General features: G+C 43.6%; 2 protein-coding genes across 2 annotated transcripts in view; both read left to right on the top strand.

Annotated features, from left to right (window-relative positions):
- DAZL (deleted in azoospermia like) overlaps window positions 1-15,641 on the top strand; it is a gene marked incomplete at both ends in the record, with an annotated part of 17,021 nt that extends 1,380 nt beyond the window's left edge. Inside the window, 10 exons of the mRNA XM_080807903.1 lie at window positions 6,071-6,217; window positions 6,488-6,579; window positions 7,330-7,381; window positions 7,806-7,869; window positions 7,960-8,099; window positions 9,500-9,571; window positions 10,331-10,381; window positions 11,603-11,716; window positions 12,801-12,899; window positions 15,588-15,641. Of these exons, the coding sequence (XP_080664029.1) occupies window positions 6,071-6,217; window positions 6,488-6,579; window positions 7,330-7,381; window positions 7,806-7,869; window positions 7,960-8,099; window positions 9,500-9,571; window positions 10,331-10,381; window positions 11,603-11,716; window positions 12,801-12,899; window positions 15,588-15,641 (885 nt within the window). The remainder of the gene's footprint in view (window positions 1-6,070; window positions 6,218-6,487; window positions 6,580-7,329; window positions 7,382-7,805; window positions 7,870-7,959; window positions 8,100-9,499; window positions 9,572-10,330; window positions 10,382-11,602; window positions 11,717-12,800; window positions 12,900-15,587) is intronic.
- Window positions 15,642-80,841: 65,200 nt separating this feature from the next.
- Window positions 80,842-277,099, top strand: RFTN1 (raftlin, lipid raft linker 1). The gene is made up of 10 exons (XM_080807866.1): window positions 80,842-81,152; window positions 99,520-99,672; window positions 158,590-158,776; window positions 188,164-188,272; window positions 218,113-218,452; window positions 226,990-227,193; window positions 239,020-239,135; window positions 266,949-267,052; window positions 269,425-269,506; window positions 275,737-277,099. The coding sequence occupies exons 2-10, from the start codon at window positions 99,528-99,530 to the stop codon at window positions 276,130-276,132; spliced, it is 1,683 nt and encodes a 560-aa protein (XP_080663992.1). The 5' UTR covers window positions 80,842-81,152; window positions 99,520-99,527; the 3' UTR covers window positions 276,133-277,099.
- Window positions 277,100-288,358: the final 11,259 nt, after the last annotated feature.

The raw sequence follows: 288,358 nt of genomic DNA, 5'->3' as shown, positions 1-288,358 counted from the left end.
GCAGTTGACAAGTTTTGTGCTTAGAAAGGACCCTTTTTCCCTCCAGATAAACCCAAGAATTTCGACATAACGTACCTACAGTAATACTACTTCTTTGGGTGTATGTTTATGTTGAGTTTGGGTAAATGTAGAGTTGATTCACCGCAAGATGCTACACTTTTAACCAGCCTTACCTCACAGATGTATTATACACTGTGTGGATTTATAGTATGATCGTTGGTCTCCAATTTTCGAGCTACAGGGAGGAAATTTATGTAGTTTATATTCCTATATAGAAGTACTAAAATGAAAATGTATAATTATACGTATAATTCTGTAGTGATTATTTGTATTACGTTGTTATCCATGTTACTAATTACTTAATAACCACTGAGTTACTATAAAAAAAATTCCAGTATTTTTTTCACTATATTTTTAGAGGAAAAGTGGGAGATGCTAATAGCTTTTTTTTTTTTTCTGATTATAACAGTAGCATATTAACTCATTTGAAAGTAATCAGTGTAAGAAAATATTGTCCCAACACCTCTAACCACTAGTCAGGTTTTGCTGTATGAATGCCCTTCCAGATTGTTTTTATGCATGTATTGCATTCAGATAGGTGAACTTTAATTTCTAGAATTTATACCATGTCACATAATACTTTTATTTTATATCCTCTATTCTTCACCTAATATAGTGGACCTTATTTCAAAGATAAAATGATTTCAAATATGTAATGTTAAGACTATAAGATTATATCATTTATTTTTATCAAATTCCCTTATAATGAATACTTTTTCTGTTTAAAAAACAATACTGTAGTAAGTATATTTGTGCAAACATTTTGGCGTGCCTATTCCATTAGTTCCTTGAAATTAATTGCCAGGAGTGGAAACAACTGGCTGAAAGGCTGATGCCCATTTTAAAACAATTTTAAATTATAGTATGTCCTTCCAAGTTACTCTTAATGGAACTAGGTCCCAATGTGTGTTCCCACTGTATGTAGAGTGATCTCTTCTTCACACACTTTCCAATGAGAGTTGTTATAGTTTTTTAATTGCCAAAGTAATAGCTGGAAAATATGTTTTAAGGTGTTTTTTTTCTTTTAGATAAGTTGAAGTCATTTTAGTTTTCAAAATTTCTTTCTCATAAATTCTTAATGCACCTATTTGGATGTTTATCTTTTTTAAAGGATTTTTAAGAACTCTTATTAATTCTTTGTAATTTACAGTGGTGGTACAGAGTTGCCTTTATTTCCAAATTATAGTGGAAGTGGCGGATTCATTTTAAGTCCCATGTTAGCTTAAAATTGCATCAACGGAGAAGATTCTTCCCTCTTATTTAGGTTTTTAAAAATTAAAAAATGAAAAAAAAATTAAAAATGAATGCTGTAGTTTTTAAAATGTTTTTTCATTGGTGAGTTACAGTAGTAGCTTTCCTAAGAGTGAACCATCCTTGAATTTTCAATATTAGAGATTGAGGTGGACCATTTTGATAAGGTTTTGTTATTGAGGTGTTAGTTTTATAAAATGGTTTGAGTAATTCTCTTTTCCTGTCTTTTCTCTGGAATTTTTTTTTCAGTTAAAGTGACTGATATTTTTTAAAGTTTATTTATTTAAGTGATCTCTGTACCCAAGGAGCTGAAACTTACAACCCTGAGATCAAGGGTCAGACACTCTACCAACTAGGCACCCTTGAATTTTCTTTCTCCTACCCTCTGTCTTCTGTCTACCATTGTTCCTGTCTTGGTGCCCTGCACATGCACAAATAGTCGGTTTCTTTACAGTCTGAAAAAACTTCCAGTGAAACTGAGCTAAGAATCAAGTATTCTTTCCTTTCTTTAAATTGTTTTTTAAAATTGACATTTTTCTGGAAAGTTGACTATTTCATCAAGATTTCCAAATTTACTTCCAGAGAGTTTTTACATAGCATTATCTTACAATCTGTGGTTATAGCACCTTTTTCAAGAAAAATGTATATTTATGCTTTCTTGCATGTTTTCTTGCTGGTTTGATTTATTGTTTGGATTTCCCCCCCAGGAGTTCACTCTTAGATTAACTTAGGAGGTCTAATTCTTATTTTCATTTCCTATTGCCTTTTAGCTTTTCTCTTTATTAGATGGTACTTTTACGGATAGAATTTTGATGACTACAAATTAGACCTTTTTTTGTAGTCAGTTTTAGATTTCATTTTGCTTGCATGTAGATATAATAGTTGAATGAAATAATGTTAGCTGACAGCCCAGGAGGTTTAGTAATGATACAGCTTTTTTCCGGCTTTTAGTTAACTTTGGCATTTTGGTATCCAAGTAGAACAGTGAATATATTACTGTAAATAGCAGTGATGAGTATTGTGTATATGATGGCCTCCAAGTTCTGCCCTATTTAATATCCTAGCATTACTCATCTCAAAACCCACCAACTCACTTGAAGATATAATTAAGAAAAATAATTACTTATTATGTTAAATTTGCTTTAAATTTATTTTCTGTATATTATTGATGGTTAAGGTGAATACTTTTAACACCAAACTTTTTGCTTTAGCCTAAGCATTTATTTGTGGAGTGTTTTTAGCAATAGTTTAAAAGTATTAAAAGTTGTTTATTGGTTGTGGATGTTGTATATATAAATTGTATATTAATTGTATGTATAAGTTATAATTATGTATAAATATACACACGGTAGAAATTTAAAAATTCCTTAAAAATCAGTCTTGGTAAAAATGGAATACTTTGCTTACTTTGTTAGCTTTGAGTGCCCCCTGCTGGCTGAGGACTAAGACAGGCTAGTGCCTTAAGATGTTAAAACACTAGTAAAATGATTTGATGAATATTACATTTAATTTCTCAGTTAACCAAACTGAATTTGAATAAAGCAGTCCCAAACCAAACGTCCTATAATATACAATGGACTTCCCCCCCAAATTATTGTTTAGTGTCTCAAATATCCATTTTACTTCTATAAATAGAATATGAGAATCAGAACTTTGCTTTTCAATTCTGTACACACTATCACAGAGTTTCTCAGCCATGACTCTATTCACATTTTGGGACAGGTAATTTCTTGCTGTGGGAAGCTGCTTTTGCATTATAGGTTGTTTACTGTATTCTTGGCCTCTACTACCAGATATAAGGAGTACCCCTTAGCTGTAACAATCAAAAATGTCCCTGGACCACAAAATCTCCCCTAGTTGAGAAATAATACATTATCATAACTGTGTATAATCTGGCACAGATTTCTGGCCTGATACTATACGCCTCCAAATTAAAATATATTAATCCATTGTCGTTCATGGATAGATAATACTAAATAGTTTGTCAAATAGAAAGCTATCCAAAGTTCATCCACAGATGGAGGGGAAATTGAGGAGAAAAGAAAGTCTATAAAAATTTCAGAACCACTGTTTTATTTGTTTTGACTTCCGAAGGGGCTAACTGAAAAGGATTGGTAAGTTGTTTATAGTGGAGGGAAATCTAGTTAAGTTTCAATGGTTCAAGACATGTGGCTTATGTAATACAGTCCCACGTAGAAAAAACTAAAAACAAAAAATGAAAAAACTTTAGCAACAGGTTTTTATACTACTACATTGTCATGAAATATTACTATAGTAGAGTTACAGGAAAGAATTAGGAAGTACCCAAATAGAAACACATAAAAGTACTCAGTAAGTACAGTTGACTCTTGAATAATATAGGGGTTAGGAATACTGACTCACCCTCCCTCCACACAAACTCAAAATTGGCATGTAAATTTTGACTCCCCAAAACTTAATTACTAGTAGCCTACTGTTGATTGGAAGCCTTACTGATAACACAAACCATTGATAAACACAATTTGCATGTTATATGGATTATATTCTATATTTTTACAATAAAATAAGCTAGAGAAAAATATTTAGAAAATTATAAGGAAGAGAAAAATGGATTTACAGTACTGTACTGTTTTTTAATCTGTGACTAAATGAGCTTGACATTCAAATCCATGTTTTCAAGGGTTAATTGTATGTGCACAGATTAATAGAGAAAAACCCAAACACATTTGGTGATGGGACAGTTCAGATTTCATCTCTAAGTAGTATAACAATTTGTAGAATCTTAAATTTATCAGTAACTTCAGAAATCTAACAAAATAAGAATTCTAATTCAAAAAAATACTCTAGTATTGTTACTAATTTCTGTAAAAATCACTGTGCTCCCCTTTTAAAAAATATGTATCCATTTTTTTTACTTTGTTTTTCTCCATAAGAGGAAATATAATAGGTTTCTCTCTTTTGTAGTCTTTTGTATTTCCCTCTTAAAATCAGTAGGCACTTCATAAATGAACTTCAAATAAGTGGATATACCATAAACTAGTTCCTTGAAGTTCCAGTTGAAATTCGTTGTTAATTAATAAAACATCACAAAATAAGTAAATAGTAAAACTAGGAGAGAAACTTTTTATCCTCTTGAAAATAAATTCAAATAACAGGACACTAACTTATATTGGCATACCACATTACACTTTACAAAATGAATTTGTAGATGTTATCTTACTTCCATCTCAAAGCAGTTTTCCCAGATATAAACAGCTGCCAAAAAAGTGGCTTATAACTTGGTAAGGCAAATGAACCTTGATCCCCTGACTAAATCAATTTTTGTTTCACTATGCTATACTACTTTTCCAACATATATATTACCAGTAAATTTTGCTTCAGAAAAATTTATATTAATATTAGTATGGAAAGACTAAAGACAGAGGTCTGAATTAGAATCCAGAAAAATAATGAGTTTCATGTGTAGGTCTCTTTAACTGAAAATAAAGATAGTATCATTTTTTCTATTAGCCCACTGTGAAAATTAGAATTATCAGTGGGACTTAACTTGGTATTATTGAAGAAGAAAAATGTTATTTCAAAAGATGCTTTGAAAACCCTAGTAATAGAGGAAAAAATTGTAAGCCTTTTTCAGCAGGAGCTATGATATGTGAGCAAATAATGTTTTCATTTCTAAAGTAAATGCATACTAACACATGGAGTAGTTAATTATAAAATCCATGTTAATTTTGGTGACTAGAAAGAGGAGGGAAAACAAATCAGTTTAAATCTTTGATGTGTATTTTTTTTTTTTTAAGATTTTATTTGTTTATTTGACAGAAAGAGATCACAAGTAGGCAGAGAGGCAGGCAGAGAGACAGAGGGGGAAGCAGGCTCCCTGTGGAGCAGAGAGCCTGATTTGGGGCTCGATCCCAGGACCCTGGGATCATGACCTGAGCCGAAGGCAGAGGCTTTAACCCACTGAGCCACCGAGGTGACCCTTTGATGTGTACTTTTGATGTAGATTTTTGAAAAGTTCCTTTATATTTTTCAAAGATTTCCCGTGTTTTTTAATAAGGCGCTTAGTAAAGGGAAAGTTTGTTTACTGGCATACAACAGGATGACTTTAAGAGCTATTTTTACAAATCTGAACTTTCCAGTTCACAAACTCAGTATAAAGTCAGTATTCTACTCTATGTAAGAGATGATGAGCAACACGGGTTTTAAGAGGGTCCTATAGGGGCACCTGGGGGGCTCAGTGCGTTAAAGCCTCTGTCTTCGGCTCAGGTCATGATCCCAGGGTCCTGGGATCGAGCCCCACGTCAGGCTCTCTGCTCGGCGATGAGCCTGCTTCCCCCTCTCTCTCTGCCTACTTGTGATCTCTGTCAAATAAATAAAAAATCTTTAAAAAAAGTTAAAAAGAGAGGGTTCTATATTCTTTTGTTAAAATTTCATGCTAATTTAGTTTAGTTTAGTTTACTTCAGTTTAGTTTTAGAGTGGGGTGGGGTTCAGGAGAAGGAGAGGGAGAGAGAATCTTAAGCAGACTTCGCACCCAGCAAGGAGCCGACATGGGGTTGGATCTCATGACTGTGAGATCATGATCTTAACTGATGAAGCAACACAGGTGCCCTTAGTCTGATTATTTTTAATCCTAAACCTAAACTGAGCTGTATTGCTGGTGAATTTACTGTGAAAGTAATTTTTATGAAAATATTTTGTATTTTAAATACAAAGATTTTATTTCATATATATGGTTTTTGCCTGGATGTCTAATGATGATATCTGCTTTCCAAATTACAGTCTGCTGCAAATCCTGAGACTCCAAACGCAACCATCTCCAGAGAGGCCAGCACTCAGTCCTCATCAGCTACAACCAGCCAAGGCTATGTTTTACCAGAAGGCAAAATCATGCCAAACACCGTTTTTGTTGGTGGAATTGATGTTAGGGTATTGTATATTTCATTTATTTAAAAAAAATATTTAGTGAATAAGGGGGTTGGGGTCCTGTTGTAAACATAGGGTTTTTTTGGAATTTCTTTCAGGTTTGGAATTGGTTTTATGTTTAACGTAGAGACTAAAACTATCATTGACAAAGATCTACAGGTGGTTTGGGGATACTTGGGGGAGATATTTCCACATCTTCAAATCTTCTTTATAGTATACTTAAAAACTTTGAATGTTGAGTTTTTACTCTTGAAGTCAAATTCTTCTCTATAGATGGATGAAACCGAAATTAGAAGTTTCTTTGCTAGATATGGTTCAGTAAAAGAAGTGAAGATAATCACGGATCGTACTGGTGTGTCCAAAGGGTAAGTACAACATGTTCAGTGTGAAAATAAAAAATTAGAAAAATTCAAAATTTGTGTTCTTACACTTGTATAAATCTGTTGCTTTGTTCCTTTCTTTCATATAAAGGGTAAGTTTGTTGTCAGCTCTTCTATTTGTCATTTTCACAGTGTTTATAAGTAAATATTTTCCATCATTTATTTTATTTAAGTGGATTAATCAGTTTTATCCAAGAGCTATTTTCTTTTCTCTTTTTTATTTTTTAAAGATTTTTATTTATTTATTTGACAGAGAGATCACAAGTAGGCAGAGAGGCAGGCAGAAGAGAGAGGAGGAAGCAGGCTCCCTGCTGAGCAAAGAGCCCAATGCAGGACTTGATCCTAGGACCCTGGGATCATGACCTCAGCCAAAGGCAGAGGCTTTAACCCACTGAGCCACCCAGGTGCCCCACAAGAGTTATTTTCTTCATGTATTAAACAATATTTTAAATTTTAACCATCTTGCCTTAGATAATAAATTCAGGTTCATAGATAGGAATTTTCTGTTAACAAATGATGTCTTACACTACATTAATCTTTACACATTTTGACATAGATCGGGGAAGAAAACAAAAAACAGTAATAGACGATTGATCATGTACATCTAACAAATATTTATCTCAGCACATTCTTCATTTTTTATCATTATCATTTCTTTCAATCATTTCATGGAATATTAGAAGTTTTGTACTATTATGCTGGTGATTTTTACACATTATTTATCTGTGTTTTTAGCTATGGATTTGTTTCATTTTATAATGATGTGGATGTGCAGAAGATAGTAGAAGTAAGTAATCTTATCCAAAATCTCTTAATTAGCTTAAGGATGCAATGCTTAGTGTTGTTTGAGTCCTGAATATGTATAGCCTTGTATAAAATATAGAAATAACTTCCTGTTTGAAATCCAAACCTGGAGTAATCTTATGTAACTTGTCAGACCTGTTTATTTGTAATTGGACATCTGGCTTCATGAACTAGAGACAGGAAAGGTTTCAGACAGAGTGTAAAATTTTTTGATCAGATTCCAAGACTCTTTTCAACACTTGAGTGGTGAGATGTTAAGGTAGTTTCATGCTGATAAATTTTGATTGAGTATGTTGTTAGTATTGATCTTCTCTGAGGGTATAGATTTTAGAAGACCTGGGGTGTTTACCAAAGTCTTGAAAGTAGAGACTTTGAAAATTGATTTTAGCTTTGTTGTTTATTTTCAGTCACAGATAAATTTCCATGGTAAAAAGCTGAAACTGGGACCTGCAATCAGGAAACAAAATTTATGTAAGTAAAGAGGAGAGTTATTCTTTTTGACATGTATAACTTTTCAGAAAACTAAAAGTGGACTTTATTTTCATTTTATTCTTTAAAAAGGTGCTTATCATGTGCAGCCTCGTCCTTTGGTTTTTAATCCTCCTCCTCCACCACAGTTTCAGAGTGTATGGAGTAATCCAAACACTGAAACTTATATGCAGCCTCCAACCATGATGAATCCTATAACTCAGTATGTTCAGGTAAGAATTACCTATATTCTTCCTTTATTTTTTAATGGTTTTGGAGATTTCATTTATGGGGCCACCTTAAAAATAAGCCAGTCTCACATTTTACTCTCTGAAATGAGAAATGGTGGAATTTCCATAATAAGTGATATTACTCTCTGAATACTTTGAGTGATGGGAAGGAAATCTGTTACTTTTGTTAGAAATCTTTTGTTCTTAGTTTTGTTTCTTATACCAAGCTAAAATCCGCTGCTATATAGTTTGTAAACCTTTATCTAAGAACTGACCTCTGTAGCTACAAAAACATACTCATCTGTTTTTCCCTGCCATGTGGTAACTCCTAAAATATTTGAAGGCAGCTTTTCTTACATGTTTGCCTGGTTTATTCTCTAAGTTTGGCAGTTCTAGTTATTCTTTATTTGCAGTGATTTTCAGATGCCTTCTCATACAGATTCCTGGCTTCTGGATGTGTTCTGGTTCTAGAATGGGGAAAGGTTTCTAAAGACAACTGTATTTGTAAATTCTGTGAGTTTCTGGTATATAATTTGTTTGGTCCTGGTTTCTTTAATGTTTGTAATGGGCTTTGGAATACATATTATCTCCTATTGATGATGAGTAACAGTGGTTTTTTTTCTTTATTTCTTCAGTTTAAAAAACTTTTATTTGCAGGGAAAGAGAAATAGTAGTGAAGTAGTTCTGTAGTGTCTCTCATTTGTTTACATTTTCCACCTGTCTGAAATGTAGGGTATATATTTGTTATTTTTCTTGCTCTAAACATGGTTAGAAGAAAACCCCTACTTGTTCCTAATACTTACTGTGAAGTATTACTTATTTGGGTCTATTCATGTATATATTACATAGACGATTTCAATCAGTAAATATTGAAGGGTGTAAGACACTCTATTAGGGTTTTTTTTCCCCTTCAGTTTTAGGTTAAGTATGGTCTTTACCTTTTAGAAATGAAATACAGAGCCATTGAGTATGTAGGAGGACTACACATTGGCTACACATTACCCAAAAGGAATACAAAATTTCTTGAAAATGTTTTAACAAAGAAATAACAGGTGTATTAATATAACTTTAACATGGAAGTCTATTCTAACAGAAACTTTATCACCAGTGTAAGAAAGACACTTCTTAGTGGAGGTAAATATACATACAAGTAAGATAAACATAGATGGGTAAAGTCAGTCATTTCCCTCAGTTATCTCTTCCTCCTCCCCAACCAAAAGACTTAACATTTGACAAAGAATTTTTCTTCATGAAGCCAATCACTCCAATAGAATTCTGCATTTGTCTATAGAAAAATAAGATTTCTTTGTTTTCATACTTGGGTTGTATTGGGAATAATACTTCTTTTAAATTTTTAATAATTTTGTTTGTTAATGCAGTCTTTCTATAAACTTTATTCTCAGGCCTATCCTCCTTATCCAAGTTCACCTGTTCAGGTCATCACTGGATATCAGCTGCCTGTATATAATTATCAGGTAATTTAAGAGGGAACAACATGATTTACTTTGGAATACTATTGAGACCATTATTCATATAAGTTTCTGTAACAGTTTGTCTAGTTGAGTATGCTTAAAATAAGGTAAAAAGTTAGAATTAGTCTAGAATTAGGACCTCTAGTTATTTACAAAACATGGAATGTATTTTAACAGGAATATACTTAGCACAAAGTTTTCTCTTGTATTGTCTTAGAATATTTGCTGTCCTCTTCTGTATTTCAATATACATTCTTCCATCCTTGTTGTCAAATAGCTGAAATGTCCTGACTGACTTTTACAAGTTCTTCTAGTGGGATTGGTCAAAATAAAATGATTACTTAATTCTTAGAGTATTGGATTTCAATTATATTTGGTAGTGTTTATTTTAGCTGACTACTACAAGGGAGTAGGTCTCTGAATTTCTACCATAGATACGGCCATATCTGTGACCCATGACCATTATCTATGGTCATAAATTCAAAGCTTTTTTTTTTTATTTTTTTCTGAAAGCCAACACAGAAAATTGAAAAAAACTTAGAGTTTATATATGAAAGTACAAACCCTCAGGTATTAGAAACATAAAGTACTTTTTTCTTCCATTATGTTTCTGTTACTACAAGTTTAAGAATCCAGCTTGATAAATACCTCAACATTGTCTATCTTTCACATTCGTGAAAATTTATAGGAATGGTTAACTAACTGTTACTGCCTCTCTCTCTCTCTCTCTCTTTCTCTCTCTCTCTCTTTTTTTTTTTTAAGATGCCACCACAGTGGCCTGCTGGAGAACAAAGGAGTTATGTTATACCCCCGGTAAGGTGAATTAGCCAAACATATACTTTCTTTAATTTTGTATTATTTATTTACTTATTTATTTTTGGAGAGGGAGAGAGAGTGGAGGGGAAGAGGGAGAAGGATAGAGAAATTTAAGCAGGCTCTACGCCCAGTGCAGAGCCAGATGTGGGCCTCAATCTCACAACCCCGGGATCATGACCTGAGCCAAAATGAAGAATCAGACACTTAATGGACTGAGGCACACAGCCACCCCTTTCTTTTCTTTATTTTAAAATCTTTTCTTATTTTAAGTGTTAAATGTTTCTTGGCCTTTTGCCATCTCATGTATGCCTGGGCATAATTATTTTTTTTTTTTTTAAGATTTTATTTGTTTTTTTGACAGACAGAGATCACAGGTAGACAGAGAGGCAGGCAGAGAGAAGGAAGCAGGCTCCCTGCTGAGCAGAGAGCCCGATATGGGGCTCGATCCCAGGACCCTGGGATCATGACCTGAGCCGAAGGCAGAGGCTTTAACCCACTGAGCCACCCAGGTGCCCATGGGCATACTTATTTTTAAATTCCCTATCACATGTGTTTTTTATTGATCTCTCGTCAACGCCAAGTATATTCTTCCATGCAAGAAACTGCTTTTTGTTTCTCAGATTGTAATTACATTAAGACAATGGCTGCTCTGCATACAACAGGTGCTAAATTGTATATAATCCAAGGAAGATAGTATTAATACCTATGCTAATTCCAATTCAATGAATTTAGAATTAGTATTGAAACTGTCTCTAGTTTTCTACCCGTAAAAACATCTGTTGAAGAAAAGCATATATTTCACTGTTAATACTGTTATATGAGAAATAAAAGAGGCTGTTAGCTCTGAAACACTTGAGCCTTTACCTTTTTTTTTTTTCCCCCGAGCCTTTGCCTTTTATCAGAATTGGACCTTTGAATAATATAACATGAGTTAAAATTCTCAGGCACTGGTAAATTCTCATTCTATTACTACATGTTGGAGTGTCTTTTTCTTAGAGCCCTTCTAATCTAATTTTGTTGAAGCTTAGAAGACTTTTCAAATAAAAGACTATCTTAGTGCATTTCAGCTATTCAATTTAAAAGTTTCTGAAATAATAAAAAAATGACAACACAGCCCACATTTAAATGCTAAATATAAGCTCACCTAATTTGAAGAATAAATTGTTTAGAAACGTATCTAATGTACATCTCTTTAATTATACTTTTATTGTAATTTAGGCTTACACTGCTGTTAACTACCACTGTAATGAAGTTGATCCAGGAGCTGAAGTTTTGCAAAGTGAATGTTCAGTTCATGAAGCGACTCCATCCTCAGGAAATGGCCCACAAAAGGCAAACATCTAATTTTGTTTATTGATATTTATATTTTTCACAATTATTTTTTGAAGTTTTAATAATGGCCCTTTGAGATGTAAGCATCTTTTTTCAAATTTAAGTATGGAAGCCAAAAATTACAGAGCTTAAGTAACTGACTAATAATTTGGCAGTTTTTATAAAAGTAGATGAAATTTCAGGTACCTCCAAGCTTTCAGTGTTTACACATAGTTTCTGATATAGTAGATCTTTTCTCTCTTATATTTTCATAGTTTTTAAAATCATACTTAAATAACTATTAGCGTAATTGGTAGAATGCAGAAAACAGGTAGTTTTCCTCAAGAATCCTCTCTTCAAAAGAGAGATTAGTATGAATTATACCTACCTTTTCCCCCATTTAAACATTTACTTAGCTGAATAGTAATATATAATTATTTATTGTATTCTCTCCATAACATTATATATGGTAGCAGCTCTCAAGAGTGGTGGAGTCACTGGTTATAATTGAAATACTGAAATAGGTGGAGTTGCTTCTTTTTTAATCATTAGAACAAACTACTAACAGTGCTCTCATCAGTGCTCCTATGTTTCTCTTGAGTGGGTGGGAATGTGGAAGTAGTTGATGTGATAGGAATGTATATAATAACATTGAAGGTTTCCCATTGGATTGTGTGAAATTTGTCCTTGTGTTCCTCAATGGAAGAAGATGTTGAGAACTACTCAACTATAGAGTAAAAAAAAATGCCTTGATTTGAGTGATGAATAGTTAAAATTATCAGGTTTTATCCTGGATGTTTTTTCTTGGAATGTTGAAGTTCACTGTTTCTTACCTATCAGGAAAAATTAAAGAGCCTTGAGCAAATGTCTGAGGGTTTTACTAAATTGAGCTTTACAACTAGTACTCTTAAGATTCTAAAAATTTTTTTATTTGATAAAAAGTTACATATTGACATGAATTACATGAAAATGTAGTATATTATGAATTACATAGTATTTTATAGATTACATAAGAATTCTTCAGAAAGAAGCACATGTATTCATTCAGCTTTCTTTAAAAAGCTTGTTAAAGTGAGTAAAATACTGAAAATACGTCTCTTTTCAGAAATCTGTGGACAGAAGCATACAGACTGTGGTATCTTGTCTATTTAACCCCGAGAACAGACTGAGAAACTCTCTTGTTACTCAGGATGACTACTTCAAGGTATGAAAGAATACTATACAGGATAAAAAGCATATCTGTCAGCTATGAAGCATCTTTTTTTCTGTGGTATATATGTTTTGAGATTACAAAGAGCATTTAATTGAACTCTTGGATTTGACTGTAACTCAGAAAACCTCTGTGAGTGAGTTTTACCTGGCTATTTTATGCTGCTCAAACCTTGATATAGTGTAGTTTGTCCTTAGGGAAGAAACCTTAAGCAGAAGTTTATAATTGAAAAGGTTGTGAAAGAAGAGAGTTGAAAGAGAATATTGGCTTGACCAAATGGAAAAAGAGGAAATTTTAGATACACAAAGCAGAACATACCTCGGAGATACCTCAGGTTCAATTTCATACTGGTGCAGTGGGATAAATATGGAATAAAGTAAGTCAAATGAATTTTTTTGTTTCTCAGTACATATAAAAGTTATGTTCATACTGTACTGTGGTCTATGAAGTGTGCAATAGCACTATATCTAGAAAAAAGTATATATATCTTAATTAAAATATAGTTTATTGCTTTAAAAAATGCTGTCATCTGAGCTTTCAGTGAGTCAGAATCACTGACCCTAGATCACCATAACAAATAACAATAATAATAACGTGTGACATATTAAGAGAATTACTAAAATGTAACACACAAAGCGAACAAATGCTGTGGGAAAAATGGTGCCAGTAGACTTTCAGTTCACTCTAATGGGGGAGGAATATTGTGCAAAAGAAAGTTTTTTTTTTATAACAGGTTTATTGAGATATAGTATACTACCATACAGTAAACCCATTTAAAACAATTCCATTTTTTAGTGTATTCACAAAATTGTGCAGTCATGACCACAATCAGTTTTAGAATATTTTAATCTCCTCTTAAGCCATTAGCAGTCACTCTTTATTTTCCCCCAGTTCCTCTACCCTTAGGGAGTCACTAACGTGCTTTTTTTTTTTGGTAAAGATTTTCCTATTCTGGACATTTCATATAAATAGAATAATGCAATATGTGACATTTTGTGACTGGCTTCCTTCGCTTAGCATAATGCTTTTAAGGGTCATCAATGTTATAGTGTATATCAGTACTTCATCTCTTTTTATTTATGGATATACCACCCTTTGTGTATTTATTACTTAAGAGACAACTTGGGTTGTTTCCACTTTCTAACTCTGATGAAAAATGCTGTGAACATTCATGGACAAGTTATTCTGTGGACTTATACTTTTATTTCTCTTAGGTATATACCTGGGAATGAAATTGCTGACTAATAGTAACTATGTTTAACCTTTTGAGAAATTGCTAGAATTTTTCCGAAATGACTTACACCATTTTATATTCAAAGGGAAGTTTTTAACTATTGTTTTCTGTCTTAAAACGAGGAAAGGAGAATAGTTTTTTTTCTGCCTATGAATGGGCATAGGATGAAACTTAAAGCCTTTTTAAAGGATATACTAAGGACTTCCTACTTAATACAGAAGAAGAGCAGAGCCATAGCAGGATTAAGTTCTTGTCATCTTCACAATAGGAAGTAAAACACATTGATTTAAAATTTTGACATTTGTTCTCATTTCATTATACACAGACGGTATAATTTAAAAGGAAAGAACTAGGATTGTATGGCAGCCTACCTTGCCCAAAGTTCTGAAGGTTAAATAGGTAGTACTTAAATGATTTGTTGGCAAAGCAGAAAGTACTCTTTAAACTTGAGTTTTCACCTGGTATTAGGCAAAAACCTTACTTTGAATCTTCAGTTTTCTGTTCTTCTGCACTAGGAGTCAAAAGTTGGTAATCTAAAGTTGTCTGATATCTAGACCTCTTTTGATTGGCTAAATGTTGTTGTTGTTTTAATTGAATTTGAATGTCAAGGCAAGGTATATACTTTTGATGTTGTCTTTAAAATCTTTGCATCCTTCCTGACCTCTGAAGATAACTTGAGTTTGTGACCACTTTTCTGGGCTTTAACCTAAATAGGATATTATCCTGTTGACAGATTGCAGAATTTCCAGAAGCCACTCTTCTTTATATGACAACTGAATTTAATCTTAGGAAAAGGGCACAGTTAAGCTCTTAGAGGAAAGAAAATATCATTGTGTTAGTACTAGTTCATTCAGCTCCATTCCTTTTTATAAGGCCTTACTTCTAATATTTGCACATCTGCAGGCAACATAAAATGAAAGGAAATTTTATGTATATTTATTTATTTATCTCTTCATTTCCTGAAGAATGATATATCTTGATCACAGGTTAAGGGTATGCCTTTAAATATAGCAAAATTTTTGTTTTTTAATCTAAAAGCATAGCATTTCAGTTCGAAGTGGAGTGCCGTACTCAAGCTGTGATTTCTACCAGATGCACTCTGTTAGTAAAAACTTTTAAAAAATTACGTATGTTTTCCACCAGCTGTCTTTGGTGACATCACTGCCAAATCATTAAGAATCTTAATAAAATGACATTGACTCCCAAGTCCTCTGTTTCTGAGTTTACTGAGATTTCTTTTTAAATTGTTGAATAAAACTAGGTCATTGGTATATTTGTTGTCTTAAAGTTCAAGAAAGCTTCCCAGAAAGGATTGTTTTTCTCTTGTTATTTATAGTTTTTTTAAAACCCAGAATAAATGCTTTAAGTATTTTGCAACTATCTTAGGTCATAGTGATAATACAAAATTTCCAATGAAGTAAAAAAAGGACTGTTTCTGTTTTTTCTAGGATAAAAGAGTACATCACTTTAGAAGAAGTCGAGCAGTGCTTAAATCTGTTTGATCCTCTCTGCTAACTTTCTAGTCTCATGGGAAGTTGCTGGTTCTAAATATTAAGAAGAGACTGAAAGTTTTCACTATTATAGAAATTTAATTCTGAATTTTGATAACTCACACTCAGACTTTCTTATGTAAGTTGTGGTAGATTGCCTAGTTTTATTTTACATTGAAACTGTTCATTAGATGTTTATTTAGAAACTGGTTCTGTGTTCAATATATAGTTGAAAGTAAAAAATAATTGATACTGAAAGGAATAACTTTATCTGTAAGGATTTTTTTTAATTGAAACTGACATTTTAAGAGTTTAAAAGCAATTGCTGATTTTCAGAAAATTAGAAAACCTATTTTGAAAGGTCAGAATTTTGATAGTTTGAATTCAAGCATTTCACTTCTCCAACAAGTACTTGTGAACAGTACAATATTTACAGTATTGTTCTTTACATTTATGATTTATCTCGAAATTTACCACAAAAATAGAGTTTTTAAAACTGTATTTTTAATCAGTGGAACTCAATATATAGTTAGCTTTATTGAAGTCTTCCTTGTCTAAACCCAGTAAAAGAGAGTCTAAACAAACAGTCCAATCAGTGGGTCTTAAGTTTATTAGTTCGAAGTACTTGTTTTTTATCTAGAATCCATACATAGATATCTTATTTGATTGGGATGCTAATTAGGATAACTAAAATTCTGGGCATAATTTTTTTAAAAATCCAAAACAAACAAAACTTTACTAGGTACATAAGCTGCTTCTCAGTGAGTTACCATTCTCCTTTTTTCTTTAATTTTTTTTTCCTTGAAATGCTAAACTCAATGGCTGTATCTTAAATTGTGCAAAATACTGCTATTAAAGAATGCTGAAACTTTTTTTATGTCACTTAGAAGGTTAATCAGTATCTGAAAGGAATTGTTTTTATAAAAAACATTGAAATATTAGTTATTTGTTAAAGAGCAAATAGATTTTATTTTTGCCTGTTAACCTATTACAGTTTCCTTTTTAAAGTAAAATATGTTTAAAAGAGTCAAAGTGGTTGTGTTTCAAAACCACTAAAGTTTTAAGTGTATCTCTAGAATATACAAGGACAGAGATAACAATCATTTCTAGATTAGCTAGTCTCCTTGTTAGTAATTGTAAATTGTGACAGCTAGAGCACGAGAGCCTCTTTGCTGCCCCTACAGTCTTGATTTTCCAGTCTGTAGCACCATTCTTCCAGGAGGTTTGCTCCTTGAACAGAAGATGTAAAGAAGAGAAGTAGCAACTTGAACAGTTTGAGGGCTAAGCCTTGAAAAGGTGGCAACAGGACAAAATCTTTCTAAGGAAAACACTGTATCAGCATCATTTGACCTGCCATGAAAATGAGTTTAAAGTGGCTTCCTGGCCTTTCTTTCATTGGTCCCTTCACTAAAAACATGGAGACTCCATTTAGCCCTAACGTAAGGCAACTACTGTGGGCCATATCATCAGTCTTCATTGTTGCCTTATAATCCCTAATAATTTTTACTCTGAATCTGAAGGGAAGTGTCTTTTAACTTAAGGATCCCTGAGAGGGCTTTCTTATGCCTCAGAATTTGAAAGTGCCCTGAAATTTGTCCTTTAAAAAATTCTCTGTACTTTTTTGGGGGTGTGCTATAACATTCTTACATGTATCATTCTGTGATTAAATTTCCAGGTTACTCTAAATGATATCTAAATTTGAAAGAGCCAATTCTAATTATCCCAATGTGACCTTAAGAAAAGTAAGAGAATAAACTCTATTTTTCTGCTTTTTTGTTGGACTGAAGTATTTAAAAGAGTAAGGTAGAAATAAGAGACAAGAAGTCCTGAACCTTTCAAAATAGAAAATTAATTTTAAACTTATAAGTATGTTCCTATTACCTATTGTTGAAACTGTTTTTGCATAAATGAATAAACAGAAATAAAGAAACTTTTTTTTCCCAAAAGCATTTCAGCCTACTTTTTCATGTCATATCAGCTAAAGAGATAGTGGGGAGTTGGGTGGGTAGTGATGTGAAAAGGTTTAGATCCTTAAAATTCAAAAGTTGTAAATATTGTTCAATTTATTAATCTGATAGAGTTACTTTATGAAAGCAAATTTTGATACATTGCATTTTATTGCTCTCTCTTATGAAATTAAGAGATAGGTTTTTGTGAGAAAATAATCCCTCTTAGGTTAAGTTGGAAATGGTTAATGGGTTCCAGTGCCATGAATTAACAGAGCAGTGCCTAGTGAGAATGCTGGTAAGTCACATGTAACTATAGTTTCATGACCAAGGTCCCTCTCATTTTGGACTCTATATAAATATGTTGTCTACTGCATACTTCGGACCTCACCTCTATGACCCTTATTTGGAAGTATTGCAGTTGTCTATGATAGAGCTTACATTTTTCATATTGTATGTACTTCATATGAGGATGTATCCAAAAGATCATTACTCAAGCTCCAGTATTCAGAGTTCTATAAATTAAGGCCAGAAGAGAGGAAATTCTCCCCTTTGGACACTCTTACACTACCTTTCGTAACTGACTCATTACTAGAAAAATAGATACTAAGCTTTTCTAAGAAAAAAAGAGTGCCTTCTGAACCACAAAAGATTAAGTTTTGATATTTAAAGTATAATTTGTTGAAGAATAGTAATCCTGAAATGTACATGTGTATGTATGTATATACACATACATATATACTGACCGTTTCTCAGAATATTTGATTAGCCCTGACTAAGCTAAATAAAAGTATATAACATTTTGAGACCGTAAAGCTAGACTACATATGTCTTAAAACAAACAGTTGTTTTAAACCTGCTTGATATTTTTTTTTTATGATTTTGTTTATTTGACAGAGTAGGTAGAGAGGCAGGCGGGGGTGGGGGGGGAGCAGGCTCTCTGCTAAGCAGAGAGCCTGATGTGGGGCTGGATCCCAGGACCCTGAAATCATGACCTGAGCTGAAGGCAGAGGCTTAACCCACTGAGCCACCCAGATACCCTGAAACCTGCTTGATATTTTAAACATACTTGCAAGTTGAGGATTACCTCAAAATTCTCAACACAAAACCAAGTCTTTGGGATTGAAAAAGAAATTTCATATAGCATCTTTTTTTGGTAAAATGTTGCAAATTATGACAAAAACCAAGTGATGTCAAAAAGGTTGGTCAGCCCTGTAAGAAATACATTGTGTGCTTTTCCCCTCCTAAGAACATGTAACCTTAGTATTGTTTAAAATAACTAATATTGATTACTTTAACTGCAAGGTATTTGTTGACTTTCAAAAATAAATACTCCACAGCAGTTCCTTGTATTCATAAAGCTCTCTATCCACTTTCCTAAAATTCTCTTGGTTGTCTTTAAAGGTAAACTCATAAAAACGGGCTGCCACATTGCTTAATCGTCTTGCCTGCTTTCATGACTGTTGTTTGAGGGTAATAAGGAGCAGTAGCGATAAGGCAGCATGCCACTCTGCTTTTGCAAAGATGGCAATAGAGAGGGTGGGGGACCATAAGGAGGAGAAAAGCGGCAGTATTTTCCATTGACCAAGTCTTGCAAATAGGCCCAGCTGTTGAGTAGGATCATTTGGAATCCCTGAAACACTTCCAGATGAGGATTGCTCCTGTACATACATTGATAACTGTATAATCTAGCTCTTCCCGACATTACATGTAATACGTCTCTCTGTGTGTAACTGAATCTTCTTGAGCAATTCCTCACCACCCATCATCAAAGACTCTGAGTTTTCCATCTGTAGACAGTACATTTGGTAGTAGAAAACAATAAACATAAGAAGTTCAAACTATAAACATGCGTTTTTGAATGCTCATGCAAAATATTCAATCTGTAGCAAAGAAATGATAGGTAATTCTGCTTTGCATTTAGAGTTAAAAACATCTGTCTAATATGGCTGTAGCTGTGGGCCAATCCCAAGGAAATGCAAAAAATTGTCTCTTGATACAGAAGTTGAAACTAGCACTGTACAATTAAGCTCTACGGTAGCTATATTTTATGTTTTTAACTGGTCTGAAGCTGAAACTTTCCCACTTAGTCTCTAGTTCATTTCCCCAAGGCACATGGAGGCTTTGTATCTTATGTGTACCTCCATTAAGGCTGCATGCCAGGAATATGCCTTTTCCCACATAAAATTCCCAGATACCAGTTGAGTAGGTCTTTAACAATAGAACAAATGCTTGCATAACTGGGATATTGGGGTCATGAAAGCTCTTTATAAATTTGAAGCAATCGTAACATTTCACACAGTTCAGAAAGTTGGAGGTTTTATAATCCTTAATCAGTACTTTATTACAGAAAACAGGTCTAGCAAAAGTACATGAAGGTTCTAATCTCATATATTGTCTTTCCCCAGAATAAAATGAATAGAAACATACTCTGTTCTGGCTCAATCTTGGGTGGAACTATTTATTGTAGAAGAAAGGCAGGTCAAGTCAACTGATCTTTACTGGTATAGCCAGATCAACTGTTTACAGTTGGGCCGGTCCCCTCTGTCCTTGCACACTTGTTAAAAATGTTTAATATTATCAATCTACCACCATCCCCTGCAGAATAAATGGCTAGACTAGTAGGAATGGAGAGAAATCATTTAAAATACAGAGGCCATTTTCTCTTTGTTTTTTCCTAAGCTTATCCCCTACCTAGTGTTTAGTTGCTTCACAGTGTGAGTAAAATCTGAACACTGCTTTAAGTAATACACCTGCTAAATGAGAAAAGTTTTAACTGCATTTTTTTCTTCTGAACATAGTTTGGTTACTGTTCATCATTTTGGTTTTGGTGGTATGTCAGTCTTCAACAAAATAAAAACCTATACACTCACTTTCCAAAATTATATCTATAATTAGATCAACTTTATATTTGATGGGGTAAGTTTCCTCAATGATAGCAATCAGGAAAGTCAAAGAACATCAGAAACATCATCTGGGATGCTTCTCAGAGATTCAGATTCCTGGGTCTTAATCTCAGATGCTTTTATTCTGTAGGCCTGGGCTCAGAAATCTGTATTTTTACCATATCCCTCAGGGGATTCTGATCTCTGCAATACTCACTTTGAGGAATACTGCCCCAGATGAAGATCTCTCAGTATGTCATCTCAGGCTACCTCTAACTTTTAGATAGATTTGGAGATCAACTCTGTTAGGTCCATTTTGACTCATTCACAAATTATTTTGTTGGCATAATTCATCTTTTCCTGCCAAGCCAACAGGTTCAGGAATGTCTATTGTCCATACACAAGGGAGACTCACAAAAAGGCTGGAAAGTGGATCAAAAGAGGTCTGAAAGTCAAGACATGTAGCCAAAAATGAATGTTAAGACAGAAGAGGGAGTGACTGCAGAAGAAAAGCTGGATTCTCGGGCCAAGTGCTGGTATGCCAAGGGTATGGAACTAGGCTCAGCTGGGAAGGGACAGAGTGCACATTAAGGAGGCAGAGATAATGTACTTGCCTCCTGGAGAGAGGAAATCTACCTTTGGCCCACTTGGAAAATTTCAGTATACTACCCATGGATTTTAGAGGAGCATGGTCTGTTCATTGCTCATTTTCCAACCTTGGAATTAGTATCTCTCATCCTTAGCAAGAATATTGATAACGAATATTGTTTTCTGTTTTGTTTTTTAGATGATAGAAGCATTCATACTTTTTTCCTCAATTATTTTTTATTCCCATTTTTAAAAATTTATTCAAATTCAATTAACGTAGTGTATTATTAGTTTCAAAGGTAGAATTCAGTGATTCATCAGTCTCTTAAAACAATCAGTGCTCATTACATTACATGCACTTATTAATGTCCATCACCCAGTTACCCCATCCCCACAACCACCTCCCCTCCAGTAACCCTGTTTGTTTCCTATGATTAAGAGTCTCTTATGGTTTGTCTCCCTGATTTTGTCTTGATTTATTTTTCCCTCCCTTCCCCTATGCTCCTCTATTTTGTTTCTTAAGTTCCACATATGAGTGAAATCATGTAATTGTCTTTCTCTGATTGCCTTATTTTGCTTGGCATAATACCCACTAGTTCCATAAATGTCATTGGAAATGGCAAGATTTCATTTTTTGATGGCCAAGTAATACCTCTTTGTATATATATACACCACATCTTCTTTATCCATTCATCTGTCAATGGTCATCTGGGCTCTTTCCATAGTTCGGCTATTGTGGACACTGCTGCTATAAACATTGGGGTGCACATGCCCCTTCAGATCACTACATTTGTATCTTTGGGGTAAATACCCAGTAGTGTCATTGCTGGGTTGTAGAGTAGCTCTATTTTCAACCTTCTGAGGAAACGTTGTACTGTTTTTCAAAGTGATTGCACCAGCTTGCATTCCCATCAATAGTGTAAGAGGTTTCCCCTTTGTCCACATCCTCGCCAACATCTGTCATTTCCTGACTTGTTAATTTTAGCTATCAACCTCACTGTTGTGAGATGGTATCTCATTGTGGTTTTGATTTATATTTCCCTGATGCTGAGAGATGTTGAGCATTTTTTCATGTGTCCATTGACCATTTAGATGTTTTTGGAGAAATGTCTGTTCATATCTTCTGCCTATTTCTTGATTGGGTTGTTTGTTCCTTGGGTGTTGAGTTTGTAAGTTCTTCATAGATTTTGGATACTGCCCTTTATCTGATACATCATGTGCAAATATCTTCTCCCATTCTGTCAGTTGTCTTTTGGTTTTGTGAACTCTTTCCTTTGCTGTGCAAAAGGTTTTCATCTTAATGATGTCCCAATGGTTCATTTTTACCTTTGTTTCCCTTGCCTTTCAGACAATGTCTAGCAAGAAGTTTCTGCAGCCGAGGTCAAAGAGGTTGCTGCCTGTGTTCTCATCTAGGACTTTGATGGATTCCTGTCTCACATTTAGGTCTTTCATCCATTTTGAGTTTATTTTTGTGTATAGTGTAAGAAAATGGTCCAGTTTCATTCTTCTGTATGTGGCCATCCCAATTTTCCCAACCCCATTTGTTGAAGAGACTGTCTTTTTTCCATTGGACATTCTTTCCTGCTTTGTTGAAGATTAGTTGACCATAGAGTTGAGGGTCCATTTCTGGGTTCTCTATTCTTTTTTTTTTTTTTAATTTTTTATTTCTTTTCAGTGTAACAGTATTCATTGTTTTTTCACCACACCCAGTGGGTTCTCTATTCTGTTCCGTTGATCTGTGTGTCTGTTTTTGTGCCAGTACCGTACTGTTTTGATGATTACAGCTTTGTAATAGAGCTTGAAGTCTGGAATTGTGATGCCCCAGGTTGGGTTTTCTTTTTCAACATTCCTTTGGCTTTTCTGGTTCCATACAAATTTTAGGATTTTTTTGTTCCAGCTCTGTGAAAAAAGTTGATGATATTTTGATAGGGATGGCATTGAATGTATAGATTGTTCTAGGTAGCATAGACATTTTAACAATATTTGTTATTCCAATCCATGAGCATGGAACATTTTTCTTTTTCTTTGTGTCTTCCACAATTTCTTTCATGAGTGTTCTTTAGTTTTCTGAGTATAGATCCTTTGCCCCCTTAGTTGGGTTTATCCCTAGGTATATCTTATGGTTTAGGGTGCAATTGTAAATGGGATCAACTCCTTAATTTCGCTTTCCTCTCATTGTTAGCAGAAATCCAACTGGTTTCTGTGCATTGATTTTATTTCCTGCCACATTGCTGAATTCCTGAATGAGCTTTAGCAATTTGGGGGTGGAGTCTTTTGGGTTTTCCACATAGAGTATCATGTCACCTGCAAAGAGTGAGAGTTTGACTTCTTTGCCGATTCTGATACCTTTTAATTTCTTTTTGTTGTCTGATTGCTGAGGCTAGTACTATGTTGAACAATAGTGTTAAGAGTGGACATCCCTGTTGTATGCCTGACCTTAGGGGAAAAACTTTTCAGTTTTTCCTCATTAAGAATGATATTCACTGTGGGCTTTTTATACGTGACTTTTATGATATTGAGGTATGTTCCCTCTATCCCTACATTGTGAAGAGTTTTAATCAAGAAAGTATGCTATTCCTTCTTAAGTAGAATGATTTTTCTGCATCTGTTGAGAGGATCATTCAGTTCTCATCCTTTCTTTTATTAATGCAGTGTATCACATTGATTGATTTGCAGATGTTGAACCACCCTTGCAGCCCAGGAATAAATCTCACTTGGTTGTGGTGAATAATCCTTTTAATGTACTTTTGGATATTATTGGCTAAAATCTTGGTGAGAATTTTCACATCCATGTTCTTCAGAGATATTGGTCTGTAATTCTCCTTTTTGGTGGGGTCTTTGTCTGGTTTTAGGATTAAGGTAATGCTGGCCTTATAAAATGAGTTTGGAAGTTTTCATCCCATTTCTATTTTTTGGAACAGTTTCAGAAGACTAGGTATTAATTCTTTTTTCAATGTTTGGTAGAATTCCCCTGGGAAGCCATCTGGCCCTGGGCTCTTGTTTGTTGGGAGATTTTTGACTACTACGCTAATTTCCTTGCTGGTTATGGGTCTGTTCAGGTTTTCTTTTTCTTCCTGGCTCTATTTTGGTAGTTTATAAATTTCTAGGAATGCATCTATTTCTTCCAGGTTGCCTTATTTGTTGGCATATAGTTCCTCATAATAAGTTCTTGTGATAGTTTGTATTTCTTTGGTATTAGTTGTGATCTCTCCTTTTTCATTCATGATTTTATTTATTTGGGTCCTTTCTCTTTTCTTTTTGATAAGTCTGGCTAAGGGTTTATCATTCTTACTAATTCTTTCAAAGAACCAGCTCCTAGTTTCATTGATCTGTTCTACTGTTCATTTGATTTCTACTTCATTGATTTCTGCTCTAATCTTTATTATTTCTGTTCTTCTGGTTTTTGGCTATATTTGCTATTCTTTCTCCAGGTCCCTTAAGTATAAGGTTAGGTTGTGTATTTGAGACCTTTCTTGTTTCTTGAGAAAGGCTTATATTGCTATATACTTCCCTCTTAGGACTGCTTTTGCTGCATCCCAAAGGTTTTGAGCAGTTGTGTTTTCATGTTTGTTTGTTTCCATGATTTTTTAAAATTCTTCTTTAATTTCCTGGTTGACCCATTCATTCTTTAGTAGCAACCTCCATGTATTTGAGTTCTTTCCAAATTTCCTCTTGTGACTGAATTCAAATTTCAAAGCATTGTGGTCTGAAAATATGCAGGGAATGATCCCAATTTTCTGGTACTGGTTGAAACCTGATCTATGACCCAATGTGTGATCTATTCTGGAGAGTGTTCCATGTGCACTAGAGAAGAATGTATATTCTGTTGCTTTAGGATGGACTGCTCTGAATATGTCTGTGAAGTTCATCTGGTCCAGTGTGTCATTCAAAGCACTGTTTTCTTTGTTGATCTTTTGCCTAGATGATCTGTCCATTGCTAGGACATTGCTAGTAGGATGTTAAAGTGCCCTACTCTTATTGTGTTATTATCAATGTGTTTCTTTAATTTTGTTATTAATCAGTTTTTATAATTGGCTGCTCCCATGTTAAGGGCATAAATATTTACAATTGTTAGATCTTCTTGTTGGATAGACCCTTTAATTATGATATAGTGTCCTTCCTCATCTCTTATTACAGCCTTTTCTTTAAAATTTAATTTGTCTGATACAAGGTTTGCCCCACCTCAGCTTTCTTTTGATATCCATTAACATAATAAATGGTTCTCCATTCCCTCCCTATCACTTTCAATCTGCAGGTGTCTTTGGATCTAAAATGAGTCTCTTGTAGACTGCATACCAATGGGTCTTGCTTTTTTTTTTAAGATTTTATTTATTTATTTGACAGAGTTCATAAGTAGGCAGAGAGGCAGGCGGGGGGGGGGGGGGAAGCAGGCTCCCTGCTGAGCAGAGACCCCTCCCCCACCACCACCATGTGGGGCTAGATCCCAGGACCCTGAAACCATGACCTGAGCTGAAGGCAGAGGCTTAACCCACTGAGCCACCCAGGCGCCCCTGCGTCTTGCTTTTTTATCCAATCCGATAACCTGTGTCTCTTGATGGGGGCATTTAGTCCATTTATATTCAGAAATCACTATTGAAATATATAAATTTAGTACAATTGTATTATCCATAAAGTCACCAGTCCTGTATATTGTCTCTGTTCCTTTCTGGTCTGTGTTACTTTTGGGCTCTCTCTTCACTTAAAGGATCCCCTTTAATATTTCTTGCAGGACTGGTTTGGTGATCACAAATTCTTCTAGTTTTTGTTTATTTTGGAAGCCCTTTATCTCTCCTATTCTAAATGACTACCTTGCTGGATAAAATATTCTTGGTTGCATATTTTTCTCTCACTTGGCACCCTGAATATATCATGCCAGTCCTTTCTGGCCTGCCAGGTTTCTATGCATAGGTCTCTTGCCAGTTTAATGTTTCTACCCTTGTAGGTTAAGTACTTCCTTTCCCAAGCTGCTTTCAGGATTTTCTCTGAAATTTGCAAGCTTCACTGTTATATATTGAGGTATTGACTTATTTTTATTGACTTTGAGGGGGTTCTCTATGCCTCCTGGACTAGATAGAATGTCCATTCCCTTCCCCAGATAAGGAAAGTTCTCAGCTATAATTTGTTCAAATATACCTTCTCTCTCCCCCCCCCCCCACTTTCTGGGACCCCAATTATTCTAATATTGCTTCACTTTATGTTATCACATATCTCCTGAATTCTCCCCTTGTGATCCAGTGATTGTTTATTTCTCTTTTTCTCAGCTTCCTATTCTCCATCATTTGGTCTTCTATATCATTAATTCTGTCTTCTGCCTCATTTGCTTAGCAGTTAGAGCCTCCATTTTTTATTGCATCTTATTAATAGCCTTTTTTATTTTGACCTGATTAGACTTTAGTTCTTTTATTTCTCCAGAAAGGGATTCTCTAGTCTGTCTTATGCTTTTTTTCAAGCCCAGCTGGTATCTTTATAATTGTTATTCTGAACTCTAGTTCCAACATCTTACTTATTATATCTATACTGAGTGGGTCCCTAGCAGTCAGTAGTTCCTCTTGTTCCCTTTTTTAATTGAGTTTTTCCATCTTGTCATTCTGTCCAGAGAAGAATAGTTGAATGAGAGAACAAAATTCTAAAATAGCAACAATGACCCCAGAGAAATAAATACTAAACAAATCATAAGAAACCAAAACCAAAGGAAAAAAAAGGGAGAGAATATAATCATACAGATGAGCAGAACTCTGCAATACACTATATCCTGGGTGTATTTTGGTCTGTTTGTTAGAAGAAACAAGATCCCAAAATTGTAAAGAAAGAAAAACTTCTATATATACAAAAATGAAATTAAATACAATGAAAGGATAGAATATGGGTGTAAAAATTAAAATTAAGACAGACTTTTAAAAAAGAGTTGATAAAATAAGAAATTAGTTGAAAAGGAAAAATAAAAGAAAAAAATTAAAATTGAAAGACTAATGAATCATGAGAAAAAAAAAACAATTCTATATATTATTTTCCCCTAGCACTGGAATTTTGCAGTTCTCATTGATTGGTAAACTTGGTCTTGGCTGGATGTTCTTGCTCATCTTCTGGGGGAGGTGCCTGTTGAATGAATTCTCAAAAGTCTTTGCCCAAGGTGGAACTGCACCGGCCCTTGCCAGGGGCCAGGCTGAGTAATCTGCTTTGGTTTGCTCTCTGTGGCTTTTGTTCCCTCAAGGCTTTCCATGCAGCTGTAGAGGATGAGAATGAAAATGGCAGCGTCTCCCTCTCCGACTCCCAAGCTGATAGTTCACACCCGCCCCACTCATCACACCCTTAGGAAAAAGCAGTCAGTCACTCCTCTCTCCCTGGTCTACATTTGCACTCTGCTCATCCGGCCTGTGACCCAACATTTCTATCTCAAACACGTGACCCCGCTTTCAGTCTCCAAACCCTGCAGACTCCTGTAGTGTGCTCCTGTGCCGCTCCTCCTGGGGGTAGGAATGGAGGTCTTGCCATAATTCTGCTGCTTCCTGGGCCCCTGCTCAGAGAGTGGTTGCCCAGCAGTGCCACGGTTTATGGTTATAGCAACCCTGACCTGAGAGGCCACTCTGGGGCTCACTGATTGCTGCCGGCTTCCCCGTTCTGATGCCTGGGAGCTCTGCCACACTCAAGCACCCCCGGTCTTTTGTGACTCCAGGGATCCAGAGACCACACTGCTCCAGTGAGGGTTCTGCCCCCTTTTCACTGTCCAAGTGCCTTTCAGGCCAGGACATCTCTCACTGGAGCCAACTTCTAAAAGTTCCAATTTTGTGCTCCACTGCTCTCTCACTTGCTGGGAGCTGACTGATGGAGACTCCCTCCCCCTATGGTCTATCTTCCTGTAGATCACCTAGGCCTAGGATTCACTTCTCCGCACCTCCTACCTTGCAGAAAGTGGTCACTTTTCTCTTGTAGAGTTACAGCTATTCTTTTCTTAACATCTCAGTTGAGTTTTGCAGGTATTCAGAATGATTTGATAGCTATCTAGCTAAATTCCAGGGAGCAGGTAAACTAGGGTCCCTTACTCCTCCACCATCTTCCTCCTGCCACAAATAAATTTTATTAATGAAATGCTTAAAAAAATCAAGTTCCAGAGATAATCTAGGGCATATTAAGATTCATATGTATGTGTGTGTGTGTGTTAAAAAAAATTTCACCTGATTTGGAACTCCTGGGTGGCTCAGTTGGTTAAAAATCTGCCTTCAGCTCAAGTCATGATCCCAGAGTTCTGGGATCAAGCCCTGCAGCAGGCTTCCTGCTTGATGGAGAGTTGCCTCTCCCTCTCCATCTGTTTCTCCACTCCCGCCCCCATTCACGCTTTTCTCACTCTCTCTCAAATAAATAAATCTTTTTCAAAATTACATGTAATTCATATAAAAGTATAAAATAAATATACCTTTGTTTAAAACAATTTTTTAAATAACTGTATGTTGAAAAAGGAATAATATAAATACCCAAACTGGCTTAAGGAAGAGAACATTCCGTTAATTTAGACAATGTCTTCTCCAACCACACCTTCTTTCTCCTTGACAAGAGGTAACCACTAAATTGAATTTTGGTTTAAACCACTAAACAATTTGTTGTTTCTTTTTATGTGTTTTTGTGTATGTGTGTGTGTTTAAGGCTTTACTTTTTAAAAATGACTATTTAAAGACTTTTTTTTAAGAGCAGTTTTAGGTTCACAGCAGAGCTGAGAGGAAGATACAAAGGTTTCCTATCACCCTTTGGCTCCCCACACACATAACCTCCTCCATTCACATCCCCCAACAGAGCAGTTGCAATTGATGCATCTTCATTAACACATTATAGTTACCTAAAGTCCATAGTTTTCTTTAGGGTTTACTTTTGGTGTTATACTTTCAATGGGCTTGGACAAAATGTATAATGATGGGGTTCCAGCATTATAGTACTATACAGAGTATTTTCACTGTTCTTTAAATCCTCTGTGATCCACCTATATATGCCTCAAACCCCACTGTTACCTTTAACTCCGGAACCACTCATTTTTTGGTATCTCCATAGTTTCACCCTTCCCACAATTTCTTAAAGTTGAAAAAATACAGTATGTAGCCTTTTCAGATTGACTTCTTTCACTAGTAAAACACATTTAAGTTTCCTCTATGTCTTTTTATGGCTGTCTGGCACATTTCTTTTTAGCACTGAATGGTATTTAATGTACCACAATTTGTCCATTCATCTACTGAAGGACGTTTGGTTGCTTCCGAGTTTTGGTAATTATGAATAAAGCTGCTAGAAACATCCACATGCAAGTTTTTGGATGAACAGAAGATTTTGATTCATTTGCATCAATGCCACAGAGTGCAGTTGCTGGACCATATAGTATGTTTCATTTTGTAAAAATAAGCCAAACTGTCTTTCAAAGTGGCTGTACTATTTTACATTCCCACCAGCAATGAAGGAAAGTTCCTGCTGTTCTGCATCCTTGCCAGAATTTTATGTTGTCAATATTCCAGATTTTGGCCATTCTAATAGGTATGTATCTTGTTTTTTGGGGGTTGCATTTCCCTAATGACATGGAATCTTTCTTATATGTTTGTTTGTCATCTTTATATCTTCTTTGGAGCGGTGTCCATTAGGTTTTTGGCCCATTTTTAATTGTTTTATTTTTCTTTATTGAGTTTTTAGAGTTCTTTGTATATTTTGGGTAACAGTTGTTTATCAGATTTGTAATGATATTGAACATCTTTTTATGTGCTTGTTGGCCATTTTTATTTCTTATTTGTAGAAATGTCTATTTGGTTCTCTGCCCATTTTTGGTTTGTTTGTTTTTTTTAAAAGAATTTATTTATACTTGTCAGAGAAAGAAAGAGAACACAAGTAGGGGAACTGCAGGCAGAGGGAAAAGTAGGCTCCCCACCAAGCAAAGAGCCCATTGAGAGACTCCATCCCAGGACCCTGAGATCATGACCTGAGCCAAAGGCAAATGCCCAACCAAATGACCCACCCAGGAGTCCCCTTTCCCCCTTTTTTAATTTGGTTGTTTGTCATTTTACTTTTGAGTCATTAGAAATATCTTTCTTCATCCCTCTCTCTCTTAATATATTCAGATAGATAGATAGATGATAGATCCATCTACAGATGTATTCACACAAATACCCATGTATATTTTCCTGGATACTAGACTCTGTTATCAGAGATAATTTACAAATATTTTTCCCCATTCTGTAGGTTGGATTTTCACTTTCTTGGTAATGTCCTTTGATACACAAAAGTTTTAATTTTTTTTTAAAGATTTTATTTATTTATTTGACAGAGGTCACAAGTAGGCAGAGAGGCAGGGAGAGGGGGAGGTAGGCTCCCCACCAAGCAGAGAGCCCAAAATGTGGGGCTTGATCCCAGGACACTGAGATCAGGACCTGAGCTGAAGGCAGAGGCTTAACCCACTGAGCCACCCAGGTGCCCCCAAAAGTTTTAGTTTTGATGAAATCTAATTTATCAATAATTTGTTACTGCTTTCTGTGCTTCTGTTATATCTAAGAATCCATTGCTAGTTTCAAAGTCATGAAGATTTATCCCTGCATGTTCTTGTTATGACACTATAAGCCCTAGAATTTCATAAATTTCCATAAATGGAATCAGGCAGCCTAGATTTTTTCACTCAGTATAATGTTTATGAGACTCTTCATATTGTTACATGTTTTAGTAGTTTTTTTTTACTGCCAATTAGTATTCCATTTGATGAAGGTACCACATTTTGTTTCTCCCTTCACCTATTGATGGCCATCTGGGCTGTTTCCAGTTATGAACTGTTATGAGTAATGTTTCTGTGAACATTCATGTAAAAGTTTTTGTGTGGAAAATATGTTTTCACTTCTCTTGGGTAAATACCTAGAGTAGAATTTCTGGGTCATATGCTAAGTGTCTGCTTCACTTTACAAGAAACTTCCAAACTGGTACCCAAAGTAGTTGTGTTATTTTGCATTTTCATTAGCAATGTAGGAGTGTTCAGTTGCTCTACATTTTTACCACAACATGCTAGGTGTTGTCAGTCTTTTTAATTTTAACCATTCTATGGGAGAGCAGTTTTTATAAGCTCCCCAAGATTATCTGTGCCTTTCTGTATATAGTACACCAATTAAAAGTTGAGGGGGGAAAAAAAGACTTCCTACGTGATTATAATGTGCAGCCATGGTTGAGAACTGTTGAGTTCTCCAGACAAATGAGTTCCAAATACTTAAGTAATGACAGGTATTTGTGCTTCTGTGTTCATGGTTTATTTGTTTTCACTCACCCACTCATTTCCTCAAAAAGAGCTGCACTGACTCAGTTTTACTAAGTGTTGGGAATATAGAGATACTATGGTAACTTTGCCCTCAAGAAACTCAGTGTAAAGGGTTTTTTTTTCCTTTCTCTTGAGAAAACCAAATTTCACATGCATGACCAGTATTTCAGACAGTTTTTTTGTTCGTTAGTTTATTTTGTTTTCTACTGATCCATCTTGGAATTTTGAAGTCCTGGCCCAAGTTCAGTCCTGATGAGGGAGAGAAAAGGTAATGGGATCCTTCATGGTGTTTGAAATGTTGCTTTTTTAGTTTTGTACTTTCCCTTCCCTGATTCCTATGTCTCATACTTCCTTTAGTATAATTCAACTTTGGGCACAATGTCTTTAAATGAGTTAGGTGTAGGGAGTTATAAAAATAAAGATAAAATGGACATATTTTACCCCTGGTATTTACACTCTGGTGCCTGAGCACCGTAGAGCCCATGGCCGGGTTTTGATCTTCGTATTTTATCTCTCCCTTGTTTATTTTTTTGATGTAGACATTCTTCAATAAACAGGATATTGTAATAAAAATAAGACAAACTGGCAAAACATAAATCCTCACCAGAAGCCTCATAAAGAAATATAGTAGATGGGTGAAAATAATTTGGCCTATAAGCCAAACAAAACTCACGTGTAAAATTGTGTCATTAAATAGTGAAATATTTTCTCATTTGTTGTTAAATTTACACTATAAAAAGACTTTGGAATGGTACAACAATGCCCACCTCTTTGGAACTCTCAGAAAAAGATATAAAACCTAAGGTAGAGGTCAGTGTGAAGGTTTTTAAAACTGGCTGCCACTTAGTTGGAAAACAAATTCTGCCCAGAACAACTGGGGCCCTAGTGACTCCAGAGACCACAGAAATCTTATAGGAAAGTGGCTAATGAAAAAAGTCTGACAAGAAGTAGAAAGCTATTAGTGAAGCTCTGGTCTAGAGAAATCTCATCAGCAAAATGGATGAATTAAAAAAAAAATGGATGAATTTTCATCAAGAAAATATTTTCTAGAGCAATCTCAAGCCAGCTTAATTGCTTGATTGATATTCTTTACAATGCAGTGAAACCATTCTCAATATTTGCTATATTTATTTTTATTTCCTTGAATATTTTTACTGCAATTATTTTTCTATTTTCATTTTTTAACACAAATTGGATTAATTGATCAGTTTTCCCCAGCTTTATTGAAGATATGATTGACAAATGAAAATTATATCTCTTTAGGTTGTACAATGTGATTTTTAAGGTGTACAACTGATGATTTAATTAATATACATATACACAGTAAAACAATTACCACAATCCAATTAATTAATATATTCATTCCCTCACATACTATTTTGTGTATGGTCAGAACACTTAAGATCTATTCTCTTAACATATATATGCTAAGACATAATATATAATTTAAACATATTATTATTTATATTATTATATAATATTATATATGGGCTCAGTCATTAAACATCTGCCTTTGGCTCATGATCCCGGAGTCCTGGGATTGAGCCCCACGTCTGGCTTCCTGCTCGGCTGGAGACCTGCTTATCCCCCTCCCATTGCCCCTGCTTGTGTTCCTTCTCTCGCTGTGTCTCTTTCTGTCAAATAAATAAAATCTTAAAATAATAATTATAATAGTATATATAATAGTATATATTATATGTTAATATATAATTATATAAATATGTGTATTATTACATATATGTATAATATGTAATGTATAATATATTACCTATTAATATACAATCATGTATTATTACATATAATATATATTTGTACAATATATAATTATATAGAAATATATAATATATAATATAAACATATATGTTTATCCATATATATACATATATAGATATACTGACTTCATTTTCTTTGAGATATATTTCATTTTCTTTGATTATATACCCAAAAGTGGGATTGCTGGACCAAATGGTAGTTACTTTTAATTTTTTTTTAAAAGATTTTATTTATTTATTTGTCAGAGAGAGAGAGCACAGCAGAGGGAGCAGTAAGCTGAGAAGAAGCAGGCTCCCTGCTGAGCAAGAAACCCGATAATGGGACTTGATCCAAGCACCCTGGATCCTGAGCTGAAGGCAGATGCTTAACCAACTGAGCCACCCAGGTGGCCCCTCCTTTTTAAATTTTTTGAGGAATGTTCATATTATTGTCCGTATGACTGCACTAATTTTTATTTTCACCAACACTGTATAAGGGTTCCCTTTTCTCCACACCCTCACCAACAGTTGTGATCTCTTATCTTTTTTATGCTGGCCATTCTAATAGGCGTGAGGAGATACACATTTGTGGTTTTGATATGCAATTCCCTGATTATTAGTGATATTGAGCATCTTTTCTTTTCTTTTTCTTTAAGATTTTACTTATTTATTTGACAGACAGAGATCACAAGCAGGTAGAGAGAGAGGAGGAAGCAGGCTCACCGCCGAGCAGAGAGACCGAAGTGGGGCTCGATCCCAGGACCCTGGGATCATGACCTGAGCCAAAGGCAGAGGCTTTAACCCACTGAGCCACCCAGGTGCCCCTTGAGCATCTTTTCCTATACTTGTTTTTGTTTGTCTTCTTTTTGAGAAATGTCTATTTAGGGTCTCTGGATGGTGGTTATTAGTATTATTGCTATTGGTTTATTTGGATTCCTTATGTATTTTGGATGTTAACCTGTCATCAAATATATGGAAAAATGGATGTGGCTCAAGAAATTGATTTAGGAATTTGTCCTTTTATTGGACATGTGTCCCAAGATGTACATATGACTTCTTTCATCAACAAAAATTGGCAACAAGCTTAATGTGTAACAGTAGAAGAGTAATTCAATTACGACATTTTTACACTGTGTGTGTGTGTGTGTGTTTTTGTTTTTTTTTTTTTGACAGACAAAGATCACAAGTAGGCAGAGGCAGGCAGAGAGAGAGGGAGGAAGCAGGCTCCCTGCTGAGCAGAGAGCCCGATGTGGGGCTCGATCCCAGGTCCCTGAGACCATGACCTGAACCGAAGGCAGAGGCTTTAACCCACTGAGCCACCCAGGCGCCCCTTTACACTGTTTTAGTAGTCACAAAGCAAGGGTTGGCAAACGCTTCTATCAAAGAACAAATAGTAAATATTGAAGGCTTTGTGGGCCATATGGTTTCTGTTACAGTACTCAACTCTGCCATTGTAGCATGAAAGCAGTCGTAGACAATGTATGAAGGAGTGGGCATGGCTGTGTTCCAGTAAAACTTTATTAAAAAATGGAATTTGTTTATAGACCTTAATTTATAGACCCATGGTTTAAAGAAATGATATAGATTTGCACTTATTGACATGTAGAGTTTATCATCATAAACTATTGGGTAAAAAAAAACATTTTGGCGTAAGTGATGGTACTTATGTAAAATGAAGGTGTATATGTGTATATATGCATAAGTGGAGAAGTGTCTAGAAGGACGTTCAGCAAAAATTAATGGAGGTATTATCTCTAGGTTGAAGGGTTTGGGATGATTTTTTTCTTTAAATTTTTGAATATTGTTATTAGAAAAATATTTTCATTTAATAACTTCTGTCCTTTGTCAAAGTAATTTCATGGCTGTTTTTAGAATCATCACATAGAGCTATGAAGTCTGCACATTGCAGAGTTTCAGAAGATGCCATTGACACAGCATGATGGAGGCTCTCCCCCGGAGCTGTGTAATGAGGGGGCCCTCATCTCTATTCCCATCTCTGGGCAGCTTTGTCCAATTGATTCAACAAACATTTCTTTCACATCTCTTGTGCCAGACATTGTTCTGTATGCTACAGAAATACCAGCAAAACAGACAAAAATTTCTGCCCTTCTAGAACTTACATTCTAGCAGAGACATGAAGAGTAGAGAGTGAAGTATCTAGTACATTAGAGAGTGGTAATAGAGCTGATTGATAGGAGGATCCAGAATGCTAAAGCAGAGAAGGGATTTCCATTATAAGGAGGATGGTCATTAACACAGAAAGCTGCAATTGAGCAAAGACTTGAAAGGGGTCAAAGAGGAAGCCATGTTGATAACTTGGGTAACAGTGTTCTAGATCTAGGGGCCAGCCAATACAAATAAAGACCCTGACGGAAAAGCATGCCTGGTGATTTTGAGGAACAGCAAGAAGGTGAGTGTGGGAGGTAGAATGAGGGAGGGAGTGAACAGGAGGAGATGAGGACAGATTGGTAACAGGTAGCCAGATCACATAAGCCCCTGCAGGTCAGAGCCACTGATGTATTTTTGAGCATGGCAGTGACCCAATATGACTGACACATTTAAAGGGCCACTCTGGATGCTGGGCTGAGAACAGGCTGTGGAGTACCAGGAGCCCTTGACACAGTGGTTTGTAATTTCCCTTTTTCCCCTGTCTCTCATTGGCCTGTAGAATTCCGAAAGTCAGGGGGTGCTTTGTTGTTTTCCTCTGTTCCTAGCACAGTTTTGGCAGAAGGAATAGCTAGAACAAAGGTACTGAGGCCTTTTTACTGAACGAAAAATGCAGGCAGAGTAAATACTACTCCTGTTTTACAGAAGAGAGAAGTTAGAAATTACAAAGGTTTCAGGGACAGCCCAGGCTCAAAACAATGTCAGCACCACAACCAAGGCCTTTCAACTCTAAGGCCAGAGTTCTTTCAGTCCTGGGACAAAAGACAGATATTACCTACAAGATAAGGTGGAGATGAATGAAGAGAGGTGGTTTGAGTTTATTCTGTGGACTTTTATGACAGGCCAATGCATTTTGGCTTCCTGTAGTGAGAAGGATTATAGCTATACCATATTTTTAAAAAGATGTATATGAACATGTCAGGAGATCTACTACACACTGCTGCTTGGAAAAGGCAGATTGAAAAAATAGCATTAGAGTATGATTCCCATGTATTTAATACATGAATCCATTGGTGGGAGGATGTCCGCCAATGTCAGTGATGTTTACTGCTTGATGGTAGGATTTCAGAGAGCTTAACATTTTCTTCTTTCTTCTTTTCTGGATTGTTTGAATTTCCTACAATAAGAGGACAAGAACAGAAGAAATAAAATACAAAGTGATGTGAAAAACGTAACATTCAGCTAACATTTATATGCACTTTGCAGTTTCACACCACCTGTAGTTGCCCTATTTCTTTGTAAATTCTTCTAGGGCAGGAACTGTGTTTTATTCGTTGTTATAGGCCCAGCATGCAAAGCTTGGCACAAATAGGTGTTCAGTAGGGCTTGTGGAATGAATGCAAATTGCCTTTGTGAACTGTAGTTTTTATGATCTTCAATAGACACTTAGGGGGTCCCAGGAATGACATGAACAAAGGTTCAAGCTGAGGGGAGTTTTATCTCTCTCCTGATTGGTGTTGCCATGGTACTCAGGAGACCAGGAATCCTTGTACAAAAGTTTTAAAAAGCTCAAATGGTAAATTTACAGATTTGTGATGCTTAGTCCCAAGTCCTACCTTAGCACTACAAAAATTGGGCTTTTCAGTGGAAGAGGCTTAATAAAGAATCAGTGGTGGTGTCAGCCTTTACTCTGATAATATTTCAATCTAGTCTTTGGGTTTTAATGACAGTTGTCATTACTCTTGAGTTATGTCATTCCCAGGAAAGCCTTCCTTTACAATTAATAGCTCAGGGTTCATTTGCTGACAGTCAATTGCCTGATTATCTAAACTCCTCAAAAGTGCTGGGTTTTGCTTCCTGAATCATCTGTTTGGTTTTTAATCATTGTATAAAGATAATTAGAAGTGAATGGCATTTAGGCTATTTGTTTAAAATTAGTAGCATTAAAAATATTTGATTCCTGTTTTTTACTACTTATATTACTTATTGTTTACGTAATTTAGAAAAAAAATATGTTATGTTATTCACCACAGAGTACATCATTAGTTTTTGATGTAATGTTCCATGATTCATTATTTGTGTGTAACACTCAGTGCTCCATACAATACATGCCCTTCTCAGTACCCATCACTGGGCTAACCCAGCCTCTCCCCTCTAAAACCCTCAGTTTGTTTCCCAGAGTCCATAGTCTCTCTTGGTTCATCTCCCCCTCTGATTTCCACCCTTCATTTTTCCCTTCCTTCTCCTAATGTCCTCCATGCTATTTCTTATGTTCCATGAATAAGTGAAACCATATGATAATTGACTTTCTCTGCTTGACTTATTTACTCAGCATAATCTCCTCTAGTTCCATCCAGGTTGATGCAAATGTTGGGTATTCATCCTTTCTGATGGAGGCATCATACTCCATAGTGTATATGGACCACATCTTCTTTATCCATTCGTCTATTGAAGGGCATCTCGGCTCTTTCCACAGTTTGGCTATTGTGGACATTGCTGCTATGAACTTTGGGGTGCATATGGCCCTTCTTTTCACTACATCTGTATCTTTGGGGTAAATACCCAGTAGTGCAATTGCTGGGTCATAGGGCAGCTCTATTTTTAATTGTTTGAGGGACCTCCACGCTGTTTCCTAAAGTGGCTGCACCAACTTGCATTCCCACCAACAGTGTAAGAGGGTTCCCCTTTCTCTACAACCTCTCCAACACTTGTTTTTTGCCTTGTCAATTTTTGCCATTCTAACTGGTATAAGGTGGTATCTCAATGTGGTTTTGATTTGAATTCCCCTGGTGGCTAATGATGATGAACATTTTTTCATGTGTCTGTTAACCATTTGTATGTCCCCTTTTGAGAAGTGTCTGTTCGTCTTCTGCCCACTTTTTGACTTGATTATTTGTTTTTTGGGTGTTGAGTTTGAGAAGTTCTTTATAGATTTTTAATATCAGCCTTTTATCTGTGTGTCATTTGTAAATATCTTCTCCTACTCTGTGGGTTGTCTATTTGTTTTGTTAACTGTTTTCCTTTGCTGTGCAGAAGCTTTTTATCTTGATGAAGTCCTCCCAAAAGTTCATTTTTGCTTTTGTTTCCCTTACCTTCAGAGACGTCTCTTCATAGAAGTTGCTGTGGCCGATGTTGAAGAGGTTACTGCCTATGTTCTTCTCTAGGACTTTGGTGGATTCGTGTCTCACATTGAGGTCTTTCATCCATTTTGAGTTTATCTTTTTTTTTTTTAATTTATCTATTTATTTGACAGAGAGAGAGATCACAAGCAGGCAGAGAGGCAGGCAGAGAGAGCGGAGGAAGCGGGCTCCCCAATGAGCAGAGAGCTCGATGCGGGGCTCTATCCCAGGATCCTGGGATCATGACCTGAGCCAAAGGCAGAGGCTTTAACCCACTGAGCCACCCAGGCGCCCCTTGAGTTTATCTTTTTGTATGGTGTAAGAGAATGGTTGAGTTTCATTCTTCTGTATAAACTGTCCAATTTTCCCAGCACCATTTATTGAAGACATTGTCTTTTTTCCATTGGATGTTTTTCCTGTTTGTTGAAGATTATTTGACCAAAGAGTTGAGGGTCCATATCTGGGCTCTCTATTCTGTTCCATTGATCTATGTGTCTGTTTTTGCGCCAGTACCATGCTGTCTTGCTGATCACAGTTTTGTAATATAACTTGAAATCAGGTAACATGATGCCGCCAGCTTTGTTTTTCTTTTTCAACATTTCCTTGGCAGTTCAGGGTCTTTTCTGGTTCCATACAAATTTTAGGACTTTGAAAAATGCCGTTGGTATTTTGATTGGGATGGCTTTGAAAGTATAGATTGCTCTGGGCAGCACCGACATTTTAACAATATTTATTCTTCCAATCCATGAGCATGGGATGTTTTTCCATCTTTTTGTGTCTTCTTCAATTTCTTTCGTAAGTGTTCAGTGGTTCCCTAGAGTATATAGATCCTTTACCTCTTTGGTTAGGTTTGTTCCAAGGTAGCTTATGGTTTTTGGTGCTATTGTAAATGGAATCAATTCTCTAATTTCTCTTTCTACAGTTACATTGTTAGTGTAGAAGAAAGCAACTGATTTTTGTGCATTGATTTTGTATCCTGCCACATTTCTGAATTGGCTATATGAGTTCTAGTAATTTAGGGGTGTAGTCTTTTGGGTTTTCCACATAAAGAATCATGTCATCTGCGAAGAGAGAGAGTTTGACTTCTTCTTTGCCAATTTGAATACCTTTTATTTCTTTTTGTTGTCTGATTGCTGTTGCTAGGACTTCTACTATTATGTTGAACAGTAGTGGTAAGATTGGGCATCACTGTGTTCCTGATCTTAGGAGAAAGGGTCTTAGCTTTTCCCCATTGAGCATGGTATTTGCTGTGGATTTTTTATAGATGGATTTTATGAAACTGAGGAATATTCCTTCTTTTCCTATACCCTGAAGAGTTTTAATCAAGAAAGGATACTGTATTTTGTCAAATGCATTTTCTGCATCAATTGAGAGGACCATGTGTTTCTTCTCTCTCCTCTTATTAATGTGCTCTATCACATTGATTTGTGAATGTTGAACCACCCTTGCATCTGAGGGATAAATCCCACATGGCTGTGATGGATAATTCTTTTAATGTGCTGTTGGATCCTGTTAGCTAGGATCTTGTTGAGAATTTTGGTGTCCATATCCATCAGGGATATTGGTCTAAAAATCTCCTTTTTAATGGAGTCGTTGTCTGGTTTTGTGATCAAGGTAATGCTGGCCTCATAGAATGAGTCTGGAAGTTTTCCTTCTGTTTCTGTTTTTTGAAACAGCTTCAGGAGTGTTTACGTAAGTTTTAACATAACAAGGAAGTCATCACCCAGTGTCCTGTCACCCCATCACATAAACTTTTTGTTTTCCGAAGTATTTTTCCAGTTCTTGACTAAAATGCACGCATAATCAAAGAGTGAGGCACAATTTCTCAGTCTTCTTACTTAGCATTAAACAGTAAACATTTTCACAATAATTTTTTAAATAGCTGCATAGTCGGGGCGCCTGGGTGGCTCAGTCAGTTAAGCATCTGACTCTTGACTTCAGCTCAGGTCCTGATCTCAGGATCATGAGATCAAGCCTCACATCTTGTCTCGAGTCTATTTGTCCTTCTCTCTCTGCTTCTCTCTCTCTCTTGCTCTCAAATAAATAAATACAATCTTTAAAAAAGTGAAATATCTGCAGATTATTCTAATTTGTAGATCTATACTGTACAAAACCATTGCACAAATTAGCAAACATTTTAATTGGTGCCCATTTTTCACTGACATTTAATTGGGTTGAACAAGCAAATTTTGCCCATTTGACTTTATTTTCCAACTACAGGCAAAATCTTAACAGACGTTTCCTTCTATCAGACTATTATTGAATTAATCTGAACTTATTTCTTTTTTTAATAGTATTTTGAGGGATAATTGACATAAAATAAATACATATTTAGAGTACAGTTTGATAAAGTTTGATATATGCATTTACCTATGAAACCATTATCATAATCAACATAGTGAGCATATCCATCACCCCCAAAATTTCCTTTTGTGCCTAAGTAATCCCTCCCTCCTATCCTTCCCTCTCCACTATCTCCCCAGGGAACTGTTGATCTGTTCCTTGTCATATAGACTAGTTTACATTTTCCAGAGGTTCATATTAATGGAATAATACAGTATGTACTCTTTTTTTCCCTGGCTTCTTTCATTCCACATAATTGCTTTGGCATTCATCCATATTTTTGTATGTTCCCTTTTATTGTTGAATAGTATTTCATTGTGTGAATATATTGAAATTCCTTCATCTGCTTACCTGGACATTTGAGTTGTTTCAAGTTTGAGGCTTTTATCAACAAATACATGTTCTTTGGAATAGTTCTGTATAAGCTTTTGTATATGTTTTCATTTTTTGTCGGTAAATACCTAGGAGTGCAATGGCTGAATCATATGGTAGATGTATATTTGACTCTTTAAGTAACTGCCAACTATTTTCCATTTTGCATTCCCACCAGCTAGTAGGAGAGTTTCAATTCCACTACATCCTTGCAGACACGTGGTATGGTTAGTCTTTTTAACTTAGCTTTTTAAATACATGTGTAGTGATTTTAATTTGCATTTCCCTAATGACTGATTTTGAACATCTTTTCATGTGTTTATTGCCATTTATATATTTTCTTTGTGAAAGTTCTGTTTAAATCTTTTGCCCATTTTTTATGGATTTATTCCTTTTCTTGTCATTGAATTTTGAGAGTTCTTTATTCTGGATGCAAGTCTTATCAGATACATTCTGTGCAAATATCTTCACCAAGTCTCTAGCTTGTTTTCTCATTTTCTTAATAGTGTCATCTGAAGAACAGAAGTTCTAAATTTTGATGAAATCCAACTTTTTAATTTGTCCTTTTATGAATCATGTTTTTGGTGTTATATCTAAGAAGACTTGCCTAACCCAAATCCATAAAGATTTTCTCTTGTTTTCTCCTAGAATTTTTATAGTTTCAGAATTTACATTTAGGTTCATGACCCATTTTCACTTCATTTCTATAAATGTCATGAAGTATTTTATTATTATTGTTATTGTTGTTATTATGTATGAGTATCTAGTTATTCTAGCACCATTTGTTGAAAAGACCATCCCTTCTCTATTGATTGTATTTGCACCTTGAGAAAAAAAAATTAATGTCCCTAATGTAGGACTCTTTCTGGACTGTCTGTTCTGTTTGGTTGATCTTTTTTGTCAATACTTGCTGTCAATACCACACTATTTTTATTACTTTAGCTTTGTAGTAGGTCTTAAAATGAGGTAGTGTTAACCCTCTTAGTTCTTTTCCCAAATTATTTTGTCTAGGGTTTTCCATATTAATTTAGGCTTCCATATTAATCTTAGAATCAGATTGTCAATTTCTAGAAAAATTTCTGCTGAGATTTTGGTTGAGATTGCCATGAATCTATAATTAATTTGGAGATAATTAACATCTTAACAATATTGAGTCTTTATAAATAAGTTATCTCTCTCCAATTATTTAGGTCTTTAATTTTTCTCAGCAATATCTTATGGTTTATAGTGTACAGATTTTTCACATATTTTGTCAGATTTAGCCCTATTTCATATTTTTGATGCTATTTTAAATGCTGTTTTTAAAATTGAAATTTTGATTGTTTACTGATTATTTGCTTACTGAAAGACACTTGATATTTATGTTGATCTTTTATCTTACAACCTTAGCTAAAATCAATTATTCTCCTAACTTTTTGTGGATTCCATTGGGTTTTCTACATAAATGATCATGTCAGCTATGTATAAAGGTAGTTTTACTTCTTTTCTACATTGAATGACTTTAATTTCTTTTTCTTGTCTGATTGCCTGCTCCAGAACCTCAAAGCAATGCTAAGTACAATACAATACTTATTTTGTCCCTGATCTTAGGGAGAAAGCATTTAGTCTTTACCATTAAGTATGATGTCAGGTATAGGGTTTGTGGTTTTTTTTTTAATTTACTTATTTGAGAGAGAGCTGGGGGTAGGGGCAGAGGAAGAGGGAGAAAGAAACTCAAGCAGACTCCCTGCTGTGTGCAAAGCCCAATGTGGGGCTCTATCTCATGACCCTGAGATCAGACCAACAGTCAGTTGCTTAACTGACTACGCCACCCAGGTGCCCAGGTATAGGTTTTTTAATAGATGCCCTTTATCATTTTGAGGAAATTCCTTCCTATACTTAGTTTTCTAGGAGTTTTTATTAGTAATAGGTACTAGATTATCACCAAATGCTTCTTCTGCATTTGTTGAGATGATCATATGGTTTTTCTACACCACGACCCACTTTCTGATATAGATGCCCTCCTCTACCACCCTTGGACTCTGATACCCTGTTCCAGGACACCAGGACAACCTTCTACGGGGATACCTTCTCACCTTGCTTCAGCTCTGAACCCACATTCTGGGCCACATTCCCCCAATATGGAGGCCAACCTCACTCTGCTTGGGCTTTAAAACCCCATGTCATGCTGCTTCACTGAATGAGCACCTCTTCACCCGTCAGCTTCTTGTAGGCCGAACCCATGCATGGACATCCTCCTCACGCTGCTGAAGCCCTGACCCCGTGCCAAGGCAGCATTTCTGTGTGGAGTGTGTGGACATCCTCCTTTCCTTGCTTGGGTCCTGTCACCTGCTCTAAGCTACTAGGCTACCTAGGCTTGCCCTCCTTGTACTCTCAGCCGCTGATGCAGTTGCCTATATGACTCTATTCCAGCTAATCATTTTAGCAGAATCGTATGTTAAGGGGAAGGAAGACAAGAGGAAAGAATATTTGTATTTTTAGCAAGTTCCCCAAATGATTTTTATGATTATGTTACAGTTGATCAATAGACCTCACTTGGATAAAAACTGGATGAGAACAATGGAACCCAAGTACTTTGATATTAAAAATAATTGGGGAATATAATTTAGAATGTGCACTGACACCTACATGGGAAAATAGCTCACTGTTTCCTTTAAAAATTTTACCAGTAAGAAAAATAGGCTATATGAGATTAAGAGATCATCTCCAATGTCAGTAAAGCAAAGGATTATGTAAAAGTGCTGTAGTTAATAACAGTTTCTTGAAAAATCCATAGATGAACTTTATATGGATAATGATAAGGAGTGACAGTGCTGAAATATGTTCTGTGCTTTTATTAGGAGTATCTACAAAGTCACATGGCAAAAGTAGTCAATACAGGAAGGTCTGAAAGATAAAATCTACCATCAGCCCAAAGGAAACTGATCGTCCATCTCTTCTTCAAGGCTCTCCTCATTAGGGCACCTGCTCCCCTCCGTATCTTCCTCTTTCCCAAACTGTGTATGAGATAGTCCATTCATCCTAGCAACCTTGTCTTTTTGGCACCCTCTTCCCATACTCCTGGTTTGTTCTCCCAGAATTCCCATTTTCACTTTCATCTCTCCCCTTTCTCTCATTATTCCAGCAGCTCACAGGGGTGATGACCAGGTACAGCTTGGAAGGTGGACAGGGAGGCAGCTGGCGAATGCTCACATGTTGCTGATTTCTGCCTGCTACAGTTCAGTACTGACTACTAACATATCTGGGGATTCAGGCATTTGCCTGTGCAGATCACAGTTGCGGAAGAAATACTATAAGTGTTTCCATAGCTTTGTAATTGTACCATATTTCACCTTGATCAAGTTTATATGTCACTTCGATATTAGTAGGTCCCCCCGAGGTTCACTGTGTTTGATGTCATCGATAGCCAGTATAACTAAATACTTGTGAAATTCCTCGCTTACTGCTTGTTTGTTTCACACATTAGAATGTTCGCTCCTTAAGGATAGGGACTGTGGCTATGCTGTTCACCAGCCGTATCTCCATCTTTCCTGCACAGCCAATCCATTAACAAATGCTGTGAGCCCTGCTCCAGCACCTACCCCAGTCTGTCTACATTTTGCTGCTCTATCACTGTGCTAATCCAGGCCCCTCCATCTCCAGCCTGAATTTCACTACAGCCTTCAAGGCCGGTCCTGTTGTCACTGTGTCCAATATATAGTCTATCCTCCACATGGTAGAAGACTGTTCTTTGACAGATGGATAGAATAGATAGCAAATCATGTTTCTGCTGTGCTCAAAAGCCCCCTGCAACTCCTCACTGTTGGAATCTGACCTCTGGTTCCAGTGGTAGATGGGAATAATCAGCCCTTGGAAAGAAAGGACCCTGATTTGTAGTTCGTCAGGGTTAGTGGTGTAAATAATCTCATCATGGCCCATTTCAAGCTTTTTTCTTTCCTTCCTCCTTTCTTTCCTCCCTCCCTCATTCCCTTTTTGTCTTTCCCTCCTTCCTTCATCTCTTTTCTTATTCTCTGCCTCCTCCAGAATGTACATGCCATGACAGGAAGGTCCATGTTTGTCTTAGTCATTGCTTAGAGGTGCCAGATACATAACAGATACTCAATAAATATTTGTTGAATGAACGATTGATTAAATAAATGGGTGCTCCATTCTTAATGCAGTATTTCCAGCATTTAAGAATTGTTCATGGGTGGATGGCCTAGTTTTCAAATAACCAAATAATGTCCAGCGCTTTCACATTCACCCTGTACTACCTCACACAACATCTCATATGACCCAGGCACCATCCTGAGAAGAAGCCAGGGAAGGTGTTTGTCTCCCCACTTTACAAATGAGGAAATGAAGACTCAGAGAGGTAGAGGTGTCCCCCTCCAAGTCACACCACAAGTCACAGTGTCTGCAGGGTCTGACTCCCTGTCTTCTTCCTCTTCCCCATAGCTGCCAGTGACTGGTTCTTGGGAGGGGCTCAACAGGGAAGCTTGATGCTTTGGAAAGAGTTGTCCCAAGAAACAGGAGAGAAAGGGGGGGAGAAGAGCAGGAAGAGGCAACTGATAACAGGGCAGACCTACTTAGGCCACCATCAGCTGTTATCTTTCAACTCAGGGTCAGTACAATGGGAATTTCAGACCCACATCCCATTCCTGTCACTAGATTCATACTGCCCCCTCCCCCAGGAAGGTCGGGCTGGGCTCACTCCTAGCCTCCCTGTCTTCCTACGCTACTGTAGAACTGCAGCAGAGCTTCCAAGCTGGAGACCTACAGGCTGAATTCTGTTTCCAGGTGTGGCTTATTTAGCGCCTATACAGTTTTTAAAATTGAGCCCATTTACAAAGCAGGAGATTCCACATGAGTAAGTGGGTGTTTTTTGTTTGTTTGTTTGTTTGTTTTTGTTGAAAATAGGAAACTGGCCATTATTGATGGGGCTGACAGTGGCCTTCCCCTGAGACCAGACAAGTGTTTTTCCAGTTCACCACAGTCCCCACAATTTCCTATCACCTCTCCAACCTGGAGGAGAGCTACCAACTGCCATTTATTTTCATGCTTGTACTGTTGTTTTCCTTATTGTTGAGAAACATATTTCTGAACTTAACTCTCTACCAAAGGGAGGAAAACAAAATACATAGGGCCTCGTGATGTTATTACATAATGACTGACAGTCCTGAGTCCCTGAGCCTTGGATTACATCCCACTTTCAAGTACACCTTCTCTGAATCCTCTCCACAATCCCACAAAGAAGCCTTCGAGAACCTCTATTTAGGTGAGGATCCTGGAGTCCAGACTGACTGAGGGGTTTGCACAAGGTTTCATAACTAAGCAGAAGCAGACCTAGAACTTGAAGACAGCATCTCACTGGGCATGGAAATCCACATAAATTGGATTCACAGCTCCACACTTTGCCTTGTGTGTTCACCATAAAGCAGTGTGGGCCCCTTGAAACAGCCCTTGTGTAAGCTGCCACGTACCCATTAGGTGGCGCCCTAAGCCAACAAAGCTTTCCAGAACAATGCCTTTGTGGAAATTGGTTTTCTTCCATTATTACAGGATTTTAAGTCAGAACGGTTTATCCTTTCTTTTTCTCTTTCTTTTAAAATAATGGCCTTTCAACACATACACAATATAGTGTGGATTTTGTGCCAGGCATAAAATGAAATTTGCCTTAATCCATCACCTAGGGAGAAAGTATTTGTGTCACAATTGACATCTGTTAAATTTTAAATGAAGTAAGCAAGCAGTAAGAAGGTCTGAAATACAGTCATTGTTCAAGAAGTCATGCAGACACTGATCAGCTGCTCTGTACAATTAGGAATAAAACAAGCACCTTTTCATCCCCAACAAGCACTGCTGAAAGCCTCAGTGAGGAAAAAGGCAGAGGATGGCTGGACTTGCCCTCCGTGAAGTTAACACTTCCATTTCAAGTTCAGGCAAATTGGCTAGGCACAGCAGGGATAGTTACTCTGACAGTTCCATTGTCCTGGCCTGGGCTCTGCCCAGAGGGCTGAATGGAAGGAAGTGTAGGCCTCCCCCTCCTTACCTGCTACTTTTTTTGCAAAGTATAAGGCAGTGTGAAGAGCTTCATCCACATTGGCCAGATCCGTTTTAATCATCTGCATATTATTATGGTGAATCTATTCTTATATTAAAATACATTTGTTCTTTTGTATTTCATACTAGCAAGGAATTTGGAACCAATCTCTCCAGTGCTAGCCCAAGCCATCCACTATTCAAGCTCTATTATTAAAAAGAGAATGACAGCAGATACAATTCTGATATGCAACTTAAATATCAGTTAATTTATTCCTTACAAAGATGTACTAAGATTATCAAATGAGAAAGTGAAGACTTGCCTATAAAATAAAATACCATAATTGTGGGTTGGGGTATTTTGCATGTTGGATTATTTTGATAAATGGGAGGATGGGCAGAAAGCCTTTCAACTTCAACCCTTTGTTTCATCTTTTCCCTGATTCTTATAATCAGGTTAGTGTCTATGGCACTAACAATTAGTGCTTCCTGAATAGCCACACACGTTTCCCAGGCCTCCCTATGGCTGAGTGAAGCCACCTGGATGAGTTCTGACAAGTGGGAACGTGACTGGAAAGGGATGGGTGTGAGGCACTTAGGAACAGCGTGGCTTTCATCTTCTCTTCCCCTGCCTTGAAGTCCTGGAGGCCACATGATCCAAATGGTGCTCCTTCAAGATGGCAGTGAGACTGTAGGAAGCCAAACCCCTTCACTGACCTGCACTGGACATGCTACAAAAGTGAGAAATGCAAATTTGCCATGTTAAGCCATTGAGATTCGGCCTAACTTGTATTGCAGCAGATCCTATCCCATTCAAGAAGGCAGGACTTCTACCTTAGCTCATTGGAGGCAGGCCACCATACAAGCTGACAATATTTCCTTTGATTATATGAGGTTTTCTGTTAACAAAGAAGGAGGAGGTGATCATTATTGGGTTGATGACTATTTTTGGCGATGATTATCCTTTACCTTTCTGAGGCTGAAGGTCAGTGACATCCCAGTGGGCTGATGATTCCTCACCCTTGATTTCTTCTAAGGCCTCTCTCTGATTCCTTTTAGGTCATTGATGGAATGCATGCATGAGAATTTGAACTTCTGTGGCACAACTATTTGCAAAACCCTGTTTGCCAACTTCTCTCCTTATATTGCTCTCTATAGATCATGGGGGCTTGTCTCTTTAGGCTGTTCATACTAATTACAGATTTTTTTGCACTAAAAAAAAGAAAACACTCATAAAATCCTAGCTTCCCTCTGCAAAAATTCCCCAGAGTAGGAGTTAATTTCACATGCTTACCAAATTTTAAATCCAAAAGCAAAACCAATTTACCATTATGCTACGACTGAAACTAAACCAAGTTCTCGGCTTTGGGGACACATACTGGTGTCCTTGGTAGCATGTCGTGGCAGAGGTTTAAGTTAGGAATCTCTCTGATATGTTTATGTTTCCTTGAACTCTTAAAGCTAAAAAGAAATGAGCAAAGCTTTCTTTCACAGGAGACCTCTCTGAATAGCCAAAGTGAAGTAGTCCTCAGACAAATCACTTTACTCCATGTCCATACAATGGATGCGCTGCCTTGAACATCTGTGAATTTGCCTTGCCTTTCATTTTTCTGAACCTTGTACCTGAGCCAATTTTAATGTATTTCTGATAATGAAAACAAAACAAATACACTTAACCTTCAAAAAAGGAAAGTGGATACAATCACTTCAGAGTTTGAAATAAAGGTCTGTAAACATCTGGTCACCCGAATCTACATGATGATTCTTCTGCAATCACTAGATGAGTAAAGCTCACTCTTCCCATTTATTCTGGAGCTTATGTGAGGTGATTGTGATTTAAAAAGAGCAAACTCAAGTCATAAAGTCTTGTGGTAGTTTTAATTTCTCATCAAAGAAGGGTAGCAAATTTCCCATCATAGAAGGATTCAAGTACAGGGGTAGATCACCTTCTGTCCAAGATTCCTGAATTAGTAGAAGTTGAAGGTAAAGAATTTATTTAAGCTCTCTTCCAAAAGATTCTAGGGTTAGTCAGGAAAAACTATATTCATATGGTGCTTTATAAATTGTAAAACCCTTAGACACGTATTTTTCTCATTAATCTTCACAACAACCCTGTCAGGTGGGTGAAATTTACTACTTTCATATTATAGATAAAGAAACTGAGATTCAGATAGAGCTTAAGGGATTTCTCCAGGGTCATATATAGAGAAGATGGAAGGTCTTAGAACTTCTGAGTCAAAGATATTTCCACACTCAGGACAAGGGGCAAGTATGAGGCCTGGCCCATCTCTCTGTGGCTGAGGTGATGTCAGGGAAACCACACTGCTAAGAACACAAGAAAGGTTCCTCTGGACCTTCCCTTTTCTCCTGTCCTGAAAGCTGGTTCTTGGCAAAGCTTGTGTCTTCAGGGTCCCTTTTGTACCCTTTCTTTGTTGGTATAGATCTGAGCTGTCCTGTCTCCTCAAAAGTGAAACTCGTGAAGCCTATGGCTAAAACTTGCTTCGTGTTGCAGCTGATTCCCAGAGTTTTTCCTCTTTAAAAGGACCGTAGGCAAAGGCACCCCAAACAAGGGTGCTCTCAGGCCCTTGGCTTCGGCATGGGAGAACGGGGTATTTCTGTCCTGGGGTCTTTTCAGCCATGCCTCACTGGCTACTCCACCTAGTGTGAATTGTATGAGAGCACAAAGGACAATACTGCTGCTTGGTGGGGGAAAGAATGCTGGTGGAGGGGACAGGATGTCCCGTTTCAGTTCCCCCACAGCCCCCAGGCTCTGGCGTAGATGGGAGGACAAATCCCCTTGTGTAAGGGCCTGGGAACGGAGCTTTCTTCCACACACTTCTTCCTATCAGATTCTGCCCTATTCTGGTAATTCAATGGGAAATGAATCCACCCAGGAGTCTGGGCTGGCCCCCGAAAGGAAGGTAAATATAACAAAGAGAAAGTCATTGCCAATTTTAGAGACCATGTGTTAACAGGAATAAACAGGAATACAGCTGAGTGGGAAAATGGGCGTTTCACTGTGGGTTGTATCTAAACAGGCAATAGTCAAGCCAGAAGTGTGCTTTGTATCTTTTTTCATTTGGGTTGGCCAGTGAGGGTGAGTGAGAGGGAATAAAGCATAACGGATTGCTCCAAATATAATCTCTCTAGACTTTTAAAAAAACATTCAGTCTTGCTACTCCTAATGTAACCGGAGGTAGTTACAATTTGTGTCTGGAAGATTTTTTTCTCTCTGCCCGAATGTCCTTGACCACCATAGTATGAGCTTTGGGCCTTTTGGCGACACATTTTCTGACTCTGAGGGCCTGAGGAAACTGACTTCCAGAGAGAGAGGTTCAGTGACTTACCCAGGGTTGCACAGTTTGGAAATGTGAAGTCAGGACTCACAGTCTCCTGACTCCCTGTCCTGTGTCTCTCTGAACACCTGCATAAGACCCGCAGCAGAATGGTATGATGATACTCATTTTTGTCATTATTTTGATCCCAAAGGCTTTCTCCCAAACTACAGTGGAGGCATCTGCTGTCTCAGAGGAGGGACGTTAAGGCCTAAAAAGTAGAAGCAAATGTTTTCTGTTTCCCACACGAAGGTGGTAGAGGGGCAGGAGCTTAAAAACCTGAGATCTAAGGAATTAAGGTCCTAAGTTTATGCCAGAAACAATAGATTTGAAAGGACAAACGAGATTGCAAGAGCCGGTTCTTATCACTCCAAAGAGTGGAGAAGAGAGGAGAGGCTTAGGGAAAAGGAGAATTTGGATGTTAGTAAGTCTCACTGAGAAAGGGGACTATGCCTTGCTCCCATCACCATATTTCACATGCACCCAAGGCGGGGGGGGGGGCGGGGGGAGGGCGCATCTCTGAGAGGGATGCAGCCTCAGAGAGCCCTTGGAAATGGGGCAAGGACAGAGAAGAGATCTTCATGGACAAGTGCCAGAACGCACAGGACAGCAAGGATGGTTCAGGGGCATGAAGAGTGGGCAGCGATCAGGGGGGCCAGATGGCCCAACTCCATCACCACAGAAGCCCCCTAGAAGGTAAATGCAAACCTGGGAACGATGGAGCTAAGTTACACTTTGAACCATACACTTTTGCTATGTTTGTTGTTTAGAAATGATCAAACAGCAGCAATTTCACATGGTTCAGCATCACGTCTTAGGAAACCCAGAACTGCAGGCAATTTCAGTTCTATCTTCCAGCAGAACAGAGGTTTGAAATGGAAATCAAATTCAGTGCAATCAAACAAAGACACTTGTACTTACCCCCTGCCTGAAGGCTGCAGGCTGTGCTCTCTACACAGCATTGCCGCACACCCGGCAATTCTTGAGCCGCCCAGTGGTTCAGATCAGAGCCAGTAGGCTCCAAGACAGTCGGCAGCCATGACAGTGGATTGCCCTCCCATGCCCTACCCTTTCAGACTCATGCAGGTCCCGAGTCTGGAGAGAGCATGCCTGGAAGCAGGAAAGCCTCGTTCCTTTCTTACTGTTCAGTCCAGTGTAGCATCTCATCTACGTCACAGGAACACAGGAATGTAGGAGCCTGAGAATCATTACCTTTACTCTTTAAGTGGGTTGAGTTTTGCTTTGGCGCCTTCTCACTGGGGTAAGACAAGCAGGGGTGGGGAAGCTTGGTTCCCTCTGGTTTAGGCATTGTGGCAGGGAAGTTGCTAGTAAACCCATTAGCCCCCGTTCCTCCTGCATGACCCTGGGTAACCTGTCAAGATAGGAGTCTGGGAAGAGCTAAGGAAGCGATTACCAGAAAGGGCAAAAGGTGTTGCTCCTCCAGAAGAAGCCACATCTAGGAACAGTGCAATGACAATATAGTTTATAGTGGTCCTTGAATTGTGTGCCAAGGCAGCCTGAGGAGCCTCAGTGAACACAGAAAAACACTACAGGGTATTTGAAATTTTTGAGGGAAACTCATTAACTTCTGTCAAATATTAAATAAAGCTACTAGCCCAAGATAGCTCACAGTTTCAACATTAGATCATGACATCATGTCTTTGTAAAGCTGGGTTTCAGATGTTGTTATGATAAAAAGCATGCTGTATGCATAAATGAGTGTAAAGTAAGAAATGGCAATGGTGGTATCCAATAAGTCCAAGGTCTGAGAAGTTGTGCAGTGCCCAACAGGCAAACACATCCCATTATCAAGAAATTGTGGTTCTTTAAAAACAAAATGAAAACACCATCTCTTCTTTCAATCTGTATGTGTTGTTTTTTAAATAGTTACTAAGTTCATAAGAATGAGTATACTTCTTAAAAATTCAGGTATAATTAACATACAGTGTTATAGCAGTTCCATGCATACAATATAATGATTCCATTTTTTTTAAAGGTTTTATTTATTTGTCAGAGAGAGAGAGCACACAATCAGGGGGAGTGGCAGGCAGAACAAGGAGCCTGATGTGGAACCCAGGACCCTGGGATCATGACCTGAGCCAAAGGCAGACACTTAACCAACGGAGCCACCCAGGTGTCCCTAATGATTCTGTTCTACACGTTACTCAGTGCTCACCATAATAAATATGAATGTGTATATATACATATATCACATCTTCTTTATCCATTCATCTGTGGATGGACACGGGTTACTACCATATTCTATATCTTGGCTGTTATAAACAATGTTGCAATAAACATAAGAGTACATTTATCTTTTCAAATTAGTGTTTTCATTTCCTTTGGGTGAATACCCGGTAGTGGAATTACTGGATCATATGGTAATTCTATTTTTTAACTTTTTGAGGAACCTCCATACTGTTTTCCACAGTAGCTACACCAGTATACATTCCCACGAGCAGTGCACAAGGGTTCCCTTTTCTCCACATCCTCGCCTGAGTAATGCTTGGAATTGTTGAATCATTATATTGTATGCTTGAAACTAGTATAACACTGTATGTTGATTATACTTCAATTAAATTTTTTAAATAAAAAATATTTATTAGGTTGTTAAGACATAACTATTAAATTATTTGGACCTGATTAATTAATAAACAAATTTTCTAGGCATTTTTTTTGACCCATAGGTTCTGTGAAAATTTACTGAGATGCTAAGGGAGCTGTGAACCAAGAAAATTTGGGAATCTATTCTAGAGGATGGGCAGGCTAAAATGAACTTGGGTCCCTGGATGAGCTGCCCTGAAATGCCAGCGTCCTAGCAGGTTATGTGGGAGAGAAACAAACTTCTGTTCTTTTTGAGCTACTGTAGTTGGGGACTCTTTGTTACAACAGCTTGGCCTTTTCCTTGCCAATACAGCAGCCCTCAGTAAACATTTGTTGATGAATTAGGTTTGGCATTGATCTCCTCCATTATTTCAGATTTTGAGTTTGCTTTTGGAACAGTAATCAAATAAGGGGTGGTTCTGAAAAAATAAAAACGTAACAACCAGAGGCCATGGACTATAAGGATAAACATCGGTCACTTACTAGTTGCTTGACCTGGGGTAAGTTATTTGAGTGTCAGTTTCCTTGTCTATAAAATGAAAATAATTTATCTACCTGGCATACGTTATGGTGGTGGAGAGTGGATAAGGTAATAATCATGAAAATATTTTGGGAAGTATTGCATATATATGTAGTCTTCATGATTGAAATATTTATGAAAATATTAATGCTGTCAGGGATCGTCTCAAAAGGGGTTTGTTGGTAGGAACAAAAGCCTGAAGTAGGGCAGAGTCTGAATAATAAAGTTGCTTGTTTGCTTATTTATTTATTTCTTTATTTATTTGAGAGAGGGAGAGAGAGCACAAGCAGGGGGGAAAGGGACAAGCAAAGGAGGAGAAGGAGAAGCAGGCTCTCTCTTGAGCAGGGAGCCGGGGGCTTGTTGGTAGGAATGAAAGCCTGAAGTAAGGCAGAGCCTGAAAAATCAAGTTTCTTTCTTTCTTTGTTATTTATTTATTTACTTATGATTTTATTTATTTATTTATTTATCTGAGGGAGCGAGAGAGAGCACAAGCAGGGAGGAGAGGGACAAGCAGGGGACACAGGGAGAAGCAGGCTCCCTCTTGAGCAGGGAGCCGGACATGGGGCTCTCATGACCTGAGCTGAAGGCAGACACTTAACTGAGCCACCCATGTGCCCCAGGTTTCTCCCTTTATTAAAAAGTCAAATTTTGTTTGTTCAAAAGCAGTTCAGAAACACATTTACACACTACAATTTAGAGGCTAAGTTTTACCAAGTAAAGAATACCCTTGAAAGTCAAATTCCAGGCCCAGGAGCTTACCTACTTAAGTGGTTTGATTACCAATAAATTCATTGGGTTCCAAAGTATTTAATTCTCTCTTAAGCAGTTAAACAATCTTCCTTTCATTAATTAGAAACGTTTTTTCATCAGGGCACCTGGGTGGCTCAGCATCAGACTCTTAATTTCAGCTCAGATCATGATCTCAAAGTCCTGGGATTTAGCCCCACCCCCCACCCCTATTCAGGTTCTGAGCTCAGCGAGGTGGGGGAGGGTCTGCTGGAGATTTTCTCTCTCTCCCTCCATCCCCCCCCCATGTGCGCGCTCTCTCTCTCAAATACATAAATCAATCTTTAAAAAAAAAAAACTTTTTTGTCTTTATCAAAGTCAATGCCACCATTAAACTCCTTTCCACCCCTGTATGAGTTCCCATCGTATCAGATTTCTAGGATCTGAATTAATAACTGTTTTAGATAAGTTAACCAAATCCAAAGAACACAGTAAAGAACAGTTTAAGAGGTGGCCTTGGAATAGACAGGAGGACATTAGTCATTTAAAGGTTGTCTGGCATCTCCTCCCCTTTGTGATTATCCCTTCTTGGATTTTCCATCATGTGGGGCCCTGAGAAGTAGGAACACAGTCAGGGGATAAAGGCTTGGCCACTCGGGCTCAGCTTCCAGCTCTGAGACCTGGAAACCATGGTTCATCTCAGGCTGAGGAGGTGGTGGCACCAGGTAGTTCCTGGGACAAAGTCCTTTTGAGAATCCCCTTGGTTCTGGGACTATAGCCTACCATCAAGTCATAAGTCCCAGGTATCCTTCCAGTTAACTCCCCTCTTTGTCTAAGAGAGCAGGAATCAGTTTTCATTATTTGTAACCAGATAGTTTAATATGATGCCTTCTGAACAGCTTTTCATTCACACTTTCTTGAGCTAATCTATAGTGTTATTGCTACAAAGTGTTTAACAAGAAAGATATCAGAGTGCTTTTAGAAGCAAGAAAATTCATTCCTGTCTCCATCTAGAATTCCTGAGTTGAAGACTTAAGATATATTTGGAAAAAATCTGTGTTCTTTTAAAATGTAGCCATGTCCATAATTGATGTATTATGCCTTTTTTCATCTGTGTGTGGCTAAAGAAATTATAAAGAAAAGTTTCTGTTCCCAAAGGAGAACTCCTCTATGGAAAATGGGTTGTTGTTTTTGTGTGTGTTTTTTTTTTAAGCCACAATCATGCTTCTGAGAATGTTTATCTCACTTTACCAAACATCATACGGTCCAACCTCATGGGCATTCTTTATTCTGACATGTATAACTCTGAATAAGGATACCATCCATCTTGGGAGAAAAAAAATAAAGAGATTATTTCTTTCCTAAATATGCTTACTGTTCAATTTAAAGGGTATCTGTGGTAGAGAAGGGAAAGAATGGGTTTTTCTCAAAACTTTCAAGAGGCTAGTTATTCAACATGTCTATTTTTAAACTTTACCATCTAAAATCATTAAGCCTTTAGGTTTATGGGTGTTGATTTTCTTGACTCTGGAAGTAAATCCAAAGAAAATGATGCAACACCAATGGGTATATTTTACCTGTAATATTTGCTCTGAAGAAGGGATTCTAATTAGGAATGCCGTTCTGTCTTTTTGTGTGTGGAATTATTTAGCTTAGCTTAAAGAGAGTGTGTGCAACCCGGGGGGGAGGGGCAGAAACAGAGGGAGAGAGAGAATCTCCAGAAGACTCCCCGCTGAGCAGGGACTCTGATGTGGTGCTCATTCTCACAACCCTGAGATCATGACCTGAGCAGAAACCAATGAGCAGATGCTTAACTGACTGAGCCATCCATGTACCCCAGCTCCTTAATTTTTGATGCAGCTTTTTCCGTGCTGATCATACTGTTCAGTCAACTCTGAGTTATCTACTTCCTTCCAACTCTCTTACCGCCATGTTGGTCCAGGTCGCCATGGTCTCCTGGCTATATGAACACAACCTTGTATCTACCCTTGTTGCCTCCAGTCTCACTCCTGAGCCCCATTCTCCAGTTCATTTTCAATAGCTGGAGAACTATGCTGAAAACATAAATCTGGTCACTTAATCCTCTGTCAAATATCATTTGGTGTCTTTTCATTGTTCTTAGGATGAAAACCAAATTCCTTAACAGGCTGAGAAGTCCAACATTATCACTTTATTTTTAACATTTAAAAAAAAAAACAAAAACCTGAAAGATGAAAGAGTCTGGTAGTTCATTATTTTGGACAAATTTACCAGAGCTATATTTTGAAACTCATAACTTACAAGGGCCTCATCTTTCAGTAACTCATTATCAGTAAATGATCTGTCAAATTTCATACTTTTGACAAAAGAAAAACACTGAAAGAGTGAAGCAACAGAAATGTCTGGTTTAATGGAAAGAAGATGTTGAAACCAAGCAAAAATGCTCAAACTGGCAAAAATTAGAGCCAAGAAAGAATGGGAGAAAAAAACGAAGGCCATCCCTCAGGCAGTGCCTGGGCCACGCCCACATCCAGACTGGAATGAACGAGCCCAAAATTTGAAAAATGTGTGGGCAAAATGTAACTTTGACCTATCATCACTTTTTTTTAAAGGAAAGAGATACATATGTGTGTATCAGTGGGAAATAAAAACAAAATGATATTATTTTAGAATAAAATTGTTCAGGCCACAATAGCTTCCTCAGAGGGCAGTCGGCCATGCATCATAAAAACAACTGATGTCAGAGAGAGATCTTTAATATTGGAAACAAATAATAGCTCTATTATAGCCTGTGACTTCAGATGAATTTGCCATTGGGTTGACTTCCTCCAGAGACCAAGTCTGCCTATCAGAAAGGACTCATGCAGAAACATCAGTTTATTTTTTAATTCCCCTAGCAGGAAGTGATGGATCAAACATGCAGAGACCAACTGCTTGCTCTAGGGTGACGTTCAGGAGACCTGTAAAATGGGATGGCTGCACGTGTAAGTTCTCCAGCCTGTGCTGGGGATGCATTCTTTACAGAGCCTGGCATTTTCATTCTCTGGAGGAAAGTTTGGAGACTTCCATATTACCCACGTCTCATGTGCCACAGTATGTTCTATGTTATCTTGTATATTTTCACAATGTAGCTTATAGTTGTTCCCATTTTACAGATGGAAAGATGGAGTCTTACAAAGAGAATAGCCATGCTGTTTCCTCCTTGCTCTCAGAAATCTTTCTCCCTTTTTCTGGTGCCAGCATCCTGGTTTTCTTTGGGGGACATGCCTTTCCAGTCTTGGTGAGGGTTTGGGGGGAGGCTTCCACTCATGGTAACCTACTCTCTTCTAGATAATTCTGTGCTTTTCCCAAAGAATCTCAATCTTGGTGAAGTACCACTGGGTGGAAAGTCATTGAAGCTTTCCTAAAGTATCTGCTGCCATCTTCTGTCCTTCCTAAGGCCTGGTTCTTCAGCTTTCATTCTGGTACATATTTTCTTACCTGAGTTGTCCAGGGTCAATTTCTGTAGTTCATAATCAGATAGCTCGGACGGAAACAAGAGTCAGTAGCTTGCCTGCAGATGTTCCCACTGCTCTTTCCTTCACTCTTTCCACTTCCTCTCTCCCTGCCACCCTGGTTATGACTGCCACACGCTGGGTGCTTGGTGCCCGTGGGACCTGACCCTTTTCTCCACATAAGGAGAGTGAAGGGAGTGGGGTGTGTTGTGCTCCTGGGTCACAGCATCTCCAGTTCAAGGCTCTGGGTTTTTGTTTCTCTGTATAGCCTCACTACCTATGAGCTGAGCTCTGTCTCAGTGTGATTTGAAGGTGGTCCAGAGACCTCTTAAGTATCCGTTCTCTGGACTGCTTCTGTGTCTGAAACTCTACCCAGAGAATCACCAACTGTGGGAGTTTTTCTCAAAATTCTTGATGGATAGCATTAAGCTAGGAGTTTAATACTTTTTTAAAAAGATTTTATTTATTTTTTAGAGCGAGAGAGAGAGAGAGAGCCCAGGCAGGCAGAGTGGCAGGCAGAGGCAGAGGGAGAAGCAGTCTCTCTGTGGAGCAAGGAGTCTGAGGCAGAACTCGATTCCAGGACACTGGGATCATGACCTTCGCCAAAGGCAGTCTCTTAAGCGACTGAGCCACCCAGGCATCCCTAGGAGTTTAATTCTTGTATGATAGTAGTTGTGTGTACTAATCTAATGCTTATATGTTTTAATGAAATATTATTTATCACAATAGTACTTATATACATTTGAAAAGCAGTGGCATAACCCTGTGGGAGACACAGAAGAGATTAAGTGCATGGACAGTAAGGTATTTGAGGATCTCCCTGCAAAAACTCTGTGTGCCCTCTTCACACCCAAAAGCCTCACAGCCTACAGGTGGGGAATCACTGCATTAATCCATGCGGCATTTGTTATCACATTAGGAGGTTTCATTCATTCATTCATTCATTCATTCATTCATTCCATGGAGAATAGCACCCGGAGAGAGAAGTTGTGCTGGAATCTCGCCTGCTACCCAGAACCATAGAAGATGTGTGTTCTGCAGGCAGCTTTAAGAGGATATTTAACTTAGGGAATGGCTTTAAAGACAAATTTTGCTGCCTTATGGTTTTCTTGAGGTTTTTTGAGCCAACTCTTTTTAAGAATGAACATTGGAGGGGCACCAGGGTGGCTCAGTGGGTTAAGCCTCTGCCTTCGGCTCAGGTCATAGTCTCAGGGTCCTGGGATTGAGCTCCACATTGGGCTCTCTGCTCAGCGGGGAGCCTGCTTTCCCCTCTCTCTCTGCCTGCCTCTCTGCCTGCTTGTGATCCCTCTATGTCAAATAAATTAAAAAAAAAAAAAAAAAAAGAATGAGCTGTGGAAATGGTACAGACAAGTCCCGATGTTAGGAACACCAAATCTCTTACTAAAACTTCCTTGTGCTTGAAAACTTAGGCCCACGGCTGGGGGGTGGCCAGCCAAATACTGCCTGTCTGGTTTTCCAGCTGAGTCTAAGGGGCAGTTGATTGTGTGAGGGATTGTGTGGGCAGAGGTGAGCATAGGGTGGGGAGCCTAGTCTACAAGGAGAAAGAGGGTGTTTGTTTAATCTTGTTTGGGGAGAAAGGCTTAAAATGGAAGAAGGGATAGGCCTCACAATGGAAGAAAGGAAGAAACAGAAAAAGAGGCAATTAGGGTCTGACTCTATCCCAGCTTCAGGAGCTAAGAATAAAAACTGCCATTTATTAATCATTTGGTCTGTGTCAGACACTGTGTGTCCTCTTCCTTAGTCCTCCCAGCAATTTTGTCATAGATACTATTACTATTATCTCCAACCTAAAGAAGAAGAAACTGAGGTTTGGGGTGTTAAGTAACTTTCTCAGAGTCAGATACCTAGATCTGTGGCTCTTGGTAACCTGGCCTTAGTCCCACAAGTGATCTGAAGCATCTCTGGGGCTGGACTTTAACGAAACTGAGACATGCTGCTGCTCTCTGTGGACACACAGTATGGCTCCAGTGAGCAAAACCTGAAGGGGATTTTTTTTGGCACTTCACCATTATCAACCTAGGGAGTTGGAGAATCAGCCAGTTCCAATGATGGGACATAATTCTCCTCCAGGAACTAGAGTGTACCCCAGCTGTGCAAACTTGAGGTTCAGTCTCTTCATCTATAAAACAGAGATGGCAGTACCTCCTATATCAGGCTTAGATTCAACTAGAATGACAGAAAACACAGACTAACAGTAGCTTAACAAGAGAAGTGTATTTTTCTCGCACATAAACAAACTCTGGCGATGTAAAGTCCAGAACTTGTAGCGTGGCTCTGCCATTGTCAAATACCCAGGCTTTCTACATTTTTGTTCTGCCATTCATACCACATTTCTTCTACCTCATTGTCCTAAATAGCTGCTGTAGCTCCAGCCATTGCATCTGCTTCTACTCATCTGGAGGGAAGAAGGGGCAAAAACAGGTACACCTCCCTTTAAGGTCACCCCCATTCTGGAAGTTGCATGTTCCCCTTCTCTTCACATCCCAGTGGTCAGAATACATGCCAAACCTAGCTGCAAAGGAAGCTGAAAAATGTCTTTATTCTGCCAGGCCAAATACTCAGCTAAACATCTTCCACTACTAAGGAAGAAGGCGAGAATAGTTACTGCAGTTGCTGGAAGATGAAATGAGTTCAATGCATGTAAGTGATCCAGCAGGTCTTCCTTGCCCCCTAGGGTAGACTAGATAAACAGTAGTAGTAAACCTGTCCTTCCTTTGCGAGTTTCCTGGCAAACATTCCAATTTGGTCATATTTGCTTTTATACATGGATAAAAAGCTGATCAAACATGTATCTTTAGGAGCTCCTTTTTTCTAGAATTTTGTAATAGGAAAGGGTTTTGTTTTTAACGTATCAGTACTTTTTTCAAAGTTCCTTCCTGGGGGCGCCTGGGTGGCTCTGTGAGTTAAGCCTCTGCCTTCTGCTCAGGTCATGATCCCAGGGTCCTGGGATCGAGCCCTGCATTGGGCTCCCTGCTCAGCGGGAGCTTGATTCCCCCCCTCTCTCTGCCTGCCTCTCTGCCTACTTGTGATCTTTCCATCAAATAAATAAATAAATAAATAAAATCTTAAAAAAAAAACCCCAACCAACTTTTTCTTCTTACATTATAAAAAAAAAATAATAAAGTTCCTTCCTATTCCTGAAGATTTCTTAATAAAGCAATGGTCTTTCTATTGTTGTAGTCCTTGGCTCTTCACTTTCCCTTATTGTAGTTAAAGCCTGAAGGCAAATAATAATGATGTCATCTTGGGGCACCTGGGTGGCTCAGTGGGTTAAAGCCTCTGCCTTTGGCTCAGGTCATGATCCCAGGGTCCTGGGATCGAGCCCCACATCGGGGTCCCCACTCAGCAGGGAGCCTGCTCCCCCCCCCGCCTATTTGTGATCTCTGTCTGTCAAATAAATAAATAAAATCTTTAAAAAAATGATGTCATCTTATAATAAAATGGCATAAATGAAAAAACCAAAAACATCGTAATCATCTTTGCTTGGCTTTGAGATCACTGCTGATGCTCACGCCACTTTCTAAAAGACAGCATGGGGTCTACCAAGTGCAAGCTGTGAGAGCTTGGACAAGTCAGGTCCCTGCTCTAAACCTCAGTTCGCTCATCTGGAACCCAGGGCTGTGAGAATGAAGCGGAATGATTGATGGAAGCCAAAGTCTCAACAGATGGCTTGGCACAATCTAAGTCCACCACAAAGGGGAGCTCGTATTTTTTTTTTTTTTTTCTATCCAGAGGACTCCCAGGCTTAGCTGGAGATTTTTTTTTTTTTAATTTAGGTTTCCAGTTCATAATATTTTAGCTTTTGTTACAATAAAAAAATACATACTTAACGAGATTGTTCATAGCAGATCTATTCATAATAGCTGCAAACTGAAAACAGCCCAGCCTATCAACAAAAGAGTCAATAAACAAACTCTGGTCTATTCATACAAAGGCACACTGCTCAGCAATAAAAAGAATGAGCTACTAATACACAATCTGACAAGGACGAATCTCAAAACCATTACGCTGAGCCAAAAGAAGCCAGACACAAATGAGTATATAATGTATGATTCCACCTATTTGTGGCAAAATTCATCTAAGGTAGAAAAGAACTACAGAATAGTGGTTGCTTCTGAGGGGGAGTTCAGGCCATGAATGAGAAAAGATTTGAGGAAACTTCCTGGAGGGCTGATAGTGTTGAGTATCTTGATAGAGGTTTAGAGTACATTTGTGTAGAACTCATCTAATGGCACATTTAAATTTTGTGCATTGCCTTGAGTGAAGAAACCTCAGAAGCAAAGAAGAAGATGCCAGGGGCGCCTGGGTGGCTCAGTGGGTTAAAGCCTCTGCCTTCGGCTCAGGTCATGATCTTAGGTCCTGGGATCGAGCCCTGCATCGGGCTCTCTGCTCGGCGGGGAGCCTGCTTCCTCCTCTCTCTCTGCCTGCCTCTCTGCCTGCTTGTGATCTCTCTCTCTGTCAAATAAATAAATAAAATCTTTAAAAAAAGAGAGAGAGAGAGAGAAAGATGCCAACAAATATTGGGCCCTAGGATGATAGGCCAAAGGGTCTGGGGTGAGGTATACTTTTGTCTGCAAACTGGAGATGCATTGAAAAAAGGGCAGCCTCCCTGTAGGCTAAATGGAGAGAACTGGACTCTGCAACATAGGGCGGTGGACACCAAGAGAGAGGAGCAGAGATCCTTGCACTGGTAGAAAGCAAGAGGGAGAGTTGGAAAGGGTGCATGGGCAAGAGAGTGTGTGGGGCCTTCTAGTGGGACAGGGGACAGGGCCGGGGCAGTGGCTCTGGTCCACGCTCACTGCTGACACTGGTTCTTTTTAAACTTTTTTTCCCCACTGGTTATTAATGTTTCATTTATTTATTTATTTCTCTCTTTTTTAAAATTTAAATTCAATTAGCCAGGGTATAGTACATCATTTTTTAAAAATATTAACATATAATGTATTATTTGCCCCAGGGGTACAGGTCTGTGAATCATCAGTCTTACACAATTCACAGTACTCACCATAGCACATACCCTCCCCAATGGCCATAACCCAGCCACCCCATCTCTCCGCTCCTCTCCCCTCCAGCAACCCTGTTTGTTTCCTGTGATTAAGAGTCTCTTATGGCTTGTCTCCCTCCCCTTTTCACATCTTGTTTCATTTTTCCCACCCTTCCCCCAACAACTCCCCACCCTGCCTCTCAAATTACTCATATCAGAGATCATATGATAATTGTCTTTCTCTGATTGACTTATTTAACTTAGCATAATACCCTCTAGCTCCATCCATGCCATTGCAAATGGCAAGATTTCAGGGTTTTGATGGCTGCATAGTATTCCATTGCATATATATACCACATCTTCTTTAACCATTCATTTGTTGATGGACATCTAGGCTCTTTCCGTACTTTGGCTATTGTGGACACTGCTGCTATAAACATTTGGGTGCACGTGCCCCTTTCAATCACTACATTTGTATCTTTAGGGTAAATACCCAGTAGTGCTATTCCTGGTTCTTAAAGGAGGCTTTGGGCTGGTGTGAGCCAGAGAGGGGGGAGTCATTTTTGCTACCTCTTACCCTGCATTTGTTCCACCCCTGGGAGGTATCCATGCTGCCCCCTGAGTCTCCCCCACTTTGCCATCTTCTTCCCCTTGCCACCATCACTCCTCCCAGTACAAGCCCTCCTCTCTCTCCAGGGGACATCTGCATTGTCAGTTACCTGGATGACCAGTATCCCTACTTCCACACGGACCCCCAACCCTTCCTCCACTGTGGGCAGAGCAGTCTCCTCAAAAGGCACCTATTGCATGGAGCCCTGGGTGTCCTGCATAAACAATCAATCTTGGAACACTGAAAAAATAAAATAAAATTTAAAAAAAAAAAAAAAAAGGAAATCTAATCCTGTCAATCCGATCAAAACCTCCAGGGAGTGAAAGGAAAGCTTCCGGTGTTCTGCGTGTCCCACCCACTGCTCCGCCCCCTCAGCTACGCCCCAATGCTTGGTGTTATTTCTACCCTGTGGGTCATTTGCGGAAATCCTCACGCCCCACGATTTTAGGAGGGGGGTCTTTGGGCGGGACTTAAGTCCTAAGGGTGGAGCCTTCGTGAATAGGATCCAGGGTCTTCCAAAGGAGCCCTGACAGAGCTCCTTCCCCTCTTCCCACAGGTGAGGACACAGCACGGCTGCACCATTTCTGAACCAGGAAGAGGGTCCCAACCTGCCACCACACGCAATCTGCTGAAGCCATGATCTTGGAGTTCCAGCCTCCAGAACCGTGAGAAAGAAATGGCTGTTGTTTGTAGGCCCCCCAGTCTCTGTTAGTGTGTTACGGCAGCTAGAACTAAGACACCCCCCAGCACTCCACCTGCCTGGCTTCCCTTACTCTACCCTGGCTGTGTCTCCGCCTCCTTCCTGCCATCTCCCACCGGCTGCACTGCGGGGGCTCATGCTGTTCTCTCTTCACCCACTTAACGTCTATTTCTCTTGCAGTTCGCAAACCAGCAGGAACACCTTCTCTGAGCTCCCGGATGAGGTCCTAGTCCCCCTATTTTCAGCTGGCATTATTCCAAAGGCCTCTGCCTGGGAGCACTTCTTATGGCGGTTTACTCTGCATCATCTGGTGGGATTCTGTTCTCATGTCTGCGGGTTCCAGCAGGCTCACTCCGGTCCCTGGTGCGGTAGCTGGCTAAGGGTAGATACCACTGAATGTTAACTGAAGGAAGGAGAAAGAGGGAGGTGGGTGTGGTGTCCACGAGGACACAGCCGGCCGACGTTCGAGCGCCAGCAGCAGAGGTGACCAAGTGCCCTGTCGCTGTGCCCTGAGCTGCGGCTCCACGTTGGCACGGACACCGCACTGGGCGCAGGTGGCGCCCAAAAGGCAGGCTGAGTGCCACAGACCCCTGAGCAGGTCCTGTTCCTGGGCAGTTTTTGCCCGTCTTCCACAGGACAGGAAAGCAGCACCCACAACACCTTGCACTCAGGGGAAGCAAAGTCCCAGACACCCAGCAAATACACATGAGAAGTAGGAGAGGCAGTGTTTTCCAGATTGTGGGTTGTGATTCACTACTGGGTCAACTGAGTGGGTCTCAACCACCTTTTTTTTTTTTTTAAAAAAAAAAAAAGGAAACTGAACCAAACAGAATAGATCAGAACGAGGTATAGACTTCAGGAAATATCACAGAAAGAAGGAGTCAGTTTTGTGTCTTGAATGTTTTGTTTCAGTTTTTTCATATAATTGAGTTTGTACCAGGCTGTGGGGTGAAATATATTTCCCTATATTCCATGGGTCATGGTCAAAATTGTTTGGGAAACTCTGGTCCGCAGGATCATCTGGTTAAGTATTTCCCCAAGACACATTTATCAACCAGAAATTTCCTTTCAAAAGGGATTTCCTAGTCAAATATGGTAGAGTTAACTCAGAGCAAACCACTGAAGAGAAAAGCTCTATAGATCTCAGCTGGCTTGGAAATGCACAGGAGTCAAGGTTGTTAAAGACTGTCTGCATCTTCAAATCTCTTGAGTGGTTTGAGCACTGACTGCTTCCTCCCTCTATTTTTAATCACCTTGAAACACCTGTGACTCTCTCCCTAGATACTACTAGGAGAGACCCTGACCCCCCCCCCCCAGTGGATTCTTTACTCCACTGTCCTTGTTGGCATGACTGTGGGTCTGGGGAGGTGGCTGACCCATCACCTTGACATCTAACCTCCCACTCAAGCAATGATTTTGTATGCACCTTTTTCATACACTCAGAGACCCACTCCATAGAATGTGGATGACATTGGCTTTTTCCCATTATTCTCCAGTAGTCCTCCTGATTGCATGTGCACTCTCTCTCCTGCTCCTTCTATGCCAAGTGCATTTATTTGCAAGACAACAGCCTGTCACTGAGTTAACTGGGGTCAAGAAGAGAGGGAAGTTAAGTATAGGGACTGAGCTTATGACCTGGCCTCATTCTTTACGTTTGGTGATGTGGAGTGAAATAATCAGGTACTCCACAATGAATGAAAGTTAAGTCCTATCAGCCCAATAGAACGCAGCTATTCTCCTATAACTGGGAGGAAGTTAGTCTGACTTAGAGGACAGTCTGGGAGTCAGGATGTCTCAGTTCTAGACTGTGTCCTCGCTGTAGGACTTGGGCACATTTCTGGGCCTTATGGGTAAAGTCAGGTGTCAGTCTAAGTGCTCACATTGACACAGAATAATAGAAATGAAAAGGGCCTCAGAAGTTTTCGTTTATGTCTTTGAGTGAACAGCTGAAGAAACTCCAAGCCCAGAGAGGCCAAGTAACTTTTACTAATCCACACAGCTCTTACATAGCACAGCACAGATAGGAACTCAGATGTCTCGCTCCTATTTCAGCCCATTGCCTTCTGGCCAGTCTGTCATCCTTCTCTTTTCTTTTTTCTTTTTTTTTTAAGATTTTACTTATTTATTTGACAGAGAGATCACAAGTAGGCAGAGAGGCAGGCAGAGAGAGAGGGGGAAGCAGGCTCCCTGCCAAGCAGAGAGCCTGATACGGGGCTCGATCCTAGGACCCTGGGACTACGACCTGAGCCGAAGGCAGAGGCTTTAACCCACCGAGCCACCCAGGCGCCCCACCAGTCTGTCATCCTAAGGTCCCTTCTATAGCAGTGTTTTCCAGTGGTAAAGTAATCATCGTAGAGGGGCAGATGGCAAACACTGCTCATCTTAGAGGTCTTTAAATGGGCTCTAAAAAAGGACAGGGAACAATTACAGAAATTGTCATTGTTTAACAGCAGCATTTGCATATTATGACATTTCTAAGCGCTTTAAAAAATCTTATTAGCTCAACATAAATACATGAAGCGTTTCCCCATTTCCCCTTGGCAAACCTTTTCCTTAATTCCAAGTAAATGGCATTTGCATTATTGGGTGTTTGTGCAACCTCTTAATTAATCAAGACTCTCAGGTGCAGTGGCTAGAAATGCAGCTAAACCAATTTGAACAAAAAGGGGAATTTTGGCTCATGTGAGTGGACGTTCATCTACAATTAGGTTCAGAGACCTACATAAGATTGTACTTAACTTCTTTCTCCTTTGTTCTCACAAGCTTTTTAAACTCTGCATATCTCTGGTGGTTGTACCCCCATTTTCTCCTAAAGATAAACTTTCTGCACATAGGAAAGATGTTTGCCAACAGCCCATTTCCAGCACTCCCACTAAAACTTGAGGATTCTTTTTTCTCTAACTCTAAATAAAAAATCCTAGGGAATAACTGGTTAGTCCGGCTAAGGCCACATAAGCACCTATAGACCAATCACTGAAAGCCGGTGATTGGGTTACTATGAGTGGCTGGGCCTAGATCATGTGCCTACACACCTATGGTCAGGACATCCTTCCGGATCAACAGTTTCCCTAGGATCTGATGACTAAGTCTGGGGAGAAGCACTTCCCATACTCAAATATAGAGCCCAATATGAAGGCTTAGCTGACTTGGAAAGCTGAGATGGGCTATGAGAGGTAAGTGGTCCGCCTAAATTCCAGGCATGAAGACATTGCTTGGGACAAATATTTATTGGTTCACACCATGTTCATAGCTATATATTTACAAAGATAATGCAACATGCACCATGGATCTAACTCCATGGCTGATCTCCCATTCTCAATCCTTTACCCTAATTTTTAACTGGAGATGGCCAAGTTACATAATTCTGACCAGTAAAACATAAGTTCATGTTTTCTCTTGGTTCTTGGGAAAGCATCTGCTTCCCAGATATAGGTGCTGCCTCTTCCCTCTCCTTTCTGATGGAAGATGGATGTGATATCTGGAGTTTCAGCAGGCATCCTGCAACTATGAGGGAAGGGCCAAAAGAATTGTGAGCTGCAAACCAGGGCCCAGAAGCTATTGTGTTGAAACTTTTTGTTATGTAAGAAAAATAATTCCTGTCTTTTTAAATCATTAAAGTCAGGTTGTCTGATACTTGTAGCAAAAATATTCCTGATACAATACATAAATAATATTCATATGTTGCTATAAATAAAATCTTAAAATTGATAGAGTATGGTACAGGTTTCTGTTTCTCAGAGTTTTTGGTTATCTGTCCTTTCAGACTTTGGGGGAGATAAAGAAGACACAGTTCTTTCACCCAGAGGAAGCTTACAATTAAATAGAGCTTAAAATTTAGGCCAGTGTTGAACAAAGAATTCCTTCTCATGTTTAATTCCCCAATGATGTAATTAAGCCCATTTGCTTTTTATTTCATCCTCAGTAGAGCTCAAGAATGGCTAGTTACCATCTTTTTAAATAAGGAAGATGACTTAATTAAAAATACTCTTCCATCCCTGTGCAGTGTATGTATGTGTGTGCGTGTGTGTGCACATGCATTTTTCAATTTATTTTTCCTGGTTAATTAATACCAATTTCTTTGACTTTCTTCATAGATTTTATTTTTTCAAACCTCTAATCTTTATGTGATATTTGATCAAACAAAATGTACAATTTGAGTTGTTAAAAACCTGTGTGGTCACCAAGGATCTCCCATTGAACTGGAGAATAAAATTGTAATGACTTTTTGGCCTCCTGCTTTTGAGTCCCTCCAGCTCCAAAGGTGGAGCCACATAGCCTCTTTCCTGGGTGATTAGATCTTCATGTGTGTACTCTGGCCCCAAATTCTGGAACCCAGATTGTCCCTGGACAGAGGAATCAGATACAGGCTAGGCTCAGGGACACCTGACTCTGAATGGTTTCTGGGCCTGTCATGATAATTTTAGCCTTGCTATCCTAGTTCACCAGTGACCGGATACCTCACATGGTCTTTAATTTCCTTTGCTAGGGGTATTTTCTCTGGTCTTAAACCTCTTCTTCTGGTAACTCTTCCCTGATTTTCCCAGTGACATTGCCCCTCCTTTACTTCCAATCTGTGCTGTTCTAGTGGAACTGACTACGTCTTCAGCCCCTACGATGAGCATGTGACTCAGGCCTGGCCAATCACAGACTCAATCACATCACTTTGGCCACAGTGATTGGTTCAGAGATGGCCATGTGAACAAGTCAGGCTACTCAAAGCCAGTGACACTCAATGATGGGACTTTTGTAAGAATGATTGGGCATGGAAAGCTCTTTCCTTACAGGGGTTGCTGAGCAGGAAGAATATGAGCCTAGCTTTACTGGCAGCCATCACTCCACTAAAAGGAAACAAGCTTCCTAATAGAGCCCACAAAAAGGGAGGGAGAAAGAGAGAGAGAGAGAGAGAGAAGGGAGGGAGTCACTATGTGACCTTGAGGTTAGCTCATAAGAGGTGGTGGAGCTTTTGAATTTTGGAGTCATTTGTTGTTCAACAATAGAATCTGGAATATGATCTAAGACATCAATCTTAGATTGATTAAGACTGAGACTAAGGAGTCTCTGTCCAAATGGGTTATAGGCCCTGATCCTCCCTGGTCCTCTTTGGCAGCCCAAACAAACCAAGTTGTGGCAACGTCTGTCGGTAGTCTTACTGGAAAATCCATTTGGAAAAGCTGTGGCTTTCCAGGTTTCCATCATCTGACAATGGGACAACCCTGGCATTTGTGGGTGATCATTGTCATTCCCCCGACACCCAGGGGGTTGATATATCAGGAACAGATGACGCTTTACTTGTTGTGTGGTCAGGCAGAGGAATCGGGCTGTATTTTCCCTCCTGAATACATTTTACTTGTAAAATTAATAACAATTTCTGGGAAATTCCCAAATGTCAGGATTTAAAAATCCTGAAGCAGTTGTTAATTGTGTCTTGGTTTTGTTTAAGTAAAAATGCTAATGAAAGTTTCTTTTGAGTATCATAATGAGAAACAAAAACAGGAACTTGAAGGTGAGGTAAGGTAATGGTTCTCAAAAAGTAGCAAGAGTACTTTTTGTCACTGTCCCACTTGTGGGCCAAAGGCCCCTCCCTCCAAATGATTTGAAGAGCGATGTGTTTTACTGTGCAAGTCCCACAAAGAGTGCACGTGTGTGTGTGTTTGTGTGTGTGTGTTTAAGAGCTTAGAGGTGTGTTTCTTACATATTTCAGACCACATTTTTAGAACATGAAAATGAGCATCTGAAAAATATAAAAAAAGATACATTCACAAAATGTGTGCCTACCTAGACAAAGCACCACCTGATATCTTTGGCTTAGTTTTGTTTTGTAGTAGGGACAAGTAGAAAAGGCAGGAGGGAGATGAGGAAACTGTTTTGGGGGAATTTTATTTCAGGTTGATAACTTTATTTTTAAAGCAATCTGTATGCCACCGAAATTTCAAGGTTTATGTTGGTTGCTTATTTGCTGATTTATGTCCGTAGAACCAGGCACTCAGCAGTGGGAAGTCAAAGGGAGATCAAGAAATCTGGCTGGTTAGAAGGCCCTTTTTTTTTTTTTTAAAAAGATTTTATTTATTTATTTGACAGACAGAGATCACAAGTAGGCAGAGAGGCAGACAGAGAGAGAGGAAGGGAAGCAGGCCTTCCCGCCAAGCAGAGAACCTGATGCAGGGCTCGATCCCAGGACCCTGAAATCATGACCCGAGCCGAAGGCAGAGGCTTTAACCCATTGAGCCACACAGGCACCCCAAGAAGGTCCTGTTTAAACAAACTATTTCCGATTCTTTTCTTACATTCTTTTGTTTCTGACTAGTCTGGTTAGCTGTGGCTGCATAACAAGGAACCCCAAAACCTAATGGCTTAAAACAAAAACCATTTTGTTATTTCTCAGGATTTTTTGTGAATCGGGATTTGGGAAAGTCTAGGCTGGGTGGTTCTGGTTTGGGCCTCTCATCAGTTTAAGTCACTGTGGGACTGGAGTGGCCTGGGCTGGCTGGGCCTCTCTTTCTGTCATCTGTAGTCTTCATGTGGTTCTCTCCATGTGGTCTCTACGTGGGCTGGTTTGGGCTTCCTCAAACCATGGTGGCCTCAAAGCAGTTGGACTGCTTGCTTGGTAGCTGTCTTATCTTCTATCCACAGAAGTCATACAGCTTTATTTACACCTCATTCCATCGCTTACAAGTGTGTGGCAGACTGCTCAGATTAAGGAGAGGAAAATTATACTCCACCTTTCGATGGGGGATTGGCAAGTCTCTGGAAGAGCATGTGGGGTGGGAGACATTGTTGCAGGCCATCTTTGGAAAACACCATTAGCCACACTGCCCAAACCTGGTTCCTCAGTGTTCCCACTGATTCTATTAACTACCCAAAAGCCTTGTCTTAATTTTCTTTATACCTTAAAGTAACTACAGCCCATCTTTGCTACAAGAACCCTGTATGCTACAAGAACCCTGGTGGGCCCACTCTCAGTTATTTCAAATGAACTTTACCTATATACTCTTGGTTAGACCTTTAACTGAGATTAGAGAAAGGACAAGAGTGGAGGTGGCTTTTGGAATCCCTCTTCAAGATAATCAGATCAGGATAATGATGCCATTAAGAGGAAAGGAGAAATAAGACTTGTCTTATTATGTCTTAACCACTGAGGTCCTGTCCTGCATGACCTAGCTAGCTGATTTTTGGGTTTTTTTCGAAAAGGGATAATGTTTCTAAAATATTAATAATTCCTTAATAATAATGTTAGCAAAGATGCTTGGTACTAACGCCTGGAGAACAAGGCAGATGCTTGAGTTTGGCCTATTGCCATCCAGCTGTTGCTTAGCTGAGGCCACACGCCAAAAGCAAGATTCTGGCCTCTTAAAAAGCCTCTCCAGCTCTTTCCTCACACCACCAGGGGCCAGGGCTGTCAGCCTGACTCTTGATACTTGGGCCTGGAAACAGTAGGCCTGAGAGAAAAGGCCTCAGTCGTGATTGACGGAGAGCTCTCTTCCAAAACTCCCATTTCAGCTGAGTAGAGAGACCGGCAGACAACAGGAGGGAGGAAAGTGGGCCTGCTGCCACTGACATTTAAACCCTTGAAATGTGTTTCAAAAGGAATGAGGAGAACAGAATGAGTTAGGAGGAGGGAAGAGCGGGCTTTGCAAGAAATATCAATCCAACATAGATGCATAAGCTCCTGGTCTGGATGTTGCTATGGTCTGAATGTTTGTATCCCCTCAAAATTCATCTGTTGAAATCCTAAGCCCCAAGGTGATGGTAGTAAGAGGGGAGGCCTTTGGGGGATGATTAGGTCATTTGGATGGAGCCCTCATGAATTGGATTACTGCCCTTATGAAAGAGGCCCCAGAGAGCTCTCTTGCTCTTGCCACCTTGTAAGGCTGTATTGAGAAAATGGTCATCTAGAAAGTGGGGTCTCACCAGACACTGAGTGTGAGCTTAAGGGTCCATGATCTTGGACTTCTCAGCCTTCAGAACTGTAAGAAATAAATATTTTTTGTTTATATGCCATCTACTCTATGGTATTTAGTTACAGCATCCTGAACAGACTAAGACAAATGGTATTCAGCTGTTTATTCATTCCTTTGTTTGTTGATTCATTCATTCATATTAATTTATAAGCCAGGGCATTCTAGGAAATGGAGAAACGACTAGATCAGGACCCTCATGCAGTTGGGGAAATAGGAGAGGAGTAAAGGGCTACACCTCAGCCCATACAGTTAACTCTCAGTTAACAAAACCTTTTGCAAGGAGGCTCCTTTATACAAAATCATATTTGGAAAGGGGGGAAAAAAAGGCAGGTATCTTGAGAAGCTGTGCTCATACCGTAGAGCCTCAACCACATGTTAGCAGTTAGGGAGGAAATGACTCTTAACTGTTCAGATTTCCTTCTATGCAGTGAGGGAAGAGTGAGAGGAGGCCATTTTTTTTTTTTTTTTTTTTTTGGATAGACAGAGATCACAAGTAGGCAGAGAGGCAGCTAGAGAGAAAGGAGAAAGCAGGCTCTCCACGGAGCAGAGAGCCCGATGCGGGGCTCGATCCCAGGACCCTGGCATCATGACCTGAGCCAAAGGCAGAGGCTTTAACCCACTGAGCCACCCAGGCGCCCCTGAGAGGAGGCCATTTTTATGTTTGTTTGCTAATCATGTCAGCCTTCAACTGTCTAGTCTCCTCCCCTCCTATCACACACATTATCTCATATTAGCATAGCAGGTACTCAGATGTGCTAAAAATAAAACTTACCTTATGTTCCTTTTTTTCTTTTGGAAATATTTTATTTATTTATTTATTTATTTGAGAGAGAGAGAAAGAGAACATGTGCAGCACGAGAGAGAGAGGATGGGAGGGGCAGAGCATGAAGCCTGATGCGGGGCTCGATCTCACAATCCTGAGACCATGACCTGAGCTGAAACCAAGAGTCTGACACATAACTGACTGAGCCACCCAGGCACCTGACTACTGAGATCTTTGAGGGATTATTTACAGTCCTTTACCACTTCTGTGCTTCCTTCAGGTGCCCAGGAGATGTTCTCGTTCTCCCACAGTATGGTAGGGGCCAGGGAACCTGGTGGCTTTCTCAGATCCATCTGCCCAGATGTACAATGCTGGGTACCAGCCTGAGCCCCACCTGGGGCAGGGGCCATGAGTCCCTTCTGTATTTGGACTCTCCCTAACACACCTCAGGTTTTTATTATACCACCCACCGTTATTATTCACTTTTACATCCAACATTCAGTTTTAGAATTTCCATTCTGTTCTTTCCTTTTCATAGTCTGTATTTCTCTGTTGAGATTCCCTATTTGTTCCTTCGTCACAAACATTTTCCTTTACATTCTTGAGAATCGTGATAATAGCTGCTTTAACATCTTAATCTTACTTCAACACCTGGCTTATCTTGAGGTCAGTCTCCGCTGACTCATTTTTCTCTTGGATATGGGTTACTTTTCCCTGCTTCTTAACACCTATAATTTGGGACGGCATTGTGGACCTTTGTGAATGATACATTGTCAAGACTCTGGATTCTGCCATGTGACTCGCAATAACACTGATTTTTAAAACACCTTAGCAGGCAGTTAACTTGGCTGGACTGGCATTCCAGCCTTGGTCTCTCTTGCAGTGGATGCCACCTGGAGTCTAACTCACGGATCAGCCAGAGGTGAACACAGAGTTAATGTAGTTCAGTGCTCCCCATCTGCAGCTCACTCACTTGTAGGGTTCTGTCCCCTCGTTCCCCGGCTGCTGTGATCTCTTCTGATTCCTTAGCTGGTGCGACTGGAGGCTTCCGTTTGAGTTTGGGCTGCCCTGCGGGGTGCTAACTGGGGCCTAGCCTGGGTGAAAAAGCCATTAAAAAAAAAGGGAAAACCACCCATGGAGGTTTCCATTTTTCAAGTGTTGCCTCTCTTCTAGTTTCTACCTATTTTTAGTTGCCTTTCATTGCCTTCAGAGAGTCGTCTTTTGATTTTTGTCTGGAGTTTGTTTGTAGAGAATTGGCTCCATATAAGCTACTTCACTGTGCCCACTTTTTCTTTTTGCATACACTGGAGGGGCCGGATATTGGGTCTCTTTTTCTGTGGGACTTACAAAGTCCACTCACTCCTGCACCTTCCTGGCTGCCGTATCGGGTGATCATATGTACTCGGGAGGTTGGAGAGATCTTTTTCTGCCTCTTTAAGATTTTAAAAAAAAAATTTAACTCTCTTTGAACAACAGAAACTTAAAAGCTTTTGAGACCTCTAAGACTTTTCTTTGTCTCTCTGCTGAAATAACCATTTCCTGAGCTATCGCTGCCACACAGTTTAGCTGGTTCCCCAATCAAAGACAAGGGGTGAGCTGACAGGATATATTGGGACTGGAGAGACCATCAGTATTTCAAAAAACCTATTCCTCCCTACCAGGCATCACACCCATGTTGAGTGATTACTTAGTTGTGGTTTAGAACGAACTAGATTGAAGGTATCTCATATTTAAATCAATAGTTTTAAGTAGTTAAGCCTTCTTATTTTGTTCATTGATTCATTCAAGCATGTTTTACTCATTAAAAAAAAAACCATTTAGCGAATGCCTATTATTTGTCAGGCCCTGTGCTAAGTACTAATTATGGACTGAAAAGTTGTGCTTATTAAAGAAATTTCAGGTGTCAGCAAACATTAGGAGGGAGGCAGAAGCAGGCTCAAAGCTATGCTGGTTATGTGATTTTAAAATGGCTGGGGACAGAGAGGAAAGCCCAAGAATTTGGAGTAAAAAAACTCAAGTTTAAGCCCAGTTCACCATTTATTAACTGCATCCCTTTGGGGAAGTCTCTCAGTTTCTCCATGGCCTTATTTCTTTTACAATTAACAGCTCAATGTTGTTAAAGTGAAAGCTTTCTAAGAATAGGAACAGTGCCAGTATATTCCCTGCTGTGTCCCTGTTCGAGCATAGTGTTGGCACATAGTATGTTCTCAATAAATAGGTTAACATTAAATGAGTGAGTAAATAATAGCTTGTTTTTAAAAATGTATATTTATTTATTTAACAGAAAGAGATCACAAGCAGGGGGAGCAGCAGAGGGAGAGGGAGAAGCAGGCTCCCCACTAAGCAGGGAGCCCGATGTGGGCCTTGATCCAGGACCCTGGAACCTTGACCTGAGCCAAAGGCAGGCACTTAGCAAGCCAGGCGTCCCAATAATAGCTCTTACTGCTTTTTGGACCATGGACTTTAACTGGACATCTTTAGAATTACTAAGATTCCAAGTTAATGTGGGAAATAGTCCTCTAATTGGACCCCACTCCTTTAATCTTCTAGCTACCAGATATGCTTGTGATGCCTTCCAGAACATCCAATGGATTCTAACAGGTAATATCAATCAGCAGAAGCAAGCTTACACTGCAGAAAGAAACAACTTGTAGCCCCACATTGGGAGGGGGTGGTCCTTGCTCAGTGGGGAGCCTGCTTCTCCCTCCTCCTCTCCCTGCTACTCTGCCTGCTTGTGCTCTCTGTCTGACAAATTAATTAATTAATTAATTTTTTAAAAAGAAGGAAAGAACAACTTGTAGTCTCAGTGACTCAAAACAAATCATTTCCTCTTCATGTTATATAATCCTTACAGGTTAGATGCATGGCTTAGCTTCCCACAAGCATTCGTGGGTCAAATGTTGCCAGTGGCCTTGCTAGAGAGAAGAGAGAGCTCTGGAGGGTCTCGTCTTGGCAAGTCATTGTCACAGAAGTGATACACATCACTTCTGCTCACAATTCATGGGCAAGAACTAGTCCTATAAGCCCTCCTAATCCATCACCAGGAGCTAGGAAGATCACTTCTACTATGGGACCAGGAGAGGACCAGAAATATTTAGGGAACAGCAATGATGATCAGTACAGTCCTGCCGTGTAAGGAGGATCTCGAGCTGGTCCACTTAGGTCCATCTAAGTACAGGCATCACAGAAATAGGTAGGAGCATCTTTCATACTCAGGTCTTCGCACTGTCCCTGAGTGTATGAAGAGCCCTACTCTCCATCTCAAGGGCTAAATGGCATCTTAGGCTATTAAATGAGGTTTGAACTCAAGGAATAGGAGTTAGTCCTCCTGGTTGACCCAGAGGTCATGCTCTGTCTGCTGTTTATGGGAGTTCATTGCCAAATGTAGAGAGAAGGATGAACAGCATTTTTTCTTCCTCTGCTGAAGATCTGTAGTGATCCTGGACAAGTTCCAAGGGTTGTTGTCTAGTTGTCTACAGGGTTTCCAAGTGTTATTCTGGATGATTCTGCCTTGAATGGAGGGAAGTGGGCTTCTGAATTCTGACTGTAGTCAGTCTCCAAGTCCTACCAATTGCTCCCTATTGACATACCCCTTCTGTTTCTCTCAGCTCACCTTGCTCTCATTTGGCAGCTTTGGTCTATATTTGGAAGGGGTGTGTGTGTGTGTGTGTGTGTGTGTGTGTGTATGGGATAGGGACATGGGGTGGCTAAGGAAAGAAAGATGTGATAGGGGACAATGGTTCTACTTGAGTTCATATTTTTCCACATCTTTTTTTTTTAAGATTTTATTTATTTATTTGACAGACAGAGATCAAAAGTAGGCAGAGAGGCAGGCAGAGAGAGAGAAAGGAGGAAGCAGGCTCCCCACGGAGCCTAAAGCCTGATGTGGGGCTCGATCCCAGGACCCTGGGATCGTGACCTGAGCCGAAGGCAGAGGTTTTAACCCACTGAGCCACCCAGGCACCCCATCCACATCTTTTTAATTTTATATCTGGACCTTGACTTTCAAAACCCCAAAGCCAAGAATTTTACTTTTTTCCTCTTATATTGCCATGATAGCCATGATAACTCTCTCTTGTGGCACACTGTGTCTTCTCTAGTCTAAACTGATGCAAAGAGCATTGGTACAGCATCACAAGAAATACAGTGGGAGAGGGGAAGGAATGATGGTAGGGGGGAAATCACATAAATGTATCAAAATCTTATTCCACCATTTACTTAACGATTTACTTCCACAATCTTCTTTTTTTAATCTGTAGAATGTATAAGCTTCTATGTATTCATATATATGTATGTATGTATGAGATATATATATATATATTTTTTTCATTCATTCTCTGGTAATAAACCTTGTTCGCAAATGCAAGTCAGTAGAGCTGTCCCAAGAATGGGATAACCAGTGAAGGGCTATTGGTGTGGATAGCTTTTGGTAAAGCCAGAGGGTTCCTCAGGCTGCATGAGGGGAACAAGGCTGCAAATAGCAGCATGCTTCACAAAATATTCCTGAAATTCAGTCTCACAGCTCTTTGCTCCAGAGAGCAAATTCTCTCTCAGCCACAGGAGGGCCCCTGTTCCCCTGAACTGCTTGTTGGACAGACGGGGAATTCAGAGGAAAAATGAGGAGTGGATTCAGGAGCCAAATAACAGTAACGATATCGATATCTATATCTATATCTTTATCTATTTATAGTGTGACAGTGTGAATGGAACATTTGGCAATCATACATTTCCTCAAACTGGTGACGCCTGTGGTGGCATTTGCAGAGTAGTCTAACCACACTGTGGACCAAAGTCCTTAGCCTTGGCCAATCAGTGCACACATACACAACATCCTAACAAGTTCCCTGTCCCCACCCCAGTTCATACCCCCACACAGCTGGGGGCATCCCAGGGCATGTTTGGAGCCTGGCACAAGTGTGCCCTGCTCCATGGTGACCAGGGACACCACAGACTTGCAAGAGGTACATCTGTGAAGGCTTTGCCTGTCCTCATGGACGAAGGGCTGGGAGTTCTTCCAAAACTGCTGGCTCGGGGGCACAGAATCTGGCCTCTGCCACCATGCCTCCTCATAGAAGCCAGTGTCACCCTACATGGGGCCGGCTTCTGGCCTCCATTTAGTGTGGAGCAGCTGACCAAACTGTGACCTCACTGTGGCAGCAAACCCACTTAAAATATTAACCGTGATGATAAAGATGAATAATTCCTATACCCCCAGGGCACGTATGAGTTTACTTATCTTTCCCATCACCCCTGAAATGCTGCTGTTTAGTTGTCCTGTACAAGATCTGGCTTTCAAAGCCCTGTGAAAACACAGGACAATAGCTCTTCAGGTCCTGAGGCTTTTGATGGGTCTGCTTTCTGCATAAGTTGTTCTTGCTCTTTACAGAATAATGGGGGCCTGAGTTATTTTGAGCCGAGTTGGGGGGTGCCGAGGGTGGTGAAATTATGAGGTGGGGGTTGGGGGTGGGGAGAAGGAGGGCACTAAGAGAGGTTTAGTTGGGCTTCTCCTTCCTTCCAAGCGTCAGTGTAGCTAAGGTGCAAAATAGCTCTGGCTGCCAGTTACCCATGGCCTAATCCTCTCCAGAGTGGGGCGACGCTGCTGAGGCCAGGAGAGAGAAATGCTCCAGTGGGGGGTTCCTTTAACTGAGCTTTTGCAAGAATTGTACAGTCTGGCCACGGCTGCTGCTTACGCTTGCCTGGGCTGGCTTAACTCCTCTCGTTTCCACGGGGGGTGTGGGGAGAACCAGCTTCCCCATTAACTTGGGCCCTGCATTTTATCGACTGCAAACACTCAGGATCCCAGTTCTGGGGCCATCTGTGACCTGTCGTGCTATAATAGCTTGGTTTTCCCCGTGTTCAGCTCCCTCCCTGAGTACTTAGTGTTAAATCATAGGGGGAGGAAGTGTGAGCAGAGGAAAAACAGCACTATTACATGACCCCCGATGAGACCGCTGTGATAGAATTAAAAGCTGCCGCCCTAGGACATTCTAACAGATGACATTGTGAGGTTGCCAAGGTAACCCACCAGGATATAGTTCCAGCATCTTTGGGGTTGACGCTGGGTAGGCGAGGTCAGTCAGAGGTGAGTCCCAGCTGTCCAGGGTCTATCCCCTGGCTGGCCAGTCCATAGCAGCCAAGTGGAAAATCGAGGTTGACCTCTACACAGCACAAACAAACCCAACATTGACTCCTCATTGGGTATTCCAGGTGAAAAAGAATGAGAATATTTCAGATAATTGTTCAATGGAGGTTACCCAGAGCCTTGAAAGATATGGAGGTTAATGACTCATCCATTCATTCCACAAATGTTTATTGAACACCTACTATGTATCAGGTAGGAAGTGTCAGAATACCTAGGGGGAAGGTTGAGAATTCTAGAAAACTCTAAAAAATGGCAGATCCAAGTAGGGAAAAAAAGACATTTACACATTGTTAATACTCAGGAAAATGTTGAGTGGAAGAAAATGAAAATAATCAGAATAACTTATTGACCCCAATGATCAGGTGTTTAAAAAATGTGCAAAAATTTATAGAGTGAAAATGATTTGCTTAAATGAAATCAACCTCTTCCCCCAACCACAACCAGGTTATGCTGCATTTTCTCTCTTTTCTCTTTATCTTCATTTAAATACTCCATGTTTACTTGTGCATTTCTGGCTAACACCTATAAAAGTTACTTTTTTTCTCTGTGAGGTAAGGATTAGAAAGGATCAGAAAGACTTCAGATGGGCCCTGACTTGCAAAACTCAGGGCCTTGGCAGATAAATGACATAAAGATCCATTCCTCCTTTTGGCCTCAGAGGTGAGTGTTCAAAACCAGGGTGGTGCCAGCCATACACTTTTGTTTGCGCCTGGACCTGGGCTGTCACCTGGTCTTATTATTTTCTCTCAGAGGGCAAGCCAAGGAGAGAGAGCTGGGGAGACTTTTACTGGTGGTGGTGAGTGATGCCGGCAAGTGGTAAGCTGGAAAGGGAAAGGAACAAAACACAAACAAGAATGGTGTTGGGTGCAGGAGGGAGGAACACATAATGGATGGCCTTGGAAAAAGAAAATCAGGAAGAAAATCTCTGAGAGGCTGTGTGAAACAGGAATTCCTGAAGACAAAATAGCTCTTCTGTAACCCCTGGGGGGTGGTTATTAGTACCAGAAGGACCTCATTAAAAAACCCCTGGGGCCCAAAACCAGCCCACTACTCTCTGGGCTCCAATGCCTAAGGCCCCCTCTTTGCCCAACCAGAAGATGTAGATAATTAATTAGATTATGTCAGCTGTCTTGTTGTGGTCCTCTTATAATATTAATAATAACGATGATAATAGCTAAGTTATAGAGTGCTTCCTAAGCAAACCCCAGGAGGAAGTGCTATTTAACAATTGAGGGAACAGGCCCAGAGCAGTTAAAGCACTTACCCAGATCACACAGGGAGTAAGTATAGAGGCCAGGCCAACCCCAACTGGCTTTAGGATTCCTGCTTTTAACCCTTACATTGTAATTTTGTCTTGTTTAAAAAGTTCTGAGAAAAAAATACTTTTTAATGGGCTCTCTGTCTCATGTTTTCACTTTACCAAGTCAGCCCTGCCTTGGTGCTTTATTTATGTAATTGTCCCCTTGGGCAACCTTAAGTTGCAGTCCAAGATGGTTCCCCGGATCTCAAACCTTCTGGCCACCTGAAGTAGGTGGAATGGGGCGTGGCAAGGAGACGGTGGCATTACCCCTCTCATTAGTCACTGACTCAATAAATAACTTAGATGGGGTGGGGGACACCTGTGGAATGGGGAGGAGGAATTGTCCACTCTCAATTATCCTCCCACACCCTTGGTGGCAGTCACCATTCAGCACCCCAGCTAGGTGCCCTACGTGCCCTCCCGCCATACACAACCGTGGTTAGGAGGGGTCGAGAGGATGGATCACTGAACCTCCGACCTGTGCGCGGAGGGGCAGCGAAGGTCGCCCGCGGGGTGCGGCGCGTGCGGCGCGCAGGTGGCCCGCCGCGTGGAGAAAGCGGCGCGGGGCTTCGAGGGGGTGCAGGGCGCCCAGGGGCGCGGGGCGGGCTCGCTGCTCCCGAGGTGGCTGTCAGGGGCCGGCGGCTCCCCCGAAGATGCAGCGCAGCATATTTTGCACATGAGTTCAGAGGAAGAGGAAGTGTAGCCGGCGGACGCGCGGCGGCGGCGGGGGCGCGTCGGGGCTGGAGCCGGAGCGCGCCAGGCTCAGGGCGCAGCGAGCGGGAGCGCGGCGGCCGCGGGCTCCGCGGAGGGACGGACGCACAGATCGCTGGAGGGACGGACACCCGAGCGCGCCGCGCCGCCGCTTCCCGCCCCCACCCACTGGCGCCCACGCCTTCCCCGCGCCGCCTGCGCTGTATGGCACAAACTTTCCTCCCGGGACGGAACACGCTGTCTCGGGGAGCCCGCGCCAGCGCCTTTTCCTCAGCCAGTTCCGAACGGTAGGTGAGCGCGCGGCAGGACTTGGGGTGTAGGCGGGCACAGGCCCTGCCATCTGGCCCCGCGGACCCGGACCGCGGCGGACTGGAGGAGCCCCGCGTGGCGCCTCCTTGCAGGTTGCCGCGGTTGCCAGAGGGCCACCGCCCCCGCCCCCCACAACCGCATCCCCCTGCGGGGGTTGGATAGGGTCGGCGCCGATCCACAGCACACAGCGGTCTTGGCCAACTTTTGGGTGGGGGGCGGAATAAATCGTCCCTGGCACGCTATGGGGAGAGGCACCTAGAGCAGTTTGTCAGGGGTCGTGGGCTCTGCAGGCTCGCGGCGTCAAAGAGAGAAGCAGAGGGGAAGCTTTGAGGCTACAGGTGGGTCTGGGACACAACTGCAGGGGGTCCTTGGCAAAGATCAGACAGGAGGTGGACACGAAGTGCAGGTTCAGGATGGCGCGAGGCTGGGTGGGATGGTGAGTTGGGAGATGGCTCTAGCTGCCCTTCTGCGTGCGTCCGGGGAGGTGGGTTTGTCGGTGGCGCAGGGGTGCTGGATAGGTGGGAGCAGACCTACCGCACGTCCTAAGGAAGCGCCACAGCTACCGGAGGCAAAGAGACTCTGGGCGCGGGGAGTCTCCGGCACTGAAAAGGGCATCTCTCCTTCCGTAAGGGGATTTCTTTACTTGTCCTAACCCACTTTCCCAGGCTCAAGGGACGCCAGGGTAGGTCTTGGGCCAAGGCGGGGTGGTGGCGGTGTACATTTCAGAAAACCCGATTGTCAGGCACGCAACACTCCTCCGCCTCCCCGGACCAGGGCCTGTGCCCTTGACCCAGGATATCGCGGTCTTGGCTTCGAGAACCACGTGGAAGCCAAAAGTGCTAGACCCAGGCGCGCTCCCTGCTGCCTCCGGTTTGATCATGCTTAGCTGCCCCGTGTGGTTGTGGGTGGTCCCCGGGGACACTGGGTGGTGGCAGTGAATTTGTTGGGGGACTTAAACAAAATGTATGTATGTGTATATTTTAAGTCTCGCACAAAAGCCAAATTTGAGTGCCTGCCCTGGGTTTCAGGCAACAGTCCTTTCTTGTAATTGGTACAGCTGTTTTCAGATGCTGGGCGCACAGTCAGGCCAGGCGTCTTCCAGCCCCTGCCATCGTGTGTCATCTCAGGATAAGTGAGGCCCTGCCAGGAAGGAAGGCGGGCTTAATGTGAGCCACCTCTGGGCCTGTGGGTAGGGCACGCTATGCACCCCACGTGTCCCTGGCTGCCGGGATTCCAATTTGTACCTCCGAGCAGCTGAATTCCCAATGAAATTCAAGTGACCCCAGATGTCACCAAACCCCACAGAGGGTTAAGCAACAAACTGTTTGGGGCTCTTTGGTGCGTGCGTGTGTGCTAACCTCAATGAAATCACTTTAACCTCAGACTGACTCTGCATCCTCTTTTGCCTTCAGCAGGGTTTCTGGTCCTGAGAACTGGGACTTCATCCTCTATATATCAAGTTCCTGGGTTGGTCTTTCTTTCTTAGTCTTTTGGCTTAATGGACGCCGGGCAAATGGAAGTGGAGTGTTGTGCAGTTAGCTAATAGATTGGTGCAGGAATTGAAAGAGAACAAATTAGGAATGAGTTCTTTTTCTCCCTCTTGAGCAGGAATTTTTGGCTTCCATTCAAATAATTGCTTTGTCTGTAGGGAAACAGGCAGAAAATCTTTGGCATGAGTGATGGGAGTTCCTGTAAAGCTACTTGTGTTCTTCCAATCTTCACTTTTCTGCAGAATTGAAACTATGGGTCCATGGTTTGGTGGGCGTGGGTGTCTTGCCAAATTTCTAACTTGGGGGGAGCGGTCAAGGAGAGGGTATTATGACTCTTTCCCTACCTATCTCATTTTTAAAAATATAAAAATGTTGCAAGAATAGGGGCGCCTGGGTGGCTCCGTCATTAGGCATCTGCCTTCGGCTTGGGTCATGATCCCGGGGTCCTGGGATCAAGCCCTGCACCAGGCTCCCTGTTCAGTGGGAAGCCTGCTTCTCCCTCTCCCACTGCCCCCTGCTTGTGTTCCCTCTCTCGCTGTGTCTCTCTCTGTCAAATAAATAATAATAATAAAAAACTTAAAAAAAAAAACAGTTGCAAGAACAGTAACCATTCAAATGCCCATATCTAGAGAGTAATTTAGCAGTACTGGCTTTATTACGCATCTGCCGATCTATTCATCCCTCTGTCCATCTTAAGTCCCAACTTAAGTCCATCCATGAGTAAATCTCAACTTATTGTTTTATGCACTTTAAAGTAAATTATAGACATTGACACAGGTCACTCCTTAATGTTTCAGTGCACATTTTATTATTCAGAGTTCAATATATGTTCATGATTGTCTTAAGGTAAAATACATATGCATAGAGTAAAATGCACAAATCTTCAGAGTAATATTTGCATAATGTTTTGATAGATGTGTACACCTGTGTAACCCTAGTTGCGATCAAGATAGGGAATATTACCGCCACCTCAGAAAGTTCCTCATCCCCATTTCCAGTCTGTCCCTGCCTCCTTTCAGTGGCAGTGACTGCTGATTATTTTTTACTGTTAGTTTAGTCTGTTCTTGAATTCCTGTAAATGGTGTTCTATAGTATCATGTAAAGCTTCTTCCATTCACCATATTTTTGAGATTCATCCATGTTGTATCTATCAGTATTTTGGTTTTTTTTTTAATTGCTGAATTTTATATTCCAGGACATGTCCATACCACAGTTTGTTAATATATTCCTCCCATTGATGGACACGTGAGTTAGTCCCAGTGTTGGGGAGGTATTGTAAATGAAGCTGCTATGAATATTTGTGTACAAGTCTTCCTAGGGACATATGTTCTCATTTCTCATGGGTAAATGCCTAGAAATAGAATCATTAGGTCACAGAAGGGGTATATGTGAACCTTGTAAGAAGCTGCTGGGTCTTTCCCCAACACGGTTGTACTATTTTTGTGGCCCTACCAGCAAAGAATACAAGTAAGAGATTCCAGATACGACAACTCTGTTTTCCTGTCCCAAAGTCAAGGGCATGGCTTGACCAGTGTTTCGGGGCTAGCGGGGTACAGCAATTGGATACCTGAGACAGTCCAAAGCAAAGTCCAAAGTTGCTTTTTTATAGGTGGAAGAGTTGTGAGAAATCTCTAACTCTGCCAGTAAGTGAGTTCGCACTTAAATTATTACAGATGATCAGACAAATATTTTACTTGTTGAGATCTTCAGAGAAGGGAATTCCATAGGGGAATGTACCCTTGGTTGTGAAAGAAGATTGATTGAGTACTTTCTATATAAAGGAAAAATAACTCCCAAACCCACAGAATTCCACCACACTTCTGCTAGCTTCTCCTGGGGGATTTCTGACGTATTGGTCTAGTTGATGTGAACTTGGTGGAGGAGATTCCCGTTGGATTTCACCGGCTTGCGCAGCTGGCTGCTGAAAGTGGGTTGTGTTTGCTTTGTGAGGCAGATCAGATTTGGTTTTTTGAAGGCTCAGAAACCAGCTCTGCTGTTAAAGTGATTTAGCCTGTCAGTGAGAAACATGACCTGTCGATGTGCTCTCGTGGTCCTGGCTGAGAAAACGGGCCAGGTCCCCTCAGGTCCCCTTACCCTTTGGTCCTGTTCCGTGGACCAGCAGCTGAACCTGGCCTTGGATAATTCAGGAAACAGGAATGGAGCCTCCCAGATTGCGTGGGACCCTAGAATGAAATATTTGCATCTGGCCAAAGTGTCTCAGTGGGGTCAGATGACAGGTGGCACAGAGTCTCGAGTCTTTGCACTGTGTTTGGAAACTGTTGTGATCTGACAGCCTAGGACAGTGCCTGCCACAGAGTAGGGGCACAGTAAGTCTCGGCTGGATGATTCTGGTGACTCGTTGTACCTGACTGGGTGATTGCGCATCTGGGGGTTGACCGTGAGTGCCGAGATGTCCCCAAGATGTATTTCACGGGTATTTCACCGTAGCCTTGGAAACAGGTTCAAAGTGTTTCGGCCGAGGAAAACCTGCCGACTGTCCTCTTCTGTTTTAGTAGCACTGTTCTTATTTTATTGCAGATTTCACTATTGTTATTAACAAAATAATAATTATAGCTACCACTTTCCCAGTGTTTACCCTTGGCCTGGCACTGTTAGGCACTCTACATGCATTCTTTGAATTTAATCCTCAGGAGAAGCGAGTACTGCTCTTATCTGCACTTTAGCCTTGAGGAAACTGAAGCTTAGCGAGGTTAAGTAATTTGCCTTAAGTTCACTTTTTCATGTTTCCTAGACATAGGGAAGAGACCGTGACGTTCTGGTTTCGCAAATGAGACTACGTCTACAAGCACAGATTTCCAAATACATGAAGCCATGGGGTGACAGACACGAAAACTGGAGAGGCACAACTGCACGGCAAGAAATGACACCCCTGAATCACTTTCTTCCGTCTAAGTTTTCTGAGTTTGGGGTAGCCAGGGCCTGTATTGAGATACCAAGTATTTTGGTGATAATTTAAAACACTATTGGTTCGCTGTGATTTTAGTTTCATTGGAGGAAAAGAAAAACGTTGCCAGCTGTTAAGTGTCCTAGCTGAGCAGTCCCGCCCCTTGGCCACCACCTACACATGGCCATGTACATTTCAATGTAAAATGAATTAAAATGAAAGAAATAAAAATTTCAGCTCCTTAGTCCCATTACCCACACGTGGTTATTGGCCCGGGCCTTGGATACTGCAGAGGTGGGGTATTTTCATCATGGCTGAAAGTCCTGTTTGCCCTATAGTAAGTGTCTCTCTCTTTTCCTTCAGCGAAGAATGGGCAACACACTTGGCTAAGGCTTAGGCTCTTTTTTCACTGACAAAGGGAAACATTTAGCCAGACATTTCTTTTATGTTTACCTTTTAAAGGTTTTGCGTGTGTGTGTGATCTTTCCTCCCATTCACATTCAGTTTTTAACATAAATTTAAGTTTCCCTTTGCTCCTGGGCCCCCAAAGGGGCTTTCGTTATTATCGTTGCATATTTTACCAGAATGGTTTCTGTGAAAAGATTGGTACAGCAGGCAAGTGATGGCCACTGCTTGAGCCCTGTTAATTCCTTGCTCTCCAAATAAGAATTCGGTTGAGCTTTTAAATATGCATTTGTGTGACTTACTCCCCACCTGGGCTGAATTGAGGAAGAAGAATCGGCTCTCAGCGGGGCCAGAACCAAAGAGCTAGAAAATCAGGTCACATTCTATGCCTGATGGCTACCTGCCAAGACAGAGATGGAGGAGACACTATTTGGGGTATCGAGGGCTTTGCTTTGGAGTTTTCTTGGGTCTGACTGCCCTTGTGTGTGGGGAGTGCAGGAGGGGGCCAAGCAGCTTCCATGTCCTGGTTGCAAAGGACTAGGCGGGGTGGGTCGTATGCTGCCCCGGCTTGCCCCTCTTCTGTGCTTCAAAGGAGAAGGGACTTCAGGCCTCAGGTGTTATGGGGCACCAGCACCAACCAGTGGTGCAAAGTCCATGTCAGCTGTGTTTTGCCCAGCTCGTCTGATACTGAGCAACCCTTTCCTTCTTTCTTTTTAAAGATTTTATTTATTTATTTGAGAGAGAGAGAGAAAAAAAAAATGAGTGGGGGGGAGGGGCAGAAAGGAAGGGAGAAACTGATTCCAGCCGAGCAGGGAGCCCTATGCAGGGCTCGATCCCAGGACCGTGGAATCATGACCTGAGCCGAAGGCAGACACTTAACCACCTGAGCCACCCAGGTGCCCAGACCAACTGTGAAGTGACTTTATGAAACTGTATTGGATGTTTCCACATTTTTTCAATCAGGAAGCCAGCTGTTCTTTCAATGACAACTTTCTCAAAATGTCCCATTTTGTTGTTCTATAGTCAGGCCCCCTTGACTGTCAACATTTATTTCTTGCAGAGGATTATCAGCTTCCATTCATGTGTACATGACTGTGTGTGTGTGTGTGTGTGTGTGTGTGTGTGTGTGTATGTGTGTGTTTTGAAATTTCCTACTTTGTATTTCACCCCGAGGAACTACTTTCTGAGGAACCCTTCAGGTTTTATGGAATAGCTCCCAAATTCCCACGTTTGAAGAAATCATTGTAATAGACCTCATTCATAAAGTTGAATAAGAAGAGAGTTGGTTAATCACAAACTCTGGCGAATGGAATGTGACTGAATCATGTATTGCCAAATTTTGGAAATATAAAGCACAAGAAATCAGATTGTTCATTTAAACACTTCTGTAACTTAGAGAGGGTTTTGGACCTTTTTCCACTGTCTTGGGATCCCATATAAGCACCGTTTGCAGACGGGTAGAATTATGGCCATAGGCAGGTCAAAAGAAGTCTTTAAAGTGGATAACAAGTAATACTGGTAGTATTTCTTTTTTTTTTTTTCAAAGATTTTATTTATTATTTATTTGACAGAGAGAGATCCCAGTAGACAGAGGCAGGCAGAGGCAGAGAGAGATCCCAGTAGACAGAGGCAGGCAGAGGCAGAGAGAGAGAGTGGGAAGCAGGCTCCCTGCCGAGCCGAGAGCCCGATGCGGGACTCGATCCCAGGACTCTGAGATCATGACCTGAGCCGAAGGCAGCGGCTCAACCCACTGAGCCACCCAGGCGCCCTAATACTGGTAGTATTTCTAATAATATTAACCTTTATACTACTTATTCTATGTATCAGAGCTCTTCTAAGCCCAGTTCAGTATTAACTTACTTAATCCTCACCCTCCCAGTGGATTTTGGGGGTATCCCCATATTATAATTGGGAAACCTGAGGTTGAACAGCTTCCTCGAGGTCACACAGTTAGAAAGTAGAGACACGGGGATTTGAACCTAGGTAGTCTGGCTCCAGAACCCATGCAGCCAACCCTTGTGCTATGCTCTTAAGAAGGTAGATTTCCCAGATACTCCAGAATGTCCATCCTTTACCAGATAATAAATGTCTGTCCTAGTCCTGTAGGATGTTGATTTAGTAGGTATTTATCGTGGATCTAGGGGCGTCTGGGTGGCTCAGTCAGTTGAGCATCCGACTCTGGCTTCTGACTCAGGTCATGATCTCAGGGTCATGAGATCGAGCCCCACATCAGAGTTCATGCTCAGTGTGGAGTCTGCTTCAGATTCTCCCTCTCTCTCTACCCCTCCCACTGCTCATGCACACTCCCTCTCTCAATAAATAAATAAATAAATAAATAATTGTGCATCTATTGGGGTGGGGCGTTGGGATAGCTGCTGTTGGAGATGAAGAAGACATGATTGCTACCTTTAGGAAGTTAGTTGTCACATGAGCAGGTGAGGCAATACCAAAAGCTCCAGAGCTCTCTCTGGAGCTCAGGACTGGTCTCTGCAACTGCCCACCCCACATGTCTACCCAATGGAGTTAACACATCTAAAATAAGCTCCCGTCTTCCTCCCATAGCCTTCCAGCTTGGAAGGGGGCCACTCTAGGCTTCCAGTTGCTCAGGTCACAAACCCTAGATGTGTCTTGGATGCCCTCTTTTTCTCACGCCAAACTACCAATAAATTTCATGAAAATATACTTTTAAAATATATCCAGAACTTGCCCATTGCTCATAACCCGTTATTATTTGGTCTCCCCATTTCCACAGTCAGTCATGGCCAGAATGTTCATGTCTGCCCTTGGCTTGAAACCCTTAGGGCTCCCATCTCAGAGTAAAGCCAGAGTCCTTACCACCATCTGCACAGCCCACACAACCTGCCTCACCATGCCACTCTGATTTTATGTGCCCCCTGCAGCTACTCCCTTTTTCCCCCAGGCAGGTCCTGCAAACTTGCACTTGCTGCCACCTTGACCAGTACACCATCCCCCTCATCCCGTGTTCTTTTTGACATTACCTTCTGGGTGAGACTTCCCTGATCAGCTTGTTTTTAAGTATTGCCTCGTCTTCCCTTGTGCTTGTTCTCCCTCCTCCCTGCCTTTTCTTTATTTCTTTAAAATTGAATTTCCTGTATTATTTTTATTTGTGTATTGTCTGTTTATCTGTTCCTGAAGGTAAGATCCTTCAGGGAAGGGTTGTTCCTTTTTTGTTGTTGTTGTTATTGTTGTTGGTCTTTTGCATCACTTTGGTATCCTTAGCATTTACAATAGTGCTTTGCATGCAGTAGGTGCTTAATAAAGGTGAGTGTGGTGGGTGATTTTGTTTCAACCTGACTAGGCTAGGGTACTCAGTTTTTGGTGAGACAGGTCTAGGTGTTGCTGTGGGTTATTTTTCTTTTTTTAGCATGATTACCATTTAAATCAAGAGACTTCGAGTAAAGCAGATTACTCTCCATAATGTGGGTGGGCCTCACCCAATCAGTTGAAGGACTTAAGAGAAAACACTGAGGTCTCCCAAAGAAGAAGGAATCCTGCCTCCAGACTGACTTAGGACTTAAGACTGTAACATCAGCGCTTCTCTAGGTCTCCGACCTGTTGGCTTGCGCTGCAGATTTCTGACTTGCCAGCTCCCACAGTCACATGAGTCAGTTTCTTAAAATAAGTCTGCCCTGCCTTCTCTCTATATAGATATCTACCCAAACACTATCCTCTTGGTTCTGTTTCTCTGGAAACCCTAATACAGAGGGTTGAGATGGAAGGGAAAGTGTCAGGTTGGGGTTGCACTGGGGGTAAAGGAATGGTGTCTGGAGAGTGCTCAGTGTGTACAAAAGGGAGCACTGGCTTCCTACAGCCTGACACCAGGGTACATGAAGAGGAACAGCCAGAGACCGGGGAGGAAGTGGGTTGGGGGTGAAGTTGAGGTGAAGGACTCCAAACTGGGTGGTGTCTGTTTCTTATGCTCTTTGAGCCACTTGTGTGGCACAGAATGGTTAATGTGGAATTAGCTTGTGCTAAGAATTAGTGGGCAAGAGACCAAGGGAAGCCAGATGCAGGAAGGCCTTTGAGGTCCTAAGAGGGTGGGCTGGCATGGACAATGAAGTGGTGGACATAAGGGCCTCCATGAGCACCCAACACCAGGCCAGCTCTAGTGGCGACGACAGTGGCAGGAGCAGGCTGATGCCTGGTGTTTTGAGCCTGGATGTTGCAAGGACAGGGGTACTACCCTCAGAAGCAAGGAACATGGGAGGAAGAACAGGCCTTGATGGGCCAGGCATTGAGTTCTCTTTGGAGCATATGCATCATGAATTTCAGGAAAGTTCTGGGTGAAGATGCTGAAAAGGGTCCTTGGGGCATATTCACCTGGAGTTCACCAGACTGGGAAGGAGACTGGAAGGTTTTTGCCCAGAGCCGGTAAAGCAGGGCCCATGAGGAGATATGAGGGCTATGGGGGAAACTATAGTATTTATGTAACTTTCTTGAGTATACTCAACAATACCACATATTGGAGGTTCCCAAACTCCTTTTCAAAGGCACCCCAAGGCGCCACAGCAAACTCATGAGAACGGAGCAGAAGGGTGTTTTTTCCTTTTTACATTTCTGAGGGGAACAGTGGTACTTGATGGGTTAGACAACACATTGCCTGCCGTCTTGGGGTAGTTCGCAGTACCAACGTTAGACAGCTCCGCCTTCCTTTTGATGACGTCATACTTCTGTGCCGCGCCTTTTGGGTGGTTGCTAAGAAACCACGAACAGGAAATGAAAGTGGTGGTGTCCAGTGTGATTCCAAGGTTTGAGAAGTTGTGCGGTGCCCAAGAGATGCACACAGCCCGCTAGTGCTTGTGACTCAGGAATGAAAGAAAAAGGTTTATTCTTTCAATTTTTATGCACCTTTTTTCCCCAAAAGGCTAATAAGTTGCTTGGACAGAAATAATTATTATGTTGTTTACACTGAGCTACTTAATAAGTGGAACTATAAGTCTTGCTTTTAGCCCAGGGGTGCCCTGACGCTAAAGGCGCCAGGAAGTAGAACGTCTCAAACCTCTATCATGTATTTTTGTGGGTGTCACAGGTAGATTGTGGAAGAATAAAAGCAAGGATAGAAGGGGGGAAAAAGGAAGGGCACGGGGGCTGCATCTAAAAAGTCTCTTTTCTTCAAAAATAAAAGATGTGAAGCAAATAAAGTAAAATGTAAGCATTTGTTAAATCTTGGTGGTGGGTACATAGATATCTCATTTTCTGTCCTCATCTGTATGTGTGAAGTGGCTTATACTGAAAATGATTTTGTTTTAAGATTTCATTTATTTATTTTAGAGAGAGAGAATGAGAACATGAATGGAGGGGTGGGGAGCAGTGAGGCAGGGAGAGAATCTCCAGCAGACTCCGTGCTCAGCACAGAGCCTAACTCGGGACCCAATTTCCTGACCCCGAGATCATGACCTGATCTGAAACCACGAGTCGGACGCTCAACCAACTGAGTCACCCAGGTGCCCCTATACTGAGAATGATTTTAAGAGAGAGAAGGAGGGTGGGGATAGAAATTTAGGGGTGCACCTGTTGTTAGGGTCCGTGATCAAAGGAACGAGACTGATGCAAAGCAAAAGTCAAGCAAAGCTTTATTTTGCGCCAAGCATCGAAAATCAAACCGACTGGTAGGGGCCGTCTCTTATATAGAGACGATGACAACCACCCCGACAAGGCCCCTCTGGACGAGGCCGCTCCCCAGACGAGGCTGCTCCCGACCACGAAGAGGCGATGACGACTACGAGGACGACTACGAGAACGAGTCGAGGCCGCTCACCGACGATGTCGCTCCCTGGACAGGGCCGCTCTCCGGAATGATACTGCTCCAGCGAGGCCGCTGCCGGCGGGGCAGCCCCGCCGCCCGGAGCCGCGGCCCCACCGCCCGGAGCCATGGCCCCGACGCTGCCCCGCGGCCAACAGCCTCGCTGCCAGGAGCCGCCGCCCCGCCGCCAGCAGCCTAGCGGCCTTTGTCGGGAACAGCCTCGCCGCCCCGAGCTGCCCCAAGCCGCGGCCCCGATGCCAGCGGCCTCGTTGGAGCGGCCTCCGCCAGAGCGGCGTCCTTCTGGGGAGCGACCTTGTCCCGAGCAGCTCTGTCCGGGGAGCGGCCTCGTCCGAGTGGCATCATAGGGAGCAGAGTCTGTGTCGTCGGGGTTGTTGTCCTCGTTGTTGTTGCCTCTTCCTCCTCGAGAGTGGCCTCCTCCGGAGCAGCCTCGTTGGAAGCGACCTTGTCGGCGTTGTCGTTGTCCTTGCCTCTTGTTCCTTTGATCACGGACCCTAACTGCCTCTTTGTAAGAGACGGCCCCTACCGGTCGGTTTGGTTTCTGATGCTGGCGGGAAATAAAGCTTTGCTTGTGGCTTTGCATCAGTCTTGTTCCTTTGATCACGGACCCTAACACCTGTGTTTGGAAGGACAGCAGGGAGGTGGGAAGAGGGCATCTGAGGTACAAAGAAGTTCAAGAGATGGGGTGGGGTATCAAGGGGGTCAGTAGGGCCATGTTCTAGACTGGGGATTTAAGAAGGATCTGAGACTATACAGAGTTCAGAGTGGGGAAAGCTGAGCTTGCTCCTAAATTATTGCTTTGCAACCCTGGCTGTCAGTTAGACTTACCTGGGGTTTTCAAAAATTCTGGTGATCAGGCCCTACCCCCAAATGCCTGGGCATCAGGATCTTTAAGTAGCTCTCCAGATGATTCCAATATGCAACCAAGGTTGAGGACCAGTGCTACGGACGGCCCAGGGTTTCTCATACTTCACCGCTGCTCAAACTATAGTGAATCACTTGTCATTAAAATGTAGTTTCTGGTTCAGCAGGCTCGGGAGGGCCTGGGATTCTGGATTTCTCACAGGCTCCCAGGAATTCCGGTGCTGCTGGTCTGAGAACCACACTTTGAGCAGCAGATTCTTCTGAAAGGGAGCTGTGTTTGATTAAGGGTGTTTGTCATGGGGACTGTGGGAAGGCAGAGAGGTGGTCTGGATCAGACCCCGACTGAGATGTGGGAGGAGGGGATAGTAAGCAAGTGTTTTCCTTTGGAAATGTAAATACCCCTTGTATTCCTTATCTTTTGCTGTATAACAAATTACTCTGGATCTTAGCAGCCAGGAATGACAGTAAACATTTATTATCTCACAGAGTTTCTGTGGGTTAGAAATCCAGAAGCAGCTTAGCTGGGTGGTTCTGACCTGGGGTGCCTCAAGAGGTTGTGGTCAAGATGCTGGCTGAGCTGGAGGCCATTCTGCAGATGATGGATCTGGTTTCATATGGGTGTTGAGCTAACCAGCAGTGTTGGCTGTTGGGTGGAGGCCTCAGTTCCGTGTCCTGGGATTTCTCTACAGGGTTAATAGACTCTTCATACTGTGGCAGCTGGCTGTCCCCAGAGTGAGGGATCCAGGAGACAGTAATGTAGAACGCACAATGCTGCTGTAATCCAGCCTTGGAAATCACACTCATCATTTCTGCAGTGCCCTCCTGGCCCCACAGGTCAGCCCTAGTCACTGTGGGTGGGGACCACCTGTGAATGCTGCGAGGATTACTGAGGGTCGTCTTAGGGGCTGGCTATATTACCTCTTATTGTTTTCAATGAAGGAATAATGTATGTGCAGCACAGAAAACTTGAGAAAACCATGAAGAGAGTGTCACCCATAATCTCATGACCTGGAGGAAATTTCTGGGAACACTGTGGTCTATGTCTTGCCAGATACAAAGAGAACGTATGTGTATGTATATGTATATACACATACACGTATATATATATGTATACACATACATATATATGCACACACATAAAATGCATATGTAATATATAATAATATATGTGTGTGTATATATATGCACTCACTTAGAAAAAGTAGCACCATACAGATAATACTGTTTCATATAGATTGTTCTTTATCCTTGGCATTGATTCAGGAATACTTTAAACTGGAAAATTTTTCAGGGTGCCTGGGTGGCTCACTGGGTTAAGCGTCTGCCTTCGGCTCAGGTCATAATCCCACGGTCCTGGGATTGAGCCCCACGTCGGGCTCCCTGCTTGGCAGGAAGCTCTCCCACTCCCTCTACTTGTGTTCCTTCTCTAGCTGTGTCTTTGTCAAACAAATTTAAAAAATCTTTAAAAAAAAACAGGTAAATTTTTCTTATTGAACTATAGTTGTTGTACAATGTTATATTAGTTTCTGGTACAACACAGTGATTAGACAGTTCTAGGCATGACTCAGTGCTCACCACAATAAGTGTAGTGTCACCATGCAATGTTATTACAACATTACTGCCTATACTCTGGACTGTACTTTTCATCTCTTTGCCTTTCTTATTTTATAACTGGGAGTGTGTATCTCTTAATCCCCTTCGCCTACTTTGCCCAGTCCATCAGTGGGTAAATTGTAGTTATCCTCGGGTTTCTGTCTTAGACTATGTTTGTAGGATATCAAGATTTGATACCATTTGAATTCTCAAGCTTTCATTTACATTTCTGGGTTGAGAGAGATGTTCCTATCATGCAAAAACGTCTTCATCTGGATCATCAGTTCTTACTTTGGGTGACTGAGTGATGTAATAAACACGCTCGAGGCTTCAAACACAGGATTTGAATGAAGAAATAAAAAATGAGTTTGCCAGCTGATCCGGCATCATTGCCTATAATTGCCCCATCTCTGGTTGCTTGTCATGAGCTGTTGGCAATTGTTAAAATTAGCTTTACAGTCTGCCATGGATTAGTAGCAAGTGTGGTAAATGAGGACTCACTCTTAATGAAACTAATTTTGTATTTGGAAATATAACTACATTTATTACTCCCATTATTTAAATGCACGTATGATAGTTGAGAGTAAAAATGAACCTTTAAACTGCAGTTTTAGAAACGCTAGCTGAAAAATAATCTTTTAAGGAGGTGATCCTTTTTCGAATGGTTTTCCAGTGTCTTACGAGCATCTTGGGAAGCATTTCAGAAACAAATCAGAAATACTTAAAATTAAAATGTAAGGATTTAAAAATTGACAGTGACACAGGGCATCATGTCGCATTGCTGATTAGCTTCTTCTGGAACCAGGTCTGTGGCAACGTGCTGTCTATTTCATATTCCTGTCTATTTCAAATCTGGGGATTTTCTCTGAACATCTCGGGTGCTGTCCAGACTTCCAGAACAGCCCGCCCCACGGCACCGCATGCATCTGTTCACTGTCTTTCTCCTCCTTTCACCTCCAATCTCCTTGAGAGCAGGGCCTGGTCTTCCCATTTTTATCTTTCCTAATCGGGGGCCTGATTTAAAGCAGACCTTAGTGAATGTGGGCTGAATGAATGCATGCATGTATGCATGAATTTGGAGACGTTCCCTCTAGTGTGGAGCTCACAGTTTCTGCATGAAGTGCGGCCATGTAGCAAAGATACACCTCACGATGGGTTTGATTTGGAGAACTGATTTTCCAGAACATCACCATCTGAGGGCCCTCTGCTTTCTGGTCATTTGCAATCTCTCATGTCGTTTCCTTGCAGCCAGGGTCTCAACCTCCCGTGATTACCTTATTTTCCTCCATAATCAGCATCCAGTTCCTCATTACTTTTAGCCGATTTCTGCTAGAGAACTGTACGTTTATTTTGGCTCTCTCCCTACTGTCTCGCCACAGGAAAGGGGAAAGACCTCCTCTTTTTGCTTTACGTTTGAAGAATTCTTGGAAGATTTTTCTTTGTCCCTCTATGTTAGAGAGACCCATACACATGGGTGCAGGGATGTATTCTGGGATGACAGAGGTAGAAACAGAAAAGCCTGCCATATGACTGTCAAACAGGTAATCAAAGCTAATCCAGCGATCCACTCACACATCAAATGAGTAACTTGATTTACATTAGGTATCAATGTGGGGTGACTGTAGGAATATGGAAGGTCAGAGCTGTGGGAGTTGGAGTAACGGGAGAATCTCATCACACACAAGTGATTTTTAGCATGTGCCCTTTACAGAAACAGACAAGGAAATCAGAATAAGCAAGGAATAGCAGGGTTCTCATGATTCCACCCAGGGAGCTGATGGTCTAGAGTGAGCAGGAGGTAGAGGGGCTAATCAGTCAGTCTTTCGAAGGGTCTCACCTTCCGCCATGCCTCTCCTGCGGTCAGCATCTGGCCACCGTGAATGTGGAAAGAGAAGCCTTATTCATTAACAGGACCCCTGCACTTACCACCAACCCAGCAATCCTACTCCTAGGTGTTACCCTAGAGAAATGAAACTTATGTCCTCATAAAAGCCTCTGTGAGTGTTTATAGACACTTTATTCATAATCAACTGGAACAACCAAAGTGTCCTTCGGAGGCTGGATGGCTAAACCAGGCCCCTAAATGTAGGCAATCTCAACTGGTGTTCTCCTGAGGAGGCAGCGGGCCATGGCCATTTTGAACAAACTTGGTGAATAAGTTACCTATTGAATGATGAATCACCCTAAAACTTAAAGGCTTGGTGTATTTTGCTCAGGGATCTGCAGTTTTGGCAGGGTTTGGTGAAAACAGCTTGTCTCTGCCTTACATGGTGTCAGTGTCTTGACTGAGGCAAAGGCTCAGTTTCCAAGATGGCTCATCAGCAAGATGGCTGGCAAGTTGGTGCTGGCTATAGGTTCCTCTCCACATGGGCCTCCCTTTAGGGCTGCTTGGGCTTCCTCTTGGCATGGTGGCTGGGAACCAAGAACAGGCATCCCAAGGATCAAGAAGTAGGTGCCTCCAGTTTCTTGAGGCACAGGTCCAGAAGCTGGCACTGTTATTCCGCTGTATTGTATTGGTCAGGCAACCATGGTGCCCAGATTCGAGCTGGTGATGTAGACCCCACCTTTCAATGGCAGGAGTGTCAAAGGATTTGGGGGCCATATTTAAAAACCATTATCCTTACCATTTACCTTCTGCCCTACTAGAGACCTTAACTCCTGAGGGAGATGTGTTTCCACTGAGGTAGATGCTCCCTGAATGCCGTGCCCTCTACTCTTCCCTCTACCTCCCACCTTTCACTGCTCTCAGAGGCCCATACCCATCCCTTGCCCCAAGCTCCTTGTGGGATTCTAGCATGAGCATGGGAACCTCACATAGTAAACAGTAATGTTAGGCGCTCTTCTGTCTTATTTTTCCCACTTTTGTAAGCTAGATCTTTCTTGTTTGAGCATAGTTGGGACTGTGATAGCTATTTTTAGGATATGAAAATCTTTACTATTTTGACAGTGGAGGGGGTTGGTAGAAGAACACAGGAAGGAACTAGAAGGAACACAGGTGTGCCGGGAGTGAATAAAGTGGGACCCTCACCACAAAAGAGTAGGAAGAACTAATTCACACTAAGGTTTTATTGACTTGCAATTGCTTCATATGTCAGCCTTCCCAGAGAGAGTCATGTTATAAAAGCAGTTGCTTAACCAGTGTTGCATGTATTCCAAAGAAACGAATCCCTAAGTTTGAGACCTTGAGGATTCACCCACACTGCTGTTTTGCTGCAAGCTGGAACTGTTTATCTTTTCTGTGTCAGATCACATGCATTATTTACCCAGAACCTTGTCGTGCCCTGTGAGACAAGCACAGTGCCCTTCGGGGTGAACCTGGGCAGAGATCTCAAGTTTGGGACAATCTGACTGAAACCTTAAACTCCAAGTTGAAAATCGGGAGAATTTTTCTGATGCTTCTTGGAACACCATCCCCCACCTCCTTCTACCTCCTTAACTTTTTCGAGTCTTTTTGCTCATCCTGGTAATCCTCTCCTCTTTTTTCTTGATTGTCAGGGAACCTGTCCTTTATAGAAAATAATAAATTATACTAAAATGTTAGTGGTTACCATAAGCTTAGTTTGTTGCCCTTCCCATAGAGATATCTGTGGTTTCAAAGGAGATCCTGAGGGGCAGTGATTCTGATTTCAAAGAAATGAATCTCTAATGCTAGAATTGACCTAATAGGATAACAAGAATGGGAGCACTTTTGAGGGAGATGTTTCTTTTTTTGAGGGCCCCAAACACTCAGTCTCTCTTAGAGAGGTAGGTGTGTAAGTGACTTACTTGGTGAGCCTCTGGGTTATTTCCAGTTCTGTTCGGGTGGTAACAGTGTTCGTCTTGCTAGGTCACCTGTTCCCCAGTACACAGGAGCCTTCCTGTCCACTTCTCTTCTGCAGATGCCACTTGGCTTGCTTTTTAGTAGTTAAATATGCAGCCTCTGTATATATCAGCTGTTCTATCTGCAGAACTACAGAGTATTTTACAAGTAATCAGTTCATGCAGATTGCACATAAATCACGTCTGCCCTGGCCCTTTGGACACTAATGTTCCCTTATTAAGGCATAAGTAAGCCTTCCTGTTCTCATCCATCCTTCCAGACTTTTTTTAATTACTGAAAAGTATAGCCTGGTTGTCACGATACCACTCTCTTCCACTGCTCCCTTCCCCCTACACACTCATTGCTTTTCTGAGGTTCGTTTTGTTTTTCTGGAACTTGCCAGTTTGCCCTAGGAAGCTAGGTACCTTGTGAATGGATTAAGCAAAAGGAAATTCTTATCTCTAAAAGGAAACAGTCACCACGTTTCTGTTTGTGATATTCTTGGCCAGTTCATATTTTTGTGAAATATGTTCTGATGGCAGCTCTGGTACCCCAGAGAAGGGGGGAAGTACTGGTCATGCTCTGTGCACAAAAGGAAAATATCTTCTGCTGAAGTCTGGGGAGTGGATAAAAAGTCGTTTCATGGATGTCAATCTGCCTAAATAAACAGAGAACCCTCCTTGTTTTTAATCTCTCGAAAGGCTGGGAGCTGAGCCCACCCTAACATGCACATTATCCTAACATTTCTCCATTTTTCTTTCAAAACGTCGCCACAGATCTTCGCTCTAATACACGTGGATTTCTGCTTCCAATTTCTCTGGCCCTGCTATTAGTGTGCAAGCCAGTCTTCATTTTGGTCTAAAATGACTCTCTAAGAGCATGGAAGCATACTATTATTTCCTGTGGTTTGGTCTAAAAAGAATAAAAGGGGGACTTTTAGACGAGGCCCATAAAAATACCACCGTCTACTTTTAGAGATGTTTTATGAATATAAATTCCTGTCTAAATAATTACTGTCGGAGTTTGGAAATTGTGCCAACAACTTATTATTCTCTCTTAGCAACCACAGCAAAAGTGACACGTCTCTTGTTTTGTTTTTTCTTTTCAGATGGGCTGACACTATAATGTACCATATTGCTTTTAAGATCTCATTTTTTAATCATGTGTACAGATTAGACTGGAACTGAGGCGCTCTGTGGTATTATTTTCCCCAGCTAGGGGAAAAAAGATAGAAAGCACGTATGGTTTTGGTGTCATTATAGAAGTGCTGGACGGCTGGTAAGGGTGTCCTGTCCTCCCAGAAGGAGAAGCCAGCCTGGGCCCTGAGTGCAGCTCCTCTGTGCTGGGGTCAGACGCTGAATTATACTCTGGGTTCCATAGAGGCTGAGGTCCTCCATGTAGTCTTCAGGGAAATATGGGGTCTTTTATACTGTGGTGTTTAAAAACAAAATCTCAGGGGGGAAAAAAAAATCACTCTCCTTGTCCTTTTTTTGGTTTCTGCTGGCAGCTGCTGAAATGGGTTGCGGATTGAACAAGTTAGAGAAACGGGATGACAAACGGCCTGGAAATATCTACTCGACTTTGAAGAGGCCTCAGGTGGAAACCAAGATAGATGTGTCCTACGAATACCGCTTCCTGGAGTTCACGACCTTGAGTGCTGGTGAGTACAGGCGGCCCTAGCTCCCAGTGGCTGGAGAGCTCAGACCCAGCCCCATGCCAGAGGTCCCCTCCCACCCTGGCACAGGGATGGTGGGGTGGAGGAGATGAGCGGGGTTGGGGGGCAGCTATGGGGAACTGGAAAATTGGGCCTTTGAAAAGGTACTGCTTACAGAAATCCAGATTTTTATGTGGAACTTTTCACTTTTTAAAAGATAGTAACTAATTTATATTGTAACAAGTTAAAAGCAGGTGTGAGTCAACTCATACAGACATTGCAGGAGGGCCGCGTTTAGCCCACAGGCCAACTTGTTTGCAGACTCTGTATGGTAGCCAGCTGTGTGCAAAAGGAAAATTTACCTTATCCCCTGTTAATGTGCTTGTCCACCCAAATTTACCTGCCTGTTGTCTGGCATCTTTCAAGAGTGCTTGTTCATCCAGGCTTGGCTTCGCCTTGTCCGAGCTGCAGGGTGTCTGGGTCACCCCACTAACAGTGTCACAGTGGCCCTGGGGTGACTGGCAAGCGATAGTGTTTTCAACCAGAGCATTTGATGAGCACAACTGTGGCACGATGTTGGGCTGATGCTGTGGGGGGATCGTGCAGTCTGTCCTGGTTTCCTGAAGCCTCTTACCTAGTGCGAGAGAAGACTCGCACTCATGAAAAAAACAAAACAACAAAAAACCTCAACAAACTATAATTTTAAGTAATTGTAAGCATCTGCGTTCGGCTCACGTCATGATCCCAGCGTCCTGGGATCGAGTCCCGTGTGAGACTCCTTGTTGGGCAGGAAGGCTGCTTCTCCCTCTCCCACTCCCCCTGCTTGTGCTCTCTCTCTCTCTCCTCTCAAATAAATAAAACCTTAAAATAAAATGTGTCTTCAGAAGAGGAAAGATCATTCTTTTGGTGTAGGAGGCAGTTCCTAAAAGTTGCACACAAACAGGAGTGCTAACTAACTCAAACATCTTGCCACTTTCTCCCTGGGCTGCTGGGCATATTTCAAGCTTCTATTAGCAGAGAAGAGAATTCGTGGGAAAAGCCCTCATATTTGGGGGTTTGAGTCTGGCTCTGCTGTGGAGTGTCTGGGCTTTGGTCAGATGAGAACATGAATACCCGCCTCGCAGGGCTGCTGTGGAGACCAGAGGAGGACGGGCCTGAGAAGCTCTTAGCACAGCACAGGCACATAGTGGAGCAGCTAGTGTTTCGTCTGCTCCTGTTCCTGCCACAACCACCTCTGCGCCTAGCCTCCCGCCGCCTCTTGAGCCCTGAGAGACATGGCCGACTGGGGGTCTCCGCAGGGACTTTCTTTCTACCCCTGTGGGTCACACACACTGAGCCCTGCGTCTTTCTCATCAGATGGGCTTCTTGCCAGTGCCCTGGGTAAATCATGTCACCACCATCCTCTCAAACAAACTTGGCACCTTAGTCATCGGTGACCATGCCTTGTCCTTACCCACAATTTCCATTGTGTCACCCAAGCCTGTTGAAACTGCTTCTGAAAAGGCCTGTAACGTAGCTGATGTAACAGAAGCAAATCTGTACACAAAATCGTTGGGAGCATTTGGTCACCCATTATTTGTCTGGTGAACATTTGAGTGCCTGCAGCGGTTCAGGCCTTATAGAATGACGAAGGAGAAAACCAAAGCATGTGTAGGAGAAGAGGATGTAAGGAAATAGGACCACACGTTATGTATTGATTGTTAGGAAGCTGAGAATATGGGGGGATTCTTTTTTTCACACATATATATTTTTTGCATCCTTTATTATTAAGAAGAGTATGTTTTACTCACAGAGACCTTCATGAAGCTGTGCCCTCCTCTGTGTACGCATTTCTCTGTCACTGACACCGGAGTTATCTCCCTCACCTCCTGATTTGTTTGCTGCCTTGCTGCGCTGTGCTTTCTTTGATTGAATTACCTTTTGTTTTCTGATTATGAAATGAACATACCTCTATTATAAAAAAGTTAGGAAAATGTCGGACAAATCCCAACTGATCTCTTTCTTCTACCCTTGTCCCCTGGAGATCATGTCAGTCTTCCACTTGCCCTGCTGTAGGCTCCCCTTCCTGTTCTCCAACCCCATGCCCCGGATGTTTGTCCTCTGTGTTCTGCCATTCCAGCCTTCTTGTTTCTTGAACCCTCCAGGCCTCCTCAGGGCCTTTGCACTACTTGTCCCTCTGCCTGGGAGTCCTCCCAGATACACCCTTGGCTCAAACCCTTAACTCCCTCTTTTCTTTGAAACAAAACCTTCCTTGACCACCTATTTAAAATTTCTACTTACCCCCTGACTCTCCATCCCTTTGCACTCTTGATTTTCTCCATGACACTTCCTATCATCTAACATGCTGTATACTCCACTTACTGTTCTTTGTTGCCATATTTGTGGTCTACCTTCTTTCATTAGATGGTAGAATCCCTCTAACAAGTTCAAGGTTGTGTCTGTTTTACCCTCTGCTGTACCCTCAATAGTTAGAACAGTGCCTGGCACATAGTGGATAATCAAAAAATATTTGTTGAATGAATACTTAATGTGTATTTTTGTGCCCTGCTTTTTTGCAGCTTAACATTGTGCAGTGAGGCAGTACCCTGTCATTCCATATGTTCTCAAAATATGATTTAATGGCTATATATGATTTAATCACTCAGCATACCATAATTTATTTAACAGTCTTCTTTTATTGGACATTTAAGTTATTTCGGGCTTTGGGCTATTATAAATAATGCTGTGATAAGCAGCGCTGTCCATAAATCTTTGTGTGCATTTTTGATTATTTCCTCAGGAATTACTGAGTTGAAAGATATGAATGTCAGGACTCTTGATAAATTGCCAGATGGCCCTCTAGATTTGTGTAAAACACAAATCTGATCCTGCTGAATCCTTCAGCTCAAGTTCCCTTGGCGCCCTGGAGAGCCCTCCTGGTGCTCAGGGCTTTCCCCAGCTCAGCCTTGCCCTTTGTGGACCCTCCCCTACTCCTGCCTTGGAGGAGGGGGCTGTGTCCCCCACCCTCAACCCAGCTTCCACTCCTACACAGGGCCCGCCCCACCCCTCAGTGCTTGCCAGAGTCCCACCCACCGGAAACCGTTCTTTCCCGACATCCATCCCATTGCCATTACTCTCTTCTGCGTGCCTCCCGTTTGTCAATACCATCCTCACGACAATTTTATTACATCATACATTAAACAGATTTGTGTTTCCTCGAGGGCAAAGATCAAGCCTTGCTCATCTTTCTGTGCATCTTTCTTGTTCACACTTTTTAGCTGAGAAGAGCGTGTCCTAAGTAACTGGGTTTGAGTAAACCAAAGTAAGTGACACATAGGCTGACTCGCTTCCCTGGCAGCCCATCAAATTCTTTTCCAGAAGTTCTAATGGGATCACTTGCAATTGCTCCAGAATGGAGCCAGCACTGGTTGAGAACCTACTATGTGCTCAGTCTTGTGATGGCTCATTATGTCTTCCCAACTTTTTCAACTTTATCGAAATATAATTTAAGCATATTACACTGCATGTATTTAAAATGTTCAAACCCAGGAAACTATGACCTCATCAAGATGCAAAACATTTCCGTCCCCCACAGAGTTTCTTCATGCTCCTTTGTAATCCCTCCTTTTTTTTGCATCCCTCTTTCCCCAGACAACCAATGATACACTTTCCATCGCTGATTTTATTTTCTAGGATTTTCTGTAAGTGGACTCATGTTGTACATACTCTTTTTGGTGTGTCTTTTTCTTTTTTCTTTTTTTTTTTTAAGATTTTATTTATTTATTTGACATACAGAGATCACAAGTAGACAGAAAGGCAGGCAGAGAGAGAGAGGGAAGCAGGCTCCCTGCTGAGCAGAGAGCCTGATGTGGGAATCGGTCCCAGGACCCTGAGACCATGACCTGAGCCGAAGGCCGCAGCCCAACCCACTGAGCCACCCGGGCGCCCTGGTGTGTCTTTTTCTACTTGGCTTACTTATTTTGAAATTCATTGTGGGTTTTTTTTTTATAAGATTTTATTTATTTGTTTGATAGGCAGATCACAAGTAGGCAGAAAGGCAGGCAGAGAGAGAAAAGGGAAGAAGCAGGCTCCCTGCTGATCAGAGAGCCTGATGCGGGGCTCGATCCAGGACCCTGAGATCATGACCTGAGCCAAAGGCAGAGGCTTTAACCCACTGAGCCACCCAGGCACCCCTCATTTGTGTTTTTTTTAATTTTTAAAGATTATTTATTTATTTATTTGAGAGAGAGAGAGAGAACGCACACACAAGTGGGGAGGAGGGGCAGAGGGAGAAGGGAAAGCAGACTCCTCGCAGAGCAGGGATCCCGATGCGTGGCTCAATCCCAGGACCCCAGGATCATGACCTAAGCTGAAAGCAGTTGTTTAACTGACTGACCCACCCAGATGCCCCATCTGTATTGTTTTGTCTATAGTAGTTCATTCTTATTTTATGACTGATAGCATTCTCTTGTGTGGATATAACACAGTTTGTTTATCCATTCACTTGTTAGAGAACATTTGGGTCACTTCTGTTTGGTTTATTACAAATTAACATTCATCTTTGTGGGGCTTCTTATGTCATTTTATTCTCACAGAAACCCAGCGAGGTATATGGGTTCACACATTCCTTTTCTGCAGATGGGTAACCAACACTCGGAGAAGTTAAGTAACTTTTTTTTTTTTTTTAAAGATTTTATTTATTTACTTGTCAGAGAGAGAGAGAGAGAGTGCGCACAGGCAGACAGAGTGGCAGAGGGAGAAGCAGGCTCCCTGCAGAGCAAGGAGCCCGATGTGGGACTCGATCCCCGGACGCTGGGATCATGACCTGAGCCGAGGGCAGCCGCTTAACCAACTGAGCCACCCAGGCGTCCCAAGTAACTTTTTTGAAGATGCAGTGCTAGGAAGTGATGGGGGTGAAATATGAACTTTGACCTCTTGGGCCCCAGAGCTCTTGTGCCTCATAAATGGCAAGGCAGTAGACAAATAGGCTTTACCACCAAATAGAATGTTCTCGTTAGAAAACTTGTGTTATGATGTTGAGGGCCATAAGGCTATTCCTCTTCCATGCAGTTTTGGTGCCATGGAAGATTTTTAAGTAGCACTTGATCAGTTTCATTCTCATGGAGAAAATGCTCATTTAACTAATAAATTATAAGTCGGAGAAAGGGTGTAGGCCCCTCCTACCCAGTGGCTTAGGCAGGAAGGGGACATGTGCACTTTTGTAAAAGTGAAAATCAGAATTCACACTGTTCCATTTGTCCCTTACTTAGAGCTCAGTGCTACTAGGGATGATACTGGAACCCTCAACCTCGTTTGTTGGGCTGACTGAGGTGAAAAGCAGCGGGATTCTCAAAGTGAAGCACAGAAGCTATCAAAAATCTCAATTCTGAGTGATTTGATTGGGTCTTAAATTTTCAGTGAAGTCTGGTCACCAAGGGATGAACCTGCCCTTTAGTGGGTTTCATCAGAGATAGAGGCCCATAATGTACCACAGTTTCTTCTTGGCAAAATGGTGCCTCGTTATCCCTTTCATACATATGTTTTTCCAGCTTCTCTGCGCCAGGCTCCTCTCATGCCACTTGAAAGCTACCTGTGTCAGCTCCATGAGAATCAGTTGTGTTTTATATGTGTTTGGTGCTGAGGACAGTTGGCACAGGAGTGACCTGAATAAGGAGGTTAGTGTCCAGGGCTTGATTTTGCTCAAAACATCTGATCCTATGCTGTCCTGTATAGGAGCCACCAGCCACGTGTCTGTTTAAATGTAATAATTAAAATGAAATAAAATTAAAAATTCGACTCCTCTGCCACTCTAGCCACATTTCAAGTGCTTAACAACCAGTATAACAGGCAGCCCCCATATTGGACAGTGTAGGTAGAAACCATGGCCACCATCATTGTAAGTTCTGTGGGGCCGTGCTTCTCTAGTCTGTTTTCGAGGGAGGGTAATTTGGTTTCAGGTCTGAATCTGCATCTCTGATTCAGATAAGTGGGCCATTTTATTATGAAATTTTGCCCATGGGTCCAGTAGGGACCATAAGGTGACAATTCATTGATTCCACAGACACTGAATATTGACCAGAGGCCAGACGTTTGTGTCCTGAGGACATATGGGTGAACCAGACAGGAGGTATTCCCAGTTGCCTTCATTAGCTCTGTTGCCGTTACAAAATACTCCGGACTGGGCAGCTTAAACCACAGAAATTTATTTTCTTACAGTTCTGGAGTCTGAAAGACTGAGATCAAAGGGCCAGCATGGTTGGCTCTAGTGAGAGTCGTCTTCCTGGCTTATAGATGGCCACCTTCTTGTGATATCCTCACATGGCCGAGAGAGAAGGACAAAGAGTGAGCTCTCTCATGTCCCTTCTTCTTCTTCTTCTTTTTTTTAAAGATTTTATTTATTTTATTTGACAGAGAGAGAGAGCATATAAGCAGGCAGAGTGGCAGGCAGAGAGAGAGGAAGAAGCAGGCTCTGTGGTGAGCAGAGAGCCTGACACGGGGCTCCATCCCAGAACCCTGGGATTGAGACCTGAGCTGGAGACAGACGCTTAACCGACTGAGCCACCCAGGTGCCCCGTCAAGTCTCTTCTTATAAGGGCATGAATCATATCAGATTAAAGCCCCATTCGTATGCCCTCACTCAACCTTAGTTACTTACAACAGACAGTCACATTGGGGTTGGACTTTTGAAAGGGACACATTCAGCCCATAGCATCAGTCTAACCCAGTAGTCTAGATTGGTTCACATCCCTTACAGATGAAGAACCAGGAGATTATAGGACTTGATGCTACCGTGATGGTGATAGAAGGGCCACAGTAGCCCCCAGTCTTGTTGGAAGTGTGTGTGTGTTGAGGAAGACTTGAGATCTATAGGCGTATTTGGATTTAGCCGGGTAGAAGATTGAGAGTGGAAGAGGATGGTCTTTTCAGGACAACCTATGGGAAGGTCAGAACCTGAAGACAACATTGCATATATGGGAAGCTGTAGGCAGTTCAGTTAGGTTGGAGTGTGACCTTTGGGAGAAGTAAGTGGAGGCCAGATGACTGAAGATCTTAGGTCTTGGAATGAAAAGTCTAGCTTTCTCAGGAATGCTGAAGGTTTTTAAGGTGGGAAGAGGGTGGGTAACATGATCAAATTCACATTCTGGAAAGCTTGTTCTGGGTTTACAATGAAGGAGAAAGAAAGGGGTAAAACTGGAGAAGGAGAAACCATTTGGAAGCCGTTGCAGTCATCAGACAAGGGATGAAAGTGGCCTCTGTTGAGAGAGTGGCAGGGGGACAAAAGGAGTGGGTGGGGAGTCAGGAGAGATTAGGAGGTGGTCCCGGGGACTGGCTGGCCAGTAAGGGAAAGTAGGGACTGGAGGTGTGGGTGGTGTGCTCAGTACCTACCCACTGGATGCTCAGATTCACTTTAAAGAATTTTCAAATGACACATTCACTCCAACATCCAAGTAGCACTGGGAGTCAGAAGGAAAGCATGATTTTCTCCTCCCCCTCCTTCCCCCTCCTTCTTTTTTTTTTTCAGAAGAGATAATTGCCTTGATATGCAGTAAGTGGTACCAGAACCCAGTGTTTTACACAGGATTTACTCTTTTCACACAGGATTTTTCTACTGCTCATGAAAGAGCGCCCAGTGCCTACCTGTCAGATGCACTGAATGGTGTCTCAGTGTATTAGTTCACATACATGTATTAAGGTACAACTTCTGAGCCATGAAATACACCCATAGTGTGTGGTTTGATGAGTTTTAATAAATGTAACCACCCATGTAACCATCACCACACTTCAGATAGAGAACTTTCCTGTCACCCCAGAAAATTCCCTCATGCCTCCCCTTAGCCCATGCTCCAGACAACTGCTGATCTGTATTCTGTCACCATAAATTAGTTTGCCTCTTTTAGAACAACATAGGAATGGGATCATACAGTGTATCATCTTTTGTGTCTGACTTCTTTGTGATTTGTCTGGCTGTCATATGTATTAAGAGCTCATTCCCTTTTGTTTCTGAATAATATTCCATTGTTTAGCTGTGCCACGATTGGTTTAATTGAACATTTGGGCTGTTTCCAGTTTGGGGCTATTATCAAAAAACCTGCTATGAACATTTGTGAGCAAGTCTTGTGCGGACATATGTTTTCATCTCAGTTGGGTAAATAAGTAGGAGTGGAATTGCTGGATTGTTTGGTAAATGTATGTTTACCTTTGTAGGGAACTGCCAACTGTTTTCCAAAATAGTTGCACCATTGAACATTTCCAACAACAATGCGAGAGAATTAGGAACTTCATTTTTTACGTGGCATAGTAAGACCTACTGTTTATTCAGCACCAAGTGGTGTATTTGTCAATTTTATTTTTTTCTAAAGAAATTTTTTTAAAGATTTTATTTATTTATTTGACAGAGAGAGATCACAAGTAGGCAGAGGCAGGCAGAGAGAGAGGGGGAAGCAGGCTCCCTGCTGAGCAGAGAGCCCGATGCGGGGCTCGATCCAGGACCCTGAGATCATGACCTGAGCCGAAGACAGAGGCTTTAACCCACTGAGCCACCCAGGCACCCCGTATTCATCGATTTTAAAAACTAACAACAATCTCAGGGGCTAGGTAGTTACCTTCATGGTGTAGAGTTGCAAATGCAGATCTTGAGTTTCAAGACCCACTTGCTCTCGGCCAGCAGCATGATGGATGTTTGGAGCCGTCGCTCTGGGCTCTCATGGTTCCTGGATTTCTTGTGCACTGGCTGGACTGGAGCGAGGTTGAAGGGCTTCAACATGAGAAAGTTGCAAAGATCCTCCTCTCCATTGCCTGTCTTCTTCAGGCTCATGTTCTGTTTCTCCTCCTAAATTCTTGTAAATAAAGCATTCCCGTGACATGCATTACAATTTCTAGGATAAGTTCACATTGCCACATTTTAAAAATTCCCGACTCTGTGGTTTTCCTGTCCAAGAGGTCTTAAAGAGCTGAACTTTGGGATTCTTGCTTCAACATTGTGCTGACCAGGCTCATGCTTGGATTTTGCCTGCCAGCATTTTGGCCTTAAGCTCTGTATATATATTTGGGGTGGTCACGATCATGTCACAGGATGAAATTCATGATTCTAAACATGCAGCTTGCGCACTGAGTCATTTTAGGGTCTGGTTTTTATTTAACTTCCAGTCTGGGGTAACCTTAGCCCTCTCGGCAACTACAGAAGCAGCTAACAATCTTTGTCTGTTTTAGGTTGTCCTTTTCATCTTGCTCCACAATCAGGAAAAAGACTAATCTAAAAGGATGGATCATAATTTACATTAAGGCCTAGAAATTAACAGATTCAAGTGTGTGAGGCCTATTGGGTGCCTAATGGCTAGTTATAATTCCTGGCACTGGTAGCCTGTCAGATTTCATGGGTCATGAAGGGAGGTGATAAGCAAGGTCGAAGATAACTATCCAAAAATAATGTTAACCTTCAGAGAAAGACTGAGAGCCTTTAGGATATATCATTTCCTTAAAGTCACCTCCAGCTTGGGGGTGAATCAGAATCACCCAGAGGGCCTTCAAAACCCAGAAGTCCAGGCCCCAACCCTAGAGTTGCTGGTCCATTAGGTCTGGGGCAAGGCCAGAGAACCTGCATTTGTAACAAGTTCCCAGAGGGTGCTGGAGTCCACGTTTGGAGAACCTCCAAAGACCAGGTGGAGTACAGATTTCTTTTATCTGAGTGGGGATGGCAGAATAAAAAAGGTATGATTTTTAAGCATAAAATAAAGTCAATAAATCCTTCCCTACCTCACTGTATATTATGACCTTCTCGTAACTTATTTCCTTTAAGTAGCTTATAATCTATTTGGAAGGACAGGCCGTACTCATTAAGACAAAAAGTAGTACCGGTGGATACAATGATTCTCAAACTTTGTTTAAAAAATTCTCATGCCCACCCTAACCCCTGCCCCCAAACCAATTCAGTCTGTCTTGGGGAAGGGACGGAGATGTCAGTACTTTCAGAAACTACGGGCGATGCCAGTGCACAGCTGTGGTTGAGAATGAGTGAGTGGGCATTTGTAAAGTGCTAGGTGGTTGGTCTAAGTGTGGGCACCCCAGCTGGTTACCTCCAGGTGGGTCACACGTATTGAGATTTTGTTTTCCGTCAGCCTTGGGACTGTTTGAATCTCCTGCAGGTTGCCTCCAGGTCCCCAATGTCTGGTTTCTTTCCCCAGAGTGCTGAGCGATTGTGTGACCTGATATAGGTTGGGAAGCTCTGGAATGAATAGTTCCAGACTTTAGCAGTTCTCAAAGTTTTTTGAGAACTTTAAGGTTCTCAAACTTTAGCAACACCAGAATCACCTGGTGGGCTTGCGGGGACATGGGTGGCTCAGCCCCTACCCCTAGAATTTGTCATTCTGAAGTTCTGGGTTGGGGCCCAAGATTGTGCATTTCTAGCAATTTCCCAGGTTATGCTTCTGCTTGCTGTTGCTGCTACGGGGACCACGCTGAAATCCACTGGTTTAGGCCATGCACAGTGAATTCCCCCGAGCTGCAAAAAACCTCCTTCTTTTCTGAGTTCTCTCTGTCTGAGTTGTAACTGAAACCCACTGTCCCCAGTGGATATGCCACCTCCCCAGAGCACCCCAAAACCTTAAATGGTTATCCATCAGAAAAGCCAGAGCTTCTCAGATTGGCTCCCTTTTATCAATTCTTACCCTCATCTCCTAACAGCCATTCCATGAACCTACTCGCTGTTCCTGAAATGGACCCACACAGTCCTGCCTCTCTGTCTCTACGAGTACTGCCGTCCGCATGGAGCGATCCCGCCCTCCACCACACTCCAAGTCTGGGTCCTCTCTCTCCTTCAAGATCCAGGGAAAGCTTTCCCTCCTTCAGGCTGTCTTCCCTGAAAGCCCAGCCCCGGAGGCCGGCCAGCCACTGTGGAGGGGGACGCTAGAGAACACAAGAGGGAAGGGTGGATGCGGGGATGACAGGCTGCATCTATGGGAATGAGTGTTAGCGAGGCGGTTGCTGGGCACTGCTGAAGGAAGAGGAGTGAGAGGTGGGTTTAGGGAACAGTTTCTTGCTGGCCAATGGGTTTGAAGTCAGTGGTCTGGGATCTGCAGGCAGTCCCTTCTTGGCTCAGAGGCCTGGCTAGTGAACCCTTCCAGGTCATCAAGGGCTGGAGGGCATAGCCTGGCTTGCCACAGAACTGTGGCTCTGGCCAGTACACCGGCCATATTGGGGGCTCAGTTATATCCCCAATATCTAGATAGACCTTTATTTTCAGTTACATAGCTCATCACACTTAGTTCTAACCATGCCACCTTAGAAGGTCTGTAGGCTGTGGTTGGGCCCCACCAGTCACATGGGTCAGCCTCTTCCTGGGCTGACCAGAACCAGAAAGGTTCTGGAAGACTTTGCCTTAATAAGGCCACCACCACCTCTGTTCTCTGCACCCCTTTTCTGTTCCTTTGCCTTGCCCTTGCCAGCCCAATCAGGCCCCGTACGAATGAGCTAGAGTTGAAAACCTAGAACAGGAGTGAATGGATAAGCTCAAGTCTGGGATGGATCAGGGAGTGGGCTAGGAGTGACACTTGGCTGCGGGGGGCCTACAGGTGTGGGTCCTCCTCTGTAGGGAAGCCTAACACAGGAAGGTATTGAAAGCAAGGAAAAGATTAGGGGGGATGGGGTGGTTATTTGCATTACAGGAGGATTCTTGGTTTAAAGTGGGTTTCGTCATGGGGTTCCTTTAGATGGAGCCTCAAGTGCCCTGAAGTGTTTGTTTTGCCATCCTTAATGAGGTATTTATTACCTCTCTCTAAATATGATACCTGCAGCTTTAGAGCATAACCAATTCATTTATAATATTTGCAGCCCTTCAGCAGAACTGAACATAAAGTCATTGAGGTAGATGGCATTTTTTCTTTTTCTGGTAAAACAAACAAAGCAATCAACCTTGAAGCAAAATGTCAGAAGCCGTAAAGGAGGGGAGGAGGATGGATAGAAGGAAGGCCCAAAGCAGCCCTTGATGTTACAGCATAAGGCAGGAAATCCCCTGGCCTGAATTGGGGATAATGGCTCTTCGCATCCTGTAAACCTTAAGCTCATCCCTAAGGGAGAGTCTTCCTGCTGCAACCCTGAATCTTAATGGCAGAAACGCTCTTCCATGCCTGTGCCCTCTTTTGGCTCACCGAGGATCCTCTGCAGATGATAAGACTGTGAAAGGAGCAATGGGCCTGGATGTGATTGGTATCATCATCAGCAGCAGCATCATCATCATTATTATTACTGGTAACAATAGCAATAGTAAGAACAGCTAATGAGCTAAACACTGTGCTCTGTCCAAATGAATCTTCACAGGATCCTGATTTTACGGAGGAAAAAACGGGGCTCAGAGAGGTTACCCAAGATGCTGATGGTCACACAGCAAATGCATGATAGGGCTAGACTCAGAACTCAGACTTGCCTTCTTCAAATCCTTTGCACGTAAGCAGTGTTGGCTGTATCCCAGGTCTCTCTGGTACAGATTTGAGGTCTGGTGGACTCTAACATGTCATTCGAAGGCCCCACTGTGCTGGCCCTCCCTTCGACTGAGCCCTGCTCTAGGGAGAACTCACCTATGTGTTTTGGTGAATGAGGTAATGGGGATGAAAATAGCAACTGCGTGTTATGCTCAAACTTGTCCTATCGATGGGGGAGGCTCCATCACAGGGAGATCGAGCAGGTCACACCCTGAGCTTCCGTCTTCTGATTCCATGTGGCCTGTGGGTCTTGCTGCCACCGACGACCCTCAGGGTCTGGGGCTCGGAAGCCATGTGAAGATCACACTGTCCATCATGGATTGGGAACCACTTTCTTATTTGCCAAGATCACGAATGTGGTTAATAACCCGCTAAAGTACAGTGTTGGCTTCCATTTGTTGCTGGTTTTCAAATAGGGCTGTTTGACCTCTAGCTCAGATTTGGAAGGCCGGGTCTAAACTCGGGTACGTGTGGATGGCTGCCACTTAGTCCCGGTTTTGTCACTGTGCCAAGCCCAGAGGTTATCCTGTGCTGAATATAGACTCCTCCTTTGCTGAAAATAGTATGTGCAGTAGGGTAGGGAAACATTTTTCTTTCCTAGAAAATCGCTCCTTGCTGCTCTAGGTAGCATCGACTTCTGTGAAACCATCTGTTCCTCCCAGTATAATTTCCAGGCTATTAGATTAAACAGTTTCTCCTGACCCACTTTCGGCTTCTGGTTCCTTTCACCGTTCATTAATAAATTGTGTAGCAGAGTTTTCGTGGAGAACGTGTGTGTTTATTTATTTAATTTAAGTTTGGGCAACAGCCAGTGTTGGGGGTCGTAAACTTATTTCATTTCCTACCCGTGTTTCATTTTTGTTTCAGTTTCTGTAATTGCTAAGAGTTGGTTGGGTTTTTTTGTTTTGTTTTTAAGACTCATGAAAGGAAGTCAGTGGCATGAGTTATGAGTTGAGGTTCTGGTTGGGGAGGTGTGCTAAAAACAGACCCTGTTTTTTATACAGAAGATGCAGAGTGGTAAGGAAATCGGTTCCCATAAAACATGTCTGACTGCAGATAAATACACTTTTACAGAGTTTGTGGGGATTTTTAAAGATAAATGAGATAATATGCGTGACATGGCTTTAAGCTTTTCCGAGCAAAGTGACTCTATATATCTTCTCTGTTGTTGTTGCTTTTGATAATGCAAGCAAGTCTATTAGTATTAATGTTATTGTTAAATATTCACTAATGGAGGTAATAAGATTAGATTTAAGAGGAAGGAAGGCATTCTTTGCATTCCTTTCTTAATGTAAAAATTCTTCTGCTCTTTCCCCCACCCCGCTACTCCAAAGCCAGACCAAGAAACAACCCTCAGTGTTGTGTGAGAACAGGCTCAGGTGTGTGTGTGTGTGTCTGTGGGTCTGTGTGCAAGCAGTAAATTTCAGCGACTTAAGGCTGCCTTCAGTAAAATGACATTTCTTGGTGAGGACTGTTATCTGTCAAAGCAAAACCAAATTATTTTTCTGCGGAATTCATAAAAGCAGTGCTGTTGTAGTGGGAATAATTTTTACCTAATTTGGTTAAAATGGAACAGAAAACAAGTTAATGTTCTATGTATTCTACTAATTATTGTCACTAGCGATATTGCTTCAAAGAATTTTTATAAAGAGGCTTTCTCGAACACTTTGACCAGATTTCACTGATGCTTCAAAGAAAGGAAGCTTGTTGAAATTTTGTCTTGGAAATTTTTTCAAAAGCAGTTCTGGTGTGAAAAGGCAGAGGATTCTGGCTTTAAGTTGCATGTCACTGTCATTATATCTAGAAAGTCATTTCCTCAGTTCTGTGTTTTTACAGGTTAGATCTTCTGATAAATGAAAACTATGTAGGTGATGGGTACCTGCTATGCTTACCAGTTAGCTGAGATGTTTTCCCATTCTATTGCATGAACATACTTTTCAGGTGCATACACAGAATTTATTAGGAGGAGGATACATTAGTTTGGCAGCCTTCTTCTCCAAAAAAGGGAGGGGATTATTTTAGTGGGGCATCCCAGGGGTATATTCAGAGTTGCTTAGTAAGCATGAACTCGGCATGGCACAGGGTAGAACGAATGTTGCTTCAGATCCAAGACTGATAATATGTTCCTAAGGGGGCTGGCATACTTGGTCTGATGGACTTTCCTTAACGGAAAAAGCAGTCTTGTCTGACGGGCTTATTAGATAAAATTAATTCATTGGATATTTACTGATTACCTGGTCTTTGTCAGGCAGGGTCCCTCTATGTAGGAACCGGGGTCTAAAACATTCCATCCAGTTCTGCATTATTAATGTCCTAGCCCAGTGTCTGTTTTCTGCTATCTGGAAACTAGTCCAGTGTGGGCACAGCCTTAATAGGGTCTGTGTGCAGTCTTGGAAAAGCATCTGCCTTAACTTCCCATGATTTATCTTGGACTCGGTAGGCACTGCATGGCTGGAGATTTGTCTGCTGTTTGGTGGGCACGGGAAGGCCCTGGAAATCAGACCGGAAGTCTGATCCCTGGGCCCACTGACTGCAGCTCGGAAAACCCCTGCATTAGTGCCTCCATCGAGCCAGCTTTGTGGGGGTGAGGGACTTGTCTGGGCTGCTCATGCCCACAGCTGAGCTTTTGGGGACTTAGTAGATGCATCCAGAATGTGCTGGGCTGCAGTCTGTCCTGGCTTTCTTGGCGACCAATGGTCTGCTTGGCCAGGGTGAGGTAATCTTGTGGAGGAAAAGTTCTTGCTGCTTCTTCCAACAGCCTGGGCCAAGTTAATGCCAGGACCAGGACTAGGAACAAGGAGAAGGGAATTGAGGGTTTTCAGGATTGCCTTGCTTTATCCCCCAAACTCGTGGCCCATCTGCTCCTTTTCTTACCACTGTTTCTTGTGAATTTGGAAACTGTAAATTAAAACAAAAACTTATTTTTATTTCTACTTGGCAATACTTACTATGGACTTATAAATGGATTAGACCAAAATAACTAAAATCCAAGAAAGAACCGTCTTTTCTCCTAATACCATTTACTTTCTTTGCTACAAAGTGAGATGTCAGATGTGGCTTAAGGCAGGTGAAGGGGCCAGTGCCCCAGAGAGGTGAAGGAACCAAGGTTTTGTTGTTCAAATTGGAAGGAATATGAGTTGAGAGCCAAGTTAACTGAGGTAAAAACAACTTTAAACTCAACTTTTATGCTTATTATTGTTAACAACTTTATGCTTATTGTTATTATTAATATGCCATGATATTAAGCAGCATGGTAGGCATCCTCTGAGATGGCCGCCAGTGACCCTCTGGATGTTCACGCCTTTGTGTAATCCCCTTCCCTTGAGTGTGGAAGGACCTAGTGACTTGTTTCTCGTGAGTACGATATTGTGAAAGTAATGGGATGTCAATTCCGAGATTAGATTGCAAAAAGAGGGTGGTTTCTGTCTTGGACTCTCTCTTGCTCTCTCTTTCTCACTCCCTCTGAGTGAAGCCAGATGCCGTGTTGTTAGCCCAGTGGAGAGACCCACATAGTGAAGAACTTAGGGAGGCCAACTAGTAATAGCCAGTGAGAAACTGGTCCCTTGTCAAGCAGCGCTGGAGAACCTGGGTCCCGCCAACATGGGTGTGTGCAAGCTTGGATGTAGGTCCTACCCCTAGTGGAGACTGGAGATCCCTTCAACCTTGGATGATGCCCTGATGTCCCCTCATGGTAAGCCTTGAGCCAGAGACCCCCAGCGAAACTGCACCTGGATTCCTGACTCACAGAAACTGTGAGGTAATAAATGTTTGTGTTTTAAGCCACTAAATCTGTGGGTAATTTGTTCCAGATTGTTATATAACTCATACAGGCAGTTTATGGTAAAAGCTCCATTCCTCCAGGATAGACAGCATTGTGGATTGGTTGAGGGCACAGACTCTTGCACTAGACTTCAAATTCTGGTTCTAGCCACTTGTTAGCTGTGTGACTTTGGGAAAGTCACTTAACCGCTCTGTGCCTCAGTTTCCCCATCTGTAAATAGGAAATGTAGCTTTGGCTTTCAGACTCTATAGTCCAGGAAAACTAACTTAAGGGAGGTAGAAATGGGTTTTGATTGACAGAATCCACAGTTTCTGCCACAGTGAGTAGAAAGAAGGGTCAATGTTGGTGGCTTTGATGCTCTCACGCCTCTTAGACTCCCAGATCAGGTGGCTCCCGTTTAGCTGAGGGCAGTTTTCCAGAGGAAGAGGCAGCCAACACACAGCTGGAGGTTGGGGGCACAGGTCCCTTAGTCTGGAAGCAAATTATTACTGTTAATTTTTCCATCTTTGCCCTTTCTTTGATGCCCTGAGCCATGTCTGTAGCATCTCTCTGATTTCATGCCACAGGTCCTGTTGAACAGAGCATCTCCCTTCTCAAGACTAAATTATATGTTTCAGAAAAGCCTTCTGCTTCGACCACAGTTATTCATCAGCTTGGATGTAAATTGCTAAGCCTGCCTTCCAATTGTGAAAGTCAAGATTTGTGACATTTAAACGTATTGATGAGATGTAAATGCTCTGTGGATACCCATCCACAAAGCCCTAGTACTTAGATAAATAAATGACCAAGAAGAAGCTGGAAGAGATGGGCATCCAAAAGCCTCTCTTAGATTTGAGAATTGTTCTTTACTGGATGCCAGCGTCTGGTCACCCCTGTCAGTAGTAATGATGTTCGGCTCTTCCCAAATGTCCCCAGTTCACTTTGGGCTGGTTACTTGAAGATGCAACTAGATAATTTTTCCTTTTTCTTTTTTTTTTTTCTTTCTCTTTCTTTCTTCCATTTTTCCCCTCCCTTCCTCCCTCCCTCCCTTCCTATGTCCCTTCCTTCCTTTCTTTCACTAGGTCCCTCTAATCTGGACACATACTCTAAAAATTAGCATCAAATTTTTGTCTGGGGAAAGAAAAAAATGCATATAAATGATACTAGTTCTCCTCGATTTGAGTTTCTTGTGTCTTCTTGCTGTTTTCACTTTGCTCTCTAGCAGGAAAATAAAATTGCATTCGATTGACATACTCTCCTGGTGGGAACCCAAGATATATTACACCCTTTCTGTGTGTTCCTAGTTGTGATGAAATGGTAGAGAATCTCTGGCAACCTTGAATAAGATAGACATCAGCGATTTATCCAGAATCAGGAAGGAATATAATAATTTACTCATTTTTTCCCCATTAAAAACACTGTAAGAGTTGAGGCAGCTGATGCCTGGTGAACAAGAATGTGCTTTAATGGAGACCTATTAATAATTTACCTTAATAGTGTAATAGTTGCTGTTTTTGTGACCAAAAATTTGTTTCAACCCCTGCTTTATGGATGAAAAGCAGGATCAATTAATATTGAGTGATGATAGCCTCCCTGCAGAGAGAAAATGGGAAATCTTGGTGTCGTCATCCGCCTTGTGACAAGAAATAGCTTTTCTTAATTGTATGGAACAGAGAAACCCACGGGGATGTAATTCATTTCTCTCCAGCTTACAATGTAAATTGAAAGTAAAGAAAAATAACCACATGCCAGACTGGGGATGTGAACTCAACCACTGAGTTATGTCTCACATGTAGAATTTGCTGGAAACAAGTGGACAGCTCTCTGCCCAAGATGGAGGGCATCCTTCCACAATGGCATTGCTCAGGTACCTCTGATGTCACGTGGCTAGAGGATTTCTCTCTGATGGCGTTATGGAGCTTCTCTGCCTGGAAAGCTCTGCTCCCACATCTTCTCCTGGTTCATTCCTTCTCCTCATCTTGTCTCTGCTTACATGCCACCTTTTCAGAGAGACCTTCTCTTAAGACCCTGCCTAAAAAAGGGTCCCCTTGCTCCATTCACTTTCAACCTTCACTCCTTGCTTGACTGTCTTCATGGAACTTGTCATGATTGGAATCTCTTTTATTGTTTTGATGTTATTTAGGGTGTCCCCCAACCATAACGTGAGTTCCAAGAGGGCATGACTTTGCCTTGTTCATTGCTAAGCCTTAATGCTAAGGGTTAATGCTAAGACATGCTTGTTGCATGTCTGAATGAATGATTAATGAGTGTAAAAACTCTGTAATGCAAAAGAATTGAAAAATTCTTGGACGTGAAAAGAAAATTCTTGGACATGCACACCAGCCTTCTTAAAAGGTGTGTTGACTTCAGGTGGATGACACAGTCTGAATTGATCCTCTGAATGTGATTTGGTGCCATTATCCTTATATATTTGTGCCAATGGCCAGAAGTCCCCAAATGTAACCATTCCATGGCCATAATTCTTCCATGACATGCTCTCGGAGGAACCTGTGCATCTTCACAACATTGATCACAATTCCTTATTTGTTCAGTGTCTTCTCCCTTGCTGAATTTTAAACACTTTGAGGATAGAAGCTGTTTCTATCTCATTAACAGCTCTATCCTCAGCTTCTACCATTGAACTTCATGGCGGTGCTTCTGGGAGTTATGAAAGGTGCTAGATGTTGGAACCAGCTATTGCCACATGGAAGAAGTGCCACAAAGAGAAGGAGGCCCCTTCTCCCCTCTCCTCCATCTAATGTCCATCTGGAGCCCCCAGTGGGAGAACTTAATAGGAACCTAAAAGAGAAGGAGGAATGCCATTCTCAGAGTACTGACTCACAATACAGATCAGGGTCTAGAAGGGTGGATGGACCTGAGTGACAGTAACTAAATGATCAGCCCAGTCTACCCCTTCAGATTCCCAGCATCTAAACATCTTTCTGCACGTTTTTAACTCAACATGACAACACAACAGCCTTGTTTTTGCCTAACAAGATGTGATCTGCTCTTTGTACAGTGCTCTTACTCTTTCCCCAAGAAGAGGAGACACAAAGTTCCAAGTGGTACAGTGTCCTTCTCTGGATAACATGAGTTATTTTTCTAGTTCAGTCTGTAGGATACAGGGTTTATATGGGATTGCTGGAGCTGGAAGAGGTTGCAGTGTTGCTCAGCTGTGGATGGCTTGACTGTTGGGACTTAGCTTTTGCTCTCAGCCAACACCTCACCTGGTTGGAACTCATCACCTAGTGGAATAATCTAGATATCTAAATACTTAGTGGCTCCCAACCCCTGTTGCCTTAGTTTTCCATTAATATTTGCTCTTGGACATGGAAGTATCAAGAGGCACACCAGAGACTGCCCTGGGTTCCATTTTATGGCAACAATCCGATTTCCCCATGGAAAGCAGGATCACTCACCCCAGCTAGTACAGTAACCACCTTCTTATAGCCTTTTGGTTCTGTGGCATTCATGATCCAGAACGGCCAAAGGGCTCTCTCACCTCCCAGCTCAGTGAAACTATTGCTATGTTGTCCGGTAGAAGTATTCCTTCCTTGAGAACCAAGACCTCCAAACCAGCAGATACAAGAGTTGTATGGTCTGGAGATAAAAAATATCTATTAGGAAGAAGACCTATTCCTTCTCCCACCTCTTGATTGCTAGAACTGTGTATTCTGTCTGTGGTAGAACCTTCTCCTGAAAGAGTGAGCTCCAGCTTGTTAGGACGTTGTCTCCCACCTGACTCCACAGGGAATGTTGGATTGGTGATAATTGGTGATTTTTTTTTCAAATAATATACAGATTTTTCCAAACATGGTATTGGCTAAGACTACTTCAGCTCTGCATTTCATGGTGAATCAGTGGTTTCAAAATTGCATTGGATGGAAACCAATTTTTTTGGTCTCCTCTCCTTGAGTGCTTTACAGTAGCCACCAGATGCCTGAATGTGTCCAGTCCATTGTTCCCAGTATCACTCTTCACCATGGCTGGCTTCCTGGGGGTATGATGGCATCTTACCCATAGCCCCAGGATTAGCCTAGCCTGTGTGTCTTGGAGGGAGGAGGGAGAATAGCAGCTTCAACTAGTTAGTCCACCACTATTTATCAATCCATCCCCTTGCCCATCAGGGACTAGCACTGGTTGAGTGATTAAAAGCATGAGCTTTGGTGGGGCATAGATCTGGGGTGAGGCCTGCAGACATGGTGGGAGACCTATTTCATTCATTTTGTGACCTTGAGTAAGTTACTTAGCATCTCTGGGTCTCAGTTTCTTTTTATTTTTTTATTTAAAAATTTATTTGACAGACAGAGATCACAAGTAGGCAGAGAGGCAGGCAGAGAGAGAGGAGGAAGCAGGCTCCCTGCCGAGCAGAGAGCCCGATTCAGGGCTCGATCCCAGGACCCTGAGATCATGACCTAAGCCAAAGGAAGAGGCTTTAACCCACTGAGCCACCCAGGTGCCTCTCTTTTTATTTTTTATTTTTTTATTTTTTCAGTGTTCCAAGATTCATTGTTTATGCACCACATCCAGTGCTCCATGCAATACATGCCCTCCTTAATACCCACCACCAGGCTCAGTTTCTTATCTGTAAAATGGCAGTGTATTCCCTGGGTTGTTGGAATTAAATGAAATCATCAGATATGGCATTGGGTAGGCCCATAGATAAGACTTGGTAAATGGTAGCTGTTTTAATGATATCAAGTGCAAAGAAGAGTCAAGTTAGATGTATATCCATGAGGGCCTGACAGGATTTACTGCCTAAAACGGGAATGATTCTTTGAACCTTCATGCCCTCACCTGCAAAATGAAGTTGTGTGTCCTAATTGATCTTTCTGCAAGGTCCCACCCACTGCGAGGATGTTGACAAACAGTGGTTCACTGCCCTGAGTGGCTAACTGTGAGATAGAATGGTGTGGAATGTGGCACAGTCCGGGCTATGAGAACCATGGGCATTAGTTGAGGAAAGGGCAGTGTTTACAAGGGTGAGGGCCCAGGGCAACCCGGGATGAGGATGAGGCGGGATAGAGAAAAGTGGGGAGACTTGAGGAAAAGCTCCCCCTCAGAGGTAGAAGCTGGCTGTGTTGGGGAAAATAGTAGTGCTTCAAATTAACAGAGGGCTTGTGAAAGAATGCAGCATGCTTTTGTGGCTCTTATTTAATCGTTTCGATAATAAGGAACTCTGAGTCTTACAGGGTTTATCTATAGGTAGGATAAGAAGACGATCAATCTGTGGAAATTTGGTGCCTTATAGCACCCCCAGTGGCCTGGTGTCATGCCATCTTTCCCAGTTTTGGAGCTGAGGTAGGTTTCTCTGGCTTACAGAGTTGAATGGGCTGCCCTAAAGGAATAGGCATGGTAATTGCATTGAGAAAATATTGTGTGTGTGTGTGTGTGTGTGTGTGTGCACTTGCACATGATAGGAACTGGGTGTTAGCAATGAGGGCATTAATGGCCAACAGTGATTTCCTAGCAGCACTTAGAAGAGAGAGGAACCTCTGAGGTCACCCCACCCAGGTGTGGAAACTGAGGCCATTGACAGAGAAAGAGCTTGCCCAGGACCAGTCAACCTGGTGGCGCCAGCCCCTGGAAGAGTCCAGATTTTTTGGCAACTCCTAGTCTCACCATGGCCTCGAATTGGCCACGTTTCTCACTTTTTCATCATTTAACATTGTGTTAATCAGTTCAGCCTCAGATGTCCCCTCCTGTGTAATTAGGGGACCGACTAAAGGTCTGTGAAGGTCATTATGTGTTGAGACAAAGTCTGCTTCTTTCAAACAGGAAATTGTGTTCTCTTGAAATTGGAAACAGAATAGAATGGTCTCTGCCTTGCTGAGGTTCCACATCTTAGTCTGGCTGGGTGTTCCTTGTAATTCCACAATACTCCAGATGAACCCTCAGGGATGCCTCCTGGCCAGTCCTCCTGTGTACATCTGTCAGAAGCTGTAACCTCTGGGCTTTTCCATGGTCTCCCTTCTCTTTCTGGCCTCAGTTGTTTGACTGGGTTCTTGTTCTGAAACATTTTTTAAGGTTCTAATTTCTTCTCCTCACTAAATGAGGCCCGGGACCTGGGGTCATGACTCAGGTTTGTAGCTACCTTTGTAGATGATCTTTGTTGCTTTTATATATCCAGTGTTTAATGAATTCCTTTATCTCATTTCTCAAATCCTGTCCTCAGTCACAGGAAGGAGGAGGGCTGTTTGGGGAAAGACACATCTCTCTCTAAGGGGCTCCACATCCCAATGCCTTTTTTTGTTTGTTTGTTTAAAGGCAAAGTCCCAAATTTCATAAAGTTTTAACATTTCTTATGTCATTCAGGGGAAAGAAATGTGACTTTGACTCCTCAAATTCTAGGCAGTGTTTTTGTTTGTTTTGTTTTTTGCTTTTTTGGGTTTTTAATGGCTTAAATTCCTTCATGCTGTGTAAGTTGGGGAGATGAAAAGGGACAGAGAAGAAAGACAGTAAATACAAGAAGCATAAGCAGGAAGTGCTTGGTCCTCTCATCCCCACACTACATCCCATAGCTGCAGAAACCCTTGTATAGAGATGTTGTTGGTGGATATGTGTCCAGTGAATTCTGAGGCTCTGTGGGGGGCCAATGAAAATGACTGAAAAGAAAAAAAAATAAGACATTCATATGAATTTCTCAGGGTCCCCTTTAAAAAAGAATGGTGCCTTTCTAAACCATATCTTAAGACATTTCAAATTCAAAGGAATAAAAAAAGTTTGAAAATAACACTCTGACTTTTAAAAAATGTTTTGGTCAAATTTGTGAGATGGCAGTTATGCTTTGTATGTGCTTTGTTCATGTTATAAGACTTTAGGAATGTGGAATAACCAGCTGACACTGCATTTGTGCCTAACAAGAGATCTTTGATGAGGAAGTGACTTAAAATAGAGGGACGGGTCTGAACTCTACTCCCAGTTCTGTAATTGGCCAGCGGAGCGATACAGGTCCAGCTACCTCCCCTCCCTCACCGCCTGTTTATTCAGAACTTGACTGTGTCCCAAGTCACTGCATAGGCCTTGAATGTGAATTCTCACACCAATCCTGTGAGGCAGGTACTGTTATTATCACCATTTTCCGGCAGGAAACCGAGGTGCAAAGCATCTTGGTAACTCATTGAAGGAGGCACTGGCTTTTGTGTCATGAAGCTGGGGATTTGCATCCAGGCTGTCTGACACCTAAGCCCACAATAGTGCCTTATATACATACTGTCCCCTCCCTCTGCATAAAATAGGCTATGGCATGTGACTTAATTTTGTTTTTTTAAATGATTTATGTTATGTGGGTGTCATAGGCCTTGATTTATAATTACACATTATTATTAGACTATGATTTATTTAAAACAAGGTTTTCATCAAAAATTTAGTTCTTGAATATAACTTGTTCATAGAGGCAAGGTGATGCATATTAAAAGTGTGCTTTGTTGTGTGTTTTGTGGGACTAGATAAGAAAAGTAGGAAGCACCTATATTTTTATTTTGTAGGTGTAACAATGTAAAACTTTCCAAAGTACTTTTTGCTCACCTCACCATATTTTAGCCTTAAATAACTCTGTGAGGTAGGTTAGACAGATATTGAGTGTAGTTATAAAAGTCACTTAAAAATCCTTGTCTGTCGGTTCTTGCTTCCAAGTCAACTTGGGATTGGTCTTCATTGATTGTCATTTTTCTTGAGAATGAGTCACATTTTAGATCACATTTTGGAACAATATTTGGATGATATCCTGGACATTGTGACTGTCATGTTGCGGAGACTCTGGATTCTGTTATATTCCTTTGGTTAGTGTTGATTTTTACTTGATTGTATAAGCAGGTAGTTCACTTGATTTGACTCTAATTGCAAACAACATCTCTTGGGTAGCTCAATCTCAGCCTGACAGGTTGGAGGGTACTTCATGCAGGAGTGGTTCAGGAGTCAGCCAGAGATATGGATAGAGTTTAGAGACAGCATTTGAGGCAACTCATCTCTGGCTATTTCCTTTCTGAGACTCCCCTCTCATTTTACAGTAGCTGAAGTTACCCTGGATTCTGTTTCTCCAAGCCAGTAAGACTGTGAGTTTCTGTCTGAGTTTTAGCTTCCTCTGTGGTACGCACTAGGACTTGCTCTTAGCCAGAGACCATACATAAACTTACTCAGTTTAGAAGCTTTCCTCTTAGTGATGACTCCCCTCCAGTGTCTGCTTGCCTTGACTCTCTCTCCAGTGCCCTCAGGTAGTTTTGTTTAGGCTTTTGTTCAGAGCCTCTAGTTGTCATCTGCAGGACACTCCATCTGATAGGAGCCTCCTCAGCCATACAGAAGTAGGGCTGGAGAGACAAATATTAACATCCCTATTTTATAGATGGACAAATGGAAGTACCAACGGACCACATCTCTTGAGTTTGTTAGTAATGACTGAATATAAGTCTCTGGGTCTGTTGCCTGGTCCTCTTTTTTGCTTTCTGTCCCTTCCTATCTACCTCTCTGCTCACGTGGCTTGGTTTAGTAGTTGAACAAAGGAGATTTCTTTTCCATGTCAATGCCATTGACAATCTACCTGAGGTTCTCCCGCTGACACGGATAAACTGATCATTACTGGAGGGCAGGCGCTGGTGTGCAGTGGGGAGGGCATGTTTTAGAGTCTCTGATAGATCACGGTTCAGATTTCACTCTGTTTCTTGCTAGCCCCATGATCTTGAGCAAATTACTTAACCTTTCTTTGCCCACAGCTACACGGGGTCATTGTCAGGGTGAAATGAGATAAAATATCTGGAGTGCCTGGGACAGAGCAGACCTTCAGGAAATGTCTTTGTGTCAACAGAAAGAGTCCTTGGGGGTGTGTTTTCTGTGACTCATTGTCCTATCTTTTTATGGAGCTGGCCTTGGCTCTGTGTCCAGTCAGTGTTAATGTGGGAGGAGGGAAAAGAATAAGTTTCATGTTCAAGGTGAGCAAGCATCTGCCAGACCCAAGGTCTTCCTCCCTGGAAGTCCTGGAGGGGCTTCTGACTCAGATGTCTGTCCTGAGCCACAGGCCTTCTCCCTGTTTCCCTCCGAGGACCCTGTTCTGCCATTCTCCTAGAGCTTCACCGCTCCAGTTCTCTTGGCTCCTGGGCCAGGTTTTTGTTGAAGACTGTGGATCTGACTTTGCGGTGCCTCTTAGTGTTGGCTCATGTTCTCCATTCCTATGACCCGTGTTTGCTCAGTGTCCCGGCTTTGTCTTGCCTGGATCAATGTAATAGCCTTGCTGCTGGCTGCCAATGGCAACTCTTGCTCTTGTGAACTGCTTAATAATAATAATGCTACCACTGTGGAATACTTAATAGTCACAACCACCACAGGCAGCTCATGTGGTGATTACCATATGCCAGGCATTGCTCAAAACCCTTCACTTACACTAACTCCCTTAATCCTTGTAATACTTGATGAAGTTTGTGTTATGATCATACCCATTTTACAGATAAGCACACTGCTGGAAGGAGGCACCTGGGTGGCTCAGTCAGTTAAGCAGCAGCCTTCCACTCAGGTCATGATGCTGGGGATCCTGGGATCGAGCCCAGCGTTTGACTCCTCGCGAGCCTGCTTCTCCCTCTGCCCCTCTCCCTGCTCTTGTTCTCTCTTAATAAAATCTTAAAAAAAAAAAAAATAAAGAAAGAACGCTCCTGGGGAGTAGCACAGCCAAGATTTTAACTTAGGTGCCTAGCTCCAGAGGCTTGAGCACTTCAATAAGCAGCTAGATTTTTTTTTTTTTTCTTTAACATGTAACCAGGTGGGTACCTGTTGGGTAGGGACACAGTTGTTCTTCTGTTTATTTGGACCTGGAGTAGGTGAAGGACCCAAAGATCGTCAGTGGCCTGCTGCCAAAGGAAACTCCACCTTAGTGGCCTGCTGTCGGATGTGGTTCAGGCAGGCTGAGTGATGGCAGAATGGACCGGCCTTTTGCCAGCGTAGAGATGGCTGCATGCCTGCCTTCATGGCTCAGCCACAGGAAGGAGAAGCGAACGTACCCTTTTCTGGCTGTGTCTAATTATGTGGCATTTTCTGTCTCGGTTATAAAGATTTAATTGCTGCATTGTACTGGGGCATCGGGGCCTCTTAGAAGTCATCTTTTATGATTGGTGATAATTGGCCCAGCTTGAATTGGCTTCAGCTAGTTGCAATTTCCTTACCAATTTTAATCTGAGATCTGGTTTTAGCCTTATCCTTTTTTCTGAGTCGAGTTTGTTTTGTTTTTATTTTTTCAACTCTGAATGCTAGGTTGCATGTTCAGCCTTTTTCTTTACGCTATCACTCTACTTGGGCTGACTTATGTATCAGGCATCTAATCTAAAGATAGTGAAGACATAGAAAGAAACCTCTGGGAGGGTTTTGGTGGCTTGGTAGAGAAAACACCACAAAAGAGGGAACCCTGCCCCTCATTTTGTCAGTGCTGTTAGGATCTGAGGCTGGATCTCAGGGTGGGGCACATTCAACAGCCGCGGGGTGTAGACAGACAGCATCTAATGGAGCCCTGCTTATCTACAAGAAACTCCAGACAGAACACACTCCATAAAAAATTAACAACGGCGAGGATTTGGAAAATCCTAAAGATAAGTTTCCAAATGAAAAAGATAAAAAGCTTGTCGTCTGAAAGGGAATGAGGTATGAGCCACATAAATTAAGCTGACAGAATTTCTAGAAAGCAAAAAGTGTGCTGAGGCATCGCCAACTGTGGAATATAAATATATCTCACCCCGTTATCGTTCCGGGGTCTGTAGTCTCCATATTGATGTTTCTGTGCTTTGAGTAAGCACTTCCTGAATGCTCCAGGCTTTGAGTCTAGCGGGCTTGATTTATGAAGAAAAGAGGACGATAATGAATGGGAAGGGTTTACTAGAAATTAACTGAGGGTTGGTGAGAGGGAGCCAGCTTCTCCCCGCCGCCTTCCATGCTGGGTATTGCTGACCCGTGGGTGCAGTGGGGTGAGGGACCATGTGCTTTACACCTTCCTTCCCATGTGGGTTCACTCCCAGCTCGGACTGCCAAGGCTGCTTGCTGTGAGTGGCTCTCAGCCGTTTCTTCCTTCCTTCCTTCAGGGAAGGAACTTTGTTTCCCTTCGCTTTCATCTCCTGAATTGATGCTCATGAACTGCGGGTAGGTGTTTGAATCTCTAGCGTCCCTTCCATGTCTTTGGGAACTCATCTTTGTGCTCTTCCCCGCTCACCCTTAAGTCCGGGCATTCTCAGAGGTCACGCCTTGCCCCTCTTCTCTTACAGAAGCTCATCCTGGGGTAGGCATGCACCTGGTGTGCTGAGGGACAGCACGCAGTGAGTGTGTCTGGTCCAGGTAGAGAAGGGGAGAGTGGTCAGAGGTCGTGAGACCGGTCCTGTGCGTAGGGCCCGTAGCTGTGTGGCTTTCCCTCCTGGAGCGTGTGAGTGGAGGCTGGCCGTGTTCTGGGGGGCCGAGCTTGTGAGCTGCATGGCCACTGTGTAAGTGAGGCGTTACTCACATTTTGCTGTTTGTATCCCCAGGCTGAAAGCTCAAGGTGCTGTAATTTCTTCTCGTCTCCCCTCCTGCTATTTCCAGTACCGTCATACCCACTTGATTCTTTTTTCCATCATCTTTCTATTCTTCCCTTGGTCACATCCCTCCCGTGGACACTGGCCTAGGCTTTTAGTGCAGGAGTAGACTGCAGTGGTGACTCCTCTCAAGTGAAATTCTCACCCCTGCTCCTTCTTTTGTGCATCTCAACACAACACTTATTCTTCTCCGCACCAAGGTAAGAATTGGCCTTGGGGTCTGTCATTTTGTTTCCCCCTCTTTGTTGCTCCTCCCTTTAATCAGAGTGCCCTCTCTTTGTCCTTCCTGCTTTTCTCTGTAGCCTAATTACTGTCTTGACCTGCGTTAGATAGCTCACTGTCTAGAAAGAACGAGACACATATTGTTTCAGTTATCTTTTGCTGTGTGAAACATTGCCCTGAAGTTGGTGACCTAATGCCTTATTTCTTACGAGTCTGTGGGTTGACTGGGCACAGTAGGGCAGCTTGTCAGCTCATGTGCTATGACCTACGGTCACTTAGTATAGCTGCTTCAGCCAGAGCTTGGCTGGAAGATCCAAGATGGCTCTGTTCACTTCTTGGGCAGATAATGGTGGTTGTTGACTGGGGCATCTGATGCATCTCTCCCTGGTCTTGTTCTTCTCATGTGTCTTTCTCATTCAGGAGTTTGGCCTGAGCTGGATCCCAAGAGGGTGGAAGTGGAAGCTGCCGTGCTTCCAGGCCCAGGCCTGGAAATGGCACAGTGCCCTTCAGCCCCATGCTGTAGATCAAGGCAGGTCACAAGGCCACCCTAGATTCAGTGGGAAGGGAAGTTGACCTTCCCTCTTGATGGAAGTGGCATGCACACACAGACACGGGAGAAACTGGGGGCAGCCAGTTTTGTAAACAAATATGCCGATAAGCTGGCTTACAGTATTGGTGACTGTAGCAAGAACAGAGGTATGCTTTCATTCATTCAGCCTGGGTTTACCGAATACTTACTGTGTCCTTGGAGGACTTATTAGGCAAATGAGGCTAAGGCCCTTTCTTGAGCTTCCTCCAGAAAAGTGAAATGTGCTAGAAATGAATCTACCTGCAGGAGGCCACAAGAATCGCTGCTCTGAGCCCTTCCCTCTCCTGGGTGACATTTCTCTGCTGACTAGCCAGCTGTAACTTTTTTAAAAACATGGTTACTAATCATTTGTAATCATTTATATTTTTTAAAATAGATCCCCCTTTTTTTTTTTTGTCTTTAGCTTGTTTTCTATTGGGATGCTTGTGTTTTTCTTTACCAATTTTTAAAGCTTTTTAAAAAATATATTGAGGATTTTTAACTTCTTAGTCTCATAACATTTAATATTTAAGATACCCATTTGAAATAGTGTATGGTACGGTGGTTAGATTTCACATATGTCTGTTGTGTTAATTCTTCAACTACCTCTTATGTCCCTTGGGCTCAGAGACTCATTTTTATGTTTGATAGTCTTGTGTTTTACAGGTGCTCATGGTAAGCCCTGAAATGCCTTCCCTGTTTGCAGCTGAGAGAAGTGAGCGTGGGTGTCTGTACTCCTTTACCTCAGCATAGCCCTTGCTTTGTAGAGCTGCAAGCCTTGTTTGGCAGACAAGGGATATGTTTCTGAAACCCTCAGCTCACAAGGTGGAAGAAACTCCTGCTGTAAAAAGTGGTGGTTTCTGAGGGTACTTGGTGTTTTACTTGAAAATCAGGCTTCAAAGAAAATGAGAGAATGACTGGTTTCCTGGAAACTGCCTCCTCTTGGTGGTTTTATCAATGAGCAGAAAGAATCCTCTGCACTCCTTATGGACTTCATGAACCACCAGTTGGGAAATTTGGAATAGACAATGCAGGAGATCTCTTCGAGCTTCATAAGGCAGTAACTTTTGCAATATTCACATATGGTATCATCAGTAAATAACAATAGAGATTTTATAGACATCCCAACTTTAAAATAAAATATTCTAACTTCTTTCATGTCAGATTCTGAAATAGAAATGTGGTCCTCAAGCAAAACTTGATTCCTTTGTAGTTGGGGCGGTGGGATGATGCATTTTGGAGGCATTCTTCATTGTAAGAGCAGAACAGACAAAGCAGAGTGTTAGCTGGAAAATGAGTTTGAGGGGAGACATGGGTTTGGGGGGAACCAAATATGCTGTGTCCGGGGTCTTGGACTCAAAAACAGGGTGTTGGGGACCACTGAAGAATTCACAGCATGAGTGGCACAGAACGATGAACATTTAAGTGGCTCACTCATGGAAATGTGAGCTCAATTCTGCTTTTGCCTTTCTGTCTCCAAAAAAGTCTGAACACTGAGAGGATCAACTTTGGGATCCTCTCAGGGAGGCCTTGAGAGCCTTTCCTTCCTCCAAAGTTTGCTTTCCTCTGCTCTGAGGGGAGTTTGTGTTTCTTTTTTTAAAGTCATGATTCCCTTACTTTTATAAATTAGTCTTTCTCCTCTCTCTTCCACATTGCTTTGCCCTCTTCAGCCATAAGTCCATTTTTTTTTTTCTGAAAAAACGGGGCTTCATAGTTGGCAAGATGTAGACATGCCTTGCACAGGTTTCTGCATAAGATGTCATGAAAAGAGTAGCTGCCCTAATAGGTTGTGTGTGTGTGTGTGTGTGTTAATGTTGGTGATCTTATGATTCTGAAACTCTTAACATCCATAATTGACATGGTGTGCTAAGTTGCACCCCTCATCAGATTGTACAATTTTGTGAAAAAGAAGCAATTTGCCAAGCATAGTGTCAAGCAGAGGAGGAGAGGAAAGATGGCCTTTCAAGTCCTTGTTAAGCGTGGAACTGTATCAGAATTTCTTGTTTTCTTGTTTTGTTTAATATAGTGTGTGTGCGTGTGTGTGTGTGTGTGTGTGTGTCTAAGCTGCCATCCTCTATTGGGGACATTTCTTCCTCCAGCTCAGGGACTGCCATGATGAACGCTTGTAACAATCAAATGGATAAAAATTGAACATATTCTTCAGGATTCTTTTCATTGTTCTGCCTTACATGTTCATTCTCTGAACAATGACAAAAATGCTTATGAAATGTTAAGACTTTCTTTCCTCCAAGTGGCATCCTTGAATCCTTGCCTTCCCCTCTTTGTTTGTTCCAGCAGATTTCCAAGGTGACTGCCGAAACTCCCCAAATGCTCCAAAGATAGAAGAGCCCTTAATTGTGTTTGCTAGGACTCCTTGTTTTTCTGGACTGAGCCTGTCTAGTTCAGACTCATCTCCCTCTCCATGTTGTATTAATCTTAAAAAATGATTATAATAAATCTTGGGAGGGAAAGCAAATTAGAATAGTGGGAAGGTGGCTAGGGTAAACATTGGGGGACCTTAGATACTCTTCTGTCTCAAGTTAACTGGCAGGTCACTGGCAGTGTCTGAGCCTCCTCTCTCAATATATAGAGCTTCCTCTATATAAAACAGGCACTGACAAACTTTTTCAGTAAAGGGAAAGATAGTAAATATTTGGGGTTTGGGGGCACTGTGGTCTCTCTAGAACTACTGCGCTCCACCAGTGTCATGCAAAAGCAGCCTCAGACAATAGGTAAATGAATGCCTGTGGCCGTGATCCCATAAAAATTTACCTAAAGAGGCAATGGGCTAGACTTGGCTTGCACACCATAGTTTGCCATCCCCTAGTCTAAAAGATTGAAGCAGTAAATACTGCCTTGTTCTTTCCCCCAGAGGCTTATAAGAGGGAAAGAATATATTGTGGTGAAAGTACTCTGAAAAATATAAAGGAGGGATTTCTGCTTCTGGGTAAGATTGAGCAGTTTGAGGCATACAAATGATCCCAAGAAGAACAAAAAAAGTCATATAAAATACACATATACAAACACACTTGCAAATCATTCTGTTCAAAAGCACTGAGGGGTGTTGGGGCACCTGGATGGTGCAGTCAGTTAAGTGTCTGACTCTTGGTTTTGGCTCTTGTTGTGATCTCAGGGTCCTGAGATCGAGCCCCACGTGGAGCTCCATGCTCAACACGTAGTCTGCTTAAGGTTCTTTCTCCCTCTTGCTCTGTCCTTCCTGCTTGTGCTCTCTCTCTCTCAAATAAATAAAATACTTTTTTTTTTTTTTAAGCCCCTGAATGGTATTGAAACAATGAGGACAGGGTGGGGGCTTCAGGAAGAAGATGAGGAGAAGGTGAGCCTATGGCTATGCGGCAGCTGTTTTCCTAAAGGCATTTCTGGTTCGGCGTGCTGGCAAGGGACTGGAAATCCAGGCTTTGCCTGGCTGGAGAGAGAAACCAGCAGAGATTTTGGTAGCCTCATTGGACTGGAGTGGAGAGACAAAATTGCCTAGTCGGTTAAGTTTCCTCCTCAAGACAGTTGCTGAATCCTGAAACTGTATGGACTAGGGGGTTCAAAGGTCGATCAGAAAGCAACCCAACCCCCCCCCCCCGTCATTCCCCCCTCCCCCAACTCTCAGATGGTAGAAAAGCTGTTCAGCAGTCCTGGTGCTTGGGAAGATAAAGATGAGCATTCAAGACCTGCTTTGGGAGGTGGGAAGACGTGGGAGCAGAGTTGAAAGCCTTGGCAGGCCACGTCCTGGGAACAGGAGTGACCCAGGGGACGTTTAGTCCTATCTCAGTCCCTCACTGCTTGAGGTTCAGCCTCATCTTCCACCCCAGCTCCATCTGCCCGCAGAAGGCAGAGCCCTCTCTTAAAGAAAGCAACTTCATCAGAAGTCCCTTCATTTGTTTTATATGTGGGATCTAGTATCCATGAAAGATGATTAGGCATGCCAGTGTCACCCAGAAAAACAAGAGAGAAACAGATAATATAAATAGACGCACAGGTGGTCCAGAATTTACTGATTAGAGTTTGTAAAAAAAAAAAAATTAAAAACAGTGATTAATATGTTCAAGAAATTTTCTGAGCAGGGAAAATAGATGAAAAGATGGAAAATTTCAACAGAGGATTGGCATCTGTAAAGACTCAAATGGGCATTCTGTTAGTGGGAAAAGTAGGAAATAACTCAGTAGAGGGATTTAACAGAACATCCTACATAGCAGAAGACAAAGCAAAGTGTATTGGAAAGAAGGTTAATGGGATTATTCAGACTGAAGTGCGGAGAGGAAAAAGTGGAACGTACAGAACATAAGAGAAAGGGATACAGTGAGGAGTCAATGATATGTGTAATTGGGTTCTCAGAAGAAGACAGGGAGAGGATGGGACAGAAGCAATATTTGAAGCAAATATGGCTAAAAATGTCCCCCTAATGTATGAGAGATACCCACCCACAGATTCAAGATGTGAGAATACAATGAATAAACATAGGGCGCTGAATGGATTAGGATGTCATGGAAAAACAAACGATTCACTGACATTCTCAATTACTATTACTAGTGGATAAGACCCGTATACAGGCCCCAGACTTAGTGCATTTACTTCCCTGTCCTCCAACCAAACCTGTTTACCGGGTGTCTCCTGAATTTTCCCACTTCTCTACTTCTGTCAAACAAAAGAAAAAAACAAAAAACAACAACAACAACAACAAAAACCCTCAAACCTGTGTTATTTAGAGTATAACAAATTTTAATCCGGTAGATAATGGAGAGAATTTGATTTAAAATCCTTATAGAAGAAGCTGATGTGAATTAGCTATTGTGCGTTTTGATATTTGCTGATGGTGGAGGCGTTCTGGAAGGAAAAATTATTCTGGACTCACAGGCCAAATCTATACCATCTGAGTGAATTGAGGTAATTGCTCAGATTATATAGACCCTGCCTGCCAGATAATTGAGGTAAATGGGGTTATTAATTTGAAGTAGCTAGGTAATTGGGTCTGCCTCCCTTTGATAATGTAAACATGTTCACATTGTGTAATTCTGTAATTGCTTGAAAGGACTCTATTCTTTCTCTTGAAGCACCTGCTATTGTCTGTAGCTTGGCCATTGGGTTATAGTGTATTAGATTATTACAGACAAACCCCAGTACTTAGCCTGGGTTTCCTAGTGAAAAATACATACAGGTGTGTGTGTGTGTGTGTGTGTGTGTGTGTGTATAAAACTAAAAATGGGAATATAGGGAGTCTTTTAAAATTTAATTATTTTTGATAATTCATGAAAGAGTTTCACAGAAATATGTGCCTCCAAGGTAAATCACCTCAGAGTCTTTTTGAGGAGATGGTCTCCCCTTTATAAGACACTGTTTTCATTGAACCCTACTATAATGTCTATATGTGAATCTTACAAGAAAGTCATTATAGTAGAGTTTATTCCTCATCAAAAATGGTCATAGGACAGTCTGGTTCAGTTCATTAGCTGAATGTTGCCTATGCCACAGCATAGGCTGTGGTTTAGCTTTTGGGTCATGGACATTTGACTAGATCCATCATAGGCTTGCATGGGCCCATGTTGTCCCTGCCCCTGGGCTGCCTGAAGGTCCTCGATGGGCCTTTCCAGCTCGTTTTCCAAATGACTGAGTAGTGTGTTCTGAGACTTCTCTGGTTTATCCTGGGGCCAAGCCAGTGTTGTCTGTCATTTTGATTGAGAAGTCTGGCCATTCGAGAGTAGGGGGCCTTACAAAAGGTAAGAAATTATGGAGTGAGTGGGTGGGAGGGAGTGGACCATGTCATAGCTGGAGAGGCCACACGTCTCAAATGTTCTGAAACCTTCTGGCTCTAAAATATTCTTTCTGGTTTTAGACCTTACATCCTGAATTTTGGCTTGGAAATTGAGGTTCAAGCAATGTCTGCTCGTATGTCTCTCACATTCGTTATTTGTATAACAGGCCTTTGATATGATACTTTTACCCTAGCCAAAAAAGGAGAAAAGTGGGAAGAATATTCCAGTTAAAAAAATATATTCCCTACCCAACCTCTGAGTAAAATGTGAGGTTTTGATCTTGGCCAGTGATGTTGGTGGCTGACATCACCGATCCGCTTATTCTATTTCCTACTTCGCTTGGCTTGCTCAGATGTGGTCCGAAGAGGATGAGGACCGTTCAGACAAAAGTGGGATCAGCAAATTCAGATGAACTGCCCACCTGTGGCTCCTGAAGTCTTCCCTCTGGGCCGTGAGTTTATTTATAAACCTAATGGGCCTTGGGGGAAGAAAAAAATGAGGAAAGGAGAAATTTGTTCCTAAAATGAAAACCAAATATGGTTAAAAAGAAAAAAAAAACCTCCTGTGTGCAGTTTATCCCACCAGCCTCCAATAAAAGTACACATATCAAAACAACACACAGTAGATAAAAACCACATTGGAAAAAGATAAATTGAGACAATTCTGGTGTTCTCCAGGGCCAGAAGAATCCACATAATTTATTCTCTCTGCAGTGCATATTTTACATACCATATTATCTGATTTTGTATAATACTCATGTGTGATATCTTGATCATCTCTGAAACTCACAAATATTCAGACCAGTGCTGTGTCCACCTACAGTGTCGAAATGAACCCATCACTTGGAAAGTTCACGCTCTCAAAAACATCTTGGCTGTGGTTATCTGAGAAGAAAAAAATCACATTTAATTTTCTGAGTTTTCTATTTTAGGCTGCAAATGTCAGACAACTTAAAGTTACAGAATGATAAGCCTCTCTCCAAACCTATTATCTATAAATCTTAGAGCTTGCTTTTCTCTAGTATTTAAACAAATGGCCAACATTTCTATAGTAATATGCTCACTCTTCATTCTTTTTCTCTACCATGATGATATTGACAAAGTCATTACAGAGATAAAGGCCAGCTACTCAGACAAGGGAATTCTGAACAGGGACTAGAATTATTAAGAAAAATTTTGGAGAATTTTGAGTGTAGATTTAAGTTTGATTTTTAATTTTCAGTCTTTTGACATACTGGTAAAATGGACCTCAGTCTTTCACATGGGTAAGGGACTCTTCCTGTGAGAGTTTAGATGTCTGAAATACTTTGTGGACATTACTTAGTCTTTTCTGCTTCCATGAAGACTAATTTCATTCAGTTGAAGTCCTGGTTGGTTACTTTAGAGAATTCGTGGAGCTGAGCATTGCATTTTCAATTGATCTTCAGATTTCTGTATTTCCAACGTGCTAGGAAAAAAAGTGGAAAAACCCACTATACCTTTCCATAAAATAAGAGTAGCTATGGCATAAGACACTCTCCAGAGGAAACTGAAATTTATAGAAAGTAGCCATAGTTTTGAGAATTATTTCGGCGTCTTTGTGCTTTGTGTTTGTATGCATCCGAGTTTTTAGTTACTGGAACTTGACATCTAAATAAGAGGCTGTTACTGTGATATGTAAATAGAACGTATGGGTCGAAATGCTTGTCATTATGGAGGTTGGAAGGACAATTTACGATGTACAAAGACAGAAAACCTCACTAAATATCTGTATTGCAGAGCCGGTGCAAGAAGAAAGCTATAGGTAGATGGGCTTCTTGTGGATGAACAGAATCAATAACAAGTGAAAGGAAAAATTCACTTCACTGGTAGGGAAAATGTTTTCCAGATGTCAGCGAGGACAGTACTTTCTTCCTCCCCTGTGCCTCCACTTGGGCAAAGAATGCAACTACCTGGGGCCCCAACACCCTGGGCAGACTGGGCTTTAATCATATAGCAGGTTACATGCTATATTGAACTATTTCCATGCCTGCCCCCACTAGACTGGGTAAGCCCCCATTGGCCGGACACCTTGTTGGGCTGCCTTTTTTTTTTTTTTTTCCATCCTGGCATCTGGTATAAGCCTGGCCTTTGGCAGGTGCTTAATAAATGTCTAATGAATTAAGGCTTATTGATTAAAAAAAATCTTTTTATAAGAATTATTTATATTTATATTATAATAATCACATTTATTTATATACCATAAATATTTATATATTACAATTATGTAGTCATCTTATTTATTCCCCATCCCACTATGAGATTAGTAGATCAATTTTTATTTCAGGCAGCATTCACCATGTTCCATCAGAAGGAATGAAACAGAACAGTAAGATTTTATTTTTAATTCACAGAATTAAATAATGGTATTTTTTTTTTTGGTAAATTTATGGAGCTTATACTTCTGAACTTTGAGCTTAAGACTGTCTTGAGACTTTTGAGGCACCTCGTATATTCTTAAGGTATAATACTAACTGGTATTTATTGGGCATTTACTACGTCTTAGGCATCTAATCCTTTTGCTTTCTATAAAGCTTCTGTCAGGTAAATGCCGTTCTTGGCCCTTTTTATGCTTGGGGAAACAGAGGCGCAGAGAGATTTAAATAACTCACCCAAGGTCATTCACCAAGTGGCCAAGCCACTTGGTGAATTTGAGCCCAGGGAGTCTCTCTCCTCAGTGTGCTTTCCTGATCCCTGAGGAACACTTTGAGCTTCTTGGGAGTGGCTGACCTGCCCGCAGTGTTTATTGAAGGCACTGAATTTACCGAGACAGGCCGGTCCCTTGGAAGAGGCATCTTCTAGCCCTGTGTGGAAGCAGTAAGTCATCTGGGCTGGTAGAGGCCATCAAACAAATGTGGTGGACTGTAAAAGATTAAAGAGCCAGTTTTCCTGTCATTCTCCCAGAAAGTTTCACACATACTTGTTGAAGTTCTTACAGAGCGGACATCTGCCATTTTGTAAACTTTTTATTGACTCATAATACACATAGAGTATTTTGTTTTTACGAGGGAAGTGGTGCTTGAAACAGTCCTAACATCTCTGTGTCAGCCAGACGTGAGTCTAGCAGTTCTCAGAGTGCGGTCTGGGAACCCCTGGGGAGCTCCTAAGGGGCAAAACTCTTTCCAAATTAACGCTAAGGTCTTTATTCGCCTTATTCACTCATTCTCTCACAGGCGCACAGGGGAGTTTTCCAGAGGCTACGTGGTGTATGATGACATCATCACCACTTAATGTGTGCTTGGATAGTCTTGTTTTAAAAATGCCTTAGTTTTAGGGGCATCTGGGTGGCTCAGTAGGTTAAGCCTCTGCCTTCAGCTCAGGTCATAATCTCAGGGTCCTGGGATCGGCTCTTTGCTCAGCAGGGAGCCTGCCTCCCCCTCCCCCTCTGCCTGCCTCTCTGCCTGCTTGTGATCTCTGTGTCAAATAAATAAATAAAACCTTTTTTTAAAAAAATGCCTTTGTTTTAAGTTTTCTGATATAAAAAAATATCAACAGATATTACTCATGCAAACAAAAGATCTTAGGGAATCCTCAAGAATTTTTAAGAGTGAAAAAGCCATGCTGAGACCCTTTTTCTCAGAGTTTCTTCAATTGACAGTGTTTACTATTTTTGGTAATAAATTTATTCCGAATATACTTGAGTTTGTAATCCCTTTCCAATGTGTAAGAGGTTAGGTAAGATGAAATTTGCCTTAGAAAGAGAAACCATTCTTCTCTTTGAGCTGCCCCGCATCTTTTAGGGTACTCTCAAAGCCAAAGCCGGAGCAATGTATTTCCTAAAAGAAAAGGTTTCCTTTCTCCCATGGTTCTCCAAAGATTGTGTCTTCATTCTAAGTTGCAGAGCATAATTTGAGAAAGAACAGTCCCAGTTACTGTACTTGCTAATAAGTCAGCCTGCTGAGCTCCAGAATCCATTCTTTTCTGTGTGATCAAAACCAAGCTGCATTTCTCCTTCCTGACAGTTCATCCCCTCCGCTTCGAGGTTTGAAGAATTAGCTGCTCGTAGATTAAGTGCTCTTAATCAGTTCATCTTACATTACAATGTAAAGTTTCTCTTGTGTTCGGCAGAGAACTTGATTTTCATTTGATATCTGCGATCACGGACTAGTAAGTGCATTCCCAGGAAATTTCATGAAGAGCAATAGTAATGCAGAGCTGGGGTGGAGGTAGTGGGGGATGTGGAGCTAATTGATTAGTTTAGAATCTTCTAATTTCCATGAGGAATGGAGGAGCCCAATTTGTACTTCTCCTTGGCATGTGATTCTCACAGATTGTCTGATGTTTCATTATCATCTTGACAGAACAGCTGATGTATAATTCTGTTGAGTAGTATATCCGTTGTGTTTTTGCCATGTGCATTTATTACTTCATGATTAGATTATTTTGTCTCTATTAGTTGATTATCTGAGAGCCCGAGGAGGGAGCTCAGAGGAACGTACATCCCTGGGTCCTGAATTTTCAGTGCTTCTGGTCCTTTGAACACAGTGGACGCCTCCTCCCCCAATGATAATATACTGTAATATACTGGGCTTTGGGGACCATAAATGACTGGTGTTAATATCTTCTCCTAATAAAACTTTTGTGCAGAGTGTTCTCTTATTCAGCATTTCCCTAATCCTTACCCAGGACCAGCTTCCTTGCTTTCTGTCTGTCAACACCAGTTCTTCGCCTGGTTCCAGGGTTAATTTGCACGCTTGTCATCCTGGGGGTTTTTGTTTTCCTGCCCCCAACCTCTTTATGGAGCCTCTTAATGGATTTGAGAACTGCGGAGAGGAACGTGAGAATTTTCACATACACACACAAAGCTCAGGCGAACAAATCATGTTCCTTTGCCAGATAAGCCTCTTTGGTGTCCCCCAGCCCCTAAAAATAACATCAGTCCTCCAAGTGATAGTGAAAGAAAATCACCACAAAGCAGGCTCCTCGCCCAAACGAGCACCACCTAGACAGATGGGGATGCGTGTGTGCGGCTGTTTCTGCAGCTGTTCACTGGTCCCCGGTGCCCACGTACGTGAGCGAGGAGGCCTCGAGGGCCTCGAGGTCCTGTCTGGTCCCCAGACAGAGGCTGGGGCTGGAGCGGGGAGGCCTTGCTGGACGCCAGTCTTCATCTTCTTCAGAGGAGCTGGGGATTGTGCTGGGAAGCTACACTGTGTAGAGGAGGAGACCGGTTTGCTATCTTATCCTTCCCAGCAACTGGGTGTGTATTTGCTGTCCTTTTTTTTTTTTTTTAAATCTTTTATTCATTTGCAAGGTAGTTACTGAAGTCTGGTAATCAACTAGGCAAAGAGGAGGCTAGTTGTGAGGAGAAGAAAGGGAGCAAGACAAAGTCCTTGCCTGCCCAGAAGAGACACACTAGTAAACTGTTACATTAGCAAAAAAGTGCTAGATGGTGCCTTGAGATATGGAGAGAGGCCTTTGGGCAGGCTGGAGAAGCCTCTACTAGAAAGAGTTGTGGAGGATGAGGAGGGATTTTCTAAGCAGACGGGGAATGGGCAGGAGAGGAGGAAGGTGAGGTTGGGATCTTGTATTCCCCCATTCCTGCCATCATGCAGGCATTACTAAGCAACTGTGAACTCTTCCCTGGTGGGCTCAACCTGGGCCTAACAGGCTTTTCCAGAACATGGCTCCCAACAGCCTTTCCTGCAATCCACCTCAGACTTGAGTGAGCAAAAGTAGTAAACAACTCTGTTTGTTGCCCAGCAGATCTGAGCTATGGATCTGAGATGTAGCCTGGGGATAGGCATTCTAAGAGGGCCTGCTCTTCCCCGCCTCCCAGGTGACTGATGCAGATGTCTTCAGTGACAGTGGGGGAAAAAGTTTTCTGGCTGTTGATTTCTTGATTTACATAAGAACATTCCTGCAATATTATTTTAGTTTGTATTTAAAGCGATTTTAAATTCTAGGCTCTGATAATGATAGGCTTTTTACCTACAAAGCATGGCCAGTGGGATTTTTAAAAAATTGTGTAGGGATTGAGACAATTCTTTGTGGGGTTGCCTTGTGCCTTGTAGACATGTCACTTACCTGGCCTTCATCTGCTGTAGTGACCTCCGAGTCATTGTAGTAACTTATAGTGTCCCGTTGAATCTCTGGAATGTTTCCTAAGAGGGCAGTACCATCCCCTGTGGGAAACACTGGGCAGATGAGGGGTCCTGGGATTTTGGCAGGGGTTAGTGGGGTAGCCTTGTGTTGTAGCCAGACCGCTGGGCTGCTGGTGTAGGAGCATGTAGCTTGAGGTGGGCGTGGTGATTGGGAAGCCATAGGAGACTGCCTGAGGCTGAGAGCATGGCTATGGAAAGGGGGGAGGCTTAGAAAGTAAAGTTCAATGGATTCAACAAGATGTAGCAGCCAATTGGGTATAGAGAAGAATGAGAGGGAGAGGGAGGTGCTCGTTGTTATCCAGGGTCCTGGTTTGTACTGCTCTTGGATGTGATGCTATGGACCATGATGAGATGCAGGAGGCAGGGCAAGTGTTGGAAAGATGGGGTTTTGTTCCAAGCATGTTGGGTTCTGACTGCCTGTGGGATGTGCAGATGGAGATTTTTCTGAACCAGCTGCAGTGTGGGTCTGGAGCTCAGGAGATGGAGGCTTAGGAGAGTTGGGTACATGGAATTGTCTGGAAGGAAATGGTGGTGGGGTCATGGAATGAATGGGATGTAGTTCAGGCATGGAATTCCTCCTGGACTAGTTAGGAGAGGGAAACACGGAGGTGTGGGCAGTGCTGGCCCTGCTGATGCTGGAGACCAGGCCTCTGTGTTGTGATTCTCCCCAGCAGTGCCCAAAAATGTGGGTCCAGGATGGGAGAAGACTCAGTTCCCCATCTTGTAAAACGAGGGTCCCCTCCAGCTCTAAAGTCCCAACAGTGTGTTTACTGAATTGCCAAGAAACAATATATTGGGCATGAACGCAAGGAATCTACAGTCTAAATTTGAATAGAATGGGGGAGGGTAAGATATCTCAGTAGCTTCAGAGGAGGGAGGTGGTCCTGGATATTTAGTTCACTGTCTTATGGGGCTGTGGACCCTGCTCAGACACTCTGTTTCTGTACCTCAGCACGTATACATAACTGGCTTACCAGGACCGTTCCAGAGGCTAAGCCACGACCAGCCATCATGGTCTGAAACCTGGTTCAAAGCATTCATATTAGGGGTCAGTGACATCACTTTTAACTATAGAGGGAGCTTGCTTTCTTTCTTTCTTGGTCATTTTTTTTTTCTATTTTTAATTTTTTTTTCCAAGGGAGTTTGCAATATAAAGATCAATGTCAATGTAAAAGCTTTCTAAATACACCATATAGCTCAGACGCCTGAAAAGTTTTGGAAGTGTGGACCAAGTACAACTTGAGAACTTTTATATGAGTTCTCCCGCATCCACGGTTTCACTTCCCGGGTTTCCGGTTGCCCGTGGTCAGCTGCGGTCCAGAAGCAGATGACCTGCCTTCTGACTTCTCATCAGAAGGTCAGTGGTAACTTAACATTACGTCACGGCACCTGCATCACGCATCTTGCTTCATCTCATCATGCAGGCCTTCTCTCGTCTCTCATCACCACAGGAAGAAGAAGAGTGGGTACAGTAAGATAAGATATTTTGAGAGAGAGACCGACCCCATTCATGTAACTTTTACTATAGCATGTTGTTATAATTGTTCTATTCTATTCTTATTGTTGTTTGTCTCTTACTGTGGCTGACTTATACATTAAACTTCATTGTAGGTGTGTATGTAGAGGAAAAAACATAGTACGTGCGGTTTCACACATCCACGGAGGGTCTCAGACCATATCCCCCGCAGACAAGGTGCCACTACTACAGTGAAAGAAAAACGAAATTGCAATATACATAACAGATTAAGGACTAATACCCATCTTATAGAAGACTGTACTACGAATCGCTAAGAAAATGATAAGCTGTGCTATGAAAAAATGGGTAGCAGGGAATCTTAGCTGAAGATTAAGAAATATACAATTATATATGTATGTATTATATATAAAAATATTCCCAACTCAAGACTAATTACAGAAATTCAGAATAAAGCAACAGTATCATTTTCACCTTCTGGATTAGTACTGTGGGGAAATACACGGTCTCACTCCACAGATCAGTAAGACAGTTGTAGGGCAATTTGGCAATCGCTATTAAATCACGTGCCTTTGAAGATGTCTCAATGTGGGATTTTAGAAGAGCATTAAAAATGATTACCATTAGGAGAACAGAGGTGAAGGGGGAAACTTTGTCACTTCCCCCAGGGGAAGTGCACTCCACATGTTGTTCATACTGGCCACAGAGGTCCGCCACGACATCCTGTTAATCTGGCTGTGACTTGTCCTCTGCCTCCCACCTCTGCACTGTGGGCCAGCAGTCCAGCGACATGGAGAAGGTTGGTACCTGTTATTTGCGTTTGCCCAGCTGAACTACAACAGCCCCCACTTTATCAATGTCTTTGAAGATCACTGTTAAAACTTCAGTTTGAAAATTGGATTTGCTGTTAAGCATTTGCTCTGTTTATTTTCTTGTGTCCTACCCTGAAACGAAGCAGGTCTGGTTCCGGATGGTTATCTATAATCACGATGCAGTGATCCTTAGTTTTCTTCTCTTCCCGTTATAAACGTGTGACTCGCATTCATGCTGTACTTCTTTTTCCAGTCAAGAATACACTACCAAATTTACTGAAGAAATAAACATGGCATTTTTGAGAAAGGTTTTGTCCACCTGCCTGTGATCAGCCTTTCAAGGAAAGCACTGATGCAGCAGCTGATTCCTGATGGTGCTTGAGCAAACCACGGAGCCTAAAAAGGAACACCTATGAGGCACACAGTTGTGCAGAAACAAGGAGTCTTATGTTGTGGTCCTGCTGCATTTGTTATAGTTTTGTGGGATGGTAAAAAGAGCACTGGATCGTGAGTCCAGGGGTCTTTTATAGTCCTGATTCTGCGGCTAGCTGTATGTTCATAGCTAATTGTTTCATCCCTGTGGACATCACTTTACAATCCATGAAAATGAGTGGGCTGGGTTAGGTAGTTAGAAAGAGTTCATAGTTAAGGGCATAGGTTCTGAGTGATTGAATTTGAGGCTTGGGTTCATGAGTTACCAGCTGTGCAGCCTGAGGAATGTACTCAACCTCTCTGATCCAGAGTTTCCTTATCCTTAAAACGAAGGTCATAGAGAGGTGGTTGGAGTATTAAATGAGGATGCCTGTAAAGCACCTAAAACAATGTCTTGTGTATGGCATATGTCTAGTGGATGCTGGCTATCATCGTCATCATTGCTGTTACTTCTTTCTTCTTTTTTTTTTTTTTTTTTAGATTTTATTAATTTATTTGACAGAGAGAGAGAGAGAAAGATCACAAGCAGGCAGACAGGCAAGCAGAGGCGGGGGGGGGGGGAAGCAGGCTCCCCGCCGAGCAGAGAGCCCGATGCGAGGCTCGATCCCAGGACCCTGAGATTATGACCTGAGCCGAAGGCAGAGGCTTTAACCCACTGAGCCACCCAGGGGCCCCCATTGCTGTTATTTCTAAGGACACTACTCTTATCATCATCTCTAAGGACTTTTTCAGCTGTAAAGCACTTTGAAACCATGATTCTCAGAAAAGCGATTCAAAAGCAGTATCTAATCTCTCAAAGACTAAGTGGAAAGAGGAGGCTAGTTGGGGGGAACAGGCAGTATAGTGGTCAGGAGGCAGTTGCCCCATCTGCAGCTTGCTTCTAGGTGCGTTCCTCCACACCCAGGTGTCGCCCCCCGCCCCCCCCCCCGCCCCCGCCCCCGAGGCTGCCACCCGCTTGCGGCCGGGGCCAGGGTAGGGAGGCAGACACTGTTCCTGCAGCCTCCCCTTTTCTGCGGTAGCTGAGGACAGAATTTTAGGGCTTTTTTTCCATTTTATTTATTTATTTATAATATTTATTTGACAGAGAGCACAAGCAGGGGGAGCGGCAGAATGAGACAGAGAAGCAGGCTCCCCGCGGAGCAAGGAGCCTGATGCGGAACTCGATCCCAGGACTCTGGGATCTGGGATCTGGGATCACGATCTGAGCAGAAGACAGGCTCTCAAGGGACTGAGCCACCCAGGCGCCTCCTCACTCTTTCATTTTAAAAGTTACACCTACAGTGCTTCCAAGTGGAGCTGCAGGCAGAGCAGGCAGGGTCGGGGGCCGGGAGTGAGGGGTGGCGGTAGAATTTAGGATCGGAGTCCTTGTTGGTGGCTGTTAGGAGAGGAATTTAGGATGCATAGATGAGGAAACAAAGGGAAGAGACTGCAGTGACCTCTAGGTTTATGCCTCCTTCAAGAAATATTGTTTTTCTTTGCACATTTAACTTCACAAATCTGGGATGGATTCAAAACAGACACGGGGAGTGGTCAGAACAGGGGTGACATATTTCTGTCCCGTCTCCTGCCGGATGCCTTCCTCTTTACCATCCCTTTGTCGTCTTCCTTTTCTGGGCACCCTTTGTGTTCAAGGCTCTGACTGGGTCTCCTGCCATAGTTCCACCTCTTTTCTCAAATCAGCTCCTTTATTCTTTTATTCCTTTTGGGCCATGGTTAATGTGCCTCAGTAGGGCCTTCTGCTGTCCTTCTCCTGCTGGTTCCTGGTTACTCTTACAGATGGTGCCATTTTCTGGAACTGGCACTGTAGGCTTCCCCAGTCCCATTGCAGCCGTGCCCCACCCATTCCTCCTCGCGTTCTGTGGTATGGAAGTCTGTGGTAGCGTCTGGTGCAAATCTGGTGCTTTCCTTGTTTTTTTTTCTGAGTCCTGTTGCTCTAGACCATTGGGGGTCCATGTTCAGAAACCAATAGAAGTTCAGACCAGCATTTAAAAGAACATTGCAGAAAAAATTGCAGGCCTGTGTTTAGGCTGAGAAATCATAGCCCTGGGTAAAAACTAAAGAATATTGATGTACAGCTTCAGTGGTTTCAGACATAGGATCCATTTACAGACATGGAGACCTGTCACGCTTGGTAACAAGTATGGAGATGCTTAGGGTTATTAATAATAATAATATGGACGATAATGATTTTAGCAGCTCCCATAAACAAAAGAGCTCCAGGTCTCAGGTCCAGTTCTAGTGCGTTATGCGCATTATCTCACTTACTCCTCATGCCAGCCTAATGTGATGGATACTACTCTTATCCGACACAGACACAATCGAGGCCCATTAGGGTTTATAACTCACCTGAAGTCCTACAGCTAGGAAGGGGTGGCAGTGAGATTTAAACCCAGATAATTTGGTGGGGGGATGGGCAACATGGGTGAGGTGGAGAGGGAGATCCAGGCTTCCAGGTATGGAATGAACAAGTCACGGGGATGAAAGGTACAGCACAGGGAATGTAGTCAGTTGTATTAATAGCATCGCATGGTGACAGATGACAGCTCCGCTGGCGGTGAGCACAGCATAACAGAGAAGAGTTGTCGAATCACTATGTTGTACGCCTGAAACTAATGTAACATTGTGTGCCAACTCTACTTCAATTTTAAAAAATAATAATAAAAGAGAAAGTAAACCCAAGTGGTTTGGCTCCAGAGCGGGAGCCTTGACCAGCACAGGGTCTGTCTCTCTGCCTTAGCCAGATTTGATACATCACCATCTTTCTACCCTATAATTCAATGCCAGATTTCTGTTCTCTGTTTACCTAGTAGGATCTGCACCATTTAGAAATAAGACAAACTATACTGCAGTTGTAAAAAAGTAATAATAATACTCACTTCTTACACGATGTGAGGATTCCTAATGTCATGAAGCCACCCATCCTATCCCCAAAGAAACCAGGTAAGGAAACCCAGGAAGGGAGACAGCTCTGTTAAGTCCAGTCATGAAGACCTCACACATGAGTTTATTAAGGGCGTGAGGGAAAATTTGTATCTCTCGGATATAACATGAATCATCTAGAAGATCCAGTACAAAGCACTTCCAGGCACTCAGCAAAACAGGCTGGAGGGCTCACTATCTCCTGATATTTCTGATATGAATTATCTCAGCCAGGATGCTGGCCAGCTGGGAGCCCCTGGCACTCATTTCCAGATTTACCAGAGCAGTGATTCCCAGCTTGAGAGCTCCCCGCCGCCCCAGCTTGGGATATGGGGGGAGAGGTGTTACTCAGGAGGGTGTATGACCTGCTGATGGAGTAACAACAGAAAAATGGTGAGAACCTGCTTGCTCCAGAGAGGTAATCACTTTAGAAGCCGGCGTGACTGTGTTACTAGAGATTCTCGAAGAGCGGGTATTCAAGGGTCTCAGGGACTAAAATATCAAACGCGAAGGCAGCACAAGGTTTTGCTTTCTTCCACCAATTTGAACTGGCGACAGCTAGTAAAAAGAGATTTAATATACATGACGCAACATTACCCATCCGATCCCACACTATAAATATTTTTGCAGCTTTTCCCCATTCCTTGGTGTTACAGCTTTATTTTGGGAAAAGAAGTGACCTTATTCATAACTGTAGTTAAAGGATGTTTAGTAAGGAATTAAACTGACACCTTAATAAAGGCAGAGAAGTGATCACATGTTTTGGGCTAAAATTAAAGGAGTCTAGTTTAAAAAAAAGATTCTAGAATGGATCTGCCCAATAGAAATATAAGGTGAACCATGGGTTGATTTAAGGTGTTCTAATAAGAATTTTAAATTAAAAAATTAAAATAGGTAAATTCATTAGTAATTAATAGGTAAATTAATTTTAATACAATTTATTTAACTCAGTATATTCCAAATGTCATTTCAACATGTGATCAATAAATTTTTATCAAGATATTTTACATTCTTTTTTTTTTCCATATGAAGTCTTTGAAGTTGTGTGTGGTTTACACCGAAAGCACATCTCGCATTCACACTAACCACATCTTGAGTGCTCAGGAGTGATGCGTGAAAGGAGGAAAGAAACAAGGGGGGGGGGGAAGAAATGTTAGCAAAAACCTGAAGATGCCTTATATAAACTCATAGATGCCTCTGACACCCTCTTTGGCAGTCTCAAAGGCCACACTTCCTGGTGGTCCTTTTCCATAAATTCACACTGACAAGTCAGGAAAATCCTTTCTCCTGCCTGGTTAAAATCTGTCTTTCCCTTTTTGTGCCAACTGTTGCAGATAGATGACATTTTTCTGGATGTAAATAAAAAATTCTGCTCCCTCCTCCATTTCTTCTCTGTTATTCCGGAGAACCTCCCTTGGCCATTTGCTTTCACCTAACCCTTCCACCTAATTTCACTCTCCAGCTTTTCTCCTCCTCCGTTGGAATCCATGAGAAGGCAGCTGAGAGGGACACACAGGCATGCAGAGACCCTAGACACTATTTGGGACTCCATTTTTATAGTGGGAATCAAAATACCTCTTAAAATTGGCCTCCTCAGGCATCAGAGATCCCCATCTCTTCCACGGGCAAAAAATAAACCAGAGTGCTGATGACAATTTTGCATGCAAATTGGTTAGCGGAGCCCGGGGCTGCTCAACTTGTGTGTATGATTTTCTATTTCCGTGCACCAAATTGGGAGTTTGCGCATGAACGCAGTAATTGTTCATGCAAAGCTGAAAATGCAGGTGTGGAAGCCTTTTTTAGAGTAAGGGAACTGTCTGGCCTGAGTTCTCATTTGACTCAGTTTTGTTGCATCTTTTGCAATGTCATGTAGTTAAGAGTGTTATTTATTAAAATGCATTTCCAAGATATGGAACTTTTTGTAAGCCTTATGAATGTTTTTGTATGTCTCCACTATGGCGAGGAAAAGGAGAGTCCGCCAAGGTGAACTTGCTATTGTGTCTGGGGATAGTGCCTTTGAACCAGCAAGTGGATTTCCTTTGTGGGCAGGAGATGTGCTAAGCTCCCAGATGGTGGAATTTATTCTTGTCATAAGATCTTGAAACTATTCTTGCACATGGTGAATTTTTGTGCTTTCCAGCAGTTTCTGTAGTGCATTATTTTATTATTTCATATATTTTTATATTATTGTGTTCACAAATTTAAAAAAATTCTCCTAAGCCAAGACTTTATTGATATACCAATGTGAAACTCTATTATAGACTTGAGACCTTTGTGATAATAAATCAAGGTAAAAAGAAACCAAAGTTTTCTCTTGTGGCTTGAGTTAATGATAGACTGAAGTGTGCTCATGACTTTGGGGCACCATCCGTTCAGGAAAAAACATTTTTTTTTTCCATTTTATGTTGTTTGGGGTTAGGATTCCCAGTCACCTCTTATCTATAACCACGGTCTTTTGTCTTGTCACTATTTGGCCATCTCTGCAAGGTGACAGTTTTACATTCTTCCTTTGCTTTTGTTGTCATATCCCCATATGGTTTTTCCTTCAGGTCGGAGGTATGGATCCAACTCATGTTTAAAATTGCTACTTAATAGTCTGTAGTAGGGATGAGCCATGGCAGAGTCATGGCCATTCCACCATTGAGGGATTTCATTGTGTGCATGTAGGGAAGGAATGAAAATGCCACTTGGCTGCTTCAGACTTGAAAAATGCGCCATGTCCCTTCTTGTTCTGAAAGGGCTGACTGCCTGGCTGGCTCTAATGGGGTTGGCCCACGTGGGCGGTGGGGAGAACATGTGTGGGAATAGGGGACCACGCGGTCTCCAGGGTCAGGATGTGTTTGCTGGCTCGTATACTGCCCATTTTAGGCACTCCTTTGGTTCCTTTAGCTTCTTTGCTTTCAGCACACCTGAATAAGAACATATCAGGGCAATCATGCTTCTTAGTTGATTCTCCACAGCAACTTGTAAAGGTGCATTATTTTTTGACATGCCTTCTCTGAGAACTTGGCCGCAGTGACATTATTTTTTCCAGTACTGATTACTTTTATACAAAGTCTTCAGACGTTATCCTAGAAATCCATATAGGGTCCCATTTACATTCTAAACAGTTTCATTTCCATACTGTTTGTACATATTCATTAGTGGCTGGTCTGGGATGCAATCAGTTTATTGTACTCTCAGAATCAAAGAGAACTACATGGAGTGTCAGCTCTCATGATGATATCATGCTCAATTAGGAAAATGGCATAAAATACGGACAACGAGCTTCCCTTCTGACTTGTGCTAAGCTCTCCTTGGGTTTGGTGTGGCCCAGTTTGAATAGAAATTCTGAAGACTTTTGGTGATCCTTTGCATCTTCTCTTCACTAGAAAAAATATTTTTAAGTACATGAAATATTTTATTAATACTCTGAGTTCAGTTTCTAGCCCGTTGCTTTTAATATTTGAATACCCCACCGTGAAATCCAAGCAGCGTGAGGCCTGTGTCGCTGGAAGAGCTCTCTTGATGAATCTTCGCCTGGGTCTTCTCTGACAAAGTGGACCAGTGAGATGAGCAGTAATGCCATCTTTTGGGTTTGAATAATGGGTACAATCAATGGGAATTATTCAGCACTCTCCTTCCAACTTCTAGACACTGAATTTTTGGGGGATGTGATGTTGTGTGTGTGTAATTCAGTGACTGCGGGTGAGCCTTTGAAATGACAAGCAAACCAATAACAACTTGACTCCCCCCTCCCTCCGCCCTTCACTGTACACATGCGCACACGCGCACACACGTGCACACACCTGTTATCACAGCCTCTGATAGTCTGATGCTTCATAGTCATTTGTAGTCTTGTGGCATGCATTGAAGAACTCATTTGATGAGACATCTGTTGCTTTACCAGTTACTCCGTGATTGACCTGTAGAATCCTAGATTTTATATTAAGCTTAAAGTAGAATTTTAAGTTTTCCTGAGATTTTCCCCTTGAGTTATCGATGACTTAGATATGGTGTTGAGAACTGTGTTTTATGAAACCTGATTGGTGGCTGCCAAAGGCCACAGGGAGAGGAAAATGGGGAGAACTTGCTTAACAGAAATGGGGTTTCCTTTTGGGCTGAGGAAAATGTCTTAGAAATACAGAGAGGTGATGGTCGTATGACATTACGAATGTACTAAATGCCACTGAATTGTTCACTTTAAAATGATTGATCTTATGTGGATTTCACTTCAATTAAAAAAAAAAAGAATAAGTAGTGTTTTAATGGTGTGGTCTTCTGGACCTGGATAGGCTTTATATTAGTTTTAAAAACATGAATTTATTTGATAAGACGGTGACAGAAATCTGAATTCGGAAAGCCTCAAAATGAGAGTTTTAACTTATTCTGCAGCTTTAGAAATGACACAGACAGAAGACATTGGGCTGCAAACACTATTTTAAAAATGGAATTCCTATTCCTTACGTATATAATAAAAAACCCACATTGAAAAATGATTGATTTTAGCATTTCGCTAAATTAAAGCCACTGCAGAGCCCAGGCAGACTGATGTTATAGAAATAGCGGCCTTCAAGGAACTTTAAAAAGAGAGAGAGAAAGAGAGATTTGGTTGAACAGTGTCATTATCAGCTTTACCTGTGAGGGAAATTACCCGAGGGGGATGGTGTCGTTCTCTCAGGTTTCGCTCCCTGGTATTGACAGATCCATTAGCAGATGTAATTAGAAAAGCAGAGTTGGACTTTGAATAATTAGGTTAAAGTCACACATGATGGCTGAGCCAAATCACAGAAGCTGTTGCCGTTCAGCCTTCCGTTGCCTGCTGTAGGGTGGAGAGAAGTGTGCGGGAGCCGAACACCGCTGGTTTCCTTCTTGTCTGGGAACCTGGCGCTTTCCCAGCAAGAAAGTTTCAAGGGAGCAAAGCCGTCACTTTGGGTCTTCTGCGGATGTCTGAAGGACTTTGTTTCCAGGGAATAAGTGGGGCACAGAATGTTTTTGCTAAACAAACATAGTCATAGCAAAAACAAAATCTACTTCATCCCAGGAGTGTTAAGAAATGTGTGGTTTTGTGGCTGAGGTTTCTTTCCCCTTGTTTGCATTCCTTTTTTTTTTTTTTAAACCCCTGGAATAATGGTTTATTTATTTATATGAAGTTATTTTCTGAAAGGAAAACAAAACGCTTATTCCAAAAGATCTCTGGACTCTCATGCCACCCCAAATACCTTTCCAGCAGTACTTTCTATATTTTGATTTTTTAGAAATCAAAAGCCTGTTATTGGTAATTGAATGAGGAAAAAAATATTTCGAAGGGATTCATACTGTAGTTATATGGCTCTAAACTTTCTGTTCATCTCTACATGAGCATAGAGGAGAGAAGAATTAGGAAATAGGGGGCGGTGTCGAATATGTACAGGTGTAGCCTTGAAGGCTGACATGAATTGTGATGATCTGGGAATGAATGGAATCACAAGCTCTTCAGTACATGATCGAGGTTCACACCGTTCCTTGACAGTGTGAGGATCAGGGACAGGAAGGAGTAGGGAAGCATCCATCCCCCTACATTTATCAAATGCCCCATCCAGACTCTGCAACCTACCAGGTCTTGGCTTTGGGCCATATGGGCTTGAAAATCAAATGGGAATTACTTGCCAAATCTAAAGATTAGCAGAGTTTCTATGAGGACCAAGACAATGGAGTTCTTTAAGGTAAGAATTAGAAGTTCTGGCACCATTGGGCCTATGTTCCCATTGGCAGTAACCAGGCTGGAAGGACACAATGCCGCCCCCTTGGTGAGATGGGGCTTTGGTAGTCATTATTCTTCCCATAGCTCTGTCTCTCATTTGCTTTATCCGTCCGGCTCCTGGCGGGCCCCAGTCCCTGGCCTTGTGCTCTGCCCCAGAACCTCTATCAGGTCATGAGATAAGAACCAGTTCCTGCCCAGGCTGCTGGGAGAGGCCAGCTGGAGAACTGGGCTTTGCACAGCAGTAGGTCCAAATCCCTGTGTCGGTGAAGATACACCTCCCTGAGTGGGAGCACAGGGAGCATCCAGCCTAGTCCCTGGGCTTGAAGACTGATTCCTGTCGATAAAGACTTGGGAACTTGACGGATTGGAAAACGTGATCTTCAGACAGACACTGGGCCCTAACGGTGGCATTGCCTCAGATTGGAGTACCATTGGCCAAGACAGCATCATCAGTGTCCCTCGTCTTCAGAATATGAAGGTTCATATTTAGAAATTTTAACGAGATGAGGTGACTTCTGTAGTTCAGTCCTGGAGAGGACTCCTGATAAAACCCCAGGAAGTCAAAGGAACTTCAGATAACTCACACTGTTGTCCTTGTAGCTCTCCACTGGGAAGAGAGGAACCCATTGTCCCCAGGGATGCTTCTTAAAATACCCCTTTCCTCTCCCAGGACTGCGCAGGCATCTCTTCCCTAGAATGCCCCTGTAAAGCTCCCCACACTCCCAGGGACAGTCAGAGCAGACAACATTCTTTCCTAGTGCCTGTGATGGGCAGAAGGCTGGGACCCTCACAAACAACAGTGATTTTTATTCTACCCTCCTAGCAACAAACTGTTTTCGTGCCTCCCTCTCTCTCCATCTTTCCACCCACCCGCACCTGTGGTTTGTCCTTATTCTCATTTTTGCCTCTAGTTTAGAGGAACTCTTTGAGTTCGCTTTGTAAAGCATTTATTATATTATCTGATATCTTTTTTTTTTTATTTAGAAACTGGGTGTTACTCTTCAAATTGAATAATGAAATCATTGCATTTTAAAGCTGGAAGCTCCCTTCAGAATTGCTGATCCAGGGGCTTTGTTTTATAAACAATGGACCCGAGAGATGGGGTGGGAGTTACATGACTCGCCCAAGGTTACATAATTTGTAAACGAAGTCAGGCAAATCTTACAAAACAAAAATAGTAGAGAGGTTATCCTGGTGGGTGGGGTGAGATTTAGAGCAAGAGGCTACAATTGGTATGTCCATCCAAACAGATAAGTCATTCCTTCCTTTATTTTTCCAGGAATAATACTGGAGAATTGGTCAGTTTATAAGAACTAGGGTTTTTCTGAAGGTGAAGGTTCAAACAGAAACAAGAAATTAAGGCCCTTAATCATATTTACAACAAGAGCTTTTTTTTTTTATTGCAACGAGATTGTTGAGATTCATTTTTATTTGTTTTTTAACCATGAAGCTAAAACTTACTTTGCCAGCATGCATACCAAAAATTAAAGCCATAAAATTTCTGAGTTTTGACAAGAGATACATCTTGAGATTTTAAGATAAAAATTTTAAAGGTATGATGTTTTATTCAGGGAGCATTTAACTAGAAAGTGGTTGATTGACCCCTGTTTTGGGGGCACTGATCTGTAAGCCTGGAGGGTAGGGGGAGTGGGTGGAAACGGGGAATGATTTAGTGGCCCAGCACCACGGTGTCATCACCAGCCCCAGCTCACCGGTGTCCCCATCCACCACTGCGACCACCACTGACCATGATCTTTTGGAGCTTCGTCAATTCCACGTGCAACGTCCCATTTGACTCTTAGAGCTGCTGTATGATGTTAGTAGGCCCATTTTAAACAAGGAAACTGGGTTTTCACGTGCCCAGGATTAACACCAGTGAGGAATATAGCTAAAATCCCAGATCTTCTCAAAGCACCAACTGCTTTTACTTTTTTATTACAGCACGATGCATAAGGGGGAACAAATCTATAAATGATCAGCATCACAGGAAAGGCTTATTTTATTATAGCGATAAGAGTTTTGAGATACTTGAAACATTTACAAAACACTGCACTGTGGAGACTGGCTGAGTGGGTGGTCTCATATTGGTTGACTCATACACACTTTCATCAAAGTGGAGGGCTGCCTAGTATTTTTAGGTTTGATTGACATTGTGAAATTACCTTCCAAAAAGGGCTCACCCACCTACCAAAAGTCTGTTCAGTTTTGCGAATGAAACAGCCAGCATCGATGCCATACACAGGGACTCTCGTTTGGTTCAGCCACTTTGTGATCTAAACCTGCCCCTGTTCCCTTGGCACAACCCACATGTGGACTGGCTCCTGTCAGTTGCAGGGCCCAGGCATGAGAGTGCAAGAGATACTGGGCCAGAGCCAGCACTAGGGTGAGGCAGGTAAAGCAACATTTTTTAAAAGGACGAGATCACGGGGCGCCTGGGTGGCTCAGTCATAAAACATCGGCCTTTGGCTCAGGTCATGGTCCCAGGGTCCTGGGATGGAGTCCCGCATTGGGCTTCCTGCTTAGTGGGGAGTTTACTTCTCTCTCTCTCTCTACCCCTGCCTGCCCCCTGCTTATGTTCTCTCTCTTTCTGTCTCTCTCACTCACTCAAATGAATAAATAAAATCTTAAAAAAAGATGAGATTAGTAAACTGCTGTACTAAGCCATATTGGAGCTTAAGGAGAAAGGAAAAATCAGTAAGACTGATCCCATCTTTATTAAAAGTTTTGATATTTTGTTCATGATGGACTTTGGACGAATTCTCCTTTTTTAACATATTGCATTACACTATTATTTATCTTGCTGAGTTTTTGGTGCTCCTTAATTTCTGCTCCTGGGGCAGTGTCTCCCCACAGGGTGTTGCACCCTAATCTCCATCCTGCGTGGAGTCTAGGGGTGCTCAGTGGGGGCATAGTCCTGCCTTGTTGTAAACTGGAGAAGAAGACTGTGCAGCCCCCACAGTGGGCCTGGGGCTATCAGGGCAGGGAATTCCAGGCTTGATTGTGTGAGGTTGGGCTGTGGGTGAGAGGTGGGTGCAGGTCCTTAGGTCTCTGGTTTCCTTGCCCTAGGAGGGGAGAGGAGAGGAGAGGAGAGTGCCTGGACAAGGGCCAAAGGAACCTTCTGGAGAGGAGTTCTCAGCCTCAGAGTCTCCTGGAGGGCTTGTGAAGGTGTAGGTCACTGAGATTCTGATTCCGCAGGTCTGAGGTGGGGTCCCAGAGTTCACATTTCTAATGAGTTCCTCCACGCTGCTGCTGCTGGTGGACCAAAGAGCATAATTGGCTGACCCCTGCTCTAAAGCAAGGGGTCCAGGATAGGGGTCCCCTTACCTGGGTACAAGGGGGTACTTGGAGGGTTTCTGTGCACGGGAATTTGGAGGGGCTGAGCATTCTTTACCAGACTTGTCTTTAGATTTTTTTTGTCTAGCAGCATATCCAGAATGTACCCTTCAAGGGGAAAGACTGCATACTTTCCTGGCCAATCTGCTATTTGTCACTGTTATTAATGGAGATTTCCCCAGGATTCTGGAGACTGTTGCTATAGATTTCTTTTTTCCTGTAAATTTCTTGCATGATATATGGAAATGAGAGCTATAGTAGCTGATGTTAGGTAGTATTCTTAAGTAGCCCTAGATATTTTTTTTTAGTTTGTGTTTTATTTTTTTAAAGACGTAATTAATTAATTAGAGAGAAAGAGAGTACAAGCAGAGGGAGGAGTACAGGGAGAAACAGGCTCCCCGCTGAGCAGAGAGCCCTCTGTGGGACTCCATTCCACGACTATGGGATCAATACCTGAGTCGAAGGCAGATGCTTAACCAACTGAGCCACCCAGATGCCCCTATTTATTTTTAAGATTTAACTAATTAATTAATTAATTTGAGAAAGAGAGTAGCATGCATGCGCAAGGGTGCTAGCAGGGGGCGGAACAGAGGGAGGGGGCAAGCTGTCTCTACTGAGCTGGCCCCACGCAGGGCTTAATCTCAGGACCCTGAAATCATGACATGAGCCGAAATCAAGAGTCTGATGCTTAACCGACTGAGTCACCCAGGTGCCTCGAGTTTGTGTTTTAAAATAAAACATTATTTTAAAAAATACATAAAACACTTTGAAACAATGTTTTTACATATAAATAAGAAACAAAATGTCTCATAAACCCTCACCCAGTGACCCCTGTGGATGGTAACAGTACTGGAAGTACAAAATAAGTGCCACCTTTCCATCCTGCTCTGTATGCTCCATCCCTCTCCAATAGTCATGGTTTTGTGATTTCTTTCAGAAAAAAATTTATTCTTGAAGAGATTATCTATCTTTCTGATTATTCGTACACAAGACTATCATAAACACTGTTAGACACCTTGTCTTTTAACTTAGTAATTTATCTTGGTTGCATTTCCATGAGCACATAACAGATTTATCTTAATCTTGTTAAATGGCCCATAGAATTCATCACTGGGGTATCCCAGTGTTTAGCCAGCTAGCCCTCCAGTGAAGAACAATTCGGTTCCAGGGTTTTGCTGTATGAACAGCCCTGTAATGAGTATCTTTGTCCATATATCTTGAAAAACATCTATGAGTCCAGCAATAGGCCTGATACCCAGTGGTAGGGTCGTTGGACAATGGGTGTGTGTACTTTAGGTATGAAGGCAAACACCGTATTGCCTTCCAGAGAAGCTCACCCCATCGGCCGTGAAGAGCATGCCTGTTTCCCCAACATTCTTGCCCACAATGGGTATCATAGAAGTAAAAAGAAAACAAAATATGTTATTCCAATAGTAAAAATAAATAGGAATAAAATTGATAAGTGTACAATCTCCATGTGAAGAAAACTTTAATATGCACCTGAGGGACTCCAAAGAAATCTGAAATAAAAATTATACCTTCTACTTGGACAGGAACTTGTGGCATGATGAAAATAGCTATTCTCCCTCAGTTAAGCTATAATATGACATGATTCAATAATATCAATAAAATTATTTTTTGGAAGGAGGTTTTGATGAACCTGTTTTAAAGACCATTTGGAAAAAAAAATAAGAATAGACAGGAAGATTTAGAAACTAAACAGGAAGATTAGGAAGTTTCAGGAAATAGCCTGACCAGATATTAAAACATAACATTAAAATTATTAATACAGATTAGTGGATCACAATCATAAACTTATATATATTCAGGAATATAATATGATAAAGGTGGCATCTCAGAGTAATGAGGAAAGGGGTGGAATGTTGAATTCATATTGCGTAGATTCCAAATTGGATCAAAGACTCATATCCAAAAAATGACATATGTAATCACAGGAGAATTGTTTTATAATCCTAGATCTCTCTGCTATGACACAACACTCAGAAAACAAGATTTTCAAATGTTTTCAAAACATTGAAAACAAGATTGAGAAGTTCAGCTTCATATAAAAAGAAATTCTTCATGACAAAACCCACCTTAGGTAAAGTCAAAAGACAATGAATTGGGGGAAGATATTGTAATTAGTATGACAAATAACTAAATTTCCTAATATATAAAGAATTTCTACAAACCAATAGAAGAAAGGACCAATAACCCAATAGAAAACTAGGCAAAGATTATGAACAGTTAATAGAAAAGGTGACACAGATAGTATGTAAACATGAAATGTTCAGTAAGAAAAAATAGAAGTTACCTAGTAAGAGAAATATAAATCACCCCCACAGGGATCAATTTTTCACTATGAGATTAGCCAGGACATGGAAAAAGGAAGACCTGTACACATCACTGATGGGAGGTAAATCCTTGCTACTCTGTAGAAGAAATCGGACCATATCTGAAAAAAATTACAGTGTGTTATTTGTTTGTTTGTTTGTTTGTTTTGCCCAGCAAATTCCTAGGTATGGAATTCCTAGGTATGATGTACTGCATGTGCACCCATGTGAAATTAGCTATGAGTGATATTTTCCATGAGCATTACTTATAAAAGCAAGAGTTTGAATAAACTATGGTCCATCATATGGTGGAAGACTGCGTCTGTCAGAAGAATGAGAAAAAGCTCTGCGCACTGCTACTGAACAGTTTCTAAGAAAAGTATACTGTCAATTGATGAAAATGAGCAAAAAGCCATATGTGTAGCACTGTGCTACCATTTTTTTTTAAGATTTTATTTATTTATTTGTGAGAGAGAGCATGAGAGGGGAGAAGATCAGAGGGAGAAGCAGACTCCCCATGGAGATGGGAGCCCTATGCGGAACTCTATCCTGGGACTCCGGGATCATGACCTGAGCCGAAGGCAGTCGCTTAACCAACTGAGCCACCCAGGCGCCCCTATGCTACCATCTGTATAAAAAGGGAGGGAGATATGTAGACATTTTTACTTGTATATGAATTCAGCAGTTGTTAACGTGTGTACAAAAAGCAGGTAATACTGATTTCCTCTGGGAGAAAGTCTAAAGGGGGATAGGGCTGGGATGTATACTTCAAATTGGGTATTTGCTTCCACCTTTTGATCTTTGATTCTTGTCTCTCCTTCTCAAAAAAGATTTTAAATCCAAATCTTAAAATAATTCAGTAGGTGAGAAATATGTTTTGTGTAGTTTGAATGTGGAGTTAATTTGAGTGTTTTTTCAGATATTGGTTAGCTTTTTGTGTTTTTTTAGGCAATTGCCTCTTCGTATATTTTGGCTTTCTCTCTCTCTTCCTTGCTTTCCCTTCCCTTCCCTTCCCTTCCACTTTCTCTTTCCTTCTCTCTCTCTCTTTCAGTGATTTCTTTGCAGATTAAGGAAGTTATCTCTTTGTCTAAAGTGTCATAGAAAATGTGTTCCAGTTTGTCCTCTGATGTTGTCAATGCTGTTTTTTGCCACCTGGGAATTTTATATTTGCATGCAGTTGTCATTTTTCCTCCTCCTCCTCCTCCTTTTCTTTTTTTATTTTAAGGGGGTGGAAATGACTTTTCCAATGTGATCTCTGAGAAGATTGACTCTAGATTTAAAATATCCAATTAGCAACACCTTTGGATGAGTTGGAAAATAATCTGTTTTTTTAAGTTCTCTTTGACGACAGTAGTTAGGGCAGGAGTAAACCCATTCTTAGTAAGAAGTGACCTGGAGGTCTGCAAGGGCAAGGGGAGAGGGACTTGGGGGAGGGCGAGCCCTTTTGTTATGTCCCTAATAAGCCTCTCCTCTCTGCACCCCCAGCTGAGCTCCCGAGGTCTTCAGCGGTGAGGCTGGCCTCCTTGCACGACCTGCCCGCCCAGCTTCTGGAGCTGTACCAGCAGGGTTTCTCGCTAGTGGCCCTGCACCCCTTCGTGCAGCCCACCCACGAGCGGGAGAAGACACCCCTCGAGCACATCTTCAGGGCCATCCTGATCAAGAAAACTGACAGGTAAGTCCTCTGAGGTGAACCTTAGCTTCGCATTACGAGGTGGCTGATGTGTGTTGAATGGAGAAGGGGAAGTGAGAAGGGGTGGTGGGGGGGAGTAGAGAATATATTTGAATTTCCCTGGTGTCCCCAGGGCCTCTGCCCTCTGACAGGTAAGGCAAAGTGAGAGACAATCAGACAGAAGTTTCACAGTGTCCTGTGAACTGCCCACACGCACATGGCATGAGTAGAGAGTTCCATATTATATCCTGACCCTTCTTTAATTTTTTGGATTACACTCAATTAGAAAGATGCCTCTTCTGAGGAGGTGTGCTCCCAGAATATACAGCTGGTGAAGTATCATACTGTTAATCTGAAATGCATGGCTACAAAACACACTATTTTTTTGAAGGCTATATACAAACTTATTATCTTCCTCCAAACTCCAGAAATACTCGGATATTTTAAACTTACCGTATGTTCCGTCAGTCACTTGGGAGGAGAAACAAAACCCACTTTATTCAAGTGCTGTGATTGAATTGTCTTCATTTTAATTTCCAAGGCTTCGAGGGTCTTTTCAATATGGTTTGTCCACTTGAATGCTTTTTCTTATATTTTTTTCGTCTAATTAGGAAAAGAGAGGTGGAAATTGGTTTCTCAAAAAGAGCAGTATTAATTTTAAGTGATTTAAAAAAAAAAACAAAAGTGGGATAGTAAGCACGGTATGTTTTTGTGTTTTATTTTGAAATAAAGTCTGGCAAAAGAAATCATCAGATCTGTCCTTCGGCCAACCCTCCTGGGAGGAATGACAACGTGTGCTGTAGTTTAAAAAGAGAGAGTGCAGAATGACTGCTTCTTTTTCTCTCTCTTTAAAAGTTACTTTGTGGGGCGCCTGGGTGGCTCAATGGGTTAAAGCCTCTGCCTTCGGCTCAGGTCATGATCTCAGGGTCCTGGGATCGAGTCCCACATCGGGCTCTCTGCTCCGCAGGGAGCCTGCTTCTCCTCTCTCTCTGCCTAGTTCTGATTTCTCTCTGTCAAATATATTAAAAAAATAAAATAAAATAAAATAAAAGTTATTTTGTCTGGTAGACAGACATCTGGCCCGTGAGCTCACAGGGACAGCTGTGAGGCGGAGGGCTGGTGATTAAGACAGGCCCCTCCTTCCTGGCCAGTAGCGTTTCTTTCTTCATGGCTGATCAAGCTCTGCACTCTCAGTCAGAGTCAGCCTGGGTTGGAATTTGAAGTGAAAGATGGCGGACACCTTTGCTAACGTTCTACATTACCATGGTTTTTGTAGTGAAACTTTTCTCAAACCTTTTTTTTTTTTGAATATTCATTTTTTTTTAAGATTTTATTTATTTATTTGACAGAGATCACAAGTAGGCAGAGAGGCAGGCAGAGGGAGAGAGAGAGGAGGAAGCAGGCTCCCCGCTTAGCAGAGAGCCCGATGCGGGACTCGATCCCAGGACCCTGGGACCACGACCTGAGCCGAAGGCAGAGGCTTTAACCCACTGAGCCACCCAGGCACCCCTTGAATATTCATTCTTTATGTGGATTTGTTATATCCAAGTCAGTCACCAGAGGAAATCACTGTGGACCCACAGTGGTTTCAGGTTCCACCAAGACACAGGGTTTGCGTGATTATCAGGGGTCACTCATGTGGCGTGCTCACCATATGCCAGGCTTTACAGGTATCGTTTCGTTCTCATAAGCAGCCTTTGAAAGAGGTACTCTTTTTTATTTCCATTTTAAAGGTAAGGAAGCTGAGGCCCAGATGTTGACTTATTTGTCAAGGTCACACAAATGACAGCAAGCAGAGCTCTGATTGGTCCCGGGCAGGGACCAGGCAGACTCCCATCTGAATCCCAATGTGAAGTACTTGCTGTGTTCTTGTCCCCTGTGATTCTGTGGACAACCCCCTTATGAAAAAAGCGGGGAAGAGATCTTTGATTTTTAGATGAGGTAATAATTTCATTATTTCCGCTTTCCTCCATATTACCACTCAATAATCTCAAGCAAGTCAGAATTTCAGAAAAGAAACAAAATAAAACCATCCTGCCATGTACCTTCCAGGTCACACGAGGCATTCACTGAGCATCGGTGTTTCCGCCCCTTTCATCATTCCATTGGACTGGATGCTTAGAGGGGAGGATCCACTTTGGTCAGGTCCCAAGAGTATCCCTCAGTATAATTCTGCTGCAGGTGATGTGAGGATGGCATTTGGCGTGAAGTCAGCACATCATACGTGAATTTGACTGTAAATGTGAAGATGCACTTTTTTTGTTTTTGCTATGGAGTGGCACCTTTCAAACTTTGATGTACCCCTATGCATCTCCTGGGGACATTCTTCAAGGGCGGTTTGACTCAGCAGGTCTGCGGTTGGGCCTGGGACTCTGCATTTCCAGCACATTCCTAGATGATAGCAATGCTGCTGGTCCATGAATCATACTTAGAACAGCAAGGGTAAGAGGACCTGACTAATTCTTGTCCAGCTCCATGGCCTGACACTCACCAACACTACTTGGGGATTGCCTCGGCCCTGCTAGGGAGAGTTCTGAGCACCGGAAAAATTGAGAAAGAGCAGAGGGCTCCTAGGCTGCGCTGGGCTGTGAGGGAGTGCTGTAGGGTCAGGGGCACATTAGTAGATTTTTCTGGTACTAAATGATTTGCAAGGCCTGAGCTAAGTCTCAATGATATGATCAGATGAAGTGGGTGAGAAAGCTCCTCTTAAGGATTAAGAACCATCACTTTTGGGAATAGTCCATAACCAGACAGCAGCAGAGCTGAAGTTTTATATACATGCACACGCACACACACACACACACACACACACACACACACACACATATATTTTTGTCCCCACTTCCTCTGAGGACCATCCCTGAGTTAACGAACTTACTTTCCAGGAAAGGAAAATGGGTCAAGTCATTAAGAAGAATGAGACATGAGTGTGCAGGAGGGTTTTCAAAAAAGAGAAGATGGCATTCTCCTTGGGTTTAAGTTCACTCTAGTCTACAGTGCCTGGGGTCTACCTACTGCTGGATGGCTTTAGGGAACATTCCAGGTTCTTAATAAGTAGATTCAGAGAAAGAAATTCTTTGGATAATTTTGTGCCAGATCTTTGAAGATGCTCTCACTCCACCCAGTTGTGTTTTTTTTTTTTTTAAAGGAAATTGCTAAAGCTTTTTGATTTGTCATGATCATGAGAATGGTAGTTTAGCATTCTCATGGCAAAAATGACCAAGAGATTTTCCCTCACTTCCATTTCCCATTAGTATTGGGTGGGAGGAGGGGCAGTAGGAAGCAGAGTGATTATATAGTATCATTTTAAGGGACAGGCATTTTCTCCCCTGGAAAACTTAATAACCATATTTTTGCATCCTGAGGAAAAGAACCCACACTATTAAGAATAAATAAACAAAAACAACAGAGGTTTTTTTTGTATCAATGGAGAGTTTATGTGATAGAAACGAAAGAAGGGAAATATGTGATTAATTTTTAATAAAGACTGTTAAAATGATATTTTTCACAAAGTCTGCCAAAGTTCTGATAGCTGTAGATGCTGTTAAATGAAATGATTTAGCTCTCAAAGAGGAAGTAAATGCCTGGTTAATATTTTCTAACTGAACCATTCCGGAAGAGCTATCGGTAAACTTTTTAGAGTACTATCAGTCCAAATCAAGTTCATTAGAATTACCGTGGGATGACAACTTGAAACCTGGGTATGAACCTTAATATGTTTGAAAGGTGAACATAAAGTTTTTAGCAAATAACTGGGCTTTGGGATCTGTAGCAGGACCAGGAAAAAGAACGGAACCGTACAGGCTTACATTCACTCCGTCATTCATTCCTTTGCAAACACTTACTGAACTCTACTCTTTGTAAGGCATTTTGCTAGAAGCTCTACGTGGTGGGGAGGTGGAGGGTGCAAGGTTCGACTGGACAATGGAGCTTGCCTTCTAGATACCTGTGATTTCACTGAGAACATAAGGCACGTACCTGATGCCATGGGAAAAGGAGAAGTCACCTCCTCCTGGAAAAGAAACAAAGGAAATGTTTCTGGAGGAAGGGGCTTTTAGCTTGGTCCTGATTTCACTGGGGACAAAAATAGGAGTAATGTACATGAGGCAGGAAGAGTTTATTAGGTCTTCTAATGCAGTGTCTCCTGGTGGAGTTTGGATCATTTGAGAGCATCAATGACAGTCGGACTGGATTATTAATGAGTCACCCCAGAAGCTCAGTGCAATAACATTCCTTTGGGCCCTGTACCATTTTGGCGAACTTTACTTAAATCCATGAAAGATTACCTGATCCTCCTTCTTGAAAAATCTGGTAAAGGCCATTTCATTTTAAGATGTCAGTCCCACCCACATTCCTCAGTACAAATTGTTCTTGACCCTAGGTGTGTTGAATTTACTTGAAAACTGACAGAGGAATGAATAGCTGAATTTGAAATATTTAATGAATAAGTAGAAAGAGAGTTTATACTACTTTCCCGAAATGCTTTCTTTAGAACACTTAGTGATTTTTAACAGACACTATAGTTAATGTAGTTCCACTCACTCTGAAGTCCAAGTACAGTCAAGTATCCTTCATTTTGGGGGGGCAGTTTTCCTTAGAATGAGTTGCCAAAGATCTCAAAACTTGATGGCTGAGAGAAGTCACTCATTAACATGTCACTTCTGCTTTTTCATGCATGTGGATTTAATTCTAGGCCGTCTTATGGTGGTAGGCATGACCACAACTCACACTGGGCCGCTCCGTTTTCCAGCTGCTGCTTTGTCATTGTTCACACATAGAGCCAGTTCAGGGTGTCTATGATGTGTTTTTCGTCACTAATGGGTGAAGCCATTTGGGTCTAGGTCCCCTGGGATATCGCCTTATATAATACAGGGGACCACAACATCTGTGAACCCTGTGGACATACATCAGGTGCCCTTGGGCCTCGGGTGGGGAGGTGGGGCACACAGATGAGCTACTGCTAATGCAAGGGGTGGGACGTGGAAACCCTTGTGGATGGTGGAAAATGCATGTAATGAAAACTGCCCTTGAAAATCTCTTTACTTGCCCATGAAATGTAATACCGGAGCATTTCTCTACCTGCCCGATGCATGTTTTCCTTCAGGATGAGATCAGCTGGGTGTTTCCAGCAATGAACCCCATGGGGAAGTAAGCTGGTTCGGTTTAGAACTAGTGTTCCTTAGAATCACATCTGAGGGGGTGAGGCGCTGCACTGGGAGAGGCATTGGTGAGAACAGAGGTGGAGGGAACGGGATCTCCACGCTTCCCGTCTCCCATCCATTCTGGGACACATCTGCCTGTTGATTAGAACAACTGGCTCCATTTTAAGGGATGAACAGTCCTCTCATTCACTGAGATTTGTCTAAGATAAACATGTGGTGTAGCTTCACTACGCAAAGATGACTCCAAAGAGATCTCAGCTCTCAAGAAACTCCTCTATCTGGGTTGGAGGTGGGGGGCAGTTGTCAATTATATATGATACAAGTGATGTGAACGCCAGCTAAATCTGTAGGTCTGGGTTCTCAACTCTCATCCAGAATTTGTTAATGGGAGTGCTTTAGATAAAGAAGCAGTCTCCATGACCCCCTTCTGCTCTGGGTCTAGAATGATGGTGGATTTGAACAGGGAAACGAGAGGTGAGGAGGGTCTCCCAGGCAAGGCGACTGGCCCAGGGGAGCCCAGAGCCGTGATAAGCAGACCATGGATGGTGTGGGATGACTGGGGCACAAGTCAGAGGGAAGCAGGGAGAAGAGGCATGAGGCATGTGGATTGGGAGGCCTCTGACAAGCTGGGCTAGAAGTTTGAATTTTAGAGGTCAGTGGGGAGCCATTGCAAAATTTTTGTTTTGTTTTGGAGGAACAACCCTTAGAAGTGCCAAGTTTTCAAAGCAAAAGAGGGGAAGCTAAGAGGGAAAGACAGTGGAGGCTGAGAAAACAGTCAGTGAGGGAGGGAGCCAGTGGGTAACTCAGGTAGGCTGCGGGGGAAAGGAAGGCAGAGTTGGATGGGAGATGTGTCTGATGGGGGGAGACAGGGGATTGAACATTTAGCCACAAAGGGACAGGGTGAAGGAAAAGGAAGAGTCAAAACACGAGGCACGTTTGACTCCGAGTGGCTGTGTCTTGGTGGGGTTTCCCAGAAGCAGATCCTGCAAGGATCATCAGGGAGGTGTTCCCAGGAAGCCTCAGTTAGGAGTGGGGACTCGGGACAGGGAAGGGAGGAAGCCATCAAGGGTACAGTGTCAGTCTCGGCCTGATTCTGCAGGAAGTGGTGAGCCCACCGTGAGGCCGGGAACTGGCTTTCCTCTCCCAGCACCCAGCAGCCATTTGCCACGAGCTACCTCAGACAATTCCCCGGTCTAGGACACATCCCGGCAAGGCATTCCAACAGTCAGGGAAGATCGTGAAGCATGCAGAACCTAGGGGGATGCACAGAGCCAGGACGGGTTTGGAGGGGACCTGGGTGGAGCACGGGCAGCGGCCACCACAGAAGGAATGTGAATGACATCAGTCTGGTTGCATGGTGTTTGCGGGCAGTCGCTGGGGGACGAGGTCCAGTGGCAGGTGTCTGCCGGGAAGTCAGGAGCCAGGAGAGAAGCCTGAGGCTGTGGGGGGCTGTGGGAATCCATGGTGAGCCCATGAGGACAGGCCTGCTTCTGTGTTGCTGCCTGAGCCCAGCCTGTTGTGGTCCTTGTTCTCTCTACCAGATGCCTCTAGTAATTCTTAGAAGAGACGCAGTGGCTTGCGGAAAGCTGTGCTAAGTGAGCTGCTCAGTTCCAAATTGACCATATGCTTGGAGTCGGAGAAGTTTTTCCTCTCAGACCCATCAGCAGGCTGTACTCCCAAGTACTTACGAGCAACACAGATTGCAGGATGAGTCAGCTTTGGCCGCCCAGTGTCAAGTGATGCAGTGAGAGACGATACTTTTGGCTTTGGGCTGTTTTATTTCCAGGAAAGCAAATATCAGAAAATGCCCAGCCTTTCCCCCTTATTCCCTTTTTGGGGCTGGGAATCTGAAATCCTGAAGACTGCCTTTTTTTTTTTTTTTTTTTTTTTAAGATAGGGCTTACACTCTCGGATGTCTCGAGGGCCCAGGACCTTGGGTGGGGGCTCGTGGGTGTCAGAGAACTGGTACCTCACCCTGCCCTGTTGTTGCCAGGTGTCACCAGACCTTGTACCTTTGTTCAAGAACAGCCAGAAATCTGGATTTTTATATGAAAACTTCTCTCTCTTTAAATGTGGCCTCACTTTTTTCAAAATACAGACGGCTTTGTTGCCCTTTTCAGATCCTGTGTGTTTTACAAAATGAAGGTTTGTGGCAATCCTGTGTCAAGCAAGTCTATCAATGTCATTTTTCCGAAAGCCGCTCACCTCGTGTCTGTCTCTGTGCCACATTTTGATATTGCAATATTTCAAACGTTTTCGTTATTATTATATTTGTTATTATAGACTGTGGTCAGTGATCTTTGATGTTACTATTGTAATTGTTATGGGGCCCCATGGAACACACTCATATGAGGCAATGAATTTAATAGATAAAAGTGTGTTCTGGCTACCCCACCAACCAGCCATTTCCCCTACTCTCTTCCTTTCTTTGGGTCCCCCTATTCCTGGAAGTACAGCAGTATTGAAATCAGGCCCATTGATTACCCTGCAATGGCTTCTAGGTGTTCATGTGAAAGGAAGAATCGCATGTCTTTCACTTTAAATCAAAAACTAGAAGTGATTAAACTTAGTGGGGAAGCCATGTTGAAAGCCAACATAAGCTGGAAACCAGGCCTCTTGCACCACACAGTTAGCCAAGTTGTGAACACAAAGGAAAGTTCTTGAAGGAAATTAGAAGTGCTGCCCCAGTGAACACATGAATGATAAGAAAGTGAAACAGACTCATTGCTGATATGGAGAAAGTTTCAGTGGTTTGGAGAGAAGATCAAACCGGCCACAATCTTCTCTTAAGCCGAAGCCTAGTCCAGAGCAAGGCCCTGACTCTTTTCAATGCTGTGAAGGTTGAGAGGTGGGGAAGCTGTTGAGGACAAGTTTGCAGCCAGCAGAAGTGTGTTCATGAGGTTTAAGGGAAGCAGCCATCTCCATAACATCAAAGTGCAAGGGGAAGCAGCCGGTGCTGATGTAGAGGCTGCAGCAGGAGATCCAGAAGATCGAGCTAAGATAACTAGTAAAGGTGTCTACACTAAACAGATATTCAATGTAGACAAAACAACCTTCTATTGGAAGAAGGTGCTAACTAAGACTTTCACAGCTAGAGAGAAGTCATTGCCTGGCTTCCAAGCTTCAAAGAACAGACTGACTCTCTTGGTAGGAGGTAATGTAGCTGATGACTTTAAGTTGAGGCCAGTGCTCATTGACCATTCTGAAAATCCCAGGGCCCTTAAGAATCACGCTAGATCTACTTTGCCTGCTTTATACATGGGGCAACAAAGACAGCACATCTATAACATGGTTTACCAAATGTTGAGACCTACTGCTCAGGAAAAGAAGATTCCTTTCCAGGTATTACTGCTCATTGACAAAGCACCTGGTCATCCACGAGTTCTGATAGAGGTGTACAATGAGATTAATGTTGTTTTTGTGCCTGCTAACACAACATCCATTGTGCAGCCCATGGATCAAAGAGTAGTTTCGACTTTATATTTAAGAAATACATTTCCTAAGGCTCTAGCTGCCAGAAACAGCGGTTCCCCTGATGGATCTGGGCAAAGCCAATTGAAAACATCCTGGAAAGGATTCATCATTCTAGATGCCATTAAGAACATTTGTACTTCAAGGAAACAGGTCAAAATATCAACATCAGCAGGAGTTTAGAATGATTTCAGCCCTCATGGATGACTTTGAGAGGTTCAAGATTTCAGTGAGGGAGGTCACTGCAGATGTGGTGGAAATTCAAGAGAATTAGAATTAGAAGCAGAGGCTGAAGATGGAAGTGGACTGCTGCAATCTCACGATAAGACTAACACATGAGGATGGATGAGCAAAGGAAGCTGATCTCTTGAGATGGAAATTACCAGCGGTGAAGATACTGGGGAGACTGTTCAAATGACAACAAAAGATTGAGAATATCACATAAACTTAGTTGAGAAAGCTCAAGTTGAGAAAGTTGATAAAGGGTTTGAGAGGACGGACTCCAATTTGAAAGAAGTTCTTCTGTGGGTGAAATGCTATCAAACAGCATCACACGTTGCAGAGAAACCATTTGTGAAAGGCCAAGTCAATGGATATGGCAGATTTCATTGTTGTCCGATTTTAAGAAACTGCCCCAGCCACCCAGCCTTCAGCAACCACCACCCTGATCAGTCAGTTGCCATCGACATCGAGGCAAGACCCTCCACCAGCAAAAAGATTAGGACTAACTAAAAGCTCAGATGATGGTTAGCATTTTCTAGCAATAAGTACTTTTAATTAAGGTATGTACTTTGTGTTTTTAGACATAATGACATTGCACACTTAATGGACTATAATTTAGTGTAAACAAAACTTTGCTCTACAATGGGAAACCAAAGAATGCATTGCACTAGCTTTATTGTACTATTTGCTTTATTGCAGTGGTCTGAAACCAAATCTGCAGTATCTCCAGGGCAGGCCTGTAACATTGTGGAGCCCTAACCCACCCCACTGGCTGCCATCTTGCCATCTTTAAGATTTCTGTATGTTGCTTATTTTGGTGGAGTTAATCGTTCTCCCTTTGAGCTGTCTATTCGCCTTTCACCCACAGCAATCATTAGACTTCTCAGACTATCTTGTAATTATTTATATATGTCTTCCCACCCTTTCTCCTCCTTGCTAAATATTCTTCCAATGTTGGATTCCCATTACTTACTTAGAGTGCCAGGTGGTGAGTAGGTGTTGCTCAATAGAATTTTCCTGAATTGATTGGAATAAAACTATACCCTGGAATTTTGCTACCATCACTCCTTAAAAAGGTCATAAATTCACTGCAAAATGGATCTGTCTTTGGTTTACATATTTACCAGTACCAAAAGTGTATCTTGATAATGCAGCCACACAATATGGACCCCAGGGAATGGAACACACACACACACACACACACACACACACACAAACAGGATCCTTTCATTGTCCAAATAAAAGTAATTTGCCACAGGGGTATATATACATTATTTTTTACTCTTTTTTTTTTTTTCCTTTTAAAAAACATCCAAAGGATGGCCTTCAAAGGAAAGAAAATCTTTGTGGACTTAAGTGGAGTACAAATGCATTACATTGCCTTTTATTTATTTATTTATTTTTTTTTTTTTTGCCTTTTATTTCTTTACAGTCCACAAGATAACATGAGCATTTTCTTTGGCATTTGAAAAGGGCAGAATTGGGAAAGGACAAAATTATACTGGAACTGAAAAGAAAGTTCTCTTAAAAATTATAATCGAAAGTGTCCTCTTTAAGTGGCCTTGTGTCTCTTCATGTCTAATTTCTACCAATTACTTTGGCTCTTGGGAGAATTACAGGGTTTCTAGAAAGAGGTTTCATAATTAAACGAAATACACAGGGGGTGGTCGCCTACGGGGGTGTGCCCTAGAAAATGCTCCCACACGAGGCTGGGGTTCAGCCCTGGAGCGTGCTGATTGTTGGAATCACACGTGGGGAAGAAAAGTAACACTGGGCGTAGCAGTGATTGACATGTGTTACGGTGGTGGAGAGAAACCACAGCAGCTGGTTTATTCCCAGACAGCGGAAATTGAGGAAGGTGAATTCGAAGTTCTTTCTTAAATGAGAGCAGGGAATATGAAGGTGTCTGTTTCGCATGGGGGTCGTTATTTTAGATTCAGTCATAAACAGGGCCCCCACTCTGGGCTCGCAGCTGCCCCTCATTGTTGGCGTGGTATCAGCCTTCATCAGTTTTCTCAAGCTTCCCGAGGAGGTGTTTGGAGGACTTGATTAGCTCTCCTGGGCTGCCACTGTACCCCCCAAGGAGCTGTCCAGCATCACCGAGGACTACCTTAATTTATTCCTTCTATTTCCCATCTCACACTGGAGTGACACCCTTTTCTGGTGTGTTGAAGTATCAGGATTCACTGTTAATTATTGTGTTTGCACTTTCCAATCTAATATGCTGGTGTAAAGCCACATTCTCTTGGGGGAAGAGAATTTTTTTCACTCCACACCCGTAATGGCTTGCCTAGTTACTCTTATTCTCCACCTCCAAAGTGTCGGCCTTTGTCCCAGTGGAGAGAGCCAGAGAGACAGACATGCGTCGTTCCCTGAAAGCTCATCCCCCGCCGCCCCCCCCACCCCGTTTTATAGCTGTCCTTGATGCCTATGTCTTTCCCCATGTTTTATTTTTTATTTATTTATTTTTGTCTCCTCTGAGAGAGAGAGAGTATTAGCATACTAGTGATTTCCAGTCTTTCCCCAATAGCTTAGAATGGCAGAGAATAGCGAGCAGGTACCAAAACGCAGCAGCACAAGGCACGACATTTTTTTGAAATTTCCTGTTGATCTTATGCAAATACCACAGGACCATGAAATGTCTGTATTTGTTTAAAATAAATAAGGGCCCCTTCCTCCCACAGTCCACGCAATCTTTCAGTAACAATGGAGGATTTATTCTTTGGCATTACAGGTGGGCTGTAGGGATTCCTGCCACTATTTTGAGGGCCTTGTGCACACAGTGTAGGTAATTTAGTTGCAAATACTTTTACTGAAGTGTTAGATTTTTGTATTTATATGCCTATTGCATATTAAATTTAGGAACTCAGATTGCCTTACTTTAAATATTCCTGGCAGTCTTTTTTGTCTTTTCTCTTCTTTGTCAATCAGACTTAAATTAGATCGTGTGTGTTTTTCAAGCTGAGAAAGGCTTGGGCATTACCAGTGTTGGGTACTGGAAAAGACTAGTACTAACTTAATCTTATAGGTTTCGCTATGAATGCAGCAGCAGGGGACAAATAACTTTCAGATCCATATAAATACATTATCAGTGATTTCAGTGTTCTTAGGAATTTGATATAATGATTATCTTTATGTCTGTCTAACTGTCTTCTATAATTTTTAAGTGGCTGAAAGATGGAACCATTTTACAAAGAGGTAAATGCCATAAATACGATTTAGTGGAGTACATCATTTCATTTGCCTCCCATTCATCAACCACGAGTTGGAACTGAAAAATGGCTCCAAAGGCTTTAAAAACCAAATTAGTAACTTGTATTCATACAACACCTGTTTCTGAGGATCTGAGAGCACTTTTGCTTCACTCCTATGTGTTAAGTCTTGTAATTTATTCTCACTGTGTCCTCATGATGGTTGTTTTTGTTGTTAATAATTGTTGAAAACATTATCATGTGTTCGGTGGAGGTTTTAGACTTAATTCTGTTTTGAAGTTGAAAGGTACCATTTTCTTGCCTTATCCCCCACCTCCCATTTCATACCGCAGGAAATCTAGCCTGAAGAACTTATTAATGGAGCACCTGAGTGGCTCAGTTGGTTAAGCATCTGCCTTTGGCTCAGGTCATGATCCCCCAGGGTCCTGGGATCAAGCCCTATGTCAGGCTCCTTGCTCATTGGGGAATCTGCTTCTCCCTCCATTCCTCCCCCTGCTCACGCTCTCTCTCTCAAATAAATAAATGAAATCTTTTTTTAAAAAAAAGAAGATAATTATTAATGACTCCTTTAGTATTGAAGTGTGGGATGGGTGAGTGGGACTGTGTGGTGGATATGGGGCTTAAGTTCTATCTTGAGGCTCATGGCACAGAAATATACCATCTTTTAGCTCAGAAGCCCTGGAATTACAGAAGGGCCTTCAGAGAATTCCCAGATCCTCTGGGCTTTGCAGGGTCTTCAGTCCCCTCTGCTAGGTTCTGGAACCAGAGGTGTAGTTATCCCCAAACATGTTTCAGGGCACTTTGACACTGCAAAGCATTTGGAGCACCCCAGTTGGCTCCTTTTTGGAGGCTGGCTGGGTCTTGTCAGTTTCTGCACTAAAAAGTTCTATTCTAATGGTTCTGAGGTGCTTAGTGCATTATTTTTCCTCTGTTACCTAAAACAACACCCCCCGCAAAAAAACCTAAAATGTATTTATTAGGTGTCTTGTGTCTTCTAAGGTAGTAGCTTTTGTTAGAATGAAATGAGCACAGTCCCTGCTCGAGGGGGTTTATAACATACCCAACTTGTTGAAGTTTTTATTTTCAGACTTCTATAAAGTCCCCAAAATGGCTCTGGGAAGCAACCTGGATCTTAATAGGAACAAAAAGCCCACTTTTCTTGTGAAGAATATTTAAATGTTTTCAGGCATTTCATAATAGGATTCATTAATTATGGCACCAGCCGTAACAGCTCCCATCTATTTGTGGCTGTGTCTGGCAAGCGTCCCCACTCAATGCTTCATGATGTACATTATCCTTACTCCTGAAAGCAAGACAAAAAAGATGAGACCCAGAATGGTCACTTACCCAGAGTCATGCTTTTGCTAATTGGAGAAGCCAGGATTTACATCAGGATCTGTCTACTACTAACACTGTTCCTTTCTCATTTTTTAACCATTAGGGTTAGGGGTAAGAGTAGCGTAGGAGTTCTCTGCCTATATAGTGTCTCAACCCTTGCCAGTTTGGGATATCAGGCAGCCACTCCAGTGTGCTACCCACCAGGTGCCAGTAAGCAAACAGCACCGCCGCTGCCCCTGGCCCTACAGTTAATGACAGTTACAGTGTCTCTAGATAACTACCAATGTCCCCTGACAGGCAAAACTCCCAGTTGATTGGGCTAGTGTTAGGGTGTGCAGTAGGGATCCACCTTTATTTTCTTCCAAATAGCTGTCTTTATCAACAGCATTTATTGCATTCACCTGATTTTTATCATGGAATGAAATGGCACCTGTATCATCATTTGGATTTCTGTATATGCCCTAGTTTGTGCCCAGTTTTTTATTTTTTATTTATTTATAAATAAATAAATTTTTATTTTATATTTATTTTTATTATTTATTATTATTATTTTTTATTATTCCTGTGATCACGTTATTGATTTTGTGCTATCCCACGCTATTTTGATTATAATAAGTTTGTTGCATATATTAATATCTATTAAGGCACTGTTCTTTGTTTTCAAGATCTTAACAACTTTTGCGGGTTGCTTTTTCCATATAGACTACAAAGTTATTTTCTCCAATTCCCAGTAAATTCTGTTGAAATTGTAATTACATTACATGATCATTTGAAGAGAGTTTCCACCATGTGTTTTCAAGAACATAGAGTTTGTTGGAAGTAAAGTTTTATTTTAGAAGATTTGTAATCATTCTGAAACTTCTATGCATTTATCTAAGCCAGTATTACCAAAGTGAGGTACATACCCATGTTGAAATAGTACTGAGCTTCTGTGTATATTTATTTATTTATTTATTTATTTATATATTTATTTATGTTGACAAATTAGAAGAGAAATTGCGCGTTACTAATATTGAGCATTCAGATTGAAGGTGGTGCCCTGGCTGGGTGCAGAGGTCAGGGGTCACCTGTCTACACGAAACAGGAGGGCTCCTGAGAGACTGGGTTCTGAGGAAGGCTTTCATTTGAAAACTCAGTGAAGTGGATTTGTGGATTATTTCTAGTAGTTTAACCCTCACGAAATATACACATGACTTAAAAACTTCCTGTAAGGTGGTTGAGGATTGAGGAAAATACCAGTAACAAGGACATAAAATCCTTCTGTCTTTGTCTCTTTCTTCCCTCTCTCTTTCCCTGTCTGTCTCTTCCTCACACACACACTCAGACTCACACACAGAAAAATGACCATACTGACTCATCTCTCACTGTTTGTTGGAGCGTTACTAGTGAGATTTAAAAAAAAAAACAAACAACAAAACAAAACAAAAAATGCAATGCCTACCTATTCAGATCTGAGAGAGGATAGCCAAAGATATTTGGACACATCAAGAAGCCATTTTGAAATGTGGGTTAACTTCCACTGTTGTTAACAATGAATCTCATTTCAAGTGTATATTAAGTCTTGAAATATTAACTATTCATAATATGAACTTACTGTAATTATAATTTTAAAATATCGCTTATTTCAGTTGCTTCTCATCTTTTTAAAATTTGTTTTGTATGTGTTTTATATGACAAAAATATAAGATGTTGATACGGTGGTAGTCAGGAGTTTTTACGGACCTAGTAGGCGATCAAAAAATTTGGAGACGACTGATTCATGAAACTTCTGGGTCCCTTGGATGGTTCCTGAAGCAGTTAGAGTTTTGCTACTCAAAGTGTAGTCTGTGCACCAGCAGCACTGGCGTCACCTGGAAGCTCCTTGGAAATGCAGATTACCAGGCCCCACCCAGATCTGCTGAATCGGAATCTTCATTTTAACCAGATCCCCGATGATCTGTTTTCACAACCTGTTTTCACATTAAAGTGTGAGAAGAACGTTAAGCTGTCCTTTCCTATTAGCCACGTGTAGCAATGTAAATGTAAATTCATTTAAGTTAAAATTAAAAATTCAGTTTCTCATGGGCACTAGCCACATTTTATATTCTTGGTAGCAACGTTATGGCTAGTGGCTACCGTATTGGACAGTACAGATAGAGAACATCTCCATCATATAATTCAGTTCAAGGGTGTAGGTAGGTAGATCGAGAAAAGAAGGAAACAATGAATGAACTTTAGTTTGGAACATGTGCATTGAATGTAAGCAGAGAAGGGACTTCCTGTCACTCAACTGGACAGGGACTGTGAGAGAGTCCTAGAGAGCATTCATCTGGGGTGCAATTACTTACTCTTAGTTTTGTTCACAGATAATGTGACTTCTGATGTATTATCAGGCAGACCTGCTTTTTATTCGGTGTTAGGTTTGTGATAAAATATTATTTGTGCATTAATACTAATATTAGTCCTTTCAGCATCTTTCAGGGTAAGTTAGGAACCTTACAGGATCCCAGAGAAAGCAGGACCCTGCCCCAGATCCCATTCCTTGGGGTTTTTCTCTTTTCTGTAGTCCAGCCTGGTGGGCATTGAAATTCTTTGACGCTGTGTTATACAGGGACCAGGGGTAAAGCCTGTTTGTTTTCCCATCGCTTTTAAGATTAACGGTGAAATCTTTGGGGTTGCACAGTCCCTGACGGTTTATCTACCAGACAGCTGGCTCTGACTGTAAACAGTGAGACAGGATGTGGCAAGATTTCTCTAGAATAAACAGCAGTACTGCAGTACTGGGTAGTGAGATGCCCACAATGACTTGCACGCACTTGGCAGAGCGCAGCTTCCTAAGAGGGTGTGTGGTTAGGGTATCATTTGCACAGTTCCCCAACCCACATCATTTCCCGAATGTTCCTGGTGATACCAAACCCTTATCAACAGAAGTGGTGAATGTCTGTTGGTGAAAGAGGAAGAGAAAATCAGAAGAAAAGGCGGTGACCCATCTATGAGTTCATTCTTCTTCTTTCTACTTCTTACTTCAGAACTCCCCTGAAAAATTGTAGAGTTAGGTCCTTTATTTAATAATTTGCTAGGATTTGTATACTCGGATTTTTTTCCCCCTCAGCATTTCTTAAGCTTCACTAATAGGGGATGTTTTTGACTCCAGCAGCTTTTTTTTTTTTTTTTTTTTTTTGTAGATTTGATTTATTTTGCAAGGGGAAGGAGTCATAAAATGATTGGAAGTCTTTTCCCCATTGTTCTGAGAGCATCTTTGGGGAGCAGCATTTACTCCCCTCCCCATCCTACCCCAACTCCCACCAGTTGCAGAGATGGGAAGTACCTAAACTCTCTCTCCCATCCGTCCACTCCCTCCACAAAACCTTAGCTCATTACTGCTCTCCAAAGACATTCTTTGCCTCTTCTTCCATCCTACACAATGCCACGTGCTTCATCTTCCTGCAGTCTGTATTTTAGTGTCTTCTCTTATCTAAGACCATCCATGACTCCCCTTTCCCTCAGAATGAAGTCCCATCCTGCAGGGGCACACCCCACCCTTTCTTTCTGACCACGGTTCTCACTTCTCTCCTGCCCACTGTCAACACATCACAGGTCCATCCTAATAGCGGATTCATCCAAATGTTCGCCGGGCTCTTGTGTACTGGTCCTGCCGGTTCTGATAGCCGGACCTCACCTTTTACCAAACTTGACCTGTTTATTATTTCCATCCTGTAACTCATGGTTTTTTCCGTCTATATCCTTACTAATCTCTGTTCTCAGTGCCTGGAATAGCCTTTTATCCGTTGTCCCATGACTAATTTCCATTCAGCTTTAGGCTCAGCTGACACACTTCTTGCTTTTTAAAAGATTTCCTGATCCCTGACACTGAAAGTAACTGAACTCCCATAAGGCTTCTCTTTTTATAGGGTTTTCATACAGTAGATAGCACTTGGATAGTTAGATGGCCATCCTGATGGAGGATCTAACAGAGTACCTGACATGTATGTGGTCAGTGGTCAAGAAGGTGCTGAACAGATGAATGAAGACATAGACGTTTTTATTGTCATGAGTTTTACATTAGTTAATGAAACTAGAAAATGCCTTTTTTTTTCTTTGATTGACAAAACTTCAGATCTGTAGTTCATATTCCTCTCTCCTACTACTTAGAAAAAAAAAAGCTATTCTGATACTTCTACTTGAATTTGGTATTGCCTTGGGGGAAATATCTTAAAAATCCTTCCTGTTTCCCAGACATAGAGAATTTGTTTCTGTCAACTGACATTCAGTATTTTTTTCTTTTCTGTTTGGAAAAGTGCCTAGTAATCTAAGTTGGAGTTTACCACCATTTCTTTCTGATTATTCCTAAGCGAAGCAAAAATAGTTCTATTGATGAACTGCACATCCTCTCCTTTCTTTTCACAACTCAAGTTCAAACTGGGCCTGGTGTCCTGGGAAAGAGGAGATGTTGTTTAAACTCATGGTCTTTGAAGTTGTCGAAGGGGTTTATGAGTTGAAGTGAGATCTGTTACATGTTTATTATTTAAAAGTAGTGTGTATGTAGTATTTATTCACATGTTTATTTTTTAAAAGTATCATTTATAGTAGTTTTTTGAAAGGCATTTATTTTTTAGTAGACTGATTTCAGATCTGCTAGTGAAACCAAAATGGGTTTTTAATTAACTACTTGGCAGTTTGTCAGTATAATTTGAGGGTTAACCCTCTTGCCCGTGTTAATTTTGAATATTTAAAGTACTCTTAGACAGTAGGGTCTTTGCTAGCAAACATGTTCTTTCAAAGGCTTAGCCCAGGGTTATGTCCCAGCCACTGAGGAACTGGCACTAGCCATGATCGTGGGTTATCCGGGAGCACAGAGGGGAAGAATTTGCTGAGTCATTACAAGGCATGAACTATCTGGGTTGAGTTTATGGGTTGGCTATTCTGATTGTAATTCAGTTAGATAATCTGCTCAGTCTTATCTCTTCCCTGAGATCCAGCCTTCTGTGACTCACATGGGAGCTGCTGCTCCTTCTTTCTTTTTTTTTTTTTAAACATATAATGTATTATTAGTTTCAGGGGTACAGTTCTGTGATTCATCAGTCTTACTCAGTCCACATGGGAGCTTTGTGTATGTAGCTGAGAGGCCAGAAACTGGTGGCTGGGAGGTCAAATTAAATCCCAAGAGGTTGGCCAACATAGCAAAAAACATTGTCTAGAGCCACGATTTTGACAGTTATGGCTGACATAAACACACAATTTAATGAATTCTTTAAAAAAAAGACTAAAAGTTTTGGCCATCCTGGCCTGGAATCGCTAGCGATGGCTGGGATGTAAACTGCCCAGGTTACCAAGGTTTCCACTATTGCCACTATCTCCCCAACACTGTAGTGATGTGGCATCTCCTATTGAACGTCACTCCTACACTGTGACTTTTCTCATGATGGAGGCAGGTTTTCTCCCAACTGCATTGCTTTCAGGAATGGCATTGCAAGAGGGCATCTGATAGGATTCTGTGTTCGAATGAAAAGCAGAGAGAGCCTATTTCTCCGCGAACATGAAGCCCATTCCTGTATCTCTTGTATGAGAACAGAGTGTCTAGATTATGTATTTTGGTCAAAAAATATCCTCTTCCACTCACTGCCTGTGGGTCTTGGAGTTTGCATCCCTGGTGTGATCTTCTGACCCTCTGGCCCCCTGGGGAGTGACTGTATAACCCTTGGCAGACAGGATTGTTGTAATGAGCCCAGCTCTGATTTACACTGTTTTTATGATAGTTCATTTTTGTGTGTGAGTAATGAGGAATGAGGTCACCACGACACAGAATAGGTGGTCTTCTCTTATGATCTTAAACAACTCCGACATCTGTGGCCAGTTACGCTGACATCTGAGGTACTTCAGCCTAGGGGCTCTTTGCTCTCCTGCCCTACAATTAAGAGAGGTTTGTGCACAAATGCTCAGTGTCTAAATCTGCTTTTATGTGTTTGTTGTACAAGCATTTTTTTTTTTTAAGTAGGCCCCATGCCCAGCTCTAAGCCCAACGCAGAGCTTGAACTCACAACAAGATCAAGAACTTGATCTTGAGATCAAGACCTGAGCTGAGATCAGGAGGCAAATGCTCAATTGAGTGAGCCACCCAGGCACCCCTGCAAGCATTCATTTAAAATTTTCTATTCAGTTTTGGCCCACATTCCACTTTATAAGAAGTCAAATAAGTAAGGGCTGTTTGGGATGATGAGAAAGTTTTGGAAATAGTGGGGACTGTTGTCTGGCCTTACGAATGTGCTTAATGACATTGAATGAACACTTAAAAATGGTCAAAATGGGCATCCTTGTCGTGTTCCTGATCTCAATGGGAAGGCTGCAAGCTTTTTCCCATTGAGGATGATATTTGCTGTGGGTTTTTCATAGATAGATTTGATGAAGTTCAGGAATGTTCCCTCTATCCCTATACTTTGAAGCGTTTTAATCAGGAACGGATGCTGGATTTTGTCAAAAGCTTTTTCTGCATCAATTGAGAGGATCATGTGGTTCTTCTCTCTTCTCTTATTGATTTGTTCTATCACATTGATTGATTTGCGAATGTTGAACCATCCTTGTAACCCAGGGATGAATCCCACCTGGTCATGGTGGATAATCTTTTTAATGTGCTGTTGGATCCTGTTTGCTAGGATCTTGTTGAGAATCTTAGCATCCATATTCATCAGTGATATTGGTCTGAAATTCTCCTTTTTGGTAGGGTCTTTGCCTGGTTTGGGGATCAGGGTAATGCTGGCTTCATAAAAAGAGTCTGGAAGTTTTCCTTCTGCTTCAATTTTTTGAAACAGCTTCAGGAGAATAGGTGTTATTTCTTCTTTGAAAGTTTGATAGAATTCCCCAGGGAATCCATCAGGTCCTGGGCTCTTGTTTTTTGGGAGGTTTTTGATCACTGCTTCAATCTCGTTACTAGATATCGGTCTATTCAGGTTGTCAATTTCTTCCTGGTTCAATTTTGGGAGTTTATAGTTTTCCAGGAATGCATCCATTTCATCTAGGTTGCTTAGCTTATTGGCATATAACTGTTGATAATAACTTCTGATGATTGTTTCTACTTCTGATGATTGTGATCTCTCCCTTTTCATTCATAATTTTATTAATTTGGGCTTTCTCTCTTTTCTTTTGGATTAGTGTGGCCAATGGTTTATCGATCTTATTGATTCTTTCAAAAAACCAGCTTCTAGTTTCATTGATACGTTCTACTGTATCTCTGGTTTCTACCTCATTGATCTCTGCTCTAATCTTGATTATTTCCCTTCTTACATGTGGAGTTGGTTTGATTTGTTGTTGATTCTCTAGTTCTTTAAGGTGTAGAGACAGCTGGTGTATTCTGGATTTTTCAATTTTTTTGAGGGAGGCTTGGATGGCTATGAATTTCCCCCTTAGGACCGCCTTTGCTGTATCCCATAGGTTTTGGAGTGAAGTGTCTTCATTCTCATTGGTTTCCATAAATTGTTTAAGTTCTTCTTTGATCTCCTGGTTGATCCAAGCATTCTTAAGCAAGGTGGTCTTTAGCTTCCAGGTATTTGAGTTCCTTCTGAACTTTTCCTTGTGATTGAGCTCCAGTTTCAAAGCATTGTGATCTGAGAATATGCAGGGAATAATCTCAGTCTTTTGGTATCGGTTGAGCCCTGATTTGTGACCCAGTATGTGGTCTATTCTGGAGAAGGTTCCATGTGCACTTGAGAAGAATGAGTATCCACTCTTGTTCAACATAGTATTAGAAGTCCTAGCAACAGCAATCAGACAACAAAGAGAAATAAAAGGTATCCAAATTGGCAAGGAAGAAGTCAAACTCTCTCTCTTCGCAGATGACATGATTCTTTATATGGAAAACCCGAAAGACTCCACCCCCAAACTACTAGAACTCATACAGCAATTCAGTAATGTAGCAGGATACAAAGTCAATGTCCAGAAATCAGTGGCTTTCTTATACACTAACAATGAAAATACAGAAAGGCAAATTAGAGAATCGATTCCATTTACTATAGCACCAAAAACCATAAGATACCTCGGAATAAACCTAACCAAAGAGGTTAAAGATCTGTACTCGAGGAACTACAGAACACTCCTAAAAGAAATTGAAGAAGACACAAAAAGATGGAAGACCATTCCATGCTCTTGGATCGGAAGAATAAACATCGTTAAAATGTCTATACTGCCCAGAGCAATCTATACTTTTAATGCCATTCCGATCAAAATTCCACCAGTATTTTTCAAAGAGCTGGAGCAAATAATCCTAAAATTTGTATGGAGTCAGAAGAGACCCCGAATTGCTAAGGAAATGTTGAAAAACAAAAATAAAACTGGCGGCATCACGTTACCTGATTTCAAGCTTTACTACAAAGCTGTGATCACCAAGACAGCATGGTACTGGCATAAAAACAGACACATGGACCAGTGGAACAGAGTAGAGAGCCCAGATATGGACCCTCAACTCTATGGTCAAATAATCTTTGACAAAACAGGAAAAAATATCCAGTGGAAAAAAGACAGTCTCTTCAATAAATGGTGCTGGGAAAACTGGACAGCTATATGTAAAAGAATGAAACTTGACCATTCTCTTACACCGTACACAAAGATAAACTCGAAATGGATAAAAGACCTCAACGTGAGACAGGAATCCATCAGAATCCTCGAGGAGAACATAGGGAGTAACCTCTTTGATATCAGCCACAGCAACTTCTTTCAAGATATGTCTCCAAAGGCGAAGGAAACAAAGGCAAAGATGAACTTTTGGGACTTCATCAAGATCAAAAGCTTCTGCACAGCAAAAGAAACAGTCATCAAAACAAAGAGGCAACCCATGGAATGGGAGAAGATATTTGCAAATGACAGTACAGATAAAAGGTTGATATCCAGGATCTATAAAGAACTCCTCAAACTCAACACACACAAAACAGATAATCATATTAAAAAATGGGCAGAAGATATGAACAGACACTTCTCCAATGAAGACATACAAATGGCTACCAGACACATGAAAAAATGTTCATCATCACTAGCCATCAGGGAGATTCAAATCAAAACCACATTGAGATACCACCTTACACCAGTTAGAATGGCCAAAATTAGCAAGACAGGAAACAACGTGTGTTGGAGAGGATGTGGAGAAAGGGGAACCCTCTTACACTGTTGGTGGGAATGCAAACTGGTGCAGCCACTTTGGAGAACAGTGTGGAGATTCCTCAGGAAATTAAAAATAGAGCTTCCCTATGACCCTGCAATTGCACTGCTGGGTATTTACCCCAAAGATACAGATGTAGTGAGAAGAAGGGCCATCTGTACCCCAATGTTTATAGCAGCAATGGCCACGGTCACCAAACTGTGGAAAGAACCAAGATGCCCTTCGACGGATGAATGGATAAGGAAGATGTGGTCCATATACACTATGGAGTATTATGCTTCCATCAGAAAGGACGAATACCCAACTTTTGTAGCAACATAGACAGGACTGGAAGAGATTATGCTGAGTGAAATAAATCAAACAGAGAGAGTCAAGTATCATATGGTTTCACTTATTGGTGGAGCATAACAAATAATATAGAGGACAAGGGTAGATGGAGAGGAGAAGGGAGTTGAGGGAAATTGGAAGGGGAGGTGAACCATGAGAGACTATGGACTCTGAAAAACAACCTGAGGGTTTTGAAGGGGTGGGGGTGGGAGGGTGGGGGAACCAGGTGGTGGGTATTAGGGAGGGCACAGATTGCATGGAGCACTGGGTGTGGTGAAAAAACAATGAATACTGTTACGCTGAAAATAAATAAAAAATTTAATTTAAAAAAAAAAAAGAAAAAAAATGGTCAAAATGGTAAATGTTCTGTTAAGTATGTTTTAACCACAATAAAAAAAGTAAAAAGAAGTGAGGAGAACAAGAAGTTGGATATACTTTTGAGTTTTTCTGACCAAAAGAGGCATAGAGAAAGGTTTTCATTCTTATTTTGTATTTCCTTAATCTCTGGTCTTTTTTTTTTTTTTTTTTTTTTAGGGTTTCTTTTCTTCTGAGGTTATGGGATTCTATATTATTGGTCTCTACAAGTCATTCTTTCTGTTTTCTCTTTCCATGGACTTGTTCAGTTCTTGGCCAGGGAAAATCCGGATAGTAGCAGATACAACATACCCAGCCTGGTCTGTGGTTGTTCACTCTGACCACACATTAGAATCACCCGTGAGTTTCCAAAGCCCCTTTTCCCGGGCCATACCTAAAACCAATCAATCAAAATTTATGAGAGCTCCCCAAGTGCTTCCAAAGGTGAATGCAACCAGGGCTGAGGGTGCCTGCCCTATGGGAAGCCCTGTCTGATTCACAGAGCCCAAGGTTTCTCATTAGATTGTTCCAGTGCCTGAAGTTGGGGCACATCAAAAGCCACTTTCCTTTTGTCCTCCAGATTCAGTTATTTTAGAAATTGCAGTGATGTGATTTGAGGGGTCTCTGATAGGAAGAGTATAGTCAGGCAGGGGTGGAGGGATGGATAGTTTTGTCTAGAGACACTGACTTGGAGAATAAATATTACAGAGTCAAAACAGGAAATACATATATCCCAGAAAAGTAGAATGCCTTTCTTGCTTTTTTAAAAATAAATTTTATTTTGGAATAATTTTATATTTAACATGAAAGTTACAAAGAAATTACAAAGAATTCTCTTATGCCCTTCATCGAGTTTGTCCAAGCATTAGTACCTTTGTCAAAACTAAGACATTGACACTGGTACATTACTGTTCAGTAAATTGTGGATTTTATTTGGATTTCACCAGTTTTTCTATTAATGTCCTCTTTTAGTGATGGGACCCAGTCCAGGGTACCACACTACATTTAGTTGTCATGTTGTGGTGGCTTTTTAAAACTTAACTGGGCTGTGAAGTCTTAGCTGCTTCTCCAGCATCCTAAGCAGTCAGGACCTCCATGTTTATGTGCCTTGTTACCACTATGTCGTTACATTAAGAATTTGAATTTGTTTTGTCTTATGTATTCTTGGCTTTCAGCACATCACATCTCAGGAGTATCCTTTTTATTCCTCTTCCTTTCAGAAAATCCCTTTGGAGTGGAAATAAACCCCCCTCAACTCTCCAATGCTGCATCCAAGTGGGGGATTCAAGATGTGAGAGGGGTTAGAGCTCTTTTCACTTAATTATCGCTCAGGTGGTTTTTGAGAAATGACCTAGCAGCATGAAGATGTTTTTATTTTTTCAAGGAACCAAGCTGTTTGGGACCCAAATCAATGGATTAATTTGATAATTGACCCATTTTAATTATAAACATTACTTTGCACTTGTTTCCATAGGATGGACTAAATCCTCTTTCCCTTTAGGGATTTCAAGACTATTGGTAAACTGAGGAGATTATGAGTCTGTTAATTGAAGAAGTTGACAGGGTGGCCCATACCTTTGCCCCTTGACATGCTTCCTGCCTTTTACTTTCAGGACAGACAGCACGTTATGGTTTTCTTCCTTCTTCTCTGGTTTTTCCTTTTCTTTTGGGCTTTCTTCTCTTTTCTCCCAATGTCTTCTTCATGGTTGATGGTCCCAAGGGTCAGTCCTTGACTATTCTCTCTCTACATTAATTGAAATCTCACCCAGTTTTTTGTTTTAATACCATCTGAAAGCTGATGACTCTCAAATTCATATCTCCAGCTCCTCTCCTGAAATCCAGATTGGACTATGTATTAAACTGTCTGCTGTGTAAGTCAAATTTAACACTTCTGAAACTGAATTATTGACCTTCTCCCAAAACTGTGCCACCCACAACTTTCCCCATTATAATTGTGGCAGCTTCATCCAGTATCCCAGTGGCTAGGACAAAAATTCTCAGTCATCCTCATCTGCTTTCTTCCTTCTACACCCCATGAGGAAGTCTTGAAGTTTCCATCTTGAAAATATATCCAGAATCCAGACTTTATGACTGCTGCTACACTGCTAAAAACCCACTTTGAGCCATCATCATCTCCCTGATGGACCACTGAATTAGTCTCTTAGCTGCCTCCTACAGCTGGAGGGGAGCCTTGTAAAATAAACCAGATCATGTTACTTCTCTGTTCAACAGTCTCCAAATTCCCAGTTGGAGTCTCCAGGCTTCCTAGTGACTTTTCAGCCTTGTCTTCTCTTCCTCCTCTGCCCTTTATTCACTGAGCTTTGGCCTCAGGGCCTTTGCACTGGCTATTCCCTCTGCCTGGAAGCTCTCATCCTAGATATCAGCATGGCCAGCTCCTTCAGTTCCCTTAGAGCTTTGTTCTAAATGTCACCTTCCTGGTGACCACCTCATTAAAACTTTAGCTTCTAAGAGCACCTGGGTGGCTCAGTTGGTTGGGAAGCAGAATCTTGATTTTGGCTCAGGTCATGATCTCAGGGTCCTGGGATGGAGCCTTGCATCAAGCCCCGCATTGGTCTCCACGCTCAGCAGGGAGTCTGTTTGAGGTTTCTCTCTCCTTCTCTCCTCCTGCTCATCCTTTCTCTCTCCCTAAAATAAATAAATAAATCTTTAACAACAACAACAAAACTGCAGCTTCCCCTCAAACACTCCTCATGATTCTCATCACCTTACTCTTTCTTTTTTCTTCTATCCTTACCCTGCTGAACATACTGTTATATACTCATGCATGTTTATTTGTTTTTGCCTATCCCCCTCCACTAGACTGTCAGCTCCAGGAGAGCAGAGATTTTTGTCTGTTTGTCTATTGATATATGCTAAAGAATAGTGCCTGGCACATAGTAGTTATGGTCAGTATTTCTCAAATGAATAATTATGAACTGTGAAGAGTGTTTGGAAAGTAAAGATGCAATTATAGATGATAGTCACTAGGTCAGCAGTGGTTAATGTTTGCTGAGCCCAGACCTCCTGTCATGCCCTGTGCTAAGGACTTTAATGTTTTTGTCTTATTTAGTTTCTACAAGGATGCTAAGAGGCAGCTACTCATAATATTCCCATTTAGCAGTGAAAGAAACCAAGACACCGAAAGTTTATATAAATTGTCCAGAGTCACCTAGAGGTGGTTTAAATTGTCCAAAGTGAACTAGAGGTGTATCATTGACCTCTAGTTCTCATTGATCCCCTTCTAGTTCACTTTAGCACCTATAGCCTGTAACTGGCAAATCTGGAGAAGATTATGGAATAGGCAATAGAGGGAGGAGATGAAGCATATTTCATTGTTAGCAGTACTCTGCTCAGAGTGCTTACATTTAATTTCAGAGTATTTGGTGTTAATTTCCAGATGAGGGAGGCTTAATGCAGTGTCCCTCCTTTTTCTTTTTCTTTAAACCCAGATCTCTCTGTCCTTTCCAGAAGTGGAAGCCATCACAGCTTCACTCGAGGACAAGTTTGGTGGTTTCTCATTTCTTTTCCCCAGAATAACACAAGGACATGACCTTTGGGGAAACATAAGTGTTGTTTCCCCTCCTTCATAGGAGGGTGACAAATGCCTCCTCAGCTGAGAGTTTCATGCTAATGCTTCTTCCCTGGGGACTTGAATGACTGCAGAGTATCTGTTCTCTCCTGATGTGATCCCTTAGAGGGCCACCCCTGGCCCCTGAAGCCACTTCTCTTGGGTGTCTGCTTCTCTCTCCCAGGGTGGTCCTTGCTCTCAGAGACAGGAAACCTATTACCAGTCAGTTACTACTCTCAGGCTGCTCTCAGGTGTTCTTCTTCTTCTTTTTTTTTTTTTTTAAAGGTTTTATTTATTTATTTATTTGCCAGAGAGAGAGAGAGCAGAAGCAGGCAGAGTGACAGGCAGAGACAGAGAGAGAAGTAGGTTCCCTGCTGAGCTAGGAGCCTGATGCAGGACTCGATCCCAGGACCCTGGGATCATGACCTGAGCCAAAAGCAGCGGCTTAACCCACTGAGCCACCCATGTGTCCCCTTGCGGTGTTCTGAGTAGATCTGTGGGCCTGGGCCTAGCCATGGTCACCAGTGGGAAAACACAAACCTGCCTTGTCTTCCTGCTCAGCAATACTTCTTGTTCTAGAACCAAAGATGGCAGTTACTAGATCCTGTACCAAAGATTATTTCTTATGAACCTGGGTTGTAAGTTGCTTAAAGGCAGACTCCATTCACTTTATGAGTGTTTTACTGAGTGGATGTGGTGTCAACTTATTTAAAATGATCACTGGTTTTCAAGCTACTCATTTAAAATCTCAGTGGGTGTTTGTAAATAACCTCTCACGGTCTGACATTTGTCTTCATGTGACAGAGAAGCTGGGATTTCATATCTTAGAACACCTCCTCCCACGCCTGTCTTCATTGTTTGAGACCTCACAAACATCCATGACAGTATGTCATGACCAAGTCTTTGAAAACTCTAAAATCTTCTGCTTTAGTTCCTCTTAATATGTGTTTTGTGTGGGGGTGGTAGGGGATGAGAATGTGAGGAAAAAACGAGAACACGTGTCTAGTCTAACGAAGTTTTAATGCAAGAAGTCTCAGGCACAGAACTGGTTTCTTCTTTTGGTGTTAGTTTATTCCAGTTTGACCAGTTTGGAATCCATTTATTATTTTATGTTTTGAAAGTATGTGCCTCAATCCCTACTCCTGAAAGGATGTATTAGGGGGAAAAATAAAATCAAGATATGCTATTGATGTTTGCTTACCCGATCACAGTTACGCACCTGGGAAAAACCAAATCCTCTTTAAAATTTTTTCACTTGCAAATTTCACATAAATCATACCCAGAGGGTTAATGGTAATGTAAGTTGCTTTTAATGATATATAAGAATCTTAGAAATTCATTTTTAAAATATAGCAAATATACATATTCAGAAACCACTTATTTGATAGGATATATGTATATGAGTTCGGTGTGAAAGCACCCACTTTAAGAATTTTCTGGCCACACCTGCTCTTACAGGGGCTGGCACGGGCCCCTCCTTGGTAGAGCTCCTCATAAGTGGGCCAAGAGAGCCCTGCTCACCCCTTGGCCAGTGGGGTGTGGCTGTGCTTGTACTGGAAACCCCAGACAGAGCCCAGGATCCTGGTCCCTCAGTCCCGATCCCCGTGACCAGCTACGCTGTTCAGACACTTAGCAGCAATCCATTTCCTCTTGCCTTATGCCTGGCTGGGTGGGCCAAGGAATCACCTTCCATTTCTGATACTTGTGTGGTTTCAGGAGTTCCTCATGCCCACATAAGCGTCATGTAGGAGTCCCTCAAAGGAACGGCATGAAGTGGTAGGAGTTCCTTCTGGTGATCACTTCCTGCTGGCTCTCCTGAATGCACAGAGTGTCCCATCATATGCACGAGGACATGGTGGGAAAGAGGGAAGAAGCTGCACCACCTATGTGGGGACATGGCTGGGCCATGTTGGCCGGCTCTGCACTGACCAGAACCCTGCAGCTGTTTGCCACAAATGACCTTTATACCCACTCTTTCCCCAGAACTTCAGTTGCCTTATATTCTTTCTTTAATGCATCTTTAATTTGATGGATTTTGCCAGATTGCCTTCTGTAAGGGTTGAACCTTTTAAAAGTCTCTTTAAATTAATTTTAATTTCCTAAGTGCTATTAGAATATATTCTTTTCAGAAAAAGGGGGAAAAAATACGGATATAGCTGAAGTCACTTTCAGTTACCCTACCACCCCTAGATCCAGCTCCCATGCAGACTGTCTCCATCCCCCAGAGGTAGGTGCTGTTAGTGGTTTGGTGTGTCTCTTTGTCTATGCCTTGTCAGATATTAACCCATGGGAAATAAACATTATGGGAGTATGTGCGTGTTGTTTAATGGATAAGCTATACTGTCCTAAATTTCTATAATGATGTGTTTTCCTTGATACTATGTATAGGTCTTTCCATGATGTGTATAATTAAGTAAAAAAAAAAAATATATATATATGTATATAAAATTTGAGTTTTATTATAAATTATTTTTTAGCAGTGCTTTTTGACATTTACTTTCAGGAAAGATTTTGGGGTTTCATTGAATATCCAACAATTCATATATATATGAATATATATATATATATATATATATATAGTGCAAAATCTTTATGTGTTTTTTTCCTCTCTTCAGATCTCAGAAAAGTGATCTTCACAATGAACACTACATCTTGGAATTAGATTGCTGTTCCTCCTTGGACCACCTGACAGGCCAGAAACTCATCCCAGAGTTCATTAAGAAGGTGAGCCCTATGGTCAGGGGACAACTGACCAGGTTTGCAGAGCGAACTGGCGGGGGCTGGCTTAGGGCAGTTCGGCCATTCTCCACAGGCTGGGGTAGGAGCCGGGGACTCCTTGGACCTGGGTCTTTGAGCAGCCCCACAGGGGTGCAACCCCCCACCCCATACACACATGGCTCAGGCTGAAGATGACTCAGAAACAAGGTAGCTTCCCCCCTTCCCAGGCAGGCAGGACCCTGGACCTTGTCTTTTAAGGCTGGATTAGCACTAATGGCTGATAGGCCTGGGCCCACTGCTCAGACTCCCTTCAAACCTTCAAGGTGGTGTGACCTACACCCCCAGCCCTAATCCTACCTTCCACTTGTCCTGTGGGTCTTCATTGCCATGAGCCACCTTTCTTTCTAGTGTGAGAGCACCCCGGAGTCCTGCGGCCACTGGCATGCAGTTATACTGGAGAAAATTGCCTAGTTGCAGGAGAATCATTCTCTGCCCAGTAATGTGTGTCTGGTTTTGAACTTCTCTTCATGCCCTATGAGGTTTCCTGCCTCATTGCAGGGTTCACTTGAGTTTCAATACAAAATATACGGCCGAAGGAATGTCCTTGCCCAAACCGGGGCTAAGTTCATTCCTTAATGCTTTCCTTGTTCTCTCTCACCCACTCTTCCACAGTAATTGACAGTTCCCTATCCCATAGAGGGGATGATGCTTTGTTTGAGATCCAGTCTGTCCGTTAGTGAACTCATTAATGAATAGTGTTGGCCATCAGCTTTGGGCCAGAACTAGTCCTTGCCCCCTTGGTGCTTGGACACAGAGGATGAAACGCCTGTGGTCCCTGCCCTCATGTCCTCATACCTAGAAGGCAGACCCGGGAGGAGGTAGCAGGGCGGAAGGGCAGCAGACACCATGCCGCCTGGTTGTCGGAGAGGTCCCTCGTGCCAAGACAGAAAGGATGGGTAGGGGTCCCCTGGTGATGGGGCTGCACAGGAAAGGCTGGGGAGACCTCCAAACAGAGGGAGCAGCATGTGTGAGGGCCTGGTGCAGGAGCAACTGAGTCAAAAGTTCAGAGAAGCTTTGGGGAAGTAAAGGAGTGCAAGGGATGGGGGAGGGGCCAGGATTCTGCTGCAAATGCCAGGGGGTGGGGGGAGTGGTTTGCTGTTCAAAGAGAGAAATAATAGATTGTTTCTTTAAACACCCGGTGACTCTTTTGTTGTTGTTCTCTTCCTGTCTGCCTGCCTTCAACGTTGATTGAGTGTTCAGGTTCAACAAGGCCCTAGGAATAACCCCCTGCCCCCATGTATGGTTGGGGACTAAGACCAGGAGACTGGGTCAACATTCCTGATCATTTTACTGGGATGATGGAGACTCTTCCTGCTCTAGTGGAATTCAGATCATTACTTAAGAAATGGGGGGGTGGGGTGTTGGGGAGTAGGGAAGGAAAAAATGAAACAAGATGGGATCGGGAGGGAGACAAACCATGAGAGAATAAGAGAGTCTTAATCTCACAAAACAAACTGAGGGTTGCTGAGGGGAGGGGAGTATGGAGAGGGTGATTGGGTTATGGACATTGGGGAGGGTATGTGCTATGGTGAGTGCTGTGAAGTGTGTAAGCCTGATGATTCACAGACCTGTACCTCTGGGGCTAATAATACATTATATGTTAATTAAAATAATTAATTAAAAAAAAGAAATGGGCAGCAAGGCATTTTTTTGTTCACACATGCATAAGCCGGACAATACAAGTATTTGTATAAGTCACGTAGATGTCTACATAAATAGGGCCCTCTTTTCTGGTGATGCAGATAAAATGCTCTAATAAACTTGGGTAGTGATATATTAAAGGTGGAACTTACCCCATGATCTGAGTACTGGGGAAAAAATCATTTTAGAAATAGGCTTGTAATCAAGAGTGGGATGCTTGGAATATTTAAGGGGTAAGTGGGTCAGTTGGGCACATGAGACTTTGTCCATACTATCAAGTGTGCTCTTTTAAAAACATATGATTTGAGGGGTGCCTAGGTGGTTCAGTCAGAGAGCAGCCAACTCTTGATTTCAGCTCAGGTCATGATATCATGTATCGTGAGATCAGCCCTATGTTGGCTCCTTGCTCTGCAGAGAGCCTGCTTGGGATTCTCTTCCTCTGTCCCTCCGCCTGCACCTGCGTCTTCTCGCTCTCTGTCTCATGAATAAATGAATAAATCTTAAAAAAAAAAAAAAACTAACAAAAACCCATATGACTTGGTGTTTTTGTCTTAAACAAACCAGATCACTGGCATGACTGTCCCATTACACTGTGCCTGTATCAGGTCTTAAGGAGAAAGCAGCCTGATTAGTGGGCACCCAGATACTCGTGTGTGTAGTGTTTATAGTGCAGGTAGACATCTGTGTGTGTGTGAGTGTGTGTGTGTGAACACACGTGTGCACATCAGTATCTAATAGTTCATTTAATTAGCTCATTCTGTGCTTCTGTAAGAATTATGTTTTTAACACTTTGAAAATTATATACTTTAAAAAGCCCACCAGTGACATCCTGCTCCTGCAGTGCCCCTGGTTTTCAAACAACAAGCATTGGGTCCGGACAGACTAGACAACTTGCACACTAGGAGATTTCTAACCCACAGTTGGTCTTCTTCTGTGTATCCCAGCATCTCTCATCTCCATTCCTTTAAATAGAGGGTTGGTTCATGGTCATGGTCAGCAGGCGCAGGTAAGGTTTCCCGCCGATGGCTCGGGGTTGTTGAGATCGTCCCGCCATTTGTCCCTTCCTGTCCAGTGTGGCCGAGGGCCAGATCTTGGAAGGATCCGGCTGATGGGTCTGGGCCTCCTTCCCTTTGCTCCTCTTTTCTGTTATTGGACAAGATTTCTGGAGAAGGCACCACTTCTGCGTGCAAAGAGCAGAGGGGAACCGAATGTCCCTCTGTAAGATCAACAGCCTATTCCAGCTGATGGCAGAATTTACACATGTGTAAATTTTTCTGTCATCACGCAGGTAGAAGACCCTGGGAGCTCCCTGGGAAGAAAAATACTAAAAACCATTTGTGTCTTTTCAGTAAATATTTAATGAATATCCTGGTCCCAATTTGTATAGAGAGCGTGGTGACACTTGTTAATTGCCATTCACTTAGGCCAGGATGAAGCTGAGCCACCGGCGGCTACAGCTTACAGTCATTACTTTTTATCTGGGTCATTATTTTGTGTGAAATAATGGCTCCTGTTCCTATGACAAGCAGATCCATCTTACGATGAGATGGTAATTAACTCATTTTGTCATTGTACCATCACACAGGATAAGCTCATATTCTCTGCATATTAGAATTAAATTCAAAGTGATTAGATTTTTTTTTTCTTAAGAACAAGGGTCCGCTATTATTTTTCCACCGAATGTTTCAAATTAGCAGAACTTTTGGATAGAGAACATGGATGGCAGGAGGGAAAGGCGATTTCATTATTTTCCACAATTAGGAAAAATAAAATCATCCGTATCTGTGTCATGTAAAATTAGCTGAAGGTGCGGTAATTTTCAGGCCCTCTCCATCATGATTTTCTGCAGAGGGCGAAGGGAATTATATAAAGATGACTCTGTTCCTTTCAGTGTGGTCTGATGATTTCTCTGCATACTTTAGCTGCTCAAATTAAATCTGGGCTCCCGCTTTTTGTTTTTCCCCTCTTGTTTCCTGCTGTGCTCCATCCAACCAGTCCTTTCTGTAAATTATTTATTACGGATGACAAAACATTTAAAAGGCAGATTTATGGGCAGACTCGGAGAGCCTATATGTTCCAAGTCCTGGAACCGAATGCTCTAGGGACAAAGAGTCTCGAGGCTCTTGGAGAGCCGAGGGGTCGCCTTTGCCCCTATGAGACAAAGATTTGGTCACCAGGTACTTCCGGAGCCTGTCTCGTGTGGCTGGTGGATTTGTGGGGCCCCTTGGAATTTCCTGTTCTTCAGAGTTCCCAAGGAGATTGTAAAGAGACAGAATGATGTCATAGAAAGGGCTTACATGTTCATCTTCGAATTCCTTTATGTTCTTTGGAGCTTCTTGGGAAAGCGCTCAGATGTTTGGAAAGCCCTTTGAAGATCTCAGAGTTGCACACACTTTCTGGTTCGTGTTTCAACTAATTTTGGTCAAGAGGCCTGACTGGCAGTGGTTTCTCCCTTCTAGACAGGAGAAAAGAGCTCTGAGAGGATGAGGGCTTTGCCCAGGGGCTGGGACTCTTCAAGGATGCAGCCCAGGGAAGGTCTTTCTACAGGAGAGCCAGCAGTGGACGGCAGTGGGACTTGGTTGAACAGGAAGGTTCTGTGGCCAAATGGGGAAGGTTTTAGAGAGGTGTGGTATAGAGTGAGGGCCCTGAAAAGCGAGGGGTGAGGCGGACTGGACTGTTCTCGGTAAAGATAGGAGTGTGGAACGAAAGCTCAAGGCTGAGAGTCAGGTTCTGTTGGGCTGCAGTTTGGGATGAACAAAGGGAAGAGGAAGCCTGTTCTGGGCAGGGTTCTTTTGATGACTTGAAACAGGCAGCTCAGGAGCGGTGCAGCAGGCAGGGTTTACTACAAAGATGGAGGAACTGGCTGGAGCCCCTGCAGAAGAATACAGACCTCCCCCCCCCACCCCTGCTGCCCCCGGAAAAGGAGGAGGGAGAGGGGGAGGGGGAGGAGGATGCGGGGAGGAGGGGAAGGAGAAAAGGGAAGGAAAAGATTGGGCTCTCTGGCTGTATTATATGCTACTGACCCATATTTATGTATCTATAGATTTATTTGAATTTTAAATGGGATTTCACTGCACCGAGGGAATTTCTCTGCGTGCCAGACACTATAGTCTTAACCCCCATCTCATCCCCTCTGAAGGCTTAGCCCCATTTTATAGGTAGAGAAACTGAGGCACAGAAAAGCTATGCAGTTTGCCCAGTTACAACTCTGTAAGGCAGAACTAAGGTCTGAAGCCAGCCTGTGTGCCCCAGAGGCCACATTTGTGACCATTGGGCCATGTTGCCTCTTCTGTGTGGTGCTCAGCGACTGAGGGGGGCTGTCCCAGTTGGAGGAGAGACCGCAGGGGAGGTGGACAGGTGTAACTGGGTCCGGTACATGGAGACAGATTTAGAGCCTGGGTCTCTAGGCCTTGCTACCCATCAGAGAAAGCCACACCCCCAGCCATTGTCCAGGTGAGAGGTCAGGGTCTTTGCCCTCAAGCTCTCAGCTCTGGGCTCTGCCCCTTAGGTTCACACCCCTTTATGTTGGAGTGGTGAGCACTGACCCACACGATCATCTTAGAACTAGGTCTGTCTAACACTGGACCCCAGAAACATTGGAATGTAGGTAGTTGAGGGGAGACGAGACTGACCCCTGCCTTGTCCTATGGGGGCCAACTCACGGTCAGAAACTCAGTGGCTTGGATTAAACTAGATGCGTCATCCTTTCAAAAACCAAATGGTGCTGCTTAATTCTTGACTGTAAGAAAAGAACTCGACAGATCTTTAAAATCTAAGCGGCTTCTTTTAATGAAATGGAATATCCTAAATCCTCAGGATTATGAAATTTTGCCTGTAGTATATAAATGACTCATCATTTGCTTTCTGTCTGATTGCTGAGCATTAAGGCCTCGTTTCTACAAGTGTGGTGCAGAGTTTAATTTTAATTAGTGCAAGACAGGAGAAATATATTTAAAAAGGCTTCCCTTACATCCCTACACCCCCACCTACCCCCCCCCCCACCTACCCCCAAGCCAAGCAAATTGTGCCATTTTAAAAAGGTGAATCTGTCAGGAGCAGGGGGGAGGAGTGAAGGCAGAATGGCGTGTAAATGATCTTGTCCTCAGAGTGGAAGACAGTACTGGGGGGCGGGTGGGGAGGAGGCTGGGGTGACAAGTGAGGCATTGCTGGAGGAGAGGGCTATCCTGTTTGCTTTGGTCTCCAGAACTTAATAAATATTTGTCAAGGGAATGAACAAGTTAAAAGAGAAATGCAGAGGAAGAATGTTATGAAACATTAAGATTGTTTCATAGAAGGGGAGGGAGGACCCTAAAATGACACTCAGGTGACTGAAGTATGAGGTAGGGTCACTTGTGAGGATGGGGAACACACGACATGAGGAACCAGAAAGGTAACAAGGTTGGTGATGGACATGTTAGGTCTGAAGAACTGGTAGTACACTCAAGGGAACATTCTAGAAGACAGCTGTGGTTGTTGGGCTGGACTTCAGGAGGATTCTAGGAATGGAGCTGGTGTCATATGAGGTGCAGACACAGAGGCCCCCAGGATAGGTAGGCAGTGGCAGGTGATGACAGAGGGAAGGAGGTTCAGGTGGTCATCTGGATGGCACAGGCCCATCTCAGAGGGGCAGCCACCACTCAGCATCCACTCACTGTTGCCTAGTGGAAATACCAAGCCAGCTGTATTTTGATTGGCTAAACTTGCTCTACAGCAACTTTAGAGAAGTTGATAACGTTTTTATTTTCTTATTGTGAAGTCCCTGGGTTTTTCACCGTAAGCTAATAGAAAAGTTTAAAACTGTAAGAGCTAGGTCAGTGTTTCTCAAATTATCTGTGGTGAAGGACTAGTTTCTTCGTTTCTTTGATTTGGTTTTTTTTCCAGTCCGTTAAGAGGTGATACTTTGGAAAATACAATTAAAACATGGTGGCAGTGTCGAAGAGCCAGAAGAGTGTCTACATGCTCACTCTGACTTCATGCACCTATCTGGTCATGGATTGTTAACAGAAGGTTGGTGGAGTAGCAGTGATCTGAGAACCACACGTTGAGTAGCCACGGGTTGAGGTGGCAAAGCCTTGGATGGAGTCATGACCTGAGAGCTTAGTTGTGCTTGCAGAGGGGAGAGAGGAGAGCATTATGGCTAGAGCTCTGGGGAGGACCCAGAGAAGGAGAAAAAGAAAGAACTTCTCTGAAGTAAGGGGGAAAAAGGAAGAACATGATGTCACAGAATCTGGGGTAAGAGGATAGTACAAAAGCAGGAAAGAGGTCGAGTCAGCACCCACTGGTTGGGTGACCCACCGGGTTTGGCCACCAGAAGCTATTAGTTAATCTTGGGAGAGCAGGTTTTGTTTTTTTTTTTTTAAGATTTTATTTATTTATTTGACAGACAGAGATTACAAGTAGGCAGAGAGGCAGCAGAGAGAGAGGAAGGGAAGCAGGCTCCCTGCTGAGCAGTGAGCCCAACGCGGGGCTCCATCCCAGGACCCTGAGATCATGACCTGAGCCGAAGGCAGAGGCTTTAACCCACTGAGCCACCCAGGCGCCCCTGGGAGAGCAGTTTTTAAGAGTAAAGAAGGCCTCCCTCCATGGGTTTAAGAGCCTATGAGTTTGGAAAGAGAGAAAGGAAGTGGTGGCTCAGGATACATGTGGAGGAGGTTGTGTTTGCTGTCAGTGGGAGCTAAAAGCTACCAGTAGAGAGGAGAAAGTTAAACAAAGTCAGAAGTGAGTTAAAGGTGGAGGCAGGACCAGGTTGGGTGAGCCCAGAGACTGGGCATCAGCTGGTGATGGGACGGGACGCCCAGTCCTCAGGCTTGGGGAGGTGGTAGGCGGACCCTCATAGGCTTAGATGCTTAGAGTGGAGGGAAAATGTAGGTCCTGCTGCCTGGAGGCCTCTGTTTTCTTATCAAGTGCCTCTCCTGTCCCAGCCCCTTTTTGATCCTCTGTCCCCTTGCTATTTTCTTTGACTTGAGACCTTCCTATTCTGTCCAGGGAACTTAGTTGAAGTTAATCTGAGCCTGAGGGGAGGGAGGGAGCTGTATGTTTGTCTAGATCACTCCCCAAAAAACAAGACAAATTCTTCGTCTTCATTGTCTCTCTCTGCATGAATCCAAGATCCGGCAGCAGTGGGCCAAAATGCATTCATGCTCTTTTGAACAGATCGTTGAGGACCCCTATGTGGGGGCATCCAGGGATTCCTTAGTGAGCCAGTGCAGGTAATGTCCCTAGTCACATGAAGCTTACAGTGTAGCTGAGGATACAGACACGGAGCAGGTCTCCTGATGGAGGCATAATCACAAATGGGTAATGCTCCAGAGCAGAACATGGTGAGAGACCCTGACCCAGGCTACAGTCTTCTTTATACGATGAAGTGATGTTTGCACTGCAATCTAAGGGGTAAACAGGGAGAGTCAGGGCTAGTGGTTAGGGAGTAGCTTGGACAGAGACCACAAGGTGGGAGGGAGCACGTTTGGTGCAAGGAACGGGAAGGAGGCCACTGAGATTTGACCGCAGAGAAAGGAGGGTAAGTGCTGCTCAATGAGGCTGGGGAGGTAGCTAGGACTCACCTCTGGGCTCAGGATTTGGGTCTTATCCCAAATGCAATGGAAAGTCACTGGAGGGTTTTAAGGAGGAGCTAAAGAATGATACCAGATAGATACTTTGGGAAGAGATGTGAGGACTGGGTTGGAGGCAAGAGTAGGTGGAGTTAGGACACTGTTGGAGTATCTCTGTGTAGACGATTGGAGATTGTAGCTTCGCTTACAGTCGGAGTGGAGGTGTGGAGAGGAGGTTTGACTTGAGAACTACGGAGCCAAGGAACTCAGCAGGGTAAGAGAATAGTACAAAATTGGATTGGGTCACAGGGTATGGTGGAGAGGAGCAGGTTCGGCCTGTGCAACTGAATGGACAGGAGCCTTTCCTGAGATCAGGAGGACTATGGACCAGGGCCTTATTTCTCCAGTGCAGGAGCTCACAGCAGCCATCTGGGCTGGAGACACCAGCTGGAAAATGCTAATTGAAACTTGATCATGGATGAAATCACTGAGGAAGGAAGGATGCTGAGCCCTGGGGAATTCCAGCACTGACTGCCATGCAGAGAAAAGAGGCAGAAAGGAAGTCACTAAGAGGTCTGAGGGAAACTGGAACAGAGAGGGTGATGGAGGTTGACGGTATCTCAGCAAGGGAGGGTTGTCAACCCTGTTCGTGCCCCAAGACTACAAATCAGAAAGGTGGTGTGGTTGTGAGGTCATTGGCCACCTCTGTGGAAAGTGGTTTAGTGGCTTCTCCCTTTCCAGCATGCATTTCACAAGGCCTGTCCCAAAATGTCTTTGGGTTATGCTTAAAAACCACTGTCCTTTACCCTATAGAACTCGTGTGTGTTCCTGTGTTCTTCCTAAGATGGTTCTGAGATTTCTGGTCTTGTGGGGTGGGTTGGTTTTTGTTTTTTTTTTCACTTTTAAATTTAAGATGTTCTTCCTTTCCATGCGCTTGCTGAATTATCTTCATTGTTCTCCTTAATGTAATTTTTTATTAAGCAACTGAATTTTAACACCTGACGAGGGGATTAGAACTTGCCCATGTGTGAAGCATTGCAATTATATGTAATTTTTAGCTTTTGCAACACATAGTGCATGAAATAATAATAATAAGCACACTTGTAGGTTAAATAGGAAACAGAATTAACTGGGGATTCCTAAAATGGCATTTAGATGTGTCTGGAACAGAAAGCAGCCTGTTGTTGGCTGTGTGGGCAGCCTGTGGCTGTCAGGCCTGCATTCCTTTGTGGTCTTTGCAGAGAAATTGCCCTAAAACCAAGGAATCAGATAACATTCTAGGGGCTAGTGGAGCAGACAAAAGACTAGAGGGAAAAGAGAAGATATGTCAAGAGAGGTGGCTGATAGGTGCCCATGAATGTTTTATTCTAGGGAGAAATTCAGCCTGGGTGTCAGACTTCTCAGGATGCCTTCCCACCCTCCTGGGTTGCATTTGGCCCAGTGGGAGGCTGATATCTCTTCCATCCTCACTTGTGGGGAGAAGGCTGTTGATGCCAGGGCACATACAACTTTCTCTAGTTTTAAGGGTTTTAAGGAGGAGCCGGATGCTTAGTTGACTGTAGGCCAGCCTGTGAGGTCCTGAACCTGAGGAAGATGTGTGCTTCTCCAGGACACAGCTGTGGCCCCACTTGAGATGTACCTCGCTCTCACAGCTATTAAAGTCAGCATCAGAAGGAGTCTGATGCTGGCTGAGCTGGGATGACCACCACATTCTAGTTCCCCGTGCCTCCAAACTCTGCTTATAGCAGTGATGTTCCTTTGAGGCTGAGGGTAAAGCCCAAAGGAGCTATAGATCTGGAGTTTCTTCCTCTTAAGCCAGTGCTTCTTGAAAAGGTGCCCTTCCTGCAGTGTTCCTCAGCAAAAAGGGTGCTGTAGTCCACGTGTTTGGGGAACACGCATGCTGTAAATCCTCTTGGAAAGGGTCATGATGCTCCTCAAAAGAGTCAAGATTCTGAAAAGGTCTGCAGTAAGAAACCTGTTTATTTATCTTACCTCGGCATTTCTCAGGTATAATTTAAGAACTTTCCCCTTGCTTCTCCTCTTTCCCAGACACCTATTTCTGTTCCTGCCAGGGACAATCACAGGTGGTTAGCAGCAGAGGGGTCAGTCTCCTCTCTTTTTACAGTGGGATCCTAGCGTCTCCCAGCTGCACACAATGGCCATCGCTCACAAGCCTGAAAGACTTTATTGCACTTTCTCTCTTCTGCTAAAACAAGTTTTTATGGCCAGACAGACACTTGGTGGTTCCTAACCCTCCCCCAAACCTCTAATGAAGGGAAAATCTGGAGCAGAGCAATTTAAAACTCCCTCCTCTCTTTTGTCACTCTAGAAAGACATGTGCTCAGCGCCTCTGTCATTCTTCTTGCTTTTTAATAACACACATGGCAATCTTTTAACACATAGTCAGCAAAAACTAGGTCATTGGATTTGTTGACAGCTGTGGAATCATAGATAGCGTTTGCCCTGCTGTCTGGGTCCGTTGGCGCTTATCTGACCACGGGCCTTTAAAAGAAGCACTGGTTTCTTGGGCATGTTTCCCCTTTTCTTCTCCCCCCCCCCCAACCCTGCACTCCACCATAGTTGTTAATCAGATCTTCAAATATATTGGTTTTTCCAGCTTTGATTTCTCATTCTTTTATCTCTCCCCTGTAGTTGCTAATCAAAAGTGGCGTTTTATTCCTTGGCAGTGCTCTCCAATAGAAATATAATTTCAGCCACCCATGTAATTTAAAATTTGCTAGTAGACATGTTAAAAAGGTAAAAACAAGGGTGAAATTAATTTTAGTATTATGTCTTATTTAACTATGTTTAGTACTATGCTTTATTATATACATATATATATATATAAAACATAACCAGAGTACTATGTTTTCAACTTGTAATGAGATCTTTTATATATTTTTTTTCAAACAAAATCTTTGAAATCTGGTATATATTTTACACTTGTATCACATCTCAACTTGGATGTTACCTTTCCAACAGTTAAAGTGAAATATCCTACAAAATAAGGTTGTGTTTAACAGAAAAAGAATTATTTTCTACTGCTTCATTTTTTAAATTTAAGTTGAAGTTAATTAAAATTCAATAACATGAAAAATTCAGCTCCTTCATTGCTTTGCCCACATTATAAGTCCTTGATAGCCACTTATGGCTAGTGGTTGCTATCGTGGACAGCATAGTTTTGTGGGGTTCATTTATTTAAGCAGTTTCAGTTCTCCGTGTTTTCTAGTTGACACACAAAAAAAATTGTGGTTGAGTCTTGTTGGCCACAAGAAGCAAGGAACAATATCAGTACATAGCGTATACCGGATAAGAGAGGAAAATTTTCCCCAAGGAAAGATCCAGAACACAGTTTGGAGCAACTTTACAGCCTTTTAGGAATATATTTGAAATAATTACATTTTTGTTTATAATACTAAGTATTAATTTAGTTGTGCCTGCCCTTTTTTAGACATATAAAATACAGCCAATTGGAAATAATACTTTTCTCCCCATGTTTACATTTTATGAAACATTTTTATTCCTACTCTTTTCATGCATCTTTGCCTTCAGCGTCTTTATCATCACCAGAGTGATTTTTTGGGGCATCTAAAATAAGGTTTCAAGTTCATCATATTTACTTTCATCCAAATTGTTTGGAATCCAGCACTTTAAAGATTCATGAGTGATGCCATCACTAGAAGCTCTAAGTCAAAAAAATACTCATTCGTTTAACACTAGGATAGTTTTTTTTTTTTTCTTATCCAGCTCAGCGGTGAATGAGAAGTCTCCATATGTAACCCCTTACTCTGCATTGCCCTTTTTAAAAACTCTTTCTATTAAAGATAAGGTAAATACAGGAGAATGCATCAATCGTAAGTGTACAGCTCAGTGGGGTGCACAAAATGAATGCACCTGGGGAACCAGCAGCCAAGTCAAGAAATAGAATAACCCAAAGCCCTCTTCTGGCCACTCCCGTCACTGCCCCCCACCTCCTCCCCAGAGACCAGCGTGTGTAATTTCTAACACCAAAGGTTAGCTTCGCCTGGTTTTGAACTTTATACAAGTGAAATCTCTTGTAAATGGCCTTTTTTGCTCAACAGTCAGCACTCTGTGAGTCCCATCAGGTTCCTGGTAGTTTGCTCATTTGTGTATAGAATTTGTACACTGCTTTTTTAAATGCTGTCTTTGAAAAACATGCATGCTGCAGCCCCCAAAAAGGTTGTTTCATGCCACAGGAATTATTTTAAATTTTTGTTAGATGCCTTTCCCTCCTAAAAAATTAAGTCCATCAGATGACTTTAATTAAGTTCCCAAACCAGTTTTGATTAATGTGTTTTCCCTAGTAAGCATTTTGTTCAAAATAAAGTGGCAGAGAGCCCTTGTATTGTGAGAGACTTTGTAAAAAGTCTTTCAGTGTGTGAAGTAATGCATTCCCTCGTTCCTGAGAAATAACATTTATGGGGTAAAACCCAGGGTGTAGCCAGGAGATCAGCGTGGGACTGGGTATGGGGCTGTGTATCTCCCTTTTCAGCTTACGGCTGGGGGTGGGGGCCTGGAGGGGGGCTGTGGGGGGGTGGGGGTGGGGTCATCATATTGCCATTAGTGAATGCAGTTTTAACTCTTGTCAGGAGAGATCATTTGTATGGACTTTCCTCCCCCTAAATATCTGCTTGGCTGTCTTCTTCACTTCCTTCAGATCTCTGCTCAAGTTCACCTTCTCAGTGAGCCCACCCACCCTGCCCACCATTTTTTTAAAAGAGCACCTAATGTCTCGCCACTCCCCATCCTCCTGATTCTCTCCCCTATAGCTCTTTTTGCCTCCCAGAGCTATTTTACTCTCTTCACTTGGTTATTATGTTTATTGTTTCTTGTCTCTTGTTTCCATGCCAAGAAGAGTGTAGGTCCTACAGCAGATGTGTGGGGAGTATTTATGGAATGAAAGAGCGAGAGCTGGTGGGTTTCTGAGGCTTGAGCGGTATCAGAATTGTGTAGAGAGATGCTTTCAGAGGTAATGCAGTGAAGATAAAGGAGACAGTGTTCATACATTTTTCTTTTTCCCTGTAACTTGCAGTAACTTTTCCCAGTGTTCAGGGTGTTCGAAACCTGTTGAGTATAACCCTTTCTGGAAGTGACTTGTGAAGGTCCTCCTGTCACCCGTTTCTACTCCGTGCTTCTCAGCAGACACGTTTACAAATATGGAAATTGCTGTTATCACCAGGAAAGTTTCCAAAGTGGCATGCATGCATCTATCTCTCTATCTATCTTTCTTTATGAGATGGAACATGTTTTGAGTGCTAATTATGCACCGTCAGTGAACACATGTCGGGTTCGCAGCACAGGTTGAACTTCCCCGTCTGCGTTGTTCAGAGGTGGCGAACATCCCCACTCAGTGAGACCTCCTGTCTGCCAGATTTGTGTGGGATCCAGCACAGACAATGAATGTGGGAATCTGGAGCGGCCCCACGGCATGCGGAGGGTGGGGTGTCTCCTCTGAGAAACGGAGTTTATCCTGCCAAGCAGTTAGGCTGCCTCTTGTATCTTCACCCGAAACTGGAAGGTTTCACTTGTATTGCTTGAGATTATGTGGAATCTTTCTGAGGGTTTTTGAGAACCAATGTGACAGGATTACCGCCCCGTAAGGTTTTCCCCTTTACTGCCTTGGGGGAGAATTCCCACTCAGAGACCAGGTCATGCTGGGATCAGTTGGTGGTTTTGAACAGGCTTGTGGGGAAAGGTGGGGGAAAGCATTTGGACACAGAGTATTCATTTACTGAAACTGACTTGCCTCCTCAAGGAGAACTCTGGAATTTTAAAAGTCCAATTCCAGAATTTTCTCCTGATTACAGTAAGGGAAACTTGTGACTTAAGCAAGGCACAACACTTTTGAATTCTTTGTTTCTTCCCTATAAAATGAGGCTTTTGCACATTGGTAATCTCTAATATTCTGTGATTCTGTGGTCAGTCTAGCCTCATCAAAGAGGTTTATTTGACTAATTTATTATGGTTTATGATGGTGGCATGCTGGATTTGAATACCAGATGGGCTCATTTTAGTATTCCCTGTGCTCTCCATCCAGTAAATCAATGTTTGCTGAGTGATAACTGTTTTTGTCTTTCCCCCTTAAGTAAAAACTGTGGCCGGAGTTTAATATAAGGGCTATGATTTTTGCACATTTCGTCCTTTTTTTTAAGGTTAGAAGTCGGCGTTGCGGTCTGAGTGAGACTCCAGTTGAAAAAAACATGTTGTGAGGAAAATCAAAACTTTAAATGATTCACTTGTTGGATCACTTCTGACCTAAGTGCTTACAGGACTAAAAACTAAGATAGATTATCATGATGTTGGTGGTGCTGTGATCTGTAAAAGGAACACAAGGATATGTATGTTTGGACAAAAGATCCAAGTATTCTAATAACCAGTTATTATACATCTAGCCTAAGCAGTCAGAGAAAATGGATCAAACCGAAGTTTCCCATCCAATTAATTACTTCCCAATCTACATCTTCATTCTGTTAGCCTTACAGAAGTATTCCTGCATATTGGAAAGGTAGCTGGAGAGGATGGGTAGTAGGCACATAATCAGATGGGATATTAGGGATGTTATTGTTTGGGGTAGTAGCAGTATTATTGGTGAGGGTGATAGGAATGGTATATTGGTAGGAGTAGTGGGGAATCTTATTTTTTTTCCCCAGCTTTATTGTGATATGTGACAAATAACACTGTGTAAATTTAAAGTGTACATGATGATTGTATATACCTACATATTGTGAAGTCATTGCTTCATTAAGGTTAATTAACATATCCATAGTTACCTTTTTTTTATGGTGCGAACGTTAACCCCTATTCTTTTACCAAATTTCCATTATGCACTGTGTACGGTATTGTTAACAATAGTCATCACGGTGGGCATTACATTCCCAGAACATATTAATCTTATAACTGTAAATTTGTACCCTTTGACCCCCAGCTCCCTGTTTCTCCTGCCCCACCCCCAGCCCCTGGTTACCGCCATATTCTACTCCGTTTCTGTGAGTTTGCCTTTTTTAGATTTCACGGATAAGTTCCATCCTACAGTATTTGTCGTCTCCTGCCTGACTTATTTCACTTAGCATCACGCCCTCCAGGTCCACCCATGTTGTTGCAAATGGTAGGATTTCATTCTTCTTAATGGTTGTCCATCGTTTACATATACCATGTTTTCTTTAAAAGAGGTTGTTATTGGCAGCAGAGATGGGGATGTTATCGGTGGAGGCAGTAAGGGTGTTATTGGTGGGGTGATAAGAATATTATGGAGCAGCAGACAAAGAAGGTTTTATAAAGAAAGCATCTTCAGAGAGGAAAAGTTTGGCGTATGGAGGACACAGGGAGTAGAAGTCAAAAGAAAATACCTGAAAAGATGGAAAAACTTTAAAAGAAAATGTTTAAATATATTCCTGGCAGAAATAAGGTTAGCTTTTGATGGAACTCTTTATCATTCAGTTGATGTAGAAACTTCATTTCAGTGACTTCCCGTTTTGAATGAGAGACGCAGCTGCTGCTCTGACTACCTTCTGAGACCCTCCCCAGAGGGCAATGGAGGATTCTCTTTAGGACACCTGAAGAATAACACAGACCAATTTTTTTCCCTGAGCCTCATGCTTAGCAGAGGTCTTCACAACCCTCCTGACTCTGACGGTGCCTGGGAATGTGGGCATTATTCTGTGTCGTTCTTGAATAGTAAAATGTCATCATTAATTCACATTCTGCACATTTGTAACTTGTGATAAACAAGAACCAAGCTCATGCTTGTCTACAGGTTTGCACAGCCAATTAATAATGGAAGGCACGCCGCAGGGGCAGTGCTTACCTCCGAGTACCCGCTCATCCCAGCAGTTTGAATGCATCATCACAAACTGTGACGCTGATTACAAACTCTTCTTACCTTTCGATGCGAGCGTATCCCTCAAGGCCCACTTCTTGGAAGTATTCATGTTATCCTTGTTTACGTTTCTGCATATTTAAGAGCGCTGCTAGCTGCATCCGTTATAAAGGATGTGGGTTTGACTTGAAGAAATGGCTATAGTCTGGTATCTTCCCAGGGGTATGAGTTAGTGAGGACTGCTGTATTTTAAGAGGAGGTCTGTTGCTATGTAATGAACTATCCTGTTTTGCTCACAAATCTACAACTTGCGCAGCGTTTGTCAGAGATAACTAATCTTTGTTCCACGTGGTGTAACCTGGGGCAGCTTCACGTGGCTGGGGGACCCATCTTCAAGATGACGTCCTCACATGGCTGACAAGTTGTTGCTGGCTACAGTCCTCTCCAAGGCTCTTGGGATTCCTCAAAACATGGTGGCTGGGTCCTAAGAGCAAGCATCCCAGGAGCACAAGGTGGACGTTCATCGAACTTTCATGACAAGGCCTCACCTTACTTTGCCTTACTCATTGGTCAAAACCATCACAGAAGCCCATACTGGTTCAAGTAGAAGGACATAGACTCTGCTTTTTGGTTAGGGAGTGGCACGGTTCTAGCAGACCATTTGGAACGTGAAATCCTATTGTGGCATCTTTGGAACATATAATCTGCCACATACATGAATTTGAACATGTTGTGTTCATTTACAGTTCATTCTACAGGGAGAGAACTTTGAGACCATGCTAGGGCAAATATGGAATACATAAAAATAAAAAGGAAAGCAAGAAGTAGAATTGAGTATTGAATATAAGCGTTATTGGACATTGAAAGTAATCTTTAAGTGTAATTCTCAATGGTTGTGAATGCAAAGCCCTCCCCCCAAAATAAATCCTGTTTGTTACTCAAAGAGATCACATATCTTCATGAGATCTGAAACTCCCTCAGATCATTTCCATCTTCCAGAACTGTCCGGGGTTCTCCAGGGTATTTACAAAGGAACAATAAAACATTCATTTCTTTAGCACATTGTAATGAAAACCATCCCCAAGTACTTAGTTTAACTGCTCTGTTTACCATGGCGGTTTCAAATGCCATTAGGACCGTGTTATATTTTTGTTGGTCTGAAGTCATGGGAATAGAAAAGGTTGTTTTGTTTTGTTTCGTTTTTTTTAAAAACCAAGAGGTAAAACTAAGATAGCACTGATCCAACCGCACCATCTCAACATTTTGTTCAAGTGCCTTTCGTCAATGTTTTGGAGGCCTATGTAAATCAGGGACTGGTTGGGGGAGAAAATCGCAAATACTGGATGTTAAAGCAGTGTGGTGTGAAGGGAAACATCTGCTCTTGGTTAAAGTTCTTTAAACTTACGTTCTTTTGCCTCAATCATTTAACTATGGTGCTGAGATTTGAGTTCCATGAAGACTCTAAAACTGGTTTCCCAGAACATTCTTACGAGTCTTAATAAGCCCTTAAGGTTCTTTGCCCCAAGCCTGTAATTCCAGGGTCACCGGTATCACCAAAGTATAAAACTGGGGTTGTCATCCTCAGCAGCTCCAGGATTCTGAATTCTAGCTGTTTTGTTCCATTTTGTTTTTTAAGGAAATGCATAGTCTCATGTTAGGTAGTTCCTTTAAGAAAGAAGGCTCTAAGGAATGCCCAGTTATGAGGCATTTTTTACCTTGATAAGAAGTACTGATATGAACAAATTGTTTATTGCTATATATTTTCTTTTGCCTGAGGGAAAGATTGACCTGGTTTGTTAAGAGATGGACTAGAAACTCAAGGGACTACAAATAATTTTAACAGTTGGCTTTCTTAAGATGTGCCCCTGGACCTGCAACCCCTTAATTTTTCTAGGCTTCAGGTTTTTTTCACTGTTAAAATGAGATGAGTAGCAAATGATGTGCAGATTTTCAAAATCTCAATTGAATGTTATTTGCAAAACATTATTGGTCCCAGATGGATCGTCCCTGAAATTGTAGAGTCATAGACATTCCACTTAGAAGTAACCTCAGATGCTGCAAATTTCATCTGTTTCCTATTCTTCCCTTTAACAGATATTTATTGAGGACTTACAAGGTACCAACAACTGTTTCAGATGCTGGAGACATTGTAGGGAACAAAATAGACAACGTTCTTGTCTTCACAGAATTCTCATTCAACGGGGAAAGATAAAAGTTAATAAGGAAACAGGTGGAAGTAAGTGATATGACGAAAATTAAGGAAAGAGATATGTTGAAGCGTGACCAGGTGACACTTTTTAGACTGGGGTTTCAGGGAGGGCCATCAATGGGAAGAAAGGACTCTGGTAGCAAGGAGAAACTGGTCATGGGGGGTTTGGGTGGAACAGTCTCCCAAACAGAGGGATCTGCTTAGACCCCAAAGGGGACGGACTTTGAATGATAAAAGAACAAAGCCTCTTAAAAGTGTAGGGGCATGAACAAGGTGTTGGGGAGGTCCTCCATGGGGAGGACAGGAGCACTGGCTGGGGTGGATAGAGGGATTGCTGGTCAGCATACGGTCTACTCATGGTCTAGATGGAAGACCTTGAGCCAGCCTTGTGACCCAAAGTGGGGTGGGATGGATTTGACATGTTGGGAGGGGCCAGGCAGAGAAAGCCAAGGATGTAACAGCAGGAGAGTGATGGAAGAAGCGGACCACATGTTGGGCGGGAAAGAGTGAGAGAGAGCAGTCATGGGAGACTTTTTTTAAAGCAGCTTTCTGGGCCTTCACTGCTGGTCATGTTTAACTAGGTGGCCATATGCCTCAGCCTCCTTAGTTCCAACTTGTCCCTGTCATCACAGCATTATTCCTAATAGTTCCACCTTTTTCAAACATGTCCATGTTTGGGTGATGGCCAGTAGTTTAACACGTCAGAGTCCTTTGGTGTCTGGCCTTTTAGCCAGCAGACTGCTGTCTGTACTTCCAGTCTCCCATCTATCTGTCACTCACATCCTTCCCAGGCAAGCATAGCTCTTGTGAGCTTTCTCACAACCTCTGCAGTGACTCCCAGGGCCTCAACCACTCTTTTTGCCTTCCATCTGCTTGCTTCTGTTACTGTCACCCCCCATCTCAATCCATACCACATCCTGTGGATGGTTCAGTCTTCCTCAGAAGAAACCTGATTGTGTAACAGCTGCTCAGACACCGTGATGGCACCTCATTGCCTACAGAGTAAAAAGTCCAGACTCTAGATTTGACCATCTTCATAATCAAGCCCTGCTATTTCATAATATGAGTTAGAGTATAGGCTATAAGACAGACAATATAATGCTGACCAGTATAGGTAGGAATATGGAGTCTGAAACCAGACTCCCTAGGTTTGAATCCTACCTGCCATTTACTGGCTGTGTGCCCTTGGGCAAGCTTTGCAACCTCTCTGTGCCTCCTTTCATCAGTTTTCTGATCTGTAACATGGGGATGAAAAAGAAACTCTATTATTATTGTTATTAGAAGGATTAAGCGAGTTAACCCTTATCTGGCCCTTAAAATAGTCTGCAGCACACAATGAGCACTCAATAAATGTAAGCTTTTGTGACTATGGATTTTCTGTACGGGCATACTGAGGATTTCCTCTCCTCTACATAACTTACAGCACTTTCTTACCTCTTCACGTTGCTAACCTTTGTTCCAACAATCCAGCTAGATGACTTCCACGGGAGCCCTCCAGCTCTGCCCTGGCCAGAGCTGATTGGCCCAGAAGTGGACACCTCATCTGAACTGGGCCAATCAGAGCCCTTCTCTGGGATCTTTTGCCATGTGTAACCAGGAAGTTTGGGCATTCTATCTCCAGTAGCTAGGCTATAAGCAGAAAACTCAGAAGTTGGCAATGATCCTATATCTTGTCACATGGAGAAAATTTGTCCTAAATAAGAAAGAAGAATGATGCTAACAAATAAAAGGAGGGACAAAACTTGGAGAAAGTTTCCTGACTGTGCTGAAGACACTGGTTCCACGTGTTCCTAAGGTCCAGCTCTGGCCCTTCCCTACTGTCCACTTGGCTGCTACGTGAGATACCATCTTGTCATTCCTTGTGTATCGGCCTTTCCTCGTTTACCTCCCTTTTGCATCTTTGATTTAGACTTTTGACAGGTTTGGAGTCTTCTAGTGGGTTGGTTTTCAGGGGCACCAATAGCTAATCGAAGATCTTTGAGGAATAAGAATTAAACAGCACACATCCATTCTACTGATTTATAACTCCCATAACTACACTTTTAATAGATTATGAAATTATAGGCACACTCTAAATGAAAGAACTAAGTCAATTAATGCAGATAATGAGGACCAATAAAGCTCCTTTTGTCAGAAATGCCTGCCCTGAAGAGAGCTACCAAAGGACGGATCCATTCTCTACTGCCACCAGGACCCTGGTCTCCACCTCTTCCTTCTGTTTTCAAGGGAGTTTGCAGCTTTCTAAGTTCTTCCAGCATTTTCTGAGCTTCCTACCAAATCACCCCTAAAAGTAGAGGAGAATAAAGCAGTAGGTCTTCCCCCCATCCCAGCCCTGCCAGGGAAAAGGGTAAGTGGTGGCCCTTCAAATTGAGCAACAGACAGTTGGAGGAGGATTGAACACGTTAATTCTTCAGAGCCTCTAAGTTACCCCTTGAGCTGGATCAAATTACAATGAGAGTGCAGGGATGCCTGCTTGACTCATTATCATGTCCCCTGCTCCTACTTCCTAGGACACACACAGTAAGGTATTGAGGTATGGAATGAATGAATGGGTTTTATTAAATCCATTTTGTAAATGAGGGAACTGAGGTTCAGATTGATCCACTGGCTTAACCAGTCACATCGCTAGTGAGTGGCAGAGTTGCCAAAGCTGTAGGTCTCAGACTCCCTGTCCAGGACTCATTCTGAGACCTCCCAGTCATTAAGGGAGAAAACCGCAATACCAGCAGTTTGTATGATAATGGTGCTAAACTCCCAACAGTGCTTAGTAAAGGTTTCAATTCCTAAAGCTAAATGTTAACACGTAAGAATACCAAGGGCATCTTCAGACTTGAGCTAAAACCGGTGTTATTTTTGAACCTTTCTTTTCAGAAGGCTATACAAGAGTTTAGGTGACAAAAGATGAGAACGGTTGTGTGCGTATGATAAAATATTCACCGTAAAGACTCATGTGTAACCGTGCAACTCAGAACAGCACTTTTGTGTCTGTTCTTGACATAAGTGCATGCCTCTCTAGGTTCTCTTTGTATTTCATAAACCCCCAAAGGCATTAAAATGTCAGCTGTCATGGAATGCTGGCCCATGAGTTATGGGAGCGGGTCAAAGTGGGCAGTGGTCTGGTCTAGGGTAAATGTGGGGTGTGTGTGTGTGTGAGAGACAGAGAGAGAGAGAGAGAGAGTTTTAGTCTTTTCCTTATGTTTTATGCCTCTGAAGTCATTGTTGAAAACTCTGTTTCTATTATTCAGTATTTTATATGATTTATTATGCCCATAATATTTATTATTATGTGATGATGGAATTGTTCTGTATCTTCACTGTCCAATAATATGCTCACTAGCCACAAGTGGCTGTTGAACACTTGACATGTGGCTAGTGTGCCTGGTAACTGAACTTTTTATTTAATTTTATTTGAATTAATTTAAATTTAAATAGTCACACCTGGCTAATAGCTACCATATTGGAGGGCATAGCTCTATATCTGTTAAAAGTCTGTGAGGGTCTAATTCCAGCACTAATTAGCTAATGTGTTGTGAGAATTCCATCAAATTCATCATAGAGTTAGAAACTGCCTATAATTTGTAGAAGTTAACTCTACCGGTTATGAATGTACCTTCCCCCACCTCAAAATGGGGTGGGGCTATTTCCTTTATCTGGACAATAGGGACCACTAGTAACCTTCTTGCCATGCTTCAGCCTCTCCCCTGGGACCTTGAATCAATGCTAGATTAAGTCCTAATGATATTGTTTCTGGGTGGGACACAGTCTCTCTCCCTGCCTTTTGGGAACTGCTGGCCATCTATCTCTTCATTTCCCACCAAGTCAGGTTTAGATTCAGAGACCTTTATCAGCCTGACTTGTGCTACCTTACACCCCTCACTCCCTTTCCTGGTCTTCCTCCTGTATTAGTCGGAATTCTCTGGAGAAACAGACCTAGTGGGATTATCTATCTAGTGATTGATATATCTGTAGAGAGAGATACTGAGACTAAAATTGATTGGTTTTAAGGACTGTGGAAACTGGCAAGTCCCAAAGCTGCAAGACTGGCCAGCTTGAGGCTCAGGTAAGAGTAATGCTGCAGTCTTGAGTCTGAAGGTTGTAAACTCAGGCAGATTTTCTAGGCTGTTGTCGACAAGCAGAATTCCTCTTTGGGAAAATCTCAATCTTTGTTTTTAAGGCCTTCCACTGATTGAGTGAGGCCCATCCACATTACGGAGGGCAACCTGCTTTACTCAAAGTGAGTTAAGATGTTAATCACATCTTTAAAATATCTTTACAGAAGCATCCAGACTAGTGTTGATCAAACAACTGATCGCCATCTGACACATAAAATTAACCTCAACACCCTTTTGGCTAGATTTTGGTAAGGTGATCTCTGACATACTCCGACCCTTCACACGTGCTATCTAATATGGGCTGTGGACACTCCTGATTCCTGTTGACTGGTCAGCCGGAGCCTGTTCTGCTCCTTTCTCCGGGTTACAGATAGCTTCCATTGCTACAGAATCTAGCCCACATTCCATGTCTCTGTAACTGGCCTCCCCCTGACCGATACATGTCCTCTAAAACACAAGCACACACTGGACAGAGTGCAGGTATCCCCCACTTTTTGAGCATTCATGTTATGCCACTTCTCTTTTGTAAAAACCTACTTTAGTCCCTGTTTTCACCAAGTGGAAGAAATCCAGTAAGGATTTTTGCTTTTATGAAAAAAAGCAAAAATAGCATCCATTTGTTTTGCCGTAAGCCATCATAGAGGCAGCATGCGCCCCAAACAGCAACAGTGAGCCCACCAGTCTCCTTCCCCAGGAGCTACACTCCATATCTCAGCCTCCAGCCTCCATAACTTTGAGCTGTGTCTGTGAGCGTCTGTGCTTTATCTCCATCTGTTTTGTGCCTCTGTCAGCAAAATATCTCCTAAGGTATCAGAAAAGCTTAAGAGAGGTTACTTTTTGGGTCTGGGACTGCTCAAATTTTTTTTCCATAGAAATTAATGGTAATTGTTTCTTCGCTTTATGTCTTTGCAACCAACAGAAGCAATTTCACAGGACCACACTACCTTCAGAAAGTAGGGAAAAGTGGTATATATTTGAACTTATCTTTAGCAGTGGGTATTCATTTCGAAAGCAGAGTAACAGACAATACATCTTTGATTTTCTGGGACTATTCCAAGGTCATGTTGTTATTTTTCATGAAAGTGATTCTTTAAATGTATAACCAGGGCACCTGTGTGGCTCAGTCGGTTAAGTGGCTGCCTCAGCTCAGGTCATGATCTCAGAGTCCTGGAATCCAGCTCCACATCGGGCTCCCTGCTCAGCAGGAGTCTCCTTCTCTCTCTTCCTTCTGCTGTGCCCCCCAGCTCATGATCTCTCTCTCTCTCTCAAATAAATACATCTTTAAAAAATATATGCATAACCAAAGAAGCTCTTATTTTTTATAACAAGTTATTTTTTATAACAAGTTGAGACTTTTCATAGAAATAAATTTTTTAAAAAGAAAAAAAAATATTTTTCACATCATAATCTCTGATTTTAAGTTGGGAAAATAGAGTTACTATCAAATTTGTGCTTACTCATTACAGAGCAGTTGAGCGAAGTCTTGGATTGGTTGGTTGAAAATGGTCTTCATTTTTGCTGCCTAAACGAGCAGTGTTACTCCTCTAAGTGTTGGGGGTTTGGTGGTTCTTAACTGTAGCAGAAATAAGAAGGTGGGCGCAGGTATATTTCAGTTTAAACTGGTATCAAACTGAGCATCTTGGCGCAGGCTAGATTACATCCAGTAGAAAGAGTGGTACCATTGAAGGAGCATTGAGATGGGTTTAGGATACTGAGCTCAATCTGGACTTGGCCTGTGATTAGCCCTGGGTAGTTCAGCCAGTCACAGAACTGTCCCAAAGCCTCTTTCCTCTTCTGTAAGGTTTTATTTGGGGCCTAAGATCATGCACATTAATGTTCTTTGTGGAAGCATTATACAATGTTGACAGTTATTGTTTTAATAATCATAGTCATTAGAGAAATTTTTAGGCGTGTGTGTGCCCGTCTGCAGGGAATTCCATAACAAGATGACCTGGGTGTTCGTGATTTGATCTTCCATACTAATTTGACTCCATGCTCATGAGGACCTGGTATGGCTTGGAGAAATGGCAGTGCCCAGCAGCAGAGAATGAGACCCGAAATAAATTGATTTTAGATGTATGGAGAATGGGGGGGGGGAATTCCAGAAACGGGGGTGGGGGATAGATCTGGCGGGCTGTGGTGAGCAGACAGGGTTGGAGAAAGGCAAGAGCTCAGGAAGACGCCTGTGTCTCCAGTGGTGGAGCCAGCAGCTGTGATTATCGGTCGTGTAGGTGTGAACTCCAGAGGAAAGTCACAGCTGGGGAGTCCGAATTTGGGAATAATTAACATGTGACTAGTGACTAAACCCAAGTGAGTAGGGAAGGTCACCAGGGGGAGTACAGAGTGAGGAGACCAGGTGGCTGAGGGTGAAGCCCGACAGATGACAGCTGGTGCCCCCCATTAGTACGCTCAGGAGATTTGCTCAGTAAAGGCTGTGAATGAACAAATGAATAACGGAGTGAATGAGAACCAAACAAGGATCTGTTTAACAAACATAGTCAAATGACTTTAAGAGGAAAAAAAGTGCTGTGCTAGAGTTAGAAGCCCTTAGGGTCTAGCCAAATATTGATCTTTATAAAATCTAAATGAGGTTCCTCTGGTTAAAAAGGACTACTCCCCCCTTCGGGTAAACAATTTGGCAGCCTGTATCAAGCCTTTGAAAAGTTAATATCCCTTGACCCATTAATTCCTCTTCCAGGAATCCACCCAAAGGAAGTAAGCAGAGCTGCAAAGATTTATGCACAAAGATGTTTCATATTCTTGGGACATGAGTTTCTCTGGAACGCTTGGGTTGGAGGTGGGAGGGAAGCATTTAACTTTGGCATCTTTTTAAAAGTTTAGATAGTGTACAGTACTGTGATGCAGGATACAAAATTCTCATTAGTGTTTAAGACAAAAGGCGAGCATTCAGGGGCGCCAGGGTGGCTCAGTGGGTTAAAGCCTCTGCCTTCGGCTCAGGTCATGATCTCGGGGTCCTGGGATCGAGCCCCACATCGGGCTTTCTGCTCAATGGGGAGCCTGCTTACACCACCACCCCTGCCTGTCTCTCTGCCTACTTGTGATCTCTGTCTGTCAAATAAAATTAAAAAAAAAAAAAAAAAAAAGACGAGCATTCAAAGAAATCCCGTGCTTTGCCCTCAGACCTCCATTCTCTGCTCTTGGAGTTGCTACAGTGGGAAAGTTGGAGAATATGCTGGCCTGCAGGGTGAAGCCACAACTTTTGCTGGCATGGCATTCAATGACATCCACGATATGGCCCTTCTGATTTCCAGCCCCCGCCCCCAACTCCTGGCTTCTCCGGTCATGATCCAGAAATGTTCATGTATAGAAGTTACTTCAATATATCAGGCTGTTTCAGACCATCTAGTTTTGCCCATGATAAGCCTTCTTTCTCTATCTGCATTGCCATTCTCCCTTTCCTTCACCTATCTGGTGAACTCCTATTCATCCTTCAAAACCTCCTGCAGATTTGATCCCTAAATAGGTTTTGCCTATCGAATTTGAATGTGTAAAGTGAGGCATACACACTCCAATTCTCTCAAACTCCTCACCTCTTCCTATTGTATTACATTATTTCATTTGTTACAGCCCTGACCTATTAGAAACTTTTCAGCCTCCCCTTTAGGTGGAGATAATCACTGTCATATCTATGCCTGTATATCCATTACTATATTATCATTCTGTATGAGAAATTTGTGGAGTATTTACTTTTTTCAATTATAAAAGTAATATGCATACTCATTAGAAAAAGTTTGAAAAATTACATACTAATAGAAATATTATATAGCTGTCATCATACTATGTCTGTAAGGTTTAGAATCTTGATTTTTTAACATCACATTATAAAATAAGCATTTTTGTGCCTTGCTGGTATAATTGTTTTTAGAATCTATTTACAATAATTAGCTGAATCTTCTTGAGAGCTGGGATTCCTATTTTGTATGCCCAGCAACTAAGTACAATGTTAGTCTGGGCCAGTGTAGGAACTTAATACAGTGTATTGAATTCTGGAACTGAAAAATTCATCAGTCTGCATCTCCACCTTCACTGAGCTCATTCTGGGAATGGAGACATACTTATTCACTCACTATTTATTGTATTCATTCATTCATTGCCCGGGTACTTACTCTACATCAGACATCATTCTAGCACCAGGGACAAAGCCATGCACAAAGCTCTGCCTATGTGACATGTATATTCTAGAAGAGTGATTCTCAAATTTGGGGTACACTGGATTTACTGGAAGCCTTGGTAAAACACAAGTCTCTGGGCCCTACCCTCATGTCATGATTCTGTTATGATCCAGAAATATAAGGTGCTAGGCAAAACCTATTTGGGGACCAAATCTGAAAGAGGTTTTGATTCATGGTTTCTGAGCCAGCAAGGCCTGAGTATTTACATTTCTAACAAGTTCCCAGGTGATGCTGGTGCTACTAATAAGGGACCCCACTTTGGGAACCCCTGGCATAGAGGATAAGTTTGAAGTACAGTAGCTCCAAAGACAAGGGTTGTCTTAATTGTGGGAGAAAGGCACATGTCCGATTAATGCAAAGCCTCTCCAATTTCAAGTCCCAGTAAGGAAGGAGAGGACTGGGATAATGGCCTGTGTCCAGAGTCCTCGCCTCCTTACTCTGGGTGACTGTCAGCCATCTGGGCAGGGTCACAGAAACCTGGGACTGACAAGGAGAGAGGGTAGAGCAACAGTGACAGTTAGGAGTACCTTCTCTGTGCCTCTCCTTCCACACACCTGCCATATGGAATGTCTAATCTTCAGAGCAACTGCAAGAGAAGTATGATTCCCCCAGGTCCCCTGCATTTTATGAGTGAGAAAACTGAGGCCTAGAAAGTTGTGTAACATACTCTGGTTCCAGAGTCTCATACCTCGAGCTCCAAGCCAGGCCTTTTTAGCCTTCAAACCCTGTGACTCAGGCTGAGACTGGCCTATGGTCGACCCTCAGTGGAACCAGCTTTTCAAAATGCTTCAGCAGTCAGAGGTGTCTTGGCTGTGGGTGGGACACCCGTAGCAGGGGTTGGGTGCGAGTGTGGGACCCTGTGCCCACAGGGTCCCTGTTCCTGCAGCGCTGCAGCGAACAGAGAGTCTCGGATTTGCAGTTGGTGAAGGAGTGAGCCACACTCGAGTGTAGGGGCCTGACAGCTGAAACAGAGGTCTGCAGCCTGGGGGGAGATGGCTCACGGTCCTTCCGCTAGGAGCTACATCTGGAAATTATTAATAGTATTTTCTCACATGTGACAATTTGTGGCCGTTAGGTTTCGTTTACTTTTACTACAGGTTTAGTGCCTTGAGAATTTGCATCACATGTTCAAAACTGTAAAAAACCTGTTTCCAAACCCCTTCCGAAGAAGTGTAGGCAAGTCATGTGTGAAATAGTTAACAGATTTAGAAAATTAAGGTCAGAAAAAAGCCATCTCCATCCCCTGCAGTGGGAATGGGAGGTGTCAGTGCGAACATGGCCAGGGTCCCCAGCTCTGACACACACCCGCATGCAGCTGTCCATGGCTACCTGGACCACATCGCTTTGGCTGCACCCCTGTGCTGTAGCCTCCTGTCCTAGCCAGCTAGCAAGGGTTAACAGTATATAAGTGATGTAAGAAAAAAATGTCTCTTCGTTTTCTGTAGAACTGAGGAAGTCACATTTTACTCCATGGTGCTACAGGAGTCCTACAACAAAGTTCTCTGTTCCTTACCTCCAAATTATGCTTCTCTCTTATGGACCTGGCACGTTTCCTCCTTTCATTTGAGATTTGTAAGATCCATTGCTTTGCCTATGTTGCCAGGAAGCTCAGAGTTAGGCTTTGTAGCCAGCAGCTTCCCTTAACCTAAGGTTCTTAGACAGTAATTATCTTCCCCTCTTCTCTTTTGAAAACTTTTGTTACCTGTGTCTTCTTTCAGAAGCTTTCCAAAACAATTTCTAAAAGTAGGTGGGTATCACAGATTAATGGGCGAGAAACGAATTTTCAGAATGGAAAACGGTTTGTTTCATAGAAAGTTTCTTTTTTGTAATGGTCTTTGAAGGATTAAACAGAACAATTTATGGAAAATGCCGAGACAGTTTATGGAAAATGCCTAGTACAGTGCCTGGGACACAGTAGGTCTGCACTAGATGGTAATTTCTCCTATTGTCATTATTTCTAGCACAGGCTAGATTTTATAGAAAGACTGGACTGTACATTTGTAACTGCTCTAGATTGCTTTCCAGAATATGCAGTGCTGAACTAAAGTGACCTTTGGCTATAAGTTAGGGTTGTTCATCCAAGGAGGCCTGCCGCGGCTTGGTATTCTCTTAGAGAGAGTAGCTCCATGCTGGCATTTCTTACTAATTCTCAAATGATGGTGGATGATCGCTGCAGAAGCCTCAAGATTTTCTGAGGTCATCCACTCAAGGGTTGGTGACTAAGACTTATAAAACTCTGAGGTCTTCACTTCCTGATTTAATTGTAAAGTGACCTGAGCATCCTTGCCCAGAAAGTCCCCTAAAGCCGATTTCCTAGTTTGGAATGGCTCTTGCTTGATTTTATTTGGCTACTCTTTTCCATTTTTCTTTCCCTTGTGATTATTAAATTCAGTTGCCAGGGGTATTTGTCAGGGAGGGAAGTGTTAAAGTGCCTCGGTACTCTGCGTGGCCATTAGCCCCCCCATCTTGGGGGCTCAGGAAATGAGAAGCAAGTTCCCTGTGACCGGGACTGGATGGTGTGCACCATGGCTTGGAGACTCATGAGTCTGCCCAAGCAACACCTGCAGGTTGCTTTTTTGGGTGGTTTTTGGGTGCCTTTGGCAGAGGCGGAGAGCACCACGGAGCAGGTGTCAGTCAGATTTCCCCACTGTGGGGAACATGCACACCAGCTTTCATGCGGTGGTGATTTTCCCCACCTCCGCCCTTCTCTGCCAAAACCATTGTTGAAAAGAGGAAGCTCTTTGGGTCATAAAATGTCATCTGGTAGTTAGTATATGGCTGTATAGACCTACTGGATTACACAGTAGCCTAATTGGCAGGAAGTAGGTGATTCATCAGAAAAAAATAATAATAATGAAAAAAACAAACTCTTACCAAAATGAACTTCCTCTTTCAAACCCTTTGTTCCAACTCATCCTTTAGTACCTTCTTACAACCTCTTAGAAAAAAAAATAACCAACAGGGGACTAATGTAGTATTTCAAAGAAAGGGAATCTCAGCCCTGTCTAGCCACATGCTTCATAGTTAAAAAGCGTAAGCCCCATGCCGTCTGTCCCCAGTGGGACCAGCCTTAGGGTGTGGCCGCTGCCTAGAGGGGACATGGACATCTGCCACCTTGAGAGATTTCATGTCAGAGACTGAAACAGCCACAGACGTCTTCAGTGAGGTGTTTTGGATGCTGCACACGGCCCACCTTTGATAGAACATTCCATTCACCCAGTCCCTTTCATTTTGTTTGCCTCGCAGGTCCAAGAGGCTGCAAGTCAGGGCCTGAAATTCGTGGGTGTCATACCTCAGTATGGTTGCCCTGGGAAGTCAGCAGGCAGCAGCCCCCCAGCGGACACCAGAGCTGCAGAAAAGGAGCCAGACAGGTGCGGGGAGGACGAGAACCCCGGGGCTCCAGCGGGGACAGACAGCGGCCAGGAGCCAGGCCAGGGCCCTGGAGGGGAGACGCCCATTGCCGAGCAACCCAGCTCGCCCTCTGGAGAAGGGGAAGGTGCAGAACTGTCCCCACACGGGGTGAGCAAGACTCTGGATGGGCCAGATGGTGACCTGTTGGAAGTGCATGAGGAACCGCTCTCGGGAAGTAAGTATGTCAACACAGGGACTTTTGACCCACTTACAGAGAGCCTAACAGCTTTCCAGTAATCCCCACGGCATTTTAGGAAAAAGAAATGGAATGAGAGTGTACAGACAGCAGTCCATCACAGGAGAATCTGAAATTTTCTGGGCCTCCTGACTCTGGTGGCTTACAGATGTCATGACTTCTGGGAGAACAGGACTACATGAAATTGACTTGTGGTGGCTCCAACATGTCACATCTGAAGTGGATTCTAGGACTCGAGGGATTTTATCCCTGCGCTCTTGCACTGCCCTTGAACGACCCCACTCCTCGCACAGGAAGTGTTCATGTGCAGGGCACCCATGCAGAATCGATGCTCCACTTTCGGTCTGTTCGTTTTGAATGTCCACCCAGAGCGAGAAATCCAGAGAGCCAGTTTGGAGGACGAATTGGGCAGGGAACTGGTGATTCAGCTCACTCGGCTGTAAAAAACCAGGTTTCAGGGAGTGTGTCTAGTTGACAGGCCCACACTGTGGAGGGAATACTGCCACGGAGAGACCACCAATGCGTGAATCCTCTTACGTTGTAGCGGCTGTTAGAGCGTGCACATTAGCGTGGCCGTTTCAGATAACAATATAACAACAATGATAGTGACCACCGGTTAGTGGTACCTCCTGTACACCAGGCCCTGCCCCAGTAAGCACCTCACATGACTGATCTCCTAGTTCTATCTATATCACTGCGATGTGGGCTGCTGTGGTATCCTTGTCCATTGTACAGCTGAGTAAACTGAGGTTGGGAGAGTACATCTTCACCCAGGCTGGAAACTGGCAGAGCTGGTCTGTGAGCCCAGCTGCCTTAACCACCATCCCTTCATGCCTCTCTGCGTGGACTCCCCTCTGTGATACTCTCATACACCAGTAAGATTCACTGAGGCCTTCAGTTTATGGTGAGTGAAGTTTCTCTCCATTTCCCTGTCATTCCCTTTCTTCTTTCTCCAGAAAATCTAGCATCCAGCCATTTCCAGCCACTTCCTGAGAGCCAAGCACTCGTAGGAGCTTCGTGGCCTCCTCCAGCCTTAATAAGGTGCACAAGCAACAAGACTGCCAGGAGACCCCCAGGCCTTAGGAGGCCTTTCTTCTTAGCCTTAACCTTCCTGGTTAACGTTATTACTCATTTACTGAGTCTTGAAATTAGCCTCTTATTTACTTATTTGTTTGAGAGAGAAAGACAGAGACAGAGAGCAGGGAGAAGAGTAGAGGGAGAGGGACAAGCAGACCCCTTGCTGAGAACAGAGCCTGACCGAGGGCTAGATCCCACGACCCTGAGTTGATGACCTGAGCTGAGATCAAGAGTTGGATGCTTAACTGACTGAGCCACCCAGGCGGCCTGAAATTAGCCTCTTATTAATGATGAGGAACAGTTTATGCTTTGAGAGTAGAATAGAAGGTGGAACAGTTTATTTTATTATATTAGGTCAGTACTTCTTGAAAAGGAAGTTGTGGGTTGGTTCGTTCTGGGCTTATTTACAAAGTTGATTTAGAGGGGGAGATTGGCACTGCCTCCATTCTGGGATATATTGTGATAGTTGTTTAATCAAGGCCCAGATCCTTCTTAAATATGTACTAAAGTGGGGCTCTTCATTTATGAAACATTTTACACAGTTAGAGGTAGACTTCTCCTTCCTCCAGAGTAGCTGAGACCCTGGCATGCCTCCTGATGAATGTCTAAATCTTGTTCCGGAAACCATCTTCTTACTGGTGTTGGGCTAGATGTGTTGGTCTGAATCCCCAGGAAGAAGATAGTCCTCCTTGGAGGAGCATGCAAGGGTGAGGGCTCAGGGCAGGCATAGGCCCTCTAGGAGAAAAGAGTAGGACTCATTGAGAGGCAGGTAGCACTGTGGTTAAGAACCTAGACTCTGGGGACGCCTGGGTGGCTCACTGGATTAAGTGTCTGCCTTCAGCTCAGGTCGTGATCCCAGGGTCCTGAGATTAAGCCCCATGTTGGGCTCCCTTCCTTCTCCCTCTGACTCTCTCCCCTGCTGGTACTCGTGCTCTCTCGCTCTCTCTCAAATAAATAATAAATAAATAATCTTTGAGAGTCTAGACTCTGCTTACATTCATTCCATTTGCCATCTTCTCCTTAGGCAGTCTTGGGCAAGTTATCCTCCTTTGCCTCAGTTTCTTACCCTGGAGAATAGAGACAGAACAATAGTTTCTTGTTGAAAGGTTAAGTGAGGGAGACATTTAAGGCACTCAGCACTGCTCGACTCTAAGTGTGAACGATTACCACTGGCACACAGGCTCAGTAGCCCCGCCCACGGACCTCTGCCTCTGCACGGAGCCCTGGCTTGGAGAAAGGAGGGCGTCAATACTGAAGTACCCCTCAGGGCTTTTCTGATCTTTCCTGCTCCAGAATCGACCTTTCTCTGAGCCAGCTTCTGGACTTCCTGCCCTCTGTGGTTGACCCAAGGGAAAATTCACTGGGGAGAATTTTCCTAGGACCATTTCCCCCACATGCTCTCCTGGGGCTGTTTGCCTCCCTTAGGCAGAGACCCCTCCATTGCTGAACACACAGAGCCCTTCAACACAGGCGGGGTCTTGGCCTGTGTCTCATTTCTTCAAGACCCTGTTCTCTACTAGCAGACCAGATCCTGCTGAAGAATGATGGGTTAATGCGTGTCTGGAGGTGGTCAGCCCAATAGTGGATGGAATTTTGGGCCTTGGAGGCTGAGAAGTACACCACTTTAATCTCACTCAGTGGCAGCTGGCTGTCCGTTGTCTACACACGACTGGGCCTTATCTGTCTACTCAGGAGGCCACAGGTCTCTGAAATTTTGGCAGCTCATTGCTATCCTTTATTCCTTGTTGTGTGGCATGAATGAGCCCCTGGACTTGCTTCATCAGTTCACGAACATACAGGTGTTACTGGTACACATACATGGCCTCATGGGGGATGGGCAGATGACAGTCATGATGGTGGCAGCTCTGGCTGAAACGGTCTAAGTTCTTCCGATGGGCCATTTTGATGGCGCCTCACAATAGCTTTATGATGGCGGACACTATTATGAAGCCCATCTTGCAGATAAGGAAAGTCACCGTCTATGCCCTCACATAGTGAAATTTTATCTCCTAGCTTGAGCACCCAGCCTCCCCAAAGGCCGGACATGCTGAGGCCCTGTCAGCATTGGGCATGGCCTTCACCTGACCCCAGCCTCTCTTGTCAGTCTCTTTCCTGAGAAGTCTTACCGTTTCCTTCCACCATCACCCTGTGCCCCGCGTCCCCTCAGCTTCCCCTCCCTGCTGCTTGCTCAGCTTTCAGCTTGCCTTTCTCTCAGGGCCCCCTAAGGAGGGTGAAGTGTTTTTACTCCTCTTTCTGCCAGGTGGGCTTAAATAGGCAATCACAGCAAGACAATTAAAAAAAATCCAGAGGGAGTCTCCCTCTTTCCCCCTCCTTCCCCTCGTTTAATTTATTTCCTTTATAGGAGGCCTAGGGGAGCAGGTCTAGGCTGCAACTGCTCCCATAAGGCTCACCAGCAAATTCGCCATCCAGACATGCGGCAGGCCACCCTCCCCATCCCCGTGGGCTCTTGAACGGCTGCTCTGGTCCAGAGGTTCTGCTCCCCTTGCCCATGCAGGTCCCTCTGGAGACCAATCATGAGGTCCTCTTCCTGATCACTGACTTTTCTTTTCTGGTCCTGGAGAATTATCTTGCATGCAGAGATCCCCCGAGCGGGTGCAGGAACAGCCCGGGGCCTCACTCCTAGACACTGCCATTCCCACACTTGCCCCTGCCTTATGGTGAACACACAGCACCCCCCATAGCTCTGCTCAGAAGAGCACAAATGGCCCCTTGTGATGCATTTCTGTTGATAGGGAGCATGCTTTCTTCATCTGTAATCATCAGTCCAGGCGGGGAAGGCCAGTGCAGGGAAAGGTTAGGAAGGCGTCCCCAGATGTCCACCTGTCACTTCTCTCCTGGCTGGCAGCATTCCTGTCTGTCCTTTGCTCAGCATCTCTGTTGCAACATGTTCAGTCAGAGAAAAAAGGAGGCCAGGAAGGTCCACACAAGTTCAGATTGTTCTCACCATCCCTGAGATAATAATCGAGCATCTTCCAAGTGCTGTCCTTCCTATCCTATGCCTAGCCACTTAAAATGCTTAGAAATGCCAGCCAGAAACCTCAGCCAGTGACCTCAGCTGTATTTCTCGGCTGAGGAGTTTTTATTCAGTAGGCCTCCCTGTGCAGCCAGCTCACTGTGTGGGGAGGGAGAGGTGGTGTCCTCCTGAGTCTGGCCTTTCTGGTGTGTAGCCACCCCCCATCCCACACTGAGCCAGTGCCCTCCCCTCCCCCACCCCCGTGCCCCCAGGATGGTTCTAGCCTATGGTTCTGCCTCCTCCCAGATCTGCCACCTGCCACCATCTTCTTGACCTTTCACTCAGTCCATTAACAAATAGCTATTGAGCTCCCACCCATGCTCAGAGGCTCCTGCTTTCTGTGTACTGATGAAATTAGCCTCTTGTTAGATCTGGAAACAGCCCAAGTTTTGGGGTTGGAAAGACTCTTGGCTTTGCCACTTTCCAGCTTGTGATGTCTGGGGGATCCACTCAAGGTTTCTAGGCACAGAACCCATGCTGCCCCTCGTGTGGGCTGGGAGAGTCGCATGAGATGGTGGAGGTCAAAGTGCCCGTGGCTACCGCTGTCCTTGCCAGGGGCTTCCCATGGAATGCTGTGTATGCTGCAGTTCCCCTGCTTTGTCCGCACAGACGGGCCGCACCCAGGCCCAGAGGGGCCCTGCTTGTCCTACCCACGCCTGACAGAAGTCTGAAGCAGTTTCTCTCAGATTCAGGAATCTGGATGGGCTCCAGGCCCTTCTGCCCTCTTGTCGCACCACAGAGTCCACAGCCCTGCTTGCCAGTGCAAACCTTTTGTCTGAGCACCCCCACCCCCCCTGCCTGTGACCTCAGCAGATCTTAGCCCCTGTTTAGTCCAGCTACCAGGTCAGGTCTGACTCCCACATGTTTCTTCCCACCCAGGCAACTCGCCAGCTTCCTCCTCCACCCACTCTAACCCTTGAAGCCCCGTGCTTTAAACAGATGCTGAACTCTCTCTTCCCTCCAGCCTGGAGGTCTCTTAGAAGACCAGGACCCAACCAGCTTGCCTGCTCCCTGCCAATCACAGGGTCTCTGGGGCCTCACTTGCAGACAGACTGCAGACTTCCACCCCGTGCCTAAATCCCCACTGCCTGGCGTGGGCCTCAGAACTGGCATCTTCCCTCTTTCCTTCCTGCTCCTGAGGAGCTTAGTAAGGCGGTGGCGGGCCTGGCTGTCAGGCTGGAAGCGCCCAGGAGGCCCCATGCCTCTCCTCCTTCCCTAGCATGTTGCACTTGTCAGGTTCAAGTCAATCCGGCAAAAGTGTATGTATCCCCTATCATTATTACAGGGACTTTTCTGCACATGGGGGATCTAAATAGCATGAGGCAAGCCCCCCTTGTGTGAGGGAGAAAGAGACAAGAAGACAAATAAAAATCCAAGTCAAGACAGTCCTGATGCTCCTCGGATGCTCTGCCAGACCAATTCTTTAGCTGTTCTCAGAACGTTCTCAGAAACAATGCTTTCCCCCCTCCTTTGGGACTTTCTGTCCCATGTCTGGAAAAATCTTCCAGCTGGGGTCACGGCAGAGTCACAGAGCAACTGAGAAAATTTAAACAAACTTGGGACTTCTATTTGGAACCCTCGGTGCCTGCCCATGTGATGATGTGTGCTGGAGAATCAGAATATTAAAACATCAAAGGGCATCATTTGGGGACAGTTCTGTTGACCGGTTTCCATGTGAGTAGTGAGAGGATTGTGGCCAAGGATCCAGCAGGAGAGGGGAGTTAACTGAAGGGTTACGCATCTGAAATCAGGTTTCTCCCAATATTTCATCGCTACTCATGCTTTGGAGGCTCCTGAGTCCAGCAGCATTTCCTTCCCTTCCTGACAAATTTATTTCTGTCTCTGGCTTCGGCCCTCTTCCCTGGGGAGGATCCCGATGGGAGAGCTGGGACACGGTCAGCCCCGTGCTGTCTACCTCGTCTGGCAGGCTCTGCCTTCCCTTCACGTCCAGCAGCCCCCACTTCCCCTTTCGGCCTTCCCCTTTTTTCTGTTTCATTACGCGTTTGGGAAAGTTGTGTTTCTGTCTTGCCGTGTGAGTGGGGAATCCTTGTGGGTGATGAAGTGTTGTCATGTGTTTTTGGACTTTGGCCGTGGTCAGATTCCCCACTCGCCTCTCCCCTGTAGGGGCTATGGTTTCTTTTTCTTTTTAATCTCTCTATACGTTTGTGCTTGACCAGAGCAGACTGTAGTGATTGGTGCTCTGGCCCACGCTGGGGGTCACCTGAGGACAGCTGTCCTAGCCTCCGCCTGCAAGCGTTCTCTGGAACGAGAACACGCCCCTGCAGGCCAGACACCCCCAGGGAATTCGTACCTCAGGAGTGGCCCTCAGTTCCTGAGGATAAATGCCCAGGCTTCCTTGCCCCTTGGGAAGGCAATCTGAGGTATGTTCTGTCCAGGGTCTTAGGGGGCCCTGTTAACTGAGCCCCAATTGCTACAGCAGTAACCTGCTCATTAAGGCACCCTTCACTGGCTTTCCTCTCTTCCCTATTTCCTACCCCTCCTCCCTCGCTGTATTTCCTGGGATCACGTCCCAAATAAACTACTGGCACTCAAAACTTACAGGGTTTGCTTTGGAAGAAATCCAAATAAAGTCAGGGACTCACTAAAGCATTGCTTATCCTCTTGCCTTTAGTAGCTGTGGCTTTTATTTGAACCCCTAGCACCTAAGCACTGGAGAAGGCCTGATTCTGTAGTTCATATCCTGTCTCCCTTAGTGCCAATCTGTTGCTTGATTTCCCCACCATTTCTTTGCATGACTCCATTCCTCAAGTGTGTATTTCAAAGTCATGAATATAGTCCAGTGATTACCACCTCCGTACACCAAGACCTAATTTCTTGTGCGAAAACATTTACTGGCTAGAGGTGGCTTCCTGAGTCAGGCAAGTGGACTGCGAAATGTAATTGGAAGTGGGGATCATAAATAGGCCAAGATTCAGTTGCTTAAAATCCAGGTGGCCACTTTTAAAGATGGGCAGCTCTCTTTCCTAATTGGTTCTATACAATGGAGACCCTGAAATGGTCCCCCCGCTGGCTTAACTCTTGCTGGTGACAAAGGGTCATGGCCTGGCATTGCTCCTGAGGGATCTTGGCTGATGTTTGCTCAGATGGAGCTGTAAAAGACTTCCTTTGCCCGGAACACAATACCTATTGGGATAATTTTAGCTGTTGTGTGGATGGACATATTTGGTGTTAATGTGCCTCATCATTCCTTCTGTGTATAGCGACCGGTCGCTGCTTCCCTGATGGTCATGAAGCAGATGTTCCCTTTAAAATTCATTTACTTAAATGAAGGAAAGCGATTGTGCTTAAACTAATAATAATGCAGCTAGTGTTTGGATACGACAGAATCGTGAGATACTGAAATATGGTGGGAGACTGCATCCCAGAAGGTGGGTCAGGGCCAGGTCTCTCCTGCAGGGAGCATGAGTGTGCTTTGTCCTTTTTGTTCATGTCAACCGTTGTTTACGACTTTTAAAATATTTCTTTGAAAGAAGGGTGGGGATGTTCTTATTATTCCAGTAGATATTTTTGGAAACCCAAGCGTACTCCTGACTAGACTGTGTGAGCAAAGCTTTTTAGGCTGGGTAAACTCCGATTGCTTGACTACATGAATAACGCAAAAATAGACCTTCGAGACTTGGATTGAAATTTCAGGTAATCGTTCCTCGAGGCTGGTGCCGCTCGCTCGTGGCCAGCAGCACGTACGGCCGGCGTGGGGCAGCTGCCGGCTGATCGTGAGCATTGATTTTTGAAGAACTGAGCTGTAAATGAAGGAGGGAAAAGCTCAGAGCCCCACTCCCAGTGCCATCTACCTACCACTCCAGGCAAGAACCCCCATTTACGGGAACATATTTATTTTTACATATCAATGGTGTGTTTTTGATGTACTTGATTAAATATTATGGTTTCGGCCCCAGGAAGCACCACTGCAGTTTATAAATAGGAGTTCAGGGGTGTACAAGGTTCCTGGAATTAAAGCAGTATTTTTATTCTTATGTGCCTCTGTCTCTTCACCTTTTTTTAAAGGACCAACTGTCACCCAAATACGTCCACTTTTTTCCCCCCAAAACACTTTTGTATGAGTTTCTTGAAATGTCCCCAATGTCTTCACAAACACCTCACTGTACAAACTGATCCCAGATAACAGTTGTTCATCCTCCTATGCCAGATTCAAAACCCACGTACCCCCCGGAAGCTCAGTCTTTGACGTACATGTCATTTTCAAGGCTCCCTAATGTACAGTTGGAATCAGGTTTTATTATTCGGCAAAGGTGCAACCTAACAGAGAGTTTACCTTTGAGAACGTTTCTCCAGGCTCCTAAGAGATTCCCTACTAGACCCAAGGAGGCAGGTTTTTATCACTGTTTGACCTCTTCTCTCCCACCTCCTTTACAAATCCCAACAGAAATGGAGATCCTCGCCCTTTTCAACAAACCGAAGAGCCATCAGAAGTGCCGCCAATACTATCCTGTCAGCATTCCTCTCCGCGTCTCTAAGAACGGCCAGACGGTGAGCGGTTTGGATGCCAACTGGTTGGAGCACATGAGTGACCACTTCCGGAAAGGAGGCATGCTGGTGAATGCCGTCTTCTACCTTGGCATGGTCAATGGTATGGAAGTTACAAACCTTGGGCGGCCCTCACCACCTCTGCTTCTCTTTTCCTCTTAGCCCGTCTTCAGAGCCTGCCCCATTCAGATGGCCCCGCAGCTGATAAATTCGCTGCATTTGATTTCTAATTCACACAAAATCCACCCCCGGTGCTCCCTGAACCTCCCTAGGAATCGGCCAGGTATCTTCTGAAATGACAGAGAAATGGAAGTGATTCTGTGTTTTTGATGGTGGCCTCAATCCACGTTGTTTTTAAAGGCTTTTAAAAAGATGATTTCACATTTGTTAATTGCCCCCTGGGGTCATGCCGCACACCCCCTGCCCAAGTGCAAATTGTTTGTAAACACTATTGCCTTGGAAGTAGCAGTAGCAGCACCCCGGATTAACCCTGAGAAGTGAATCAAACTGCTTTGTTTCTGTAAGCTCTGTAGAAAAACACATTGTCTCTGGGTCTCCTGGCACCCGGTACCCCCTCCTCAGTAATGATCTCTTTCTGGGGGAGGCTGCCTGGAGTGCTTTGATTGATGGCCGCTCTTCTAAAGCAGAGAGTGTGTGCCCACAGTGGGGAAGGGTGTCAGGCAAAGAAAGGGTTTGGGGTGAATACAACAGCAAGTTGAGTCACTAGGGTGCATCAGAGCTGGGAGGCTGTTTGGGGCGTGGGGCCAACATCCTAGCAGGTAAGGATCCTGAGGGCTGCCTGTCAGTAGGATTCCCAAGTGAAGCCTAACACCAAATATGTTGATCCCAGCAAAGGCTGGCAGGGGCATTGATAGCACCGTGTCTTGGTTGTAGAGCAGTTTTCTCTCCAAGAATTAGCAGGGTCAGTAACAGAGGTTTGGAGTCTACATTATTTGCAATCCTTGAAATGCCAGCAAACATCTGTGGAAGAGACATCAGTCTTAATTCTGAAGGTACATGCTTTAAATCATTGGAAGCCTTGCAACATCGTACAGCACAGACAGATCTTAATTTTGGATGCGAGTCCCTTATTCTTATCCACATGTCAATATCTCATGTTAACATATTAATACAATAGCAGCAGGCATTGTAAGTATAAGGGGCCGGAACCATTTGCGGAATGGATAAATGATATAAGAAACGTGGCAGGCTCATTAAGAATACCTGTCAAGTATCACGATCCAGCAGAACTTTCTATGATGATGGGAACGTTCCATATCTGTGCTGTCCCATATGGTAGCCACCAGCTACATGTGGCTATTGACCACTTCAAAGCACATGAATGCAGGATAAGTTACTTTATGTGCTTAGTGGCTAGTTGCATATGAGTGCGATTCTAGAGTATACATTTCATTAAGGCAACTAATGAAGAGCCAATGTGGTTCTCTGGTGGCAAGGTTGGTAGCATTCCTCTGTAGGAGAAGGCCTTCCCTGGGTGCTTGCGAAGGCCCTGGAAGCCAGAGAACATCACAGTCTGTTTTGAGATGCACCATAAAACACCAGTGGCCTCTACTCCGGGCAGATGTTTACAGCCCTGATTCACTGGCCTTAGGGGAGGTCAGGGAGGAGCCCCTTGGCCTCCTGCAGGGACGCCCCATCACCCATCTTGGGTGGTGCCAGTGATTCCTTTTATCTCCCCTCAGGCCCATAGAGGCTCTCTGAGGCCACACGCCCTTCTACATTTCTCCCTGGGAAACTGATGGTTAGTTGTACTAACATCTTAAAGATGTTCAGTGACTCACTGAACACAGCAGCTACACAGGCAGTCCCGCTTTGGAGAATTCGGGTGTCAAAAGGGAAATTTTCTCTGGTCCTGCTGCCCGGCATGTCTGGGGCAAGCTGAGGACAGCTCGAAAGTTCACGATGCCGTTTATCATCTTTTGGGCCATTACGGCTTTGGCAACCAAGACGGCTCCCTACTCCCTTCTCCTTCCCTATTCTCTGACCTCAAGTCCAGAAACACAGATAATTCATAAGAGTTTTTTTCTTCAGATTTGACTTAAGAGTTTGAAATGCTGTTATATCCTCCCTTGGCTTTAGCCGCGTGAAATCCAGCCCTTCTGCCTGGAAAACAGAACATGAAATTTCCCCTGGCAAACGCAGCTGGAAGCCGAGCCCCAAGCCTGTGGCCTGTCTACAGCTCCCCAGCAGCTGCCCGGCTCGGTCTCGGGGAATGGCTGCAAAATTCTCAGAACAATATTTATTTATTTATTTATTTATTTATTTATTTTTTTTTTTAAAGATTTTATTTATTTATTTGTCAGAGAAAGAGAGGGAGAGAGAGCGAGCGAGCACAGGCAGAGACGGAGGGAGAAGCAGGCTCCCCGCCAAGCAAGGAGCCCGATGTGGGACTCGATCCCAGGATGCCGGGATCATGACCTGAGCCGAAGGCAGCTGCTTAACCAACTGAGCCACCCAGGTGTCCCAGAACAATATTTATTTAAACCCACTCAAAATTCAAATGCAATTTCACCCTGTATGTTTCTGATGGGAGGGGGATGTGACTTAGGAGCCATGCTCAGTGGGTTAGAGTGTTTCTGCTCTGGAAGAGGCCAAGGTTTCCGTGGGCCAGGGATAAAATACACATATGCTGTTTTCCCAGAATTTAAAAAAAAAAAAAAAAAAAGCAAGCGGGTCATAATTCTAAAAAGGAACCTATTTCTAATAAGATAATTAGTGTCCTTACAATAAACGTGGCAGAGTTGGAAGCACATCTTTAAGCTGTTTGCCATCTGGAAAAACACCAGTCTTGATTCTTAAATGGATATTTGTACTCTGAAATATTTTCCAGAGTCATAAAACTCATGAGAACTTTGTCCCATAAACAGGATGATGTCTTAGCCTGAATTATTCAGTTAGGACTCTAGCTTCTGTTTTCAAGCCTTTACCCCTTAGGACATGGAAAAACTTGAACAGTCCTTAAATCTGGGCCTTTGCTGAGTCTAGGACTCCTCTCCTGGGGTCAGTTATGAAGACTTAAAAGCACCAGGTATCTTGGGCTGGGTAGACTGTGCCCTTGGGGCCTGGTAAGCCAAAACACAGACAAAAGGGAAGCATAATGATGCTAATGGACACCTAGCAATTACTCTGTGCTCGTCCTGGTCTAAGCAGTTCAAACATAGGAACTCATTTAATCCCCATAACTCAGTGAAGCAGATACTGTTGTTATCCCTGTGACACAGCTATGGAAACTAAGGCACAGAGTGGTTAAGGCATTGCAAAGTTTAGTAAGTGGCAAGGAAGTAGTACGAAGGAAGAAGGGTCAGGGAAGGGAAAAGAGACATGGGGAGAGGGTAAAAGAGGTGACCATGTTGGCAAGAGTCTAGCCTCCCAGGGAGGGCTTGGGTGGCCCTTGGGAAGGGAGGGAGCTCCAGTCACCTTTAGGGTAGTAGCAGGACCTGGGTTCCCAGCCCCCAGTGTGAATGAGTGCAGGGGTGGGTCAGACAGCCAGGCAGACAGGCACACAGAACACCACCCTGTCAGACAAAGGCCCGAATCTCTGCTTCCAGAGGGTGGGAGAGGCGGGGAGTGGAGTCCTTCTGCTGTTGATGAGGAGTCAGGTGGGTACCCCCAAGGGGAAGGTCAAGGTGGAGCTGGGTGCCCACCATTTGAAGACCCACCCAGGAGCCTGCTTTTTGCCAAGGGCCTCCAGGCTGACAGAGTCCCCTGCTGCGATCATTGGCCACCGACGCTACTGCTGCCACCATCCACTCTCCTTGCCCACCCTGACCCTCCCTTAGTCCCCTGGCTGGCCCTGTCCTTGCTCTGCATTCTTCGTTCTACCCTTGCCCTATCCTCGTCCCCACCTCCCCCTACCCTTGTGCCGTGCTCCCTTGGCCTTGTCCTGACTCTCCTTCCCCTACTCCCCCGGCCCTCTCCTCCCCCTCTCCTGCCCCTCCCCCTCAGTCCTTATATCTCTAGCAGTATCATCCTTACCCACCGCACACTCAGATGTTTTCAGTTGTTTCCAACATGTCCTTTGTAGCAGGTGATTCAAACCAGAATGCAGTCCACTAGCATGCGCTGCGTACGGTGACCACGGCCTCACTTCTCTTTGATATAGAAGAGTCATTTCTTGATGACCCTCACTGCTTGAAATAAAGCCAGCCTCTCACCCTGCAGAATGTCCTGCATTATGTGTCAGGTCGCTGCCTTGTGATGTCATCTACCTAATTCTTTTACCCTCTATATCCGGCAAACTGGTGTTTAGTTCTAAGGCCTTCCTAAATTAAGCGCTGTGACTGCAGCACATTCCAGACGATGCTGAGTTTTACCCGCTGCACCTCATCGGGAGACACAATATACCTAGATGTCTCTCCATGGCTGTCCTTTTGAAAGATTGTCTTCCCCAAGACCGTCCCTGATGCCCCAGCCACATCTAAATCCAAATGGCATTTGGTCTTTTGGCATCTTTCTTGATGCCTAGCATAACCTACATTACTTTATATTTGCAAGATACACATGTAAAAAAGTACCTGTTTCAAATAAAATGCACAGTGAGATACATGTTTTATACAGACGTACTTACAAGCCCTCGGGTGAGTTCTGTATCCCATCCTTCTGAGCACCACGCACCGTATACAGAAGGTGATCGATAAAAGCTTCCGGATGATGTTTGGTGATGCCGATGGAGACGGGGGGAGAAGCTGGTATTAGGGTGCGCATCACAGGAGCCTGGGGGCCTGAAGAACTAGGTGTAGGCGGAATGGAGAGGAAGGGAGATGAGGCAGTTCCAGGTGCTCCCAGCGGCCACTTCCTTGGAACGCCGCCATCTCCGGGAATGTTTGGCCTGCTGATTACAGGCATGGCTCGTGTTTTAGACGAGTCACTTACTAATGTAGGGGGTGGAGCTCCCGTATGCCTTACATGCATTTTCCCTTGTAGCCATAGCGCATCTTCAAATGAACTTCTTATTGCTGTATCACACACATACAGAAAACTATGCGCACAATAAAGATAGAGCCCAGTAGATTTCCACAAGGCAAGGATATCCATGTAACCAGCACCAGATCAAGAAATAGATATACCAGCCCCCTAAAAGCCCCCCTCATAGACCCCTTATAGTCCCTATGTCCCGAGAGTGACCATAGTCCCACCTTGAAACGCCAGAGATGAGTTGTAAACTTTATAGGAATGGAACACGTGAATGAATGCCCTCCTTGTGTTTGGCTTCTTTGACTCATTGCATTTGTGACACTCATCCACATTTTTACATGTAATTGCAGATTATTTTTCTCCTCGCTGCTGTGTGCTATCTCTTGTGTCGGTATATACACCTGATCCATTTCCAAGTATATTTTTATTTTTATTTTTTGTCCCTTAGAGGAAGGCATGGCGTCTGTACAGTTCTTACCCCAAACGGAAGCCCTAAGGCCAGTCTCCCTGTGATCTCACTAAGACACCACCCGAAACACCAGGGCTGGAGTAGGGTGTAGTGGTCAGGTAACTCCGCAAGGCTAGGGACCAGGGCTGGGCATCACCACGCCCAGCTGCAGTCCCAGCGCCTGGCACAGCGTGGTAGCTCAGCGCATCTCTGTTCATGTTTGAAAGGGCGTAGGTTTCGGAATCAAACCAACCACAGTTTAGAGCTAGTCTGGTCCTTGCATTCCATTTGAACATGAACACATGAATGAACTCCTGCGACCTCTGTCCGCTCACCCGCTAAGAGGGAATGAGTAGCCTTGCAGATTGGGGGGAAAGATTCAAAGAGAAACTGTCAGCCGTTCCTGATCTCATGTCTCAGGACCAGCAAGCACTGAATCAGAGCGTCCCTTCCCCGTCTGGTTGGTTAAATCATTCTACACTTGCTGGCTCACCTTGCTATAACTGAAAAGGGGGGATACCTCCTCCAGATCCCTCACCACCTGAAAGTTGGAATGCAGCCTCGAAGGCAGGCCAAGAGCAGCCACGACGGCTCAGGAAATGGAAGGCAATAGGCCTGCTCGCTCTTTTCATAATGTCAGCCAATTAGGCATGGTATGGTTGTTGGTGAGCAGCACGGTACCATGCCCTGGGGTTGCATGACCAGTGATTCCATCTATGGTGGGGGTTACAGGTCCATGTGACAGCAGGCACAGTTACGGTTATGCAGTTGGCACGTGTCATTGCTGGCACCGAGGTTGGGTTGTGAGCAGCCTCTGACGTAGAATGGGGGCTCTCAGGGACCCAAGGAAATCTGTTAGGCTAGCTACCCAGTAGTCCAGTCTAGCTTGTTAATAGGAGAATGGTGACTTTTTATCTCATCCTGCAAAACCAGACTACATACCACTTGTCACCATGTGCACGTTAAGCCTAAAGTTTAGCTTGCTAGGTCCTAGAGGCTGCAGGGGAAGAGCGGTGGCCCCCCAGAATTCACCTCTTAGAATAATAAGGCTGATCTCCTTTTCCCACATCCTTCTTGTAAATCATAAGCTTGGAATGTTAAGGTGGCCTTTTGCCAAAAGACCAGCATCAAATATTTATACGATACCGGGGCAAATAGCTCTCTGTGCACAGTAGGGAAGCATCTTTACTTTAATAAAAAATGCAGTGATAATGGAGTGTTTTCCATAGATGTAGGGTGATTTAACCTTTTACGTTGGGAGCCTTCACTCTAAGCTAGACCTCTTCATACCCAGCTTGGTGCACATTATAGCAAGGCTGAGCCAGTAAAGGCAATGAGAGGTTGGGGAGTGGACGAGGGTGTCAAAACGAGGGGCTCTTTAAAAGCCCAGCTGTCTGCTCTCTGGGCTTCATTGACTTTTTTGCTGTTACAGATGATCAAATTTTGACAGCCATTCTGAACTTGCTTCATAGTTAAGCAAGTGAATCAGCACTCTGGATTCAGAATAGCAGAGCGGCGGACTGAGAGGCAGGAGAGCAGACAGTGGATGCGACGGCTAAATAAGGACCCGGTTCATTCCTATTTCACAGCCCATGTCTGGCCATACCTTTCCCCACTGGCCGCACAGTCGTCCTTCCAGGATTGTGAGCTGGGAGGCAGGAGCGGGAGCCAGGCCAGGGCTGGGGAAGGATGTCTGGCTGAGCGGCAGTGACTCCTTCCCCTTCTGGACCCCAGCTCTGCCATACGAGGCTCTTGGTAGGCTAAACATGCATCATCATGCTTCTGTCAGATCGTCAAGCACACAGTAGGCACATTTTAAGGGCTTACACGTTTTCCGTTGAGGAAGTTTGTATGTGAAGACTTTGGAAATTGGAGAGAGCATCTTTTGGTAGAAGCCTTGTGGGAGTTTGTGCTGTGTTGGTATAATCCTGAGGGAATCGTTGAGTCTATTCTAGTCTCAAGAATACCCAGGTCAGGGGAACCTGGGTGGCTCAGTGGGTTAAAGCCTCTGCTTTCGGCTCAGGTCATGATCCCAGGGTCCTGGGATCGAGTCCCGCATCGGGCTCTCTGCTCAGCAGGGAGCCTGCTTCCTCCTGCCTCTCTGTCTGCTTGTGATCTCTGTCTGTCAAATAAATAAATAAAATATTTAAAAAAAAAAAAAAAAAAGAATACCCAGGTCAGGACTTGGGAAAGCTTTATTCAAAGTGGTTCTATAGGGCGTTCCTACTGCGGCAGGAGCTCCAGCTGGATCTTAAAGGTGAGTTTGATGACGGTCCCTCTTGTCCTAAAGCCCCAAATACTTGTAATGTGGTTCAGCTGAAGAGCAGCCCTGTTCTTCGCTGGCTATCTCTGTAGAATGTCCGTTAGGAGGGCCTCGGGCAAACACTTGCGGAAAACTTTTTAGCAGAGCAGATGAGAGAGGCAAGCTTAGCACTTTTGCTAAAGCTCTTTGATAACAGTCTCTCAGTTAGGAAAACAAATAAGGAACTGGCCCATGGTATTGATTAACTTACATTGATCTTACTTGAAATGGAGTATTATCTTGTCAGGTTAGAACAGTATCTGGGTAAGGCTGCTGGGCTCCAGGAATTATTCTCACAGCTGTGGTTTGTTGAGCTGGTCAGGCCTCTCTATCATTCTGGAATAATCAAGAATACTGCCAAGCCAACCAGAAGTACACCCATCAGTCAGCTATTGCCACAATAATGCTGTGCAACAAACCACTCCAGAGTCCTTGACTTAGAACAGTAATGATTTATTCTGTCATATTTGTGGGTTGGCCTGAGCAATAACATGAGGCCGTTCTGCTGACCTCAGCGGGGCTCACTGTCAGGTCTGTGGGAGAGCTGATCTAAGCTGAGCTCCCCTGGGGGAGCTCTGTTCCATGCGTCTTCAAGTACTTGGAACCAATGGGCCAGCTGGGGCATGTCCTTTCCAAGTGGTGGCAGAGACAGAAGAGGTGAAACTCAACCACACAAGTGTTGGCCAAGCCCGGATGACATCATACCTGCTAATATCCCATTGGCCAGACAAATCACATGGCTAAGCCCCTCGTTGTCTGGTCTCCCCACCAGTCATCTTAGTCTTGACTTCCTTCTCTCATGGTTCCATTGTTCTTGTGGTCCTTGGCTGTCCTTCATTCACTGTGCATTTCTACTTCAGCTCTGTCCTCTACCTAGAACTCTCAAACCCTGAAGATCCATAAGGCTCCCTTGCTTAATTAAGTTCATACCTCTACTCAAAATAGGGAGACCTGCCCTGATCACCCTTCCAAAAATAGCCAACCACTGCCTCTGCCTTCCCCTTAGCCCACTTTATATTTTTATAGCATTTATCACCTGTGACATTATGTTACTATCTCCCTCCCCCACTGCAAAGTAAGCTCCATGAGGCAGAGACTTCATTTGTCTTGCTGCCTGCAGGATCCTCAGTGAGGACAGGAGTATCTTGCGTGAAATTGACACTCGGTAGGCATTGGAATGAATGAACCAGTAGCTAGAAAGATTTTCAGTATAAGCTTGAATGTTTCCAGTGAACACAGTGCTCACTCTTTTGAGGTTTTCTCTTCCATTTTTTAGAATACTGTAAGGAAGGTTCTATTTATATTGTACTAAAATTTTCTCCCCATAGTTCCTAAAACCTTTTTTTTTTAAAGATTTTATTTATTTATTTGACAGAGAGAGAGAGATCACAAGTAGGCAGAGAGGCAGGCAGAGAGAGAAGGGGAAGCAGGCTCCCCACCAAGCAGAGAGTTGGATGTGGGGCTCGATCCCAGGACCCTGAGATCATGACCCGAGCTGAAAGCAGAGGCTTAACCCACAGAGCCAGCCAGGCGCCCCTAAACCTTTTTGATTCTAGTTCTGCCTTCCAGAACCATGTAGAGGAGAGAAAAAGAAAATTATTTTTCATCTGTATCTTGTATTATGCTTGTGTTAACTCTTGCATTAACCTTGTAGAAAATGCAAATTGTACTTAAATCCACCATTCATACCTACTACTAGATTTCATGTATTTCTTTAAAGTTTGTTTGACCCCTTTTAACAAAATTCACATACAGCTCATACTGTAATCTTGTATTCTGTTTCTTTCTTTTTTTTTCTTTTCTTTATAACATTGCCTCTGAGGAATTTTTCAGAATCATTAAATTCCCATGATTTTTTTGTGACCACATGGTATTTAATCATATGGAAGTCTCCTAACTTACTTAACTACTTTTCTGTGGTTGAATATTTGGATCGTTGAGTGTTTAGATTTTTTTTTTTTAAGATTTTTATTTATTTGACAGACAGAGATCACAAGTAGGCAGAGAGGCAGGCAGAGAGAGAGGAAGGGAAGCAGGCTTCCCGCTGAGCAGAGAGCCCGATGTGGGGCTCGATCCCAGGACCCCGGGATCATGACCTGAGCTGAAGGCAGAGGCTTTAACCCACTGAGCCACTCAGGTGCCCCTGTTTAGATTATTTTTTAGATTTTCAAAAAATTTACTTATTTGAGAGAGCGTGCATGAATGTGAGGGGCAGAGAGAGGGGGAGAGAGAATCTCAAGTAGATTCCCTGCTGAGTGCAGAGCCTAACACAGGCTCCATCTCAGGACCCCGAGATCATGACTTAAGCCAAAACCAAGAGTCAGACACTTAACCAACTGAGCCACCCAGGAGCCTCTAGATTATGTTTTCAAGGAATTTTATAAGTAATGCTTGTAGTTAAATATTTGATGGCTTTAGTGATTATTACCTTAGAATAGACTGAAAGAGGTAGGATTTTTGGGTCAAAGAGGATGGACTTTTTTGTTTCAGTCTCTTGAGACATTGTGAAATTGCTCTCCAGAAAGATCATGCAGTTAAAAATTCCCTTAAGCGCCGTGAACTTTTTATACACATATAAAAAATGTTAAGCTTAGCCATTTATTTATTTATGTTTGTTATTGCAAATAATTTTCTCACTTAATGGCCTTTGGATTTTGTTTATAAGGTCTGTTGGAAGAAGAGGCTAAATATTTTTTAAGTATTTACATCTGCCGGTCTTGTTTTTTTATGGCTTCAGGAAAATGCTGGCAGTTCCTGAACTCCAGTTTGATTCAAAGGACTTTCTGAATTTACCTCTCTTTCTGATAAAAAAAAAAAAATCTTACTATTATGTGCATTATCCTTTTGAAATAAAAATAGTATATCATTAAACATATTGCTATGTGTATCACCATTGCAAAATACCACAGACTGGATGGTTTAAACTAGTTCATAGTTTATTTCCTCATAGTTCAGGAGTCTGGGTGTCCATGGTTAAGGGGCTGGCAAATTTGGTTTCTGGTTGAGGCCTCCCTTCTTAGCGTGTACACAGCCACCCTTCTTCTAGATCCCTGTCTGGTCTTCCCTCCGTGCAGGGAGAGGGGAATGGGAGGGGGGGATGCCCTGGTGTCTTCCTCTTCTGGTAAGGACATCAGTCTTAATCAGACTATGCTCCACCCTTATGACCTCATTTAACCTTAATTGACTCCCTAGAGGCCCTATCTCCAGATAGAGTCACTTGGGAATTTAGTGCTTCAAAATATGAATTTGGGGTGTGGGGGAGGACACAATTCAGTACATAGCGGTGTGGCTGATTTGTAGCATGGAATCTCGGGACCAGGAGTGATTCTGTATCCTCAATCCCATATCACAGATGAGAGACCAAGCCTCTGAAAGGGGTCACATCCCTTTTCATGACAGATAATAGATCCAAACCACCTGCTTCTCTGGCCAGTCTTCTTTCCCGCAATCTCTTATCTAAGTGAATTTAGGGGATTTAGGAGCCATTAAAAGGGGGAGGGGGCAGAAAATACCACTGTAATGATTTCTACTGTGGTGGGGACCCTGTTGTAATTTTCTTTATATGCCCCTTGCCTAAGACTATGAATCCTTCTTGAATCCTGTTGTATGTATACTGTAAGTTTGTTGAATTGTGTGGAACTCGGGACCTGGTAGACTGACTAAAGCAATGCCCGAGGAAACATTTTCAGTGGTAAATTGTTTGGGAAAATTCCCCTTTCCCGCAGATTCTGCCTTGACAAGAGCTAGCTGAAGAGCTGTCCATACAGCTGCCCACATCATGAGAACTTCCAAGAATCTGTGCATCCAGAATGAATCTGACAAGCTCAGATCTGGTGTGTTATATCTGTCCCCCTTAAAAAAAAAATCTCTTTTACCTAAATATAGTTTTCTTCTAAAAACTGTCTCTAAATGACTGTGTTTTACCCTGAATAAGTTCTCCCTGGTGCATCCTGACGTTGGAGCGTGAAAAAGAAGGTAAACGCATGAAATCAAATGGTGATTGCTAACAATGAAATTTGGGCTCATAAAATCAAGGATGTTATTCAGAACTGCGAGGTAAATTAGTCTCATTCACTCTGATGGGGCTAGACTCTATGGTTGTATGTGCCTTCTTTAATTAACATGCTGAAAAGATGTTCTGATTGGGATTATTAATGAATGCAGTGAAAATTTTTGCTGCTTGTAAGGCTTCTGCCACAGACGGTTTACAGAACCCACCCCCCCGCCTTTTTCTTTTTCCACAGATTCCTTCCACGGCCTGACAGATGGAGTATTCATTTTTGAAGCTGTTGCCACAGAAGATAGCAAAACCATGCAGGGCTATGATGCTATTGTTGTCGAACAATGGACAGTCCTGGAAGTAAGTGTGGGATGGGCAGTGGAGTTTCTTTTGTTTGGACAGTGATTGTATTATCCACTTGCTGGATCTGCCCGTGTCTGCAGTAGCTTTCCTCTGAAAGGCGGTTTGACCTGGGTAGACCCTTCAAGGCCCCATTCATCCTTTCGTGCACTTTATTTGGGGGCATGGGCCCCGCTTTCCCTTTCTGTAGGAAAAACACTGTGTGTGTGCTGGATCATTGGGTGGAAGGAGAGTCTTCTTGCATTCATTTGCATATAACTGAAAACTCCAAGTGACATAAATGAGGCCAGCACAGAGTCTGTGGCTACCGTAATAAGAGTGACATTATTATTGGATTTAGACCCTCTGGCTTCCTTTGCCAAGTATCCTTGGAAGAAATTTGGGCACACACACTCACGTAACCTTTGCGATAATCCTAGGAGGCAAGTACATGACTGCCCCCATTTGACAGATCATGAAACTGAGGCACAGAGGGGTTAGGTCCCTGGCCCAAGGCTACACAGTAAATGCTGAAAGATGTCTTTTGAGCGGTGTTGACCCATGAAGCGATGAAGCTGCTGTGGACAGAGGAATTCCTCAAGCCACATTCCCCTGGGACGCTGGAAAAGGTGATTTATTTCTGAGATTCGCCGGTATATACGTTGATGGTATTTCTCCAACCATAGAAGGTTAGGCTTTTCAGACTAGTCTCTTACCCACCCAGCATGCTGGATGTAAAGGGAGAAGCCCTCTGAACCTGCAGGACTGATTTCTGAACTGATATCTTACTAGGGCCCTGGAAGAACACAGGGTTGGCATCACCCTGAGGAGCCTTCTCAAACTGGGCTCTCTGTGCCAAAGTAGGACAGATGTGGGTGCAGCTCTCTGTGAGGAGTATGGGGGTGCTGGGTCCACCAGCCGCCAGCTGGTGCTTACCACGCCCTTGTGCCCTCTGGAACTGCCACCTGACGGCAGGTGACTCCCTCACCTGGTTGCTGGACAGCAGCAGGTGCCCAAGGGCACCGTGACCTGTTCTCGAAGCCGGAGCAGTTCTGAGAAGACGCGAGACGGGCCACGGAGCTGCTGGGGGCATGCCCGTGTCCGACCCGTGATGTTCAGTCACTGCCTGCAAGTCTGAAAGCCGCAGAGGACCAAGGAAAACTGTAGTGATCAATCAGAAACGGAATTCCTAAAACACAGCATCCAGGCCCAGTTAGGTTAGGGGTCAGGAGTCTTTAAGGAAAGTAAGGATTCAGGGGATGACCTGTTTGCTCTCAGGCTCTGCTACTTCTTCCTGCCCAGCTTTGGTCTCAGTGGGTCTCCACGCCCTTAACTGAAAACGGGAAGCAAAGGAGGTGAGGCTCCGACTAGCATGGAGAGTCCAGCAAGGGCAGGTCACATCCCTCTTGGAGCCCTGAGCTCCCTGCGTTTAAGATGGGGCCATACTGTTCATGAAGCCCACCGCATGGGGTTGGATGAAATATGACATCATAGGAGTAGTAACTGAGGACCTTAAGGACCTCATTAAACCAGCCCCTGTGCTTCAACACTCCGTAACTCTGTTTGCTCTGAAACACTCGGCCGGAACAGCAAGCGACGCATGGCCACACCGGAAACAGGTGCTTGTGGGCAAGTGATCGGCAGGCCACGGGCAGGGTGTAACATCTCTTGCCATCTGCACATTCAGATGACTGTCACGGGAGGACAGTGTGCTTTTCTCAAGAAAGGTGACTTGATGGCAATGATCCAGAACCTCACCGTGTGGTCCCAGGACAAGCAGCATCATTGTCACCTGGGAAGTTGAGTAAATGCGGAGTCTTGCAGCTGTCTGTGGTTGTGTGCTGTATGACAAAGGTGGTGTTGGGAGAACACACCGATGGCCTGTCTCTTTTCACCCCTCAAAACGGTGCCCTTGCTGGGTAACCAGAATGCGTGCATCCTCTATCTAAAATGTCTGTGGGAGGAAGATAAACTTACAGACTATAATAAGAACACAATTGTCTTTTTAATTCAGAGTTCAGTTTCATGGATTAAGAGCCTCGATCAGGAAAGATTAAGATGTATTCAGAAAGTTTTCCTGGCTATGCAGATTGGTTTCCGTTAGGTTTATTTGTTAATTTTATTTCTTTCTCGGATGTTTGAGCTTTCTTTCTCATGACCTCTTATTTTTGTGCATTAATCTAGTTGGTGATATTAGTTTTGGGTCCTGTCGTTGTGGTCCTTTGTCCCTTTTTCCCCCGCCCCCGTCTGCAAAGTCAGTTCTGTGTCACTTCCCAACTTCATACTCAGTGACAGATTCAGCCACATGGTAGCTCGAAGCTGGCCACAGTGGAAGTACTGCACCATGAAAATTGGCAAAGCCCAGAAATCAGGGGTGGTTATTGTTGTTTTTTTATTTTATTTTTTTTTCCCCACGGAAACCCAGTTGTAAGCATTTAGCAGCACATCACTGGCTGGGCCTTTATTCCATCACACGTCAACATGATAGACAGGTGTGGCTGGCTTCCAGGTCGGCAGAAACACATTTTCTTAATTTTCCTGATGGTGACAGGCGGATTAATGGTTTTGATGTAGGTGTTCGCCAGTTTTCCCTGCACAAGTCTTCAGACTCGCTCTTTTCTCTCGTGCCTTTGGAGCATTCCCGGACTTCCCACAATGGAAACAGAGCCTTGTCCATTTTAGCAGCATCAGTCTCTGATTGCCACCTCTTGAGGACCAAAGGAGGGGAGATCTGGACAGGCTGTACCCCTCGGCATATGGGTTCCTCTCCCTCTTCGAAGCTGGTATGGACAGACTGAGGGTTAGCTCATAGGTCACCTCCTCTAGGAAGCCTTTCAGACTCCTTCAGAGTTAAAGACTCGTCCTCTGTATTTCCATGATTCTCTGTGCATAAGCCTATCAGCTCCTATTACGATGACTGTGATTTCTTTATCCACATTCCTTCCTTCACTTTGAGTTTCTTGGCCTGGGGTTGTTCGTATTTGTTCTCTAAGGCTTCCAGTAAATGCTTCCTGAATTGGGTGGAAGCCTTTTGGTTCAGCATGAGGTACACATATACTTCTCAGAATTGGGCTTCAATCACTTAAGAGCTTTCAAGCACACAGATATCCAGTTCTCGCCCACTGAGTTTCCTTTTCAAGCCCACTTTGAGAATCCCGCCTTAGCAGAACCACCTGTATACAAGTGTGTCCTGGCACGGCCCAGCCGTGTCCAGGCCAGAGCACACTGGCCCGCGGCTCAGCTCTTTGAAGAGGCTCGGTCAGACCATCCACTAGTCCCCGCACAGACGGCCCCACTTCTGCATGCCCCTCCACTTTTGGGGGTGTTTGTCCAGCAAACCCACCTTCCACCCTTGAGACCCAACAGCTTCCTCTTTTCTCCACCCTTTGGCCTCTGGGAAAGGTCTTTCCTGTTCAAGCCCTGGGCAGGTCCCTCTTGGCTTGTGGCTGACCCAGCCTTTCTGGCAACCTCTGTCCTCCCAGGCCAGCCCATAAACTCCTGGGCTCTAACCACAAAACATTTCTGACCAGCTTTTTCTCTTTTTTCACAGTTGGGACTGGCCTGTTGCTTTTCAGTCTCTTTACTCCCACGCATATTCGCAGCCTCAACCATGTGGACAGATGGGCCATTCTCATTCAGCCAAGCCACAGCTGCCTGACTTCCCAGTCCACACACGAGCACACATTCGCACACACACGCATGCACGCTTTCACGAGAAAGCCCACCTAGCTCTTCACAGCTCCGCAGACACTGCAGTATGTTGGAAAGAGAATGTAGATCTCAGAGGCTGGGCCCGGGAATGCATCCTGGCTCTCTCATTGCCAGCCAAGTGACAGAGTGTATGAAAAGTCAGTCACCCCCCCTCTTCATTTTTTCCCTCTTTCTGTTGTTAAGTGAGGATGCTGCTAACCTCTCAACGTTGAGAATGAAAAAGTAATAATATATTAAAAAGTTGTGAGTGTACTACTTGGCATTTGGTAAGTAAATAGCACTTTCTTTTTTTTTAATTTTATTTATTTATTTGACAGACAGAGATTGCAAGTAGGCAGAGAGGCAGGCAGAGGGAGAGGGGAGGAAGCAGGCTCCCCGCTGTGATGCGGGGCTCGATCCCAGGATGCTGGGATCATGACCTGAGCTGAAGGCAGAGGCTTTAACCCACTGAGCTACCCAGGCGCCCCAGCACTTTCTTTGATTGGTCACCTGGTGTCATCAACTAGAAAGATCCTCCCCCTGTTGCCTTGACCTTCTAAAAGCACAGCAGAGGTGGGCTAGGGGAGGTGTGGAGCCAAACGCATTGTGTTTTTCTCAATTGGAAACCTGTGGCCTAAATTAAAGGCAGTTGTGAGTAGTATGGAAGCCCATTCAAAGAACACTTGTAATGGTTATTTTGTTTACCTTATTTGAGCTTACAGTCTAGAGGGTGAGCTGAAAGGTCCTTCTTTGAAAGGAAAGGGAAATGCAGATGAGTAGGTCAAGAGTAAGAGCTGGAAGGAGAGATGCAGGGACCCTCTTCTTCCTTCTGAGGCTGCATACCCTCAGCCTGACAGCCCACCACTGCTGTGGACACCGTCAGGTGCCCCTGAGGCCATCTTCATCCCTCTCCCTGGAACGCCTTCTAGTTCATCTGTGCTCCCTGTGAAATTTGCTGCCCGAACTGACCACAAGGTAACAGGGAAAGCACTTTTAGCTGATGCAGTTGGTATGGTGGTTGGAGAGTTAATTGAAAAAGTCAATTAAAAAAAAACAAAGAAAATCACATTCATATTTCGCACATTTTATTTTAATGTAAAATACATAACTACGCATACATTTGCCAATCTTTTAGAGTTTGAGGTCCGCTGATTAGAATTCATCTTTCTTGTGTAAACCACACCCAAAGTGTTGCTGTCACCGGTGTCCTGGGTCAGTTTCATGAAAGTCTAGGAAAGGGATCACACTGCAGAATCCTTGTTTCTCTGATTTTTTTTTTCTTAGTCTTTTCCAGCCCGCACCACTTTTAATTCAGCCACAGTTGTTATTTTTAAGCAACTGCACTTTGTCACATCTCTTCAAGGTATTCGACTTAGCTTGCCTAGAAACAACTTCTTTCACCCTCATCGTCCATTTAAGTAATTTAAATGAAGACACGTAATTATGATAATGGGTCTCACTGACCTGCAGAGGTCTGGTGATACATGGGACTCAGACTGGTGTGGTCAGTTGCTGGGCTCGGGGCAGGGGGCGTGAGCAGCCTGGAGAGCAGCCTACCGCCCGTGAGCAAGTGGTCCCCCGGCAGCTGGACCTGGGCTTCCACTAGTCCAGTGGGTGGAGGGAGCGGCTGTGGGGGCAGCCATGACAGGTTTCGTCATGTCAGGTCGCATGGACTCAGCTCTCCCCATCCACTCCCTATGTAGTTAGTCTGCTGTTGAACTGACTCCCAGTTCATCTCATCCTATTCTGCCCATTTTTCCAGCCTGTGGAGACATTTTTGATCATGGTTATATCACTGTGCATTTGGGGAGAATCATCTCAGCTTTGGCTTCTCTGAAGGTTTCGTATGTACGATGGCTCCTTTTCAGGCCAATGTCAAACATGCTAGGTAGAGGACATGGTCCTTAGGCATGTTGGGAGCATCTCTCCTCTAGCCTCTAACACGATGCCAACCCCTTGGCAGAGGTTTCAGATGGTCCTATTGTTCCCCCTAACCTGTCACCATCACCCCTGAAAGAATCACAGGTGGCTCGGGGAGATGCATTTCCATAACTGACATCCACTCTGGGGAATGGCCCCAACCCTGTCCCCCCACACACAGGTCCCACTTGTTCTCCACAAATGTCTATATTCTGTAGGCTGCTGGGGACCCAACTTTTGTTTCTAGGGGCTCGCAACCATCTCTTGAACAGTCCACACAGGATTTGCCAGGGAGTAACATCAATTTCTAGGGTATCTAGAGTCCACCACCTTCTGCTATGACAAGGGAGCCAATATTTATTCTTATTAAACCATCTGGCATTCTTTTCATTGCCACAGTTTCTCTAGGATAATTGTTTGGTTCTGAGATCATAGCCTTGAGTGCCAAAGACAGCAGTTCTCGGTCTTTTTCCTGTGATTCAGAAGATTTTCCTGTGAATGATCACTGCCATGAATGACCAGGACTGAAGACATAACCATCCCCACTCCCCCCACTTTCCATCTGCAATCCCCCCTCCCCAACCCCTGCCCACCATCCGGAACATTACTCCACCCTTTTCCAACCCAGAGCAAATCACAGCACAGAGGAGGCCTGTGAGGTGCTCAGGACAACCTTGAGTCTGTTTTAGCAGCTCTGGGCACTTTCACTTTGATCTGATTCCTTGTGTCCCACCTCAGTTTTGATAGGCACACATCAGTGTGCTATTATGACTGAACACCTTTTCCTTAAACGTCATGCAATTACGCTTGGTGAATTTTAAGTTCCTCATTCAAAAATTTGAGGTTTGCTTTGGAGAGCAGGTTGCTAACCTCTATTAAAAATGTCAAATGCCCACTCCTACCCATGACTCAGCAAGCCCGTGCTTCACATCCCCCTCTTCTAGAGAAATGCGCAACTTTGTTAATAAGAAGTCATGCACAAGGACATTATCTCAGCATGATTAGAGTGACAGAAAAAAGGAAGCAATGTGCATGTCCATCAGTCGGCGAATGATTAAATGAAGGATGATACATCCTTAGTATGGATGCAGTCATTCCGTATAAACTGACAGGGAAGGGACGCCAAGAAATGTTAAGTGAAAAGACAAGATGCAGAATGAGGCTGTGATGGTTCATTTTATGTGTCACCCTGACTAGGCTGTGGTGCCTGGTTGTTTGATCAAGCACCAGTTTGATGTTGCACCGGAGGGAGTTTTTAGATAGGATTATGTAAATTCATATGAACAGACGTTGAGTAAAGCCCATTGCTTATCCTTCATGATGGGGGTGGGCCTCATCTAATCAGTTGAGGGCCTGCCCCCCCCCCCCCCCACAGACTTTGGACTTGCTAACCTCCACAAATTTGAGAATTCCTCAAAAAAATTCAGTCTCTCCCTCCCCCGCCTCTAATATGCATACAGGTCTTCCCCACTATCAGAAACCAGAGCACTCCTATGAAACCTCATAAGCCTGATGTCAAGCAAAAAAGCAATTACCATTCATTTCTGTGGAAAATTTTTGAGCATTCCCAGACCCACAAAATAACCTCTTTCAGGCTTCTCTGATACTTGAGGTCACAGGTGCTTACAGACACAGGTCGGAGCTCAGGCGGCTTAATGCAGAAGAGCCGTGTGGTTCTTTGGGAAGGAGCTTGGTGGGGCTGTCCCTGTGCAGAACTCCAGCTGCCCCTGCACGAGCTTGCTGCCTACCAGCCACTGGAGGCTAGTTTCAACTTTGGCCTTTTTTCACAAAAGCAAAAATCCCCATCAGATTTTTTTTTCAGTTAGCAAAAACAGGTACTAATGTAGGTCTTCTGTAAAAGCGAGGAGGTGAAATGTGAACTTTTCAAAAGCAGGGGTGGGGAGCACCTGTATCAGTTTATCTCTCTGTCTTTGTCTGTCTCTCTCTCTCATAAGTCCTCCTGGTTCTGTTCCTCAGGACAAGCCTGACTAACAGACTAACACAGATTCAGACAGTGCAATGCCCTTCATGGGGAATATACTTCCCAGAACCGTAGGATCCATTTGCTGTGGGCATCTGTAAATGCAGGAAGGAAGCTTGGAAGGGCACCTGTCAACCCCATAGGAGTGCTTCTGTGGGACTTGGAATGGAGGAGTTGGAGGCAGCTTTATCTATTAACGTTTTCATTTTTCTATAGAGAACTCTTCATTTTACTCGGGTAATTAAAAGTTACATTTTAAAAGATAACTGGTGATGTCTCACCACCTCCTTTCTTCTCTTTGGCTTTAGATATATTTGTTTTCTCCTTGTAGATAAGGAAGTAAAATGAGGGTTGAATAATTCCACTTTCTCTTATCGTCAACACTTTGTACAACGTCTTGCCTGGAACAGAGCTTTGAAAGGTGTGTGTCTATGTCTACGTGTATGCAGTCACATCTGCCCAGTCTCGTTCTGGGCTTAACCTTTGTCCTTTATTGGGTTTGCCTCACTTTGGTCCCCACCCCTGGAGGGTCAGGTAGCTCCTTTCTGTCCTCGTAAATCCATTTTCATCACTCTGCACAGGCTCTTGGTTTCCTTAGGTGCCTAGAACTTTTATCCTAGAGTGACCCTGTGACCTAGAGTCAGCTTCCCCTCAGGTGTTTCTCACCACGGGGCCATATTGAATTTTCCTGAGCTTCTGACATCCCTTTTCTTCTTGTTCCCGGAAAGGGTCTCTGATGTTCTTGGCTATTAGGAACTTGGCAGAGAACAGCTTAGTTTGTGGGGTCTGTGTTCCCCCACGTAAGACACTCCTCCTTCCAAAATGATGGAGATCATGTTTAAAACCAGTGATCCCTAAAAGCCATAATCAGGTCATGGAGTCCTGACTTCTGATCTGAGTCTTGGGCCCTTTGCTGGGTGAGTGGAGCCCTGGATGGCTGTCTGTCCTTCTTTTTCAGGCAAAATTTTCCCTCTGCCTCTTTCTAGGCAACAGTGGCTTAACTTGAGGGTCCTGAAATGCCATGTGGTTTGTGGCAGCAACAGCAAGATATTCACAATGGGCTTTGGAATGAGAACCAGCCCTCCAGCTTCCCCATGGGATGGCTGGCACTTGGTGGAAGATTATGTAAGAGAAAAAAAATTGGGGTGCCTGGGTGGCTCAGTTGGCTAAGCGGTTGCCTTCTGCTCAGGTCCTGATCTCAGGGTCTTGGGATTAAGTCCCACATCGGACTCCCTGCTCAGTGGGAAGTCAGTTTCTCCCTCTCCCTCTGCTTCTACCCCTGCTTGTGCTCGCTCGTTCATGTGCTTTCTCTCAAATAAATAAAATCTTTTTTTAAAAAAATTGACACGAAGAGGTTTAGTGTATACAAAACAGAGAACTCCCAGGAAATTAGGAAACCCCAGAGGGTCAGGGAGAGGGATCTGCTCTTTGCTACCTGGAACAAGAACGCAAAGGGGTGTTTGCTCAGGATCCTACCCTCAAGGAGCATATAGGTGGGCAGAAGACTTCCTTCAGAGTAGCAAGGCCCTCAGTGCTGGATGGTACCCTGCTGACCAGAGCGCCCTGGGAAAGTAGAGACCAACCAAGGTCTGCTGGACTCAGTAGACTCCATCGGGGTGCAGTGAGCCAGGGGAGTTGGGAGGGGGGCTTTCTGCCGGTGGGAAGTGGCAAGAGCAGAGGCAGACCAGAAGGGAAAGCATACCTGTTCATTTTTTTTTTTTCCAAATTAGAACATTAGTGGTTAATGTCAGTGTTTTTCTAGATCCTCGGATCCCTTTTTATCAATGTGCTTTCACTTCCAGCAGCTGACGCTTATGTGCCTTTGCTGACTCATGCGCCAGGGCTGCTGGAGTCTGCTTTGTGCTCAGGCAAGGCGAGCTAGAAGTGCCTGGGTGCTTGGATGCTCCTGGGGTAATTCTTGTCTGTGACTTAGGGGAGGGAGCTCCCTTGTCTCAGGTTGGACACCTCTGAGTTTAGCTGACCCCCTAGACCTGACCCCCCAAAGCTACTACCATTCAGGGGATGTTGCATAAACCCGTGTCCTTGCTTGGCTTCAGCCTTCTGTCCGCCTCCCCCCCACCCCCTCAGTGCCTTATAATAAGCTACTTACATGTAAATCCTCCTCTCAGGGTCTGTTTCTGGGGAAACTGGCCCAAGATAGAATATGTCTGTTAAAAAAATTCCATGTGATAGTGTGAATTATGTTGCAAATTGAGATAAAAAATTATTGTGGGTTTTATAATAATTTTAAACACAACTCTTAACAATCCCAAAGTGTATATATTAAAAAAGTGAATCTTCCTACCCCCTCTGGCCCTCCATTCCCTAGTTGCCCTCTGGGAGCTCCTCCCGGAGACAGGCAGAGATGGGTGACCCACACAGACATACGTGCGAGGTAGGTGGGACGTTGCTCTCCAAATGTACCAGCTTCTAAGCCCTGGGACCTGTAAACATTACCTTCTTTGGAAAGAGGATTTTTGCAGCTATGATTGAGATGGGGCGATTAGCCTGGGTTATGCGGACGGGTCCTAAACACAGTCACACACAACCTTCTAAGAGGGAAGCAGAGGGATATTTTCCACACACAGAGAAGATGTGAAGGCAGAGTAGGGAGAGATTTGCAAACGCTGCTTGGGAAGAGGTTCTTCAGAAAACTCTGTGGGCCAGGCAAGAACCTGGCTTTGCAGTGGGCTGAAGGGGGTCATGGTGGGGATCTCATCAGATAGCCGTGAGTCCAGACAATTGGCCCTGAAGTGGCATGTTGTTGGGAGAGATAGACTGGAATGGAGGGAAGGTAGACACTTGGGGGAGAGGTCCCAAGATCAGAGAATAAGGGTGGCAGCCATGGTATTGGCCAGGATGCTTTCCGTGTCAACAGCAGAACATCCAACTAGAAATGGCTTAAACAGTAGGGATTTTTCTTCTCATCTCATGGAGCAGGAAGTCTGGAGGAACGTGAGGTGGTTGCAGAGTCAGCTTTTTCGATGGCTTAAGGACATCACACAGGACCCAGGTGCTGTCACCTTTCTGCATCCTGGTCCTCAGCTTGCCTAGCAGGTCTCTCTTTGGTATGCTAGGCCCAAGGTGGCTGCAGCAGCTCCAAGCATCTCATATGAAGAACAGGGCATTTCCTGCTATGTGCCTTCTTTTTTTATTATCAAGTAGAACTATTCCCAGAAACTCTCAAGCAGAGTTTTCTTGAATCCCTTGGCTGGGGCTTGGGTCACAGATCCACAGCCTTGTCAAGGAAATGGTACACTTCCTGTACAAAATTTAGTTCTGCAAGTTAAGTTAGACATTTTAAAACATTTATTCCACAAGTAAATATTGAGTTCCTACTGTGTGTCAGCCACTGTGAAAAAATGATAAATGGAGGGAATTGGGGCAGGAAGGATTGATGTCTTTCACTAGAGAGTAGGAATATAGTCATTAAAAATGAATTCTCACCCCGTGGCCTTTGCACGACCATAAAAAAAAAAATTTCTCTTCATTGTTATAAGTCCTGAGGGTAGTGAAAGGCACTAAGTCACCAGGACCCTTGTGGAGCTGGTGAGAGGAGATCATGGGGCAGGGTGATTTCAGAGCTTTGCTGCAGAGGAAAGGATGGTGGAAGTAGGCAGCACATTTCCAGAATTTTGTAACAAATGCACTTAAAAAACAACAACGACAGTATGCTTTAAAACCTTCATTGTGTGCTACAGAACAACAAGAAGGAAGCGGGCTTCAATGTGATTATGATAGGCTTGCTCTCTAGATTTCCCTGGGAGTTTGACAGGGTGGAAGCTAATTCTGCAAGAGCGTTGAACACATGCACACAAAATTACTGTCTTACTGTTTCTTTGGGTCAGAATCCAGGTGGGCTCAGCTGCTTCCTCTGTGGAGGGTCTTACAAGGCTGAAACTGGTTGTTGGCAGGTCTGTGTTCCTTACAGTGGGCTGTGGGGCAAGAATCTACTCCTAAGCTCATTCAGGTTGTTGGCCAAATGCGGTTCCTTGTGGTTATAGGACTAAGGTCTTTGATTCCTTGCTGGCTGCCAGCCAGGGGCTGGTCTTTGCTCCTAGGGACTGCTGCATTTCTTCTCGTGCTTTCCCTGTGGCCCCCTGTAAGAAATTTTTAGGTGAATAGACAGTCTGCAAACTGCAGATGAGGAAGGTGAGATGGTTCTCCAAGAAGAACTTAGTGTATTAGAGGGTTGGAAGGCGTTCTTGTAGTTAAGTGGACCCTCATTGCCACTTCTTGGAATTTGTCCTTTTTGAAATTCACTAAGAAGTTTAATAAAACGAAATAAAAAGGAAGGGCTTAGGGATGGAGTGTGACTAGTTGAGAGGATATACTCAGCAAAGATGTGCTTTCATTGGAGGGAGGGCTTTGTTCCTGAGGCCTGTGATGCCATCTTGTGGATTGGCCTCTTTGGCAGCTTTTTCAATGGCTTGTGTAGAGATGGCCTGTGGATAAAGACCCAAAGCTGGGAAGCCATAGAGGATCTAAAGGACATGGATGCTCTTGGGCTCTACAAAGACCTTCCCGTTGGGCATGGGAGGAAGAGGATGAAGGGTGCGTTTGAGAGTGGAGAAAGGGGAGGATTCTGGACAACCCGTCCATGCCAGTCATGTCAACAGGATGGCTTTTTCTGAATCTCTGTTTCTACACGTTGAGTTTCTAATTTAGATTACAGTTGGTGTTTGTGGAAAGTGCCCCACTACTTTAAAAAAAAGCGGGGGGGGGGGGAGAAGAGAAAAACAAAAAAACAAAAAAACAAGAAACCTTGAAAATTACTTACCTAATCCAGCTTCTGGCTTGGGTAGGTTTCCCTGACTTCTTAATTCCCTTCTAATATCATTATCTCTTAATTTATCAATGTTGGATCAAGGCCAGCCCAATAAAAAGTAATGGGGGTACATTTAAGTATCAAAAAAAATTAGTTGCATTTACGTTAAAAAAAAAATCAATAGTATAGAGGGGAGAATACCTGATTCGACAGCAATTCTAATGAAAAGGAATTCAATATAGGCCAACACTATACTTACTACTCCCCTCCAAATGCTCCAGATGCCTTGGGCTATGACAAAGTGAGATTTACGAGATCATACCCTGTGTCACTTTGTCCCCTCATTGTGTTCTCTGCTTTCCTCTGCTGAATCCCTTTTCCATCTCAAGTCTTCACCTTAGGGATCCTCATCCGCCCTGGACCAGCTCTTTGTAGAATCATCTTTGATACCATTAGCGGGATTTGCTCTCCCTTTCTTTTGACACTTAACACATTCCACCTTACTCTAGAGTTATTTAATTTTTAAAATGGCTGTGCAAACTCCATGACAAGCCATTCAGCTAACCATTATGATAGTCGTGCTCCCCGCTCCCAAATTAATTTCTCTTGTGTCGCAAGTTTTCTGCAAACATTGGTTGAATAAACAAAGAACAGCATCAGGTTACTACTACTTACAAAAGAAAACTGGTCACATTTATGAAAATGCCCATAGGAGGTTACTTATCCTTCTGTTCTTCAGTCTGGTACTGGCTGACTTAGACTCTGATGTCCCACCACAAGCACCATATTTGACGAGAAATGCTGAGAGACTATGGGGGCACGGAGGAGAGAGATGGGGATGGAGGGTACGCTTGGAAATGGTTGAAAACAGTTGGGCATATTCATCTTGAAAGAGGAAAAAACAGGCAGTCAGGTAGTTGACTCCCCAAGTTTGAAAGGCTGACCTCTCATAAAGGAGGGAGACTCTGTTTTCCTTGGTGGTAGGGAAATAACCAGGTCCCTTTGGAAAGCCCCTGTGGAACCGTTTGGTGGTGGAGGTGGCTGGGGCCTATTGTTGTCAACAAGCAAGGATCAGCATGATTCAGATGTTCATTCAGTAAGTGGGCCTCCTCCTTTTGGCAGAAAGCACCAGAGCAGTGGTTCCAAATCTTATTGATCCTCACAATCACCTGGGGACTTTAAAATACACATTCCCAGGCACCACCCCTGGAGACTCAGTGTCAGTAGGTCTGGAGGTGGAAATGAGGAGATCCACATGGGAAACAGTCCACTAGCCCAAGAGCCACAGGACAGGAGGATCACGCTGTATTAATTTGAGAGAGAGAAGGCAGAGTGAGCAGGAGAGAACATGAATGGGGGGAGGGGCAGAGGCAGAGGGAAAAGCAGGCTCCCTGCTGAGCAGGGACTCCCAATGGGGCTCAATCCCAGAACCCTGAGATCATGTTTTTGCACCACACACAGTGCTCCTTAATGCAATACGTGCCCTCCTTAATTCCCACCACCTGGCTCCCCCAATGAAGGCAGACTCTTAACCAACTGAGCCACCCAGGAACCCATGGCCCATTGCTTTTAAGGTAGTGGCCTCTCTGGAGCAGAATTCTTAACGTCCTCTTCAGCTGAGGTAGAAGGGGCTGTCTCTTTGCTTACATCACTTGGAAAACTGATTGAGAAAGCTCAAGAGATAGTCTAATGAGGCCAAGAGGTCTGTTCTTTCTACAAAAGAGATGCATGGACAGTTCCTCTAATGTCAATAATCAATAGTTGACATGTGACCCAGCAATTCCACTCCTAGTCAAATATCCGAGAGAAATGAAAATATATGTCCAACAAAAACCTATTCATGAGTCTTCCTAGCCCTGTTATTCATAATATCCAGAAGGTGGAGACAATCCGTATCTCCAGCAAGTGCTGAATAAATAAGCAAAATGCGATATACCCGTACAGTGGAATGTTGCTTGACAATAAAAAGGAACAAAGTACTAAAACGTGCTACAGCCTGGAGGAACCTTGGAAACATTACGCTAAAGTGAGAAAAGCTAGACACGAAAGGCCACATGATGTATGATTCTATCTATGTGAACTGTCCAGATTAGGCGAATCTATAGAAACACAAAGTAGATTGGTGGCTGCCGTGAGGTGGGGAGAAGGAAAGGGACTGCTAACGGGTACAATAAATTCTGGGGAGTGATGAAAATGTTCCAAATTTAGACTGTGGTGATGGTTGCACCATTCTGTGAATATATTAAAAACTGTTGAATTAAAGACTAAGTAGGTGAATATTTAGATATTTCAATTATATCTCAATGAAGATGTTTTTTAAAAGTGGTACTTATAATTGAAGGCAGTTTAGAAAATGCAAATAAGGAAAAGAAAGCAAAGACCCTACTCTCATCATCACTGAGAAAGGAGCCACGTAACAATGTAACATCTTGGTGTATTTTCTTCTAGTATACATTCTGTCTATATTTGCATATTTGGGATCATATTGTTCATACTATTTCTACTTCATCGATATAAATGGCTGTAAAGTATTTCTGGGTATGAACAATCATATTTTAATTTACTTCATTAGTTTTCTGTCGGTGGATTTTAGGGGGTTTCCATTTTCTTGTGCTTGTAAACCATGAATTTTTTTTAAGAGAGGGAGAGAGAGAAGAGCAGAGGGAGAAGGAGAAAGAGAGAATCCTAAGCAGGCTCCACGTCCAGCACGGTGCCTGTTGTGGAACTCGATCTCACAACCCTGAAATCATGACCTGAGCCAAAATCGAGAGTCAGGCATTCAACCGACTGAGCCACCCGGGTCCCCCAACCGTGAATATTCTTTAGCTTTTATCATTATACTTCATATTACTTTTTGATTTAAAGGTCTATACTTCTTTAAGCTAGCCAATTTTTATTTTTATCCCACTAAAACAAATGTTACTTTTTATTTTACCTCGAAAGTTCTTGCTAGTGTTCAGAGGACATTGGGCAAGAAGGTAAAGGTCAAGGCTCATCACAGAAGTACTGCCCCTCTTCAGACTTGTTAGGGCCAGGAGATTATGTGGAGCCACCTTCCCCTATGGGGACAAAATAACTTTGAAAGAAGCAGATAGACTTGTCTCTGTTAAATCGTAGTTGGCTGTTTTGTTTTCTAGTCTGTATCAGTTTTTGCTGTGTAGCAAACCATTCCAATCTTCATAGCTCCAAACAGCTATTTACTTAGCTCAGAATTCTTTTGAGTCTACTTAGGACCCAAAAGGTGCTCCACTCATGGAGCACCATGCCTCAGCTGATATCTGGGTGGCCCAGAGTGGTCTCGCTCTCGTGGTCAGTGGTTGGCTGGCTATTGGCTGGGGCAACGGGGTCTTGCATCTCTTAACACCCAGAAGGTTAGCCGGGCTTCTTCACATGATTCCAGTTACAGCGTTCCCAAGAGCCCCGGTGTGCTAGCTTATATCATGCCTTGGTTTGCCTCACATTTGTTAATATAACATTGTCCAAAGAAAGTCACAAACCCAATTTCAGGTTCAAGAGCTGGGGAAATAAATGCTGTCTCCTGGTCGACAGTCAGCAACACGGTGCGTGGCACAGGTGTAGGGAATGGAAGCATTGGTGTGTGGCCAGTTAATAATTTACCAGGTAATTTTTGCTAAAACATCCAGTGGCCTTAATGGTTGGTGACCAGCATGTGACACTGTGCATTTAATTTTCATACAAGGATCTACTTCCAGCTTCCACATACAGAACACCCAGGAGAATGGTATCAAACCCTTCTGGCAGATTAACTGACATTTTTTAATAGTAAACTCATGTCTCATCAATGTTGAATCTGATTTACAGCAATTTTTGTAAGACTTGGAGAATATAGGACAGCAACAGCAGAACCCATCCCAAAAATGCAGTGGCAGGTGCATTCATTCATGGACTCAGCAACTCTTCATTGAGCACTCACTTGAGCCAGACGCTTCCCCAGGTGCTTGGGATTCCTCAGCGATGGGATAAATAAAATCCTTGTCTTTGTGGAGATTGAGTTCCTGTGAAGGAAAGGGCAATCAATAGGGAAACAAATCTGTGCCAAGTAATGATTAATAAGATCCTGAGAGGGCAGGAGACTGTGGGTGAGAGGGGGATTTTTTTTTAGAGGACACCAAGTAGAGTTGGCCAGTCTCTCTGAGATCATTTTCATTTTTTCGGCTTTGCCTGGCTCTTCGTCATCTCGTCCTCTGGTGAGTCATTGTGAAGATGCTGATGGGAACCCAAGAGGGCTGTTACAGGCTTTGGTGGATTTACCTCTAGGTTGTAGAGGAGCAGGGAGCCCGAGAGAATGGAAGGACTCATGGGCTTGGGCTACTGAACAGTCAGGGATCTGACGTGTCCTGAAGGCTGGATGTTTTTCTTGGATGCTCTATTAGAAGTCCCCTTACCAGGAGCAGCGTCCTCAGAGGACATGCTGCAGGATTCATGCAACATAATTTAGCCTGAGGGAGAAGGGAGCACAGAGAGACAGCTGGGCTGGAATCGTGGTAACCATAGCAACAAGACGCTGACAATTGGGTCACCAGGAAGAGAAAATTGACTGAAGAGAGTATTGACCGAATGCCAAAGTGGGACTGTGGCACCTTGAATTCACCAGGTGGAGAAAGTCAGGGAGAGAAAATCTGTTGTGTTGAGCTCTGCACAGCATCAAGGTCTTACCCACTTTCTTTTCAGAGTGAACCCAAGGCCGATGTAGCCCAACACACCAAGACACCCAGCTTTCTCTAGCTCTGTTTGTTGCTAGTTTGCACAGCGACAGTGGAATAATCCTTTCCTTCCCTTTCCTCTTCTGCTAAGATTTTGAACCAACCTTTGTTCAGAGCCATCTTTTAGCCCTTTAGCCCCATCTTTTAACCCCCCAGGGTTAGCATTTTATGATTATTGGTAAGGTGTCAGGACTCTACTGTAGAGGAAGGTGGTAATTCTGATATAGTCTTAAAAGTTGTAGAGTTTTTGCGGGGCCTGGGTGGCTCAGTCAGTTAAGTGTCTGACTCTTGATTTCACGTCAGGTCGTGATCTCAGGGTCTTGAGATCATGCCTCGTGTAGGGCTCTGTGCTGGGGGTGGAGCCTGCTTAAGATTCTCTCTCCCTCTGCCCCGCCCCCTCAAAAAAATAAAATAAAATAATTTTTTTAAAAGTTCTAGGGTTTGCGGGGGCACCTGGGTGGCTCAGTCAGTTGAGCATCTGCCTTCAGCTCAGGTCGTGATCCCAGGGTCCTGAATCAAGGTCCCTGTTCAGCGGGGAGTCTGCTTGTCCCTCTGACCCTCCCTGCCACTTCGTGCTCTCTCTCATTCTCTCTGAAATAAATAAAATCTTTAAAAAAAAAAAGGTCTAGGGTTTTTGCAGACAAACTTTCCAGTCCCCAAAACTCCTAAGTAAATACTTATAATTATATCCTGTTATTATATCCGGGAAAGCTCTTTTTAACTCCTCTCTTTTCCAGGTAGTTGATAAGGTGAAAAAAATAAAAAAGGTTAGAAAAGGATCCTCCATCCACCTCAGATTGTCTAAAGAGGGAGTAATAAAGTGGCAAATCCTATTTACTCCCAGAAAGCCTAATTTCCTCGCTCATCAACGCAAGTGGGAGGGACTTGGCAAGTCCCTAGATAGAGAAAACGTTTCTTGTTTAATTGTTATCAAACAAAGCTGCTTCCAAGTCTGCTGGAGAGGACATGCTCGCCCCTGATGCATTCAGTATGTGTGTGAAATGTCAACTTCTGGAGGACGTAAGCCCCGTGCTGTGACAGTATGAGGTCCCGCTGAGCAGCCAACAGGACGTAGCAGCTCTGAGCTGCTTAACTGTTTGCACTCGGAACTGTGGCTGTGGCTGTCCCCACTAATGGCCAAGGTTTGCCCAGGCGTCATACCCCCTTAACCTCAAAATGTGCAGCCTCATCACCTCCAGCATAATCCCCAAGCCCTATAGTGTAAAATGCCTCCTGGGGTCTTGCTCCGCCGGGGCAGGGGCATGTCAGCAGACAGCTCCGATAGCGTGTATGGCCCGCCATCGCCTGCCACCCACCACCCCTTTCCGCCGTCCGAGGATGGGACTTCAGAGAAACCCACGAGTACCAGGACCAGATCACCCTGCTCTTCCTCGAATCCAGGAGAGTGTTATCTTGCCTGTGCAGGTGGGGTTTTCCTGCCAGCTTGGCGTGCATGGTTCTTTAGGAGAAGCCAGAGCGGCGTCTCGAGCAGGGCTGCTCTTCCCCAGTGGGGGTTTTTAATCTCTCCCTCCCAGGATACCTGGTGGGGGGAGGGGTGCCGTGCTGGGCCTCGTGGTGGGTTATCAGCAATTAGGCTTCAGGGCTCTGGGTGTAAAGCGAGGGCACAGAGTGGCTGGCAGGGAGGAAGTGCAGGCTGGGTGTGCTAGCCTCGAGTGTGGTGAAAAATACAAAACTCTGAATTCCATTCAGTCGCAGCTCTTAAGTTTGGTTTCTCTCAAGTTAGACCAGGTGACTCTCGTGACAGTCTTCCTTTGAGACATTTGCCTGGGCATCTGGCTCTTCCTAGAGTAATAAGAACAGGGCAGTTAGCTTCTCCTGTGGAATAAAACAGCTAACGCTTAGCAAATTAAAATAACAACCCTTTATTATTTCTGGTGAGTCCACAGGTCAGCCAGGTGACTGCTGATCTGGCCTAGGCTTGACTCATCCCACCTGGGCCCACACATAGGCCTCAGCGGCCGCTCAGGCCCAAAATGGCGTCTCTCAGACGTCTGCCATCCTCCGCCAGGCCAGCCTGGACTTGTCCTCAGAGCATCAGCAGCAAGGCTCCGCGAGAGCAAGTGGAAGCAGCAAGGGCCCTCGAGGCACAGGTTCAGAACTCCCATAAGGTCACATCTACCTACCATATTCTGTGGGTCAGAGAAAATCACAAGGCCAGATTGGACTCAAGGGGTGGAGAAATGGACTCTCCCTCGTTATGCGGAGTTATGTTGTAAAGAGGCCTGGATACAGGGAGGCAATAACTGAGGCCATGTGTGCAAACAACGCATCTCAAACAATAATAACAACGATCATTATTATTTTGTTGGGCTCTCAAAGTGCTCCAGAGCCGGTTACCTTTCTTGCATGGTGGAGAAAATCGGGCAGAGACGTGAATTAAGCAGCAGGGCTGGATAAAGAGTCTTGGGCTGCAAGACTCGCTACACGGCCTGCATTTCATCTGCCCCCTTTTCTACATCTGAGAACTAAGCTTTTTTTTTTTTTTTACATATTCTCTTTGAACGTTATGAAAGCCAAAGTTGTCTAAAATGAGACCGACTGCTTTCTTAGACTCTATTATGTTGGCCTAATTACATATCAGGAAAATGTTTTTCTGGGGCATTGTGTGTAAAACAAAGAGGAAAACAACATCTCCAGCCGGCCCCAGAGTCCTTGCCCCTCCCTCTGGCTGGCAGGGGCTGCATCCCGCGGAGGCCCCGGGGAGGAGGGAAGATGAGGGCCTGGGAGGCAGGGCTGCTGCAGCCCCAGCTGGCCTCAGAGAGATTTGCCCAGAGAAAGCAAAGGGGCAAGTCGTTCGTTCCTCTGTCCTTCCCTCCAGCACATGGTGGCTTCCATCTGGTGGCGAAACCGTGTTAGTCTCCTCAGAGCCCCCAGATCAGGATCTGCTGCAGGAGAAGAGACTTCCTAAAATGTCCTGGCCATTGTCTCCCAAGACCTCGCTGTCAGCTGCAGAAATAGTCCCTCTGGCTTTGGGTTTCTGCCCTCTTGTGACATTTGATGGTGTGAATCTTTCTCCTTAAACCTGTTTCCCACCCTGGCTACCCAAGGGCTGATTTCCGTCCTTCCAGTCTGTGTTTTCTTTATTCTTCCCTCACCTCCTTGCCAGGACCTCCCTGAGCCTCCTCAGCCAAACTCGAGGCTCCTTGAGTTTGCGGCTACCGAGTGTTGGCTCTCCCCTCCAACTCTTTATTTTCATCCTACCTGTCCCTGTCTTTACCTGTGTATTAGGTTCCTACTGCTGCTGTGGGCTTCAAACAACAGGGATTTATTCTCTTACCATTTTGGAGGTCAGGAATCCAAAATGGGTTTTAAGGGATTGAAATCAAGGTGGTGGCAGAGCTGCATTTTTTCTGGAGACTGTGGGAGGGAATCTGTTCTTGACTTTTCAACTTGAAGAGACTGTCCTGCTTGGGGCCAGTCACTCCGACCTCTGCTTCCATCCTCATACCTCCTTCCCTGACTGACTGACCCCTCTCCCCGACCCCCCACCACCTGCTTCTCTCTTCAGAGGACCCTTTTTTTTTTTTTTTTTTTTTTTTTTTTAAAGATTTTATTTATTTATTTTGACAGAGAGAGATCACAGTAGACAGAGAGGCAGGCAGAGAGAGAGAGAGGGAAGCAGGCTCCCTGCTGAGCAGAGAGCCCGATGTGGGACTCGATCCCAGGACCCCGAGATCATGACCTGAGCCGAAGGCAGCGGCTTAACCCACTGAGCCACCCAGGCGCCCCCAGAGGACCCTTTTGATGACATTGAGCCCAGGGTCCAGGGATTGAGACATAGACATATTTGTGGGAGTGGGTGAACATATTCTTTCTACCGTAGGTCCCATCTCATCTAGCTGCCTCCTGGACACTGTTCCTTGAACTCAGCATGTCTAAAATGGAATTCATTCCCTCATTGTCCTCCTCGTCCTGGTCGCCTTTGTTCAACACGTGATCAGCCAGTACCCAGGCTCACAATCATCATGTGCATAAAACATAATTTAATTTAGCAAGCCTAATATTGATGGACACTTGGGTAATCTTTAGTGTTTTGCTATTGCAATCAGTTCTCCAGTGAATAACTTTGTACATTTGTCATTATGTATATATATATAGATATACAGATCAATTCCCAGAAGTGAGATTGTTGTGTCAAAGGGTAAATGTATCTGCAATTTTGAGAGATTCTGTCAGATTGTTCTCTATGAGGTTGAATCAATTTGCCTTCCTGCCAGCAGTGTCTGAGAATGTTCACTTCCCCACAGCCTTGTCAACAACGTAGTTGTCAGACTTCTGGGTTTTTCCCAATATGATAGGTAGAAATTCGTATCTCAGTAGTTTTAGTTTGCATTTCTCTTACTACGGGATGTGGTGTTTTTCTTTTTATGTGCTTAATGGCCGTCTGAATTTCCTTTTTTGTGATTCTCTTCCTGTTTGTGTCCATTTTAAAACTTGGATTATTGGATTTTTTTAAATCAAATTTTAGGAGCTCTTCCCTTTTCCTCTGTAATATGAGCTACAGATGTCTTCCCATCTTGTCTTTTGTCTTTTGACTTTACACAGCTTGTCTTTTGTCTTGCAGAAGACACCAAATTTATTATTTTTTATGTCACCAAATTTATTATTTTTACTTTATGGCTTCCAGACTCTAAGTTAGTTAGAAAGGGCTTCCAGTTGGCTCATTAAAATTAAAATAATAAAGCTGTGTTCAGTGTGGGGAGTTGGACACAGGCATCTATTTCTTCTGAAAAATCCCAGTGAAATGATGCAAAAGGAATGATATAGGTAGGAGGTAGGCATGGAGATAGATAGATGCCACAGTCAATTCTCATTGTTCATGGATTCTATATTTCCAAATCCTACTTGCTTAAATTTATTTGTAATCGCCAAATCTGTCCTCTTGTTGTTTTCACCATCACTTGCAGGCATATGCAGAGTGGCAAAAAATTTGAGTTGCCGACATTCATGTTCCCGGTTAAGGAGATGCTCTGCCTTTCTGTTTTAGCTTTCGTACTATAAACAAGTGTCCTGTTTGCAGTCTACTTAGTGCCACACTTTTCACATTTTTGTGCCTTTCATTGTTGATTTTGCTATTTAAAGTGGCTCCAAGTCTCATGCTGAAGTGCTGTCTGGTATTTCTAGGCATTAAGAAGGCTGCAGTGTGCCTTACAGAGCAAAGACATGTGTTAGGTAAGTTTTATTCAGGCTTGAGTTCTAGCGCTGTTGGCTGTGTGTTCAAAAGTTAGTGAATCAACAAAATATATTTTGAAAGGTGTCTTTAAACAAAAACACACATAAAACAAGGTTCTGTATTGATCAGGTGATGAAGATGCTGTCATCAGAAGCTCAAAGAAACCTAACCTTGTATTTCCCCTACAGCATTGGTTCCAAGTGTTCAGTAATTCTTGTGGCAACATTATAGAACATAATTCCCATGAATAATGAAAACTGACTGTAGGTAGATAGATAGGCAGGCAGGCAGATAGATAGACAGGTAAGGTATCCACAAGAACAAAAAGATTAGAAGAGAAAGTAGAAAAGAGGAATGATTTCAACACAGTTTTAGAAAAGGAAAGTAAACAGTGGATGCTAATTGGCTTAGTAAAGTACAGGAAGCTGTCACCTAACAGACAAGGAGCCATGTGAGAAAATGAGAAAAGCTCTGGTGTTCAAAGCAGAAATGGCCACAGGACGGTGGGAAGTGAACTGCAAAGCTGACAACCGGGGCATTGGTTTAAAGTCCTTATGTATTGTGGGAAGGGTACTAGCTCCCGTCTCTGCAGCTTTTGGGTCTTAAAAATAAGGCTGCAGAAAATTTAAAAAGGTAACAAAAAGGCTGAAAGAGAAAGGAAATCTTTCAGAAGGAAAATAAAGAGGGTAAGAAAATGGGGAGGGGTAATAACATGGAAATATCAGCCCTCCGTTTTGACTTCTAGAAGATCCAGAAAGAGAGAAAATGGAGAAAAGGAAAACTCTCGAGGGGAAATGAAAGAACACTTTTCAGAACTGAAGGACAAGAACCCTCAGGTGGTGAGGTCATCAAGTGTATGACCCACACCAAGGCACATTGTGAGATTCTGACACCTCATGGGAAAAAATATCCTAAAAGCTTACAAAGCGCATGAGGTTGTAAAGTATTAGCAATCAAAACAGGTATCTCCGTAGCAGTGCGGATCTCTAGAAGCCGGTAGAGAAGTACTTGAAAATCTCAAAGGAAAAGTAGGTTTCAGCCCAGACTTCGGTACCCAAACTGTTAGTTAAGGGTGAGAACAACGACACTTCTATGAACGCGCAGATCCAAGTGACTTACAGGGCATTTGTTTTCCTGGGGAGCCATGGGAGGACGCACTATAGCAATATGTAGAGGAAACCAAGAAAGAGAAAACACCAGCCTTAGATAGCAGTGGGAGAAGAACCCAGCCATGGAAAGCGGCCAGACCAGGATTGGAGAAAGAGTGCAGAGAGCTCCAGAAGTGATGTCTCCAGTGGAGGAGGAAAAAAAAAAAAAAAAAAACCAACAAACAGAACTAATGTATTTAGGCACATGGGATATTTATCGGTGGGCATAGAATAGAGGTGTTGGAGAATATGGAATAAATTTGTGATGGGTTCACATACAACCAGACATGTGAAGAAGAAAAAAAATTGAGGACATGATTAACTCCAGGAAAAAGAAAGTATCGTGTGAAAAAGAAGGCAGATCCCAGTGCATTACTTGACCCAACATTGAGCAACATCTGCAAAGTTGTAATAACACCAACACTAACTTTTGATTTGATTAGAATTACTATGACCATTTGGGGGCACTAATAAAGAGGAAGTAAGAAATGTGTATGGGAATGTGAAGGCTTTCTCTTCCATGGTAGGAAATCAAAGGATATTTAAAATTGGTAAGTAAAGAAACAGCAGCATACGCATACCCAGCCAGTAAGTGTGGAGCATTAGTGTTTTGGCAGCAGGTTTTCAAAAGACATAACACATGTTTTTGCACTTTTGTACCTTCACGTGCCCTCTCCATGAAAGGCGAGGGTCCAACCGAGTGGCAGTCAGGAACAGGGGCAGACATTCTCCAGTCACCGTTTCTCAGGCATGGAGACCATCCCAGTGCTGGTCCCGCACACTTTTCCGATATGGGAAATCGAATTCCTCTCTTCCTTTACACAGTTGTGTAGAAGGAGCCAGGTCTTTTCTCTGAAACTGCTGTTCTGCCAGATGGTTTCCACAGATTGAAACAGGAGAAAAGAGAAGAGCAAACCGACATTCGGGATACAGACTCTCTCACTGGACCAGTGTGCTACCTCCTAATTACTTCCCTGAATGGAGGATCTTTAAAAATGATCAAAAGACAAAGGCATTTCTTAAGAAACTCTACATGCTGTTGTCATGAGTTTCGGAGGGTAAGGGAAGGTCGTGTTGGGTGTCTGTTTCCTTAGTTGATTTGCAACCACTGGAGAAATTATGGGGAACAAAGGGAAAAAAGAGCCATAAATACAAATGAATTCCTTTTACGTGAGTTGAAAAACCACAGGACATGCTCCATTTTTTTTTAGCACTCCAGGTGTGATCGGAGATTACGGATCCACACAGGAGAGTGGAGAGTTAATTAAAATTTGTGCTCCTACTTCCAGAAAGAAATGTCTTTCCGTTTGATAAGCAGGCTGTCTTTGGAGTGCTGTTTGTGCTTTTCTGTCCTCACTGGAGTGTCACAGAAAAGCAGATCAAAGGGAGCCTCCATTCAGTTAGGTTTTCTACCACCTTTCTGAGCTAATGGACTTGAAAGCCTCTTCCCCTGACTGCTTGGGGCTCATGTCATATGCTAGAAACGTCGTCTGCGTACGGTATTGATAATACGCGAAGGGGCTTTGATAGATGCTTACGGAAAACCACATTTACCACTAATTAAATCAGGACCACCCCAAACCGTCAGGGCGGGGGAGTCTGGCGGAGGGTTGCCGCCTCACCCCTTACCATTTGTATTTACTTTTCCCCTTTCCATGTGACGGCCAGATTACTACCACTACTCTCGAAAGCAGGGTTCTGTTTTTGTTGTGCTTTCTCTTGTCCTCTGAGTCTTTGTACTTCTGCACCCTCTGGCTGACATCCCCTACCCTGAGGGGAAAAACTGTTTGGGAGAAAGCCTGCTGTCTTTCTCTTTAAGATAGTGACAAAACGAAATAAACATGGAGCAAAATAGAGGCAGCCCGGGCTCACCCCATGCGAGCGGGCAGGTCAGGCTGCAGCGGGGGGCTGGCCATTGTCTCGCTGCTCTGGGTGCCCACGGAGAAAATCCAGCCGGGCCCGCAGCCACTAATAAAAGGACTTCATTCTGCCACTCAGGGCTTTGTGAGGCGCCAAAGCTTGTCCTAGTTGCCATGGCTACTGTCTGATTGTGGCGGGTTTGTCACAGTGCTTGATAAAGTGGGAAGGTTATTCTTGATAGGCCCAAGTAATCATAACCTCGCAAAGCTTGAGAGTGTGGCTTTAACACTTTTTTCCTCCCTTCTTGAAATCGGGAATGCAGGAATGGGGGTTGGGTTGTCGGGGAGAAAGCAGCCCCAGCAGGTGGTGAGGGCCAGGCCCAGCATGAAGGATACTGCCAGCTGGTGTGGATGGGAGTTCCTCTTGTGGCCAGGGGGCTGGACAGAAAGGGGTGTCACTTGGGTCATCTGCCATCCCTGGGCCTGAGTGGGGGCTTCAGAGAAGGGGTCAGAATGGGGGGCCTCCTGACCCTTCCATCAAGTGATTATTCTTGTACCCCTCTCTCCTTTCCTCTTTTCCCTTTCTGCTCCTGCCTCTTTTATTAAGGGGCCTCCCTTTCTTCCCCCTCCTTAGCCTGCCCGTCCTCCCCCTTTCCTCTCCCTTTCCTCACCCCAATTCCTTTACAGAACTGGGCCTTTCAGAGCCCTCTACTTTCCCTTCTCAAGTGGAGAAGGATGGGGAAGGTTAGCTCTGAGGTAACAACTGATTGGATATGGCCACAGAATTAGACTCTTCTGTCATCAGAAGAGACCGAATTAAGGGGCACTTGGGGGGCGCAGTCGGTTGAATGTCCATCCAACTCTTGGTTTCAGCTCAGGTTGTGATCTCAGGATCATAAGGTGAAGCCCCGCGTCTGGCTCTGAGCTCCACACGGAGTCTGCTTAAGACTCTCTCTCTCTCCCTCTGTCCCGCCCCCCCCAAATAAATAAATAAATACATCTTTAAAAAGAGAGACCCAATTGATTACCTAGGCAATGCTTCTGTAACTTGTGCATCAGAACTACTGACAAGGTTCTTTCAAACAGAAAGAACCCCCAGGTTTCAGATCTGGTAGGTCTTGACAGGGTCCCAAGACTCTGCATTTCTAACAAGGTCCCAGGTGATGCCATTGTTGTTGCTTGGGGAACCACATTTTGAGAACCACTGTCGGAGGCCAAAGCTTATCTTTTTACAGCTGAGGAAACAGTCTCCCAAAGGATCAAGTACTTGCCAGGAGTTCAGGCAACTTGGTAGCCACGCTGGGATGGGTGCCCAGCGATAGGGGTTCCAAAAGCCATTTGAAGAGGGAAGGTTCATCTCTCTTCCAGCCCCTTAGCCCAGAGCAACCAGATGAGCTGGTTCTGTTCCCAAAAAGCCTCCAGCAACACAGCTGGTCACCACCTGTGGTCCCGCTGTGAGCAGTGCCACTCCCAAGTGAAGCCCACCTTCCTCGGTGCTCTGGGCCCAGTGGGATCTTCTGTTGTACATGCTGGGGTTCTCCCCCTAGAATGCCCCTTCCCCAGCTCCACCTGTCAAATATCTGCCCAGCCCTTAGGCCCCAGGAAGCCTGTCTTGATCACATCTGGCATCCTTCCTCTTCTGACCTTCGAAGCCTCGTCGCCCTGCCCGTGGGCCATCTTGTATTCCCATCACTTGCCTGTCTGTGCTGTTGCCCCCTCCAGCTGCAAACACTAGCAACAGGACTGTGCCTTCCTTCATCTTTGTCCCCACCACTCTGAAATGCTCACTGACCAGCCATGGTTGGAAGGAATCGGAACCTGCCTGAGATTTTCTGTAGTTCTGAAGCCAGCCTCATAGAGACGGGGAACCCACTGTAGACAGTGGGCAGGGTGGGGGCCACACCTCCAGCATCTGTGAGGAGCCCAGAGGAAGAAGTGAGGCCCACTGCAGTGAGAGAGCAGGACGTGGAACCAGGGGCAGTGGCCTCACAGCTCGGTGCTCTCCCGCAGGGGCAGGACTGAGTTTCTCAATTGAAAGGCAAGTCAGAGCCCCCAGCACACAGGTGTGATCTGAAATAAAACACAGGCAGCGCTCATCAGCCTGTTCGTGTCAGGCTATGTAACACAAGTGAAGCTCGTGTGTGTGTGTGCATGCATGCACTCGTCTGTGTTGCTGCCATGGCTGGATGTGAACGACTTGATCATGAATGAAACGTGATCTAACTCCCCAGCACGCACTCTGGAATCCTTGGGTGTGTTGTCATCTGCCCTGAATATGGCTCTGAGGCCAGGTGACTGTGCTTCTGCAGACACTCACCGGAGGCTGGCTGTCCACGCAAGAATAGAACCAAATTAACACATTAATCCTCTGGCTCTAGTTCCCACCAGCTGCACACCCAAGTGGGGTCCGTGGGGCAGGACCTCCGGGCTGCCGGGTGCCCCGCCCCTTTCCTGTCCCATCGCCTCCGCTGGCTGATGGAACATCCCCCTCAGTCGCTCAGGTGCTGACTTGGGGCAGCCGCAGCCCTCACGGTGGCCTTTCTCCCCCAGGGTGTCGAGGTGCAGACCGACTATGTGCCCCTGCTGAACTCCCTGGCGGCCTATGGCTGGCAGCTCACCTGTGTGCTACCAACTCCCGTGGTCAAGACTACCAGGTAACAACAGGCCTCCACATCATCATCCTTATCGCTCAGCATCTGCTCGGGGCTGTGCCCTTGACGCATGCAACTTTTTTAGTCCTGTGACAACCTCTGAGGCTGGTGTGGTTACCACACTCTCCAGCTAGGAAGTGACAGAGCTAGGATTTCAGATCCTTAACCCCCAACCCACAGGGCACTCCCCTGCCCCTCTTCCCACATGGGGAGTCTTGGCCAGTGAATTGTGACTGCCAAGCATGTCAAAGGTGAGCCTCCTGGGTTGTGGGGGCCCAGGACTCTCAGGTATAAAAGAAATCGAGCCCCTACTGTGTGCCCTGTGCTGGCTTGGTAGGTACCTTGCATGTAAAATTTCATTTAGTACTAAAAAAAAAAAAAAAAAAGTCCTACAAGGTGAAGCCTTTTCACTAAACCCATTTTGCAGCTGAGGAAGTTATGGCCAGGGAGGTTGAAGGACTCACCCAAGATCATGGCCCTGGTCAGTAGTCCCACGAAGAGCATGTAAAGACCTGCAGTCTTGGCCCTGGCTTGTGGCACCCCTTACGGTTTCACATTTAGGGGCATTTGTCCACTTTAGCTCGGCCCACCCTCCCTTGACCTCGTGGACATGTCCCTGAAAGGCCTTTCATCTGTATTTGGGGTTTATCTGAATGAATTCTCCTAACTATCCCGTGGGGTTATAAGCATAGATATCATTCCCATTTTATAGATGAGAAAACTGAGGCTCAGAAAAGCTCTGTCACATACCTGAAGCCACGTACCCAATAAGTTGCAGAACTGGGACTAGAACCTCAGTCTCCAGACTGAGTCTCCTGTCTCTTATGCCAGGCAGGGTGATGGCCAGCATGAGGCAAGGCTGGTGATCTGGGGTGACAATAGGGCTGTGCAGCCACAGAGCCCAGACTCAGGGTGGAGAATGATGGGGACAATCCGTGCCTTCTTTCCTGAGTCCCTCTAGGAGGCCGTCTGGGCTCTCAGCGTGTCTCCTTCCTGACACTGGGCCACAGTGTGTCTGCACACTACCAGGTACCTCTTTGCAGCCGCCTTTTGGCCCCAGGCCATTGGGAGCTTCCGTGGTGCCTCACAACTAAGACTTCTGTGGGTATGGAGTGATGGAAAGAACCAGGGTGGGAAAAAACCCTAGATTTGGGACATGCAGACTTGAACCCAGGTCCAGACCCTTCCATTTGTTAACTGTCCATCCTGGCCAAGTCCTGTAGCTTCTCTGAATTAGTTTTCTTGTCTGTAAGATGGAAGAAAGCTTGCTCCACCACCCACTCCAAAGGACAGGAGTCACGATGAGAACTGGATTTGAATGAGAAGCTCCCGCTGGTTTTGAGCTCTCTAAACCCAGAGGGTACAGACAGGTGTCTCTGTCTCCCTCTCAGATCTCCTACCTGCTCAGTAATTCCCCCTAATCCTCCACTTTCCTGTGCTGCACACGCCTCCTCGTGGTGGAGTGGAGACCTCAGGGAACCGGGAAGGTTTGAGCTCGAATCCTCACTGTGAGATCTCAAGCCCACTCCTTAAATGAGCTTTCGTCTCCTGTCTTTACAGACAGGCTGTGGTCCCACTCTTTGGAGTGGGCTTACTCCAAGTGGGCTTACTCACTCCTCGGGGGTGAGGCTTAAATGAGCCATGATGTGTGAAATCACGCAGCCCAGCCCCAGCACAAAATATGTTCCTTTTCTGCCCCCTTTCCTTCTGACATTCCATGCAGTGGCGCTTGTCTGAGCAGAGAAGACAGTGATCTCCCTCACAAATATTTCTGCCATCTTTAAAGGCCGCTCTGCGGGGGCCCAGAGGAAAGTGCACTCACTGTGCCAGAAAAATGAGCAGCGCTCCTCAGCACCCCTCCCCTGTGCCTGCAGGAGCCAGGCTGCCTTGGGGCCCAGTGAGGCTGAATCAGGCCCATGGCCGTGCCCCTATGCTCAGCCAGCCTTCCGTAGAGGCAGCTGGGAGGCTCACCACCTATCCCGGGCCAAGCTGACCTCTCCTTGGCTCCTTCCCAAAGACAGAGTTGGAAGAAGCTTCTATCTCTTGAGATTCACGGAAGAAGCCAGTTTATCATCATTTGGCCAAGATGCCAGCTGTTACCTCACATCGAGGGAAGGGGAGCCCCTAGTTATGAAGCTGACTTGGCAGAGATGCCCACAGAGCTTTTGTTGAGTCCTTCGCAGAGCCCCCTGGAAGCAAGGGCAGGGTGGATGGCCTGGGCTGGGACGAGTGCTTCTTGACTGCTGACCTCTTCCTGTTTGGTGGCAGTTCTCCATTCTGTCGGCGCTCGGGCTCAGCAACCTTAGGGGTAGACACATGGGTGAGGTTTGGGGCTGGCCTGGGGGTAATGGCTCATTCTCACCTCTGTGTTCTAGGGAGGGGAATGTATCCACCAAGCAGATTGTCTTTCTTCAGAGACCGTGTCTACCTCAGAAAATCAAGAAGAAGGAATCAAAGGTAAGTGACCTTGATGGCCTTTTTCAGTTTCCCTTGGCAGGGCTTCCTCCGCAGCTGGATTTTCTGTAACAGTTGAGTGGGCAGCTGGCTCCAACTTCCAAGGGCTCTCAGAGGAACGTCTGAGCCCCTTGGCAAACAGGAGCACACCTGAGGCTGCTGAAAAGAGACAGATGGGGGCACTGGGCAGGGGGTGTCTTGTCTGTCAGGTCAGAGAGCAGAGTAGAACCGTTCTGTTGGACACGCATGTAGACCAGATACTCCCACTAAACTAAAAATAGGGGCCTGAAGTCAGCTGCCTCCGGCCGGGGTGTAATGGCTTGAGTTTGTGCCCAGCTTCTCTGTATCTTAATCCCATGATGAGCTCTGGCTACAGCCTGTTGGATCCCTCAGGACATCAGAAGCATGGTTGATCTTGGCAGAGAGAGACCCTGCCAGAGCTCCTTGGCGTGCCCCAACCCCAAGGCCTCTCAGTGACAGTGGCTGGTGTGGACACAGTCCACGGCAGAGTCCTCAGGCCCCGCTGTCTTGGGGGCTGCTGGGGGCCTTCATCCCCTCCCTGGACAGCACATGACCAGGCCTGGAAAACGCAGTTGTGCTAAGAGACTGTAGCCATTCTGAGATATTTCCCCCATGTTCCCAGAAATCAAATCCAAGCCCTTCCTTGTGTCAGATGATTTTGATGCTTCTCACCCCACACTTCGCAGCTGGTGGGTGATTGGCCATTTGCTCGGGAAGAGATGAGAGAGTCAGGGGGACTTGCGAGAGCCCAAGTTAGGTGTCACCTGAAGCCTGCCTGAGCCACCTTTGTTGGCCAGTGCAGTGCTCTCTGGCAGAGCCTGACAGACCTGCTCTGCTCCTCAGGCTTGGCACCCTCCTGTGCTCCCCTCTTAGTTCCTCATGTTCTCTGGACATGGAGCCGGGACAGGGGCGACAAGCAAGCGAACAGATTGCAGCAGCCCCTCGCCAGCCGGCAAACCCACGGGGTTGGTGGGGGGGCTCCTGGGAGGAATGCCAAGGAGAAGGCGACCTGAAGCCAGATGGTGTAGAATGCAGAGGAAGGTCTCTCTCTCAGCTCCAAGACGCTAATGTGACAGGTGACAGCAGCAGAGGGCCAGAAGGCAACCGCTGAAGTCACCATTAACCACCAGGAGCAGTCAGCCGTCGGCTGAAAGATGGATCTTTCCCGGACCACCGTTAGCTGCCGCTCGGCCCCAGGCTCCTGGGGACCGCGTGCATTCACGGTGACATTCAACAACAGCACAAGCCAGGCTGCCATCAGACGCCAAAACACGCCAACTCAGCCTTTAAGAGAAGGAGGCGGTACTGCCTTTTCCCGCCAGCCCTTCCCGGTTGGGATGTGGGCGGTTCCCAAAGGAGAGCCATGGGGTTTAATTTCGGTATGAAGTCTGTGTGGCTCACGGAGGGAGACAAGCAGGAGATTTTAGAGGGAGCATTTTTAAAGCTGCAGTGAGGAGGTGGACCAGCTTCCCTCGGGGAAAAGCGAGAGGATGGAGTCATCTATTTTCTGATCAGTAGACTCTTCCAACCCCAATCAGCTGTGCTAAAGTGGGTGGCTTCTTTCTCTCTTGAAGTACTTCCTTACCTCCTGCTCATTCATGGGATTGGCTCCTGTGGAGCACAGGTTTTTTGTGTGACCTGGAGAGGTCGCCTCACTCACTGGTGGAGTCCAGGGGTGGGGTGCGGCGGGGAGACTTCACAGCCAGATGGCTTGTCTCCCTCTCACGGTCCCAGCCAGTGGCTCTGCCGCTGACTCAGGTTGGCATCCTGCTCCCGCGAGCTGTGGGTACCCCAGTGACCATGGCAATAACTCCATCAAGTCCTCACCATGCCTGGGTCCCCCAAGCACTGACGCTCTTGACTGCCCTCTGCCTCTTGAAGCCCCTTTTTGTTTTGGCTCTGGCCCTGCACTGTCCTGGTCTTCTAGCAGATGGTTCAGACCCAGCCCCATTTCTCTCTCTCTCTCTCTCTCTCTGGTCTCTTTCTTAGAAAATCTCATTCATCCCCCAGGATGAGAAATCTGACCCTCTTAGGTGATGACTCCTACACCTGCATTTTCAGTACTTGTTTCTGCCCTATGACCCAGCACCACGGACCCCATTACTACTCAGCATCTCAGAGCGACTTGTGACCTGGCCAGCCCCACCCCAACCTGGAACAAGGGCACCGCCTCCATCCAGAGACACCCACCGACCCAGGGCTCATCCTTGACTCCCCATCACTGCCATGGTCACTCTATCCTCAAGACATGTCTGTTTTAGATCCTAGGAACTTGAATCCCTCTGCTTCTCCCCACCATTCTGGGCCTCAACAACTCTAATCCTCTGGTAACAGGTCTCCCCTTCAAATATGTCCTCTACTAGGAGCCAAGGGAATCTTACAGAAGCACACGGAATCATGTCCCCCCACGGCTTTAAATGTTCCTAAGCATTGTGTAATTCTTAAGATAAAGATGGGAATCTGCATGAGATCCACAGGGCCATGTGTGGTCTGGCTCTTCTGCCACTGTCCCCATCTTCTGCATTCCAGCTACTGTGGCCTACAGGCTCTTCTGTGTCCCTTCTTGCCACAGGGCCTTTGCTCTGTCTGTTCCCGCTGCCTCAGACTCTCTCCTCCTTTGTATGTATAAATAATGAAATGTGTGGGCCCAGGACATTCATATTGTGTCTGGATTGAAATCTAAGGAAAGGGACCACAAGGCTGGCACACCGAGGACACAGCATTTTGAGGCCTCTTTTAATCAGCAAAGTGGAGAAAATTCTCCCATCAAGACTTTTCAGCATTTGAAAGGAGCTTCTTTGTGAGTGGGGCTTTCAAAGCAAGTAATTAAACTCCATCCGAGGTAATAGATGATTTCTCCCACACCCAAGTCTTCCTTCCAGCTACACTCCTTGAAGTGGGGGCAGGTAACAGACAGTTTTTAAAATGTGGGAATTAAATCCATTAGCCCTTGCTGACATGGAACTCTGGACCCACACTGCTGTCAAGTGAAAGATTTTTTTCTTTTGCACACTTCTTTCTGACATAGACGACTAGTGGAAATCTTTCTGAGTGTGGACGCCAGCGACGCAGCCAAGTGCCTCAGACCCACTGACTGGGGAAGGCCCTGGTGTGGGAGTGGGCTGCCTCATTTGTTCAGAGGCTCTCCCTGGTACTGCTCCAGATGTGGCGTCCCTCCTCCTGGCTGGGCTGCCAGCCTTTAGGAGTGTGGATGTTCCAGACCTCCCCCAAAATCTGTCACCGTCCCGGGGGTGGCTGTGTCCCTGCTTCTCCTCGGCTTGCTTTCTGAGATGGTGCCTTGTTGAGCCTTGGGATCTGGAACAATCGTGTTGTTTGTTAAAACCCCTGACTGTCCTCTGCTCAAAGGAGCAGAAGGGAGTGGTGAAGGGGGTAGGTGTGAAGATGGGAGGGAGACAAGGAAGTCCTTCCGTGAGCGGCAGAGCTGGGGCTGCAGGAAGACAGGGGGTGTCTTTGTCTTAGCTCAGCGCTTCTCAGACTGGGGCCCGTGGACTAGCAAGATGGGCCTTACCTGGGAGTTTGTTAAAGATGCGAAGTCTCCCTCCCCTTCCCAGGTTGCACTGAGTCCGAAACTGTGGGATGGGGTGAGTGTTCTGTTTCAGGAGTCCTCTGGATGGTTGTGATGCCCATTCAGGTCTGCGGGCTGGTGTCTCAGTTATCTAATGAAGGGTCCTTTCTTGGCTCACCTGTACACTGCCATTCAAATTTTATCATTATTTTCTTTTTAAAAATAGGCCTGTCAGGGAGGCTTTGGTGTAGATCTTTTTTTAAATAAGCCAAATCAAAGTATCTTTAATGGCAGTTAAATCTGTATTTCCATTAGCTGACTATTTGGCCTAATGAGCCAAGCACCTGACCCAGCAGATGCCACTTGCATCAGACAGTCTGAAAGGGGAGGCACTCGTGTGCGGGGCTGAGCCCTTTCAAAGGGGCGTGCCCTCTCCCTCTGTTTCCTCTCCTCCTTGCCCCTAGGGTGAGAGCCTAAAGCCTTTCTTCCACCAAGAATGAGGTTGTAGGGAATCAGAGACACCTGCGTCTGAGTTCCAGCATGCTGTTTTCTATCTGTGTGACTTTGGGCAAGTTACTCAACCTCCCTGAACCTCTACGCACTCATCTATCCAATCGTACTAACCATGGCTACTGAGAGTACTTCTTTGGAGATTCAGGGCCATGGGAGACCTTGCCACAGTGTGAGAGACATGGTTGGCACCTTGGTATGTGCTCACTCCTTCGCAGGCGGGTACCTGCTGGCAGTCTGCCTTTATACTTTGGAACGTTTCGCTTTTCAGATGTCCCTGGGTTTGGGCTCCTGCTGCTTCTCTGCTTCAGGAGAATGCCTCCACAAGAGACTAGAGAAGAAGGGAGAGTTGAGTCAGGGCCTGCTCAGAACTCAGCTGCAGCACCCATGACAGCTGTGGTGGGATGGGGACCCCCCAGGCAGCAGGGGGACTGAGTGATGGCACCGTGGCCCATCTGAGGTCACAGAAGACTGTAGTCCGAGAAGGCATTTGGTTTGACAGATTACCCTTTGGTGACCAAGAAGGACAGAATACATTGGCTGGGATCGTGCCCACCAGCTCAGTGCTCACAGCCCCAAATCCTCTGTGTTGTAGTCCCTGGAGAAAGTGGCTGGTGTGTTCTCCTGGTGGCTTATACCAAATCAACAAACTGTGATCTTCTATAGGAAACTAGGTATGGCTGGGCTTCCAGAGGACACACGGAAGTTCTGCTTCATTAGCAAGAGCAGACCCTGAGAGAAGAGCTGAGTTTGCATTACAAAATAAGAGTCCTCGGGGCACCTGGGTGGCTCAGTCCCTAAGTGTCTGCTTTCTGCTCGGGTCCTGGGATCAAGCCCCACATGGGCCTCTCTGCTTGGCAGGAAGCCTGTTTCATCCTCTCCCACTCTCCCTGCTTGTGTTCCCTATCTCGCTGTCTCTGTCTCTGTCAAACAAATAAATAAATAAAACCTTTAAAAAGAAAATAAGAGTCCAGGATAACATCTGGCAGAGGTAAAATCTTCAGTGGTTCTACACCACCCAAGGGCAGGGGGCGCTGTCTGTGTCCACCACCGCATGACCAGGCCCCAGAGGTGCAGCTCCGCCCTGGGGTCAGACACCTAGTTGAGAGATGAGGGATTTGAGACTTGGAGAGATTAATGACTTGCCCAAGGACCGACAGCTAACTTCCCTCTGGGATAGTCTGAGCTTCCTCCACCCAAGCCCTGAGCTCCAACAACAGGATCCCTGTGCTGGCAAGGTGAAGCCTCAGGTCCCTCAGCAGAGGCTGCCAGGCTGGCATCTCGAGGCCACACGCCATCCATGCAGGACGCTGACTTTGGACCTCAGCACCACTGCTGCCCCCAACAGCAATGTCTATGGTGCGTGGACATATGATCATGGGGCCTCTTCGAGCCCAGGCTCACCTCCTAGTTTCAAGGGGACCCGTTTTTGCCCAGCTCCATTACTGACTGTGCAACCTTATCCTCTCTGAGCCTCTCTTGACTTCCCTGTCAGTGGGGAAATGCTTAGTTGCAGGGAAGCTCCCCAGGGAGCAGCCTCTGAAAGATTTGGGTGGAAGAAAGTTTTAGGGAGAGTGCCCCCGGGAACACCTGTGGGGAAAGGAGGGCACAGGAGTGGACGGGGGAGAAGCTGGACTGTAAGACAGTCACAGCAGTGGCTGTATTAGCCAGCCCCCATGGGAACCCAGGAGCTGGGATGGCCTTTTCAGTTGGCCCCAGGTTCTGTGCCCTTCCAACTCTGGTGATCTGGTAAGAGAATGCAGGCCCGCTCTCGGTAACCCACAGCCCACTCAGAATGGAAGCACGTACCCAGAGCCCTGGCTTCTAGGATGGGCAGGCCCCAGGTCTCTTCTCCCATTCTGCTTCTCCAAGTGATAGGATGTCAGGATCTCCTTTCCCAGAGCCAACTGAAAGACATACCCCTCGTCCCCAGAGACTCCTGAACTGCACGTCTGAAACACAGCTCATGGAAGGCATCAGGCTGGCTCTTACAGCGGGTGTGATGTGTTTGGGCCATGATTCCAGTTTGGCACTGGTAATGCTCTGCTACAGAACACTGGGAATGGTGTGTCTTGCCCCAGGAAGCGACGTGGGTGGGAAGGCAAGCGGACAATCAGGTGAAGCTCTGGGTTCGCGGAGCCTGTGTTTATTTATCCCCATCCTCTCTGGTTTCTAGTTCCAGTGGCGGTTCTCCCGAGAAGACATGCACAGCAGGCAGATGAGGAAATCCAAAGGTAAACTGAGCGCCAGAGACAAGCGACAAGCAGAAGAAAACGAGAAGAACTTAGAAGACCAGTTTTCCAAAGCCGGAGACGTGGGAAACTATGTGCCAGGCCCGCATCAGGATGACGAGGCCTCTGAGGAGATCAAAGTCCCCATCCAGGAGGTCACAGAAGAAAAGCAGCATCCTGACCCGCTCTGCGTGGAGGGCGGGGCTGTGCAAAATGGTCCAGCTGGGCCCTGCAGGGCCCCCACGGGGGGCTGCACTGGGCACTCCCATTCTGGGGAGGGTGCCAGCGAGGGAGATGCTGGGGAAGTTGCCGCAGAGCCTTCCTCGGGGGATGACAACTGAGTCTAGAGCATTGGTGTTGAAAGCCTGATGAGCCGGCAGACCCGAGGCTCTGTGCCAGCATCCGGGTTGGGGGCCGGTTTGCCCCAGTGTCCCGTGTTACTCTTTGGCTTGGCTTGACCTCTTCTTGTGAGCTCACCCGGGCCCTCCGAGGGCTTGGGTCCCTGACTGTGTTGGTCTCCACACATCCGTTAGAAGTGTGTCGTAATGCCCCAGTGTTAGAATGCAAGAGGTCAAGTTATTTCTTCTCCGTTTCCCAGTCCCACAGGAGGGACTGGACCAGCCAGTGCCTGTGTCCACCCCCAGGGCCTCCAGGGAGCATTTGAGTCAAGTCCATCGTTGGCTACAAATCAAGGCTCTCTGTTGTTCATACCATCGCCCCCTTGCTGGGGCACCATCCATCCCCTGCTGTTCTCTGCAGCTGCTTGGTGATGTGACAATGCCTGGAGGCCATCAGGTGCCCTAGTATCTCCACCCCACAGACCCTGCTGCTTTGGTGAAGAAAATGACAGTGGGGAGGGGAGGTGCCGCACCTCCCAGCTTTTCTCGAAGTATTCCCATAGATACTGGTAATCTGGAAATGAAGAGGTAATTCTGTGTGTGCCCCTCCTCTTGCAGAATGTCCGAGAAAGTATTCTGTATTAGTATTAATGCCAAAAACTTTTTTAAGGGTTTTGTACTCAGCACATCATACGAACACATGTTCCTTCCATCATTTCAGGGCAACCTGGCCAGTTGGGAGCCCTTGTTATGTGCTATTTTAATCAGTGTATCATTGGCCAAGTTGTTTCCATGTATGCTATCACGTGTTTATATTGTTCAGAAAGTATTGTTCAGGCTTTAAGTAGATGCAACTGGCAAACCGTGGAGAGAGAATGCCGATTGTCTTGACCCGAACAACCGCCTGTCTCTTCTCTTTCTTGTTTAGTTACTTAAAGCAATAAATCATCTATGAGTTTAGTGCATTATAAGTACTGAGTATTGCGTCACAGTGAAAAGTCCTAGCCTGATGTCCAAAGGCTCGGTAAGTTGCTGACTACTGGCAGCATGATGATTTTGGAGAAGAAAATGAAGTTCTGTGGAAAATAGCAGAAGCAGTGAGGCACACTGTGCTTTCCTGTCATTTATAGAAAGAAGATGGAAAGTGGGATTCAGGTGTCACCTGCTAAGGCAGGGCACAGCCACCGCCCATGGCACGGGGTGGTAGAGACAAATACCGTTTAAAAACAAAAAGCCTTATATCAGTTTCTTTGCATGTTTTCAGACTTTTTTTTTTTTCCAAAAAGATTTGTTTATTTTAGAGATGGGGAGAGACAGTGCACACACACACGAATGGGGGCAGGGGCAGAGAGAGAAAGAGAAAATTCCAAGCAGACTCCCCATTGAGCGTGGAGCCAGATGCCAGGTCAATCTCAGTATCCAAGAGATCATGATCTGAGCTGAAATTCACCACTCGGGTGCTTAACCGACTGAACCACCCAGGTGCCCGTTACCAGACTTTTAAGTAAATTATTTCATGAAGCAAATCTCTTCCTTGTTTGCAAGTTTTGCTAAAATAAACACATTTGTACTGTATTTTTATAAGGCAGTACTGGAAACCCTTGTAAGCCGCATTGTACAATTGTTTTTCTCTGGGTTTTTCAGCGAACTTCCCCCACCCAGCCCCAGAGCTTCCCTAAAAAGGTTGAAGGCTCTGATCAAAGAGAAAACAACTATTTAAAATTGACATTTTCCACAGTTATACTCAAGAATATTTATATAGCATTGATTTAAAAAATTATCTCTTTGACTATATCTTAGAGGATCATGGCTTTTTAAAAATATGCTAGTTAGCAGAGCCTGGGGCAAAAACACTGCCCATCTCTCACAACTTTGGAAAGCAGTTGGTCCCAGGCCACACCCGTCACGTGGATGGCCTACATCACTCAGATGTGGGTACATTTTTCAATAATTCAGTGACATTTATGCTGGCTGCCTGTGTTATGGGGGAAAAAAAATTAAAGGTGATTGTAGCTAATTGGATGGTAGCCAGGGAGTTTGGCCCTAGCACCAGGCTGACAAGTAATTCCTGAAGGTCTTGCCTTTTCCCTCCTCCTACACACCTTGCTGCTTATCTGGCAAAATACCGGTCTACCTGAGGCGGTTCTCAAACTGGGTGGCCTTAGAATCGCCGGGAGAGCTTTAAACATTCCTGCTACCTGGGTTCCATCTAGAGAGTGGCCCAGGCGCCAGATTCTAAGCCCCCTGGGATTCCAGGTACAGCCAAGGGTGACAGCCACTGGCCACAGGTTTGCCGTGAGTTGAATCACAGCTTGTTCCTTGTGAAATGTAATGCTTTCTACAAAAGGTAAGTAACCAAGGCCCTAACAATCCCAACATCCTCATGTGCATTTCAAGTGGCTGCATTCCTGAAGGAAATTGTACTCTCCTATGATGGCTGATAGGGTCAAAGGCCATAGTTCGCGCTGACAAGGCCCCGTGACCAGGAGAAGATGTAGAAGCTTGTAGTGTTTGGCTCTAGGAGGCTTGTGCACGTGGTAGTCAGTCTTCGGGCCTGCACCTGTCACAGCAGGTCTGGAAGGAATGGGGCGTTCCGGGTGTGATCACGTGATTTACATGCGGACCTAAGTGACTTTGATGCCCCTGCTGCTACCACCATGCAGCCTGATGGGGCATTCCAGGGAGTCAGAGGTAGTGCCATCAGGGGAGGCCAAGTCGAGCCTCACGGGAGGGACCAAGCAACTGCCATGGAGGACTCTGGTCATTTTCTGGCCCACCCAGTCATTACCTATAGAAGGAGGTTTTTAGAGAGGAAAGAAAAAACCTCCCCCAGAAACAAAAGCAGTTCTTCTGAAGCTGTGGCTGAATTCTGAGTCTTTGGCTAGGAAACTATTTCCAAGACCTCGCTACCTCCAGGGGGGCTCAGGGGAGGGGTGTGGGTGGGAGGAAATCTTACTCTGCTTCAAGAGATGCAGGCATAGTGCTCTCAAGTGCACCTGGGCACAAGGTCGGAGAACTGACACGTGGAAAGCCTGAGTACACCCATGTACAAGAAGCAGTAAGCCTGTTTGACATGGGGCCCCGTGCAGTAGAAAAGCCCAGTTGGGCTTTGGGATCAGCTGGTTAGGATGCTAACCTGCACATGCCATCTCAAATTAATTTTTTCACATCTCCAAATACCCGTGTCCCCATGTGTGAAAGGGGGATGACACCACCTCATCAGGTTTTTGGATGCAAACGATGTATGCAAAGGGCTTGGTGTGGGGGGCAGGTAATCATAATGCCGGCAGGTAACACACATGGCAGAAGTGATCAGAGTTCAGCCCAGCACCCACCGGCTCCTCTACTTCCGGCTCCTCTAGCAGTCTGGGACCCCGTGACTGGGTTCTGGCCAACGGGACCTGAGCAGATGGGACACAGGCCACTTCTGGGCCTGATCTTCCCAAAGCACCCCATGTTACCTCTGCCCTCTCTTCCCCAACACCCTTGGCAGAGTTCAAGACAGACCGTGACATGAGGATACAACAAAATGAGCTACAAGCTAAACCACTGAGAATGTTACCTGTTATGGAAGCAGAGCATAGCCATCCTAACAGAAATACTTTAACGATTTTATAATAAGTTATAAAATACTTATAAACAATGTTTATAAAATCTTAATGCATCCGTGTTTTTAAGATTTTATTTATTTATTCTGAGAGAGTGAGAATGAGCCAGGGGGAGGGCAGGGGCAGAAGGAGAGACAGAACCTCTGGCAGACTGCCCCCTGAACGCAGAGCCCAGTGCAGGGCTCCACCACACCCCTGAGATCACAACCTGAGCCAAAATCAAGAGTCCCGACACTGAACCGACTGCGCCACCTGGGGCATCCCTATTCGTTAGTGGTTTATAAGCAACAATATAGCCAACGTTAGTCCAGTCCTTGTCTGCAATTTTCCAAATCTCCAAACTGATTATACTTCACTGGAGTTATGCTTGATGGGACCAGCGTCAAGAAAACACAAGGACGAGATGTTCTAATTCATTTCTTATGAGGCACATTTTATCAGTATTCTGAACATATTAATCAAGGCCAGTTGGAAACCACAAGACAACTTTCAGGCATAGCTCTCGGACTAGCAGTGCTCATTATTAGGAGGTTCCTGTTCACCAATACTCATCATTCAGGCAACCTAGTTCAGTTGCTTGGGGTCTCACTGACCCTGGGGGATGTGGGCAATGGGTGTGGTCTGGGCTCTGGGCTCCCAGCACAGGCAGGCCAAGAGCAGCTCTTGGGAATAAAGACTGACTCGTGAACTGTGGGGGGAAGGGGGGTGTGAGATGGGGGGAGGAGAAAGGGGGACTGCATGTCGGCAGCACCTTTGAGGGGGCCCAGCACTGATCCCCCGGCTGTCCCAGCAGCTCCTGTCTCCAAGAGCCCTGCCGGAGGGGCAGAAGCCCCGACATGAGTGGGGCCCAGTGGGCCCTGGTGACAAACACTCCACCTGCTCGTCAAACCCCCAACACAAGTGACACAGTCTCCTGGCAGAGTTGGGCTCTCCTGGACCTGGTCCCCAGAGTTTGGCACCGAGAAGTACGTGGACAGTAGATCTAAGGACAAGAGCCAACAAGCTTTTCGCTGGGATTTCCGAGGTAACTGTGGGCAGAAGTGGAGGCAAAGCGAATGTGTATCACAGGTTCCTGTTGGGCGTGATCGTGTCTGTGGCCAGTTAAGAGAACTCCCTCTAGTCTGCTCTCCGAACCCAGTAGCTGCTTGCTGCCCCAGGCCCGGCCAGGCAGTGGGCTGTGCCATTTCCCTGTGCGTTTCTCCGGGCAGGAGGAATAAGATGGGTCTCTATACACATCCGTAGTTTTTAACTCCTACACCACCACCATGCCGGGTGCTGGCAAGACTGCAGTGAACGAGCCAGACCCAGTCCTGGCTCCCTTGGGGCCCACAGCACACGCTAGGTCACTGCATCAGGTGCTGTCACTGGGGAGCCGTGTGGAGAAGGGCCGGATGTGGGGAAAGCCTGGGCAGAGGGAACCTGCTCAGGGAAGGCTTACAGAACGACCAGCCATCGGGGGAGCAGTCAACGGGGGGCAGTGTGCCTCGCAGCTCCCAGCATGGACTCTGGGACTACCCTGCCTGGCTAGAATTCTGACTCACCAGCGTGTGTGGCCTGGGGCTAGTTGCTAAACCCTTCTGTGCCTCGGTCGCCTCATCTGTAAAATGGAGATAAAAGGTGTGAGAATTAAAGGAATATATGCTAAGTGCTTCGAGAACCTGTGGGGAGTGGCAGCGAGGAGACTGAGACGGATGGGCCAGGGCCCGAGGCCAGCTGAGCCTCACGAACTATGGTCAGGAGTCTGGTCCTTTTGGGAGGAGTGATGGGGGGCTATTGGTCACTTTGAAGTAGGGAAATGACATTAAATTTGTCTTTTTAAAAGATCTTCCTGGCTGTTGGAGGAGAAAACCTTGTAGGGGTTCTAGAGAGAGTACAGAGCTGTGAGGCCAGTGTTCTGGTCCAGGAGGCGGCGTGGATGGTTTGCACCTCAGTGAGGAGAGACGGGGACAGCTTTGAGAGTCATTCAGGAGCACAGACTGACTGGATTCTGCAACTGACTGGAGACTGAGGGAGTACTGGAGCGACCGGCCATACCAGGAACTGGTTTAAGTACCAACCGTTTTCGAAGTTATTTCCTCGGAATAATAAATATTTCAGTGAAACTGCCATTGTTTAAAAACTTTCCTAGCACCCCTCTCACGGATTAGTTTTAAGGATTTGAATGACTATTCTACAAAGTTACTAAAACGTAAGTCTTGATAGTTTCCTTAAGACCCAAAGAATATGTCTTTAATTTTTGGAGGGAGGGAGTTGTTTGCGGACAGATGCAGCTGGTGGGGAGGTACGACAGGTAAGGCGTGTGGCTGTCTGACTGCAACTCCGTGTCCTGGGTCAGAAGTACAGAGCCCAAGTTTTGTCCCAGAAGATTTTTTTTATGGCGATGCTGACTGTCACAGTCACGGCTGTCTGCTGTGGGGACTGTGTCTTGGAAATGGAGTGAAGAGGAGGGGGGCACCTGGGTGGTGCCGTTGGTTGAGTGACCAACTCTTGGTTTCAGCTCAGCTCATGAAATCAGAGTCATGAGATTGAGCCCCACATCAGGCTCCGTCCTCAGCGGGGAGTCTGCTGCTCTCTCTCCCTATCTGTCCCTTCCCTACTTGTACACTCGCTCTCTCTCTCTCTCAAATAAATAAATCCTAAAAAAAAGAAAAAAAGAAATGGAGTAAAGGGATTTACCTTTTAAAAAGGTAAGACCATTTAAAAACATGGATCCCACATTGGTTGACTGGTAAAAGAAAGTAAGCTTGCCACTCTGTAATGAATGCAGTCTTCGGTAATAAATCCTTCTGTATTTAAATGTGCTGCTCACTAGTCATTAAGTTCAGTATGGCTTTGGATTTTTCTGCTGCCCCTAAATAATATACAGGCTTAATAAAGGTAAGAAACAGATTTCACTTACCGGGGTGAGTATTTAAAAAGCTTCCTGTAATGAGGCTCTGTTTGTGAACCTTGCTGGGTACCTCTGCTCTTGTTGACTCTTCAACAAAAAGAACAAGAAAATCATCCTGGAAGGAAGGACAACTGGCAAGCCTGCCAGTTTCTGGATCCACGAAATGCCTAAGTTACTAACTACTGAAAACTGACTTCTCACAAAGCCAGGGAGCTATCAATTCAGCTGCTGTCTCAGTCCAGCCCACCTTAAGCCCCAATAGGCAAATGTTGTCAGTTTTCTTTCTTATTAATGGTGAATCCACCTTTTCTCCTGAGCCTTAGCTCCAGAATTTAATCAGCACTGTGGTGCACAAGTCCTCTACATCAAACCAAACTTTTCCCTTGCTTCAGTCCAAAGCAGTTTCTTCTTCTTCTGTCGACACCGGAGGTGCAAGCAACAGCCACCGCAACAGTGAATCAAAGACCTGAAGACTCCTAAGACCCTCCTTAGTCATCTCTCATCAGAATGGCCAACCTCAACTACCCCCCGCCCCCCGATCTCTAAGGCCCGTTTTTTTCCATCAGGAAATTGCAGAATGGTCATGCCGAAAGGGATGGTAAGTTGCATAGTCCTACCCACTTGACAGATCAGGAGAGCAGGGCATGGAGGGATGGTGAGTCGTGCAGGGACCAAGTTGTAGAACAGGGAGGGATGATACAGGTTTTTCTGTACCTGGCACCCTGTTCTCTCCAGCCTACCACACAGCCAACTAAACTTGCCTCATTCTTTGTTTCTTCTCTCTAGGCTCTTACAGTCCCTAAGAACAGAGAGGTTTAGTTGGATTTTTAAAAAATCTCAATAACTGGAATGCTCTTGCAATGGGATATTCTGGTTAAATGACTCTCTCTTAAAAAAAAAAAAAAAAAATGGTGGCCAGTCTATTCTGTTAATGGTGGGGAGAACTTTGGAACAAGCTCAAGGAAGCCTCTGTGGGGGCAGAAAGCCCTCCGAAAGGAGAGGAAGGAGACCAAGTCCCAGTCCCATAGTTCTAATTTTGTCACTCCCAGCCACATGGTCTTGGGCGAACCATCTAACCATGCAGTCTCATTTTTCTTTTTGGTAAAATGGGAAGGCATCATCACCCTGATTGGTCCTGCCTACTACACATAAATGTGGATAATTTAATGAGATAAAATGAACAAGCATCAAATGTCAAGTACTTCTGTAGGACTCAATTGATATTAGAACTCTAACCAAAATCTAGACAACCAGTGAATTCAGTTAACCCCTGAGTTACTATTTCCCATCACTTTCCCTCTATAACTTTACTTGTGAAAAGGAACCTATATCACTATGCATTAGATCTTTGTGTTTAAATAACCTGGAGATGAATAATAGGAGGTAAAGAAAATACAGAATATACTAAAAAGCTAGAATAATTAAAACAGTGTTATACCAGAGCACAAACAAATAAGTAATCCTATGGAACAGAGAGCCTAGGGAAGGAAAAAATCCATCTGTAGGTGGGAATTTCACATGTGATAAAGGAAGCATTTTAAATCATGGGGGAAAGTGTAGACTATTGGATAAATGGTGGTGGGCAACTGGAGAGTAGTACGAAAAGGTCAGATGCCAATCCCCGGTCGAGCACAAAAATTAATTCCCAATGGGTTAAAGACCTGTAAAAGTATCAGTAGACTATACATGTATAAAAGCTGAGAGAAAAGATAGGTATATTTGATTATATATATATACACATATATATATTTAAAACTCTGGTGTGAAGTCATAACAAACAGAATTCAGCAACAAGTATCAGAGTAGGAAAAACATTTGCAACACATATACAGACAAAAGAGTAGCATTCATTTCTATTTTATAAAGACAAATCAGTAAGACATCAAAATAGACATAAAATGTGAACACACCATTCTAAAAAGAAATGGCTAAAATACCTCAACTACTTCCTGGAATTTTTTTTTTTTTTTCAAAAATCATCTTTGATTCGACTGACAGAGAAAATACACTTTAAAGACTTAGACAATCTAGTGTTGCCAGAAGGTAGAGAAACGGGTGCTTTCATACTCTATTAGAATATAAGCCAATTAGGCATTTTACAGGGTAACTGGGCAATACCAGCCAACTTTTGATCCGGAAATGACACTTCTAGTAATTCAAGAGGAATACACACATAAAAATTATACAAATAAGTTTGTTCACTGCAATGCTGTTCGTAACAGGGCCAGACTGGGAACAATCTAGAACAATCATCTTGAGATGCAGTTACATACACTGTGGCACACATCCACAGTGTGGAGTGTGTGAGAAGACTGAAATTCACAAGCACACATATCTGTATATATATTCAAGGTGAATACACTGTAAAATGTATAATACCTAGCAATCTCTTTATATCAAAATTCATTCTAGGCCAGGGAGTGGGATGGGAGAGAAGAAAACTTTGGCAGTTTTGTGTACATACTTTTTCATATTATTTGACGGTTTACGATCATATTTATCAAGTAATTTAAAGAGAACAAAAGAACAGACAAAATCTTGGTATGCTGAACACAAGTGAACTGGGACCCGGGGATAAGATGGAAGAGACAAGGTCAGGTTTATGGGCTCCCACGGGGTTTTTAAGAACCCGAACAAACTGGACCGAGATGGCTGCTCGACAATGAGGAAGTCTGGATTCCTGAACACAAACACTTCTAAATGCATGCCTCGAGCTGATGGTGGGTTAGGAGGTATCTTCCTATGTCATCACTACGCTTACTGTGGAGGCATACATTAGGAAAGAATAATATTAAAGACGAGGCATCTCACTATTTCTCTAAGATGAGAATAGAAAACGTCTTTGAGTTTCATTTAAAACAAAATGAAAGAACAGTGCTAGGGTTAAATTATCAGCATAAGATCATCTGCAGTACCCAGGAATGAAGGAAATTGCTGTTTTCCATCCAGAAAGGGAAAACAAAAACAAAAACAAAAACCAATCTCAGGCAGAGGCGCACGACACTGGACAGAGCCCACATGCGCGCACTACTGTTGCTCACACGAGCACATGCGAACATACCTTCCAGAGCTGTGCACCCTGTAGAACCCTCCTGAGCACTGGCTCCAGAGTGTGGGCACAGCCCTTCCCACGGCCCCTCCTGCACCTCCACTCACAGGATGTCATCTTTTACTGACTCCCCCCGCCAGCCTTCTACAGCTTCTCTTTTGACCAGTGACAGGTGCAAAACAAAAAAAACAAAAAAACAAAAAACAAACAAAAAACAAAAAAACTTTTCCCTGCAAAGCATTTCCACTTTTAGTCACAAAAAAATAGTTTTCCGAAATCCTTAACTTGCTCAAGATAACCTTATATTTTCCTGTCTTCAATGCTTAGCCCAGTGACTGCACATACAAGACCCTCAATAAATCACACTTAACCGAGTTATCGTCCTCCAGAAAAAGGTGTCATCTCCCCAACTGGCAACCCACTGAATGATTCCTTCATAGCTTGTCAGGCTGTTACTTCTCTCATCTTAAAAATACTATTGTTTAGTTAACAGTACTGTACCAACTTACCTGTACTGTTAACTTCCTAGTTTGGGATAAATGCACCAGGGTTATGTAAGATGTTGATATTCAGAGAAGCTGGGTAAAAGGTATATGGAAACCTTTGCAACTCCTCTATAAACCTAAAATTATTTCAAAATAATGTTTTAAGACAAATTTTTATTAAAAAATGAATATAAAGGTGGGGGGAGTTCTCTTGACTCTACTCGGCTTTCCTACTCTTTTCCTTCCTTTTATAGTAAAATTCTTTGAAACTATTATCTATACCCACTCATTATAATTTATTTTCTCTCAGTTGTTCCTAAACCCACTCCAACCTTCTTCACATGCTTTCCTTCATAACATCCATCTTATGGGGATCACCAGGGACCTTCCAGTTGCCAAGTCAATGGCCACTCATGGGAACTCATCCTTCCTGTCCTACCAGCAACATGACACAGCTGGCCAGTCTGTCCTCCTCGAGACACTTTCCCCTTGTAGCTTCCTGACACCACATTCCCCTCCTTTTCCTTCTTCCTGCTTAGAGCACTGTTGGCACTTCGGACAGCCCCAACCCTCATCATTCCACACAGCCAACACACCCCCCCTCGCCCCCAACAAGCTGAGCATCAGAAAATTGGCCATGGTAGATACCATCAAATGTACAAAAAGCCATGAGTTCATAATAATACTTTAAAAAAATCTCGCTGGTAACCATCTTTGGATGTTGCTAGGGGATCAACTCATATTAGGCCAATTGATAAACAAATGGGAATAAATCAAGCATCAATTCTGTCTTTCATCATTTTCCTAACAAGATTTTTGAGGGAGAGGGTACTGCCCCAAACCAGGGTTCCAGGGTTCATTTTTATCTCAGAGCCCCACGTCCACCCGCAGATACCCTGTTGCTGAGGAATGGCAGACGATTTGGGAAAGACCAAGTATTTGATCCATTTCCTGGGGAGTGCTGGTGCTCACAGCAACATTTCAAGTTTGAGGAAGACTCATACATCAGCTTAAGCTATCTCTTGCATATACTGTAGAAGGGTCTCCTGTCATAAGAAGAAACATCTTCTCACAGACTCAGGCTGGAAGGATCTTCCAGAGTTACTTTAACACAGCTCATCAGCTCTGGGCAGGTCCTTTCACCCACGTGAGAAATATTTCTTAAGCACTTGTTGTGTGCCAAGCCCAGTGCCAAACAAGACAAGGCCCTACTTGCATGGAGGTTAAAGGTCAGTGGACTAAACCTAAGTCATCCAGCCTCTTAAAATGCTTTAAGAGGACAACGAATAGCAAATTAATAACCCACTCAAGCAGGGCTCCTCCAAGCATTCTATGGTTTATCACATTTAATCCCCGTAACAGTCCTAGGAGGTATGGCGTATTATCTGTTTTATATGCGGTTGCAAGTATGTGCACACATGTGTGTAATTACAAACTGAGGCATGCCACAGTTGAGTGACTCGCTCAAGGTCATCCATCTAGTAAGCAGTATGACTCAAGGGCTCTCTCTAGTCTACATTCTCAGCCACCACACTATGAATCCAAGCCACCCTGGCTGGCGTGAGCTCAGTCTGAGTACCAAAGAGATCCTGAGTAGCCTGGCAGACAAGGGCAACAGATCATTCTTGGCCAGCCAACCAGAACTGCTATCCAGCACTCAGCACCCGAAACGACAGAACTGGTCCAAGACAAGGTCATGACCTGGCCCATCTCAGCAGGTTACAGACAGTGACAGTGAGTCACTGGCAGGGTGGTGGGCAAGACTGGTGGACCTTGCTCGGCGACCACGGCAGGCAGGCAGGCAGACAGGCTGTGGTGGTGGGTGGACAGAGGCAGTGGGTGGCATCTCCCCAGGCTCCCATCTCATATTACGCTTAAGATGCTCACCCAGCACAGAAAGGCCTGGGTTGGCCACTTTCTCTGTACCTTTCCTTCCCTGCCAGCTGCTTTTGCCAGTCAGCAGAAGAGCCCCCTGCTGCTCCCACATCCCTGAATCTCAGGGTTCTAATGCTCCTCTGCATCTTAAGTGCTCAGCCCTAAAGCCCAGCCCTTGGGCCTGGGTCCTTTGGGGTCAACTGATGAGTCAGGGCTCCTTACAGTAGCCAGAGCTTCTCATATTCCCCTCACCTCTGAAACGCTGCTGACCTGTGCCTTGAATCAACTTTGAAATTCCCATCAGGGCAACAGCCCCTCCTTT

Source organism: Martes martes (assembly GCF_963455335.1).
Source record: "Martes martes genome assembly, chromosome: 1".
In the NCBI taxonomy this organism is placed as follows: domain Eukaryota; kingdom Metazoa; phylum Chordata; class Mammalia; order Carnivora; family Mustelidae; genus Martes; species Martes martes.
Note: the sequence above shows the minus strand (reverse complement) of the source record. Positions and strands in the feature narration are given on the sequence as shown.

Coding starts and splice junctions, on each gene's coding strand:
- RFTN1 (XM_080807866.1), top strand. CDS start 99,528: ATGGGTTGCGGATTGAACAAGTTAGAGAAACGGGATGACAAACGGCCT. Junction 99,673..158,589: donor GTTCACGACCTTGAGTGCTG/GTGAGTACAGGC, acceptor CTGCACCCCCAG/CTGAGCTCCCGAGGTCTTCA. Junction 269,507..275,736: donor TCAAGAAGAAGGAATCAAAG/GTAAGTGACCTT, acceptor TCTGGTTTCTAG/TTCCAGTGGCGGTTCTCCCG.